The sequence below is a fragment of the Molothrus aeneus genome, chromosome 21 (genome assembly GCF_037042795.1).
Source record: "Molothrus aeneus isolate 106 chromosome 21, BPBGC_Maene_1.0, whole genome shotgun sequence".
NCBI lineage: Eukaryota > Metazoa > Chordata > Aves > Passeriformes > Icteridae > Molothrus > Molothrus aeneus.
Window position 1 is genome coordinate 1,000,007 of NC_089666.1, and position 246,292 is coordinate 1,246,298.

General features: G+C 51.7%; 20 protein-coding genes, 1 long non-coding RNA gene and 1 pseudogene across 26 annotated transcripts; 15 read left to right on the top strand and 7 right to left on the bottom strand.

Moving 5' to 3' along the window:
• The first annotated feature begins 33,033 nt into the window (after positions 1–33,033).
• Positions 33,034–48,767, top strand: FHAD1 (forkhead associated phosphopeptide binding domain 1). The gene is made up of 26 exons (XM_066564217.1): positions 33,034–33,304; positions 34,330–34,421; positions 34,680–34,907; positions 35,422–35,545; positions 35,902–36,032; positions 36,759–36,824; positions 37,219–37,311; positions 37,710–37,817; positions 38,218–38,301; positions 39,032–39,184; positions 39,520–39,715; positions 40,033–40,103; positions 40,408–40,545; positions 41,345–41,452; positions 41,644–41,733; positions 41,912–42,137; positions 42,627–42,708; positions 43,107–43,222; positions 43,866–44,025; positions 44,353–44,461; positions 45,635–45,803; positions 46,084–46,214; positions 46,544–46,639; positions 47,235–47,455; positions 47,857–48,022; positions 48,299–48,767. Exons 1-26 carry the CDS (start codon positions 33,034–33,036, stop codon positions 48,380–48,382), a joined length of 3,513 nt encoding a protein of 1,170 aa, XP_066420314.1. The 3' UTR covers positions 48,383–48,767.
• A 1,177-nt stretch (positions 48,768–49,944) lies between these two features.
• EFHD2 (EF-hand domain family member D2) lies at positions 49,945–54,520 on the top strand. Of its 2 annotated transcripts, none has more exons than XM_066564221.1 (4): positions 49,945–50,080; positions 52,992–53,139; positions 53,271–53,405; positions 53,544–54,520. In XM_066564221.1, the coding sequence occupies exons 1-4, from the start codon at positions 50,061–50,063 to the stop codon at positions 53,676–53,678; spliced, it is 438 nt and encodes a 145-aa protein (XP_066420318.1). In that variant the 5' UTR covers positions 49,945–50,060; the 3' UTR covers positions 53,679–54,520. The 2 variants fall into 2 exon arrangements, with proteins under 2 accessions (XP_066420318.1, XP_066420316.1); XM_066564219.1 differs by lacking the exon at positions 49,945–50,080 and adding an exon at positions 50,818–50,963.
• A 106-nt stretch (positions 54,521–54,626) lies between these two features.
• LOC136565565 (chymotrypsin-C-like) lies at positions 54,627–59,629 on the top strand. The gene is made up of 8 exons (XM_066564218.1): positions 54,627–55,250; positions 55,367–55,458; positions 55,536–55,633; positions 55,716–55,841; positions 55,958–56,094; positions 56,178–56,323; positions 56,482–56,634; positions 56,727–59,629. Exons 1-8 carry the CDS (start codon positions 55,067–55,069, stop codon positions 56,742–56,744), a joined length of 954 nt encoding a protein of 317 aa, XP_066420315.1. The 5' UTR covers positions 54,627–55,066; the 3' UTR covers positions 56,745–59,629.
• An 11,984-nt stretch (positions 59,630–71,613) lies between these two features.
• LOC136565381 (chymotrypsin-C-like) lies at positions 71,614–73,433 on the top strand (annotated as a pseudogene).
• Positions 73,434–90,923: 17,490 nt separating this feature from the next.
• On the top strand, positions 90,924–93,094 carry LOC136565504 (chymotrypsin-C-like). Its single transcript, XM_066564124.1, has 8 exons — positions 90,924–91,145; positions 91,262–91,353; positions 91,431–91,528; positions 91,611–91,736; positions 91,818–91,954; positions 92,036–92,181; positions 92,827–92,979; positions 93,077–93,094. Exons 1-8 carry the CDS (start codon positions 90,962–90,964, stop codon positions 93,092–93,094), a joined length of 954 nt encoding a protein of 317 aa, XP_066420221.1. The 5' UTR covers positions 90,924–90,961.
• Positions 93,095–94,565: 1,471 nt separating this feature from the next.
• CASP9 (caspase 9) lies at positions 94,566–101,046 on the bottom strand. Its single transcript, XM_066564123.1, has 10 exons — positions 100,549–101,046; positions 99,413–99,632; positions 99,027–99,107; positions 98,834–98,865; positions 98,118–98,294; positions 97,350–97,439; positions 96,535–96,682; positions 95,999–96,178; positions 95,711–95,820; positions 94,566–95,086 (listed from the first exon to the last, which is right to left on the bottom strand). The coding sequence occupies exons 1-10, from the start codon at positions 100,678–100,680 to the stop codon at positions 94,994–94,996; spliced, it is 1,263 nt and encodes a 420-aa protein (XP_066420220.1). The 5' UTR covers positions 100,681–101,046; the 3' UTR covers positions 94,566–94,993.
• Positions 101,047–103,689: 2,643 nt separating this feature from the next.
• DNAJC16 (DnaJ heat shock protein family (Hsp40) member C16) lies at positions 103,690–115,207 on the top strand. 2 transcript variants are annotated; one of them, XM_066563885.1, is made up of 14 exons: positions 103,690–103,880; positions 105,103–105,169; positions 106,026–106,356; positions 106,602–106,786; positions 107,822–107,926; positions 108,519–108,677; positions 109,029–109,159; positions 109,388–109,571; positions 109,746–109,928; positions 110,150–110,226; positions 110,476–110,556; positions 110,644–110,742; positions 111,177–111,347; positions 111,766–115,207. In XM_066563885.1, the coding sequence occupies exons 1-14, from the start codon at positions 103,720–103,722 to the stop codon at positions 112,160–112,162; spliced, it is 2,331 nt and encodes a 776-aa protein (XP_066419982.1). In that variant the 5' UTR covers positions 103,690–103,719; the 3' UTR covers positions 112,163–115,207. The 2 variants fall into 2 exon arrangements, with proteins under 2 accessions (XP_066419982.1, XP_066419983.1); XM_066563886.1 differs by having other exon boundaries at positions 111,180–111,347.
• A 131-nt stretch (positions 115,208–115,338) lies between these two features.
• Positions 115,339–118,945, bottom strand: AGMAT (agmatinase (putative)). Its single transcript, XM_066563887.1, is given in 8 exon segments — positions 115,339–115,810; positions 115,917–116,001; positions 116,262–116,441; positions 116,776–116,971; positions 117,107–117,155; positions 117,893–118,095; positions 118,214–118,605; positions 118,607–118,945. Coding segments are annotated over 8 exon segments (1,518 nt in total). The 3' UTR covers positions 115,339–115,736.
• Positions 118,946–119,886: 941 nt separating this feature from the next.
• On the bottom strand, positions 119,887–129,332 carry PINK1 (PTEN induced kinase 1). The gene is made up of 8 exons (XM_066564046.1): positions 129,024–129,332; positions 126,885–127,184; positions 125,839–125,942; positions 124,041–124,223; positions 123,506–123,669; positions 122,414–122,541; positions 121,440–121,676; positions 119,887–121,072 (listed from the first exon to the last, which is right to left on the bottom strand). The coding sequence occupies exons 1-8, from the start codon at positions 129,330–129,332 to the stop codon at positions 120,812–120,814; spliced, it is 1,686 nt and encodes a 561-aa protein (XP_066420143.1). The 3' UTR covers positions 119,887–120,811.
• Positions 129,333–130,519: 1,187 nt separating this feature from the next.
• CDA (cytidine deaminase) lies at positions 130,520–132,867 on the bottom strand. The gene is made up of 4 exons (XM_066563923.1): positions 132,681–132,867; positions 132,293–132,404; positions 131,982–132,039; positions 130,520–131,338 (listed from the first exon to the last, which is right to left on the bottom strand). The coding sequence occupies exons 1-4, from the start codon at positions 132,853–132,855 to the stop codon at positions 131,225–131,227; spliced, it is 459 nt and encodes a 152-aa protein (XP_066420020.1). The 5' UTR covers positions 132,856–132,867; the 3' UTR covers positions 130,520–131,224.
• Positions 132,868–135,225: 2,358 nt separating this feature from the next.
• FAM43B (family with sequence similarity 43 member B) lies at positions 135,226–136,810 on the top strand. The gene has a single exon (XM_066563922.1). The coding sequence runs from the start codon at positions 135,707–135,709 to the stop codon at positions 136,595–136,597; it is 891 nt and encodes a 296-aa protein (XP_066420019.1). The 5' UTR covers positions 135,226–135,706; the 3' UTR covers positions 136,598–136,810.
• Positions 136,811–137,987: 1,177 nt separating this feature from the next.
• Positions 137,988–141,700, top strand: MUL1 (mitochondrial E3 ubiquitin protein ligase 1). The gene is made up of 4 exons (XM_066563934.1): positions 137,988–138,122; positions 138,221–138,308; positions 139,265–139,385; positions 140,351–141,700. Exons 1-4 carry the CDS (start codon positions 138,003–138,005, stop codon positions 141,069–141,071), a joined length of 1,050 nt encoding a protein of 349 aa, XP_066420031.1. The 5' UTR covers positions 137,988–138,002; the 3' UTR covers positions 141,072–141,700.
• A 2,339-nt stretch (positions 141,701–144,039) lies between these two features.
• On the top strand, positions 144,040–146,436 carry CAMK2N1 (calcium/calmodulin dependent protein kinase II inhibitor 1). The gene is made up of 2 exons (XM_066564090.1): positions 144,040–144,245; positions 145,082–146,436. Exons 1-2 carry the CDS (start codon positions 144,086–144,088, stop codon positions 145,150–145,152), a joined length of 231 nt encoding a protein of 76 aa, XP_066420187.1. The 5' UTR covers positions 144,040–144,085; the 3' UTR covers positions 145,153–146,436.
• Positions 146,437–156,684: 10,248 nt separating this feature from the next.
• VWA5B1 (von Willebrand factor A domain containing 5B1) lies at positions 156,685–185,825 on the bottom strand. Of its 3 annotated transcripts, XM_066563926.1 has the most exons (23): positions 185,700–185,825; positions 185,335–185,486; positions 180,104–180,273; positions 179,686–179,847; positions 179,120–179,342; positions 178,800–178,942; positions 177,897–178,028; positions 177,506–177,630; positions 174,374–174,550; positions 171,420–171,530; positions 170,756–170,958; positions 168,890–169,004; positions 167,193–167,378; positions 166,774–166,969; positions 165,633–165,820; positions 162,648–162,858; positions 162,146–162,466; positions 161,383–161,520; positions 160,693–160,821; positions 159,633–159,707; positions 159,208–159,277; positions 158,870–158,993; positions 156,685–158,654 (listed from the first exon to the last, which is right to left on the bottom strand). In XM_066563926.1, exons 3-23 carry the CDS (start codon positions 180,240–180,242, stop codon positions 157,932–157,934), a joined length of 3,891 nt encoding a protein of 1,296 aa, XP_066420023.1. In that variant the 5' UTR covers positions 180,243–180,273; positions 185,335–185,486; positions 185,700–185,825; the 3' UTR covers positions 156,685–157,931. The 3 variants fall into 3 exon arrangements, with proteins under 3 accessions (XP_066420023.1, XP_066420022.1, XP_066420021.1); XM_066563925.1 differs by lacking the exon at positions 185,700–185,825 and having other exon boundaries at positions 179,698–179,847; positions 185,335–185,438; XM_066563924.1 differs by lacking the exons at positions 185,335–185,486; positions 185,700–185,825 and adding an exon at positions 181,134–181,214.
• Positions 185,826–190,409: 4,584 nt separating this feature from the next.
• Positions 190,410–202,850, top strand: LOC136565320 (ATP-dependent RNA helicase DDX19B). Its single transcript, XM_066563843.1, has 12 exons — positions 190,410–190,518; positions 191,460–191,508; positions 191,922–191,975; positions 192,842–192,977; positions 194,790–194,882; positions 195,465–195,567; positions 196,499–196,613; positions 196,769–196,946; positions 197,970–198,207; positions 199,184–199,346; positions 200,421–200,612; positions 201,016–202,850. Exons 1-12 carry the CDS (start codon positions 190,462–190,464, stop codon positions 201,075–201,077), a joined length of 1,440 nt encoding a protein of 479 aa, XP_066419940.1. The 5' UTR covers positions 190,410–190,461; the 3' UTR covers positions 201,078–202,850.
• A 736-nt stretch (positions 202,851–203,586) lies between these two features.
• Positions 203,587–209,569, bottom strand: UBXN10 (UBX domain protein 10). 2 transcript variants are annotated; one of them, XM_066563844.1, is made up of 2 exons: positions 209,505–209,569; positions 203,587–205,944 (listed from the first exon to the last, which is right to left on the bottom strand). In XM_066563844.1, exon 2 carries the CDS (start codon positions 205,937–205,939, stop codon positions 205,058–205,060), a length of 882 nt encoding a protein of 293 aa, XP_066419941.1. In that variant the 5' UTR covers positions 205,940–205,944; positions 209,505–209,569; the 3' UTR covers positions 203,587–205,057. The 2 variants fall into 2 exon arrangements, with proteins under 2 accessions (XP_066419941.1, XP_066419942.1); XM_066563845.1 differs by lacking the exon at positions 209,505–209,569 and adding an exon at positions 209,166–209,221.
• Positions 209,570–213,806: 4,237 nt separating this feature from the next.
• On the top strand, positions 213,807–215,698 carry LOC136565549 (phospholipase A2, membrane associated-like). The gene is made up of 4 exons (XM_066564189.1): positions 213,807–213,843; positions 214,530–214,674; positions 214,894–215,000; positions 215,553–215,698. Exons 1-4 carry the CDS (start codon positions 213,807–213,809, stop codon positions 215,696–215,698), a joined length of 435 nt encoding a protein of 144 aa, XP_066420286.1.
• A 2,350-nt stretch (positions 215,699–218,048) lies between these two features.
• On the top strand, positions 218,049–218,918 carry LOC136565509 (basic phospholipase A2 homolog). Its single transcript, XM_066564130.1, has 4 exons — positions 218,049–218,088; positions 218,356–218,500; positions 218,611–218,717; positions 218,794–218,918. Exons 1-4 carry the CDS (start codon positions 218,049–218,051, stop codon positions 218,916–218,918), a joined length of 417 nt encoding a protein of 138 aa, XP_066420227.1.
• A 307-nt stretch (positions 218,919–219,225) lies between these two features.
• Positions 219,226–220,026, top strand: LOC136565510 (uncharacterized). The gene is made up of 3 exons (XR_010784873.1): positions 219,226–219,290; positions 219,688–219,744; positions 219,919–220,026. It is a non-coding gene; the product is annotated as an uncharacterized lncRNA (long non-coding RNA).
• Positions 220,027–223,611: 3,585 nt separating this feature from the next.
• Positions 223,612–224,911, top strand: LOC136565508 (basic phospholipase A2 caudoxin-like). The gene is made up of 4 exons (XM_066564129.1): positions 223,612–223,639; positions 223,785–223,932; positions 224,146–224,252; positions 224,769–224,911. The coding sequence occupies exons 1-4, from the start codon at positions 223,612–223,614 to the stop codon at positions 224,909–224,911; spliced, it is 426 nt and encodes a 141-aa protein (XP_066420226.1).
• A 3,330-nt stretch (positions 224,912–228,241) lies between these two features.
• OTUD3 (OTU deubiquitinase 3) lies at positions 228,242–236,952 on the bottom strand. The gene is made up of 8 exons (XM_066564056.1): positions 236,780–236,952; positions 235,618–235,766; positions 234,775–234,887; positions 231,170–231,292; positions 230,363–230,488; positions 229,670–229,766; positions 229,249–229,430; positions 228,242–228,917 (listed from the first exon to the last, which is right to left on the bottom strand). The coding sequence occupies exons 1-8, from the start codon at positions 236,950–236,952 to the stop codon at positions 228,744–228,746; spliced, it is 1,137 nt and encodes a 378-aa protein (XP_066420153.1). The 3' UTR covers positions 228,242–228,743.
• Positions 236,953–240,593: 3,641 nt separating this feature from the next.
• RNF186 (ring finger protein 186) lies at positions 240,594–241,643 on the top strand. The gene has a single exon (XM_066564175.1). The coding sequence runs from the start codon at positions 240,723–240,725 to the stop codon at positions 241,641–241,643; it is 921 nt and encodes a 306-aa protein (XP_066420272.1). The 5' UTR covers positions 240,594–240,722.
• The last annotated feature ends 4,649 nt before the right edge of the window (positions 241,644–246,292 follow it).

A 246,292-nucleotide genomic window follows, 5' to 3' on the forward strand; every position in this document is an offset into this window, starting at 1 on the left:
GTAATGATGTCACAGAAGTAAAAAACCAGTGAGCTGACAAGATATGTTTAAAATTATTTTATCATGTGAATAACAACAAGCTCTGCCTCCAGCACGAGCAGTTGTGGACGGGAAAGCAGAGCAGGCAGCACTGTCCAGCTCCCAGCAGCCCCAGGGTCCCCATGACAACAGTGGCTGGGTGCAATGGGAACCTTCTCCTCGGGAAGGACAAAAAGAGTTAAATTAATTCATTATCTCTCTGTGCCCAGCTGTAGTAGGGTGACTCTGGCTGCATTCCAGGCACCCACCCAAAGCCTCTCCATCATTGCCCTCCACAGCTGGACAGGACAGAGAAAATAGGATGGAGGATTCCTGGGTTGAGAGAAGGACCAGGAGAGATCCCTCAACAAACACCCTCACGGGCAAAACAGGCTGGAATCAGGGACATTGTCTGAATGTATTGCTAACAAAATCAGAGCAAGATAATGCCAAGGAAAAGCTGACCTTAAAAACACCTTTCTCCCACCCCTCCCTCCTTCCCAGTTCTGCCTCCTCCCTCCATCAGCACAGGGAATGGAGGTTCTGTTCAGTTCACTGCATGTTATTCCTGCTGCTGCTCCACCACAAGGGCCCTCCCACGGGCCACAGTTCTCCATGGACTCCTCCAGCTTGACTCCATCCCAGCAGCTCTCCACAAACTGCTGCAAAGTGGGTCACTCTGGCACAGGGTCAGTCCTTCAGGAGCTGCCCCACTCTGGGTCCCCTGTGGGGTCACAGAAACCCTGGTACCAGGTACCAGGACCACAGGTACTACCAGGAGCCTGCTCCAGCGTGGGCTGCCCTCTCCATGGGTCTGTGCCAGGACCCAGCTCAGGTTTCCCACGGGCTCACAGCCCCTCTCAGGCACCCCCTGCTCGGGCTTGGGCTCCTCCAGTGGCTGCAGGTGCATCTCTGCTCCCCACAAGCCCTCCATGGCTGCAGAGGCACAGCTGGCTCCCCACGGGCTTCCCCAGGGAATCCCAGAGCAATCTCTGCCTGGAGCAGCTCCTGCCCCTCCTCCTGCCCTGCCCTGGAGTCTGCAGAGCTGTTCCCCTCCCACAGTCTCACCCTGCTCTTCTCTGGCCACAATTCCAGCTCTGCAATAACCTGGGGGCTTTTGTGCTGGCCTCTGCCTTGGCCAGTGGTGGCTCTGTCCTGGACACAGCTGGAATTGGCTCTGCCAGGCACGGGGGGAGTTTCTGGTAGCTGCTCACAGGAGCCACCTCTACCACTCCCCTGGTACCCAAACCCAGGCAGGCCATCCCAACACCCCCTCACATGCAGATTGCTGCAGAGTGACAGCTGAAGGGGCCCAGGTGACAACCAAGCACGACACACACATTCACTCACTCCTCTTCTCTCCCTGGTGAGATGGGGAGAGAATCAGGAAAAAAAGGGTAAATCTCATGGGCTGAGATGAGAGCAGTTCAATATCTGGAAGAAATAATAATAATAACAATAATAACATCAGCAACAAGAGACAGATAAATGAGCCCCAAATTAGATGTAATTTCAGCCCAATAAAGTTGCTCACCACCCATTAACTGTCGCCCAGCTAATCCTCAAGCAACAATGGATTCAATGGATCAGTGGATTCCAGCCCACTCTCCCCAGTTTATGTACTGGACATGACATTCTGTGGTCTGGAACATCCTTTGGCAGTTCAGGTCAGCTGTCCTGGCCATGCCCCTTCCCAGCTTCTTGTGCAGAGCATGGAACCCTGAAAAATCCTTAAATTTAGGGAGCACAGCTTAGCACCCACTGACACATCTGTGTGTGACCAACACTATTAGAGAGTCCCAGACTGGGCTTGAAGGAACCTTAAAGATCCCCTGGTCCAAGCTGCTGCCAAATGCAGGGTCACTGCTCCCAAATCCCAGAACACTGCCCTGTACCAGCTGCTCAGGAGAGGATTTAAACTCTACCCCAGCTGAAATCAGGGCTGAGTGTGAGGAGAAGCTGGAACTCAGCTGTAGTGACCATCCTGTTCCCTTGCTGTGACAGCAAAATGTCCCCAGCTGAAGGATCTCAGGCAGCTCTTGTGGGGCTCCTGGTGGAAAGGCAGCGACTGGAGTGAATCCCAGTGGAGCTGCTGCAGCCCAGGTGGCCCTGACATGGCACAGGTGGAGCCCTGCCCTGCTGAAAGGTGTCCTCTGCCTGCAGGGAAGGCAGCCTGGCACTCCAGGAGCATCATCTGAAGGGATTGGGAACTATTGATGACTTCAGAACACAACTGAAAGGGTTTTTCCTATCAATTCAGGTTCCCTCCAAATGAGAGAAAGACAATGTGTCAAGCAAACCTCTCAGAGCAGCTGAGCTTACAGGACGATTTTAACCATGTTCCCTGCTCTCACAAGGGAAAATTCTGGTGGAGTTAAAACAACCTAAAGCATAAGGTTTGTGTTTCCCACCACCCACGGCAGCTTCTGCTCCTGTTCCCACATCACTGTGCAGTGTCCTTGGGCTTGTACTGACTCAGCCACCCCCTGAACTGGAACAGGAACTTTTCCTAAGATATTCAGACATTTAGAGAGACATTTTGGACACAAGTGTTCTCCAGCATGGGCAGAGCACTATGAGGCCCCACACCCACCATGTACCTTTGCTCCTGAGGCTTCTTCCCTGGCTTGCCAGGAAAACTGTCAGGTATTTATGGGGGGGGGTGTTCTGCTCTTTAGTCTTTGCCCAGTTAAGACTAAAAATCTTTCTAAGTGTCCTACATATATGACTATATTTTAAAACTTTAAATTTTAAGGGTTTTTATTATGCAATATTACACATTTTAAATTAGATTACATATTTATACTTATAATTTAATTTTATTATTTAGTTTTAAATGTTTTCTCCACAACCTCAAGTTAAATATAGTGGTTTTTTGAGAGTCTGTACCTTTCAGTATAGAAAGTCTAAAATTCTCAGTATCTAGGACTATAACAGAAGTGTTTTAAAAGATTCTTCTTAGAAGTTGGTTCATCATTGGCCCTTGTGTGTTTAGTTTATTCTGTGTAAAAATTCATTTAGTGGGAAAGTCTCCTGTTTTAGGTCATTAGATGGTGATTTTTGGTTACCAGTTTAGTCCCCGGGGTCTTTTTGCTTGTGTGGGTGGGCTTTTAGTTTGAGGCTTCTGTCCTTTTTGCCCTCTTGGGTTTTTTGGGGGGGTTGGAGGTTTTTATTTTTGTTTTGGGGTTTGGGTTTTGTGTCGTTGTTGCTGTTGAAGGTTTTGTTTTGTGGAAAACTTTTTTTTGTGCCAGAATCACTTATGGATCTAAAGCTTTTGCTTTCAGTGTACTCATATATACATAAAAAATGTGTGTGTGCACATGTGTGTATATATGCACACACATACATATATAAAGTTATTTTATATATATATATATAAAGTTATATATAATAAGTTATTTTCTTGTAACTTCCTCTCAACCACTGCACTAATGGGCAGAAACTCTTATCCTTGGGCCCTGCACTCTGCAGGATGAGCTGTTTTTCTGATACTGCTTTTCTGTTCCCTATTCCCTGACATCAGTCCCCATTCAGTGCCATTGGAATGGTGGTGGCTGATGTCTCATCTGGTAGAAATATGGTTTGTGAGGGTCCAGCATGTTGGAAAACATTATTGAGGTGAGGCTGGGTTTAGTCAGGACATTTGGAAAACTATCTGATGCATCAAGATAAGATAAACAGGATAAATTTATAGAGTTGATCCTCTGATCGTCCTGACCATGAAATGTGCATTTTTCTCAGTGGACTTTCATGGGCTGGTCTTCCATGAGCTTTTCCATTCCTTTTTTAAACCCCTATAAATATTTGCCATTTGACCCTGCACATGACAGATCCACAGCTAATTATCATTTGTGGGAAGAGACAAATTCTTTGGTGTGTTCTGAACACACAGGTTTGTGTGGTGCTCTCCCATTCTTGTGTTAGAATTGAGACATCACATCCCATCAACCTTCCCCAAACTGATTTTCCTGCCTCTTTCCCAGACCCTTTGGCCTTCTCTGTTCCAGTGAGTTTGTGCCTGCCCAAAGCCCCACACAAAAATGCCATTTCAGCTGTCAGTGTTTCATCTCCAGCTTGTTTTGTGATCCCTGGTTCCTCTGTTCTCTCAGTGCTTCTGGGTTAATGGCTGGACTCAATGATCTGAGAGGTCTTTTCCAACCTCAGTGATTCCACGATTCCATGCACAGCACAGTTACCTCGTGCTCAGGAATCTAAGCAGCAAAATCCTTTCTAAACAGCTGTAGTTTTTTCCCCCTCTTCTAGTGATGTTTCTTTTTCTTATCCCACCAAAACTAGGTCTTAACTAATTTCCCACACTTTCTGAAGGGACACTGGATCAGTAGGGGCGGTTCCTCATTGAGCTGATTTTCCCTCTGGGACCAGAGATCTGGCAGAACATCTTTTTAAAAGCCTGGAGCTACATTATGAGGACACAGCTCCTTCTTTCCCTGTGGGATCCCTCGTACAGAAAGAACAATGCCCCAGCCCTGCCTCCCCTGCATGTGGGAGCTGAGCTCTCCTTGCTGCTCTAACAATTCAGTGAGGTCTGGAATATTTTTGTAGTGATATTAATTAGAGCCCCTCAAATGGTATCAGTGCCCAGGGCTCCCTGAACAGCAGTTTAAGCTGTGGGTGCTCAGAACCAGGTGCTCAAGTGCTCCTGGAGGTTTTACATCTGCAGGTGTTCAACATCAGCCCCTGAGCTGTTTCTTGAGCACTTTGATGGCCTTGAGAGCCTGTGCTGAGCTTCTGCTTTAGATCCCTGGTATCATATCCCAGTTTCCTTCTTTATCCCAGCAGTTCTGCCTGCCTGAGCTGCTTTCTCAGCAGTGGCTGGGACTGGCACTTGACTGTCAATCTCCAGTGCAAGCAGACCTTACTTCAGTCACACAGCTCGATATGGCACTGTTCAGTCTGGGCTGCAACAGGCCAAAAAAATCCTCCTGTGGGCACTGGATGCTGGGCAGGCACTGCCCAGGCTCCCCAGGGAATGGGAACAGCCCCGAGGCTGCCAGAGCTCCAGGAGTGCTCAGACAATGCTCCCAGGGAGGCACAGGTGGGATTGTTGGGGTGTCTGTGCAGGGCCAGGAGCTGGGCTCTGATCCTTGTGGGTCCCTTCCAGCTCAGGATATTCCACGATTCTGAATCTTTTCCATGAGGGGAATTCTGCTGCTTTCCCACATTCACTGCACATGGGGAGAAAGATGCACTGGCCAATTCAGTGCTTACACCTGAAAAGGTTTATCCAGCTGCTCCTCAGTGAGGTTTGTGGAATGAAGAAAGCCACTGACTGCATTTTCTTGCTGGCTGTGGACTATTATGGGCTGCATTTGCTGTCACAGAGGCTGGAAAGTTTCATTTGTTAAAGGATTGTTCACCCCTTTCACTCCTGTGAACAAATCTGGTCCCAGGAAAGGATGTGCTGAAGAACAACACAAGTGCAGCACCTCATGGAATCATGGAACCATGGAATCATGGAATCATGGAATGGTTTGGGCTGGGAGGAACCTTAAAGCTCATTCAGTTCCACCCTAGGGACACCTTCCACTAAACCAAGTTGCTCCACCCTGGCCTTGGACGCTTCCAGGGAAAATGCATTCTAAGGCTGCTCTAATAAAAGACAACCTAATTGACAGAGGAGGAGGCACTGAAAAATCCCTTTCTAAATCCAGACCAGAAGTGAGGCTCCTTCATACTCAGATCCCAGCAGATTTAGGCTCCATTGGCACCTTCCTCTGGGCATGGAATCATTGTGCTGCATCATCCAGTGGCCTCTGGAAAGAAAATGAGCCTGTGTGTGAAACCACTTATTCCACAGTGTCAGAAGACATGGGAAGGGTGAGGTGCTCCATGTGCTCGCCCCAGCTTTGCTGCTGAGGCTGCCCTGAAACACTCCCGGCAGGATCTGTGGGAGCGCATCCCACAGCGGGGGAAGGCACAGCTGGGGATCTCTGGTGTCTGTGGGACACACAGCTCCGTGGGATGGACACACAGCTCCATGGTATGGGATGGGATGGACACACAGCTCCATGGGATGGGATAGGATGGACACACAGCTCCGTGGGATGGACACACAGCTCCATGGGATGGGATGGGATGGACACACAGCTCTGTGGGATGGACACACAGCTCCATGGAATGGGATGGGATGGGATGGACACACAGCTCCGTGGGATGGACACACAGCTCTGTGGGATGGACACACAGCTCCATGGGATGGGATGGGATGGGATGGACACACAGCTCTGTGGGATGGACACACAGCTCTGTGGGATGGGATGGACACACAGCTCCATGGGACGGGATGGGATGGGATGGGATGGGATGGGATGGGATGGACACAGAGCCTCATGGGATGGGATGGACACACACCTCCATGGGGTGAGATGGACACACAGCTCCATAGGATGGGACAGGGTGTGATGGACACACAACTCCATGGGATGGACACACGGCTCCATGGGATGGACACACAGCTCCATGGGATGGACACACAGCTCCATGGGATGGGATGGGATGGACACACAGCTCTGTGGGATGAACACACAGCTCCATGGGATGGACACACAGCTCCATGGGATGGGATGGGATGGGATGGGATGGGATGGGATGGGATGGGATGGGATGGGATGGGATGGGATGGGATGGGATGGGATGGGATGGGATGGGATGGGATGGGATGGGATGGAGACACAGCTCTGTGGGATGGACACACAGCTCTGTGGGACGGGATGGGATGGGATGGGATGGGATGGGATGGGATGGGATGGGATGGACACAGAGCCTCATGGGATGGGATGGACACACACCTCCATGGGGTGAGATGGACACACAGCTCCATAGGATGGGACAGGGTGTGATGGACACACAACTCCATGGGATGGACACACAGCTCCATGGGATGGACACACAGCTCCGTGGGATGGACACACAGCTCCATGGGACGGGATGGAACAGGATGGGATGGGATGGGATGGGATGGGATGGGATGGGATGGGATGGGATGGGATGGGATGGGATGGGATGGGATGGGATGGGATGGGATGGGATGGGATGGGATGGACACACAGCTCCGTGGGGTGAGATGGACACACAGCTCCATGGGATGGACACACAGCTCCATGGGATGGGACGGACACATCCCAAGGCACAGGGAGAACCAGTTGGAATCATTGCAGGAATCTTTTCTGTCATTTCTGAAAGGTCATGGTGAAAAAGGAAGCTCCTGAAAAATAAACCTCAGCATCTCACCCATCTTCCAGAGGAAACTGAAGAGGAAGTTTGGGAACTACGAACAAGTCAGCCTTAGCTCATTCCCTGGGAAAGTCCTGGAAAAGGATCCCCATGGAAGCATTTTATAGCCATATACAGGAAAAGAAGGTGACTGGGGCAGCCAGCAGGGCTTTATTAAGGAAACAAGCAAGGGAAAGTGTAAAAAAAAGCGCTTTTTTTTATTTTCCTTTCAATTTTGAGTTCAGTTCTGCCCTTAAATGCATCTTCAGTCCAAGAGGAATGTTTCTGATTGCACTCTCTGGTAGGAAATAGCTCTTGAGAGCCTCTTTAACATTTATCAGGGAATTTCAGCTCATTTCCCACAAATGACAGGATAAGATTGCCCTCGTGTGGCTTACAAGAAAAATAAAGGCAGGGAAAAAAAAAAAAAAAATAAAATAAAATAAAATAAAATAAAATAAAATAAAATAAAATAAAATAAAATAAAATAAAATAAAATAAAATAAAATAAAATAAAATAAAATATTTATTAAATTAAATTAAATAGTTTGTCAAACTCTGGTTCCTGCAGTCCTTCTCATAGTCATTACCCCTTCCATCATCTTATCCTTTTGTATTCATCAAGAGAGCTGCACCTCAGGGAAGAGGTGCTGCAACAGCTGCTGTGATTCCAGAGAGGACAAGTGTCCCTGGAGGGACAGACAAATAAGAGAGGACCAAAAAAATAAGCAGAAAATAGATATGATTGAGGTAAGGATGAAAACAATCTTTGGGTTTGTAGGGAGTTGATAAAAGATTTCACAGCTGCCCCATGCCTGACGGTGTCCAGGGCCAGGTTGGATGGGGCTTGGAGCAGCCTGGGACAGTGAAGGTGTCCCTGCCCAGGACAGGGGTAGAACAAGATGGGCTTTAAGGTGTTCCTTTCTACCCACACATTCTGGGATTCTATGAACTGCAGTAAAGGGTTGATTCAAAGAGAAAAGGTTTCAATAACAGACATGATGAAGCTTTGGACATTTATGAGCAAATTGCAGAATTTCCCAGGTCTGTCAGGCTTAAGAATGAGTCAGACAAGCACCTCCCAGGAATGACCTGGAAAGAATTGCTTCTGCTTTTGTAGAAAATCTGTACTTCAATGTAAATCTGTGTGGATCAAAAGAGCACACAGACCTATCGATGGATGGACCTACCTATCCATAGATAGATCTGTAGATCACCACAAATCTGGATCAATAGATCTGCAGCTCACCAAATGTGAATCATTAGACCTTTATCTCACCATAAATCCACTTGGATAAATAGATTTGCAGCTCACTATGGATGTGTCTGGATCAGATCTGTGGCCCAGCAGCCGTGTGAGCTGCTCTGGTTTCATAGGGACCCATCTCCTGTGGCTCCTGGTGGCACTTGCACCCTCTGTTTCTGCCCTTCCATTCCTAATGCACTGAACAAAGAAAGCAAAACCCACTCCCAGAGACCCACACATCCACCACCCAGAGCTGCACATTCCAAATGTGAGCTCTGGAGTCAGAGCAGAGGATCCCAGTCCACAGCAGGGGCAGGAATGAGATGGTCTTTGAGATCCCTTCCAACCCAAAGCATTCCATGATTCTGTCTCTGCGTCCAGTGTACAAAGAATCACAGAACATCCTGAGCTGCAAGGGACCCACCAGGATCATCCAGTCCCACTCCTGGCCCTGCACAGACACCCCAGCAGTCCCCTCTGTGCCTGACAGCGCTGTCCAAATGCTCCTGGAGCTCTGGCAGCCTCAGGGCTGTGAGCTTTCTCCCCTGGGGAGCCTGGGCAGTGCCTGCACCCTCTGGGGGAAGAACCTTTCCCTGATATCCAGCCTAAACCCCCCTGACAGAGCTCCAGCCTTGCCTGGGTCCTGTCCCTGGTCACAGAGCAGAGATTGGAGCTGTCCCTCTCCACACTCCAATCTTTAATCTCACTGTACAAATCTCTTCCTTCACTTTTCTCTGCCTTAGGTGCCTCTGTCACCAGCCCAGGGATTTTCTCTCTCCCAAGACTCCTTCTAGCTGGAGGCTCTTCTGATCCTCCCTTGACTTGTGTCCTGGAGAGACCCCTGTGACCCAGCTGAGGGCCATGCCTTCCCACATCAGGGCCCCAGAGGATCCGCACAGGGAGGGATTGTGTCCATGGACTGCTGTGACCCACCTGGGGACAGCGGGCACAGCTGCTGTAGGCAGCTTCTGGAACAGCCAGAGAGTATGTCACAGTCCTGTGCAGAGCTTTATCAGGTAATAAACATTAACAATCCCCAGCCCAACTGCCAGAGTATTGCTGGAATGGATCTGTTATTTTTATGAAGGAGAAGATGAAAGGCTGGTGGGAGAGAAGGCCCCAATAACCTGGATACCACCTGACTGTACACCCATAAAACTTCACCACAAAGGAGAGTGTTTTGAACCTGGCCCTATGTTGGTTTTGAATGACACAGTCTCAGTAACCAGGATCTGCAATTGCCCCTATTTCACAGAGAGCAAACATCATTCCTGCCATAAACTCTTTGAGGCAGGGCTCCTGTTTCATTTGCATTCATTTGCCCAGGCTCTTTTCCAAGCCAGTTCCTGACATCCTGTACTCACAAACCCCACAAGTGACTCTCAGAGACAGTCCCTGACTAATTTAACTGAGGGCTCTTTTCTGATGCTGCTTCTCATGGGGAGCTGCAAATCTGGTACCCCAACAGAGGCAAGGCTGCCACAGGCCCACCAGGCTCAGCAACACTGAGTGTGTATCTCCAGTAGCTGCACATGAACCCAGTAGCTGCTCCTGGATCTTCCCCACTGACCCCTCCAGACTCCAAGACCTCTCCAGCAACTGGCCAGAGCCCTCTGAGCCTCTGGTAGCCAAATCCCCTGGTTTTCACACCCTCACACACATGCAGACTCCTGACCCCCAGGGCTCTTACCCAGCTGGTCACTCCCTGGGATCACATCCCCACGCACCCACACAGCTCCAGCCCCTGGCACACCAGCCCTGCAGCCACAGTCCCACTCCAGGGGGCTCTCAGACTTCTCTGCAGAGGGAATAAACAGCCCCTGACCCAGGGAAGGATTTAGGAATGGAGGTTAATGAGAAGCCACATCACAGTGGCGGATCAGGATCACACTACCCAGTAAGCTCTTTACACAGCACTGGCCACTCTTGTCCCCTTGGCCTTATTTTTCTTCCCTGTTTTTGTTTCTCTCCAAATTCCATCAACCCCTCCATTTCCCCACATTTGCTTCCTCCCCTGAACATCCTCCAGTAAATCAAATGGGATCCTGAACTTGCCTTCCCATGAACTTCAGAATATTTCCTACATCCCTACACAGGGAGAGAGAGAAGAGAGAAATTTCTGTTGGACTCATGGTGATGGATTTCACACCTGGATTACAGAATAGTGGAATATCCTAAGCTGGAAGGGACCTACAAGGACCACCCAGGCCAGCTCCTGGTCCTGCACAGACCCCCCAGCAATCCCACCCTGTGCCTGAGAGCATTGTCCAAAGGATCTTAAAGCTCATCCCATTCCACCCCTGCCACAGGCCCACTGTCCCAGGCTGCTCCAAGCCACATCCAGCCTGGCCTTGGGCACTGCCAGGGATCCAGCTGTGACAGTGTTTACAGGGGTCTTAGGATGAGGGAAGAGACCAGGATCTGACTCCATGCTTCAGAAGGCTGGATTTATTATTTTATTATATATATTACATTAAAACTATACTAAAAGAATAGAAGAAAGGATTTCATCAGAAGGCTGGCTAAGAATAGAAAAAGAAAGAATCATAACAAAAGCTTCTGTCTCGGACAGAGAGTCTGAGCCAGCTGGGCTGTGCTTGGCCATTAATTAGAAACAACCACATGAGCCCAATCCCAGATGCACCTGTTGCATTCCACAGCAGCAGATAACCATTGGGTACATTTTGTTCCTGAGGCCTCTCAGCTCCTCAGGAGAAAAAATCCTAAGGAAAGGGTTTTTCAGAAAATATCATGGCTACATCCAGGGGCAGCCACAGCTTCTCTGGGCACCCTGTGCCAGGGCCTGCCCACCCTCACAGGGAGGAATTCCTGCCCAATATCCCATCCATCCCTGCTCTCTGGCAGTGGGAGCCATTCCCTGTGTCCTGTCCTTCCATCCCCTGTCCCCAGTCCCTCTCCAGCTCTCCTGGAGCTCCTTTAGGCCCCAGAAGGGGCTCTGAGCTCTCCCTGGAGCCTTCTCTTCTCCAGGTCAACCCCCCTAGCTCTCCCAGCCTGGCTCCAGAGCAGAGGGGCTCCAGCCCATGAACATCCCTATGTCCCTCAGAGGCTTTTGTTGACTAGCAGTGACAGGTTTTGGTCACATCATCCACATGACATGCCTGAGATGCCCAGAGTTACCATGGGACAGTCCCTTGGCACAATCTATTTTCTTCCTGGAACAAAGAAGAGAAATCTCTGTGTGATGTTCTGTGAATTCACCGCTCTCTGGTGATGTTATCTCTGCTGTTGACTTAGGAGGGTTCAGACCTTCCACCCTCCCCAAACACAATCTGTTCAGCAGTTGGATTGCTGGAGTGGCACCTTTGTTATTCCTGCAGGTTTCGTGTTGTTCTCTGTGCCTTTGTGTGCTCACTCAGCCACATCTGCTCCTGCTGACCTCATTCAGAGCCAGCACAAGAGCTCTGTGAAGGTCTGAGTCAACAAGAGATCAAAGAGAAGGAGCAGCTTTAGAGCACACAAAGGCAACTTACACCAGACAGGGGGAATTTAGCAAAATGATTGGGCAGCAGGTTCAGAATAATCATAAATATTTCTTTTTCGCCTACAAATATGCACCACACTTGGTACAAGCTTCATTTTTTTTTTTCTTAAATCTTCCAGAGGTATTAATAACCAAGCAGTTCATAAGCAAACTGAGACATGGATCCTTGAAGGTGTCAGAGAAGTGTCACTGGATGTGCCTTTCTGAAGGATCTGGAAATAACAGACCCTCCCATGATTAACCTGTCCCTCACAGTTGCCTCCCTCACCCTTTTCTTCTCCCCTTTCCCAGATTAAAGAAGTTCATCTCCCTCCACTGATGGGCCACAGGCCCCTCACCACCTCGGTCACTCTGCACTGGATTTTCCAGTTTCTTTCCCCAGGTATCTCCCAGGAGAGGGGTTGGACTTCTATCATGAGATACCAAAAATCAAAATTGCCTGGGGTAAATCACCTGAGTGACAATTCAGGCCCCTGCTGGGACATACCACACTGAAGGGTATTTGCTATTAAAGCAGCTGAATGCCAAAAGGAATATTGGGATTCACTGTGTCACCAGGACAGCAAAGCAGAATATTTACTGATCTGGTCAAAAAGTATCTTATCATGACAGGACTGAAAACAGCAATAAAATACCTTTATCATTAATTCTGATTAGTGAAATATAGTGGAATATCCCTGATAGTGAAATATCCCAGGCAGAGGAGAACATGGGATTAGTCTTTCAGACTCCTGGGAAAATGAAAAAAATTAAGATCCTGGAAAGATCAAAGAGTATTCCTATCCCATAATAGATATCCCTATGCCATGATGATAGTTTTTATCAGAACAAGGCAGTGATGCAAAATATTTAATGCAGAGTTTCCTTGGCTCTGCCGTTGCTTTTATGGCCTTTTTATTGCTTAGAAACCAAATCACGTCATCGCTGGTACCTTCTCTGACCCTTTAGTTAAAATGTTACCCCAAGGACAATCTCATCTTTGTGTGCTCAGTGCTTGCTGAGCACTCCAGGATCCCTGGATTTGCATGGGGTGGGAGCAGAGCCCCACCCAGGGATGACAACAACCCCATCAACAGTGCCTCTAACCCTGCTGCAGTTTTTCCATGAAAAGCACTGAAATTTCTTTAAAAAAAAAAAAAAAGCTTAATTTGAAATAGCAAATCTTCTGTTCTTCTATCTCCTAGGTACGGGCAAGTCAGAAATTGATATTGAATAAAAAGACAAAAAGAAGGGTGAGTGAGTGAGAACTGAAAGGGGCTGCTCAGAGAGGTGGTGGAGTCTCCATCCCTGGAGCCCCCAAAAGTCATCTGGAAACAGTCCTGGGCACTCAGGTCACAGAGAGGTGGAACTGGATCACCCCCAGTGTCCCTTCCAACCTCAACCACTCCAGGATTCTGTGAAGAAATGGGTTTGAGCCTCCATATTTTTGAGCATTTTAAAGGAGGAAAATGTTTTTGATGGTAAAACAAGTTCTTCTCCTGCTTGCCTCAAAAAAGAAAAAAAAAAAAAAAAAGAAAAAAGAAAGAATGAACAAACATTCTGAAATACAGAAATACAGGAAGAATATGGGCAAACCATGAAGTGATAATGGCCAGAGGGATGGGAAGACAGAGGTTAATGGGAACAGAAGCAGATAGACACAAAATTTCTGGATAGAAGGGATACAGGAATGGAACTAGAGGGTAATGTGGGTGGGAATTGGAAAGAAACTATGGGATTAGGATTTTAAAAGGATCTAAAGCTAGTTGTTTGAGAACCCTGGTGGCTAGAAGAGGGAGTCAAAATATGAGAAATATGTAGAAATTATAACTTTTAAACTATTAAAGAATTATCAGTCCAGGGAATTTTGAGCTTCAGCAGAATGGAGGGAGAAATGGGCATGGAAATCCCAAAAGGACCAAGAGAGTCATAGGGCAGGAATGAAAGAATAATGAAAGCTGGGGAAAGAGTCACATTATAGAATCAAGGAGGGGAACTCCAAAAATTAAAGGAAAGGGTCTGGGGGTGGTGGCAGTAGGAAGGACCAGAACTGGCAGCCAATAACTGAATACAAGGATGTATCAGGCAAGGCCTGGATGAGGCAGAAATTAGGAAGAGCTTAGCAGAAAGGTAAGAGAAATCTGGGGGGAAGGTGAGGCAAATTTAAGGGAGAACAGGCACAAAAGTCTGTGCAGTCAAAATAAGGGAGAAAAGGGGAAATCCCACCTTCCTGATGACTGTGGGCATCAAAACACAGAATGACACAGTGACAAAGGGACAAGGGGAATCAGGGGCTGGGAGTGGCCAGTGCTGGACAGAGGGAAGAGCTGCCAGTCTCTGCATTATCCAGCACTTCAAGGAGGTCTTGGAATTACAGAACTGATGGAATTTGTCATCTCAGTGCTCAACAGCTGAGGAAAAACTCCAGCTGTTGGCAGCTGGCAATAAAGGAGTGTTATTTATGCTGAAGTTCAGGCCTGGGGGTGTCAGGGCAGTACAGACCACACTGCCCTTCCTATGGGTCAGAAGGAAAGAGGGAATGATTCCGAAAGAATTCATAGCTTATAAAGCCTAAAAAATCCTTCTGCATGTGCCCAGTGTGAACTGGGATTTGGCATGTGCTAGAGAAAGCTGTGCATGTGTTAAGGAGGAATTCGTGTGTGGTTAAAGAATGTGGAGGTCAAGTCTGTGGTTAAGAAAGATAATTCAGGCAATACTTTAATTAGCAGATGCTCAATCTCCCTTCCAAGCTGCTCATTATTTAATCACATACTTTGAAAGGAAATGGTGTCTAAAACTCTGAATCTAGCCACCTACCATTTTGTTACACCCCAACATAAAATCCCCCTTCTTATCAATCTTTCCCTCTGTGCAAGCTTTCCCCTGTGTCAGGGAGTTCTCTTGTCCTGGCTGAGGTAACTTGTGTAATTCCCACACACATTCCATGGGCAGGATCACCCAAGGAAGAGCAGCTTTGAGCAGAGCTGCCCGCTGTGGCTGCTGTCCTCATGGACAGCCTCTTGCTCCTACCTCTGTTCAGTGCTTCTACTCCAGAATTTCCTCCAAAGATCCAATCTAAACTGCTGAAGGCCATTCCCCCTCACCCTGTCACCGCCTGCTCTCGTAAAAAGTTCAAGCTCTTCATCAGAAGAGCAAAGGGCTTTGTTCCAAAAATGAATATTTGCCACCATGATCACGAAAAGCCTTTGAAATCTCCAACCCATTTTTTTCTTTGGAAGTCTGTGGAAACCCAGGGCACTGGGAATATTTCTGAGTCTGCTCTGGGCTGCCCTGACCCCCAGGGCAGCACTGACTCTGACCCTCATTCATGGAGAAATTTTCCCAGACTTCAAGATAGACTGGAATCCACAAAAGTGTGCAATAGATTATAGAGAGCAGTGTAGGTGGATCACTTGGTGAGAAATTTAGGTTTTGGATTTTTAGTATGTTGTGGATGGCAGCAAGATGGAGGGCACAGGGTGTTGTCCTGGGTTTCTTCTTCACGCTTCTTCTTCCTCCTTCTCCATGGGTTTGGGTGGCATTTTGTGATTGGGCCGAAAAGTCTGCATTGGGGGCTCCTTGGGATCAGTTATTGGGTTAAAAGGGAAAATAATCTAGGTGTCAGCTCTTAATTGGCAGCTTAGTCTTAAAAGATCTTGTAACAATAGATAGGCATTTGTGCCTTGCTGCCTGAACTCATGGTTGTGAGACTGTTTTACTGATAAGAAATAATAAACACCTGAGTCTGAACAGGAACTACTGTCTCAAGTGCCTTCAGTCCAGACCCAGAGAAACTGATAGAAGTCAGCCCTAAATCTCCTTTTAATCCCCCCCACAACTCACTGCTGTACCCAGGAATGGGGCAGTTTTAGTACACAGCAGCAGGAGAGCAGAAAGTTCCTTTTCTCCCTTGCCAGTTGTACAATCTCTCTCCTGCAGCCCTGAGTTATCACCTCATATCAGCAGAACTGGTTTGCACATGTTCTCATGAGCAAAGGGTACAGATAAATTTGTGCTGCTCAGTAGGGGCACTGTTGTGCTACCAGAAGTACCCTATAAATTTCAGCAAATTCTCAAAAAAAAAATCACAGAAAATTATACATTAGTGGTCTTTGTGGCTTTTCCCTATTAAAACCATGTTAGTCCCTTAAAGGAGCAGAAATGTACAGAATAACAGATATGGGCATGAACACAGGCAAGTCCTAAACTCCAAAATTACACTAAAACTCTCCTGGGTCAGCACAGCCTGTATGTGCTTAAAACCTGATTATGGAACTGCACATCTGGGCATTCCAGGACATTGGAAGAGAATTCACAACCAAGGCCAGGGCAGCTGGAGTAGTCAACAGACTGATGTAAGGAATCCCCTTCTTGACAGCTGCCCTGTCAAGTGAAATAGGGGTTTACACATTTCATGTTACTTTTCTAACATCATTTCTGGATTTAGGCACCAGATTCCTGGGATAAGGGTGCAGCTTTGGAGCTTTGGCAGCCTTGTAGAACTTGGTTGATGAGTTGAGGGCCTCAGATGGAGATGATAATTCAAGAGTTACAAGCAGGAGGGAAAAACTTAAAATCTCTGATACAAACTTGTGTTCCTCACAGGGGTCTGGGAAAGGGGCTCAGCCTGGAGCAAAGGAGGCTCAGGGGGCCCTTGTGGCTCTGCACAGCTCCTGCCAGGAGGGGACAGCCGGGGGGGCCGGGCTGTGCTCCAGGGAACAGGGACAGGAGCAGAGGGAACGGCCTCAGGCTGGGCCAGGGGAGCTCAGGGTGGACATCAGCAGGAATTTCCCCATGGAAAGGGGGCTCAGGCCTTGGCAGGAGATGCCCAGGGAGGTTTGGAGCCCCCATCCCTGGAGGGGTCCAAGGAAGGCCTGGACATGGCACTCAGTGCTCTGGGCAGGGGACAAGAAGGGAATCTGACACAGGGTGGACTCAGTGTTCCTGGAGGGCTTTTCCAGCCTTAGTAATTCTGGGATTCTGTGACCAAAAACTAGTTTTAGTTCAGGACACTATTAAATGATATCTTTTATTCAAGGAAGCCCCAGACATGAAACACTTTGTATTTGCAAAAAGTAAGTAAGCAAGAGTATCCTAAAACCAAATCTACCACAAAACCTAGCAATAACATAAAAATCCAAATTATTCCTAGTTTTTATTTCCTATACAGTATATAAACATGTGCAGATCCTATCTTCACATTCTTGCCACCAATAAATAAAAGCACAGGCAATGCTTTCATTTCAACGTGATTCCAGCACTGCAGTTTAGAATTCCTTCCTCCTAAAGGGAGTTTAAAGACTCTCAATGCACAATGAGGGAAGATTTCCTTTGCTCCTCTACATCCATTCCCCAATCAGTACAAGGAACAGGCTGGTTTCTGGCTGTCAAAGTGTTCCTGAACACCAGGAATTCATCTGGAGTTACTTGTTGCAGTTCTGCTACAAACTCAGAGGTGCCACCTGCAGACAGGTGGAAGGGAAAGAGATCCAACCTACTGGGAATGAGGGCTGAAAAAGGGGATAACCCAGTGCTGCTTTTGTGTGTATGGGAGGCCAAATCACAGACAGGTATTAAATATTAAATCTTAGTTATTAGGCATTAAATATTAGCTATTAAATATTAGGTATTAATATTGCCTACTAAAAGGCTGCAGGAGGTACTGAGTTTCACCCAGTGTGTTCAAACCCAGGCAAAATAGTGGGAAATGAAACCCAGGGCACTTCCATTCCAGTGTCACCCAACTCCTGCAGCACTGGAACCTCTCAGAGGAGTCCCAGCCTCCTTGCTGGCAGATCTGCTCTGCTGGTGGCACCTGATCCAGGTGCTGCAGGACTGCAGGGATGTCCCCATGAGCTGGCAGCTGCAGTTTGGCTGCAGTGGGAGATGGAGCCCAGAAGAATTGATGGGTGCAAGTACGTGATCCTGCTATAGAAATGCACAAACTTCCCAGCTGGACATGCCTTGTGTGGGTTTTCCCACCTTCTCAGAAGCAGATGGTGCAGGCAGCATTGGCACAGATCTCACACAGGTTGTCCTTAGCAGCCAGGCCTGTCTGGGAGGAAGAAGGGATTCAGTCAGATGCCAGGAGAGCAGAGCCACCTGCCAAAGCATTTGGACACCCCTTTCCACTCCTGTTTGATTACTTCAAAGTCCCTTGAAGGTATCTCTGCTCTAAGTAAAATTAGCTCGTGCTAAAACTGGCTTAAGGAATTAAATCAAAGCTGAATTCATTAGGATGGGAACATTTGAAGGCAAGAGGACAAGAGGACAGGGAGGATTTCTTCCTAAAGTGTCCCTTACTGGACAAAAGATAAATGCAATATAATAACATAAAAAGAAAATACTGCAGCAGCAACAGGCCATGGCACTTTGGACAAGGGGGATTGTCTTCAGCTGAAGGAATGTAAATTTAGATGGGATATTGGGAGGAAATTCCTCCCTGTGAGGATGGTGAGGCCCAGAGCATCTCCCAAAATCTGCTTCCAAGTGCATAAAAATCTGCACCTACAAAAAGGTGCCAAGCACACTGGAGTTAAAGGTGCTTCAGCACAGGTTCCCTGAACTGCGGGGTAACTCTCCCAAGCCTGGCTTTGGGCTGCTCCTCCTGCACACTGTGTCAGCTGTGGGAGGGATTTGGGAGCCCCTCTGGGACCCCCAAGCCCCAGTGCCAACCAGCAATGACACTGCCAGTGCCTGCAGCCCCCACCCCAATCCGTGCTGCTCAGCAGGTGGTTCCTGAGGTGGCACTTGGGGACATTCAGGGGTGGCCTCACCCGTGCTGGGGCAGCAGCTGCATGTGATGGTCTCAAAGTGCTTTTCCAACCTCAGGGATTCCATGGGGCATTCAGGGATTGACCCAGTCATACAGACAGGAACAACAAGCAGTTACACATTGTGAAAAACACGTTCACTCTCCTGTGAAAATTTAAAAAGTTTAATAAGGACAATAGGAGACAAGGACCACAGAGTAAAGGTTGTTACAGCCAGGTGCATCTTGGCACTCAGCTAAGAGCACACCTTCACCTTCGGGGATACCCCTTAAATACCTTTTCCCTTACATCAGCCTGTGGCATATTCATAGACCCTTATGCATATGCATAAACTAGTTTACATATTCCAGGACCTCTTTTACATGGCCTCTCCTTGGGTCTGCCTTTTTAGATCATGTGTGTTTCTTGGCTGTGGTTTTGGCTCCTTCTCGCTTCCAGTTTAGGCCTTGGTCCACGCTGTCTTCAGACAGTGCGTGCTGAGAGTTGGCAGATCTGTAGCTGGTGTCCTCATCCTGTGTTCATTGGATGTTATCCCATCCAAGCAGGTATTTTAACCTGCTTGGATGGGATATAGCTATTCATACTATATTTTTAACCTGCTTGGATGGGAAATAGCTATTTCACTACTATGTCTAAGCTTAATTAACAACAGAAATAAAAACTATATCTTTATAGCAAAGTTATTTTAACACCACACCTATAAAATCCATTTTAATATTTGTGAAAAGCCAATATTATAATATGTATCTATAACACACATAGATTATACTGCCATGAGCCAGAGCACCTTAGGGCATCATTAAGAGAGCACATAAAGCAGGAAAAACACACCCAGTTACACCACTCTGCAGCTTGCAAGTGGGGCATGATCACCACTTCATCCTGATCTTGGCAGCCCTAAGGAAAACAGCTATTAAGGAGGCACTGATGATGCCATTTGTCTGACACTCCTGCCCCAGAACCACAGCCCAGCAGGTCTCTGTGGCAGTCTGAACTATTTGTGTCCCTCAGAAGCTGCACACCCCTAAAGCAGTGCCTTGGGAACACACAATTTCCCTCGGGCCTTTTATAGTCCAAGCTGTATTTCCAGCACATTCCAAGATGGTTTAAATCAGAATGAGGTCACTGGGAGACAGCACAGCATTGGATCAGGCACATCAGGAGACTCGCCAGGCAACATTCTCTGTGGGCCCTTGATGCCCAAAATCTAGGCAAGGACACAGTACCCCACAGGAGGCCTACAGAGCAGATATTTGTTTATTGGACACTGGGAGTGAGGGGGATGGCTCCACCACAAACTCACTCATCCGTTCTTTGCACAGCACTAGCTTTTACACTGTTTTACTAATGTGCACACTGAACTTTCCTAACCTTCATGATGTAACATATTTTCTGATCACATGATTATGTAAGCACTTGCAGCACATGAGCGGTTTCTGCACGAGGTGGTTGTCAGCCTCCTGTGGTCGTTTTTGATGAAGGCTCAGAAATCTTCCTCAGGCTTGAACTTTTCACCTCTGTTTCTACACATGCTCTATAAGATTGTCTGCTCAGATGGCCAGTGGTTAGCTTTTTGTAATTAGCTTGTTCTGCTAAATTTGCTGATTTCTAAAAAGTGCTTCATTCACATACCCATAAATACATATCATGTTGTCAGCTTTTTGCATATATTAGGATGAATGTTATATGCATAATGTTCAAATAACTTTGCTTTTATTTGTGCTATTAACAAAAACTTAAACATAGTAGTAGTGGTAGCTGACATAGTTCTGAGTGAACTGTCTGTTTGGTCAGGATAACATCCAGCAAACATGTAACGAGAACCCTGCTATTGACATGCCAACTATCAGCATCTGCCATCTGAAGACAGTGTGGACCAAGGCCTAAACTGGAAGTGATAAAGAGACCAAAACCACAGCCAGGAAACACGCAAGCTCTAAAAAGGCAGACCCAAGGAGGGGCCATGTAAAATAGATCCAGAATATGTAAAGTAGTTAAGGCATATGCATAAGGGTATATGAATATGTAACAGGCTGATGTAAGGGAAAAGGTATTTAAGGGGCATCCCTGAAGGTGAAGGTGTGCTCTTAGCTGAGTGCCAAGATGCACCCAGTCATAATCTATAAACTGTTTAAATTTTCACAGGAGAGTGAACGTGTTTTACACACCTGTTACAAAGTAACTTCTTTCTGCATAGTTACAGCTTTTTGCATAGCTCAAGCATTATCTTGTTGCATCGACATCACTCTCCATTCCCATCGCTCTGTCTGCAGCACCCTTGTTTCTCACACACCTCGTTCTGTTCCAAGTGCTCCTGCTAAAAATGGATCGCTGCGCCCAGGATAAATCCCCATTCGCCTCTGGCCTGCAGGCCGCACCGCCGAGCACCGGGGCTGCGGCCCTGCCACTGCCTGGCACCGCCTGTCACCACCTGCCACTGGCTGAGCACCGCCCTTGGCCCCAGGCCGGGAAGCACCACAGCAAGATCGCACTCCAAGCTGGGGTCAGGGCTGGGTTCAGGGGGAAAGAGGCTCCCTTCTGAGGAGAGAGGCTCCCTTCTGAGGAGAGACGCTCCTTTCTGAGGAGACAGGCTCCCTTCTGAGGAGAGGCTCCGTTCTGAGGAGAGAGGCTCCTTTCTGAGGAGAGGCTCCCTTCTGAGGAGAGAGGCTCCCTTCTGAGGAGAGGCTCCCTTCTGAGGAGAGAGGCTCCCTTCTGAGGAGACAGGCTCCGTTCTGAGGAGAGAGGCTCCCTTCTGAGGAGAGAGGCTCCTTTCTGAGGAGAGGCACTCCTTTCTGAGGAGACAGGCTCCCTTTTGAGGACAGAGGCTCCTTTCTGAGGAGAGGCGCTCCTTTCTGAGGAGACAGGCTCCCTTTTGAGGAGAGAGGCTCTTTTCTGAGGAGAGAGGCTCCTTTCTGAGGAGAGGCGCTCCCTTCTGAGGAGAGAGGCTCCCTTCTGAGGAGAGAGGCTCCTTTCTGAGGAGAGGCGCTCCCTTCTGAGGAGAGAGGCTCCTTTCTGAGGAGATGCGCTCCTTTCTGAGGAGACAGGCTCCCTTTTGAGGAGAGAGGCTCCTTTCTGAGGAGACAGGCTCCTTTCTGAGGAGAGAGGCTCCGTTCTGAGGAGAGAGGCTCCCTTCTGAGGAGAGAGGCTCCCTTCTGAGGAGAGAGGCTCCTTTCTGAGAAGAGGCGCTCCTTTCTGAGGAGACAGGCTCCTTTCTGAGGAGAGGCGCTCCTTTCTGAGGAGAGGCGCTTCCTTCTGAGGAGAGAGGCTCCTTTCTGAGGTGGGAGGTTCTACCGCGATTCTTTGGCCTCCCCCAAAAGCAAGCCTAGCCTGCCGCCATCTTGGGAAGGAAGGCTTGGTTAGGCCGCCCGGGTCGCCATCCTGAGAGTGGTGTGGCGTCATTTCCTGTACACTGTCACCATCTTGAGTGTGGCGCCGCGAGGTTAGTTGGGGTTTTTTTTTTTTTTTTCTGATCCGCCATCTTGAGTGTTGTGACATGTGATTCCTCCCGCGGTCGCCATCTTGAGAGTGGAACGACGCCAGTTCCTGCAACGCCACCATCCTGAGTTATTTGTCACGTGACTTCTTGCAGCCGCTGCCCAATGCCAGCTGGCAACCGCGCCGCGGCTCCGCAGGCTCCCTGCAATCTTCGCCCGACACTGCCGCCACAGCCGGGACCAGCGGCTGGTACTCCCACGCTGTTCCCGGGCACCGGCAAGAGGCGGCGGCCCGACGAGTCACTGCGCGTGCGCGCGTTTCGGAGTTGCAGTACCGCTTTTGATCTGTGGGTGAGGCCAGAGAGCCGTTTAAGGCAGTGCGCATGCGCTCCGGCCTTGCGGCAATACCGCCTTTGGCCTGCAGGTGGCACCCCCGAGCCGTTGAACACGGTGCGCATGCGCAGTGCCCCGCGCCCGGCGCAGGCAGCAGCGTTCGAGACCCAGCCGAGATCCCGGAGTTGGTGATGCACAAAAAACTTTTGAGCACTCAGAGCTGCTTCTGTTGCCTTCATAGAGGCCATCTTTTCTCCTTTTTCTGGCCCTTTATTGTTTAATTTAAATATACAAAGGTTATATTTGTATTTTCAAATCTTACGTACATTGATCTTTAGAATTCCTTATGCTCTAAGATCCTTCATTTAAAACAGCAGATACGGGATTGTTAAAAATAGGTTAGAAACTGTTGATAGATTGTTAAGCATGTACTGTTAGTTTGGTTGTTATATTGTTAAAGGGGTTAAAAGGGTAGTTATAAGAAATACGGTACTCAACGTACCGTATTACACCTCAGTAAAGTGCACCGCCCCGCAAGGGAAACCAGCCAGCCTGGACAGAGCTGCAATGGCCAACCAAGCACCTTAAACCTTCATGCAAATGAAGGATCCAAACAGAAACCAATCCAAAGGGACAGAAAACAGGATAAAAAGGGGCTTCTGACCCAGTGAACCTGTGCTGCTCCACCTGGAACACCGGGCACATCGCTGCTGAGCAGCCCCAGCGCCGGCACTGCAGCATTCCTCCACGGGAATGCTCCTGCTCGGCCTGGGCCCCCTTGCTTCAGGCCTTTCTTTTATTATAATAAATGCTGAAATCACTTTAGTACCGGGAGCCTGCTCTCGTTTTTAACAGGATTGTACCTGGAAATCAATTTTTATACATATTTTTTTCTGCATATATATGTTACCGCTTATATAATAGATAATAGATAAAAGTTATAATATAACTTTTATCTATATAATAGATAAAAGTTACCGCTTTTAGTATTTTTTGCACAGGATTTGAGACAAACACCCACAGACGAACACATTGTGCACAGACAAAATCAGTGGTGTGACTCAGAGACATAAAACCCCTGTCTGAACCATGAGGGCAGCAGCAGAGATACCACTGGGGCCCTGCAGGAGCCAGGGATCACCCATCCCCACTGGGCAAAGGCTGCCAGGAAGGGTTAATCCTGTCACACAGGAGAAATTCCTGCAGCAAGGCTGCTCTGTCACCTGGGGACACTGCCACTGGGACACCTCAGAAGGAGAAGGAGAAGGAGAAGGAGAAGGAGAAGGAGAAGGAGAAGGAGAAGGAGAAGGAGAAGGAGAAGGAGAAGGAGAAGGAGAAGGAGAAGGAGAAGGAGAAGGAGAAGGAGAAGGAGAAGGAGAAGGAGAAGGAGAAGGAGGGAGGATGTCAGTTTGGTGAGAAGGTGCAGTGAGAAAGCACAAGTCTGGGAATGGGACAGAGAAAGGTAGAAAAGACAAGGACAAGAAAAAGGATAGGAACAGCAGTGAAGGGGAGGGAAGGGAGTAGGAGAGAGATAAAGAACCACAGAACCATTTAGGTTGAGGAAGACTCTGAGATGATCCAAGTCTGAGCATTAACCCGGCACTGCCAAGTCCACCACGAAACCACCTCACATGAAGGCAGCACCACCTGCCCCACCTGGGGAATTGTGCCTGGAAGCACAGGAAGGAGCAGGACAGGCAGAAAGAGAGAGTGAGAGAAGGCCAGAGAAAGGAAAATGAGGACAGGGTGCCAGGATGGAGATGAAGGAAATAAAATGAATGGGCAGCACAACACAGAGTGATTAAAAAATAATAGGGGCAGGGAACAGGACAGAAAGATACAGTAAGAAAAAATGGTACAGAGAGCAGGACAGAGCAACAGAGAATTAAAAAGAGGGATCATGAAAGGGGCATGGAGGACGGGCAAAAGGACAGAGCAGAAAAGAAGGACAGACAGATAAAAGGACAGAGCAACAGGGAAAGGGTGTCAGAGAGGAGGACCCTGAGCCAGAATGAGAACATCAGGGGCAGTGAGCAGGACAGAGTGGTAAACACACACTATTTTTATTTCCTTCATATAGGTTATCTCTTACATTTTCAAGCCTTTTATTATTTAATTTATATATAGAAAAGTTTATATTTATATATAGAAAAGTTTATATTTCCAAACCCTATCTAATTATATTGATAATTTCTTATATTCTAAAATACTGTATATTGTAGACATATTTTTCTTTTGAAATCAATTAGTATATAGACTAATGGTACTTTTCTCTATATACAAAATGAGAAAGTTTACAGTTTTTAATGCATAAATTAATATGAGCAGAAATTTCATATTTATTTAGGGCCTTATGATATCCACAGCTACACAAGCATAGTGTGACAGTAGTATTTCATACTAGGTATTTAATATTAGTAAGTATTTAATACTAGGTAATTAGTAGTATTAGTATTAAATTAGTGTTAGTAATTTGTATTAATTAGTATTAATTTCTTAATGATTTAATTTGTATTAAATATTAATTATTGACTATATAGTAAATATTAAATAAATATTAAATTTTTAAATTATTCGTGAATTTAAGTAAATTTAGTATTAGTATTAAATACCTAGTAATTAACACTAGTAGTATTTAATACTAGGATTGTCTAAATGGCAACACACACCAAACCAAGTGTGTCTCATAATCTGCTATTCAGAGATCAATAAGAAGCCTATAACATGCAGCTTGGAATCTATCTGTGGTTAGCATACTCCTGGTTAAATTGCAGCTCTAAAACCTCTGATAAATCACAGCCTTAAATAAATTATTCCTCAGGCTGAAATAATTGTGGCAACATAATAGCATTCTCATTAAAAATTATGTCCTTGCGTATAGATAACACAGAACATTTTCAAATACCAAAATGTACTGAAAAATCTATTTAGTTTGGTTTTGGGTATTCTGTGAATACAGCAAGTTACCATACTGTGTTGGTGGTAAAATAGACTTTTAATGTGTCCAGTTTCTAGAGAATATTTATGGGATAAGAACAAATACTTGCAAAGGTCTGGTTTCACTTCTGACCTCTTCCAAACAGTTGTCTCTGCTCAACTGCCTGTATTTCATTATTTTGAAGTACTCATGTAAAAGTACATTTTTATTTGTACCTGCAGATGACTTGCTTCAATAAAATACAAAAAAAAACTTTGCTTTTAATTCCTCAGAAAAAGGATTTTGTGAAGAGCAGCTGTATTACTTTCATATGACTGAGACATGGGGTTAGGAATTAGAGGGGTATTGATTAGAAATAGATCTTTAGATGAAATACTGTTTAATCAACTGCTCTCTATGATAATGTGTGTTTCAAGTGATTACAGAAGAATTTGTCTGTATTTATTGCAAGGCTGAGAGTTTCACACATATCTTGCATATCTTTAGTATATGTATTTCCACAGAATGGTTTTTGATAGTTTTGAAATGGGTCTGTAATTCAGCACCAAAGAAAATTTGAGGGAGCACCTGCAAAGTTTTCAGCACACACCATCACTATTTTCAGGTCTCATTGTTATAAATCACAAAACATCCTACAACTTCAAAAAGCAACAAATAACACATATTAGTTCATTGTCTCTAAAAATGCAGCACATAAAAACTCTGAGGGTCAATGCCATGATTGTTTACTTCTTTTTTTCTTTTTCTTTCTTTTTTTTTTTTTTTTTTTTTTGGTGTTGAGAGATTAGGAAAAAATGGCTTTCTTACAGAAGAAAAAAACAAATAAAAAAGAAAACAAAACCAGCCCTGGGCCATAGGTAAATGCACCACAAAGTACACAAAGAACTGTGCTGTTGAGACATAAACTTTAAGGAATTTAGAGATTTTAGAGGAGCTAAGATTTTAGTTAGAGATAAGCTTTATTGGAGTTAATTAAAATGAAAAGGTAGGCCTTGATGAAGTTAAGAGTTAGTAGTTAACTAATAATTGATTGCTTGTCAACACAATGTTTGGTTAGCTGGATTTATAATGAAGAATATAGAAATTGATAAATGGCTTTTAGGAACATAAGACAATTGTGGCCTCCTCTGTTCTGAAACCAATTGAAGATGGGGAATGGGAGTTCTACCTATGGGTCCATTTGTCATATTTGCATTGAAAATGTAGAAAGTTCAGAACAAGGAAGACTTCATTTATTTCCTCATTTTGGAACCCCTCCCCATGAAAGGGATCACAAACTCATTTCAAGGGACAAAATACTCATGCTTAATAGCTTTGGAACTAATTACCATATGAAGCAAGGAATGGGATGTACCAAAGTTATGAATATGTATTTGTATTTTATATATACAATAATACAGTATTCAATAATACATTTATATATACAATAATACAGTATTCAATACTTGTATAGATAAAAGGACTCTGTAATCACCTGTAAATTACAGTGTGTATTTGGCAGCTATCCCACAATAAACATTCACTTTCTGACTTTAAACTTTTAGAGAGTTTTTGTCGGTCACAGTTGAATATCGGTACTAGATCAATATCCATATTTTTTAATAAATCACTGTGACAAGGCAACACAAACCATGCTTCCATTTCAGGGTAAAAAATGTGACATAGCTGCATGTGGGCAGCACAATGGGGCCCAAGCTGGTTTCTTGTCAAATATCGAAGCAAAAATTTTCACTGCAATATTTCCTATGCATCACATGCCTGGGAGAAAGATCTCCATAACACAAGAAGTAATTATTTTTTAAAGTTAACAACAGAAAAGCAAATTCAAAGGCTCTAAAAATGCAGATAATCTCTAATTTTACACATAACAGTACATTTAACGTCAATTTAAATCTTCTCCCTATTTATCCTACCTTCTAATTAACAACTCTTCTTGTTTGTCTTAATGTAGTTTTTCAGGAGTGGTACTGTTGCTTGTCTGAAGTCAGAAGCCTTTTTGGAGTTCTATAAATGGAACACATTTTAAATCTTAAATTCATAATTTAATGTTGAGAGACATCAAAAAACTACCAAAATTTAATGCAACTACTTGGCTGCTCTTGTCACAGGGAGAACAATGTGAGGAGAAGGAAAGGACAACAAACAATTTAAGGGAGGGAACACCTCTGCTATAGGAACAGGACCAGAGAGTTGGGGTTGTTTAGCCTGGAGAAGGGAAGGCTCCAGGACTTCTAATTGTGGCCTTCCAATGCCCCATGGGGCTGTGAGAGAGTTGGAGGAGGGCAGGTAGTGATAAAACAAGGGAAATGGCTTTAGGATAGAAGAGGATTGGTTTCCACTAGATATTGGGAAGAAATCCTTTACTGTGGTAGTGGTGAGGCACTGGCAGAGGCTGCCTGGGGAAGTGTGACAGGAGAAACCCTGGAAGAGTTCAAGGCAAGTTTAGATGGGGCTTTGAGCAACCTGGTCTAGTGGAAGCTGTTCTTGCCCATGGCAGGAGGAAGAGGCTGAAAATAGGTCATGGTTCAGGTCCCTTCCAACCCAGGGATTCAGGGATTCTACTGTGAAAAACACATTCACTCTCCTGTGAAAATTTTAAAAGTTTAAGAAAGGCCAATGGGAGACAAAGATAGTAAAGCAAGGATTATGGCCCAAGAGCACACTGTTCTCTTCTTTGGGGATACCCCTTAAATACCTTTTCCCTTACATCAACCTGTTGCATATTCATAGACCCTTATGCATAGTAAACTTTTCCCCAAACTAGTTTACATGTTCCAAGAATTATTTAGCATATCTCCTCCTTGGATCCACCTTTTTAGAGCATTGGGTATTCCTTGGGTGTGGTTTTAGTCCATTCTTACCACCTCCAGTTTTTGGGCCTTTGTCCACCCTGCCTTCAGAGGGTGAGTGCTGATAGTTGGCAGATCTGTCCAGGTGTCCTCATCCTGTGTGCATTGGATGTTATCCCATCCAAGCAGGCATTTTAACACAAGCATACTTATATCAGCTATTTCACTAAGCTTAATTAACAACAGAAATAAAAACTATGTAGCAAAGTAACTTTAACACTACACATATAAAATCCATTTTAATATTTGTGAAAAGCCAATATTATAATATGTATCTATAACACAGAATCTGCTGAACCTCTGACTGCCACCTGATGCTCAGATGCTGTCCAGGTGCACTACACACCTGCAGCTCCTGGCAAGCCTCCACTTCTGTGTGTGTGGGTTTATCATTTGGAAAAGGTACAGGACAGAGTATCTGAGATGGAGGGAAGAGAGAAAATGAGCTGAGAGACAAGAAAGTAAAAAGAGACAAAAGAGAGAGTAAAAGGGGCAAAGCAAAGAGGAAAGAGAAGAAAAGGGAGAGAGGTGGAGAGAGAGCAGGACAAAGATGGCCAAGAGAGAAGGAGAGAGACTGAGAGGCAGGGCAGCGAGCAAAAGAGAGACAGGGAGAGACCCAGACAAAGTCAACACAAAACACAAAGAAAAAAGAGTAAATCACACCAAAGAAAGAAGAAACAGAAAGAAAAATCTTTATTACAACTTCATAGCATTACTTATTTTGTTACACTTCCTCAGATACACTTCTGTGCAGCTTAGTCATGTGAGAAACAGTTCACCATTTAAAAATTTTGTAAAAGTTTATTAAGGGATAAAAGGGATAAAATCCAGCACTGAGGTGCTTGGCTATTTGCCAAAAGCATATGGTTAACTTAGCACCATGTTCTCTATGTACTGTTACATTGCAGGGGCTACAAGTATATTCCTAAAGAATTTATACATATTCAAACATTCCTTTGAGTTTAGATGTTCTTCTGCTTGGTTTTAACCTCTGACTTGTCTTCATGCAATTTTGTAGATTAAATCAATATATTTTATTTCTTCTTGTGGTTCCATCCTGTTGTATTTTCACTTCCTGATAACGAGGGTCAATAAATTCTTTTTTTCGGTGCTCTGGTTTCTGTTGTCTTTTAGATTTCCTGAATGTGAGAAATCACCTGATTATTTCACACCATTTTCCGAGTTAGTTACACGAAAAAGCATTTTAACATTTCACAGTCTCTATTATACTACAGTCTAAGATAGTTCATATTACACTACTATTTATAAAAGCTATACAGTGTAAACATAAACTGACAGATTGTACTATATCAAAAGCAGTAATTACAAGTTGTACTATATCAGGATTTTTGTGATCAATAATACCTTGCAAAAGTTGATACATAAATGCAAAAGCCAATAACTATATTTGTTATTTATATCAGTCATTTGAGAGTAAAATTTGACATCAGTTTCAACACAGATTAATACAAGACCATGGAGTGACAGGACAAAAGGGAATGGCTTCAAACTGGTAGAAGTTGTCAGGGAAGCTCTGATTTGCCAAATGTGCCACTTCTATCTCAAAAAGGAGCACAATGAAATCTTGCAGGACTGTAGGGGGCAAAGTGGGGGGTGTTGGTGGCAAGTGGGTTTTTTTCCTTTCTATTCTGTTGAAAAAGGGGCTGTGGCAGCCTAGGACCAAGGAATATTGATGGCAAAGTGCTGATGGGTGACAGCACCCACCTGACAGCAATGTTTATCCCCTCCCCTCAGGTTGCAAGACCCTGTGTCTGTGTGTGTGTCAGCATGACATGAAATAAAATATAAGTAAAATGAGGGCAAGAAGTCCTAGCAGGTGGCAGGGCCCCTGTGGGGTTTGGGATACGCATTCCCACGTGTGTCCCCAGCTGATGGGATCGGTGGCCACGCCGGTGCAGAGCTGTGTTGTGCTGCCGGGACAGTTGCTTGGAAAAAGGAGGAAAAAAAACCTAAACAAATCGAAGAGGAAAAACTCACCCAGGCAGGCAGCAGCAGGCTCCGGCGTGGCCGAGGTTTCCAAGGCTACTGCAGCCACACTGCCAGCTGGGACACGGCCGCTTTTGGGGTCGCTTTGTACAATTTTTACTGTTTGAGTTGGTAGAGCCACTCGTGGCTCAAGTTGTGTTTTGGGGGGGAAATTGCTGACTGAGGACTTATTTGTTTGGTGCAAGCCTTGCAAGGGGGGGTTGGGCAATGCGAGCTTTCCTAAAGAGCTCGGAGGGGTGTTTCCAGCTGAAATCCTACACCACGACCATCGGGAGCCACAGAGGGGCTGACATCGTCCTGCAGGTAGGGCCAAGGCGGCTGAGCATCCTAAAACGGGAGGGGAATGGAGGGAAGGTTTGGGAAGGGAAGGTTTGGGAAGGGAAGGGAGAAGGGAAGGGAAGGGAAGGGAAGGGAAGGGAAGGGAAGGGAAGGGAAGGGAAGGGAAGGGAAGGGAAGGGAAGGGAAGGGAAGGGAAGGGAAGGGAAGGGAAGGGAAGGGAAGGGAAGGGGATGGAGCCCTCCGTGCAAAGTGTGGAGGTACCAGATTGTGCAGGAAAGGGGCTTGGCAAAGCAGGGATGAACCTGGAGCCACCTCCAGCAGCGTTCCCTGCCTGTCCCTCACCTGCTCCCAGTCTGCAGGGGTAGCAGAGCGCCATGCAGCCCTGGAATTCTCCGCCTCAGACAACAGCTTCATCCTTCAGGACTTCAACTCCCCCCACGGCACCTTTGTCAACAGCTGCCAGGTGCAGAACGCGGCTGTCAGGGTGAGGCCGGGGGACATCCTGAGCTTCGGCACCGCGGGAGCGTCCTTCGAGCTGGTGCTGGAGGGGGCTGCCCAGGTAGGGCTGGGGATGCCCAGGGAAAGGTGCCCGGGGAAATTGGTTGGGTAGGTGCTGCTGTCCAGGGAAGGCTTCAGAAGCAGGAACTCGCTCCCAGCTCATCTGGAGATCCTGAGGAAAGGTGCCAAAGATGAGTGTCAGGAAAATCCACAAACGCCAGAGGTTTATGTCCAAAAAGGAGACAGAGTAGTCCTTCACCTTTATTCAGATAAATAATTCTCCCAATTTATCTCCCAGATAAATCATTCTCCCAATAAAGGGAGAGAGTCCAGTGAGGCACATGCCCCTGGGGTTTTCTCTCTCTCAGGGTTTCAGAGGGCTCAGCCTCCTCTTATCCTCACTCCTGGCTGCACGGTGCCTGCTTCCTTTTCCCTCTGGCCGAGGTACTAGGAAGGTACAGCCTTCCCGAACCACCTACCACATATTTCCCCCTTGAACCTACTGTTTTACCCCAAAGTTCAGGAGTTCAGCCTTGTGCAGACCCTTGCCTATCTCAGGAGCCAAGCTATCTGGGCTCTACAACAAACCTGCTGCCCAAAGTCAGTAGAGACATTAAGACCCATTTCAAAGATGTCAACACCCATACCTTGACCCATCAAATTATTTGTAAAGACAGTAGCTCACATCTTTCCTGTCACGGGGGAGGAGGAAATGAAAAGCTGGAGCTCCCTCTGCTGAAGAAACTCAGGCAGTTCGGTAGGAAAATGGAAAAGCATGGGATAGAGATGCATTAGCAAAGGAAGACCTGGAAAATGTCCTTTCCCTCTATTTGCATTTTGTGTTTCCTCCCAAGCCACTTAACAAGAGAGAAGTTTGGTTTCAAATAAAACATAGAGCAACTGATAATCCCCAGTAATATTTTTATTATTTTGGCTCTTGAAGAATCCAAGATGCTGCCTAGGTAAAGCTAGATTGTGCTGGAGCAGTGACAGTTGAATTCCCAAGGGCAGGTGAGCACAGGATCTGGTCTGCACAGCGATGCAGAGCCCGTCCATGGGTGCCTTTTCCTCGCCCTGGGATCCTCCTTTGGAGGGGCAGCTTTGAAGCCTGACCCTGCTGCCTGCAGGGAGGGAACCACCTCACTGTGAAGTGTCTGACGAGGGGAGGGATCTCTCCTCTGAGTCTGAGAGGGGGTGCTGTGCAGAGGAGCACACCTGGCTGGGAATCATGTCCTGCCATGCCCAGACAGGACCCTGTCAGGTTTTGTGCCATCCTGCTGGGAGCCAGCGCCATGGGCAGCAGCAGGAGCAAAGCAGCAGGGCTGGGATGTGCCCTGGGAGAAGGGAAGGTGCTGGAGGTGCAGGGAGCCTGCACTGGGGTCTGGGGCTCTGTTAACAGCCGGGGGTTGAAGGACCCACACCCAGGTCTGACCCCCTGGCAGATGTTTAATGCAGCCCTTGTCACTGAGACATTGGTGGTGGCTTGTCCCCACTGCCCTGGAAAGCTCTGCTCTTTGGGAGAGCAGCACACAGTGTCCTAATTCCCAGTCTGACAGGCCCAGCTGATGGGAAGACAGGAACATAATGAGAGGCTTTGGTTTGCCTAGGAGAATGGGAGAAACAACTGGGATAGGACCATGTGTGAGCCAGGAGAGCTGTGAAAGGAGTGCTCCTGGATTGTGCAAATGATGTGCAGAATTAGGGCATTCAGATGCAGAGGGAAAAGCTCAAAAAGCAGAAAACCCCAATAATTTCCTTCTGTTTCAGCAAAGCATCTGAATGCCCTGATTAAAATCTGATCCTCGCGTAATGGAAATGGGAAAAATCTAAAATTGTGCTTCTGCTTAGATCTGTGCCTGGGTTTTCCACGACACAGTGCACGTGAATCCAGGGCTAAAATATTTCCTGAAATCTTACAGATAACTTGGTGCTTTCCCACCGTAGATGTCCTGTCCCCCCTTGAAACGCCACGTGGGGTGGAGTGGGCAGCTCCAAGTGGCTGCAGAGCCCAAACCCTGGACTCCTGCATCTCCTCTGTGCCTGCCCTCGCTGCAGGGGCAGCTTCCCCCTGACTCCCTGGGCAGTGGGGCCCCCAGAGCCCCTGGCCGTGTGCCCCATCTGGTGCTGCCAAGGCGACCTGCGAGTGCCCGGGACAGGAACACAGCCAGTGCCACCTCTCTGGACACCTCCAGCAGGACCTCTGCCGTGAGGCCAGGTACTCCATGGTGCCAAACCCAGCCATTTCTGTCCCAGTGTCCTCACAGAGCCACTTGATTGGAGCAGAGCGTTGAGCAACTGGGTGCAAGTCATTGTCCCCTGGAGCTGATCAAAATCCATGTGTGGTCCTGAGTGGCATTTGGGTCAGGGAAGAAATGAGCAAATGAGCTGTGCCATCCCAAGGGGAATGCTGTTGCCCTTGCAGAGGGACATTTCCTCTTCCTTTTTCCTGGTGTGGGACCCAGAAGGGCCATGACTGACTTTATCTGCACCACTGACTCTTGTACCTGTTCCTGACTCCCGTGTAAAGTGGGTTTTTTTCCTCCTTTGAAGTGGCTGTCTCAAGTGAAAGCACTTTAAAATAGATCTGTATCCAGTGATCCAGTGCACCTCTGGAAATAAAGTATGTGACAGAGCAGGGCAGAGGTGAGGGTTTGGGCTGGAGAATGGGACATTTGCCATGGATGTTGTGGCCTGGTGCACAGTGCTGTGCTTTTCCTGCTGTGGGCTTGGGATTTTTGAGCTGTCATGAGCAGCACAAAGCCAGCAGTGAGGCAGCACCGTGCAGTCCCAGTGCTGAACTGAAAACCTCAGTGAGGGCAAAGGCAGGGACACACACAGCCAGGGTAGCACAAACTCCTTTTTTTGAGAACAGCCCCAAGGATGTCCATGCCCTAATGGCAGTGAGCAGAGCTGTTCCCATGTGGAAAGATAGAAAAGCAGATCTTTCTGGGGGGCTGGCCAGTGTTGAAAAATAAAGGCAACCTCTCTCTGCTGTGTCTCTGTTGCTTTTAGGCTGTTTTGGTTCCCAGAGGTGAATTAACTCTGTCTTCTGTAAAGACTGTTTGCAGTCTAAGTTTTTTGCAGTCTTTTTTTTGATTCTCTGCTGGTTGTGAAGTGAGCTCATGCCCTGAATAGTAGCCACTGCCTTGGAGTAGTTTTGGGACAAGGGAAAAGGGTGTTGCAGGGAGCATTTTTGCTGCCTGCAGCCACCTCTCATGCTGATAATTTGCTTTCTTCCAGTCTCAGCCAGCTTCTCAGGTGATGGTGCAAGCAGTGTGGGGAGAGCCCCTTCCCTGGGGCCTCACAAGGTGGACCCCCTCCTGCAGGGGAAGGTAATGCTGGGCAGGGAGGGGAGAGGGAGGACCCTGTCTGGTCCTTGGAGGAGCAGGTGAATCCTGTCCAATGTCTGTGTCCCACCAGGAGTCCCAGCAGGGTGTGGGGGCTGCCACCAGAGCAGGTGGATGGGGACAGTGGGTGGCTGGAGGATGTGCCAAGCCGGGGACCGAGGGTCCCTTGCTGATGGCCTTGAGTTGGTACCCCTGGGCATCTTCTGTGGCTGCAGAGTGACCAGTGGAACCTGGATCTGCCAGCAGGGTGAGAAGCTGCTGGAGAAGGAAGTGGATCGCCTTTTTGGTTTGGAAACAGAGTTAAAGGGGAAGGATGTGGTGATGAGAGACCTACAGGAGGAGATCGCAGCCATGGCAAAGAAACTGGCCCAGGCAGCCGTGAGGAACGAGGCTGAGCTGACCCAGAAGCTGCTCACCTTCAACCAAGAGCTGGGAGCCCAAACAGAGGAGATCAAAGCCCTGAGGGAGCAGGTACTGGAGGCTTCCATAGGCACCGAGCAGGGAAAACACCTCTCAGGTACAGGTGTGTTTGTGGGGTAACAGCCAGGTTTGGGCAGGAGAGGTTTGTGTGTCTGAAATCAAGGGAAATGAGGGAGAGAGCCTCCCTTCCCTTCCCTTCCCTTCCCTTCCCTTCCCTTCCCTTCCCTTCCCTTCCCTTCCCTTCCCTTCCCTTCCCTTCCCTTCCCTTCCCTTCCCTTCCCTTCCCTTCCCTTCCCTTCCCTTCCCTTCCCTTCCCTTCCCTTCCCTTCCCTTCCCTTCCCTCCCCTCCCCTCCCCTCCCCTCCCCTCCTCTCCCCTCCTCTCCCCTCCCCTCCCTCCCTCTGGCATTAGGATTTCAGCAGGAAGAGCCAGAGCACATTAAGGATGGTATTTGAAGATGCTAAAGAGCAGTCCAACCAAACCACAAGTGCCAGCTGACCCTCTCTGAAGGGGTAGCAGTCAGTGAACGTTCTGGTGAGGAGCACAGGTAAATCTGTGTTTTGCAGATCAATGACCTGCAGAAAGGCTCAAACCAAGTTTTCAGCCGTTCCCTCCATGAGAGAGACCTGGAGGTTGGGAGGCTGCGGAGGGAAAGTGAGAAGTTGAAGAGGGACCAGGCTTTGACTGCAGGTATTGTATCCCTGGAGCTTTGAGTCAGGGCATGAAGCAGATTGGGACTGGCTCTGGATAAGCAGCAAGCATTGGCCAAACTGTACAGGCAACAAATTATTCCTAGTTCCTTGTGGGAAGGGACCCTAAAGAGCACCTCATTCCACCCCTGCCATGGGCAGGAACACCTTCCACTATCCCAGGCTGCTCCAAGCCTTATCCAACCTGGCCTTGGGCACTTCCAGAGATGGGGCAGCCACAGCTTCTGTGGGCACCCTGTGCTAGAACCTCCCCACCCTCACATGGAAGATTTTCTTCCCAATATCCCATCTAAATGTCCCACCTGGGTGACCTCTGACCAGAGTTGTTTTCCTCAGGTCTGGTGAGCAACATGCAAAGAGAACTCCTGCGAAAAGAGCAGAAAATCCAGCAGCTCCAGCAAGAGACTGAAAAACTGAGTAAGGAAAACCGAGAGAAGGACAAGCAGCTGGCCGTGGTTTCAGCCAAGGTAGCACTAATTAGGGGCTCAGTAATTTATGACCTCCTGTTTGACATGGCCATAAGGTGGGAAAGCAGGTGAGAAGGGTTGTGCTTCTCTCTGGTGAGGATGGTAGCAGTTGTATCACTGGAATATAGTGGTGATGGTCCCATGACCATGTCTGGGTGTGCCAGGATGCCCATGGATCAGGGTCTCCTTCCCCAGCTGGATCTCCCTCCTTGCTCTGCATCAGGTCCTGTGTGCTCTGGGCTCCTGTGAGCACAGTAGCTGTTTGTACACACAAAATATTCCTGCCAAGCTCCTCTCAAGGAGCCATGTCACTGTGCCGTGGGGCTCCCTGTGGCCCAGCCTGGATTTGTCCTTAAAGAAGGTGGCTTGTGCAGCAGCAGGTTGTTCCTCTGCATGGGCAGCTCCTCCTCAACTGGCAGAGCTGCACTGAGAGCATGATAAGGGCAGAGACTGTGTTGGCTGCAGTGTACCAGGAGATCACAAGGATTGATTTGTGAGTCCCAGAATTGCTGAGGTTGGAAATCGCCTGTAAGATCACTGAGTCCAGCCATTACCCCAGCACCACCAAGGCCACCACGAAACTATGTCCCCAAGTGTCTTTTAAACTCCTTCAGAGATGTCAACTCAACCACTGCCCTGGGCAGGCTGTGCCAGTGTCCCATTCACAGCAGGAGCAATGGTATCACTGCCCTGATGGTTATTTTCCTTGGTTGCCATTCCTTCTAGTGCTCGAGAATTAAAGAAGAAACAAAGCACGAACTCAGAGAGCAAGAACTAATCTCCTGCAGAAACGTGAGTCAAAAGTCACTTTGGGTAAGCAGTGGCTGCAGGAGCACATCAGTGAGAGAATAATTAACTGGGCATTGTAAGGGAGCTGTTTGGAACTCAGCTCCTGTCCTGAAAGGCACACAATGGGCATGAGACCTGAGCAAGTCCTGGACCTGCAACGCTGGTTTACAGTGTGAAGGGGAGGGTGGGGGAGAGGGGGGTGGGGGGGATGTGGTCAGAAATCAGATTGACTTCCACTTGTAAGCTGATATAACCACAGTAAATGCAAGTTAGAAGAGAATTCCAGTAAACAGAGTGAGTTAGATGGGCAGAAAATCTTGCTGATCAGTGGAGGTCATCCAGAGGGGCAGTGCCCAGCTGCCCTGGTGAGACCCCCACCCTCCCTGGGCTCTTGCAGCGCATCGAGGAGCTGCAGCGGGACCTGGAGGGGCTGCAGGGGCAGATCCAGAAGCATGAGAGTGTCCAAAAGCAACTGGCTGAGAAAGCCAAGGTACTGTTGGCTGCAGGGGACACACAGAGGGCAGGTGCCATCATCCCAGAGGGGTGGGATGGGGACCAGCAATCCCTGGGAGCACAGGCTGGATGGGCAGGGCATCCAACTGCCCTGAGCTCTACCATGGACCCTGATGGAAGAAGAAAAATAGATGGCCAAGTGCCCTGTGTGGGTGTTGGGTGAGGAAGTCAAGGATGGACAATGTCCCAGGGATGAAACGCAGAGAAAAAGTGCCATGAAGGGTCCATGCTGCACCCCCACTCCCTGCACCAGGACTGCTGTCTGTCTCCTGGTATTCCAAAGGCACATTTGGATTTGTCTGATGGGAACAGTGGTTGAAATGCCTGTGGCATGGTTTTGGAGGTCACTCTGAGATGCCAAAGCTCTCGTTGCAGGCAGAGGAGGAGCTGAAGGCAGCGTGGTCCCAGCAGGCGCGGCAGCTGCGGGAGATGGAGCGCAGGGAGCGCCTGCTGCGGTCTGACGTGCAGAGAGCTGGGGAGCAGGTAGGGATGGCAGGGATGGGAACATCACCACTGGGCCGTGGGCAGCACAGGGATGCAGCTTCCCATGGGGAAGATGTGCTGGGGAAACAGAAACCCAGAGTCCTGAGCACCAAACCCTGGCACGGGATTTGTCATTGGGTGAAGTATAAAAGGCTTATCCAGAATTGGTGTGGGCAGCGTGGACAACTTAGCAGTTTATTAGCATACAGAAAAGGAATCTCTAATCTTAGTTATGCTGTCTGGGAGCCACACCAACCTTCCTCAGTGCCTGGGTAATGCTGCTCTGGGCAGGGACAGCCCTTTGCAGATAACATCACGCTAGATACGGACCATCAGTGATCAGCAGAGTGGCTGTCAATGATTGGTGGTGTTTGTTTCCATGTGTGGATCCCTGCTGCAGCTGGAGTCCTTCAAGACCCGAGTGATGCAAGTCTGTTCTCCATCAGCAGCTGGCAGCACAGGGAAGCCTGTAACAGAGCAGCAGGTGAGTTTGGACAGCAGCTCACAGAGATGTTGGGAGCCTGCAAAGCCCCAGCGGCTCACGGCAGCTGCTGCAGAACAGCCCTGGTGCCTGCTCCATGTGCAGTAGGGCTGCAGCACCCAGGCTTCTCCAGAGGAGGATTTGGGCTGTGGCTGTCTCAGGTTAATGGCACTGCTCCACTGTTACAGCAAACCAGCCCCTGGCTGGGTAATAATTGGCACAGACTCCATGAATTCACAGAAGGCTGATCAATAATCTTTATTAAGAAACCCATTGCTCTTTTTATATCCTAGTTCCCTACAGGTAGAATTGATTGGTCTTTTAATTAAAACATCATCACCACTGGCTAATTAAGAAACCACCCTTTGGTAAACAAATCTCTATAGCACATTCCACATGTTCACAATACCAAGTGCAGCAAGTTAAGAATTGTTTCTCATTCTTTTCTCTGATCTTCTCACAGACTTTCCCAGAATGATGACTGGGAAAGTTGTGTGTTTCTCTCTATGGCCAGAGCTGCTGCCACACTCCATGACACGAAGGGGACACAGTTCTTTTTGTCTCCCAAAGCTTGGAGGGAGTCAGTGGTCTGCAACAGGGACAAGCCCAGAAGTCTGATGTGGCTGCCAGATTGCAGCAACTCTCAGTTGTTTCTCTCTGAGACAATCCCTGGCCCCTCAGCTGGAAAACAGCATGAGCCTTATCCTCCTCTTTCTTCATCCACTTTTGCCAGGTGATAGAGAAGGTCCGGCAGATCTCTGATGAAAACAAACAAAGTCATGAGAGAGAGAAGACTCTGCAGAAGGAATTAAGCTCCAGGCTTGCAAAGGAGAGGGAGGTGTCTGCAAACATCGAGGTGTTCAAGAACTCCCTGCAGAAGCTCCAGGTCAGCCCTTTAAATACTGAGGACCAAATGGCAGCTGGGAGATGGCAGCACAGGGTGTTTTGTTGGCCTGAGGGAAGGTCAGAGTAAAGATACAACCCTGAAATAAAGCATCATCCCTAAGTGTTCATGTTCCCTGGAGTTTGTCACAGATTCTCCATAAAGCCCATCCTGTTCCACCCCCTGCCATGGGCTGAGACACCTTCCACTGGACAAGGTTGCTCCAAGCCCCATCCAGCCTGGCCTGAGATGTTCAGAAATGTTGTGTCATTTGCCAGTCCCTGAAGGCCACTGACAGTGGAGACTGCCTTGTTCCCCACTGGATCCATTTGTTCCAGGCTTGCCTGAGGAGCCCCTGCAGCAGTGCCAGCCTGCAAGGGGAGCTGGGGCAGCTGCAGCTGTTGTGCCTGGATCCCTGTGTCTCAGCCATCAGGACAGCAGTGGTGGACATGGCACGTGGTCCCCTGTCCTGGCTGGAGGGTGCAGAGCAGCTCCTGGACAGCGCAGGGATGGACCTGCACACCTCTGGCAAAGGTATGTGTCATCCCTGGGAATGTGGGATGTCCTGGCAAGCCAGATGTAGAGGAGAAAGTCCAGCATGAGCCACTCCTTGGGGAGAAAATCACAGAATCATGGAAATTTTAAGGCTGGAAAATACCTCCAAGGTCACCAAGTACAACCATTAAGCCAGCACTGTTCCCAAGTGCCACAGCCTCACACTTTTTTGAACACTTCCAGGGATGGTGGCCTATTCCAATGCCTGAGCATCCTTTTCATGAAGAAATTTTCCTGGATATCCCTAATATGGTGTGTGAGCACCCCACACAGTGAGGCTCTGTTGACTTTTGCAGGGCTGTTGGCTGCTCTTGGGAGCTTGTTGGAAAAGAGTCAGGAGATGGCACAGAGGAATCAGATGTTGCAGGTACAGAATATTTATGCACATAAACCAGGTGGATTTGGACTCTTTCTATGGGTAAATATGATGGCAGTCCCAAGCAAGCCAGTGTAGCACCTGGACTGGGGATGTGCAGTGTCTGAGATCCCTGAGTCTATGGGAAATGTAAGGTAAGGGAGACAGAGCCCACTGTCAGTGTGTCCTTATCCCTAATGCAGCAGGATGGAGAGGAGATCTCTTGTGAATTTTTTGTGAGTAAATGTACATGGGAGTTTTATTTCTTGCCCTGCTGCTGACACACTTCCTTTAATACCTCCATGTCTCCCTGCAGGAGCAATTAGAGAAGCTCCAGGAGCTGCAGGCAGAGCTGCTGCAGGAGCACACAAAAGAGCTGGAAGCAAAACATGAGCAAGACTTACAGATAAAAATCCAGCAAATTGTCCTGGAAAAGGACAAGGAGAGCAAACAGGTACAGTGACATGGTTGGTGTTTCAGAAGAGGAATGTTATGCAGGAAAAATGGATGTCTATAGAGTGTTGGATAACAGGAGGAGGAACCTCTAGCCCCAAACTGAATGCAGTCCAAGGGACTAGATATCCTCCCATATGGATCCAGGAGGTGTAAACTCACAAAAATACCCATGGTGGAGCTGGGAAGCACCTGCAGGTAATATCAGGATGCACAGCCTCCAGTCAGTCACCAGAGGAAAGGGGAAAGCAAGGAGCATTGTGATCCATGAGCTTAGGGAAACATTGCCCTGCTTCTTCTCAAGCCTTCTCCCCGTCCCCCTGCTGGGGTCCTGTTGGCTCCTTTTTGGCAGGAAAATGATATTCCTGTGGAGCAGGGGGGCAGCAGTCCCCCTCAGCCCCAGGGGGGCCCAGGCAATTGCGCCAGTGGCTCTGGTGTGGGGTGCAGTGTCAGTCAGGATGTGAATGGGTGTTTTGCCATGTGTATGTTGTGATCATGGTGGCCTTGTAGGACAGTTTCCAGTCTGCTTCCGTGTCTGGCACCTTGGGAATGGTGGTTTCCTGGTGTTCAGTTTTCTGAGGATTCAGGCAAGAAGCAGCCAAGCAGCTCCTACCCAGTCTCGCAGCTGTGCTTTTCCCCAGGTGCTCCCATCCTCTCCTTCACTGAGTTACCTTGTGTCCTGCCAAGCTTTTCTCACATCACCTGCCCCTGCTCTGGAGCAATGACCCTCCCTGCAGCTTTCCTCCTTGGAGCTGAGGTCTTTTTTTCCTGAAGTGAATCTGTGGTCTCTTGATTCACAGATTCTGGAAAGTGCTGTCACTGAGGAGAAGGACAAGTGCAAGAAATCTGTGGAGGAAGAGCAGAGGAAGATCCAAGAGTTGGAAAGCCACCTAAGAAGCATGGCTGAGGTGAGCATGGGAGGTGAAGCAGAACAGCTCTCTCTTGGAATGAAGAAAAGGGAAAGTGTAGTGTGATGTTCCAGGGGCTCAAATCAGTGGAAGAAGGGGTTTCCCTGCCCCCCCAAATACACAGAGAGCAGCTCTGCACAAAGAAAGGTGGATTCCTGGCTAACCTAATTACTGCTAATTTCCTCTAATAGGCAACAGCAAAGAAGGCAGAGGAGCAGGAACTGACAGAAGGAAAGCTGAGAGAAGCTTTGCACGAGCTGAAGACAATCACTGCACAAGAGGTACTTGCACCGACCTGTGCAGGTGGAGGATGCAGTGCTGGAGAAGAAGGCTTCCCCCATCCCAGAAATCCTTCCCTTCCCCCATTCTTGTGATCACCATCCAGGAGAGATGATGCTGATGGTGATCCCAAAAGAAACCCCAGTGCTTCCAACCAAGCTCCCACATCTTGTTTCCCAGGCTGTGTTACAGCAGCAGGTGCTCCAGCAGAGCCAACAGCTCAGGGCTGTCCAGGAGGAAAATGAGTTGCAGAGGCAGAAACTGCAAGAAGAGGTAGCAGGATACAGGGAGCAAAGCAGGCAGCATTCCCTGACCATCCTGGCTTTAGAGGACAGGCTGCTAGAGGCCACTCAGCAGCAGAAGGTGCTGGAGGAGGAAAAGGCAGCACTTGTGGAAAAGATGGAAGGTAGGTGAGGGTTGTATGGGATGTGCCTGTACCAGGAACTGGCTGGGTTAACATGAAATGTGTGTGGAGATGGAACAGTGAGTTTGCTGCTATAGAAAACATTGGGAAGATGTTGAATGAAGGTTATTCCCCTGCAGGACAAGCTCTGTGAGGCTCTGCAGAAGCCATTTCATTGTTTGGTGGTTTTGGAGAACATTTTTTCATTGTTTGGTGGCTTTGTCAGGGCTTTGCCACTGGAGAAGGGCTCTTTGCCCTCTAAAATTACAGGACTAGCATGCTTTGGGCTTCTCCAAGACAGAAGCAATCCCAATCAAGGCTGGATATCAAGAATTGTCCAGTTGGCCTTGGAACTGGGCTCTCAGGGACATGGGTTTCCCAAAGAGACAGTCCTCAGAGCTGCCACACAAAGGAAATTATTTGTGTAGCAGAAGCAACAAGCATGTGTGTGCTACAAAGAAGTAATAGACCTTTTTTTCTTGTGTCCTTTAGGACTTCAGTGTGATGCCCACAGCTCAGGATCAGGAACCTGGCTGGAGATTTGTCCTGCCATGGAGTCTCATGTTTGTCTGAGGTGAGCAGCACTCACTGATGGTGATCAGAGATGCTTAGAGAAGGGCAGGGACCACTTGGGAGAGCCTAAGGAAGTCCAACGCCACCTGTCCCAAGATCTTTTTAGTCTGGGACAGGACTTGAGTCCCTTTGCTAGGCTGAAGTGATTCTAAGGGCAAAGAGCATCAAACTGATGCCAAACAGCACGTGACAATCTGCCATCCCCTCTGGATGGCTCCAGGTGACAGCAAGTGGTGTGGCCAATCCCACACCACAGGGTGGCCCCAGGGGACCAAAAGGCAGGTTAAAAAAGAATTAAATTATAAAATATTAAGCAGGAATGCAGCACAGGAAGGCATGCATGGGCTTCCTGCAATGAGGCTTCCCGGTGGCTGTGAGATCTGCACTGATCTTTCCCAGGAAACTGCAGGAGGAGCTGGCAGTGGTGCAGGGCACGCTCCTGGAAAAGAAGGCAGTGATCAGCAGGCTCAGCAGGGAGCTGTCAGAAACCAGAGCCAGGATGTCGGACATGAGAGGTGGGTGATGTGCACTGTGTGGCTGCCATCATCCCCATCCTCCTCCAAGCACACACAGATCACAGGAAATTGATGTCACAATTCTCAGGCAATGCCTTGTCCTGCTGGGGGCAAAGCAGGCAGTCTGTTCCCTTTGGGAAGGTGAATTTCTTCCCATCCTTGGCTAAGTAATAGCAGTGACAGTGAGGGAGCAGAGTAATCAGGGGGAGAGCAGGTAGACAAAGCTGAGCTCAGAATCACCCTGGTGAACTTCTTGGAGCTGAAGATGTTCTAAGCCAGTGGACTGGGAAAGCCTTGCCTGGAATTCCTCCATGAGCAGGGCTGTGAAATGAGGACAGAGCCCACGAGGAATGCGTGGAGTCAAAAACTGCAAGTCAGGAAATGCTGGTGACCTGTCCTCCTTCAAACTGAAGGAAAATTGCCACAGCAAGGAATTGCCCTGGCTTGTACCTCCACAAAGAGACTGGGATTTAGTAAAGCAGGATGTCCTGTTGGCATGGCCCAGGATCTGAGGGCAGCTGTCAAGGGCAGGACTCTGCAGGGATGAGCCCCATTGTTGCTTCCATGAGGGTGCACCAGCTGCAGATCCCCCAGGACTGGGTGATGAGTCAGCCAGCATCCCACGAGGCTGTTCTGTGCTTAGGGGAGCTGAGTGAAGAGCAGAAGGTGGAGCTGGAGCACAGCCAGAGGCAGCTGAAACACCGGGAGTGGGAAGTGAACCAGCTCCAGGAGAAGCTATCCGAGATGTCCAGCCTTGTGGAGGAGAAGGATCAGGCCCTGAGAGCAGCAGGTGAAGAATTAAGGTACACCCTGACATCACCCAAGGCTTCACGGATGCCACTCTGTGTGTCCCCAGCAGCTGATGGCGTTTAGGGTTCTCCTCAGAGCAAAAGGCACATGTGAGAGTATCAGGATGGAACTCAGCTCTGAATCCATGACACAGGAACTGAAATGGGGGTTTAGTGGAGCTCATGCCAGTAGATCTGTTACTCAGGCACTTGTATCTAAGCGAGTGTTCCCACCCACACCATGGTAGTCATCAGTAGGTGCCCAGGGTGCTGCTCTCCACAAGCTGTTTGGGTCACCTTCATCCAGCATGGGGTCCCACAACTTCTTGTCTCTCCACACAGCCAAGCCCAAAGGCGCTGCCAGGTGCTGAGGGATGCTTCCCAACAAACACTGGAGAGCACAGAGGATGCTCCCAGGACACCAGTGCAGCTGAGTGAAGCCTCCCAGAGGGTGAGTGCTCATGGAGAGCACCAAGGTGTGGGTTTGCCAAGAGCACTGATGGCACGTGGTGTTTCTCGGTGAGAGCCAAGCCTGGAGCTGCCCTGCACTGGCCCGAGGGTGGGATGGCCGGGCACCCTTCCCGAGCCAGGGCTGCCTGTGCTGCCTGTGATCCGGGGAACCCACAGCCCCCACCAGGCTGCTGCTGGTTAATGAGCTGATGTTTGCACAGCACTTTGGAACCACCAAGTGTTGTGAGTGCTAATGGCTGCGTTAATTGCCAATTAGAGGGAATAGCAACATGCAAGCATTCCTTCCTTTTCCCAGCTTGCCGAGCTGTGGATGCTGGCTGTGCAGGTAGTGCAGAACCAGTTCTAGGGTTCTACGTGCAGAAGTAGGGGCAGCTTGTTGCACAGGACAGGAAGAAACGTTCCTCATTCTCCTGTGCCAAATCCCGGTTTGATTTTCCCGAGGCTGGAAAAGGGAAGAACTGGCAGGTGGTGGCGGCAGCAGATGGAGGGGCTGTGGGAATTGTACATTCTGTACAGCGAAGGTGGCAGCCAGCAGCGTGCCAGCGGGGCCGGCTGGCTGCGGGGGCGCTGTGACTCACTGCCAGCTGATGAGGGGCGGGAGGCACTGCCCGTCCTGCTCCACATTCCCTGATGGGAGGGGGAGATCCCAGTGCTGGGGGTGCCAGTCAGGAGCGGGATGGGCAGAGATGTGGGGAGACAGCAGCCAGACCAGAGCTGGGGGTCTGCAGCCATCATCAGCCCTGTGGCCCTAGCCCCATCACAGATTTTTGGATGTTTGTCATAATGTGGGGATCTAGATGGGGCTGGGAGAGGCAGTGCACATGTAGAGAGTGATGTCCAAGTCTGTGTAGGGACACAGTCTCTGAAGTGCACCAGTGTTTGTGTGTAGATGGCAAATGCTCTCTGGTGGTGCAAAGGGCAAGGGGAAAATGCCAACGTGGCTGTTCAGAGCTGTGCACCAACCTCTCCTGGCTCTCCAGAGCATTTTCAGGGTTCATATCCTGACCATGGCACAGCAGAGCAGGAAGGAGGTCTCTGACAAGTCTCCTATACCTCCCCAATCCATGGAGATGCTCCCCAGGCTTTGCTCTTGTGCCAAGTGCCCAGTGTCTGGCAGCAAGGCTGTGTTTACATTGAGCTTGTGCTGTGCCAGATGCAGACTGGGGGAGAAGCTGTCTTCTTTCAGGAGCCACCATCAGCCTTGGCTGAGCTCGGTGCGAAGTGCCGAGGCCTCAGGCACGAGGAAACGATCCAGCGCCAGAGAGAAGGTTTGGCCGAGCTCCGGGAGAGAGTAAAGATGCTGGAGAAGAGACAGTGCTCAGGTGAGCAGGGCTCTCCTAGAACTATGGAATGGTTTGGCTTGGAAGAGACTTTAGGGACCATCTTGTTCTGCTCCCTGCCTTGGGACACCTGCCACTATCCCAGGTTTCTCCAAGCCCCATCCAGCCTGGCCTTGGGCACTTCCAGGGATGAAGCAACCACAGCTGCTCTGGGCAACCTGTGCCAGGGCCTCCCCACCCTCACAGGGAGGCTGGGAAAGCTGGGCAGCCTCAGAGTTGTGTGGAGAGTGGAACAATTTGGCACCTGCTTGTTTGCCTCCAGGTGCTGTGAAGAGAGATTCAGAGCCACTGGTGGTCTGGATGGAAGACTTACCAGAGAAAATAATAGCCCAACAAAGAGGTCTTGAGCTGGAACCTGCTCCTGTGTTGGGAGAAAAACTGAGGGCTGGCAAGGTAGGGAGGCAGTGTGTGGTTTGTAATGCCTGTGACTTTGTTTGGAAAGTGCACCCTGGGAAAGGGAGAAATAGGTTTTCAGAGCGGCTACATAAGAAGTCAGGGTAGGAAATGCAGCCTGATGGATGGCAGGCAGTGCTCCTGCAGAGGGTGGCAGCTCCATCAGGACCAGCACATTGCCTGGGATGCCACGGGCTGAGCGGGGTGGGAGGCTCGGGACCACAGCAATACTGGAGTGGTTTTCCCATGGAATGAAAGGGAGGCACAAGGCCATTTGACCAAAAGCCAGGCCCAACATGGGCTCCATGGGTCCTTCCCTGTCTTTGCAGGTTCCTGACCATGTTCCTAATGGGAGCTCATTCAGGATCACCAACAGCACAGTGAGCTTGGAAATGGCTGAGGCGACAGACTTGGGTGAGAAGATGGTATGTCAGGGATAGATGTGGTAAATGGTGTAGAGTGTGTGTACATGCCCAGAGTGTGTAGAGTTTAGATGTTTCTTGAAAACATTTCAGAGGTATGTCACATCAGGATGCTGCAGGAATGTTGAAGATGAACTGCTCTGTGGTCCAGTTAAAGACACCCCTGTCCATGGCAGGGGGGATTGGTTTGATGACCTTTAAATTTCCCTTCCAATCTAAACTATTCTATGGCCCAGAGCACATTGTGTGTCTGCCAGGACATCCTGGGACCCCAAAACATGCCATTCTACATCAGAGAGGCTGGGGAGCAATGGAGGGAGCTGCCAGGGAAGGGGTCCATGGGTAGCACGACTGGTGGGTTGTGCAAAGGGGTTTCTTCCCTCCAAAAATGCAGGGAAACACCCAGCAGGGAAAACAGTCATCTTAGAAAAGGAAGCAATCCAATTCCAGTGAGCTGTGCAGGTGGGAATGAGATGCAAACCTACTTTCCTTGGGACACTGTCATGTCCTCAGGAAAGCAGACAGAAAGCAGATGGCTGAGCAGCGTGATGGAATGCAGCAGACCTGGTAAATAATGCATTCCCTCTTCTTCCCACAGTACCTGGATGTAATCGCTGCTCTGGGAAGCCTGGTGGAGATGAAGGAGCTGTCAGGAATGCAGCCTCTGCAGCACCTTCCTCGGGAGAGAAGGGCAGAAGTGGGGCTGCAGAGACAGAAGGCCCTGGAGCTGTTGTACAAAAAGATCAGGAACCTCCAAGTTCGCCTGGAAAGGAAAGAAGAAATGCTGAAAGATTATGAGGGAAGTGTGGAGCAGCTCAGGTATGGAAAGCCAGGGTTCTGAAGGAGACCTGGTCCTTGGATGCCAAGTGACAGGGAGCTTGGGGCAAGAAGTGACATGACACTGCTGAGTCCTGTGTCTGTCTGGGACCAGTCTGTGTCTATGGCCACGGTACAAAAATCAAATGTCAAGAGGAGTGCATCTCCCAGTTCTCTGCAGTGGTACCTTCTGCAGCCTCACACAGTTGAGCAGTGTCAGAGCCAGGAAAGCCTTGACAGGTTCCCTTGTCCTGGGTGGCTGGAGCCTGGGACAGCAGTGGCAGCAGCTGGGGCAGAGGGATGGTGTCAGCAGGACCAAGGAAGGCGTGGGAGAGCACATCTGAGGGTCAGGGTGTTGGTAAGGGCAACAGACCAACAGAATCCTCCCCTCCTGTTTTGCACAGGCAGAGCCAAGCTTCCCTGCAAAGGTGCCAGGAGGAGATGTCCAACCTGGAAGATGAAGCTCACAGGGAGGCAGAAGAGAAGGCCCTGCTGAGAGAGGCTCTGGAGAGGATGCAGCTCCAGCTGGACCAGGAGAAGAGGCTGCGGCAAGCGGCCAAACGGCACAAGGTGAGAAGGCAACACCCAACCCCTGCTCTTTGTACAACAGCCAGCTCCACCTGTTGGGAACCATCCACAGAGTGGTCAGTCGGACCATCCCAAGAGGCTGGAGGTTCCAGGCCCCCAGTGCTCAGCCGCAGCATCATGGCCACATCCCTTGATGAGGCTGGAGGAGGTGCAGACACCTGTAGCAATGGGTTTGCACCATGTATGAGAGCGAGGGAAAGGAGCAGGTGATGCTGAGCTCTCAAGGTCAATGCTGTGTCTGTTGTCTCTGTTCTGCAGCCTGGAGCCACAAAGACTCTCTGCTTGGGCAAGCCGAAGGCCAAGGGGTGCATGGCAGGTGCTGCCAAATCGGGGAGCTCATAGGAGCAGCACCACAGGGACCTTCACTAGGGGGTGGTCTGCATTAGGAACAGTCATCGCTGTGGACTCTGTCAGGGTGGGGGTGGCACGAGGTGAGGGTGCATTTTGAGGAGCTCCAGTTTGTATCCTGTAGCTCCTGGGCACACTGGTGTGACTGCACAATGCAGGACCTGACTTTCCCACAGTCCATGTCCCATAGAGTGTGGTGGGGGTAATGGCAATGGAAAAGGTGGTGAGGATATACCCAGTGTACGTGTGTGTGTGTATTTGTGCGTGTGAATACAGCCCAGTGATGTGTAAAGTCAGTTGTGGGGGGCATCTCCTGTCCTTGCTGAAGTGGCCTCAAGCACATGAAGCCAACATGGCTTGAAATATCCCTTGCAACTCCTGTGTCCTCCAGTCTCCATTGTGTCACGGGGAAACTGGAACATAAGGCATGATGTAGTACAGAATTCTGGAGTTCCTGGAACGCCCCAGGAACGCTCACTTACTGATTCTGATCCTTAGCAAAGGTGAGAGCAGACCCTGGATTTTGGGGGGCAGCAGTGTTTTGGGGAGGGGGTCCCTGCAGGCAATAGGCAGCTCCACACATCATCCCTGCAGCTGCTCTGCCTCAGCACCGCTCGGAGCAATCCATGTGCTGAGTCCTCTGCAGACCCCTTCAGGTGAGGATAATTTGGATGTGAGCAAAGCTCCACTGCGGTTTCTTGGTCTTTATTTTTTAATAGGACAAAAAGGTCTGGAAGCAGAGGGCTGCAGCGGGCTGATGCAGGGCTGCATCGTCTCTGGGCATGCAAAGCACCCCTGTGTGCTCAATGGCCAGTCCCTAGTGGGGCTCTGGGCATTGGTGTGGCCTGGTTTTCCTGCTCCCTGTGCTGGGAGAAGCTGGATCCTTCCCTGTCTGAATGCCTGGGTTTGCTTTGGGACAAAGCATGACCTTGTAGGCTTGAGTAGGTTAAAGGTGCTGCCGTGGGCATCCTCTGCAGGTGTATCTGGAGATGTTGGGCTGCTCCATGACTCTGTGTGTCCTCTCCATGCCACCCTTGGCAAACTCTGGATCACGAATGGATGGAGATGGCAAGAGCACGGGTGGTTGTGAGTGCACCAGACTCCCCGTACCCTCCTTCGAGCCTATGGACTCATAGAATGATGGGTTGGTTTGGGTTGAAAGGGACCCTGAAGATGGTCCGGGGGGATCCCACCGGGGTATGGTGATGCCGGGCCCTAAGGATCATCCAGGCTGGTCCCGCCGGGGGATTGATGAGCCCTGCGGATGCTGCCGGTGGAGGGGAGGGGGTCTGAAGGGGCGGTGATGGCTGATGGAGGGCGGCGGGGAGGGCCCCCCCCGGGGCCGGTGCGGGAGCCCGGCGGGCAGCGGGGCCGGCGATGCTGACGGGGGCGGGCAGCCGGAGCCCCCCGGGGCGGGCGCGGAGCCGGGGGGCCGCAGCCCGGCCCCGGGGCGGAGCGGGGCGGAGCGGCGCGGCCATCCGGGCACCGCACCATGGCGGCGGCGGCGGCGGAGGAGCCGGAGGGGCGGCGGGGCCGGGGGCCGCGGCCGGGGCCGGCGCCGGGCAGCCCCGCGGGGCGGGCGGTGGGCGAGGGCTCGCCCGGGGGCAGCGGCCGCCGCGTCTTCAGCCCCGCCGGGGAGTTCCGCGAGTTCTCCCGGCGGCAGCTCCGCGACATGGAACGGCTCTTCCGACAGTGAGTGTGGGGCACAGGGAGAGGGGGGGTCCCCGGATGGCAGTGCCGGGGGGGACGGGGGACCCAGGACATCCCCGTTCCTGCATCCCGGCATCCTGGCTTCTGGCAGGGCGGATGTCCCAGCGCCTCCCGCCCCGTGCTTGCGGGCGGGACCCCCCTATTCCTTTTGAGAGGGACCCCCATGCACCCCAGCCCCTTGCGGGAGGGATCCCCCCGGCTCCTTGTCGGAGACTCCCCTTGCCCCAGCTCTGTGCAGCAGGGATGCCAAGGCACCTCCAATTCCTTGCAGAAGGGATCTCCCTCCTGCCCCTCTCAGGAGGGATGCCAGGGACACCCCTCTCCTCCCAAAACCCCTCCCAGGACTGGTGCCGGGGACACCTTCCCCAGCTCCTTGCCGGACGCGTTCCTGTGCGCCCCGAAATTCTCGCAGAAGGAGCCTCCTGTCCCCCATCAGGGGGTACCCCGGTGCTGAGGCCAGAGAAAGGGGTCTGAAAGAGGGGACCGGGGACCTTCACATTCCTTCTGCCGCATCACCGAGGGATCCCACATCCCTGCAGCTGCCGGGGCCGCAGAGGCCAGGCTGGCGTGTCCTCAGCATCCCTGCCCGCGCTGCGTGCCACCACGCGTGGCGGAGCGTGACTCGGAGCACGAGCTCGGCCCCTGGGAAGGGGGGGCTGGCAGCGAGCCTCCAGCCCTGGAAATTTCCAGGGGGAGCCAGAAATCGGGGTGACTCCAACCGTGGTCACGCTAGTATGCGCGGGAGTAGCCAGGGGCGAACGGGACAGCCCGGAGCATCCCCATGGATCCCGCGCTGCGTGCTTTGTGCAGGAGGCGTGGACACAGCGCGACTCCGGGAAGGCGCGGAGATACAGCACAGGCGAAGGCATGGCTGCGACATGCCAGTACCCTCAGCCCGTCTGGCACCGGGGGAGGATCCGCATCCGCGTCCCGGGTGGTCTCGCTCGGACCCGAGCGGGGAGGCGGAGGAATTGGGGAGCCAGGGCTGTGACCCCCGTGACACGAGGCTGCGGGGATGCGTGGCGTGCGGGCACACCCTGTCAGCAGCCCTGGCGGTGCGCGGAGCCTCCCGTGCCCTCGGGGGGGCTCTCACCCCCGGCAGCACACGGCAGCGAGCCCAGCGCTGCAGCGGGGCAGGAGGGAGCCTGCGGCGGGGACAGCGCGCTCGGGGCCCGCGGGAGGACAGCGGCCGGTGCCGGGGCGATGGGGGCCGTGCCCGTGCTCCCGGCGCAGATGGCGGGGCGGGTGTCGGCGCCGCGCAGGCGGGAGCGGCGGCCGGAGCCGACAGCTCAGTGTTTGCTCTGACAGCTGCGGCGTCTCGCTGCAGCGAAAGGAGCAGCGCCGGGGCTGCGAGCCACTGGGGAGGTTTGGGAGCTGGGGCTTTCCCAAGGGAAGGATGCTCTGGAACAGAGCCCTGCCACGCTGTCCTCACTGCTGCTGCTGCTGTCCTCGGGATGTGACAATCCGGCTGTAGAGGATAAAGTGAAGCAGGGAAGGGTTCTGGCTCTCCACAGGGGAGATGGTGCCCTTTGGGAGATGCAGGATGCTGGTATCCCGAAAAAACAGAGAAGGGGATTGAAAGAAAGGAAGTGCCCTGCATCTGGGGAGGTGGCATGCATGGCATGAAGGGGCAAAGTCAGGCCAGCTGACCTGCCCCTTGCAGAGAAACTCTGTGGGATGCAGGATGGAGAAGGACTTTGGACAAGGGCATGGCGTGATAGGACAAGGAGGAAAGTCTTCAAAAGTGACAGAGGGCAGGATTAGTTTGGATACTGGGAGGAAGTTCATCGCCATGAGAGTGGTGAGGCCCTAGCACAGGTTGTCCAGAGAAGCTGTGGCTGCCCTATCCATGGAAGTGTCCAAGGCCCAGTTGAACAGGGCTTGGAACAATCTGGGAAGGTGTCCCTGCCCATGGCAGGGGGTTGGAATGAGGTGGTCTTTAAAGTCTATTCTAACCCAAACCATTCTATGATTCTCTGATCCTATAGTCCAAGTGGGGTACTAGAGGCAAAAATCATGTGGGATCTGTACCCACAGCCCCACTGAGGGTGATGGCAGCAGTAGGCAGGGATGAGCAGGACCAGCCCCATTTTGGGGTCCCTGGCAGATCAGGAAGTTGCTGCTGGAGACACGGACAGAGCCGACAGCAGCAGGGGAGGTACAGATGAGTCACGGACCTGCAGCATGGGGAGCCAGGGCTCTGCGTGGCTGCTGCAGTGACAAGATACCAAAAAAAAGCCTTGTCACAACGGGTGCAGTGTGTAGCTGCCCACCTACAACGTGTGGAGCTGTACAAAGCATGGCTGTGTGCTGGCTCCCCATGGAGATCCTGCTGTGCCACGCCAGCACGCTGCTGGCACAGCCCACGGTGCACAGGCAGTGGGCAGGGGAGAGAACAGCAGGGTGGCTGTGGGGAAGCTGGAGGGGACTGTGACATGGCCACAGGCAGGAGTCAGAGGAGGGGCATTCCTGACAGGTCTGTAGGTAGCATCAGTGAGCAGAGCTCACTGTGACCTGGGGAGCAGTGCCCAGTGAGCTAAACCCCATGGTTGTTATCCCATGCTGCAGCCAAGGGGAGCGTGTGCTCAGGCTCCTGGCACAGGGAGCTGGCAGCAGGCTTGGCAGCATTCTGGCAGGTTCTCCTGCCAAGTGCCACACGGAAACAGGCACGATCCTGGATAATGCTCCAGGGGGTTGTTAGCAGTTCAGAGGCAGCTCCCTGTGGTCTGGAGAGCTGCCGGAGACCGTCAGTGCCCAAGTCCTTGCTCAGCCCTCTTTGCTTCCCAGCCAGTGTGAGAGCACACAGGGGTCTGCTGCTGGGGGTTCAGTGTGGGGGGCTGTTTGGGCTCTGCACCCCGTGGTGATGAGTCAGGATTGTGCCACCATCCTGCAGGTACGATGCAGGGAAAGATGGCTTCATTGACCTGATGGAGCTGAAGCTGATGATGGAGAAGCTGGGGGCTCCACAGACACACCTGGGACTGAAGAACATGATCAAGGAGGTGGATGAAGACCTGGACAGCAAGCTCAGTTTTCGAGAGGTGAGGGGATAGGAGGCTCCACGCTGGCAGGGAGATGTGCCCAGCCACTGTTCAGGCTGGTGAGAAGGTGGGCAGTGGCTGTGGTGGCTTTGAGGTCTTCAGGGAGCCAATGCTGCCATCTCCCCTCACAGTTCCTGCTGATTTTCCGGAAGGCAGCAGCAGGTGAGCTGCAGGAGGACAGCGGGCTGCACGCCCTGGCTCGGCTCTCTGAGATCGATGTCTCCACAGAGGGCGTGAAAGGCGCCAAGAACTTCTTTGAGGCCAAGGTGAGGCAGGGCTCAGGAGGTCCCATTGCAAGATGGCAATGCACCAGGGCAGTTTGGTGGCGGGTAGGCAGGAGGTGGAGATGTTGGGGTGGGCAGAAGAGCTTGGTGGAGGTCACAGCTGAACATTTCCATCTACAGGCACAAGCCATCAACGAAGCCAGCAGGTTTGAGGAGGAGATCAAAGCAGAGCAGGAGGAGAAGAAGAAGCAGGCAGAAGAGCTGAAGCAGAGGAAGGCAGCCTTCAAGGAGCTGCAGTCCACCTTCACGCAGTGACAGGGCCAGGCAGGACTGGTCAGCGGTGCCCAGAGTGGCAGCGCTGCCTGTGCCAGGTGCCAGCCGTGCCGGGAGCGATGCCCGAGCCTTGTGCCGCCCGCGATCCCGGCGCGGGCTCGGCACGGCGTCCACCTTGCTGGCAGAGCCCGGTCAGCCCCAGCTCCCCCCTCCCCTCTTGCTGTGGTGTCTGTAGGTGTTGTTTGTGCCCCCACATCCCCAGCGTGCCCCCCACCCTGAACAGCACCCTGTTCTCTGCCCACAGTTGCACTGGGGGTTGCTGCTGCTGAGTCCCAGGGGAGCTATGTCCAGAATGTCTGTCCCTGGGACACCTGTGCCCAGCCTGTTTTATGTTGTGAGTGCATTGGGAGGTTTGCAGGATGGGGGCTTGTGCAGGTGGCCGTGGTGGGTGTTTTGGTGGCCATGCTGACCCAGCATCTGTTGGTATTCCTATGTCTGACACCAGTGACAAAAGCTGTGGCAAGGGCGAGGTGCTGGAAGAGGGGCTCTGTGTTTGTGTGTGTGTGAGTGTGTGGTGCTGGAGGTGCATGCCCACATGGCTGAAATGGAGCCCCTCAGGAGCTGTGTCTCTCTTTATTTTGGTCAAAGACATACAGAAAGGCAGCTGCTGGCTCATGGGGCTGTATTGTGTTTTTTTTTGTTGTATTCAGCCTGGCAGGATGAATGTGGTGGCCACAAGTGGTTGCCATTGGTCACTGAGACTCTCGTGTTTGTGGGTGGCTGTAAAAACCCACATCTGTCCCGCAGTGTCCCCCAACTGGTGGTATAGGGGGTGTGTTATGTTTTTTTTTAATTTAATCCCAAATAAATATTATATTTCTAAAGTGCTGCTTGCTGGTTGGGTGGGGGGGAAGGAATCTGGGGAGGGGGTGTGACCGTGGGCATGCAGTTCCCGCTGGAGGTGGTGGCATTTAACAGGGATGAACTGTGGCTCATTGTGCCATCTGTATGGCACAATGGTTTGGGAAGCAGCAGGGGCCTGATCCAGGTGTGGGGATGTGTACCAAACACCATCAGCAGCGCTGCTGATACCTGCACCTGCCCCACCCTATGGAACTTGAGGGGCTGCTCTTGACCATCTCAAGAGTGAGATAAGGAGACCTTGTGCCTAGGGGGTGGTGGGGTGAGAGGGCAGTGTCCTGGGGGAGTCACTGCTCAGGGCTGGGGGGCAGCAGGGCTGCCCAGCCCCTCACTAACAGCATCATGGCTGGGGGGCTGTCCCAGGAGGGAGTGACCCTGTGCCCTGGCAGGGACCTGCCCCTTCCCAGAGCAGGGCCAGGTGTCCCCACCATGTCCCAGCATGGTGCCAGCACATGAGGGGCAGATGTGGCAGTTCCCAGGCAGGACCATGAGCACGATAAGAGCGGGCAATGGGGCTGAGGAGCCCCTGTGCCCACAGCGTGGGACAGTCCCCACGTGTCAGCAGCCAGCAGGGACACTCCAAGGTCCCCAGCAGTCCAGACACTATAAGAGAGGTGAGCAGCCCCACCACGGCACCTTTGCTCCGCACAACCATGCTGGGAGCCGTCTGTCTCGTCGTGCTGCTGGGCTACGGTAGGTGCAGGGGATGGGCAAGGGTCAGGGCAGGGGGGACAGGCCCGTGGCGCCTGCCCTGGCCCTGGGCACGGGCACAGGCAGCCTCTGATGTCCCTTTGCCGGGTGTCACACAGCCTACGGATGCGGTCAGCCGGCCGTGCCACCACAGCTGAGCTCCCGCGTGGTGGGCGGTGAAGACGCTGTAGCCCACAGCTGGCCATGGCAGGTGAGGGGGCACAGGGACAGGGATGGCGACAGGGATGGGGACATTCCTGCTCTGACCCTGTGCCTCTGCCCTCGCAGATCTCGCTGCAGTACCGCAGCTCTGGATCCTGGTACCACACTTGTGGCGGGACCCTCATTGCCCCCCAGTGGGTGCTGACAGCTGCCCACTGCATCAGGTGGGTGTTGGGGTGCTGGGGGGCATCTGTACAAGCAGCATGAGATATCTGTGGGGACTGACACTCGCTCTCCCCCTGGCAGCTCTTACATGACCTATCGTGTGGTGCTGGGCAAGCAGGACCTGTCAGAGGATGACGAGCCTGGTTCTGTGGCCGTGGGTGTGGAGAAGACGATCGTCCATGAGGACTGGGACTCCTACCTCATCATGTAAGGGATGGGAGTCATCAGGGCTGGGTTGTGGGTGGTGTGGCCACAGAGCCTGGCTGGCTTGGCCAGGGACCCTGTTCTCATGGCCAGGGACCATGGTTCATGTCTCCTTGCAGCAACGACATTGCCCTGATCAAGCTGGCAGAGGAGGTGCAGGAGACTGACACCATCCGTGCCTCCTGCCTGCCGGCTGCTGGCAAGGTCCTGCCCAATGACTACCCCTGCTATGTCACCGGCTGGGGACGCATCAGGAGTAAGCAGAGGGTCCCCGGGAGGGTCTCCAGAAGGGGGATGCCGGCAGAGGGTGAGAGGTACGAGCTTCTGCTCTCATTGCAGCCAACGGGCCCCTGGCCACGATCCTGCAGCAGGGTCTGCTGCCCGTGGTGGACTATGAGACCTGCTCCAAGAGGGACTGGTGGGGCAGCCTTGTGGAGGAGACCATGGTGTGCGCCGGCGGCGACGGCGTCGTCTCTGGATGCAACGTGAGTGTGGGCACTGCGCGTGGTGGATCCTCAAATGGTGTGGAACCGTGGGCACTGGGAGGAGAGGGGATGGAGCCACGGTGGTGGATGGCCAGGAGGGATGAGGGGAGTGTTGGCAGGTGCCCAGGACAGATGGCCCTCACTGTCTGTCTGCACAGGGCGATTCTGGGGGCCCCCTGAACTGCCAGCGCGACGATGGGATCTGGGAGGTCGAGGGCATCGTCAGCTTCGGCTCCGGCCTGGGCTGCAACGTGGCCAAGAAGCCGACAGTCTTCACCAGGGTGTCCGCCTACATCGACTGGATCAACGAGGTGCGTGCCCCTTCCTCTGCCCCCACCCCACAGCGGGGCTGTTCTTGCCCCACTGAGGGTCTTACTGTGACCCCCCTGTGTCTTTTTGGCAGAAAATGAGCGCGAACTGAGGACACGGCATTGTGGAGATACCGCTGTTGACAAGATAAAAGCAAAAAATGCTGAGCTGGTCTCGCTGTTTTTTTGGGGGGAGGGGATGTAGTGGAGCTGGGGACACACATCCAGGGCTGGGTCTGCTGATGCCAAGGTCCTGCTTGTGTGCTGGGGAAGGTGTCCCTGTTGTGCGGTGGGGCTGGGCAGGACTCTGCAGAGGCTGTCAGGCACCGCCTGCAAGATGCTTCCAGTCCTCAAGCCATGGCTGAGGCACGGGCCTTGAGGGTTGGCAATTACTTTGATGGGAGAGGGGCTGGGGTTTCTCCAGGTTATTCAGGGGAGCTCCAGGGAACCCAGCTGGCCCTCGGGGACAATCTGGAACACTTGGTAGCTCCCAGGGTGCTTTAGGGGACCTCGCTGGCACTGCCTAGATGAGGGCTGACTTTCAAATGGGGCCCTTGAGGGAACTGGGTTGGCCTTGGGGAGCATGAGAGTGTCTGACTGGTTTGGGAGGGGTCAGGGGTGCCTGCAGGAGCTCTCTTGGAGACGGAACCCTTGGCAGCTGCATGGCACTGCCGGCTCCAACAACAGGACCTGTGACATGGCCCAGGAGCGGAACATCTTACCATGGATCTCCTTCTGTGGTGGCTGGAGGAACAAGGTGGGTGGTGGGCAGCACACAGAACTCCCAGCTGTGGGGTTCCCAGGAGGAGCCCGAGCTGCCCTGGAGGAGGCAGGGAAGGGTTCCAGGAAGAGGGCAGTGTGTTGGAGGGAGCAGGTGTGAAGGAGCTGTCCAGGAAGTGGGGCTGGGTGCCGCACCCTCAGCCCCGTAGCAGAGCCATCCATCACACCATCATCCCATCGTGGCTGCTGCAGCCCAGCCGGGATCCTCACGGGGTGAGGAGGAGGAGCAGAGCGAGCAGGGATGGACGGCAGCAGCTCAGGCTCAGTGGGGGACGTGGTGGACAGTGCCTGGTTTAGGAGCCATGGTGCCACTGGACCATTGAGCGGCACCGTCACCAGCCCAGAGAGCAGCACTGGCACCTGCACTGCAGCCCAAGAGCACTGGCACGAGCCCTGGCACCCTGTGAGCCACTTGGGGACTCTCCAGGGACTCCCTGGCACTTGTCAGCCTGCCCAAAGCTTTAGCAGGTGAAGAGGGATGCAGGGTGGGAAATGGTTTGGATGGGCAGGAAATGTGCTATGGCAAAGGAACTGTAGGGATCACCCCTAAGGCGATCAAAGGCCTGCCTGCCAGTCAGATGATGTGTGGAGGTGGCTACTCTGCACAGCAGGATGGGGCCAGGTACTTGGGACACTGGCGTGGGACTGGCAGCATGATCTGCTGGCTTGGATGGAGAGCTCCAGGCTGTCCATGGGAGGCTGAACAATGTGGGGCACTCCTGTCCCCTCTGTGTGTACCCACCTGTGCCATGGGGACAGCTGTTTGAGCTGGAAGTGCAGGACCTTGGTGTCACAGCCTGTTGTGTGTGTCCTTGTGCGTTGTGTCCCATCCTCAGAGGGGCTTTGGTGTATGGAGAAGCCCTGGACAGGGCCCCAGAGTGCCACACGCCTCTCTGCTGGGGCGTCAGCCCTGCCCCACCCAGCCAGGCATTGGCATCCCCCCACAGTGTGTGTCACCCCAATAACTTGTGTCCCCCTGCCCAGGAGGTGGTCAGGAGTTGTGATCCCTCTGGGTGAAGAACCTTTTTCTAACATCCAGTCTTTCCTTGGCCAGATCTCCACCCGTTCCCTTGGGTCCTGTCCCTGGTCATAGAGAGCAGAGATCAGAGCTGCCCCTTGGGAGGAGCTGCAGCCTCCAGAGAGGTCTGACCTCAGCCTCCTCCAGCTGAACTAACCCTGTGACTTCAGCCTCAACTACTTTTAATCTCTATGGCTGCATAGAGTTTAATGAATATTTGATACACTTACATGTTAATTCTCAATTATTGTTGTATTCTGTTCATACAGTTTATAACTGACACATTAAATCTACAGGTTAACCTAAAGAAGTATAAGCTTTCTTTTTATTGAATGTCTAACATCTTATGTACACCCTATAGGATGTGTCCATTAGCAAGTATTTAACAATATGGGAGAATAAGGGGAAGTTTAAAAGAATACAACAAAACTTTGTGAAGTTCATTGCTTTTACTTCACTATTGAAGTATAAGTACTCATACAATCCCTTACATAAAAATTACATGTCAAAAGTGATCTTTACCCACTCCTGGGAATGAGAGCTCGGGACACCCAGGGACACATGAACAAACTCCCCTGACACTGAGCAGCATCCCAATGCTGATGGCTCAGAGCATAGGGAAGCACTGCCCTGACACATGGTGCCAGTCCACATCCTGGGCTCCACTCAGGGGCATTGTCTTAGGGTGTGTTCTCTTCCTATCTCTGGAGCAGTTCTGTTAAATGGGCAGCTTTATTTATCTCTTCCACAACCAATCCTCCCTCTGGGGAGATATCTTCTGTTAATGGGCCAGTGAGTCTCCTCATATGACTGGTAAAATTCCATCATCCCATTGTGAGAAGCTCTGGGGAAAGGGCCCACCAAGTATTCCTACCTGGATATCATCAGAGATCTGGAAGACCAGGGCAGCCTTTTCCCACTGCATTCCCAGAGGAGCAGCTGTCTTCTCCATTGGATTTCCAGGGCAAGACCAGGCCCATCCACGCCACCACTGGACCTACATCCTTCTCCAGGATCACTGCTCCAGCAGAACCACAGCTGGCACTGCAGGAGGGCTGAGCCAACATTTAATGGGACTGCTGCCACCTCCCTTACCCACAGGGGGTCAGGGCCTATTCTGACTCTGTCCATAGTTTATTTGTTTGTACTTTTACATTTGTGGGGTTTTTTAGTTTTCCTAGTAAAGAACTGTTATTCCTATTCCCATATCTTTGCCTGAGAGCCTTTTAATTTCAAAATTATAACAATTCAGAGGGAGGGGGTTTATAGTTTCAATTTCAGGCGAGGGCCCTGCCTTTCTTAAACAGACACCTGTCTTTTCAAGCTATGACAGATTTTTGGCGCCCAAGATGGGGATCAAGGGCATAGAGAGAAAAAGAGTAAAAATAGGGAATAACAGTTCTTGAGTAATCTAATTTTTCTGTGCTAATATAGAACCTCTGTTTAGTATCACCATGTGGTCCAGCTTACCCTGGTTTGGGTGGCATGTGATAGTTGCTGTATTTCTCCCATTCAGGCCATTCAGGCCCTTATCTAAATATGGGTCCTATAACTGTGCCTACTGTGGCTGTTTTACAGTTTGTTTTATGGGTTAATAAGGTGAGGAATTAATGGATCTTTAAGTTCCTCTGGATGGCAAGCACATGAATTCAGAGCTATCACACACTGACTGTATGTTTTTGGGGGTTACTTTAATAATGGTAATTACTGTGAGGAAATGACACCAGGGGAAATTTTCTCCTAACCCTTCAACCAGCTTTTTGGGTCTACCCTACCAGTTTTCGAAGGGTTCAGGTGCACTCTAAATGCTAATGCTATCATACAATGGTTGGTGTTACCGATATGCCTGTTGTCTATTTAGCATTTAGAGATAAGGGAAGATTAACCTGGATTACCACCCTGACACCTACCTCAAAGACTAGGGATGCTGCTACTCTAGAGCCTGACCCTGCCTCTCAGCCCACCTCAGAAATGAACCCCCAGATTGGGTGGGGGTTCTGGAGAAAGAGATACACGAGATGAGCCAGATGTAAAGAAGTACATTTCCCCAGCTGGTGAGAAGCCCTCACCCTTCCTCAAAGAAGGAGAATCTGATGGTGCAGCAGTGGAACCCACAGATGTTACAACTGCCCAAGTTCCAGCTGAACCACAAAGGCAGTCACAGCCAGCAACAGCCGCCCCTGTGGAAACAAGGAAGTCTAAGATGAAATCAGAACACCCAGACAAGGATAAGAATGGAGGGCTTTCAAAATCCACAGGGGAGCCAGAAGTTTCAATCATCACTGAGTCTCTGACATACAAAAGTCTCCATAATCTGCACAAAGACATTTTACAACGGGGACGTGAAGCTTATACAAACTGGCTACTTTGGGTCTGGGACCTTACAGGCGTGCAACTGGATGGTGGTGAGGCAAGGAATTTGGGACCCTTGACCCAGGACTCAGGTATGAATCAGATTTTTGTAAGGGAGTCTGACGCTGTTGAGTCAGGGACAGTAAGAAAGTCTCCAGTCTTCAGGTCAGAAGGCTCAAGAATAATTCCTTTATTAGCAAGAAGTTGCGAGCTTTTAAGCCTCACTTGCTACACTGAGACCTGATTGGTCTCAAAGTAGAAACATCTCACATTATTGGTGACTATGAATAGCCATAACAATAAACAATGATTCCAGAAAGAGAGATAATAATTGTTTGAATTCTTTTGTCTAAGATTCCCAGGCTCAATCTGGGAGAAATTGTTTCTGTTCTCTCTTCAACTGAACTGAGATATGCACAGGAGTCAGAGTCCCTTTCCCTCTGGGAGCAGCTTTTAATGAGTGTCAGAGAGAGGTTTGTCCACAGGGAGAGAATGCAGGACCACCGCCACAGAATGTGCTGGAAGGCCCTTGAGGAAGGGGTCCAACAGTTGAGAGACATGGCAGTATTGGAGGTACTCTTTGGGAGGGATGGACAGCACAATAATGACCCTGACAAGGTCAGGTGCACAGGGCAAATGTTGTGGAGTCTGGCAAATCTAGAGCCATCTCAATACATCACCTTCATTGCAACGATTGATGCCAATACTAACTGAGAGACAGTGGGTTCTGTCGCCAACAAGCTTAGAAATTATGAGAATATGATCAATGGCCTGGTGCAGGATCATGTCTCTGCTGCGATTAAGGAGTTCAAAGAGGAGATGAGGGAGATGCGGGAGGAGGTGAGGAAGATCAATGCAGCACCCATGGTAGTCACAAGCCTCAAAGTCAGAGCCCAACATCCCCCTGCTAGAGAGAGAGGGTACACCCCACGGTCTGACCTGTGGTTCTTTCTGCGTGACCATGGGGAAGATATGGGAAGGTGGGATGGGAAACCCACTTCTGTCCTGGCAGCATGGGTGCATCAACTCAAGGAGGGAAACACTAACCGAGGGAATTCCACTAAAGTGAAAGCAGTCTCAACCATGACTGAGCTGCTGAGTATGATCTGTCAGATCCCCTTGAAGGTACCTCTAGCATGTATGCCCAGGAAAGAAATAATAACCAGGGTTAGAGGGGCCCTGCCTCTAGCCAGGGAGAGGCGCGGGGAAACCAGATCTTCTGGATGGCATGAATCCAATGGCCTAGGACATTAGAGCCACAAAAATACAATGCCTTAGTTGATACTGGTGCGCAGTGTACCCTAATGCCATTGGGACATGTGGGGGCAGAACCTGTTTCCATTGCCGGGGTGATGGGGAGATCACAGCAATTGACCCTGTTGGAAGCCAGGGTGAGCCTGACTGGGAAGGAGTGGCAGAAACATCCTATTGTGACTGACTCAGAGGCCCTGTGTATTCTGGGCATAGACTTCCTCCAGAATGGTTATTACAAAAACCCAAAGGGACTCAGATGGGCTTTTGGCATAGCTGCTGTAGAGGCAGAGAACATTAAGCAGTTGAACACCTTGCCTGGACTACCAGAAAACCCATCTGCAGTAGGACTCCTGAGGGTGTAAGAGCAAAAAGTGCCAATTGCCACCTCAACGGTGCACTGCCAGCAGTATTGAATGAATCAGGATGCCATGATCCCCATCCACAGAATTATCCGTGAACTGGAGAGCCAACTGGGTGGTCAGCAAAACCCACTCACCCTTCAACAGTCCTATCTGGCCTGTGCCCATGTTTGACAGAGAATGGAGATTGACTGTGGACTACCGTGGCTTGAATGAAGTGACTCCACCGATGAACGCTGCTGTGCCGGACATGCTGGAACCCCAGTACGAGGGGGAGTCCAAGGCAGCAAAGCGGTACGCCACTGTTGACATTGCTAACCCATTTTTCTCCATTTCTCTTGCAGCAGAATGCAGGCCTCAGTTTGCTTTCCCCTGGAGGGGCGTGCAGTACAATGGAACTGACTGCCCCAGGGGTGGAAGCATGTCTCCACCATCTGCCATGTTAAGAGTATAGATACTTGTAGTGCAGAAAGCATACAGGCTTGGCTGATAGAGAAAGGGCATGGTTATCTGCAAGGAGTGCATAACCAGGCCTGAAGCCAGCAGACAATCCTTGAAATGCCCTTGGCCAGGCGATAAAGAGAAGTTGGTCAATTACACAATGCCTCCAGGCCCGCTGGCAGACTGTCAGTAAACTGCAAGGCAGAACTATTGCAGAAGTAAGCAGAAGCATGAACGGCTGGCTTGCACCAATCATAGCAATAGTAAAGACGCATGAACAGATATTTGTAACCAATAAAATGTAAGCTAAAGCTGTATGGACAACTAACAATAGTATAACAGAACATATCAAGCAGTAATAAATCAAACAAGATGCATACCTCATATTGAGTCGCTTCTTGATTCCAGACCCCTTCTAGACCCCTTATCTCTACATCTGGCGCCCGAACAGGGACCTGTGCCCGATTTTAGAAAGCCTTCGATTTTTGGTCGGATCGCTAAGAGGGAAGCTATGACGGGAAGAAGGGGAACAGGGAAATGGCATCTGCTCTGCGGGTAGCTGGACCAGACTGATCGCGACAGTCAACGACTGCCACGGTAAGACCGCTTACTCGGGTCACGGATAGAGAAGCGGCACTCTCACTGCTGGAGAAAATGCTCACTAAGTGAGAAGCCAGCATGAGTACTAAAAAGCTCCATGAGTTTTGCAAGTGGGCTAAGGAAAATGGTCATCTTTGGGATCCTGGATTGATGTTTAGCTTGACTGAATGGAATGAGCTTGCAATTAGCTTGTGGGACAACAGCAGTACAACTCTTTCGCAGTTGGGCAATACCTGCCGAGAGGTGATAAACACCCTGAAGAAGATGGCTGAGGAGAAAAGAATGGCACTTACTGCCTCAGAATTACTAGGGAAAGACAGTCCACCACCTGAGCATACACGCATTTTTGACAATGAATGCTCCCGAACAGCAAAGGGTGTTATTGCTACTATTAAGAACAGTGTCACAGAAATCATTTCTAGCACAAATGAGGGAGCGGGCTTGTCTGAGGTTGCAGGTTCATCTGAGTCCTCTCAAGGGAGACATAGAGGGACCAAGTTGCCGTCTGAAAATACCAAAACCTGTTATTTCTGATTCGGATGGACTGGGAATTCAGTCAGACCCTGAATCAGAGACTGAAAGACCATCCTCCCCACTATCAAAGCAAAAAAGGTGAAATAAGCCATCTGACTGCCAAGTAGATTCGGTCCTTCAGCAACTGCCAGACCTGGGAGCGAAAGATTTGAAGGCAAAAGAAGCAACTCCTGTGGGGGATATGCAAGTAATTACAACTGAAGAGGTAACTATTAAGCCAGTGACCCCACAGAGCTGTGGTCGGGCGTTATCCGCGATGATATTCTGGAAGGTGAATGGCAAGCGTCATCAGCTATTGCCTGCCTGGTGCAATTTAGGAGACGGGCGGCAGGCTGGTGAATGGAAACTGTTTGAGTGGAAGCTTATGCAACAGATACACAATACAGTCTCAGACTATGGGTTGCATTCTGAACCGTCAAAACAGCTTATGACCTTCCTTTCTGGCGCTGAAATTCTGACACCCAGTGACTGCATGACTGTGGCAAAGCTTCTGCTGACCCTGGCACAATATATATTGTGGGAAAAGGAGTGGGAAAGGCAGGCACAGCACATAGTGTCAGTAAATCGGCCAGTGCAAGACCCAATGTATGCAATTAACATTGACATGCTTCTGGGCCAAGGAAATTATGCCAACGCTGTGGCACAACTTCAGTTTCCTGCTGTCTTCCACAACATAGCTGCTGAAGCAGCAAAACAGGCTCTATTTCTAGGCCCCTCTGAACGCAAGGCTCCTTCATATACTACTATTAAACAGGGACTACAAGAACCATATGAGAGTTTTATCAACAGACTGGTGCAATCACTCGAGCAGGCTCCTGATCTATTGGATGACATGCGGAATCAAATGCTGCGAACTTTTACATTTGAGAATGCGAATGGCAAATCCAAGATGATTTTATCAACTTTGCCGAGAACCACGACTATAGAAGAAATGGTAGAACAAATGGCGCACAGTGCCTTGAGCCAACAAGCTGCCTTTGTTTCAGAAGCTGTGAAAAGTGCTGTATCTACTCAAACTCAAGTTCTAGCTGCAGCATTAAAGCCACTGACAAAGACTAATAATCGCCCTAGACCCGGGAATAATGGAGGTGCCTGTTATCGATGCGGGAAAAAAGGCCACTTGCATAGAACTTGCTCTGTCACGGTATGGTGTGACTACTGCCAGTCCAACTCCCACTCCACTTTGGCATGTCACAGTTTGGGAAACGTTAAGAGGAGTGTGGGGAGCAGCTGCGCGCAGGCAATAATGGCTGCTCAAACTCCAGAACTGGCCAACCAGCAACCCGGGGGAGCTTGGGGATTGACCTGGCAACAGCAGTAGACATAACGCTAATTGATGATAAGCCACTCCAAATCCCTACATCGATAAATGGCCCATTGCACGAATCACAGTACCAGATAGGGGCCCTACTGATAGGCCGATCATCCTCCAGCCTTAAAGGAATCATAGTAATACCAGGTTTGATTGATGCAGATTTTACTGGGGAAATCCAAATTGTCACATATACTATGCATCCACCCCTACACATTCCAAAAGGCAGCAAGATTGCACAACTTGTACCATTGCAAAATCTTACCATCCAAGTATGTAAAACCCCCTTGAAAGAAGTCGGTGTGCGAGGAGATGCAAGTTTTGGTTCCACAGGAGAGATCGTCTGCCTTATATTGGATATGCATAATAGACCAGAGCAATGAGTGACCATAACAAATGGCAGTGAAACTATTACTTTCAACGGCCTTGTTGGACACTAGAGCTGATATTACTATTGTTTCAAACAATATTTGGCCAAGGCATTGGCCTCTTCAGCATAGCAACTCAGTGGTGAACGGAGTGGGAGGAGTGTCTTTGGCATGCCTAAATACTCAGCCCATCACCTTCCAGATAGAAGATTGCTACCATACTAGTTACAGTATTGTCACCGCCGAAAGGAGTGAACACCCTGATTGGAAGGGAATGCATGACACAATGGGGAGTTGTTCTTACCACCCCAGACACGGTTTTCTGGCAATGGCCCCTGTCGAGCAGCCCCCCATTCTAAAGCTGACTTGGGTAACGGATGAGCCTCTATGGGTAGAACAGTGGCCACTAAGCCAAGAGAGGCTGCAAAAGGCACATGAGCTGGTCCAGGAACAACTTGCAGCTCAACATATCAAACCATCTACTAACCCATGGAACACCCCCATTTTTGTCATTCCCAAGAAATCTGGAAAATATCAGTTGCTGCATGATCTCAGGAAGGTGAATGAGCAGATGCAAGCTATGGGAGCCCTACAACCTGGTCTGCCATCACCTTCCGTGTTACCAGCAAGGTGGCCCCTGCTAATTATAGATCCAAAGGACTGCTTTTTCACCATTCCATTGCACCCTCATGATACTCAACATTTCACCTTCACCCTGCCAGCAGTAAATAAGGTCCGGCCCGCACAAAGATTCGAATGGGTTGTACTACCACAAGGAACGCGTAACAGCCCCACTATGTGTCAGTTGTTTGTGGCCACAGCCTAGCAGCCAGTATGGTGACTCTGGCCATGCGCCCTGATCTATCGTTACATGGATGACATCTTATTGGCACAAGAAAATCCTTTCACCAATGATCAGTTGCAGATTCTAACGGCAGTCCTGTCCAAGGCAGGATTGCAGATTGCACCTGAAAGGTCCAACGCACCTCATCGTGCAAATATCTTGAGTGGCAGATCACCAATAGTGTTATTTGCCTGCAAAAGACCACCATCACTACTGAAATCAAGAATCATACTGACATTCAAATCCTGATGGGCAATTTGCAATGGGTCCAACCCCTCGTGGGCATTACAAATGATGATCTGGCTCCTCTGCAGCCTCTCCTGAAAGGTACAGATGCTGCAAAACAGATTTCTCTCACCCCAGAGCAAGAACAGTGCATTTCTAATATCGGCACCCTTATATCCACACAGTGGGCATCCCAACGCTACCTATGTCTCCCTGTCCATGTCCTGGTCATTTCTCGACCGACTTCTGTGTTTGCCATTGTGGCGCAGTAGAAAAAGAAAACCAAGAGAGGAAGAAATGAAGACAAACTATATATCCTTGAATGATATTTGTCAGTTTCCAACCTAAATGAAGTATTCAAACCCAACTGGATACAGTAGGAGATGTGGTCTGGAAAGGACAAGATCAGGTGACAGCTGTCTTGGGGATGGAGGCTGCAAGTATTCGAATCCCTATGAGCACATCTGACTTTGAATGGGCACTCAGACATTCTACTGCTCTGCAACTTGCGCTCTTAGATTACACAGGGTACATTTCAACAGCTCTTCCCAAAGGAAAAGAAGCTCAGTTTCTTACAGAGCATTCTTGGATAGCATTGGAAAAATATTCACATAGACCATTAAAGGATGGCCTCACAGTATATACTGATGCTGGAAAAAACACCAGAAGAGCCACTATCACTTGGTACCAGAACAATCAATGGAAAAATCAAATTTTGCAAGCCCTAGCAGAGGATACACTCCAAACATTAGAGCTGGCAGCTGTCTGCTGGGCCATGTCACAATGGCTCTCTACACCGTTGAATATTGTCACAGACTCTCTTTATATTGCTGGAGTGGCCCAAAGGATAGAAGATGCATTCATCAAGGATATACAGAACGAACGGTTGCTTGCCCTTTTCCAGCAACTGCAGAGAGCCACAAGACAAAGAATAGCTGCCTATTGCATTATTCACATTCGGAGTCATAAGTGGCAAGAAGGACTTGGGGAAGGAAACCACAGAGCTGATCAGTTGGTTAGCATGGTAAAGAAAAATCAAGTACCAGTCAATCAATTTGAAGCAGCCAGAATCTCCCATGAACAGTTTCTTCAGAATGCTAAAGGATTAAGGCGGCAATTCTCTTTATCAATAAATGAGGCCAAAGGCATAGTCTGCACTTGCCCTCAATGCAGCAATCATGGACCAGGCCTCAGAATAGGAGTAAATCCAAAAGGTTTACAAGCCTTAGAACTCTGGCAAATGGATGTAACTCATGTACCCAAGTTCAGAAGATTAAAATATGTTCATGTCACCGTCTATACCTTTTCAAAATTTATATGGGCCACTGCACAACCAGGAGAAAAAGCTGTTCATGTTTGTAAACATTTGACTGCCTGCTTCACCGTTTTGGGCGTACCAGAGCTGAGAAAAACTGATAATGGGCCCGCCTACACTAGCAATGTGGTCTGACAATTCATGCTCACATGGCGAGTGCAACACAAAACAGGCATTCCAAACTCCCCTACAGGACAAGCTATTGTAGAGAGAAACAACAGAACTTTAAAGGACTATTTAAGCAAATTCAAGGAGGTCCTCAATCCAAAAGAACTAGTGAATCGAACCTTATTTGTGTTGAAACATCTTAGCAAGCAGCTCAGCTCTTTGAGTGAGATCAGCTCTTTGATGAATTCAGCTCTTTAACAATTTCAGCTCTTTGCTTGCTAAGTGCCTCAGCAGATGCAGGGATGAGAGAAGAGAAGAGTTGTATGAAGTTCCACAGATTTTTATAATAAGCTTTATTGGCAGCTTCTACTAAGGGTGACAGTGACAGCTCTTCTGCCAAACTGGTCAGAAGTAGGGATTATATGGGGTATGTGGGTTTTGGCAAACAGTCCAACAGAATGGGTCAAGGTGAATATGACCTATAGTGTTACAGAGAGATAACAAGGGTCCGAAGGTGGAAGACGGGTTTCTTGGTCCAGTCATCATGACTAGGCATTTCTTATCTAAGGCAACTGACCACCAGGGGGGCCTTGCAAGCTCTGTGGCTGCTACACTTGGGGGAGAACCCTTTAGAAATTGGGAAATGGACTTAGCAAAAGTGACCTAGATGGTCAATACCTGAGGGCCCATCAATCGAGCTGGTCCTGCCCAGTCTGAGCCCTTGCACAAAGTGGATAGAAACAATGTCCCTGTGGTACATATGAAAGGTATTTTAGGAAAGACTACTTGGATTAATCCCACCTCAGGCAAAGACAAACCCATCTGTGGGATTGTTTTTGCTCAAGGACCTGGTTACACTTGGTGGGTAATGCAGAAAGATAGAGAAACCCATTGTGTACCACAGGAAAACCTAGTTTTAAGTGAGAACTGTGTGTAAGATTTCATTGAGTAGAGTTTATTTATTTGAGTATGATGCAGAAAGTAATAGAATAAGGAGTGAGTAATGCCTTAGGCTGGAAATGGGTGTGTGTATTCTATTCCTATATGTGGAGCAGTTCTCTTCTGTTAAATGGGCAGTTTTATTTATCTCTTCCACAACCAATCCTCCCTCTGGGAGATATCTTCTGTTAATGGGCCATTGAGTCTCACCACATGACTGATAAAATTCCATCATCCCATTGTGAGAAGCTCTGCCCAGAGGGAGGAGCCAAGCATTACTACCTGGATATAATCTGACATTTGGAAGACCAGGGCAGCCTTTTCCCACTGCATTCCCAGAGGAGCAGCTGTCTTTCCACTGGATTCCCAGTGCAAGACCAGGCCCATCTACACCAACCCTGGACCTTCAGAGGAAACTCCACCCTTCTACAGGATCCCTGCTCCAACAGAACGACAGCTGGCACTGCAGGAGGGCTGAGCCAACATTTAATGGGACTGCTGCCAACAGGGTGTCAGGGCCTATTCTGACTCTGTCAATAGTTTATTTGTTTGTACTATTACATTTGTATTTTCTTAGTTTTCCTAGTAAAGAACTGTTATTCCTATTCCCATATCTTTGCCTGAGAGCTGTTTAATTTCAAAATTTTAGCAATTCAGAGGGAGGGGGTTTATATTTTCCATTTCAGGGGATGTTCCTGCCTTCCTTAGCAGACACCTGTCTTTTCAATCCAAGACAGGCATCCAGCACTGAAACGCAAGGAGGAGGGAGAAGAGCAGTGGGGCCCATGGAGAAAGCCCAAAAGAGCATTTCCCCATCTCTCCCTCAGCCCCCACTCTCCTCCAGCTCCACCACACACCCCAACACCACAGCTGTGCCACTGCAATGCTTCTGGTCTGTTCTAACCTCCACCAAGAATGTCCCAGGAAGGGACAAGCCACTGCAGTCCACATCATGGAAGAAGGAAAAGGAAAAGATGGAGCCATCTCTGCCCAAACTCAAGCACCAGCTCCCTGCACCCCCAGCCCATGGGACAGCCCAGTCCCAAGGCTCCACTGGCAAGAGAACTGGGGAAATAAACAGGGAGAAGAGTGCACGGTCACCTTTCTCAAAGGAAAACAGGTCCAGGGGAGATGAGATCAGCCCCAGCACCACCTGTACACCCAGGTGCCCTGTGCAGAAGTAGCCAAGACAGAACAGGGCAATCCAGATTCTCACACCACAGGTGGTGGGGAAGGGGGCACATGTGCAACTGAGTTCTTGGAAAACCTTGGGCAGAGGCAAGGCCATTCCAGCCACATCCTGGCTCCTGCTGGACCCCCTTGGGGTGCTTGGCTGGCCCTGGCTCCCTCTGGCAGAAGTAGCCACACCTGTCCAGGTGCTCTTCTCCAGCCACACGTGGGCATTGGCCTCCACCACTGCCCTGGGGCACCCACCACCAACCAAAGATACAAAGATACAAAAAGAACCCCCAAAAATAAACTTCTACAGTTATCTTCAAACCATAATCACAACAATCTAAAATGACAACATAAAGGAAAGCAAAAGCCACCCAAATCCAAACGCATGCAATTGACTGTCATACATGGAACAGCCACTCACCCCCAGGCTTTCCTGAGCACAGAATGTACCACCAGCACCCACGATGATGCCACAGCCAAGGCAGCAGCCAGGAAGAAGCACCCAGACATGCCAAGGATGGATACACAAGGTGAACAAACACTGACAGGGACTCAGAGATCCCCAGTGATGAGCCTTTCAGGAAAGCGAGCACCTTATCTCTGGGGAACTGAGGAGCCGGGTGTTAGGAAGGATGAAAGTTTGAAAAAAAAGTCAGACAGATATGCATGCTTAGCAGAAAGATTTTTGGATGTAGAATCCAAAGAAGGAATAGAAATGAAAGCAAGTTTGGATATAGAAGAATAATAGATGTGTTAATTAACAATTGCGGATCCAGTTCTGCTGGACAACAAAAAGGCAAAGGTTATGTCGAGATGGTAAGAGGTTTTATGACTTAGAGAAAAGGATAAACCCACCTCAAAAAAGAAAATTATTTTACCAAGCAGAAAGATAGCACAGGCAAACAAATCTGCCAATCTTGCAAGTAGAAAAAAGGTCTCAGAATTTTCCACTGAAAGAAAACTGAAAAACAAATTCTAGCTTAAACTGTAACGTACTAACTTTTAGTGATTGGAGAATAGTAACATGAATCTGGTAATTATAGCAGTTATGATAGGCTATGATAGGTAAAAGTAAAGGTATAGATTGGTTCTACTGCACTAAAACACACAGCAAAGAAAAGTCTAGAATTGATTGTATCCAAAATTAAAGGGTCTCCAAGCCTGCCTGCAGCTGGAACTGAAAGCTGTAGGCACAGGCTCTGTCACCCATGATCCTGGACTGCTGTAAATTCTTGGAAGTAATAAACTGCATTTTGGAGACCCACCTGGACTCACACATCCCTCATTTCGGCTCTTACAGCTGGGGGCAGAGAGTGTCCTGGGGGAGTCACTGCTCAGGGCTGGGGGGCAGCAGGGCTGCCCAGCCCCTCACTGACAGCATCATGGCTGGGGGGCTGTCCCAGGAGGGAGTGACCCTGTGCCCCAACAGGGACCCTGCCCCTTCCCAGAGCAGGGCCAGGTGTCCCCACCATGTCCCAGCATGGTGCCAGCACATGAGGGGCAGATGTGGCAGTTCCCAGGCAGGACCGTGAGTGCGATAAGAGCGGGCAATGGGGCTGAGGAGCCCCTGTGCCCACAGCGTGGGACAGTCCCCATGTGTCAGCAGCCAGCAGGGACACTCCAAGGTCCCCAGCAGTCCAGACACTATAAGAGGGGTGAGCAGCCCCACCACGGCACCTTTGCTCCGCACAACCATGCTGGGAGCCGTCTGTCTCGTCGTGCTGCTGGGCTACGGTAGGTGCAGGGGATGGGCAAGGGTCAGGGCAGGGGGGACAGGCCCGTGGCGCCTGCCCTGGCCCTGGGCACGGGCACAGGCAGCCTCTGATGTCCCTTTGCCGGGTGTCACACAGCCTACGGATGCGGTCAGCCGGCCGTGCCACCACAGCTGAGCTCCCGCGTGGTGGGCGGTGAAGACGCTGTAGCCCACAGCTGGCCATGGCAGGTGAGGGGGCACAGGGACAGGGATGGCGACAGGGATGGGGACATTCCTGCTCTGACCCTGTGCCTCTGCCCTCGCAGATCTCGCTGCAGTACCGCAGCTCTGGATCCTGGTACCACACTTGTGGCGGGACCCTCATTGCCCCCCAGTGGGTGCTGACAGCTGCCCACTGCATCAGGTGGGTGTTGGGGTGTTGGGGGGCATCTGTACAAGCAGCATGAGATATCTGTGGGGACTGACACTCTCTCTCCCCCTGGCAGCTCTTACATGACCTATCGTGTGGTGCTGGGCAAGCAGGACCTGTCAGAGGATGACGAGCCTGGTTCTGTGGCTGTGGGTGTGGAGAAGACGATCGTCCATGAGGACTGGGACTCCTACCTCATCATGTAAGGGATGGGAGTCATCAGGGCTGGGTTGTGGGTGGTGTGGCCACAGAGCCTGGCTGGCTTGGCCAGGGACCCTGTTCTCATGGCCAGGGACCATGGTTCATGTCTCCTTGCAGCAACGACATTGCCCTGATCAAGCTGGCAGAGGAGGTGCAGGAGACTGACACCATCCGTGCCTCCTGCCTGCCGGCTGCTGGCAAGGTCCTGCCCAATGACTACCCCTGCTATGTCACCGGCTGGGGACGCATCAGGAGTAAGCAGAGGGTCCCCGGGAGGGTCTCCAGAAGGGCGATGCCGGCAGAGGGTGAGAGGTACGAGCTTCTGCTCTCATTGCAGCCAACGGGCCCCTGGCCACGATCCTGCAGCAGGGTCTGCTGCCCGTGGTGGACTATGAGACCTGCTCCAAGAGGGACTGGTGGGGCAGCCTTGTGGAGGAGACCATGGTGTGCGCCGGCGGCGACGGCGTCGTCTCTGGATGCAACGTGAGTGTGGGCACTGCGCGTGGTGGATCCCCAAATGGTGAGGAACCGTGGGCACTGGGAGGAGAGGGGATGGAGCCACGGTGGTGGATGGCCAGGAGGGATGAGGGGAGTGTTGGCAGGTGCCCAGGACAGATGGCCCTCACTGTCTGTCTGCACAGGGCGATTCTGGGGGCCCCCTGAACTGCCAGCGCGACGATGGGATCTGGGAGGTCGAGGGCATCGTCAGCTTCGGCTCCGGCCTGGGCTGCAACGTGGCCAAGAAGCCGACAGTCTTCACCAGGGTGTCCGCCTACATCGACTGGATCAACGAGGTGGGTGCCCCTTCCTCTGCCCCCACCCCACAGCGGGGCTGTTCTTGCCCCACTGAGGCTCTTACTGTGACCCCCCTGTGTCTTTTTGGCAGAAAATGAGCACGAACTGAGGACACGGCATTGTGGAGATACCGCTGTTGACAAGATAAAAGCAAAAAATGCTGAGCTGGTCTCGCTGTTTTTTTGGGGGGAGGGGATGTAGTGGAGCTGGGGACACACATCCAGGGCTGGGTCTGCTGATGCCAAGGTCCTGCTTGTGTGCTGGGGAAGGTGTCCCTGTTGTGCGGTGGGGCTGGGCAGGACTCTGCAGAGGCTGTCAGGCACCGCCTGCAAGATGCTTCCAGTCCTCAAGCCATGGCTGAGGCACGGGCCTTGAGGGTTGGCAATTACTTTGATGGGAGAGGGGCTGGGGTTTCTCCAGGTTATTCAGGGGAGCTCCAGGGAACCCAGCTGGCCCTCGGGGACAATCTGGAACACTTGGTAGCTCCCAGGGTGCTTTAGGGGACCTCACTGGCACTGCCTAGATGAGGGCTGACTTTCAAATGGGGCCCTTGAGGGAACTGGGTTGGCCTTGGGGAGCATGAGAGTGTCTGACTGGTTTGGGAGGGGTCAGGGGTGCCTGCAGGAGCTCTCTTGGAGACGGAACCCTTGGCAGCTGCATGGCACTGCCGGCTCCAACAACAGGACCTGTGACATGGCCCAGGAGCGGAGCATCTTACCATGGATCTCCTTCTGTGGTGGCTGGAGGAACAAGGTGGGTGGTGGGCAGCACACAGAACTCCCAGCTGTGGGGTTCCCAGGAGGAGCCCGAGCTGCCCTGGAGGAGGCAGGGAAGGGTTCCAGGTAGAAGGCAGTGTGTTGGAGGGAGCAGGTGTGAAGGAGCTGTCCAGGAAGTGGGGCTGGGTGCCGCACCCTCAGCCCCCGAGCAGAGCCATCCATCACACCATCATCCCATCGTGGCTGCTGCAGCCCAGCCGGGATCCTCACGGGGTGAGGAGGAGGAGCAGAGCGAGCAGGGATGGACGGCAGCAGCTCAGGCTCAGTGGGGGACGTGGTGGACAGTGCCTGGTTTAGGAGCCATGGTGCCACTGGACCATTGAGCGGCACCGTCACCAGCCCAGAGAGCAGCACTGGCACCTGCACTGCGGCCCAAGAGCACTGGCACGAGCCCTGGCACCCTGTGAGCCACTTGGGGACTCTCCAGGGACTCCCTGGCACTTGTCAGCCTGCCCAAAGCTTTAGCAGGTGAAGAGGGATGCAGGGTGGGAAATGGTTTGGATGGGCAGGAAATGTGCTATGGCAAAGGAACTGTAGGGATCACCCCTAAGGCGATCAAAGGCCTGCCTGCCAGTCAGATGATGTGTGGAGGTGGCTACTCTGCACAGCAGGATGGGGCCAGGTACTTGGGACACTGGCGTGGGACTGGCAGCATGATCTGCTGGCTTGGATGGAGAGCTCCAGGCTGTCCATGGGAGGCTGAACAATGTGGGGCACTCCTGTCCCCTCTGTGTGTACCCACCTGTGCCATGGGGACAGCTGTTTGACCTGGGAGTGCAGGACCTTGGTGTCACAGCCTGTTGTGTGTGTCCTTGTGCGTTGTGTCCCATCCTCAGAGGGGCTTTGGTGGACAAAGGAGTATTGTAAATGAAAGGCAACTCTGATGATGGGGAGAGAATGATAAGGAGAACTCCATGGATATCAGAAGGCTAATTAATTACTTTATTATACTATACTATACTATATACATTTCATCTAAACTGAATCTACCAAGCACTCACTCTGCACACAACGCTCACACTGCACTGAATCTCGTGACTGTCAGCCGACAGTCCTGACACACACACACACTTGGCCCTGATAGGCCAAGGAAATAAAACTTCCTCACTTTGGATAAGCAATCTCCATATTGCATTCTACTTTGGCACAACACAGGCACAGCAAGAGATAAGAATTGTGTTTTCCCTTTCTCTGAGGTTCAGAGAATATGAATCTCAGAAATCCTTGGGAAGAATTGTGCCTTGCTTTTCTCTGTGAAGAGAAATGTGGCAACACCTCACCCCTCTTATTATAATAAAAAGAAAAAGGAGCTGCATTTGTAATTCTTCTGCTGGGACCTTGCAGAAGAGAGAACAGACACATCTTGAGAGGTTTATCCATGGCCGATTGAAACCTCAATCAAGTGCTGACATAGAATGATCAAGGAGATTCTTTACCTGTAGAATATCTACTTCTATTATATCACTAACACAAGGTTTACAATATCAGGAACCCAAACCACCATGCAAAGAAAGTTCATTGTTTCAAGTCTAAACAGCTCAGTTTCAGGAGAAGGCCCATTCATTCACTGGAGATGTTGCTCTTTGACATCTCTGAAAGTCCTTCCTGGTTCTGAAATAGACCTGCCGAATCCTGAAACAGAGAATTGCTAAAGAAAATCACTAATAACTATTAGAAATCCAAAAGTATTTAAAAATCTCTGGAAAACCATGGCCACAGCCTATAATTCAACCACTTGGGCCAAGTCTGACGCATGGCTTTCCAGCACTCTGGACGGACAATGAGAGGTCAGCCTTTTCCACCTTTCTTTTTTTTTTTTTTTTCTTTTTTTCTCAGAAACACCACCAGCAGCAAAGGGTTTTTGGACGCTGCGTGGCAGGGCGGGGCTGAGCCCCTGGCCCTGGTCCAGGTGGGCGGACCAGTTCACGGGACGGCGGCCTGGGCCCGGGTGCCGGGGCCAAAGCCCCCAAACCTGGCGGTGGGCAGGGCAGGGGCTCCGGGCCAGGGGTTGGGCCAAGCGGCCCAGACCCGGCCTGTGAGGCGGGGTCTGTGTTCTCACAGCCCGCCCCCACCATGCTGCGAGTGTCTCGGCAACAGGAGTGGCCAAATGCCTTCTCCCTCTCCCCCCAGAACCACTGGTGCCCGCGGCTGGGAAGGAGAAGCTTTCCCGGGGATGGGGCACCCAGATCTCGGGGTGCCGTCTGCCCAGAGCAAACAAGTGCCCTCCACCCCTTGCTGCGCCGTTCTCCCCCACAATACAAACGAGTGTTGCCCAGCCCTCTGATCAGTGGCACCATCCCCATCCCCTCGGAGCTTGGGACCGGAGGCAGCACCTCAGGAAACCACCCCCCCCACGCCGCTGGCGCACGCGGGGGGAACCAGGCACCCCAATCCCAGTAATAACAACGCCCTGACCAACCCAGAGTCGGCCCGCGAGAAGTACCCTGTCCCAGGAAAACACTGAGTTTCAAAATGTTCAGCTGAGAGGCGCCGGCTGTGAGCAAACGAGCCGCGCCTCCCCTGCGGGACAGGCCGGCGTCCCCTTCCTCTGTCCCGGCTCCCACCACAGGGGCAGCCTCAGGACAGCCTGAAAAACTCAGGGGGGAAGCCGGGCAGGTTGCAGGTGCCGCAGCAGCCGGTGCTGGGGGTGGTGGGGGCGGCAGGATCGGCTGCCGGAGCGGCAGAAGAGCACAAGGAAGCCCTGCCGCGGTCTCTCTTGGTTCCGGGCGGTGCAGTCCCGGTGAGGGCTCTGCTGCTGAGGGGGTGGCGGGCTGGGTGCAGGTGCTGAGGCAGCCGCCGCCGGAGGTGGGGCTGCGGGCGGCATGTGGAGCAGTTCTGTGGGCTGGTCGCCATCCTCAACCTCTTCCTGAACAGGGCCGACGGGAGGTGGTGGGGGTGATGGGGGATCGTCCCCAGCTTCAACATTTCCCGCTGGCTCGGCGGGCAAGGGCGGGCCCGCCGTGGTTGGAGCGATGATGGACCGTGCTGAAGGCAGGCGGCGGGCGGGCCTGGCAGGGGGCGGCAATGCCACCCCTGGAGCAGCGGACGGCCCTCTCAGCCCCGGGAGGGGCAGAGGAGGTGGCCCCTGCACATGCTCTAGGGAGTCAGACGAAAAACTCTCCACCGACACCTTGGGCAGAGCCTGCTCTCCCCGCTCTGCGCTGGGGGACAAGCCAGCGGCGGCGACTGTCCTTGAAGAGCCTCTTCTCCCGCCAGCCGTGGTGGGGCGGGCAGGTGGCTCCCCGCGCAGGGGGAGACATCCCCCCACATCCCTGCAGGAGGCCCTCACAAAGTAAAAAACGCTCTTGAAACGAAGGTGGTCCCCTCTCACAAATGCGAAAAGCAGCTCCCAGGTCGGCAGCTACCGATGGACCTACCCAGTCCGTTGGAAATGCCTCAGAAAATAAGCACCCAGGGCATTCCACACTGGGGGGTCGCAGGAGGAATTCATGCCCATGGGGAGCCCATGGTGTTTGACCCGGCCAAAAAACTCATAAAGTTCTTGCTGGGGCACGAGAACTCCATGGTCATGAAGCGTGACCTCCCAGAATTCCAAAGTGAATCTCTCTCCCCATGAAAATTGAGTGCTCATGTCCACAAACGTCTTCCCAAAGTCAAAGCCCACCCAATCGGGCAGTGTCTGCCAGAAGAGCTTCCCCCGGCCCCGCCTCCAAGGCTTGGGGGCTAAACACAGTCGGAAAAGACCGGGTCTCTGCCTAGGAGACTCAGGAAAGGGGTAATACCTTCCTCTCAGGGGAAACAGCATCCAGTATCCGGGTCTCGCAGAGTCCTAGAGGCTTTTCCCACCCGTCCCATGAAGATCTCTGGGAAGAATTCAGCAGATTATTTTTTGCTCAGATGTGCTGCAAACGCTGCCAAAATTCAGGGTCTTGGTTCTCCAGACCAGGCCACAGCCATATGTGAGGTCACCATTTATTGTAAATCAAAGGCGGCTCCAACAATGAGGAGAGAATGATGAGGAGAACTCCATGGATATCAGAAGGCTAATTAATTACTTTATTATACTATATTATATACATTTCATCTAAACTGAATCTACCAAGCACTCACTCTGCACACAACGCTCACACTGCACTAAATCTCGTGACTGTCAGCCGACAGTCCTGACACACATACACACTTGGCCCTGATAGGCCAAGGAAATAAAACTTCCTCACTTTGGATAAGCAATCTCCATATTGCATTCTACTATGTTCCTGGTTACAGAGAGCAGAGATCAGAGCTGCCCCTTGGGAGGAGCTGCAGCCTCCAGAGAGGTCTGACCTCAGCCTCCTCCAGCTGAACTAACCGTGTGACTTCAGCCTCAACTACTTTTAATCTCTATGGCTGCATAGAGTTTAATGAATATTTGATACGCTTACATGTTAATTCTCAATTATTGTTGTATTCTGTTCATACAATTTATAACTGACACATTAAATCTACAGGTTAACCTAAAGAAGTGTAAGCTTTATTTTTATTGAATGTCTAACATCTTATGTACACCCTATAGGATGTGTCCATTAGCAAGTATTTAACAATATGGGAGAATAAGGGAAAATTTAAAAGAATACAACAAAACTTTGTGAAGTTCATTGCTTTTACTTCACTATTGAAGTATAAGTACTCATACAATCCCTTACATAAAAATTACATGTCAAAAGTGATCTTTACCCACTCCTGGGAATGAGAGCTCGGGACACCCAGGGACACATGAACAAACTCCCCTGACACTGAGCAGCATCCCAATGCTGATGGCTCAGAGCATAGGGAAGCACTGCCCTGACACATGGTGCCAGTCCACATCCTGCGCTCCACTCAGGGGCATCCAGCACTAAAACACAAGGAGGAGGGAGAAGAGCAGTGGGGCCCATGGAGAAAGCCCAAAAGAGCATTTCCCCATCTCTCCCTCAGCCCCCACTCTCCTCCCTTTCCGCCACACTCCCCAACACCACAGCTGTGCCACTGCAGAGTTCCTGCTCCACTCTCACATCCACCCAGGATGTCCCAAGAAGGGACAAGCCACTGCAGTCCACATCATGGAAGAGGAAAAGGACAAGACAGAGACCTGTGGAGACCCGGGGGGGGAGGCATTCCCTGGTCTAGGGAGACACGAGAAGCTTCCCTCAAAAAGCTGTTAGACCCTACTGGATCTTTCCCCTATTCCTACATCTGTTCCTATGTCCCAGCACCACTCCTTCCCTATTCTTTGACTGGCCCTTATCTTAGTATTGCCTCGAGACCAGGGTCAGGCCCCAGGCTCCTGCAGAAAGAAAGCTGGACCCTCCATGTGTGTGTGTCTGGGACCTGATCATCTCACCACACAGCTGAATAAAACATCTGTGGATATTATGCAAAGGTCCTTTTTGCTTCCTTATCCTGGACTATGCTAGCAGCAATTCAGCTTGCTACAAATGGCGCCCAAACGGGGACCTCTTCTCCTAGAAAACATCTGCACTATACCACTCCGAGAATTTTGTTGTCTTACCCCAGTGTGTTGAGTTTGAAATTTTAGTTCCTTCCTCCTTTTACTCTTGGGTGTTGGGAAGAGACTGGGTTAAGATGGAAACAACACTCACTCATGCAGAACAAGACGTTCACCTCCACCTTAAAGTCTTTTCTTCAAGAAGATTTGGGTTTTTCAGAGGGGGAGTTAAAGTGTTATGTACACTGGTTATTTAAGCATTTTCCTTATATTTCACGGTACGTAGTCCTAACCAATGACTTTCTAGAAGTAGTTTGGGAAAAATTAAGAACTGAAGAAGAATTCCATAAAGAGTTCTATCCTTTTTTTAATATGATGATGATATGCATTCAGAATCTTGAGAAACAGTTAAAAAATAGCAAACCCCAGCTGAAAACCCCTTCTCCAAGCTCTTCCATCTTTACTCCTGATGCCCAGGTTTGCTGTCACTGCATGGCCACAGCTGCGTGGTTGAAATCACATGCTCAAGATGGTGGAGACCACATGGCAATGGCCATGGAGTCTCCCCTTCCACCCTCTAGTCCACACATCTCCTCCAAGAGCTTCCACAGTCTCAGGAGTGAGGGAGGGAAGGTCAGAGGAGTGGCCTCTGATTGGCAATATAAAGCTGAACCAGTTTCTTACAACGAAGGGGAAAGAAACCCCACAGTCACTTGCATTGTTGGAAAGGATAGTAAACAAAAGAACGGACGTGTTTACCTTGGTTGCTATAGCACCACAAGATGTGGCGCGAGTGGCGAGAGCTGTCCCTGCTCACACTGAACAGCTGCCTCTGCGGAAAACCCGCAGCCGAGCCCGGGTCGCAGCAGCCCACAGCATCGGGGCTGAGGGCGGGTGGGTGAGACAGTGGGCGGGCAGCCCTGCTGAGGGATGGCTCAGAACCGCAATCCTGGCAGCGAACCCGCAGCCCCCCACCCGCCTACAGGGCCCGCACCACCACCAAAGCCCTGCGCCAGCAGTGCCTGTGGGCATCAGCTGAGAGAGACCCCCAAGGCAAAGCCGCGTCTCAGCGTGGCCGCCAGTGCCGGGAGCAGGATGAACCCCACACACACCAACAACATGTCCAGCACCAGCAACACAAACACAAACCCACTGGCAGAGGTAAAAAAGTCCTTGACATTAATGTTTTGGGGACAGCAAAATGGTTCAATGGAAAAAACAGATACGGTTCCATCACCCAGCAGGATAACAAAGGAGATGTGTTTGTTCATCAGACTGCTACAGAAAAAACAACCGCAAGAAATACCTCCACAGTCTAGGAGATGGAGAAATTGTGGAATTTCATATAATACAAGGAAGAAAAGCCTCCCAAGCAGCCAATGTGACAGGACCTGGTGGAGTTCCGGTGCAAGGTAGTAAACATGCACCAAACTGCAAACCTGCGAAATATTACCCACATCATGGAAGTCCTCCACACTCTTACCAAGGAAATAAAACCCAAAATCGACAACCAAGCCCCAGCAACAGTCTAAAAGCTGAAAGAGCACAGAACACCGATGAGCCGTCCTCCATCCAAGAGTCCACCTCCATAATGAAAGAACCCTCCAGTTCAGTAAGTACCACTTCTTCTAATACCCTTCCCCAATTCCTGTGGCCTCCCTGCCCCCCTCCCACTTTCCCCTTTGCCTTTCCATTGTCCTATTACCCCATTTTTATGTTCCCACAAATTCCTACCACCTTTTCCCCCTTCCATGGTCTCCCTCCACTAATCCCTTTCCCCAGAGTTCCTTCATAATACCAGAGGGAGGGTGACTGGGAGGGAAAGAAATGAAAGTTTCCCTAAAGTAACCATCTTTTTCTTAAGGTTAATGATTTCTATTTGGAGTTTCCAGCAGACACACCACCACCTACACTACCATGTACAGAGCAAATTACAGCCAACAACACTGCCACAGGTGGCAGAGAACCAGTCCCTGCTGAAGGAACCTTCTCCTGACTCAGTTTCCTGATAAACCATACTAAGAAAACCCCACATCCCTCCTGCCAGCTCTAAGAAAATCTGTTTGGACATTGGGGACTCAGAATTGTTTGCATTTTGAAAATTGTCTTATGAGCACTTTTAATTGTTTTCGTCATTTTGTGTTGATTCAATTGATCCTTCAGAGAAGCTTTCTTAATAATATAAAAAATGGGGAATTGTGGAGACCATGGGGGAGCATTCCCTGGTCTAGGGAGACACAAAAAGCTTCCCACAAAGAGCTGTTAGACCCCATTGGCTCTTTCCCCTGTTCCTATGTCTGTCCCTATGTTCCTGAGCCACCCCTGCCCTATTCCCTGAGTGGCCCTCACCTTTGTACTACCCCAAGACCAGGGTCAGGCCCCAGGCTCTTGCAGAAAGAAAGCTGGACCCTCCATGTGTGTGTGTCTGGGACCTGATCATCTCACTGCGCGGCTGAATAAAACATCTGTGGATATTATGCAAAGGTCCTTTTTGTTTCCTTACCCTGGACTATGCTAGCAGCAATTCAGCTTGCCACAGAGCCATCTGTGCCCAAAGTCAAGCACCAGCTCCCTGCACCCCCAGCCCATGGGACAGCCCAGTCCCAAGACTCCCTTGGTGAACGAACTGGGGAAATAAACAAGGGCAATTGTCGGCGATGAAGAGAAATGGGGAAGACTGATTCGGTGATCAGAATCTGATTTTAATAGATACAATTAGTAGCATGAGAAAAATAGAAGGGCGATTTAAAACAATGCGTTATCAATTTCTTAAATATTGTACTATTACTTAGAGTCTGTAGTATTTGGCAAGCTTTATTTTTTAAAGTGAGAGCTTTGGAAATCATTCCTGGGTATGATTTCAAGTTCACTTTAAAAGGAGGTTTAGCTGTTATAGGTCCAAATTCAGCAAGTCAAAATTATACTTGAGTATAGTTTTGGCGTAGAAAAATTTCTCTACTAGTTAAGACCAGGACTTGGCCAAGTGTCCAGGCTTATAAGTGGAAGAATCTCTTTAATATATTTTAGAAACCTCTTAGTAATAGTAGTTAGAAAAATAATATATGTCTTATATATAGCTATACAAAGATATATGAAGGTTTGTAAAGTAGCTGGTTTTGTCATTTAGTGTTAGTTAAACAGTTAAACATAGACACATAGCAAATGAATAAAGTAGTAAAAGTCAGTGAATTCACATCATAAGATTAACAGCATAATCAGGGTTACTAATACATCAGTAGGAACTGATAGAAGAAATTGAGGTTATAATTGAGGTCTTTAAGAAACGGAGGTTATATTTTCCTAGCCATATATGACATTAAAGCAAAAAAGTAAAAAATAAAGCATTAAATAACCCATAAGTAATAGCAGTCATAATATGGAGACTCATTTTCCAGTACTACTTATAAAAAAAATAAAATAGCAAAAATTGTTCCTATTGCGATAATAAAAAAATTGTATCTTGTAATTTAAATAAGCAAATTTTGACAAAAATTCGTTCAGGCTTTATGTCATTCATTTGTATAGCAAAGGAATAATATCTTGTAATTCAAACAGGTATGCTTCAACAAAACTTAAAATCAACTTCACTAAAACTTAACCTTAATAAATATATCGAAAAGAACTTAAAGTTAGAACCCCTGAGACTAAACAAAAATTAATCTTAACAAGAATTAACTTATTTAAACTATTATTACAAAAAGGTTATTGAAAATTTGTCAAACAGTTAAACATTGTGAAAAATGCATATTATATGATTGGCTCTTTGCAAATATTAAAATGAATACTATATGCGTTATGTTGGAAAGTTATGCTGTATTAATCTCTTTTAAGTAGTGTGATAAATATAGTTTTTAGGCTATAGCATAGTATTAGATAGAAACTCTGTGATGTAAGATACTTTTTGTAACTAGCTCAAAGAATGGAAAAGATAGAGATTGCAGCAAACAGACAACAAGATCCCAAGAAAATAATTACTGCCTCCTTATCAGGAAGGCCCAGACTTTGAGGAACCAAAGATTGATTTACAAGATGAGGGTGGGGAAGCTGAAATTAAGCAGAAACACTCTAGTTTGAGAGGAATGTTTGAATCATGCATGAGATCATGAATATGCAATAGGCTATTGCTTTTAAGAGGTAATTCTTTGTTAGCAAGGTGTGCCTTTTGGCAGAATGCCAGGCACCCAGACGTCTCTAATTCTTTGCTTTTTATTGTCTCTTATTGTCCTAATTTTTATTACTATTTTCATTACTATTTTATTACTATTAAACTTCTAAAATTTTAACACAAGTGAATGGCATTTTTCACAACACCAAAGTAAACAACATGCAAGTAAACAACTGTACTGAAATATTTACAATAAAATTATGTTGTTAGAACAATGGAGTAAAAAGCAAGCACTTAATAAAGCTGACAGTGGAGTTAAGTCTTGAATAATTACTGCAGATTAAATTCAAGGTTTGTCTTGAATGTGAGCTAAAGAATCTTGAATTTACAATTTATCTAATTACTCTCAGTGAACTATGCAGGTTTGCTATGTTACTAATATGTAAGAAGACACCACCTCTATAAAAATACCTTTGAATTTTTCTAGTAACAATCCTGTTAAAAATCATAAATCACAAGTTACTAAAATTAGAAGATAAATCTCAACACTGGCTGGTGCCAGGAAGGGGTGGCTGCACCCCCTGCAGCAGCTTTAAATATTGCTTGTAGGATAGATTTGTTTGGCTTAGTAAGAATAATGGGATATAAACATTGAAGGCTAAAATAAAAAAAAATTTAGTTATATAGTACTAAATGGCTGTACCGAAAAATTCACAACAAAATACATTGTTAAAAAACCACAAGCGACTGGTAATATACCAGTTTGTCCAGGGCTAGGTGTCCCTCAGGGCTTTAGATCTGCATGAACTGTGGCTTTTGATAGCTGGGTTGCTCCTTTCAATGCTTCAAAGTGCCTGGGGTTCTTCAGCCAGGGACCATTGTGGGGGTGTGAGTGTCCCCAGTGACTCCTATACAAAATCTGAATGCATGAAGATTCCCCACTGTGTTAACACATCCCTCCCCCATAAAACCAGGGGAACAGGCAGCACATAATGTTTAACTGTGGCTGTCCGCCCATCAGGCCCTGTTATTTGCACCGAGTGTTGGCTTTTCAGGCTTTCGCTATTCCCACCCACACAGGAGAGTTAATGGCCACTCACTGGGCCATTGGCTTTTTGAGATAACAGTCATATTGGCTCTTGTATCAATGAGTCCTGTTAGGAGTGTCTCTGCCTTTCAGAGTCTCTTTGCATTGGCACGTAGGATGCTGAGACCTGTGGAAGCAAAAAATCTGTGGGACCCCTGTAGAACCGAAACCCCTCTCCCTCTTCTCAGTTATCAGGGATGCAGATAGTGGTGCTGCCAGGGAAAAGATGAGTTGGGCTATCGTAAATATTTTTTCCCGACATCCAGGAGGACTCCATGTTTCAGAAGGCTAATTTATTACTTTATTATACTATATTATATTAAAGAATACTATACTATACTATACTATACTATACTATACTATACTATACTATACTATACTATACTAAAGAACACAGAGAAGATATTTACTGAATGCTAAAAAGGTAATAATGAAAACTCGTGACTCTTTCTAGAGTCCTGACACAGCTTGGCCCTAATTGACCATTGAGTCAAAACAACTCACACCGGAATCCAATCAAGCAATCACCTTGGGTAAACAATCTCCAAACACATTCCACATGAGAACAACACAGGAGAAGCAAATGAGATAAGGATTGTTTTTCTTTTCTCTGAGGCCTCTCGCTGCCTTTCATCTTCCCAGGAGAAAAACCCTGGGCAAAGGAATAATGTTCAGAGAATGTGAATGCCACATTTGCCTATATTGCTCCTGGCTGGGACTACACAGGGCAGCTGGGGAGTCCATACCAGGAGCAGAGTCAATAGCTCCAGGGAGAACAAACAAAGTGTGCATACACTGTCCAGGTGGTCCGAAAACTCCTGTGGGAAGCAAATGAACAGATGAATCAAGCAACATTACTGTGTTGGAGGTTGCCAGGTCCATTCTTGGACTGCCTGGGGTGGCTGGCCGGTGATGGTCCGGCCAGGGCTGCCTGTGGTCCGGTGATGGCTGCCTGGGGCAGCGGCTGGGCTGAGGCTTGGTCCGCTCTGAGGCATGGGCTGGGGCATCTCCTTCCTCACGTGATGCCACACTACAGCTCCGGTTTCCCAGTATTGGACGCCCTTCAAAATCATACTTAGACCGAAGTTGATCGTGGCACCGAGGGCAAATACTGGGAGTTTTGGATCTGGCCTTGTGAAAAGTACATATTACATTATTGGCTCTTTGCAGATGCTATAAATGATCAATCGTGAGCCAAATTATCAAAACTTTTGGAAAGATTTACTAATCTATCTGCGCAACCGAATTTCGGTCTCCGAAACCTCCGCAGCCAAAGAGACAGCGTCGAGCCTGGGATCGGCGCTGGGTGAACCTGGACCTGACCCCTAGACTGTCAGAGTCTCCCCCGTTCACGAATGCTGCTTCTTGCGGTGAGGTTTTATACAGTTTATTGTGCCCGAGGCAAAGATGTCCAAATATCTTTTGTAACTCTTCTCATTCATCGCTGTTCTTTTCAATGTGCAGAGCTGGACAAAGACTGGTTCCAGGTGTGTAGTCAGTGTTGATGGGCTCCGGGGAAGCCGTGTATTCAGATATATCAGTTTGGCGCCGCTGACTCTCTTGATTGATGCAATCAGCAAGGCGATAATCGCTCTTAGCTGGTTCCCAAAGTCTCGAGATACCAGTGATCATCGTCCTGAAGCTTCTATTCTTACGTTAAAGCATCGGTCGTTATCTTAGCTTGTGTCCAGGAATTCGTTGTAATCTGAACAAACAGCTGCTCTCGGGCATGGGTGTTCAGAGACATAGTTTTGGATTTTTACAATCTTTTATACCATACATAATTAGCATGAATTATCCCTATCATATATTACAGCAGATATTAAAAAGGAATACTGTATGTGTAATGTTGTATTAATTAGTAGTGTAATATATGTTATAAAATAATTTGTGCTAAAGGAAATTAAAAACCACAGCATTTTGTGTATTAAAGCCAGTGTCGAGCAACAAGCAGTAATAGTGTAGTGTAGCAGTAGTGGTAGTGTAGCAGTAATAAGTGATAAGGATGGAGATTCAAACACCAGGAGGATGACTGTCTCGAGAAATGTATATTTCAAGGGATTTTTTCATCTGACAAGACCTCAGCAGGATTCACCAGTTCCAAGAAACACAGCAGCAAAAAAGAAAACACTACAATAATATGCTAAAGAAGGGCCCCTTCCAGAGCCCAAAAAACTGTATAAAATGAACCCCTTAGAAATGACATTTGGAGACCCATGGGGACTTTGGTGCGATAGAGGCCAAATCCTCGGTATCCCCGACTCTGATCGCCTGGCTAAGAGTCAAAGTGCTTTTGGCTATTTCCAAATTTATACTTTGATTATTTAATAAATTTCCTAAATTATTAAATTGGAGTATTCGTTTATAACAGTAATACTGTATTTTTTTTAAGTAGTGGGGTAAATATAGTTTTAGGTTATAACATAATGTTAAAATAGAAACTATGCAATGTAATATACTTTTTTAACTAGCTCAAGAAAGGGATGAGATAATCAACAAATTCTTTGCACAGAGAAAACAGCAACAAGACACCTAAATCCCCAAGAGAAGAATTATTGCCTCCTTATCAGAAAAGACCAACTTTCTTCTATCTCCTTCCTGCCTGTGAGGAGCCAAGAGGATTAAGGGGGAGAAGTTGACAATAACCAGAGAACACCCTCTGTTTGAATAGAATTTATGCATCATGTATGAGCTATGTGAATATGCAACAGGCTATTGCTTTTAAGGGTTAGTCCCTTGTTAGCGGGGGTGCTTTTGGGGCTTAATTGCCCTAGGAGAACATCCTGACATCGGTATTTCTTTGCTTTTTATTGTCCTCTATTGTCCTAACTCTGATTGTCCAAATTCTTATTGCTCTAATTTTTATTACTATTTTTATAACCATTTTATTACTATTAAACTTTTAAAATTTTAAAACAAGTGATTGGAGTTTTTCACAGGCCTCCCCCTTTTCAAAACAGTCCTTTTGCAAATGCCAAGATTTCTTGCACGCAAAGAAAGTTTGGGGGGTCCAAGTCTTTTTCTTTAGTTGCATCCATTTATCACAAGGGTCAGGATGGAATGGATCTGTCTCATAGTCTGAGTCTATCAGCCCTAGATCAAAGGGCTCCCCCTCCTCACTGCTAGAGCCCTTATCAGCAATATAAACTGCTAATGGCCGTGGGAAAGGATGCCTTCCCCTCCCTTGTCTGGGCAGTGTTGATGGCTGTGGCTGGTCTTCAGACCAAGAGGTGCCAGTTTCAAGTGGGCAGGGAGAGTCAGAGTGAGGAGAGACAGAGCTGGGTAGGGGGCTAGCAGCATCCGGCCGCTCTCACTTTTTCAATGTCTTAAAAAGTATTCTCCAAGACTGGAGTAAAAGTGACTTAAGGTCCTGCTTTGCCATGGGGGAGTCATGCCTGCCCAGAAGGGCAAGCATGGTTTCATAGATGTCTCTCTTGGGACATTTCCTTTCCCATTTTTAGTTCTTTTTTTAGTTCTCCTGGCTCACCTGTCAGTCGCAGCGGACAGGCGATTGTGGGCCCAAACACGGTTCTCTCACCACCATGATCTCTTGGGTTTCTGTGGTTGAAATGGCTCCCAAGGTATTAGAAAGCCTCTTTTTTCCCAGCCCCGTGACTGAAGTAGAAGTCAAGATTTGTCAGTTCTGCTTTTCAAGGTTGTTTATTTTCTCTCATCTGTTCCATTCTTTCTCTGACCTGCTGAGATCTGTCCAGCAGGTCGGTTCATGCCACACTGACGGCCCTTGGGGTGGTGTTAGCTTTTTATACTAAGAACTAGGTGTACTTTATTTACAATAATTTTCCAATACCTATCACCAATGTTAGACAGTCTGTCTCTATTCTAAACCAATCAAATAGTGCCACCATCACAGCAGAAGATGGAGGAAGAAGAAGAAGGACAGGACATACCCAGATTCTTCCATCTTGCCTCCTGAACCCCCATTCTAAATCCCCAGAATTCTACTTTTTCACCTTGTGACAAATTAACTATCATTCTACCCAAAGTCTTGGGGCTTGTAAATCTTCACATAAAGTTGGTAATTGCTTCCATGGGCTAAAATTGAAGGCACAGGTGTTTTTGACTGCGTGCCAAGGTCTCTGAGCCCCCTGTCAGGGTCTCGAGTCCTCCAGGGCAGCCAGAAGAATGTCCTGGGTTCCAACAAAGATCAGTTCCAGGGGCTCGCCGACTGCTGCCAGTCAGGCTGGTTCATTTCCTCACATGGAGGCACCAATTGTCAGCGATGGAGAGAGACAGGGAGACTGATTTGGTGATCAGAATCCGATTTGATTGTGGCATACAAATGCTTATATACTATTTTAGGAAGACTAGTAATGTGTACTACAATGATTAGGTTAAAATCACATACACAAACTTATGTGTGAAAAATGCATATTTTATGATTGGCTTTTCGCAAATATTGAAATGAATATTATACGTGTTATGTTAGAAAGTTATGCTGTATTAATTTCTTTAAGTAGTGTGTTAAATATAGTTTTAGGTTATAACATAATGTTAAAATATAAACTATTTTATGTAAGATACTTTTTTAAAGAGAGGACTCACCAAGATAGCAGCCACAGGACACCTAAATTTTTCAGAGAAAAAGAATTTATTGCTCTCCTATCAGAAGAAACGAACTTCTTCCTGCCTCGCTCAGCCCTGAAGATGATGTTAGGATTAAGAGGAAGAATCCTGTGTTTGAATGGAATTTATGCATCATGTATGAGATGTATGAATATGCAGTAGGCTATTTCTTTTAAGGGTTAATCCTCTGTTAACAGGTGCCCTTTTTCAGGCTTATTTTGCCCAGAAAGAGGTACCTGGACTGTCTGTAACTCTTTGTTTTTATTATCTCATATAGTCCTCATATATAGGACTATATGAGATAATAAAAACAAAGAGTTCAAATTGTTCAATTTTTTATTACTCAATTGTTCAAATTTTTTATTACTCAATTGTTCAAATTTTTATTACTCCAATAATATTACTATTTTTTAACCATTTTATTACTATTAAACTTTTAAACTTCTAAAAACAAGTGATTGGTGTTTTTCACATATGAATATAACAACATCTCTTGCTTGCAGAGTTGAATGGGATTTTCTTTTTCTGGTAAAGCCATCTGATGGAATCTTACTGCAATCTAGGTCTAATTTTCAAAGTTCCTTTTGCTTTTGCCAAGGCATCCTGTAATCAAATCTCTTATGTTAACTAGGTCTGAAAGCCATCTTCTTTCTTGTGTCTCCTAACATCCCAATAGGGAAGAGTGTGGGGTCACCTTTCCCAAAGGAAAACAGGTCCAGGGGAGATGGGATCAGCACCACCTGTACACCCAGGTGCTCTGTGCAGAAGTAGCAACACAGAACAGGGCCATGGGGAAGGGGGCACATGTGCAACTGAGTTCTTGGAAAACCTTGGGCAGAGGCAAGGCCATTCCAGCCACATCCTGGCTCCTGCTGGACCCCCTTGGGTGCCTGGCTGGCCCTGGCTCCCTCTGGCAGAAGTAGCCACACCTGTCCAGGTGCTCTTCTCCAGCCACACGTGGGCATTGGCCTCCACCACTGCCCTGGGGCACCCACCACCAACCAAAGATACAAAGATACAAAAAGAACCCCCAAAAATAAACTTCTACAGTTATCTTCAAACCATAATCACAACAATCTAAAATGACAACATAAAGGAAAGCAAAAGCCACCCAAATCCAAACGCATGCAATTGACTGTCATACATGGAACAGCCACTCACCCCCAGGCTTTCCTGAGCACAGAATGTACCACCAGCACCCACGATGATGCCACAGCCAAGGCAGCAGCCAGGAAGAAGCACCCAGACATGCCAAGGATGGATACACAAGGTGAACAAACACTGACAGGGACTCAGAGATCCCCGGTGATGAGTCTTTCAGGAAAGGGAGCTTCTTATCCCTGGGAGACTGAGGGGCTGGGGGCAGAGAGTGTCCTGGGGGAGTCACTGCTCAGGGCTGGGGGGCAGCAGGGCTGCCCAGCCCCTCACTAACAGCATCATGGCTGGGGGGCTGTCCCAGGAGGGAGTGACCCTGTGCCCCAACAGGGACCCTGCCCCTTCCCAGAGCAGGGCCAGGTGTCCCCACCATGTCCCAGCATGGTGCCAGCACATGAGGGGCAGATGTGGCAGTTCCCAGGCAGGACCGTGAGTGCGATAAGAGCGGGCAATGGGGTTGAGGAGCCCCTGTGCCCACAGCGTGGGACAGTCCCCACGTGTCAGCAGCCAGCAGGGACACTCCAAGGTCCCCAGCAGTCCAGACACTATAAGAGAGGTGAGCAGCCCCACCACGGCACCTTTGCTCCGCACAACCATGCTGGGAGCCGTCTGTCTCGTCGTGCTGCTGGGCTACGGTAGGTGCAGGGGATGGGCAAGGGTCAGGGCAGGGGGGACAGGCCCGTGGCGCCTGCCCTGGCCCTGGGCACGGGCACAGGCAGCCTCTGATGTCCCTTTGCCGGGTGTCACACAGCCTACGGATGCGGTCAGCCGGCCGTGCCACCACAGCTGAGCTCCCGCGTGGTGGGCGGTGAAGATGCTGTAGCCCACAGCTGGCCATGGCAGGTGAGGGGGCACAGGGACAGGGATGGCGACAGGGATGGGGACATTCCTGCTCTGACCCTGTGCCTCTGCCCTCGCAGATCTCGCTGCAGTACAGCCGCTCTGGATCCTGGCGCCACACTTGTGGCGGGACCCTCATTGCCCCCCAGTGGGTGCTGACAGCTGCCCACTGCATCAGGTGGGTGTTGGGGTGCTGGGGGGCATCTGTACAAGCAGCATGAGATATCTGTGGGGACTGACACTCTCTCTCCCCCTGGCAGCTCTTCCATGACCTATCGTGTGGTGCTGGGCAAGCAGGACCTGTCAGAGGATGACGAGCCTGGTTCTGTGGCCGTGGGTGTGGAGAAGACGATTGTCCACGAGAAGTGGAACTCTGTCCTTGTCATGTAGGGATGGAATATATCCAGGAGTAGGTGGGGCGCAACAACGCTGGGGACCACTTCCTTATGGTTCATGTCTCCTTGCAGTAATGACATTGCCCTGGTCAAGCTGGCAGAGGAGGTGCAGGAGACTGACACCATCCGTGCCTCCTGCCTGCCAGCTGCTGGCAAGGTCCTGGCCAATGACTACCCCTGCTATGTCACCGGCTGGGGACGTGTCAGAAGTAAGTGGGATGTCCCCAGGAGGGTCCCCAGGCTCCCTGGGCAGGGGGTGTGCAGAGTGTGAAGTGTGACTGTCCTTGCAGCCAACGGGCCCCTGGCTGATGCCCTGCAGCAGGCTCTGCTGCCCGTGGTGGACTATGAGACCTGCTCCAAGTGGGACTGGTGGGGCAGGCTCGTGCGTGACACCATGGTGTGCGCCGGCGGCGATGGCGTCGTCTCTGGATGCAACGTGAGTGTGGGCACTGCGCTTGGCACCTGCCCCCAGCCCAGAGTAGGACTGAGAGTGTTGCTGGAGCTGTGCAGGGCAACAGGTTCCATGAGAAGCACAGGAAGGGAGGGGATGGAGCTGCGGTGGTGTGTTGGAATAAATCAGCCAAGACTCCATTTTCTTCATGCAGAAAGCGAATTCTTTATACACAAAACTCATAGGAAATATCAGAAGGCACTGTGTTAAACCTAGTTGGTCAGCAATGCAGTGAAATTTAGGTCACTGGTTGATAACTGCTATTGAATAAGTCTACCAAATTTTCTCTTTCTAGATATGTTTCCATTTTCCCTTTGTGGGTTCTCATGGGACAAATCTTATTGTTTACAGAGGTGCATTTGTTTTTCACCCTCAGAATAGACTGTTGTGTTAAATGAACTTCTCATTCACAAAATAGCTTCACATGGGAACTTGCGAATCTCTTGTTATCTACACTTAGGAGAAATGACATGCCAGCTTTGGCAATTTTAGCAGAGCGAGGTCTGACTTCATAAGGCCTTTCTTTTATAATTCTTCTACCTGTCTATGACAGTGGTGGGTCCTGTGTGGGATGTGGGGTGTGCCAACAGGGTGCCCAGGACTGATGGCCCTCACTGTCTCTCTGCACAGGGCGATTCTGGGGGCCCTCTGAACTGCCAGCGCGACGATGGGATCTGGGAGGTCGAGGGCATCGTCAGCTTTGGCTCCGGCCTGAAATGCAACATGATAAAGAAGCCGACAGTCTTCACCCGGGTGTCCGCCTACATCGACTGGATCAACGAGGTGGGTGCCCCTCCCTCTGCCCCCATGCAGGTTGGCCACACTGCCCCTGCCCTGCCAGAGGTCTCACCATGAGCCCCCCCGTGTCTTTCTTTGGCAGAAAATGAGCGCGAACTGAGGACACAGCATGGAGCACAAGTACTGACTGTGATAAAGACAATAGTGCTAAGCTGGTCTCACATGGTTCTTTCAAGGGGATGTGGTGGAGCAGAACCAGGGGGCTGCACCTTGTGGTCCTGGGCTTCTGCCTGTGTGCTGGGGAGAGCCCCCACATTGTGCAGTGAGGCTGGGCAGGCTCCTGGGGAGCCGAAAGTGGGGAGAGATCCCCCACAAGTTACTCCCAGCTACATAGATCCATGGCCATCACCAAGCCAAAGGGTTCAAACCTTGACCGGTGGTTTGATGGGAGCATGGCTGGAATCTGGCCTGGTGGTCCTGGGGGGCTCTAGCAAACTTGGGGAGGGGCTACAGGGCTCCTAGCTGGCCCAAGGAGGTTTTAGGTGTCTTGGCCGGTGCTGGGGGTGTTTCAGGGGATCTTGCTGGTAACTGGGCTACTTGATGGCAGCAGATTTATAATGGGGGTGTTGAGGTAACTGGGTTGGTCCTGGGGGTCATTCCACAGCCCCACCACACTCCCTTCACCACCTGTGCTGCTGGAGTGCTCCACTCTGTTCTCATCTCTGCCAGGGATGCCCTGGAGAAGGAACAGCCACTGCAGTCCATGTCATGGAAAGGAGAGGGACAAGGCTGAGCCATCTGTACCCAAAGTCACCCCCACCCCAATCCCAATGGAACTTACTGAGTGCTTAGTGAGGGAAGCAGGGAAAAAAACAAGGGGAAGAGTGCAGGGTCACCTTTCCTGAAGAAGAACAGGTCCAGGGGAGATAGGATCAGCCCTGGGATCACCTGCACACCCAGATGCTCTGTACAAAACTGCATAACATGGGACAGGACAACCCAGAGCCCCGCTTCCCCAGGGGATGGAGAAGGGAAATAGAGAAGGAGACAACCATGAGCTCTCACAAACACCTAAGCACAGGCAAGGCCACCACAGCCACACCCCAGCTCTAGCTGGACCCTCCTTGGGGTGCTCAGGGCAGCCCAGGCTTCCTCCTGCAGCACCCTGAGAGCACCTGAAATGCTCCCACAGGAGTGTGGAAATACACAGTGACTGCAAAAGCAGATTGGATATTCCCAGGTTCCCTGGGAATCCCCAAGGACCCCTCAGCACAGACCTACCTTAAGGCCTCTGCACCTCCCAAGGGTGGCTCCAAGGATGCTTTTCCCCCTCAAAATCCAACACAGATGCAGGATTTCTGACCCAAGGCCATCATGGTAGCAGCTCCTTAAGAACTTTACCTCAGCACTGGTATTTCAATGAATCCTCATCAGTTTCCTGCTCTAACTCCCAACTGACTCCTCAAAAGGATCAGGATGCTCCATAGGTTGGCACAGCCACATTGTAAATGACCAGACAGAGCAGCACAGACATGAGTGAAGGTTCCTACTATTCCCACTTCAGAGGAGCCTTCAGGAGGTGCTGAAATGGCAATGAGGAGATGGAACAGACAAGGGAATACAGCTGAAGATTTGCTCTTTAATTGCATTTATTAGAAACACTGACTGCAAAACTCATCCCATTTCACTTGAACATCAGACCCTGGTCCCCTCAATCAGTTACCTGGACAGCACAGGACACAAATATCATGATCAGCAAAGAAAAGCCCTCTGAGGCCGAGTGTGGCCATGTCAGGATGAGCCAGAAGTGCTCTCTTTTGGCTCTGTTCTCCAGCAAAGGGACTTTCTGCTCCATCCACATTTCCCATCGGCACAGCACAATCTCCATCTCATCTCCATTCCATGGCAAAGCCAAAGCTCGTGGATCACATTTCTCCAGACAAACATCTGGACACACAGACAAAATCCACAGGCAGCACTGACACGTCATGGTGGGCACAGATTTCATTCAGCCACAGAAGAATGTCCAGTGCTTGGCAGGGGGCTTGGAGCCCAGGTGTCAGTGGCACATGAAGAAGAACTTTTTACGGAGGAAATTGAAACATCCCGGCATCTGCTTGTACCTCCCCTTGGCAGAGACAGCATGGGCCACCTGGGAACAGAGGAGAGGCTGAGGAATGGGATGCTCTCCCCATCCCTGGGAATCAATGGCTGCCATGCCAAGGTGGCCAAAGAAGCACCGCAACAACCAGAAAACAACAACAAGGTGATTCTGTACGTCCTCTTTCCCTCCACACTGGAACTTTTCTCCTACCCATGGAGAACAGAAAAAGTATCTGGGGCACCTACACTTGTACACAACTTTGGCAATATTGAGTCAACAAGGGACACGAAGGAAGATGCTGATCAGCCAGACTCATTCCATATCCCTGTGCATTGTGCTTCTGCACCCCCAGGACAAGCTTACAGGAGCACTCAAATCTCATCAGCTTGGATAGGACAAGCCATGACAGTTTTAGCAATTTCTTCAGAAGTATTAAAGCCTGTATTGCCAAGATTACTTCTCACTGGAGATACCTCCAATGATTTTTGGCAGATTGAGGCTAAACACTTTCCTTGTAACTAAATCTCTCTGCAGAACCTCCAATGAGCCCATCCCTAAACTCAACACTCAATATTCTCATTCCTTTTTTGAGTGTAGGCCTCCATGCCCCAACTGATCACACCCCTGACTATGTCCTTCATCAGCAAAAAGCAGAACAAAAAAGACATTTACCGTCACTAACATGCTGAGCAGGTCTTCTGAATGGGCATACTGCTCCAGCACACTGTCCAGGGTTTCCACATACCATGAGCCACTCGACTTCTCCCTCCAGGAGACAAAACCTTCAGAGAAAGAAGGAGAATTTTATGCCAAAACCCATCTGCTGTTCTCATCCCAACAAGTTCCTAGCGTTCCAACAGAGCTCAGTTGTCCTGAACTGCCCCTATCTTCGGCCATGAAGCTCCGACAGTTTTGCAAATTCCCCCATGCTCAGAAAAGGATTTGCACAGGCTGCTTTACCTGGAAAAGTTGAGTAGGAAACCAAGATGTCGCTAGGTGTGGGCAAACTGGCAATGGCATCGGGCTCATCCACGTTATCCGATGAAACCCGAAACGGGGTCGCGTCCGATTCCAAGGAACCTCCAGGAGCTTCCTCTTCAGGCGAATCACAATCCACTACAAAGCCTTGATCTCTTTGTTCTGAAAAAAGCAGCAACAAGACAGCTCCTGACGTCCATCTCACCCAAGAGATTCACAGTTGTTCATCCGACATTAAGAAAAGATGGGGAAAGAAAAGGAAAAAGGCCCTAGAACAAAGTAAAGCTTTCTGGCCGTTCAGCTGCACTGGTTGAGTCAAAGTCATTGGTAGTTTATACAAAATTCCTCACTGTGTGTGAAGAGCTGGAGCAGCCTCTCAACAAATGGTAAAAGAAGAGGCAGCTGGTGTGAGAAGACAGTTGGAGAGAGGGGCAGTCAATGAACAGAAAGGGAGCCAAAGCCACAGCCTGACCACATCTCCGCAGCCCAACGCTATCGGAGCCAACACAAAGATTCACCTCCACCACAGGCCTGGATGAAGAACAGTTTGGGTTTTCCTCTCAAACTCGGGCAATTGGACCCATTGAAATAGTTCACAATCTTTTCTATGGGAATAGGTTTTCCATCCGTTCCATAAACGCCTCCAGGGAACTGAATATGGCTCGTCTGCAAGAGGAAAATGCAGGAGCTAGTGACAGGGAAGGCAAGGCCAGTTCCAAGGGGGCCCATTTCCCGTCAGGTGCTTCATGGCATAAAGGTACCAGAACAAATCCTGGTGTTTGTGGGAATCCTTGTGGCCAAGTCAGGGTGAGGGACGTCCAGGAGACATTTGAAATGCTCTAAAACCCAGCAATCCAACTTCTGTTATCCAACTCATATCCCACATCCTCCAGCAAAGGAGTTCTTCATCCTTTGGTACAATGGGCACATACCATACACCATTTTTCTAAGAATGCTTCTCCTCATCCTTTAGGAACTGACTTGGAATAAAGAGGCTTTATTGCTAATAACATCTCCCAGTCAGAGCTGGAGAATGGGAAGGACTGAATCACCACAGCATGAGGCTTACTGGGACCTCCCTGGATTTCCAAATTTTTAGCCCCAACTTCCAAAATGGAAAACACTTGTCCACTAGCACCATTGGATCAGACCACACCAGAGAAGCTCCTGTTTTCTTTAACCTGGAATAAGGGTGTAACTCTCTGAAATGCACTGCAATGGCAGAACAAGGTTTTGACAGACCACTTCCCTCTCACCCTTTGTGAGACCACAGGACAGGGAATTAACCCTTCCCCACAGCAAAGGAACAAAGGGAGAGATGGGACAAACCCACCTGACAGCCATGGGAAAGGATCACTACAATGCAGCAGTCCAAAGCACTGTGGTCCTGCCGAGACAGCTTCAGCAGCTCCAACACCATTTCCTGTGTAGAAAATATCACAATGAGAGTCTTTTGAATCATATGTCAGCCACAGGTTACTGCCAGGCCCTGTTCTAACTGCACTGCCATGGATCCTGTCAACCTCTGCCACAGCATAACACGAGCCCCGCGTACAGCTGGCAAAAGCCATTGGCAGAGAGTGAGAATTTCTGCATCTCTGCCCTTTTTTAACACTGGCTGCTTTAATCACACAGATTTCTCACCTCTCTACACCCTTTTCAACACAGCACCACAAACCAAAGCACATTTCCACATGATTTATCTGATGAAATGTCTCTGACTGGAGCTGGTGGGTGAGCAGAGAACCATATTTTACTTTCAGATGATCAAGTTCCCCCCAACACTTCCAGTAACAGCCAAGGATGGCACAGACAGACATGACACAGCTGTCCAAGCTATCCCAAAAACACAGTTTCACCAAATCCCTACAAATCCCAATGAGGATTCAACATTCATGCAGAAGGATGAAAATGTGCAAGGTCCTCTCCCCTTCTGCAATTGCAGTGCAACAATAAAGTAAGAGGATGCAAGCGGGTCATTGTTTCTTTGTGGGAGGTTTTTGGTGTGCTGCCAACACAAGACACATCCCCTAAAGCACTCCCATTGCTTCCAGGGTCTGACCTCTCATCCCTCGTGTCAGCAGGACACACCAAGCCTCACCTGAGCTTTCAGATCCCGCCGGGTCAGGACAGTGAAGTGCAAGGCCCTGAAGCGCCTCTCCAGCTTCTCACAGTCAATGTCAGAGCCCTCTCGGGTGGACAGACCCGAGTCTCTGGAGAAATTGACGTTATTGAGGATCAGGCAGTGTCCACAGGGATCTGCTTTCATCTCATAATCCTGGCAGGGACAAGTCACAATTAAACTCCTTCTTATTACAAGTGCTTGCTGGCTAATCCAGCAGGATACAATGCCTGTGAGGAATGGGAGTCCTTAAAGTGGCTCATTTCACAGCTTTTTAATTTCTCTAGTCCTAGGGATGGGTAGAAGCACCCTTTCTCCACACAAATCTTCTCATCAGCAGCTAGCAACAAGAAACAACCCAGTAAAATGGGGAAAGCTGTTGTGGAAAACCAGCTGCTGCTTTATCTGTAGCATGTCCAACAGCAAGTTGAAATTTCTGGGAAATTTTTTTAGGCATCATCATCAAACCTCACCAAAAGGAGTCAAGAATTTGTGTTATCACTGTGGTAATCTCAAGGAGGATCTGGCTAAAGACTGATCCACTCTGAGACCATCAGCCCTATTACAGCCTTGGAGCAATTGCTCAGGTATGACAAAGTGAGAACCAGCTCCTCCAGACATACTTTCTGGAGTCACCCCTGAGGCACAGAGCTTTTGCCTAGTAGGGAACGCTTTCAGCCTTCTCAAATACTAACCTGGTCACGTCTCCTCTTGTCAACAGCGGAACCTACAACACAAAACAGGCACAGGATTCAGTTCACCACACTCCACAACAAGACCACACTCCTAAAGTTCACGTCTTTCCCAACACATATGAATTTCCCCTTCCCACCACACTGGAAATGAGCCTTTGGCATGCTGTGGCTCTAGGAGTGGAATGTGGCTTACCGCGGGCTGGCACAGGAGGCATTTGAGGTCTTTCACTCTCAGCTTGCACTGGGATAGACAAACGTTCATGAGGAGTCACATCTGTAATGGCATGGGACAAAAATACAGATGATGAGTCTGAGCTCAAAAGGTTCTACTGCTGAAAGGCAGGACATACAGGCTACCCTGATAAGCTGTGGAGGCCCCACCCTGGCAGTGTTCAAGACCAAGCTGGACAGGGCTTGGAGCAACCTGGGATAGTGGAAGGTGACCCTGCCCATGACAGGCGATGGAATGAGATGAGCTTTAAGGTCCCTTCCAACCCAAACCATTCTAGGATTCCATGATTGTTCCAACAGTCACCTCTACCAGGATAATAAAAATCACACCACACCCTCAGCACTGACATTTACGCTGTTTTTCCTCCCGCAGCTCCAGCTCCACGGGCCGCAGGTCCGGCAGCTGCGGTGGCACTGGCCGGGATTCGCACTCCTGGATCAGCATCTCAGCGAGGTCACCCTGCCCGGTGTCCCGCAGGATGGAGAGGAAGGCAGGGAAAGCCTGCTTCCCTCGAGTCTCCAGGTCGATGATCAGCTGCCGGGCTTGCTCCCCTCGGCTGCCAGCGCTCTGCAGAGGAGAAAAACCCAGAACAGAGGTTTGTGCAGTGCCTGGACAACCCTTCCGACCGCTCTGAGCAGGGAAATGTGGGATCCACACCCAGGACAGGGACACGGGGTAAACAACAGCAAAATGAGTGGAAATAGCCAGAGACCCCCCACCAGACCCCCAGGCCTGACCTCCCCCCAACAACAATGGTCACTACTGGGACACCCAGCCTGATGAGCGGTCTAGAGGGAAAGGGGGAGAGGGAGCACCCCAAATCTGGCCCCTGGGGACAAAAAGGCACCCCTGGGCTGTCACCAGTGGGTAAGATGGGGTAAAAACACCCCCAGGCCTGTCATCTGTAACCAAGGGGGGAAACAAGAACACCTTAAGGGTGTCATCAGATTGGGAAGGGGACACAAAGAGAAACCCCTGAACCTGGCACTGGCCAGAGCTGGGGACAAGAAGGGACAAGTGGGGGGGCGGTTCCAAAACATCTGCATAAGGACCAACGCCAGGCCTTGTCATCAGAGTGAGGGGTCACAGGGCCATCCCTTTGGGCCTGTCAACAGGACTAAAGGGACATGGAGCTCCCCTATGAGCTTGCCACCAGAATGAGGGGACCTGGAGTCTCCCTTGGACTTGAGAGGCCACAGGACAATCCTTCCCACATCTGTCACTAGAGGGGACTTGGGGGCCACCCCCCTGACCTGTCACTGGGCTCAGGAGACATGGGTACCCCCTTTGGGTCCAAGAGGACACGGAGCCACCCCTCTCAGGCCTGTCACCAGGATTAGGAGGCATGGGGGCCACCCTTCAGTCCTGTCACCAGGGCTCAGGGGATGCAGGAGCTACCCCGCCATGCCCATCCCCGGCTCTCAGGAAACATGAACCCTCCCCGGGCCACCCCCGGTGCTCGGTGTCCCGCTCCCTGGCCCACCTGCAGCTCCTCCAGCATTGGCCGGGTGAAGAGCCCGCGCTGCTCCAGCAGGTCCCAGAGCGGCTCCACCCGCAGCGCCGCCACCAGCCGGGCCCGCCCGCGCCGCAGCGCCCGCCGCTGCTGCTCCTCCATGGCCCCGGAGCCTGGGCTGCCGGAGCCGTGCTCTGCCCGGGACCGCCGCTCGATGCCCGGACACACCGCCGCTCAACGCCCGGACACACCGCCGCTCAATGCCCGGACACACCGCCGCTCAACGCCCGGACACACCGCCGCTCAATGCCCGGACACACCGCCGCTCAACGCCCGGACACACCGCCGCTCAATGCCCGGGACCGCCGCTCAACGCCCGGACAGACCGCCGCTCAACGCCCGGACACACCGCCGCTCAACGCCCGGACACACCGCCGCTCGATGCCCGGACACACCGCCGCTCGATGCCCGGACACACCGCCGCTCAATGCCCGGACACACCGCCGCTCGATGCCCGGACACACCGCCGCTCAATACCCGGACAGACCGCCGCTCAATGCCCGGGACCGCCGCTCAATGCCCGGACACACCGCCGCTCGATGCCCGGACACACCGCCGCTCAACGCCCGGACACACCGCTGCTCAATGCCCGGACACACCGCTGCTCAATGCCCGGACACACCGCCGCTCAACGCCCGGACACGCCGCCGCTCAATGCCCGGGACCGCCGCTCAATGCCCGGACACACCGCCGCTCAACGCCCGGACACACCGCTGCTCAATGCCCGGACACACCGCCGCTCAGCCCCGGAGCCGCCGCTGGTCCCTTCCTGAAGCCGCCGCTCAATGTCCGGACCCACCGCCGGTCCCTTCCCGGACTTGCCGCTCTGCCCCGCACCTGCCCCTCTGCCTCAGACCTGCCGCCGGTCCCTTCCCGGAGCCGCTGCTCAAGCCCCGGAGCCGCCGCTCTGCCCCGGAACCACAGCTCGCTGCCCGGAAGCGCCACCGCCTCGGAGTTCCAGAATCACACACGGACTCAGGCTGGAGGAGCTCTGCTGTGGGTCATCCCAGAGCAAACGGAATAGGATCCGTCCTTTTGGTGTTTTGTTAGGTTTTTTTTTAAATATCTCCAGGGATGAACAGTCCACGCCCTCTCTAGGCAGTGTGTCACCAGCACAGCAAAGTTCTTCCTCATGTTCAGATGGAACTTCCTGTGCATCAGTTCCCTGCCAGTTGTTCTTGTGCCATTACTGGGCCCCCCGGAGAAGAGGCTGAACCCTCCCTACAGACAGGGACGGGCATGAGGGCCCCTCTCGAGGCAGAATAACCCCTCCTCCCTCAGCCTTTCCTCAGCAAGGGAGATGCTCCTGGCAAGGAGCCCAGGGCTGGACACAGCACTCAGCTGTGCTCCCCAGGGCTGGGCAGAGGGACAGAGGGACAGGGTCACTCCCTGACCTGCTGCCAGTGCTCCTCCCAGTGCACCCCAGGGCCCCCAGGACACTCTGCTGGCTCCAGGACAGCTCATTGACCACCCCAGGTCCTCCCTGCAGAGATGCTCCAGCAGGTCACCCCTGCCTGTGCTGGTACTTGGGGCTGTTCCTCCCCAGGGGCAGGACCTGCATTGCCCTTGTTGAGCATCATTAAGTTTCTCTTTGTCCGATTCTCCAGCCTCTCAAAGTCCTGCTGAATGGAAGCACAGCCTTCAGGTGGATCAGCCACTTCCCCAGTTCCATATCATCACCAAACCTGCTGAGAGTACATTCCATCAGTCTGTCCAGATCGTAGATAAACAAGTTGATTAAGACTGGACTACTGGACCCAGTATAGATCTTTGGTGAAGCCACTGACTGCAGACTTCCAAGTGGATGATGCCCTCTGAGCTCTGCCACCCAGACAGCCCTTGATCCACCTCACCACCCATTCATCCAACACACATTCCCTACGCCAGCTGTGGTAGGTTAAGCTGAGCTGGAAATTAGGCACTACACAGCTCCTTGCTCAACTTCCCCCTTCTCTTCTCCTCCCACCCCGTGGAATGGGAAGGAGAATCAAAGTAAAACTTGTATGTTGAGAAAATAACAGTTTAATAATTGAAAATAAAGTAAAATACAGTAGTAATGGTAAATTATAATAACAACAAAAAACCCCAATAACAATAATAATAATGATAACAATAATAAAGGGGAAAACAAATGATGCACAATGCAATTGCTCACCACCCACTGACTGATGTCAGATCCCTTTCCTGAACCTAGATCAGTTCCTTCCCAGTCACTCCCCCCAGTTGATACACTGGGCATTCTGTGGTGTGGAATGTCCCTTTGGCCAGTTTAGGTCACCTGTCCCATTTGTGCTCCCTCCCCGTTTCCTTTGTGAACCTCCTCACTGCCAGAGCACGAGACAAGAAAGAAGTCTTTGACTTTGGATAAACACAACTTAGCAAAAAACCAAAATAGAATCACAGAACACGCCGAGTTGGAAGGGACTCACATGGATCATCCAGTCCATGTCCTGAAGAGGACACCCCAAGACTCACATCATGTCCCCTGGAGCTCCTTGAACTCAGACAGGCTCTGTGCTGTGCCCATTTCCTGGGGAGCCTATTCAGTGCTCGACCACCCTCTGGGGGGAAGAACCTTTTCCTAAATCCAGCCTAACCCTGCCCTGACACAGCTCCAGCCGTTCCCTGGTCCTGTCGCTGTCACCAGAGCAGAGATCAGGGTCTGTCTCTCCTGTTGCCCTCAGAGGAAGGTGTAACTGGGATGAGTCTCCCGTCAGCTGAACAGACCAAGTGCCCTCAGCCGCTCCTCCTCCCCTCAAGGTCCTTCACCAGCTTCTCTGCCCTCCTCTGGACGCTTTCTAACACCTTAAATATCCTTCTTATATTGCGGTGCATACACCTGCCCTCAATATCCCAGGTGAGGCCGCCGCAGAGCAGAGCGGGACAATCCCCTCCCCGGCCCGATGCCCCCCAGGACACGGCTGCCACCATCCCCATTCCGAACCCACGCCACGGCACTGCCGCAGCCTCTGAGCCGCGCCGGCCTCTCCGCCGGCCCTCACCTCCGAGCGCGCCGCCGGCAGCCCCGGTCTCCCGGAAGAGCTCGGTCTCCATGGGGACGGCGGGCGGGCGCGCCGGAAGCGGCGGCGCTCGGTGCGGGAGGGCGGCACGTCCGCTCCTCCGCCCGCGGCCCGCCGGACCATGGAGCCGGGACGGGCCGGCTGCCTCCTGCTCCTCCTGCTGCTGCCGGCGCTGGCAGCGGCCGCGCCGGGCGAGTTCGACCCGTATCGCGTGCTGGGGGTCGGCCGGAGCTCCAGCCAGGCCGACATCAAGAAGGCCTACAAGCGGCTCGCCCGGGAATGGTACGTGCTGCCCTTGCACCCCCTCCGCCCGGCCCCGGGAGCGGATCCCGGCCCCGGCTCGGTGCCAGCGGCAGGCCCCGCGGCCCGCGGTGCCGTGAGCCGCCTCGCCTGGCTGTGCGCCCCGGCGTCCTCGCAGGCCGGCGGTCAGCCTGGCACACGTAGATGCTCCATGCCGGCGATACTGCTGTAAAACCCTCTGGAGTCCGGCTGCGGGGGGAGAAGTTCGCTCAGAGTCTGCTTACGAGGGGGAAAAGTTCTCCCAGAATCAGGCTACAGCGGGGAAAGTTCTCCCAGAATCAGGCTACAGGGGGGAAAGTTCTACCAGAGTCTGGCTAGGGTGGGAAAATTCTCACGGAGTTTGGCTACGGGTGGGGGAAAGTTCTCCTGGAATCGGGCTACAGAGGGGAAAGTTCTCCTGGAGTGTGGCTGTGGGGGAAAAATTGTTGCAGAGTCTGGCTACAGGAAAAAAGTTCTTCCAGAGTCTGGTTACAAAGGAAAAAAGTTCTTCCAGAATCAGGCTAGAGGGAGAAAAGTTCTCCCAGAGTCTGGCTGTGGGGGGAAAAGTTCTCCTGGAGTCTGGCTGCAAGGGGAAGTTCTCCCAGAGTCAAGTGATGGGGGAGAAAGTTCTCTTGGAGTCTGGCTGTGGGGAGAAAAATTTCTCCCTGGGAACTTCTAATACACGAGCGTTGAAGTCTCAGCTTGATACCTGGATGTCCAAGGGCCGTTCAGTCGCTCTGCTGTGGAAGGGAAATGTGTTGGATGCACAAATCACACCCCTCATGCAGGTGGTGTGTGGTGAGGGGCAGGCTTACAGCATAGAAATAAAATTAATAAAGTAGGCTTACCTGCAGCTTTTAGAGCCCATGTTGTTCTGTGTGAGACATCCCCGAGGCCATGGCAGGAGGTGATTCAAGTAAGAACCTGGTAGTTATGTAGGGCAGCAGCCAAGGGAGGCATTGCTAGGAAGGAGACACGCTCCATGTCCTGGGCTCAGGCTGCTGGGGATGGAGCAGACAGAGGGACTGGTCCACAGGCACACAGCCCACATCCCAGTACTGCATTTTGGGATGGGGCTTGGGCAGGGACAGCATGTGTTTGGTTTAAATCTGACCTCAGCCTCGGGGATGTCAGTGCACGCCCTCACTGCCCATGTCCTCCTCACCTCCAAACAGAGGCCAGCAGGTCCCCCACTGACCCCTTTTCCTCTGGTTCTGCCCCACAGGCACCCTGACAAAAACAAGGACCCAGGAGCAGAGGACAAATTCATCCAGATTAGCAAGGCCTATGAGGTAACACATGCTTCCTGTGAACTCCTGGTATCGTTGAGTGACCTTAGTTTTCCATACATGGCTATGTGTTTTTCCAGTGTATGTATGTGTGGGAAAGGTGCTTGACTCTGTGGAGGTGGACATTACCCACCCAAATATTTGCTCAGCTTTGTTAACAGAGCTACTGGGGTCACCAACATGGTTTCTGCTGTAAATACTTTGCTACAGGTCTGCCCTGCTCTGCCTAAAAAGCCTCAAAGAAGGAAGGAGTGGGTATTCCCCAAGCCCTGCCCAGCTGACCGGCGTCTTGACTGTGTCACACATACATAAAAGCATTTTGGGGTCATGTAAGCAACGTTCATCATCACAGGGATTTAGTCACCTCAAATTATTCTTAGCAGTAGTTATTTGCACCTTCTGGAAATTGGTCACTCCAGTTTGTGGCAGCCAAGCCCATGGAAATCAAAATAAATCCTTATTTCCCTGCTAAAAAATGCAGTTTCTCTGCAGGGCTTCTGGCTGCTCAGTGAAACTTCTGGCACTTTATGAACCCTCCAGATTTAAAGAGACATCAGCAAAAGCCAGAAAAGAGTGTTTGTGCTCAGAACACAGGATGTAACCTGAAGAGCTGTTGGTTACAGAAGTGGGTACAGCAGTCTGGATTTAGGGGCTCCTTTTCTTTGGGCTTTGAGGGTTTTTTACCCCTATTTACTCCAGTGAGCCGAGAAGGATGTGATGCTTCCTTTTTCCAAAATATTTATCTGTCTGATTTGCAGCAAAGACTGCACATTCCTTATGTTATTTACTGAGGGATTACAGTCAGGGCAGTTGCCCCTCATGGTTTCAGGCAATCATTTTTCCATCATTTGCTTTCCAGATTCTCTCCAACGAGGAAAAGAGGGCAAACTTTGATCGCTACGGAGATGCTGGGGAAAGCCAGGGCTTCTCTCAGCAGCAGCATCGCCAGTTCCACCGCTTCCACGATGGCTTCTATTTTGATGAGTCCTTCTTCCATTTCCCTTTCAATTCTGAGAGGCGCGACACCTCCGACGAGAAGTATTTGCTCCACTTTTCCCACTACATCAATGAAATCGTGCCAGATAGCTTCAAGAAACCTTACCTCATTAAAATCACCTCAGACTGGTGCTTCAGCTGCATCCACATCGAGCCCGTGTGGAAGGAGGTGGCTCAGGAATTGGAGGCTCTGGGTAAGGATGAGGTTGTTGGGGTTGGGTCTGTGTCCCTCGCCTCGTAAGGCTGCAGTGGTTTGCCTTCAGGTTTGTGTGACCCAGTTTAGACCCTGTGGATTTCCTCAGGGTTTTATCCTAATGCTCTCCCAAACATTCCTAACTCCAAAGCAGGGTGCTGGGCAAAGGAGCAGGTCATCAGTTTTGCACTGGGCATTTGGGCTGTGGGGGATCTTAGAGGTGAACCCGGTGCTCTCCTTTTCCAGGAGCAGGAATCGGCGTCGTTCACGCGGGGTACGAACGGCGCCTCGCCCACCATCTGGGTGCCCACAGCACTCCGACCCTGCTAGGGCTCATTAATGGGAAAATAACCTTCTTCCACAACGCTGTCATTCGGGAAAACCTGCGGCAGTTCGTGGAGAACCTTCTGCCAGGGAATCTTGTTGAAAAGGTAGGTTCTAGCAGGGGTGTCAGATGCTGCTGCTCCTCTCTGCCTGGAGATCCCTCTCTCCTTGGCTGTTTTGGTGGTTAATCTGTTTAATTCAGGCTCCAAGCTGATCTGTGGCACAAAGCTCCAAACCCTGGAGCTGTCAGAAGCGTTCCCACCCCACAGCTCTGTAACACTAGTCCTTGAAAAGAGGATCCTGCTACTACATGGTCACACCAGTGATTCTAGTGGCAGCAAATTAGGGACCACTTACTACCTCATAGGTCATGTCTGCTAAAACTCACTGACACAGAGTCCCGTTTGTTTTGTCCAGTTTTCCTTCAGACCTTTGAAATGAACTGACAGCACGAGCCCTTTCAAAGTCATAAGTAAAATCTCCTAACTGATAATATATTCCCGTGTTTCAGCCTTCTGGTGATTTTTGACAGAGTCCTAAGATGCCCACCACCTCTGTGATGTGGCTGGGTCAGCCCCCACAGCACTCTCACCTGCCTGGCCTCTGCTCATGGCCTTGTTCACCCCACCCCATTTTCCCTTGGGATCTTTACCAGGGGTCACCTGCCCCAATAGACTCTTGACTTGTCTTCTGGGAGTTATTGAACTTCTCGCCTCAAGAATAGAGATCATTTCCCCTTCTACAGTAACTGCAACCATTTATGTACTTTCTGAGAGGTAGCACACCTGAAACAGAGCAAGTTTACTGGAGCTCTCAGGTTTCTTTTAAACCTTGGCTTCCCATTTTTATGTATATATAAATAATATGATCCCAACAAACAGGAGAATAACAGTGATGTTGGCATTGACTTGGAATGGCATCAACAGAGGCTGCAATAACTAAGATGGCTGAGGGAGGCCAAGAGTGATGGTTTTAATTCACTCGTTAATCAGGAATATATGTTGGAAAGACCAACCCACCATCTGCTTCCTGCAACATCTGGACAGCATTTTCAGGCTCAGCCCTTGTTCAGACACCTTGTTGCAGTGTTGCTGCTGTCTGACAGCTCAGAGGTTAAACTGACGTTCTGCTTCTGTCTAAAGATTACAGATAAAAACTACATCCGCTTTCTGTCCCACTGGAGGAAAGACAACAAGCCCCACGTGCTGCTCTTCGATCACATGCCAGTTGTTCCGTTGTTATACAAGGTAATGCCATTTCTCTCACTGCATTGTTGACTTGCTTATAAATCCAGATGTTCCAAATTACAGAACGCCACTGCCATGAGCAGAGGTGGACTGATGCCTCCAGACACCACTGACTGGTTCGAGGCGAGCAAGCTGATCTGTGCAGGTTGTAAATGATGTTGCCAGGTGACCAGCTTTGTAAGGAGTCTGTTTGTTTCTTCATCCTGACACAGTTACCCTTCACGGGTGTGAAGGTGCAGGTGTGTTTCAGAGGTAGCAGCAACACAGGTGCACAACCTTTGTTGGGAATGAGAGGTGTTTGTGGCATATCTAATTTGGGTTGCTGAAAATCCCATTTCCTAAGAAGCCCCTGCCACCCTACAACATGTCAGGCTGTAAATAAAGCTGTGGATCCGTGGAGACTCCTGGCACAATGACTAAGAGGATGCAAAATTTGGTTCAATGAGGGAGAGGAAGGCCTTGTACCTCTCACAGCACATCTGATGGGATTCAAACAGTGGGATGTGTTCTTGGAGCAAAGTCACCACGGGCACTTGGGGGAGCAAATGCTTACTCTATAACATAACTGTGCTGGGGATTTCCTCCTGGCCAGCTGACGGCCTTTGCCTACCGAGATTACCTGTCCTTTGGCTACGTGTACGTCGGCCTGCGAGGCACCGAGGAGTTGTCCAGCCAGTACAACATCAACGTCTACACTCCCACCATGATGATCTTCAAGGAGCACATCGACCGGCCCGCTGACGTTGTGCAGGTATCACTCAGAGCCCTCTCCAACAGTTTTGGGAAAATGGGCACAGAGCTTTTCTGACCGAGCTGGTGATGAGGGCATGGTCAGTGGTGCAGTTTGGAGGAAGAGTGTTTGTTCTCAGTTTAAACTCAGGCTTTGGAGGAGGAGAGAGAGTGTTAGGACAAGAGAAGCTTGGGGCACTCCAAGCCTGTTGGGGAGCAGGGACACCTGTAACTTTGCAGTCTTGGGGCCTCAAAACATCTTGGGTGATTGCAGGGATGACCACAAGGGCTGGCAGCCTTCTCCAGGAACATCCAACAGCTTTCCCCTCCCCTTCCTCTCATTTCCGACTTCTGCTTTCTTGGTCCTTGCCAGGCACGAGAAATGAAGAAGCAGCTCATTGATGACTTCCTTTCCCAGAATAAGTTCCTCATGGTGGCCAGGCTCACCAGCCAGAGGCTGTTCCAGGAGCTGTGTCCTGTGAAGAAATCTCACCGTCAGCGGAAGTAAGAGGGGTTCCCATTTTATTTCCCAAGGCTCTGGGGCTGCTCCTAGAGTCACTTTTGGTTTGATTCTGCAGGAAAAGAGCAATGACTGCATTGGATCATGCTCAATATCCATGCTGTCAGAGAGGTTTGGGGCTCATCAGGATTGTTCTGCCAAGAGGAGAGGGGTTGGTCATTCCTTCTCACCTCCAGACTGGCTCTTAATCTGCATCTCATTGTGTCACCCAGGCACTGCGTGGTCTTGCTTACTGAGGAAGGAGAGAAGTTTGCTGAGGCTTATGAGTCATTTTTGACTTTTGCTGTGGCCAACACAAAAGACACGCTGAGGTTTGTGCACATCTACAGTGATCGGCAGCCGGAATTTGCAGATGCCCTGCTGATGGATGAGGAGAAGTATCGTGGAAGATCAGCTGTGAGGGTTTCCTTTTATTTTTTTAATCCCTTCTTCTCTTAGCCTGTCATTTAATTGATGCTGTACCTTGATGTGACACCTGATTCTGGGAAGTGGTTTGAAATGAATCATCTGTCTAGAAGAAAACAAAAGCCCCTTCCTCTCTGACATGTGCCATGCTCTTGGCTCATTCAGGTGGTCATTCTGGAGAGACGCAATAATGCAGGGAAGATAGCCTATAAAGCCTTGGAGGAGGCCTGGCAAGGCAGCAAAGAGGACAACTTCATCCTCCTGGATCTCCTGGACCAGCTGAGAACAGACCCTGGTCTTCTGTCATCAGAGACCGTTGTGGCAGACCTGAATGATGAGCTTGCTCCTGTAAGTGCACAGCCTTTCCAGATGCCTGACATTCGTGTTACCTTTGTGGACAGTCCCATTATGGTTGTTCAGAGGCATTATTTATATTTTAAAATAACAAAGCAAAACTCTTAGAAGATTTCTTGCTTACAGAAGGAATCTCATGGCATGCTGTGAACCTGTTGGGGCTCTTTATAGCAGTTTTGTCATTTCATGTTTTGCTTTTCATTCTTTTCAAACAGATGTTCCTTATCCGATGGTTCTACTCCACAGTGGACTACATCTCAGACTGGTGGGACAGTTTGTTTCACAGTAACTGGTATGGATTGGGCATCCATTGTTGGTATTCACAGCTTCCTTGTCATCTTATTTTAAAACAGATCCAATTTTAGCATCCTTTTGGGTGGGAGCAGGACAGCACTCAAAAATATGATGACCTTTAAGACCCAAGAAACAAGCTGAGTTTCTGGGGAAGGCACACAGTGTTATCTGACATAGGCAGGAACTGAAATTGAGGCAGAAAATGTGAACTCACAGACCTGACCGCTGTTTGCACATCTTCCCTCAGGCGAGAAATGATGCCACTCCTGTCCTTGCTCTTCTCTGCGCTCTTCATTCTCTTTGGCACCGTTATTGTTCAGGCTTTCAGGTGAGTATGCACCAAAATGCCCTCAGGGGTAGCTCTTCAGTCCAACCCCAAGGCCTTAAACACACACAAAATGACTTTCCTCTGCAGTGATTCGAGTGACACAAGGGACGCTCCACCCTCGGGGAAAGAAGAAACGGCCGCAAAGACGGAGAAGAACGACGTGAGCTTCAGCAAAGAGAGTAACAGGTTCCCTCTCTAACTTTTCCAGAATGTTTTCTGCAGAAGCATTGCTCAGGGAGCACCTGTGCAGGGAGGGTTAGTGAAGAGCAGAGAAGTGCTGAAGTTGCACATAGTGCAGTTGTGCAGGGCAGTGCAGGCACAGCAAGGAAGGAGGACCAGTGCACAGCCAGGACCCAGCCAGCAAGGACAAGGGGACACTAATCTGCTTATTAAACAATTCCCACCAAGTTTGCCCAAGAGAGGGTCCTCAGGGGAGAGGTAAAGGTCTGACCAACTCCTTAAGAGAGGTGCAAACTGAGCTATTGCACCAGTTACATTGGCTTTTGCTACAGGGCACAGGGATGGCTCAGCATAACAGGCTGGCAAATGCACTCCCAACTTCTCCATCCTCAGTTGCTCCCAGTCCTTTGCCCCCCTTTCACTCGGTGTTTTTGTTGCAGCAGGATTCCCAAAAAGAGCTTTGTTGAGGTGACTGAGCTAACAGACATCAACTACACCAGTAACTTGGTGCGCCTGAGGCCGGGGCACATGAACGTCGTCTTGATCCTGTCCAACTCCACCAAAACCCCACTGCTCCAGAAGTTCGCCCTGGAAGTCTACATGTTCACAGGGTAGGCTGGGCCCTCTCCCAGGCTTCTGTTGCTGTATTAACCAGCAACAGAAGTGATGCTGCTCTGCTCTGCTATTGTGTGATGCTGCTCTGGTGACATGTCAGGAGTGTGGGTGGTTCCATTGCCACGAGTGAATGCTTCTGGTGATCAAAGCAGCCTCTGCCCTCATCAGTGGCAATGAGCCACCAAAAACCAAGAGGCTGTTCCCAACCAGACTTGGTGGTGGTGGCCAGACTTGACTGTACCCATGTTTTAAAAAATAGAAAGCACGACAGTGCTGCATACACTGAGCTGAAAAAGGAGCTGCAGCAACACAGCACTGCCCTGTCCTTGTTGACAATTCCTTACCTGTCCAGTAGGAATCCAGCCAGACCCAGGACACATGCTAATCCCAGTATCTTCTCTGCTCTTTCCCCAGGAGCAGCTCTCTTCACTTCTCCTTCCTCAGCCTGGACAAGCACCGAGAGTGGCTGGAGTATCTGCTGGAGTTTGCACAGGATGCAGCCCCCATCCCAAACCAGTACGACAAGCATTTCCTCGAGCGTGACTACACAGGCTATGTCCTGGCTCTGAACGGCCACAAGAAATACTTCTGCCTCTTTAAGCCTCACAGATCAGGGGACGAGGGGGGAACCCTGGGATCGTGCGAGGATTATGATGCTTTACAACATGCAGAAGCCAGAGGGAAATCCTCCTGCAGCCCAGGATCTAGATCCATTAAAAACAAATTACACAAATTGTCCTTTTGGATGGAACGCCTTCTAGAGGGTTCCTTACAGAGGTTCTATATCCCCTCGTGGCCTGCACTAGACTGAGGAATTTTACAGAGATTCTAAGGGGACAAACTTTTTATGAAGATGACAAGGGACAGCTCTTTCCAGGAATACTCGAACAAGCTTGATGAATGGACTTTAGGTTTTAGATGAACTTTCCTGGGGCCGGCAATTAGAACACACCTCCCATGTCTGGAGCCCGGGAGCGCAGCCAAGCGCACCCGTGTGCCCTCCACCGCCCCGCCGTGCGTTTGGACGCTGTACAACCCAAGAGCCAAGAAGCCCATTGTGCCCCTCTCGTCCTGCCACGTCTGCTTCCCGAGTCGCCCCCATCCCACCTCTTGTTTTACCTCAGTTGAAGAAATCCGTGACTTCCCTGGGTCCGGACCAGCTGTGGCCGGTGATGCAGGCTGGGTCATGGTACTCCCTCCCCGTCCCCGTGTGCTTAGCCCATGGTGCATGGTGTAACTCTGGCAAGACCCTGCAGACCCTCCAGGCCCTGCCCTTCCGAAAGGCCTCCTCCCACCAGGCAGTGGTACTCTCTCGGCTTTCCCCATGGTAAGTGATGCAGAATCCAGTTAGGAGCATCTCCCTTGTAGCAAACTTTAGCTGGGACCCCCCCATGGTGCAGGCTCGTGGGCGATCTGCATGTTTCATGCTCCTCGTGTCATGGTTCCACCTGCAGCTTCACTGGCTGAACCATAACAGGGAGGAAAAGGGCACGGCCGTAAAATACTGTCAAAGTGTTGAGTCATTTAAATGTCATGTTGATTTTTCAGATGCCTTTTCTGCTTCTGTCGATTTTAGACGATGTATCCTAGAGCCATAACTTTACCTGCGTCCTCAGATTGTAGGCGTGAGCTGCTATGAGCCAGTAGATGTGTAAGAAACTACGTAGCTGCCAGGGAGTCACCTGGACTCCTTGCAAACACCTTTCCAGCTGTAGTACAAACCAACCTTCCTTTGTATCAAGGAACCTCATCCTTCAACGATTGTATTCTTGAAATGTTGCCCCAGAAGTGCTGTATCATCAGACTGTTGCGTGCGTGTGAAGCTCCTTTGGTTTAGTTGGAGGTTGAGATGTTGGGTTTCAGCCTCTCACCCATTTCCTTCTTACCCCAAACCTCCATTTCTGCACACTCAGGCTGCTCTCGTGGCTTTGTGTTTGTTTGCTTGGGTATTTCTTTCATCTTTTGGAAGCATTGGGGGTGTGTGAGGTTAGAGCAGCTGCACAGCCCTGGGTTTGCATGTTGCTTTGCTATAGCGTCCTGACAGCTGCTTCCAGCACCACAGGGAAAGGGTGCCCCTTTCTGGGTAAGGTAGAAGGATGATAAGCAGCAGCCTGGTGGCTGCTTAACACTCCTCGAGTGGCCAAGCGAGGCAGCAGGGCTTCTCTTTGTGGCAAGGACTGAAATCCTGTGAGGTCTGTTCTTCCTTTTCACTGCACCAGGGCTGACACTGGCGCCCAGGCCTTCTCCTTCCGTGGATCTGGAACCCTGTGGCACCATCAGGCTCCAGCATTGCCAAGCACAGGGATGGAGGCCAGTGGCCTTTGTCACAGGGCTTAGAGCACGGAGCACTCAGTGAACACATGGTGTTAATTCCAGACTCAGCCCTTGCCACTTTAGTTACCATCTTAGCAGAGCAGCCATTCAGTAGGAATAACTGCCAACCCCTGAGCTAGCTGCTAATCCTGCAGAGAAGTTGGGAATGCTCCAGTCATTGCACTCCCTATGTGCCCTAATTGCTCCCAAAGCCTTGCCTCATTGCATTTCCCCATCCCGAGAGCAGACTGGCATGCTCCAGCCCCCACAGGTACCTCAGATCCCCTGTACAACGTGCTTCAAATAAAGGCTGCGATGCTGCAAATGATCCCTATGTGAGGTTAGTTAGTTCCAGCCCAATGCACTCTAGGCCACGGAATGAGGCACTAAAGTAGAGGGAAGGAAGGAAGGTGATGTCTTCTCCCTGCCCAGGAGCTCCTGTGAAGCTCCTGTGAAGGCACACAGGCAGCGCTGACAGAGAGCAGAGAGGGAGTGAAACACCAGCCTGATGCTTCTAGACTTCATTTCCACCTGACTGGAGCAATCACTGCAGCACTCCTGCACTTTTCCCACAGCTTGCCATGCAGGATGTGGTTGGAATAGTTTTTAGCCCAGCAGAAGGCTCCACATAACATCTTAAACATTTGCAGTAGCAGAAGAATGCTCTCTGGCTCTCTGCTGTTTCTTCAGCTGATGAGAAACAAGGAGAAAACCCTCAACTCATGAAAAAAAGTGCCTAGTTATGTACAGTGAGGGAATTCAGCCCAACCCTGAGGAAGGGGGGAGAAGGCTTTATGGCCTTCACATCCATTGTGTGTTGCATGCTGCCAGAATCATTGGGTTTATTTTCTTTTTAGCACAGGTAACCTCCCCTTTCAGCCAGGGAGTGCTTGCATCAGTCCACCAGTGCTGGCTGGGGCTGGACAGGAGCACAGCTCCTGGATTTTTATGGAAATTTTGCCTAAGTTGAAGCAAAAGCCAAGCTGCTCTGCCCCCTGGTTTAGTTGGCTGCAGTGCCAGCATGGCACTCCAGGTGTTTGCTGTCTTGAGACCACGGTCAGAGCTGCTTATCCCAGGATCTGCCCTCTCCCAGTAGCCATGAACCATCACCCCATCATTTTCTGAACACTTGTGATTCTGTTCCGCACGCGGTGATTTGTTATCCAAAGATTGAGGAGATTGGGTCCTAGTGCACTTTCCTAGTGAGATTTGAGCAATGGCACAGTGCTCAGAGCTGAGGCAAAGGGATACAGGCCTCAGAGTGGAGATTGTTCCCAAACTCCTCCCTGTCCCTGTCTCTGCCCTTCACCCACAGCAACCAGGAGCCAGGACACGAGCGCAGCCTGACAAGTAGGACTGAGAACTAGGTACCTATTTTGCACTTTTGATACTGGGAGGGGGGAAATTAACTTATTTGGCAAACTTGTCTTTTTTATTTTTGGGGGGTTTTGTTTTGTTTTTGTATTTGTGATCAGGCACTGATGTCATTTTGTTTTAAGACAATAACAGTTTCGCAACCAAAATAAACTATTTTAATGTGTGATGAGGTGGCTCTGCGTCTCCATGTCCAAACTAACCTCACCTCCATGTCCTCTCAGAAATTTCAGGAGTGTTAAACTGCTCCTGCCATAGGAAACGCCTGGTTATTTCACCAGCAGGCAATCTAGTCAAATATCTCCCTACTCTCAGCAGGAGGCTCAGGCCCCCTTCAACTCCTCCCTTCTTCTACATTCATTGTCCTGCTGCAACATCCTAATGGGACAAACCTTTCACCAGTGACAGTTTTTTTCCAGGAGCCCTGTGAGCTGGGTGAATCATTCCAGAGGCAAAATGGCATTAGCCTCATCTATGCCTTTCCTAGGCCAGCTCCAAAGCTCCAGACCCCAGTTAAATGGGGTGTCTAGCCTGTTCCCTACAGTTTCCCAGCTAAAAAATACATTTTCTAGTGGTCAATGGCATTTATTTCATGCTGCAAAGCCCATGCTGGCTGCAGCTGTCTGAAGGGAAGGGGACATGGAAAGCCTGGCTGAGAACACAGAGAAGCATTGCCCCAGGGCAGGTGGGAACTGCCCTCACAGTGTCTTCACTCCTGGGAGGACACAGAGCATCTCGAACAGTAGGTTTGCCCCCAGGAGGGCTGTATTGCCTAAAAATACAAGACAAAAAAAGGAAATCTGTTTATATCCAACGGCTTTCACCCACAGGCATGTGTGCCAGGCACTTGTCTTGCCCTCAGGCATCTTCAGACTCACCAGAGACATCATACATTGGTGCAACTTCCACAAGGTCACACCCCACTATGTTCAGGCCTTTGCAGCCACGAATAATCTCCAAAGCCTAGGGAAAAAAAATGGATGTGGGATCAAGAAACACATCTGACCTAGCAGACTGGTCCAGGCTCTGCTTTCCCCATATTCCAGTAAGGAAACCCAACCTCTACAGACCAAATCACATCAGCTCCACATTTTCCTTCCTCACCGCCATGAGGAAACACTTCCTGGCCTCCCTAACTCCCACTTTGCTGTGCTGGTGAAACGACCTCCTTTAAGGGAGGAAAAGAGCCCTTTCCCCCTGGGCAGGGCAGCGTGTCCCCTCACCTGTGCAGGTGTGAGCCCGGCTATCTCGGGGGTGCCGGTGCCCGGGGCGTAGGCGGGGTCCAGCCCATCGATATCGAAGCTGATGTAGATCGGCCTCTCCCCCATCTGTGCCCTCACCTCCCTCATCAGCGGCTCCAGGGACTTCATCCAGCACTCCTCAGCTGGAACCACGCGGAAACCCTGTGGGAGCACAGACACACAGGCACCTGCTTAGGGAAAGGGGGGAGACGAGGAGCATCCCCTGCCCTGCTGGGGAATATCTACCGGGAACAATCCTCATTCCAGGGCCAAGCTGCAGAAGTGCACCTGTAAGCACCTTCCACCCCACACACACACTAACTCCCCACTCAGCTGACATTCAGTGAGCCGGGAGTGCTTGTCCTGGAGACAAGCCGCTGGCATGGAACAGGAGGCAAAAAAAATGCATTTATTTCCCTTCGGAAGCCGAGTAAATGTTACTGACGTGGTATTTATGGCAGGGGGAGCACACAGCTCTGTGTGCGGATCAGTTTACCTGTTCCCGGCCGTACTTGTGGGGATCGGGCTCATAGGAGGAGCCTCGGATGCCGATCTGTACCACGCGGCCGCAGTCCAGCAGCCCTTCCTCCACACAGCGCCGGAACGGGCTCCCGTGGTAGATCCTCTGCCCCAGGGCCGTGTCCCCGGTGTCCGTGTGAGCATCCACATGCACCAGCCCCACGGGACCGTGCCTGCTCGAGACAGGGTGGCCACGCTAGTCCTGTCCCGTGCATGGTGACCCTGACAACAGCAGGGACAGCCAACCTGGAGCCTTGCTGAGGCGCTTTCCCAGGTCCTTTCTCTCCATCTCCAGATTAGAAACTTACTTTGCCGCCAGGGCCTGCAGGATTGGGTATGTTATGGTGTGATCTCCACCTGCAAGACACAGGGAAGAGGGGGAATACACTACAGGAGCTGCTCAGTGCTCATTATTTTTGCTCCCAAGTAATTTTTCCCCTCTTTGCATTTATCCTGCACTTATTTATGCAGGGCTTCGTTGCCAAAGGAAAACTAACACTCCCATGTGCAGGTTGCTTCCTCTCCTGGGTCCTCTCTTCTCCTGGTCTTCCTTTTAGGGAGGACCAGATATGCAGACTGCCAGCAGGGACAGCCTGTGGAGCAGGATTCTTGATTGGGCTTATAAATAGGTATTTGATCAGCTTCTAGGACGCTGTAACTGGTGACTTGCCCCTCATTACTCCACACATTCACCGCCTTCAGCATCACTAATGCCAAGCACTAATAGCTGCGAACTTGAACACACACCCAAATCAGGCCTTGTGTAAAGCCTGGGGCTCACTCAGCTGGAGGGACACAAGGGACAAAACCTGCTCTTGCTTTGGGTCCTGCTCAACAGCATACCAAAAACACATCACTGGTTTTATTTGCAGACGGACCCATCCTCCTCATTTTTGACCCAAACGAAGAGGCATCACAGAACATTCTGTTCAGCCGAGAGCCTGTGAATTTACCCATAATAGAGCACAACAGCCCGGGCAGGGAACAGACTCATCACTTGCCTTCTGCTAAGCCTGGACTGAATGACAGGAGAAGCAGAGGGAGTTTGACAGAGCCAGGATGCAGTGGCAGGACAGGGAGACTGGGGCTCCTACCCAAGGTGAGGGGCACACAGCCGGAGGCCACGATCTCCTGGTAGGAGTCCCGGATGAGGCGGCAGCTGTCAGGCAGGTTGTAGAGGTTCACGTTCATGTCCCCGATGTCGGCCACCCGCAGGGAGTCGAAGGGCGCGGCCCCGGTGCTGCCGTTGAACCTCCTCAGCATGGCCGACTCGGCGCGGATCTGACGCGGGCCGAACCTGGGCCGTGACACGGCTGGGAAATGCCACCAGGCATTGGCCCTAGCACCCCTCTCACCACAGGACAGCCGTGCCCGATGGCCAGAGGGAAGCATGAGCTTCCCTGACTGGCCCTTACCTGGCTCCCGGCCGGTTGGACGTGCCTGTGTCCAGTGGGACACCGACAAACGCCACGTCCAGTCCCTCCGCAGACGCCTGCACGGGAAGCCTCATCATGGAGCAGACCCCCACAGGCCGGGCCACGAGCAGGGCACTGGGGGGCACGTTGAACTGCGAGCTCCAGCAGCTGGGGGCTCTGCTCCCTGGGACCAGGGGCTGGAGGAGTCCTGCAGACACACTGGCTGGGGAGCTGGAGGCGGCCAGAAGCGCCAGAGGCCGCAGGCTGTGGTGTGATGCGGTCACCATAGTGGTCACAGCTGGCTTGGGAGCGCAGAGCCCAGCTCCCCGGGGCAGCAGCTGGCTGCAGGCAGCCCAGAGCAGAGGCCTCATCCTGACCCACACACTCCCACCCTCTCTCTCACTGGGAATGCAGCTAGGTGTGCTGTGGAGCCCGTTCCCAGCTTGGGCAGAGTGCCAGCTGCCTCTGCCAAGCCTCTCTCCAGGGATCAAAGTGCACCGGACACTTCACTGCCCAGGGAAGGGCAGAAATCCAGCCCAGCCTCCACATTCACCCTCCCAGCCAACCCCTTTCCCAATGGCATAGTCCTGGCAAACACTGGGAACAAACACAGCAGTGAGGGGCAAGAGCCTGTGCAGGGATTAGTGGCACAGGGTGGGAGGGACATGCTGGGAGATGTCCCAGTTTGCTCCCCTTGGGCATTTGCAGACAGCACAGTAGCACTTGTTGCATTAACAGCCTGTACTTTTAACCTGCACTCCACAAAAGCACCTAGAATGCTGAAAAATCATAAAAATGTCTCGTTAGCGGAAGGCAGAAGGGAAAGAAAACAAAAGGCAAGCCTGACCTCAGCAGAACCACAGGGGGGACAAAATGCAAGCAACAGGGGAAGCATTAACAGGGATTTAAGGACTTGAGGGACAAGCTGCAGGACAAGCATTTTAGGCCATTTTTGAGGACAGAATTGAAAGAGTTTCCAGGGAAAGCAAGTTTCCAACGAGTGGAGTTAATCAGTGCAGATAAAACACACTTGATACTGGATGGCTCCAGCCTGTAATTCTGCTCCCTACTTGTATAGAGACAGGACCTGGGAGAGAGAGGGAAAGGCACAGGAATGATGTTCATGGCAGAAAGAGGGCTTAGAGACCTCCACCACACAGCAACAGCATTTACTCCTCAAAAGGCTCCACAGGGTCCAGGGCATGGGACTCACTGCCAGACCCAGGCATACACAAAGCAAAGGCAGCAGAAACATAGTGCAAGAGCTCAGTAATGTAAGAAGCAGCAGCAGACACTTTGGTTGGGTCAGATCAGTGTTACAAAGGCATTTTTTTGCAGCTTTGTCCCCCAAGAGCTCATTTCCCCCAGTTCCCCAGGCTCTGTGCTCTTTGCTGCACTGGAACAATGTGCAGAACCCAGAGTGCAGGTTACCCTGTGATGATTAGGGGTATCAGCCACTGTCTGATACTGCAGGAGCAGACAGTGATTTACCATGCAGCAGAGTAGGAAACACATCCCCACGGCAAGGTCTGTTCCTCTTTGGGAAACTCCCCTTGGAGTAGAACACTGTGTTCCACAGTTAGCAGTGGAAAGAGCTGAATTTGCGTTTAAGACACCCCGGAACCAATGCTCCACAGCCCAAATTGGATTGAGAGAACCCACACAGCCACAGCCACATTAAATCTTTAATTTATTGTGCAACAAGCATAAATAATTTTCTCCCCAAGTTCCTCTAAACACAATTATAGCCATGAAATTGAATACTGTTTCATAAACATGGCTGTTGTTATTTAAAGATCCATGTCTCTGTCCTCCACACCAAAGGATATTATTTCATTGAAGGAAACACAGGTAGGTTTAAAGAGCAGAGCATCACACTGAGCTCTTTAAGCAGGGGCTGCTGCCCAGCCTCACTCTGTTTGGAGCATTATCCCTAACTGGAGAGTATGACTCAGCCTTGGACCCTGGGGCAGCCACCACCACAGAGCTACAACATTAAGAACAAGGATAAGCGGGATTTGAGGATGATGTGCTTCCACTATCCTGCGTACAACTGTGAGGTTTTTAGTGCTGCTGACGCTCACGTTACCAGGCAGCACCTCATCAGGAAGATTTCAGGCTGTCATTTCACAGCTCAGAAGAAAATGAGTTTCAAACCACCATGGTTACCCCAAGAAGAGAGACTGCAGTTCCCTTTGTCAGCTTGGATTTCTGTGTGTTGAATTGTTTCTCTGTAAAATGCAGCCAGACAGTGCCTTCTCCCAGTCACTCCTCTGAAAGGAATCTGCTTCATTTAACACACAACTTACAAGTCAATTAATTCCCAAATGGGAGCAAAACCAACCACAAACCTCTGGACACCTGCAAGGTCCACACTCCCATCCCCCCAGAGGGTAAGGAAGCAAGGGCATCTCCTCTAGCAGGGACAGAAAAGCAGCGTGGTTAACACTTGCTAGAGAGAAACTCAAGCTCTTAAACACAGGCCTGCAGCTTGTTCTCTAAAGCACTACAGGACTGCAGACAGACAGAAAGGACAGGTTCCTAAGTGCCTTTTGAAAGTGCCATTTATGTGGGATGCTCGTGTTCCAGGTGGTTCCTTCACCCAGAGTGGCTTCTCCATGCCAGCAACAGGAATATTGCTGCCCAGAGGTCTTCAAACTCAAGGTTTGCCAAGAAGCACATCTTCATTTTGGTTTCTACCTGGCTCTTCTCTGCCAGCCTGTTGGTGAGCAGGGTGGCTGCAGACTGGCAGAGCAGCCAGGCAATCATCTGGTCAGGTTTCAGGGTCCTGGATGCCACAACACTGTCACCCCAGAGGCTCAGGTGCAGCACGTTCGCAGCCACCCTCGCAGACAACCTCTGCAAGAGGAAGGGGAGATCAGCTGATCCTGCTACACTCAGCCACATCACCAGCATGGAGCCTTGGCACCTCCAAAACTCCCTGGAGCCCCCAAAAGGCAACACCCTGTGAATCAGAAAGCTCTTTCAGACTACTACTATATATATAATGTTGTGTGGAACCCTCCAGTGTGAGGTCTGGTCCTGACACAAACATCTGAAACAATTCAGCACCACTCAGCAAAGACTTTTTTGGCTTTGATCCTTATGTTGTCCTTTGATCCTGCAGTGAGATCTGGTCTAACCCCTGCACCCACAGCCCTCCAAGGCAAAATGATCTGCCAGGGATACTCCCAAAGAGGATATCTTGAAGGCAACAGCTTCTTACCTTGTTGGGATCTCTCTGAAGCAGCATCTTTATCACCTGCCTCACCTCGAGGGGCACATGGTTGGGCAGGCTTGGCAGCTGGTCCTCCTGGTAACTTCTGCTTTCCAGAGTGGAGTCCCCGTGGCCATAGAAAGGATTGGCCAGGCCCAGGATCTCATAAGCAATCGCTCCAACAGCCCAAGCATCAGCTTTGCTGTAGTTGATCACCATGCCTGGACCAGGTGATGCTGTGATCACCTGCCACAGAGAGGGGGCTACTCAAACAAACAGCTTGAGTGCTGAAATTCAATTTTTAATGCTCAAACCTGCATTTTTCCTGTAATAAACTTAGACATTGAACCCAAAGGTGGGTTGCATCTGAATCTGTGCTGTAAATATTCCCTATTGGCATGCTCTAAGCCTCTGGCACTGCTCTGCCCACTGGGATGCTGGGAGGAGTCTGAACATTGCACTGAGGCTTTAGCTGTTGTCCCTGACCAGCACTCCCAGAGTTCCAAGGGCTATCTCCTGCTGGAATTATGGAGACAGGACACCTGCAGATGAACAACCAACACCACAGCAAGGTGCTCCAGGTCCAGCAGACAGTTAAGGGTGTCTTGGCTTTTATTATTTCTTATCATCAAAGAAATAAAAAGGAACTGTAAATAATTTCACAACAGTCTTGAACTTTAGCCAAAAGCTACTGTTGCAACTGCTGCATAAAATTCTTAATAGTTACATGGAAAGGGGCCTGAATAAAGATTAAAGAGTAAATTTGGGGGAGGGGAGGAAAAGCTGATTCTGCCTCTTAACACCAACTGATTACATTTCACCTGTTAGAGCTCAAGGTGTCTATTTGACATAGTTCAGCACAGATGTTTATCAAGCCTAACTCAAGATAGGACACAAACCTTCTATGCCACTAAAACTTTTAGCCCCAACAATGGGACAAGAAGAAAACCAGCACCACAAAGCACTGCTACAGAGGGATTTACCTCAGGTGCCATAAGGCAGCTGTTGCCACCCCGATCCACGTAGGAGCTGGTGAAGGGCAGCCTCAGGCCGATGCTTTCATCTGCCAAACAGCAGCCAAAGTCAGTGATGACCAGCCAGGGGCAGCCAGCTGTGAACAACACAGAGCTGCCAGAGTTAGGGTTCAGTTTGGGAGGACCTGGCAGCACCAAACACCACATCACATCAACATCCAGCTTGGTGTTGGAATGCAAACTGACTGAGGGGGCATTCGATCCCCTCATCAAGACTGTGGGCAAAGACATTCAGTAGAGTGACCTGGTCTAGTGGGAGGTGTTCCTGTCCAAGGCAGGGGGTTGGAATGAGAAGAGCTTTAAGGTCCCTTCCAGGCCAGGTCATTCCATCATTTTATGATTCTAAATCCTGAGCCCTGGAGAACAGAGAATGCTCTGTCACCTCTTGGGCCGGTCTCCAGGAAGGCAGGGTGGATTCCAGTGGCCTCTCTGTGTCTCTCTCCCTGATACTCTTCAACCAAATTCTTCCACTCCTAATCACACAGACCTGCCTGCCTCCTATTGCTCCTGCCACTTTGAATCTCAATCACACCAAAAAAGAGCTCAGGTAATTAAAACTGCTGTTCGAGGCTGACAGGAGAACACGTAGAAGAAAATGCTGGATCACTTTCCTCCCAACCCATGTTTCATCATCCCAAGGTGCAGCACCATTAACCTGGCCACGGGGTGGGATTTTAAGAGGCTCTCTGTACTCTCTGGCTTGGGAAAGAAGACAGAACCAAGAGCCTGAAGCAAAGGCTCCTGCAGCATCCCAAATGTGGTGCTCCCGGATGCTCCAGTCAATGTTGGCTGTGCTCATGCAATCCATCATCTCAGCAATACACTATGTCCATGTTAATGATCCAAAACCTCAGGCACAGGCAGGATCGATGACTTGCTGCACTCATAACAAATACTAAGCTAAAAACTAAACCTGAAATTATTCAAAAGGTTTGATGCTTCTTCCCCCAAACACACAGCCAGGTGAGACTTCCCCGAATACCAAGGTGACCGAATCACTTCTGTGAATTAACTGGCACTTATCCTCAGGGACCTACGTACCACAATCAAATTCAACCAGGATATTGTCAGACTTGAGGTCTCTGTGTGCTATTCCATGTCGAACAAGGTGGTCCACGCCTTCCAAGAGCTGCAGAATCATCACTGTGGAGAGGCGAACATCCGGAGTGCTCTCCTGCAGATACTGGCGCAGCGTGAAGGGGTAGCTAGGCAGAACAAGGAAAAAAATGGGAATTAGCATCCTGGAGGCTTATCACTGGCAGTTCAACCTCAGTGTTGGCTCATCTCATTACTGATTCTACTCCATCTCTAGCAGTGTGCTCAGACTAGGGGTGAAGTTCAGGCTTAGAAGGGCAGACAAATGGGGACAAACTCCACATTTCTCACTTTAATTTGGGGTAATTATTAAAAAGAACGGTTTGTCTTCATTGTGGAAGCACAGTCAGAACCTCAAGAACTTGGAACAGGTCCTGGGAGGCGTTTCCAAGAGCATACTCTGCTCTTTGGCAGCAGCCCAGACCCAAGCTTTGCAGGGACAGAGAGCCCAAGTCACGTTAACCAGCTTCTCTCCACTCACTTCTTCATCACCAGGAAGAGCGTGCGGCTGTGACCGATCCCTCTGGGGTTCAGGCTCAATGGAAGGACATCAGGATAGTCAGCAAAGGCTCCAGGCAGCAAAGGGACAGAGGACGTGAACGCTCGGATCACCTGGATTATATTCGGATGAGGCTGCAGCTTCTTCCTCCCAAGGACAGGTTTTCTGTGCAGAGGAAAGACACCACAGATTGCACCAATGCCTCAGTCGGTTCTGAGGGATCCCAGGCACACTGCTGTTATTGCTGGAACTACTTTTCGTTATTATGGCCTGTCCTCCACACCAAAGGGCTCCCCAGCAGGGAGCAAACACGTTTTTTCTGCACTGGAAGCATCATCAGAGAGAGATTAAAGCTGCACAGGGTGGATTACAGGACTGCACATTAAGCAAACAGTCAGACACTCACATCCTGGAATCCATTCACTGAGCAAGAGCACGGGCAGCAGTTTCATGGCCTATTTCCTAACCAGCATCTCAGCCCAGCCCATTCACTTCCCAGGTGAATGCAGAGCACCCACAGCCTGTACGGACCCACTGCAGCCACGGGCATCTCCCAGCACCTTCTCCAGAGCTCAGAATCCACCCCACTGCCTCCCAGAGCAAACTGAGCCAACCAAGGTGTCCAAGGGGCTCTTCTGAAACTGGATCTCCCTATTCACAATGGCCAAATAGGAAATAAGGTGCTTTACCTGCACTACAAACAGAGCATGATAAAAACCTTCACACATAACATGCAGCCTTCCTTTTTCTCAAGCACCACTAACCCCTCTATGCTGCTAACAAAGGCAGAGCCAGGCACAGGCTGCTTCTCCATTCAAAAAGAGCCACAGCAGCTCTAGAGAGTAACACTCAAACACAATTACTTTGTTAGACATAATAAAGGTCAACTTCACACTGGGAGTATCAATTTAGAACCTCTATTTTATGGCAGAGGCACAAAGCTCTCCCTATCCTGAAAAGCAGGTTACCTATTTGTCTGCAACACAGATCTCTCATCCCCTGAATGTCAAATATCCCTTTGGCTGCTCTACTGCATTCCCAGCCAGCCACGGGCACAGCATTCATTATTCATTTGTATTGGCAGCCGGGATGGATTTGAAATTTAAATCAGACAATCTGGGCTGTGGACTCCATTGTTTCAAATAGAAAAAAAAAGATGCATTTCTGAACAAAAAGATAGCTAACTTGAGGTAATTTAGAAGTTTCCATGAGATTTTCCACCTTCATGCCATTTGCTCACTTCCCACTCAGGTCAAAGAGTACAAACTAAGTCATTTCCATTTCCCTTCTCATCACTTTCCCTGCACTAAAACAGTTTCAACCTCCCTGTCCAGCACCCATCTTATCCCAAACCAGTTCTCAAACCTCACAGTCAAACTGTATTACAGTGAAATAATTTGATGTTTAATACACTCAAGCTGTTACCGATTGCAGCAGTGCAATTAAAAAGCATCACAATACAAATTTAAATAGTGTTCAACCAGTGGCTCCTCCAGCCTTTACCTCAGCAAATGCCAACACATTTCAACACAGGGAAGCTAAGGCACAGCCACTAGACCCTGGTGGGACCCCAAATGCTCCCAAATTCTTGGTGCACCCTTTCAACCCCCTCTGGGCCAAATACTTTAGCAATGCAATTCCCTGCATGCAAACAAACGTAACAATCCCCAGGCTTACCTGCTTTCAGCAGCTATTCTAGAAAGCCCTGGCCACCTTCTAACAGTACAAATTGCTGCAAAATTAATCAAGGGATAAAACCAGCACCTTGCCACCTCCATACCTGCGGCCAGAGACAGCTCCGTATTCCCCGGACAAGGCCAGGCCTGTGGCTGGGACGAGCTCTCGGCCCATGGCATCCAGGATAGCTTCACTCGAGGAACCAGCCTGCAACAACAACCACACCCCATGGGGGTTCCAGCTCCGAAATCACCCAGCCCCAACACGAGCTGAGCGGAGATAATCCTGATGCTGGCACCATGTCTGGAGCTGGGTCAACTGAGACCAGATTCCAGGACTTCCCTCCCTTGAAGATCAAAGAAGGCAATTAACTACTTAAAGAGTTCACTAAGGAAGGCCCCAAGGCCTTTATTTGCAGAAAGAAATCTATTTGTCACTTCAAATGCACGCTTGACCATCAGCAACCCAGACTACACCTCAGCACTCACTTTCAACTTCCAAACCCAAGTGGAAGAGCCCACAGCTAAATGCCAGGATACATCTGGAGACCAAGGGATTCCAGATGTTGGCATTTTGGAAGATTATCTTGAAATATTCACTTGTCATATCAATGGGGAAAGCCACGTGGATTTTTTTAAACATAGAAGAGCCACATTGAGGAACTGGATCTCCAGTCACCCAGGCTGGGAAACACTGGAGCAGATCTTGGACAGTCACTCACAGCAAGGGGACACAGCAGGCAGGTTACTGTGCACCCTGAGACCATTGACTCTTCAGGAAGAAAACCCACCTCTGTCCTGACACTGACAGGACACCAATTCCTAAATCACTGACAGCAGTGGCTTTCCCCTTCTTAGACCTTTCCAATAGAGCCAGCCTCAGAAAACCTTTTCTTCCCAAAACATCACCTCCATACCCAAGAGCCCCAGCAGCAGCTCTCAGTGCCGATTCCAGAGGATGACAAACGCTAATTACCTCGCTCTGGGACTCTGCACTAACACATGACATCTCCAGTGTCACCTACCAACAGCTCTGTTGAGGCACACTCATCCTGCACTCCATAATTAGCACTTTCAACACTTCAGTATTAAACATTCCAGCCAGAATTCCCCAGCAGCAGACACGGGGGATTCAGCGCCGGCTCCTTACCGAGATGTTCCACATCATTTTGATAGCTAAGGGAAAAGCCCCTTGCGGCTGGTGCTTCACCACAGGCTCCTCTTCAGCGCCCTGGGAAGCTGAGGCATGGTGCTGCTGCAGGGCTGGGAGAGGGCTGCTCTCAGCAGGAGCCCGAGGAGCGGGGCAGAAGGGAATGGCTGCCTCGTACACGGCGGCACTGCAGCCCTGCCCGATGGGCTGGCCGATGAGATACTCCTCCAGCTTGAAGCCCTGCCAGCGGAAGGAGCTCAGGGGATCTTTCTGCGGCTTGTTCTTCCCAACAAACACGGTCTGAAAGGAACACGAACAGAAAAACCCGCTCAGTTAGCGCAGACTTCCCAGCGAAGGAGAACTTGGTGTGTCAGTGGTAGTACACATCCTGGTGGGATGGTCCAACCTGAAAGTCTCAATCAGACTCTAAGCACTGGGCTCAAATCACTGTAACCACATGAAAGATCATCTGCAGGCCATATATTTTGTGTGATACAATTTACCCCTAAACCAGTCTTTTCTAAAGGTGCCCTTTTGAGGGAAGAAGAGGAGCCAGGAGGGGGAGTCATTTGCCAATCTAGAATATAAATGTATTTTCCCACAGAAGCTGTGGCTGCTCCATCCCTGGAAGCGTCCAAGGCCAGGCTGGACAGGGATTGGAGCAAGCTGGGAAAGTGGAAGGTGTCCCTGCCCTGGCAGGGGTGGGAAGAGATGGGCCTAAAGTCCCTTCCAGCCCAAACCATTCCATGATTCTGTGGTTGTGTAAAGAAAAGTTTAACTGAACACTTCTGAAATCAGATGCATTATTACACTTTTCTCCCTCTCCATAAACAAACCAGGTAAACAGCATTTTAAAGAAAATTGAATTGAAACCAGCAACAGGAAAAACAGTGGCCTTTTTGAGGCAGTCAGCTGTGAGGGCTAGTTAGTGTGAGGAAGAGTGAATCTATGATGGGAGGGAGCTGGGGGAGAAAATCAAGAGATGTGGAAAAACAGCACACAGGAGGCTGTTCTGGAGTTTCATCACAGTTCATGATCCTACAGGTCTGGTGCTGCCCCAGCTGTCACCATACCAATACAAACAAGTGGCCTTCTCCGTGAGCTGCAGCCCCAAAGCAGCGGTGACACCCTAGGGATGTGTCATTGCACACAGACCAGGGACAGCAAATGGAACAACCCAGCAAGGACAGAGGAGAGAAAACATCCTCTTCGGGAGAAACTTCAGGAATGTGTCTGCTGGTCGGTGGAGCAGGTGACAGCTGGCTCTGAGCACCAGAGGTCTATTTTTACCCAGGAAATAAGTTCAGTACCATCCGTGCCCCGTGCCCTGCCAACACAGCCTGGCCCAGCACCACAGGATCACCATGGGGATCAACATCAGTGTCCTGGGACATGAAACCCCCACCACCAGGGCCCTGACCCCCTCCCTCTGTGGAGGGACAGGGAGTGAGGGTCCCTTGCTTTTGAAAGTACCTGCTTTAGGGTGGTGAGGAGCTGCTGAGTGAGAGGCTCCCCCAGGACCCTGTTTTTGGGGAGAAGGAGGTGCCTGTGGGGCTGCTCCCAGCACTCCTCCTTTGGGGAGGTGCCTGACAGCTGCTTATTGAAGCACCCCCCACCTTCCTTGGGGAGAGATGGGGAGGTGTCTGGGGGGCTCCCCAGTGTGCCCTTCACAGGGGCTCTTGGGGGGCTCCCCACAGCAGTGACCCCCCCCTTCCCTTCATGAGGGGTGTCTGAGGGGCACCATAAAACAAGGCTCTCCCCTTCAGCAAGGGAGTCTGGAGAGCTCCCCACAGCAGTGACCACCCCCCTCCCCTTCAGAGGGGACATCTGAGGGGTTCCTCAGAACCCCCCTCCCCTTTTATGGATGATGTCTGACGGCTTCTACAGAGCACTACCCTTAGTGGGCGGTGTCTGAGGGACTCCCCAAAATAAGGACCCCCCTACCCTTCGGGGGGGGCGTGTCTATGTAGCTCCCCTCAGCACTGACACTCTGTCCCTTCATGGGGGGGGGGTTCAAAGGGCCCCACACATCAAGGATCACCCTCTCTCATGAAGGATGTCTGGAGGACTGCGACCCCCCGTGCCCTCACGGAGGGCGCCCCAGGCGCTGCCCAGCGGGACCCCCGAGCCGCTTCCCACCTGGATGTGGCGACACGCCGCCTCAGCCCGGCGCTGCTCCTCCAGGCGCGGCTCCACCAGGCCCAGCGCCATGGCCAGCGCCAGGCAGACGCCGCCGCGGCCCCGCCGCGCAACGGCCGCCAGCCCGCCCGCCGGGCCGCGCAGGAAGAGGCGGCGGGCGGCCGGCAGCCAGGCCAGCCAGGGCCGCCATGGGGCGGGCGGCGCGGCGGGCGCGGGGCGGGGGTCGGGGCGGGGGGCGCGGGGCGCGCAGGGCGGGCGGCACCGCGGGAGGAGCCGCAGGGCCCGGGCCAGCAGCAGCCGCACCGCCATGACGAACGCGTCACCGCGGGGGCGGGGCCCGAGCGGGCCAATGGCGACAGACCGCGCCCGGAAACACGCCCACCGGGGCGCGAAACCACGCCCACTGGGCACGAAACCACGCCCCCGGCACGGGAAAGGGACGGGGAGGGAACGGGCGGGGAATGGGACAGGGAATGGGGGAGGGAGTGGGACAGGGAATAGGGCACGGAATGGGACAGGGAATGGGCATGGAGACAGACAGGGAATGGGGCACGGAATGGGGGAGGGAGTGGGACAAGGAATGGGGCACAGAATGGGCATGGAGTGGGACAGGGAATGGGGCAGGGAGTGGGGCATGGAATGGCCATGGAGACAGACAGGGAATGGGGCACAGAGCAAAGTGTGGAGATGGGCATGGAATGGGGCATAGAGACGGGCAGGGAGCAGGGCATGGGAGTGGGACATGGAATGGGGCATAGAGCAAGACATGGAGCAGGCGTGGAGTGGGATACTGAACAGGGCATGGAAGGGGACATGTAGCAAGGCTTGAAGCAGGATATGGAAGGGGAGATGGAGTGGGGCATCAAGCAGGGCATGGAATGGGTCATGGAGCTGGGCACAGAGCAGGGTGCAACCAAGGTAAAGCATTGTGCAATGCAGGGCATGCCACTGCTTGGGAGTGCCTTGGCATGGAGCACGGCACTGCCCTGGAAACAGCCAGGGCACAGCCCAGTGTGTGGAATCATCAAATCACAGAATCACAGACTGATTTGGGCTCGAGGGGACCTCAAAGCCCATCCAGTCCCACCCTTGCCATGGGCAGGGACACCTTCCACCATCCCAGCTTGCTCCAAGCCTCATCCAACCTGGCCTTGGACACTTCCAGGGATCCAGGGGCAGCCACAGCTTCTCTGGGCACCCTGTGCCAGAATCCCTCCCCTGCTGCCCGTGCTGTGGGATCAGCCCCACAGCTGAGGCACATCCAGCCTCTCATCCACCAGCATCTCCAAGTCCTTCCCAGCAGGAGTGTTCTCCATGCCCCAGCCAGTACAGATACTGAGGGGCTGCCCTGAGGCAGGGGCAGCACCCTACACTCAGCTTTGCTGAACCTCATGAGGTTCCCAGGGCACATCCAGCACCCTCGGCCCTGACTGGGCTGCAGGACAGCCCCAGGACCCCACTCCCTGTGTTTCATCACTTGCTACAACTGCAGGAGATAAACCAGAACTGCTTTTATTTCACTTGGGCATGGCAGAAATGCTCAACCCAGCGCTGGTTGGGAAATGTAATTAATTCATTTATCATTGTGTTATAAATCAATATACAATCAACAAATGGCATTACCCTGGAGGCACAAAACCCTCCAGAATACCCCAAAAACTTGTCCTCTTCTTCACCCCAAACAGAATAAAATCAAGGAAAACAAGCTGGAAAGAAAGGAGCAAAGGACACGGTCAGTGCAATAACCATCCTGCAATCCACGTAATCTGGATTGGGTCACTAATCACTGCTGGGGTTGATGGACCTTTTCCCTCTTGCTTTCACTTCTTTTTAGAGCTGAAGAATCCAGCACTTTCCCAAGCAATGATTTTGCATTATTCAGGAGTGGTTTCTGTATCAAAGCCTGTTTGAGTTCTGCACCAAAGCCATGTCCTCCCTTGCCTACAGGGATGTCTGGACACATTTTTTACTAATAACAAGGAATTTCTATGATTTGATTTTGCCATTTCCTCGGGGCAAGGTGGAGCTGGAGCCTGCAAATCAACACTGAATTAGAAGATGAGACAGAGGAACGGGCAACTTAACAGTATAAACAAATTTCCCACTGTGTTGTTCCCAGAAAGTTGCTTACAGGCTGAGAAAATTGGGGAAAACCACTGTCCCCTGTGCCTAAGGGCAAAGGCTGGTGGTGGCCACACTGCTCAGACCTTCTTCAGGTCCTCAGGGCCAAAGGAGGTAGGCAGCAGCTCCTCCAGCCTCTTGACAATGTAGGTGCCATCTCCTTTGGTCAGGTAGACATCCCAGTCTGTGCCAAACTGGAGGAGGAGAAAGAAGAGCCTGATGAGGGAAAAGAAGGGAAGAACCTGCATTTCTTCCCCAAATTACTCATATACCCCATTTTCTCAGGTTCACAGGGAGCATCCCCCTCTATTACATGTATTTTGGGTTGGCTTATCAGCATTACCTCCCCCAGAGGATATTTTGGGCTCAGATCCTGTGTTTTCACCCCACCAGTGTGAGCCCCAGTGCCTCTGAACCTGCTGAATCTGACCCTCGATCACAGCCCCACGACCCATTAAATATTAACAACCCCAAAACAAGGTGTGGGTGCTGGGATTCCTGTGCAGAAGGAAGACAAGAGCTGGATAGAATATGTGGGAAGCTCAGCTTTTGCAGGAAAATCCCCATTTTCAGGCTTGCCAGAGCAAGGACTCAAGGGCAAAACCCTGCAGCTGGAAGGTGAGCTAATGAATTCCCACTGAACACCCACCCAGGGCTGGAATACCCCTTCGCCAGGAGATAAAGAAATTTGAGGAGCCTGGAGCCAGCCCTGGGGCTGAGGACGGGGGGGTTGCACCCTCCTTGGAACCTCCAGGTGTTTTAGGGGGAGATGCCTGGGGTCAGGGGACGGTGTCTGGGGTCAGGGAATGAGCCATGGAGCCCCACACGAGCTGTCACCTCTCTCATCACTTGTCTGCAGGCGCCACAGGGTGTGATGAAGTGGTCCCCCATGTCACTGCCAAAGGAGAAGGGCACAGAGTCCTGAGGTCAGAGGAGGGGAGAACACCTGCAGAAGACCTTCATGCCCCGATAAATACAGAGCTGCAACAGATTTGTTCCCCAATTCCTCCAAAAACACCATGCAAAAATTTTATTTCCCTCCCCAAACAATGGGGCTGTTGCAAAAGTTGTTCCTGAGGAGCAGTGGGGGTTCTCCTGCTGGTTCCCCACCCCATCCCTCAGCACTCCAGCTCTTGGAGCACCCTCACCTGGTGATGGCCATGGCCTTGAAGCTGGTGTGCCCCTCAGAGATGGCTTTTTGGATGGCACCGCGCTCAGCACACATCCCCAGGCTGTAGCAGGCGTTCTCCACGTTGCACCCTGCAGGGACAACCCCGGCATCAGCCACCCCAAACCCCACCAGCTCCTTTCTTCCCAGGGAATTGACAAAGAAAAGCCATTTTCCCTGCTTCCCCTCTTTATTTTCCCATCCGCTGTGATTTTTGGCTCGGTCCGGGATGGCGGCTGCCGGGAGGCAGCGGGGGAGGACACACAACACCAGCACCCCGGGATGACCCCGCTACACCCTCACACACGAGCCAAGGCTTGCTGGGGGCTCCCCAAAAGTCCCGGGGGGGGTCTCAGATCCCATCTTACCCGAGAAGATCTCCCCTCCGGCGGTGAGCAGTGCAGCTCCCACCGGGAACCGGCTGTAGGGGCAATAGGCGCTGTTTTTGGCCTCCCGGCTGCGGCGCAGCAGGAGCTGCAGATGGTCACCCTGGGACTGGCCCGGGGGGACAGCAGGGAGCGGGTGCTGCCCACTTCTCTCCATTGCTGCAGCTGCCTGCCCTGCCCGCTGACGCCGCGGTTAAATATTTCCTCGCCTGGAAAATAGGCTGGCCGGGATAACGCCCCGGCACGCAGCTGAACTCTGGGAAGCATCCCAGGGGCAGCCCTGGCCCCCACAGCACCGTGTGCAGGGATTCCCACATCCTCTCCCTGCCTGCTGCCTCATTTTTTCCAATTTCTCCTGGTTTCGTTATTTACTTCCTCCTTTCTCTGTCCCGGCAGAACAGTTTTCCGCCACCATCCTGGAGGGTTTTTTTCCTCCTCAGTTCAAAACTGGTTCTGTGGCTCCAAAGGAAAATGTCCTTTAATCATTCCTGATGGGAAGGAACAACAGCTCCTGATCAGTGAGATCAAAAGAAATAAATTAATAAGATTAAAAGCATTTAAAAAATTATAATAAAAAAATATATTTTCCCAAGTCTTCTAACTACAAGCAGTAGGGGAAACTGGCTGAAGACACAGGTGGTCAAAAGCCCAATTTCAGATGCCCTCAGGCTGGAGCTCAAATTCAGTTTGGCTGGTGCTTCCATGGGAATCAGCCCACACAAGGTAAAGGGCTCCCAGGTGATCATCAAATTGCTTTTTAATTAAAGATTTCTCTATTTTTCCCCTTGCCCAAGGAGCTTCCTGCCCATTTTCTAGCTGCAAGGACGGTTGTCACAGGTCCCAGGGATTTATCACTGGGATTTTTGTCCAGTTTGTTGGATTTTGGGAGGATTTTGGCCTTACCTGCTGGTTTTGCCATCAAATCTTGCTGCTGGGACACTGCTGAGGAGCCACAACAGGCTGGGAAGCAGCATCCAAAACTGGGAGTGGCTTCTGACGGGGCTGAAACTCCGGGAGCTGAAACTGAGTATGGCACAGTGAGACCACCACAGGCACCCCAAGAAACCAAAGCTGGGATGCTGAGATCTGTATTGTCCAAGGGATAACCAGGAAATCCATCTCCCACACACTGCCAGGGTGCTTGTTCCCTCTGGAGCCCAGTGATGACAGTTCACTACTTGTCAGGGCAGGATGCTGAGATCCCTATTGTCCAAGGGATAACCAGGAAATCCATCTCCCACACCTTGACAGGGTGCTTGTTCCCTCTGGAGCCCAGCAATGACAGTTCACTACTTGCCAGGGCAGTGAGTAAGAGGAGGGATTGGCAGCCCTGAACCAGCCCACAACTCTTTTTCTCAGCTTTCAAGTGCAAATCCAGGTTGTTTTCCCCTACATACAGTGCAGAGCCTCCCTTGCCCCCTAAAATCTGGGAGAAAATAGGAAAATAGGAAAACCAGTCCTAGGGCAACTTGTGGGTGGCACTGTGGGATCAAACCAGTGTAGAGGGACACCACAGCCCCCCTGACCCCAATAATCTCTAAATAAAGAAGCTTCCAGAGTGGGTTCACATCTGCCCTGTCAATATGAACACTGAGCAAGTAAACACAGTCCTCACCTCAGTCAACAAGAGCAAGAATAGAAATTATGAAAGACAGAGGCTAGCATAGATAGAAATCTCCCTCATTAACACTAATTCCCTAATTGCCATCTCCCCAAAACCATCCTTGCACTGGGAGCAAACCATACAGCCCATGTTTGCATCAGAAAAGCTGAAAAACAGACAAATTCATGCATTTTTTATTATTTTGGCTGCAAAATCCTACAAGGCTGTCAAGGCCACGGCAGTGAGAGAGTGGGGCTGGTGCTGTCTGCCTGTGAAGCTGCTATTTTAAGGTTGTATTTGCTTCACTCAAACTGCAGAAAATCTGGGAAGCTGCTGGAAATGGCTTCCCGTTCCCTGCAACACCCCACTCTGATTTTCTTCCCTAAGCAGACTAAAAGTGGGGGAACATGGTGTTATTCTACCCCTTTCTTCTCTCCATTTTTTAATCCCAAGGCAAACAGAGCATCCCCAAGCCCAGGGGTCTCCCTGCTTTATGTCCAGATATCAAAAAAAAAAAAAAAAAAAAGGTGGAAATCAGGGCTTGAGCCAAAGGCACTGAATCCTGAGCAGCCTCAGACTCCACTGTAGGGCTGAAACCTTGCAGTGCTCCCCAAAAAATTCCCCCCGAGCTGTGCTATGGGGAAATAAAATTCCATTTCTCCTGGAGAGAAGCTGTCCTAGGGCCTTGGCCAGAGATAAAAGCAACAGGTTAAAAGCCAGCTCAGCCCAAAAGGAGAGGAGCAGCAAGGAGATCTGACTGGCTTGGATATAACAGGAGCAAATGGGAGGTTTGGATGAAAAAATGCCAGCAAACCTGCAGGATCTGCAAATCCTGGCACACACCCTTGTGACACGTACTGATTTGGGGGGGAAAGCCCCCACCTTTTTGTCGTTCCCGTGTCAGAAGCCATCATCTGACCCTCCCAAAATCATCCCCACACCCGGGTGGGAAATGAGGGAATTTCCCCTGACGCCGGTGTGTTTCGGCGCTGGGGGTCTGGCTGCTGCATGGGGATGGGGGGCTGGGTTCCCCCCCGGCTTCCTCTCGCTGCCGGGGCTCGGAGCGGGCGCGCACGGGGCCGTTCACCGGCGGGGGCCGCTCACCGGCGGCTCCCCGCGTGCTCGGGGAGGTGGAGCAGCCCACGGAGGAGCCGCGTCCCCGCAGCCGCCGCCGCCGCCGCTCCCGCAGCATCAGGCGCAGGCGGCACCCGGAACGCGGCGGCTCCTCGGCTCCGCATCCTCCGTGGGCAGCCGGATCGGACACGGGGCCGCGTCCCGCTGCCGGGGTAGGGCACGACACCCCCTGCGCGGGGCGTGCGGGGACACCCCCCAGACCGGCTGCGGGGCTTGGGGGGGTGGTCCCGCTGCTTGCGAGCGAGGCCGGCGGTAGCGGAGCGGAGCCGAGATGCTGCCCTGGCGCCGGAGCAAGTTCGTGCTGGTGGAAAATGAACGTAAGTGCAAAGGCAAGAGCCTGGGGCCGGGGCTGAGCTACGCGGCGCTGCTGGCCGGCTTCCTCCGCTCCTGCCCGGACCTGCTGCCCGAGTGCCCGCTGGAGCGCCTGGGCAGCGTCTTCCGCGGGAAGCGCCAGAAAGTGGAGCTGAACAAGGAGGACCCGACGTACACGGTGAGGTACCTGGGCAACGCCGTCACCCTGCACGCCAAGGGCGAGGGCTGCACCGAGGAGGCGGTGGGCAAGATCTGGGCCAAGAGCGAGGCGGGCGCCGGCGGGGCCAAGATGACGCTGACGCTGGGCCCTCATGGCATCCGCATGACGCCCTGCGAGAAGGGGACCCGCCGGCCGGGCCACGCGTACCTGCTGCACCGCATCACCTACTGCGCCGCCGACCGCCGGCACCCCAAGGTGTTCGCCTGGGTGTACCGGCACCAGGTGAAGAACAAGGCGGTGGTGCTGCGCTGCCACGCCGTGCTGGTCTCCAAGGCCGACAAGGCGCGCGCCATGGCCCTGCTCCTCTACCAGACCTCGGCCTCCGCCTTCAACGAGTTCAAGCGCCTCAAGAGACAGAGCGATTTCCGCCACGTCCAGCAGCAGCTCCTGGGCGACGCCATCGTGCCCTTGGTGCCGCTCCGCAGGCTCCTCAACGCCAAGTGTCCCTACCGCCCGCCGGCCGAGCGGGCCCGCTGCGCCCCAAGGCTCAGCTCCATCCTGGAGGAGGAGGAGGAGGAGGCCTTCGGCGCCGGGCCGCCCCTGGGGGACCCCGAGCGAGCGGCCGTGCTGCGGCTGGCCAGCGACATGAGGGGCTGCAGCCTGCGCGGGCCCCGCGCCGCCGTGTGCTGAGCGCCGGCGGGACACGAGGTGCCCTCGGTGCGCCCCGAGCCGGTGCTGGACCCTCCTCGGGGAGCAATCTGGACAAGACGGCGGCTCCGTCTGCAGGAAGACCCATGGTGGGGGTGGGTTTGCACCCCAGGGACCCCCACCCGCCCCCGCACATGAACCTGCTCTCGTGCCTCCTCCACAGCGGCCATAATAATAAAATTAATGTGTGTTTTCTGCGGTGTGACGGTGCCTGTGTCTCACCCAGACCGTGGCGGACGACAGAGTTAAGCTCGGCTCTGAGGCAGCTTGGGGGGTTTATATTGCTTTTACCCCTCGAAAGGCAAGCCAAGGAGGGGGGGCTGCGGGGTCCACGGTGCTTTCCTGCGGCACCGAGGGCGGGGGAGAGCTGATCTGTGTAGTCATGGCAACTTGAATTTTTAAATATAGAGCTGGGGGGGAGGCGGTGCCGCCCACGTCGGGGGAGCAGTGATGGGGGTTTGGCCCCTTGGACCCCACTGGAGAGCATAACTTGCCTGCACCCCCCCCTCCCCACTCCAAATTAGCACCAAGGGCCTGAAGATCAATAATTTACAAAAAATTGCTATTTTTTTTCTTTCCCTTTTGCTGCTTTCCCAGAATAAGCGATGGTAAGGAGGTGGTGGGGTGGGGGTGTGGGTGGGTTTGTGTCCTCCCCGGCAGGGACCTGCCATGGCCCTTTGTGGGGTGGGAGAAAGGACTCTGCAAAGTGGGGCTGGGGGCTGCGTCCTGAGGCTGAGCCCCCACAGTGGGGGCCAGGTGGTGCTGCTGCCCCACAGCCCAGTGAGGGGTTGTAAGCCCTTCCCCAAGGTATTATGGGGCTGGGATTTGGAGAGATAAACCCTCCCAGCCTCCCAGGGGGGACAGGCGCTGGTCTGACCACTGTCCCCCCAAAATTAGCAGGAGGTGAGATTTGGGTTGCCCCCCCAGCCCCAAGGTGGCAGGGGGGGTATGGGGGATGCTCCCTCCACACACCCAGGGGCATTAGGATTTGCGGCCAGCTGCCAAGATCCTGATTTGGGCTAATCCCCCTCAGATACTGGTGAGGCTGGAGTTTGATGTCTTCCCCAGGACCGCAGGGTGAAGGTAAAGGGGTGGGGGAGGCTGCCATCTGTCCCGCCCCCCCAAACTCCAAGGATGGAGTTTATCCCCCTAAAGCTCCGTGGTGCCGGGATCTGAGCCGCCTCCCCCGACTCACAACCTCTGTGGGGGGATAATGTGTGTGACCCCGCACCCCAGCAGGGCTGTGCGGAGCCCCCGCGCCCTGCCCGGCCTTGGCGGATCCCCCGTCTCGATGGCGGCGCTGCGGCGGCCAGAACGCCGCTCGTGACGTCATCACCGGGCGCCGGCGCGGCGCGTGGTTGCCGTGGTAACGGCGGGCCTGGCCGCCATGGAGGGCGGCGGGCGGCCCTCGGCCGCACAGGCCGTGCTCTTGGCCGCCAGCACCGCCATCACTGCCCTGCTCTACTCCATCTACCGGCAGAAGGCTCGCGTGGCCCGCGGGCTCGAGGTGGGTGTGAGGGGTGCGACGGGGGAATGCATGTGCCCGGCCCCCGAGCCGCGGCCTGGTCGCGCTGGCTGAGCCGCGGCCTCTGTTTGCTCCCGCAGGGCGCCAGGAAGGTCCGGCTGGACGGGGACCTGCGGGCCGTGCTGCTAGAGGCTCCCGGACGCTGCGTGCCCTATGCAGTCATAGAAGGTAAGGTCGTGTACAAACACCAGATGTTTATGTCCAAAAAGGAAACAGAGGAGTCCTATAACTTTATTTGAACCAAGGGAGAGGTCATGGGCATTTCCCATGGAGTCTCTCAAATTACTAGAGGATGCAGCCTCCTTTTTATTCTCGCTTCCCGGCCGCATTTCCCTCTCTTTTTCCCTATTGGCTGAGGGACTTTATAGGTGCAGACTGCCCGAAATGCCTGATACCTAAGACTCACTTCTAATGTATAACTTTCCTTTCCTTTCCTTTCCTTTCCTTTCCTTTCCTTTCCTTTCCTTTCCTTTCCTTTCCTTTCCTTTCCTTTCCTTTCCTCCTTCCCCTTGTACTTTTACTTTCACTTTCCCTCCCCGTGTCAGTCAGTGGAAATCCTGTGGAATTTGTGGTTCTTCCCATTGTTTCTTTTATCTCTCAGTATCTAGTTTTATCTACCACAGTTTGTTTGTAAAGACAAATCCCTCATTCCTTTCAAACAAGACCTGAAGTGATGCCCCAGACAGGGGTGGGGGGGGGCACATCCTGCCCCACAGCTGCTCCTCACTAGGGGATTTCATCCCCAGCTCCTCCTCCCGTGCCCATCAGGTCATTTCCCCCCTGCCAAGCAGCCACAGACTTCTGACAGCAGAAACCACAAGCTCTTGGCCCTTTTGCCCCCATCTTAGAATTCTAGAAGGGTTTTGGTAGAAAGAGACCTTAAAGCTCATCCAGTTCCACCCCTGCCATGTGCAGGGACACCTTCCACTGTCCCAGGGTGCTCCAAGCCCCATCTAACCTGGACTTGGACACTTCCAGGGATGGGGCAGCCACAGCTTCTCTGGATACCCTCAGCAGCCTCACAGGAAGGAAGGGGTTTCTTCCTAGCAGCCCAGTGAAGCCATTCCCCATGGTCCAGGGTTTGTTCCATGAGTCCTCATGTGGCCCCTGGGTTCCTGTTGCAGGTGTGGTGCGCTCGGTGAAGGACACCCTGAGCAGTCAGTTTGTGGAGAACTGCAAGGGAGTGGTTCAGAGGCTGACACTGCAGGAGCACAAGATGGTGTGGAACAGAACCACCCACCTCTGGTATGTGCCTGCACCCTCACACTCCTTTCGTACCCTTGGGGGGTCTGACAGCCTGAAATGGCCTCAGGCATGGCCAGAGTGACGAAGTGCCTCAAAGCTGGGTCCCAAAGTAGCCTCCACAGTGACAGCTGCCATAATGGGGGGTTTGGCTGATTCTAGGGCTTTCACAGAGGGGCTGGAGGAGAAGAGAGCATCGAGTAACCCAACATGGGCTGAAGATTGATCAGCCCCACCTTGTTACCCCACCAGAGGATGGCATTTCAGAAAAGACCCACTTGCAGAACAGAAATTAATTGAATTTGGGTGATCCCCACACCCAGGGGTCCCAGAACTGCTGAAACAGAGCCCAGTGATGCTGTTTGATAAGCATTTGGTAACACCAAATTGGGATGTGTGACACGTGGTGCTTCCCCTCACAGGATGGTTTGTGAATGCCACAGGCACGTCAGGATGTGGGGATGGGGGAAGCCCCCAGTACTTGTGGAGCACTGAGTGAGGGTGGAGTGGCCTCGTGCACCCCTGACAGTGCCACGAGGGGAAAGGTGTTCTCCAGTGTAGCAGCGTGTGGCTACAGTGAGGATCGTGTCCAGGGAGGCCACAGCCGACAGCAGAGGAAACAGACAGACAAGTCTCTTCCTTGTTTAGCACGAGAGTCTATTTTATTTCCCCCCCCTCCACCCCATGCCGTGGGAGGGAGGAGGCAGAGTCCCGGGAGCCCGAGCCGAGAACAGAGAGAGAGGGACACAGCCCCCGGGCGGGGTTTTATCAGGTGTCCCATGGGAGGAGTCTTAGGATCAGATTACAGCCTCCTCAGAAGGGAAAGGCTCCACACTCCCGACACCCCCATCAAAGAAACTCCTCTCAGGGCGTGTCCCATCTGGCAGTCCCCAAAACCATCAGGCCATCCCAGGCTGTGTTTCCCATCGGGGGCAGTCAGTTCACTTCCCCCCCTTTTCCCTCCCCAGGAATGACTACGAGAAGATCATCCACCAGAGAACCAGCACCACCCCCTTTGACCTGGTCCCTGCCGAGGACGACGCCGGCGTCACCGTCCGGGTGATGAAGCCTCTGGACGCTGCCGAGCTCGGCCTGGAGACGGTGTATGAGAAATTCCACCCCTCTGTCCAGTCCTTCACGGACGTCATCGGCCACTACATCAGTGGGGAGCGTCCCAAGGGCATCCAGGAGACCGAGCAGATGCTGAAGGTGGGCACGGCCCTGACTGGGGTGGGAGAGCTGGTCCTGGACAACGCCACCATCAAGCTGCAGCCCCCGAAGCAGGGCATGCCCTACTACCTGAGCTCCCTGGATTTTGAGTCCTTGCTGCAGAAACAGGAGTCCAGCGTGCGGTTTTGGAAAATCCTGACGGTGGTTTTTGGCTTTGCCACGTGCGCCGTGCTGTTCTTCCTGCTGCGGAAGCAGTACCGGCACCACCGGGAGCAGCAGCACCTGCGGCAGATGCAGGAGGAGTTCCGGCAGGCCCAGGAGCGCCTGACCGGCACCGAGGGCGGCGAGGTTCTCAAAAACGCCTGCGTGGTCTGCTTGAGCAGCACCAAATCCTGCGTTTTCCTGGAGTGTGGCCACGTCTGCTCCTGCCACGAGTGCTACCAGGCTCTTCCCAAGCCCAAAAAGTGCCCAATCTGCAGGCAGGGCATCACCAGGGTGGTTCCCTTGTACAACAGTTAATTTTTTGTGGTTCTCGGGGGGGGAGACTTTGGATTTAAAGCTGCCACTGGCAAAGGGGTTTTGTCGCCTCGCTGCTTGGGTGGTGGGTTTTGGGGAAGGGGAGGGAGCTTGAGGGAGCGGGTGTTTCACCAAGGGGGCAGAGCAGAGTCTGAAAAGGTTACTCTGCAGCTGATCAGGGCTCACGCTGTGCTATGGAGGTGTTTTTGAGAGAGACGATTCTTTGCAAAGGGTGAGATGCTTGGGGGAAGATGCAGCTTGAAGCTCTTCTATTAAGGTTTGGACTCTCAGGGTTCGTGTCATGGTTACAGAGCCTGCAGCCCCTTACCCAGCTGATAAAAACATGGGAAAAACAAAAATAAAATGTATTAAGGGTTCTGGGAGGCTGCAGAATTCCTGTGAGGCTGCCAGAGGGCTGCAAGGCCTAATGGAGCAGGAGGGGCTGTCGGAGAGCTCGTACCAGGGGGTGTGAGCACAGGTAATTCTGTGATCCCCCCAAAATGGCTTTGTCACACCAGGGTATGAGGATGGGGATGTGAGAGTGCTGTGGCTAATGGCTGATGGCTGTGCTTGGCTTGGCTTGGCTTGGGATAGCAATTGAGGTGTAAAGTAATAAAACAGGATGAAAAGTGTGTCTGTGTCGGATTATTCCAGGTGAGTGGTGAGGTTTGTCCTCCCTGAGGTGGACATGGTGAGCCTGGATCATCCCAAGCCATGATGGAGGTTGGCTGAGGGGGGAACCTGTCCCTCCTGCACTGGACATGACAGTCACTGCTGTCCCCTTATGACACAGGTAGTGCCAAACCCCCAAACTGACACAAAAAAGGAAAATTCCCTTCCCTGACACTCCTATTTTGCCATAAATCCCATATGCACCCAAGAGGGTTAATGGACCCAAAGTCCTGCTGCAGTGAACATTTGCTGGGGAGGACAATTAGAGAAACATTCCAGGGGAATGAGGGAGCCTCAAGTAGGAGCAGTTGAAAACCCCAGGACTGAGGCAGCCCCTGGTTAGCCCTGCTCCAGGCAGAGCCATCCACATCCCCCAGGCACATTTAAAAAGAAACATTCCCATTGACTGGCATTTTAAACCCCCTGAATTTACAGTGAAAATGATGAGTTGTTTCTCATTAAACATTAAACAGAGCAGCTGGGCAGTGTCCGAAGGCCGTTCTGGCTGTGGGGCACAAATCCACAGCTGGATTTTGAGGAGGAGCAGGTCACTGGTTATTCCAGTGCTGGATTTTGAGGAGGAGCAGGTCCCTGGTGATTCCAGTGCTGGATTTTGAGGAGGAGCAGGTCCCTGGTTATTCCAGTGCTGGGAAAGGGCCGCGTCCCACCAGCTGTAGATGGCGGTGGCTGCCTGCAGGGCGAGGCAGCCTGCAGAACAGAATCCCAGAGGGAACAGCGGAACACAGCTCAAAAAGCCACACTGCAGCCCCAAAACCCAGCAGACAGATTGAAAGGGCAGAATCCCATCTGCTGGAAGAGGTGTCCCTCCTCTTCAGGGGAACGAGCACCCCAAAAAGCCTCATCCCCTCGGTGGGGACAGGGGGGAGGTCAATTCCCCTCAGACCAGTGCAGGACACGGCCTTGAGCCTCCATGTTTTGCCCAGGAGTGGAGCATCAGGCAAAGCCTAAAAATACTCCTTGGAGGGGCTGTGCTTCCCTATTACCCCTCGCCTCCTGTTTCCAAGCTTTCCCTGTGATTTCTTGGGTGTAGCCGCAACCTTATGTAAGGAGCTGACAGCTCGGGGGCGGGCAGGAGTGCAGGGGAGAGGGGCTTGTGCAGCTCTGGGGGCTGAGGATTCCAGCAAACAAGGGCTTTGGAGATGGGAGCAGCCCCAGGACAGCTCACCCCAGCCCTGGCACCACCAGGCACCCTGTCCTTCCATTCTGCTCAGCCCCAAAATGAGCCAGGCTCCCAATTCCAGAGAAACCCTGTAACTCAGCCTTGCACAAACAGGTTCTTTGCTGCTGCTGCTACTGTCCTCCTGCTCCCTTTTGTGGGAGATGCACCACAGTTGCCTGAACACCCCAACATAGCTGTGGCCTTTCCCAAAATGTTATCCCCAACCTTCCCATCACTCGCTTTGCCAGGCAGTAACCCCAATGACCCACACTGTTGCGGTAACTCTGCATAGAAAACCCCACGGGAAGCTCACAGTGACTCAGAAGTCCTCCTGCAGTGCCCCAGGAAAGGCTCGTGCAGGAAGGGGTCCTGGGGGCCCCCCGCCAAGCACACCCAGTCCTCCCCATGCTGCAGCCCCCCACAAAGTGCCAGAGGTCTCCAGATGGCTCTGCAGGGCAGAGGCTGTGCCCAGGGCTCCTGGGAACGGGCGTCGGGCTCCCCAGGGCTGTAGAGGGGTCAGTTCCAGACTTTCCCCCGGAGTGGCTGGGGAAGCTCACTCTGAACTCCCCAAAGGTGTCTGTGGGGCAGCTCTGGGCTCCCCAAAAGTGCTGTGGGGCCACCTAAGATCTCCGAGGGTCCTTGCAGGGCAGCTCTAGACTCCCCAGGGATGCTGAGGGGCAGGCTGGGGAATCCAGAGCCCGAAGGCGCAGAGTGTGTCTGCCAGGCAGCTTTGGGATCTCCGGGGATGCTGTGGGACACCCCGAGGATGCTCCGGGACAGGTCCGTGCTCCGCGGGGAGCCGGCGGGGCAGGCCCGGGCTCCTTGAGGATGCTCCGCGCTCCCCGGGGACGCTGCGGGGCAGGCGGCGGGGCAGTCCCGGGGATCCCCGGGGTGCGGGATCAGCCCGCGGGGCGGTGCCGCCGCCGGTGCCGGGGGCCGAGCCGGTCCCGCCCCGCCCCGCCCGGTCCCGCCTCCCGCTCCTCTATCGCCGCCGCCGCCGGAGCCGCCGCCGCAGCCGCGGAGCCGCGAGCAGCGCCGGCCGGGCCGGGATGTGACGGGGCGGCTGCCCCGCGCCCGCTGCGCCGCTGCCCCGGGCCCGCGGGCCCCGCGCCCCGGGAGGCTGTCGGGGGGCGGCGGCGGCGGCGGGTCCCCCCCCGCCGCCCCCATGTCGGAGGGGCCGCCCTACGGCGAGGGGCAGCTGGCGGGGGACGCGGCCGTGGGGCAGCTGCCCTTCCCCGTTCGCCTCCGCGGCGGCGACGGGCTCCTGGCCGGCGGGCAGGGCAAGCGGCCGCCCAAGCTGGGGCAGATCGGCCGCAGCAAGAGAGGTGGGTGCCGGAGGGACCGGGGCGCACCGGGAGCCGCCCGGGATGCGGGACACGGCCCCAGGGATGCGGCGGGATGCAGCGGGTGTCCCGCGGGGTGTTGGGGCTTCGTGCACCGGGGACCTTCCCCGGGGACGCGGGACGGCGGGGACCGTCCTCAGGGACGGGGCACGATGACCGGGCTCCCTGAGGATGTCGGGCATCGCGTCCCGAGGACCTTCTCAAGGGCTGCAGGGCACTGGGGACCGTCCTGAGGGACAGGGTATGGTGCACCAGGCTCCCTGAGCGATGTTGGGCATCGTGTTCTGTGGATCTTCCCCAGGGATGGGGCATCGAGCACCTTTCGGGGATGCAGGGCACCGGGAAGAGTCCCCGGGGATGGAGCACGATGCACCAGACTCCCTGCAGGATGTCAGGCAGCACGTCCCAAGGACTGGCACCGGGGTGTTGGGTGGCCAGGACCCTCCCTGGGGGCAGAACATTGTGCCCTGGGCACTTCACCGGGTGTAGGGCAGCAGGGACCTTCCTCGGGGACAGGGGACATTCCCTGGGGACCATCCCATCCGCAGGGCACTGAGGTGAGTGACCTTTCCCTGGGGACATGTCCTTTGCCAAGTGTCCCCAGGGACAGGGCACCAGTGCCGGGGCGTGCGGTGCTGGGGACGCTCCCTGGGGACGGGACACGGTGCCGGGTGCCCTGCGGCGGTCGGGGCCGTGTCGCTTTGCCAGCAGCCACACCAGGGATGTGGGACCGCTCCGACCCCCTCCAGGGTGACCTTGGGCGGGGGGAACACGGCGGCAGAAAATTCATCGCTCTTCTGTTTCTTTCTGCTTTCTAGTGGTTATTGAAGATGATAGAATTGATGATGTGCTGCAAAACCTCTCCGAAAAGGCCCCTCCCGGTGTTTAAAGCCTCCCTGGGGACGCTGGGCCGAGGCCCGGGGTGGGGTCGGTTTACAATGGCACAGGTGACCGGCAGAGAATAAACCCCAGCCCCGCAGCGAGCGCCGAGCGCCGGGAACGCCGCCCGCAGCCCCGCGGCTCGTCCTGCCCTCCGGAGACGCGCGGAGGGGAGGGCGGCGAGCGAGCCAGAGCCCAGCCGTGAATTCAAAAATGATAATAAATTAAAATATATCTGTGTAATCGGGAAAATAGTCACCTGCTTCAAACCCCCCACCCCGAGGGATGGACGGAGGAGGCACGCCGCGGCTCTGAATTACTCGGGATGGCTTTTCTCGGGCTGATGAACCTTGTGCCGCGCTAGATCGGGGGGTAAGAGGAAAAGGGGCAGCGGGAGATGGGGGGAGCGGGGGGAACAGCCCCTGGAGCCTCCCTCCGGCCAGGGTTGTTCCCAGCGGGCACCTTGTTTACATGATTTAATCTTGCAAAAATGAATCCGTGCACTTGGATGTACCACGCTATCCCCTTCTGTATCAGTTTCTTTTTTTTATGTTGATGTCTTTGGATGTTGGGAAATTATATAAAATAGATATATATATATATTTAATTTTAGTCACGTTTTAAGGTTCTCGAGGGGGAAAACCAAAACTTTTATAAAGGAAAGGCCTGAAGGAAGAATTGCTGGTTTATTTTTTAAAGCTTGTACTTCTTGGTTGCTGTGAGCAAAGGGACAGATTTTATATGTATGGGGGGCGGGGGGGTCGCTCAGCTTTTCTAACTACCATGCAGTCTGTAGTGTGGGTGATCTTGGTTTTCTTTTTTTTTTCCTTATATTGTGGCAGTTTCCTCTCTTTAATAGACTGTATTAAAACATATATATAAAAGAAATTATTTAATGTAATCACAAGAGTGCCAAACACTTGGAGATGCTGGAGGGCAGTGATTCCCTCCCCGAGACGAGCAGCACTCGGAGCTTTCTGCTCTTTCCAGGGCTCGGTCGATCTCTCGTGGGGTTTTCTCTGACTTCTCTTTTCTAATCTTTCTTTTTAACTATTTTGCATGACGTGCATAAAAACAAAAGGGGAAAAAAAAGGGGGGAGGGGGACAAAAAGCGCCTCTGGTGCCCGGGCTTGGTTCTTGTTTCTGTTTGCGATTGACAGACCTCAAGGCAGGTTTTTCTTTCCTCCTTTTCTTAAATATTGTGTATGTTGCACTTTTATCCACTACACAGGGCTATTTCTGCAATGTCCGAATAAAAAGGAAAATGAAACAAAACGGAAAAAAAAATTATAAATGCGGATCTGCCGTGTTTTCCCGTGGGCTGCCAGGGCCACACAGCATGAGCATCCATCCTGTCCCCCCAAATAATCCCAAAATAACTAAGGAAAACCTCCCCACTCTCTAGCACAGACCCCTGTTAATCTGAATAACTAATTGTAATTAATATTTATTTGTGAGATTTTTTTGTTTGATGGGAAAACACTTCAGGGGCACAAACTTAATGGAAAAATTCAACGTTGGGTCCTGAGAGTGGCTCTTGGGAATGGGGAATAAAAGGTGGCTTGCCCTTCACTGGTGGGAAAGGTGTGGAAAATGGGCATTTCCCTTCCAGTATTGCCTCCCTTCCCCCCAGACCCCAAATCCTGCTGTTAAAAAAGGCCATTATCCCTTCTGCCCACGCCACCGAGGGCACGAGCCAACCTTTGTGCCCAGGGAACAAGAATATAATCACAGATGGGAAACAAGTCCAGGGGTGGGATTTTATTGCAAAGAAAATCATATATTGCAATAAAAGCAGGATGTTGCTGAGCTGGGATTTGTACAGGATGACCTGGGGGGAGATGGATTAATTTGGGGTGGCACAGGGAGCAGGGGTGCGAAGGCTGCACAATGCTCCTGTCCCCACCACCTTTGCTATTTATTGCTCCATTTTAAACCCACACAGGCTCTCCCACATCCAGGATATGATGAGGAGCTTTGTTAAATTGCTCCCTTGAAAAATCCCCAATTAGTTTCAATTTTTCCCCAGCGAGTTCAGCTCCGAGGTCGTGGCTGTGTGGGTTGGACGCAGCACACACAGTTTTGGCAACCAGATTCTCTGTGCTGGGGGACCTGCTGCACCTCCAAACCACGAGATGGCCCCCAGAAGGGAGTTTTTTTCTCCCAGACTAATGGGTTTTGCCCCAGTCAGCATCTGGGGGCGAGCCCGGGGCATTGGGAGAGCAGACACAGCCAGAGAGGAGCAAAGCATCCCAGGTGTGCCAAGGACAGCGCTTGGGAGCTCTCAGACACAAAACCATGGGTTGGATGCAGCACTGGGGTAATTAAGTTCACCCAAAACACCCTCTTTTTGTAAAAACACGATCTATGGGTCTGCCAAACCCAATTTCCCACTTTATCCCATACATCAAAAGACCTCTGAGCACTTAAACCTCCCCAAAACCCAGACCCATCTATGGGTGCTCCGAGGATGGGGCGCAGGCACAGCCCCAGATCCCCCCAAAAACACCTGGAGGCCTGGGAGGGGCCGGTAATGCTCCAGAGAAAGCCTGAAGCCAGAGGGGGAAGGGAGGCTGAAATAAGAGGAGATTCTGCTAAATTATGAACCGCTCTTTTATATGCATCTTTCATGCACGGCGCATAAATAATGGAGCAGGAGAGCCCGGCGAGATCGAGCACGGGAGGATGCGGGATGGAGGGGCGAGGAGAGAGCGATTCACGGGGGGTGGTGGGGAAAGATGCACCCAAGAGACCGAGCCGGGCATCCCGCACGGCCGGGAGATGGTATTCTGAAGGAGGATTTAAGGATTAAGCTGGCCCCGGGGCAGGAGTTTATTGCATACATTATTTAACAGATGGCCCAACGCAGGCGGCGGCTGCCTACGGTCTCCCCGGTGACCTTGGCTGGGAGATGCCGGAGCCGGGAAGGGAGCCCGGTGCCATCACCATGCTCCGGTTACAGGGATCAGAGGAAAAAAAAAAAACGAACCAAACCCCAGAAGCCAGCACCCAGCAGCTCCAGAGCCAAATCCCCATGGAAACTGCAAAAATCCCCACCCAACCCTGCCCATATGGGCTGCTTGTTTTGGCAGGGGTGGGAAAAAAAAAGGAGGAAAAAATAAAATTTATAGAAAAGAGCCATTTGCAGGTTTATTTACCAGAGGAAACTTGGCACCTTTGGAAGAGCAGGGTAGGGGAGGGACGAGTGAGGTGCAGAGGTCCCAGCGACACCCAGAGCACTTGAGAAATCCCACTCCCATGCCCAAACACACACTTTAATCCCATTTTCCCAGGGATTTTGGTGCTGAGGGAAGGTGCTAACACAGTTGCTCCTGCAGCAAAGCCAACCCTGACCGCTTACACCCAGAACCAGGTGTGTCTTCATTCACCTCTAAACCTGCTCGTGTTCCACAGGCTTTGAGGCATCAGCCCCTGGAAATCCCCCAGCATGACACCAGTCCTGGGGGGCTCAGAGCAATGGACAACGATTTTGGGGCTGGATCAGTGCCCCCACCACTCATTTCCCACATCACCTAGGCGGCAACTCAGAAAAAGAAAGCAAAATTGAGGGCAGTGTGTTGCAGCCAGGGCAAAGAGGAGCAGGGGGAGTGGGTGAGTCCCCCAAAGCTCTTCCCAAAAGGACGCCCATGAAGCAACTGCCCAAAATAAATATTCTCTCTCTTTTTTTTTTTCTTTCCCCTCCTCCATCAAAACTAGGGCATGTTAAACTAGGCCAGCACTCCTAAAGTAATTTATTTATCATGGCGGGGAGAGAGGAGGGACAGCAGCATGGGCTGCAGAAGGGGATGCTCCATCCTGCCCCCAAATGCTGTGGGTTTGGGGAATAAAACGGGTCAGTTCTTCCCTCTTCCCTTGTTGAAAAATCGTAATTACTCAGAAGGAAGCAGCTTTAGTGACCTTTGGTGGAGAAGACACAAAAACGGTCATTTCAACGGAATCAAACCCCTTTTCATCCGTTGGCTCAACTGTTTTCACCGCTGGGGTTCATGTTTTGTACTGTGGCATCAGACAGAAAATACGCTTTAGAAAAATGAAAAATGGGAAAAGGCGTGAAAGAAATTTTACCTTCCTTAAAAACTTGGGGGTTTTTTCTTGCTTTTTAACACAAAAATGAGAAAAACCCAGTGGCTGCCCGAAACCACTCCATCCATCCCTGCCAGGGAATGGGGCCAAGAGGGATTTGGGATGCAGCCCCCATCAGTCATGGCCTTGGAGCTTTTTTTGGGGCTTTAGCTTTGCCTTTGGTCTCCCCATAGGAAGAGTGGCTTCTGGTGGGATGGACCCCCAGCGTTGCTTGTTTGGGGGGCTTGGGGGGCTGCGGGTCCCCCTTTCCTGGGATCTTTGTCCCACAGCCACTAGAGGCCACTGAGGCTCTGTGCTCCTGGCTGATTTACTCAGGCAGGACCTTTGGACACACACTGGCACCCAAAAGTCTGAAACAGGCAAATCCCCAGAGGCAGCAAAGCTGGGGAAAGGCAGGGCAGGGAAGAGCTGTCCCTGAGCTCCGTTGGTGTCTCCAGGGGCATCCCCACACCAGGACCCCACGGGGAACAGGGGCACTTTTCCCAAATCTGGTCAAGCCACTCAGCTGCCCAGACTTGTGCTGAGCACTGGTGGGAATTTTGTGTGTCCTACCCCAAGCTAAACATCTCCAGAGGACAGGGAAATGCTGCCCCACGTGCAGCATCCTTCCTGGGCTCACCAGGAATTTCATGAGGGGTCAAGAAGACACTCCCATGATGTGGCATTCCTTACCTTGGGAATGTTCTGCAAGAAAATCCCTAGATCCCTGCTGCTGCTGCCTCAGAGAGCCTGGGAGTGGAGCTGCCTGCCTCCCCAGGCTCCTCATTTTCATTTTGCCTGGAGTTAAAATTTTCTAGGATATTCTAAACAGCCATTCCCACTTAGAAGGGAAACATCAGACATCTTCATTTACACACTGCTCCAGGTGTCAAACTGTTGCATGACAATAACAAGTGGGAGACACCTCACCCAAAAAACAGAGAATTTCCAGCTGCAGCCGAATGCAGCAGCAGGTGCTCAGATAAAACCCAAACCTGAGAACAGCATCAGGCTCTGCAACCTGGCCAAAGCCTTCCCAGACAAACAGTCAGTGTTTGGGAGAGGAACTGTATTTTTTGGAGGTTGGATGTCTGTGCTGCCTCACATTTGGGTATTTTCAGACCCTTGGTGAGCAGGTGAGAATGGGCACTGCCTCCTCTGGGCTGCCTCAGTTCCCAGCCTCACTGGCTTTGGAAGAAGATTCCCTGCCACAGATTTTTCCAAGACAATTCCTCCCCTGAGTTTTGACAGGATGTGCTTGTGATAGAAATTGCCCTGTTAAATTCATGTTGGTAATGCAACACCAGGAACGTGGAGGAATAAGAAGAAAACCAGAGGAATTTGGGCTCCTCTCCATGCTACAACACCTCAATTATTAATATATATAGTATTACATTATATAATACTATATAATATTATGTAATATATATGGTATTATATAATACATACAATGGTATATATATATAATTTTTGCAGAGATAAATGTGACACCCGCACAAGCCCTTTCCTTTGCAGGGGTCCCACCCTTTCCCAGGGGCAAAGGGGAGCAAAGTGGGAACATCTCAGAGTCCCTGGAGCTGTGTGTGCACACAGCTCAAAGCACCAGCCCCTTCTCAGGGTGGGGGGAATAAAAGAAAATAAAGGAAAATAACCAAACGGCAGAAATAAACCCCAAACAGGCCATGTGACACAAGACTCCAAAATACCCGCGGTGAGTCACGGGTGTGGAGATGGGGCTGATCCAGCTCTGACTCAGCCCGGGCAGCCGGTGCAGCCTGTTTGTGTCCCCCCCACAACTCCTGTTTCCCATTTTTGCTCCAAACCTGCTCAAATATAAATAAATACTCTGTGACTAAGAGACATGTGGTGGGGCTCAGCCTGCAGCAGCCCCTTCAAGCCCCCCAGTTCCTGGTGGTTCCACAAGGGCTGGACACACCAGTATCCCACAAAAGCCAGGCCTAGGGACCAGTGAAGTATTTAAAGTGTTTTTTAAAATACGTATTTTTGGAGGGGGAAACACACACACACACAGGAAGTTCTTGCTGATGCCACGTCAAGGAAGCACTTGGGATTTTCCAGCTAGCTCTAATTAATTAGTATTTTCTCAGCTTAGCATCGTTTTAAACCTGAAGCACCAATTCCCACGGGTCACAGACAAGGGAAGCCAACACAGAGCAGAGCCTGCCCAGGTGGGATGAAGCCTCCCTCTGGGACACCACATGGAGGGCAGAGGGTGCTGGTGGAGCTGGGATGAGACTCAGTTCCCACCTGGGTGCAATCCAGCCCCAGCCCTTTCGAAGCCACAGCATCCCCAGAGTGGGGGAAACCTCAAGAGATGGCTGAGTTTGGGGGAGGTGCCTTGGGAAAGCTGCTCTTGGTTATTCCCACTGGATCTGGACAAATGCACGGGGGTGGAACTCCCCTTATTATTTACAGCTGGGTTGAACCCCCCACGGTGTTTGACCTCCTGGGATTCTCCAGGTTGATCCCAGCCTCATCCCAGGTTAGAGCACCATCCCTGAGCCACAGGGTAAGGAAAGGGGAAAGGCAGGATCAGGATGAGACCCTGGCAGCATCATCAGCATCCATAACCAGTTTCCATAGCAACAGGTTCAGCCCCCGATCGGCAGCAGGTGCTGGGAAGCAGGAATGAGGAGGGAGCTCGGGGGGACCCCATGAGCAGCAAAAAATAGGTTTTGGTACAGAAAATCACTTTGCAACTCAGGCCCTCGGGAGCGAAGGGAGGCTGAGCTGAGCCGTGGCCTGACACAAACCCAGGACAGCCCTTTCAGGGACACCGGGGAGCTGCCCCCATCCCCCCACCCCTGCCAGGCATGGATCCTGTCCACCCATTCCAGGGGTATCAGCATTCCCAGTTTATTCCCAGCTGGGCACCAGGAGCTCTGCTGCACCCTTCCCTGGCTCCGGCCAGGAGCAAACAGCCACGAGACCCCAGAGCATCCATCCATCCCACAGTCCTGAACGCCGGGGAAGCGCACGCCTGGGGAGTGATCGGGAGGGAGAGCCCGGACAGGGATGCTCCAGGCGTGCGGATGCCGGCGGGGCCTCGCCCCCACCCGCGGCCGTGCCCTCCTGCGGCACGGTTACACAAGGCTCCCGGCGCTTGCATAAGCGGCAGCAGCCAGTGCAGCCTCAAGGAGAGAGGAGAAGTGAGCGGGAGCCGCGGCCCCGAGCCACGCCTGCGATGGGATCCCTGGCCAGAGCCCGGATCCCACCGGCGAGTGCCGCGGGTCTGGAGCAGGGCATCCTGCAGCCACTCCTAAACCAGGTGACACAACCCCCTGCATGCAGCAGACTGGCCCCATCCCTTCACCGCCCTTGTGGATAGACTGAAAACAGCAGGAATTCAACCCTTAACAGCCATAAAAAGGCTGCCAGAACCCCCAAAGCCAGCGAGCAGCCTGCACACCAGCCCTGTGGCATCCAATACTCACCTGCTGCCACTTCCAGGCCTGGAAATGGGGTTAGTCCCAGGGGAAAACCATTTTAAAAAGCCTTTTAACCAAGCAGGTGTGAGGGAAGCATCTTGTGGGGCTTGGGCTCCCAGGGAGCCTCTGTGGAGCAGGACACCCATGGGTCAGCATCAGCCCTCAGCTCCCAGTCCTGCTCTGGGGGGAACGAGCACTGCCTTCAAACCAGCACCCATCAGCACCCAGGGTGCCTTTGGCCAACCCCTGGGAGTTTGGCACAGGGCAGCTCACCCTAAACCACTTTGTTCATGCCCTAAACCACGGTGTCCGTGCCCTAAACCACGGTGTTCATGCCCACCGTGGTGCATGGATCTGGCTCAGCTCCACGGCTGTCAATGAGCACATGGCCAGAGAGGGTTTTAAGATCCTGCAATGCCAACCAAGTCACCTTTCCCAGGGGATTTACACCCTTTACAGGCTTCCTTTCCAGGATTCCTAGGTGCTGTCCTCACTGTACTGGGGCTGATGTTTTGACTCCAACTCCTTCCCATCCCACAACCCACATCCCTTGTTTTTCTGCCCAGTGCAAAGAAAGGATTAAAAACCACAACAAAAAGTGAAGAAATCCTCTAATTTAATGAGCAGAGAAGCCCACAAACCTCTAGCTTGGCTTTTTAAGTATAAGCAATATCATCTCTGTGTCTTGAGGAGATTTAATTATTTTAACAATTAAAAGGGACCTCCCCAAGAGGCTGCACATGGAGGGCACAAGCACCTGCAGGACTCATGTGCATCCCAGCCCAGCACAAACTTCCCATAGCAAAGGTAACTTTACAGGTGGCACAGAAAGAGAAAACCAGAAAAGGTCATTGCACAAGAGGGGCTGATTCTCCTGATTTAAATACAACCCCAGAAACCCACACTGCAAAGCCACAGGCACACCCAGAGCTGCAGCAAACACTCACCAGTGACCCTTGGGCAGTGATGCTGCTTCCTTGCGGGCAAGGGGAAACATTTCCATCCTCCTTCTTTGTATAGGGAATGACTCTATGGGAACAGCTGCCACCCCAAAGGCACAACACTGGGACAACCAGCTCACTGGCAGGGTCAGATACTCCAGCTCTGCACCCATCCCTCCTCTGAGACACCCCCCAAACCTCAGCCTCAGGCCTTTTATTGCCTTCAGGATAACAAATCCCAAAATCTCAGTGCAGCTGCCCTGGGAGGGGAAACAACACAAAAGGACACGAGCCCCAGGTGCTTAGAGAACTCCAAGCCCCAAGGTGAGCATCCAACCATCTGATTGCCTCTGAAAACCATTGTTGAGGTGATTCTCAGCAGAGGACACGTGTGGCAGCCCCGAAGCCCCCCCAGAGTCTGTGTTGTGCTGGGGTGAGGCAGAGCCGCGGGAGGAGCGAGGGCGATGTGTGAAATCGAGGGGCGGCCACAGCTATTTCTGCTCCGTGTCAGCACCCACTGACAGCAGCACCCTGGGAACACAGAGAAGCTCCAGGCATCTTTTTTCTGAGTGAAATTCACCTGTACATGACTGCACTTCCCCATTAACCCCCAGCATTGTGAGGTGTGGAGCTCGCTGGTTCTGGGGGCAAAGCTGGGGGGCTTGGGGCCACAGCGAGCTGCTGGCACCCTTGACATCTCCATTTAGGCTCCTGAGATTCCCCCTTATCTGATGGGCAGAAGCTTCTACAAATCCCTTCTCCTTCCTTCTGCTCAGGGTCACTCTTTTTTTCCCCTTAATTTCTTGGGACTTGGAGCGAGACCCAGGCAAATGCGACTGATTGTGTAACGTTTTGCTCAGAAAGCTTCTTAAACAGTCACATATTTCTATTGGATTTCCTTGCCCTTCACTGCTGATTACTGGAGTATTTATATATAAATAGAAGCTGTCTTCCCCATAATCTGCTTGTTTCTCCTAATTAACTCAGGGCTGCTCTCCTTGGGTTGCTCAGCCCTTGGGTTTTGGGGATGCAGGCACCCAGCAGCACTCAGTGAACCCAAATGCACCAAATTTCTGCTGAAATTGCTTTTTTAGCTGGTTTTAAAGATGCAAAACCCTCCCTTCCAAACTTTATATGCTCAGTATCTGCCCCATCCTCCCAACTCCCAGCTCAGGGAAGTGCTCAAACGTGATTTCTTCATCTTCCTCCTTCCTCACAAAACTTTCCCTTAATTCAAGGAACGTCTCGATTTGATAATTATTTTAATCATTATTACTCATCTTTCCCCTTTCTTCCCCCCCTCAAAACTTCGTCCTGGGCCTGTCAATCACTTTAATAGCTGTTTACAACCTATCATCAAGTCTTGCATAACATCCACATGACTTCACTCAGATGCCTCCGACACCCAAAAGCTGCCCCTGGGCTCTATTTCAGGAGTGATGGAGCCCACGGCACCAACTGGCTGCATCCCCCGCCGGCATGCCCGGGGTCCTGGGATGGAGAAAATCAAAGCCAAAGACATGCCCGAAGCAAAACTATTTTGTAGTTAACACAAGGCAGCCCCACGCTGCTCCCTGGTTCAGGTTTTGGGGGTGAGGGTTGGTTTGGTGGGCTCGCACCCCTCCCCAGCATTGCAGGTGGATGTTGCACCAATTTGTAGAGATCGGGAGCTGAAGGCATTGAAGCAGTCCCTGGATGGCAGCCTGGCCTCTGCCCCCCACTCCCCTCTCAGCATTGGGACACACGCACACCAAACACGGCAAATTCTGTTTAAAATGTCGTTTTCTAGCGAAGTTCTCCACGCCGCGGCATCGCCCGTCGGCGGCAGGTTGGCGGGGGGACGGGGCAGAGGCGCAATCTGTGCTGGAGCGGCTGCCAGCCCTTTTCCTTCGGCAGCGACGGCTGGCTCGTGGGGCGGGGGGGGACACGACGGCTCTTTTTTAAGCTCTCCCGTCCTCCCCCTCTCCTTCAGATTTCATAACCCTTCAAAGCACGAAAAGGCTCCTCCGGTTCCCGGCTAATGAGTCCCTGCGGAGGAGGAGCGCGGCCCCGGCGGGAGCGGAGCTCGGCAGCAAAACCTCCCCACGGCGGGTGGGACGGGGCAGGGGGACACGGAGGGGTCTCTGCGGGGTCTCGCCATAACCCCAACTTGGCCAGTTCTCTCCCCAAAACCGCTCTTGGCACGAGGCTGCCCGGGATGGGACGTCTCTCCCTTCCCGTGCAGATGCTGCATGCAAATGTTTATTTACACAGCATTAGGGGGTTATTTATTAAGCCACGGCTGACAACTGTATTCAAACTAATTTCTCTTAATAAGGCACTTGCGGTCACCCCGGCAACAGCACCGGAGTGCCCTTCTTGAAGGAAAATACTGGGGTGAAATCCCCTTAGATGCCAAGAGGGTGCTCTGAGGGGGCCTCTGGAGATGTTGGGGCTGGAGGCACCAACTCCCTTCTTGGGAGATCTGCTCCATCCCCCGAGATGGAGTCCAGAGGGAGGAAACTGGGCTAGAAGTGTCTATTTTATGTGATATATGTAGAGATAGAGAGGTCACCAAAAGCAGGGGGGCATCCAAGGGGGTCCTTGCTTGCCCAGGGGAAAATAAGGGATGGCAGAGCTCCCATGTCCTGCTTTGGATTGGAAAACACAATGGCTGCTTTATCAATTCCTGTGATTACAACACTAATTAGGATGATGTGGGATGAAGGCAGGATTTCTGTTTCCTTGCACTGACCAAGGTGACAGGTTAAACTATGCAAAGAAAGACAGCAGATTTCTCAGCTCCATCTCTGCCTCAGAGAATAATCAAACCAAATTTCCCCTGGGTTTTAAAATCCTGGATGCATCAGTTCACCAAATGCTGTGCAATCCAGGGTTTGCAAAACACAACTCCCCAAAACTGGAAGGAAGCTCCTTATCCCATCTGAAACCCAGACTCGCACACTAAATCATCACGGGGTTGTTTTGGGGGTATTTTACTGAACAGTCACTCAGTGCTCCAACCAGCTGGGGTGGCCCCAGGGAAACCCACCAAGAACCCACCCCAAAACAAAGGATTCACACTGGGAATTAGAGCAGGCTGTGATTTACTGGGACAACAACACTTCTGCAACAACAGAGAACACGACTGTGCTGACGCACCCGGCCGGCAAACCTGCAGCAGCACTGAGCATTGCCACACTGGGGCCCTCAGAGAGGGGACATCAAAGCAGACACTGGAGAGGTGCTCGAGATTCTGGGGAACCCAGAGAGCTGACACTGAGAGCAGAGACCAGAGGGAAGCTCCTGGAGACCCAAGAGAGGTGAAACCAGAGCAGAGAGCAGAAGGATAATCCTGGGGATCCCAGAGAGGCCACACTGAGAGCAGACACCAGAGAGATGCTCATGGTCCTGGGGACCTTGGAGAGGTGACACCAGAGCAGACACCAGAGGGGTGCTCATGGTCCCCAGCACAGGTTTCTCTCCTGTGTCACCCCCAGACACACAGACACAAGACAGAAGCCTGCTGGGACAAGGCTGCTACATGCCAAGGGAGGGAGCAGAAGGCAGTGGGTTCCAGACGGGCTCCACGGGAGACAGTGGCACACAACTCCCTCTGGAGGCACTTGATCCTTCAATCCCGGGCACCCTGGCTCTGCCTGTGAAGCTCCAAAGGCACACGTTGGCTGCAAGGGATCTCACAAACTCCTGCTGGGATTGCAGAGAGCCTGAAGGAGCCCAGCACTGTGTGGATGCGATGGGGTTTGGTCCCAGCCTCCAACTGGCCTGGCTGGGCTCGATCCTCCTGGCTGTGACAGCGGGGCCGCTCTTCACATGCTCATTCCCAGCCCAGATTCCCTTTTATCCATGAGATGAGCATGTTGTCAGACTTTGCCTTCTCTGAAAGCCATCTGAGATGGCAGGAGCCAGGCAGGAGCCTCAGGAAAGCAGGGATTTGGGGCTGAGGGGCTGCAGTGGGGGCTTGGCAGTGATTCAGAGCTGGGAAGACGCATCTAAGCAAGGACAGGGAAAGTGGAGCAGGCCACAAGATCTGCCCTGGAAACTGGGTTTGGACCAGAAGAAACCAGAATCAGAGGGAACTGCTGTAGCTGAAAATAAAAAGCATCTACTGCAGGCAGTGGTAGGTTCCCTTCCAGGGCAAAATCCTGACTGCTGAGTGCAGGATTTAGCCCAGGCTGCTGTGTGTGCAGGGTTTGCTCTAATAAACACACACATCCCTGCAGCAGAGGAGTTGAGCTCCTTGGAGGCATTTCCTTAAGGATAGATCCCTGCTCCTGTGCCCTCAGTAATCTGCCCAAGCCTCCCTCCTCCTCCTCTTACACACTGCCTGGGTTGTAGCACAGCAGGTTGAACTCCAGGTTCTCATCCCAGTGACGGAGCAGCACAAAGAGCTGCTGGGCTGCAGCTTTCACCGTGGCCAGGCTGGATCCCTCGGGGAAGTCCTGCCCGCTCAGCCACAGGCTGGCTTTGGCAGCCACCAGCTCCCACTCGATGAAGTAAGAAGCTGAGCTGTGCTCCAGCCAGGCCAGGGCCACAGCCGTGGCCCACAGCATCCCCTCGGGCTCCGTCTGCTGCTGCAGCTCCACGTCTGAGAGCACAGCCTGGAGCTCCGAGCCGCCCTCGGTGTCCCAGCCGCTGCCGCTGCCGGCGGGGGAGGAGAAGCTGCGGATGGTGATGGCCGGGGGGCGCAGCTCCTGCTCCTGCTCGGCTCTCAGGGCTCTGGAGATGCTCTCGGCAGCGCTGCCCGACAGGTGCCGAGGGCGGCCCGCGTTCCTCAGCACTGCTCCCCCTGCCAGGTCTGCAGTGGTGGGGCCCTTCCCCTGCCCGCTGGGGACCAGCAGCTGCTGGGGGCAGTTCAGGGGTTTGTGCTCCGAGGAGGAGGAGCTGTTCCTCTTGCTGCTGTAGGAGCCGGAGGGGCTGAGGGACAGGCGGTGGCAGGCGAAGGGCGACGTCCACTTCAGCTTCTCCATGGGGATGTTGACGGCGTCGCAGAAGGCTGAATTCAGAAGGAAGGCACCGCAGGCCAGCTGCAGGGACACCTGCAAGGGATGGTGGGCACAAAGGGAAGCTCTGGCACCAATCACTTGTGGGTAGCTCAGGAAAAAGGCATGTATGGGTGAAACAGCTCTCCATCTCTGAGCAGGTCACTGGACGTGGTTGTCAGAGGTAGCAGGAGGAAGATTTGGGGGGATCCTCCTCTGCTCCCCTGCAGTGACCACACAACCCCAACAAGACCCAGGGAGGAGCTGCTCACCAGGGGAAGGTAGTCCACGCTCTCACTGTCACCCTCAGAGCTGGCTTTGCTCCCTCTGCTTGGAGATTTACTCATGAAGCCTTTGGCAGCTCGAACCAGCAGCATGGTTTTATTGAGGGTCAGCCTGTGAAAGGATGAAAAGGTGTCTGTGACCTCTGTGCTCATCCTGACACCCACCCTCCCCTCCAAACCATCCCTGCTCCCCAGACATTGGCACCACACTTAGCCCCAGCTCCAGCTCCTTGGGTCCCTCCTCTCCCCCTGGCTTGTGTTCACATCAGACCCACACAGGTGGAAGGCACCTGCTGAGGTCAGAGGAAGGTCGAGCTGGCTCATACCTGGCAGCAAAGAGCCTCTCAATGGATTTTTGGGCTTGTGCAGAGGAAGCAGACAGGCTGTGGAGAGGCCCTGGGGAGAAACACAGTGCTGGGTTTACAAGGTGCTACAGGGGAGCAAAAGGGAGCAGAGTCAAGGTCCTGGCTTGTTTGGCTGCTGAATCTTTGGCAAAACTCCTCCTCTCCCCTTGCCTCATTTTTCCTATATGGATAATAAAAATTCCTATACCTTTTAAAAATGAACCTGGGGGAGATTTTTACCAAAAGTCACATCAAGTTCCATCCTTTGCACCTCAGAATGAGTCCAGCCCTGTGCTCACAAGCCTAGTTTTAGGTAATAAATTTTTATAAAATTCCCCAAAACTCAGCAGAAGCCCAAACCACTGACTTGATGGAGCTGCACGAGGTGCCAGCAGCTCTTTCCCTACCTTCAGGGCCACGGCAGCGCTCCCAGGCAGACAAGGACGGGGTGCTGGAGGGTGAGGGGCTCCTCTCCTCAGCATCTGCAATTGAGGAACCACATCAGCAACAGCACCCAGCCAAAGCCAGCACCTTCCCTCCCACGGCACGATGGGGTTAATGAGCCTCTTTGGGTGTCTGGTAATTCAGCTCCAGCTCTGACAGTGCCAGACAAGGTCCAATCCAACTCGTCTTCATTAGTGGAGGATTTGGTGACAAGTGAGTGTCTCACATCCCCCCTGCCTCTAATTACACTCGTTTCATCCTTCGTGTTACCCACGCTACGGCTGCCAATTAACTCCCAAGCACTGCCAGCAGCACCCCTGCCATGGCAGGGCTGTGGGGGAAATCGAAGCTTCCTCTCCCTTCAAGGAGATGAGCCCCAGCCTGACACGTGTCTGGTGAGCACAGTATGCAAAGGGGAAGGCAGGATTTAAAAGGACCAGAGAAGGTGTCCCAAGCCACTGAGTGTGCCAGCCTCCTGCTGAGAGCAGGTTTGCCCCCAGGCAGGCTGCACAGGCCGGACAGCTCAGTCCTCTTACAGGGACAGACTGCCTGAAACCCAAGCAGCTCTCAGTCGCTGGCAACCTTTAGCAAGCATAAGGGATATCAGCTCTTTAGTGATTATCAGCTCTTTTGAGTTCAGCTCCTTTGCTTGCTAAGGTGCTGCAGGCTGACCAGCAGATCCTGGTGAAAGAGGAGAAGGCCATCTTGGTGTTCCACAGCCATGTCTTTACTGGGGGTCTGTGAAGGGTTCCAGCAACGGCTCTTCTAACCAGAATGGGCTAAAACAGCCCATTATGTAGGGTATAGGGGGATCCAGAATTGTCCAAGACAGGGTTAAGGAAAGTGACCTATGGGGTTACAGAGAGATAAGCTGGGGTCCAAAAGGTGGAAGACAGGGGCTTGCCATGACTTGGCATTTCCTATCTTTAGGCCTCTGCTCTCCACGGGGCCCTAGCAGCCCATGGCCTGCTACAACTGAGATCTCTAACACCAGGAAGGAGATAAAACCCCAGGCAATCTTACTCATGCTGATCAATCCGTAGTCTCCATTCTGGTCACATGCTGCCTGAGGATGTCCCGGGGAAGAGCCACGATGCCTTCTGTTTCCTGAACTCTTCTGTTTCCTCTGGTTGCCTTGCTTGGATGTTGCCCCTTGGCATGAGAGAAGAGAATGGCCAGTTTTAGAGAGAGACTGGCACATGCATGATGGCAATGAAACCACAGAATGAGCTTGGTCAGGAACTGGAGTGACAGGACAAGGAGGAATGGCTTCAAACTGGAAGACAGTAGGCTTAGATGGGCTATTGGAAAAAAATTCTTTGATATGAGGGTGGTGAGGCCCTGGCACAGGTTGCCCAGAGAAGCTGTGGCTGCTCCCTCCATGGAAGTGTCCAAGACCAGGATGGAAAGAGCTTGGAGCAGCCTGGGGTAGTGGAGATGGTGGCAGGGGGTGGAATAGGATGAGCTTTAAGGTCTCTTCCAACCCAAAACATTATGTGATTCTCTGGTCATCCCTGGGTATCCAGACCTCAGAGGAGACCAATTCCCTGGCCATAGGAAGAGGTTTGTGCCACCAAGATCTTGACCACAACCTTGGGTATGGGTCTGGTGCCAAATTGTGCTGTGGCTTCATAGGCTTTGCCCTGAGAGAAGTTCCCCAGTGACACCTTCCCTGCCAGGCCAAGGTTCCACCCCGTGCCAGCCCCACGTTACCTGTGTGGGTGTACTGGACCAGGGTGGGCAGGTAGGAGCTGGTGCTCAGGTCCACAGGCACGAAGGCTGTGTACTTGCTGATGATGTTACAGGCCTTGCTGGTGTGGACAGCGCTGAGCTGGAACCGCCGCCCAGACCCTGCCACGGGAGGGACAGCAGGGTCAGAGTCCAGGGGCCCCAGGGGCTCCCCCAGCCCTCACACCCAGCTCCCACACCCACCCCCATGCCTGGGGATCCATGCCCAGCAGGGGCTGTATCCCTTTATCTCTCTAAACTCTGCCTACTGCTGCTCCTGCTCTTGTTTCACAAGCCCAGATGCACCTCATGAGGACAGGGTTGACATGGCCCAGGGACACGTGTGGCCCACGGCAGTGATGTGTGGCTGCTGCTGGAGTTGGATGCCACTTCCCAGCTCCAAGTGACCAACTCCTTAAAAAGAACCATGTTACCTCATGCATGAAGCTGAGGGATCACAGAATCATGGAACATACTGAGTCAGAAGGGACTCTCAAGGACCATCAAGTCCAACCCCTGCTTCTGAGGAGTGGGAAGGAACATGAGTTCAGGAATGATCATGTGCAACAAGGCTGCAGAAGCAGAAGAGCACAAGGCGGCTGAAGGGAGCTGTTATCTTGGAGTTGTGTGAGACATTCCCTAATATTTTATCACCAGCAGCTTTTGTTTTCACTCCAGAGGCTGCTGAGACTGCTGGGAAGCCCTCCCGAGGCCGGGCAGGGTCTGCCTGCAGCCAGCTGTGCATTACCATGCTCGATTTCACACTCCCTCTCAGCGAGCTGCTCCAAGTCCTGGATGAGTGACTTGGCTGCCAGGTGGTGGAAGGTCTCACTCCACACGTCTTTGTCACCATCCTCGCGGCTCTCCCGCTCCCGGAACAGAGGGTGGATATCAAACGTGACTTCCCACTGCACAGGCTCGTTGTTCCTCAGCCCCTTCACCACTGCCCTGCAGAGGGCCCTGGGGGAAGAGCGCGGGGAGCCGCAGGCAGCGCCGATATCCAGGTCCTGGGGCTCCCAGTCGGAGGAGGTCTCTGTCTCAAAGGTGAGAGATGGATGCTGGGCAGCCTCTGCAGAGAGGGGAGAGGAGGATAATTATCCACCTCCCTGGGAGCTGAATTCCCCACTGGCACCACAAAACCATAATTAATCCTTCCGAACTGTCACACGGTGGCACGGGGAGCGATGCAATGGCACCAGACCCCGGCACGGACAGGTGAGGCTGGCCATGCCTCCCCCTCTCCCACTCACCCACATCCCCGGGGCTCCGGCTGTCCGATGAGGAGTGCAGGCTCCTGATGGCACCGAGTGCTTCCAAGCCCCTCGCCGGGGCTTCCTGCAGCCCGTCCGGGGGGTTGGCGTCGTGGCAGAAGGACACACAGCTGTGCTGGAGCAGGGCGGGGCGCCGGGCGCCTGTGCCGCGCATCCTGCCCGCAGAGCCGTGCGGGATGGCCGGGAGGGGCTGTGAGCAGAGCAGGTGTTAGGGCTGGAGCCAATGGCACAGACCTGCTCTGTGCCCTCTGATCCCGTCTGCTCCAACCATGCCCTGCTCTGTGCCCTCTGATCCCGTCTGCTCCATGCATGCACCCGCTCTGTGCCCTCTGATCCCGTCTGCTCCAACCATGGATCTGCTCTGTGCCCTCTGATCCCGTCTGCTCCATGCATGGACCTGCTCTGTGCCCTCTGATCCCGTCTGCTCCATGCATGGACCTGCTCTGTGCCCTCTGATCCCATCTGCTCCATGCATGGATCTGCTCTGTGCCCTCTGATCCCGTCTGCTCCAACCATGGATCTGCTCTGTGCCCTCTGATCCCATCTGCTCCATGCATGGACCTGCTCTGTGCCCTCTGATCCCATCTGCTCCAACCATGGATCTGCTCTGTGCCCTCTGATCCCGTCTGCTCCCTGCATGGACCTGCTCTGTGCCCTCTGATCCCGTCTGCTCCCTGCATGGACCTGCTCTGTGCCCTCTGATCCCATCTGCTCCCTGCATGGATCTGCTCTGTGCCCTCTGATCCCGTCTGCTCCAACCATGGATCTGCTCTGTGCCCTCTGATCCCGTCTGCTCCATGCATGGATCTGCTCTGTGCCCTCTGATCCCATCTGCAGCATGCATGGACCTGCTCTGTGCCCTCTGATCCCGTCTGCTCCATGCATGGACCTGCTCTGTGCCCTCTGATCCCATCTGCTCCATGCATGGATCTGCTCTGTGCCCTCTGATCCCATCTGCTCCATGCATGGACCTGCTCTGTGCCCTCTGATCCCGTCTGCTCCATGCATGGACCTGCTCTGTGCCCTCTGATCCCATCTGCTCCCTGCCCAACCCCTGTGAGGGATGCAGTCACACAGGTCCTTCCCTCTGCCCACCCCTGGCTGGGATCCATGCCCAGACAAAGCCCTCCACCAGACCTTGGGGTGTCCTCAAGGGACCCTGGCCCCAGGGGCTCCTTCCCCAGATATACAGAAGGTGAAATATGAGTTTCATCCCTCCAGACATTTTAATGACTTTACTTGGGAACCAAAGAAAAGAAGAGAGACAGAAAGATCAAGGACCAGTTGCTTAGTAACGAAAGGAGAGAGGTGCAGGGGATGGGAGAAAGGAATTTTTATCTTTTTATCTTCTTTTTTTTTATCTTTTTTTTTTTTTATGAGACTGTTTCTCCACTTTCAGGAGACATGCATCCCCCACTCCAGCACCTGTGGTGCCACATTCCACAGAGATGCTCCCCTGTGCAAGGTCTGGGTTTCATCCCTGTCCCCAGGGCTGTGGGAAGACCCATCTGAACAGACAGACTCTATATTCCTAGGACATCACCAGCAGGGAGCAGAGGTGGTAGAAAGTGGTGGATGGAAGCATACTTTCTCTGAGTGACAGACATATATGACCTCCACCACCACCACCTAAATTCTGTTGCTCTATGACACCACCAGCAAAACTGGGAGCCAGGTGGCTCCAGGCATGATTTACCAAGCTAATATTGACACATCCTGCCAGACCCTTTCTGTTCCAAACCTGCTCCTTCTCCTGCCTGAGCTCTCCTCCCAGCCACGGGAAGCCAGCTGGGAATGGAGCTGGGGGTTTAAGCTGCCTGTGGCTGGTGCTGACCTTTCCTTCCCAGCATGGCAAGCATGGAGATGAGCTGAGGGCTCGGCTTCACACCCCTGAAAATGTCAAGCCCTGGCAGCAGGACTGGGAGCTGGGAGAGCTGCTGGGAGCCCTGGCAGCAGGAGGGATAGCAAAACCAGGCTGCATTTAATTAAGAGCAGGCTGCATGCTGTTAACCATTTACTGCCTCCCAGAAGGGAGTCAGTTCCATCCCTGCCCGCACACCAAGGGCAGGAGGATGCTCTGGGGACCTTCCCAATATAGGGAATGTTGCCAGTACCCCTAAAACCTGCTTGTTCCTGGTCACTGATGCTGTTCACCACCTTCACTGCTGTAGCCTGAGGGCAGAGGTCTCATCCCTCCCTCTGGAGCCCTGGCCCTGCTTTCCCCTTTGCCCCCTCATCTCCCCTCCCAGCCCTCACCCAGTGATCTCTAACCCAGAGAAGAGGGGAAATGAAAGTCCCTGCTCTGAGTTTCCATGGGAACACAAGTGCTGCTGTCCTCCTAGCCCTGCAGATGCTGATTGCAGAGCAGAGCATCCCAGCAATGCCAAGGATGAGAGAAAACTATCCCTATCCTTCCCAAAGATCAGCTGAAAAATCTGCCCAAATTCCACCTGCTGCAGGTAGGGGACAAAACCCTGTTCAGCAGATGTATCATCACACAGGTTCACATCTCATCCTAATGCTGTGTAAGGCAATGGATCCAGCTGGGAATCTGCTTTGGCACTGAAATCCTTTTCCCTGCCAGGCACAGAAGTGCCACAGCCATGGACAGGTTTGAATCTTAAATTGTAGGGAGGTAAGAAGGACCAGAGGAGCAGCAAGGTGAAGCACAGGCTGCTAAGGGGAAGAGGAGCAGGGAAAAGCAGGCTCCCATGGGGAGGGACTGCTATGGGATATCAGGATGGGATATCAGGGATATCAGGATGGCACTCTGCCCCCTGCTTGGCTCATTTCCCCAGTGTTTGGGATGTGCTGCAGAGCTGTATCTATTATCTATATCTATATCAATATTTTAGGGCTAGTGTGAGTCAGGCCCTTTCCTTCAGGCTCTCATCCCCCTGATATTTTCCTCCTCCTCCTTGCTGGCTTCCACCTGCAGGCAAAGCCTCTCAGGGGATCACCTACCTGGAAATCCACCTGCCAAGGCTCAGGGCTGAGCTGCTGCAGGTCCTGCAGGTGGGTTTTCCTCAGGGGGTTTCTCACCAGGGCAGTGCCAGGGTCGCTGGCTGTGGGCACCTTCCTGCGGGGCTCGTGCTCGGAGATGTGGGTGGTGCTGTACGCCCGTCTCCTGGACAGAGCCTTCACATCCATTCCTGAACGGTGGGAGAGAGGATCAGCTCCACTCCACACTGGGATCAGCCAGCACCACCCTCTGGCTCACAGTGGGAGGCAGGGAGCCCTCACCAAGGTCCTGCCAAAGCTCAGGGGGCCACACTCAGCCCTGCAAAGTTTTAAGCAAAGCAACGAAACCACAGAAGGAAATAGAAACACAAAATTCCTGGGGATGTCAAGAGAGCAGGTTGGGAAGGTTTTGTCTGAGGAGTTTTCAGTCAAAAAAATGCCTGACTGCATTTCCTCAAACCTCCCTGGAGAAGACAAAGGGTTTACTAATGAAATTTAATTAGTGCAGACACGCTCCTGTCAGAGCAAGACTAAAATCTGCCTTGGAAAGACACGATTTCTCATTGCTTTTGACAAGTTTGAGGGGATGCACAGTACAGATCCTCTTGGAATAAAAGGGAAGATCATCCCATGAGTAACAGAGGTTTCCCCAGCTCCGGGGTGCAACCAGCTGCTTTATGCCACATGCTGCTGAAACAAACACCCAGCCAGGCCGTGGTGGGGAGGAGTGACACCCTGGGGAGTGGGCCTTGGATCCATTCTCCCCCTCTCCTGACTGGGAAGCTGCTTTGCAGGTACAGGGATGGTCTAGCAGAGCTACCCATTTGCTCACTCCACTCCTCCTCACACTGTTTGGGAAGCTTGTAAATAATTATGTGGCCAAAGCTAAAGCTGCTTTGAAAATCTCCAGGGAACCCAGCTCACCAGGGCTTCCCTTGATTTCCTGACAGGTTTGGATAAAACATCCAAACCAAACAGACTTGCTCAAGCCTCAGGAGATCTGTCATCTCTCCTGCAAACTCCTCCAGCTCTCTGCAGCTGAAGACATGTGTAAATCAGGCAAAAAACTTGGGGGAGCAGTGACAGGAGTTTGATTAGAGAGACAGGGCATCACCCCCCCCGCATGTAGAGAGGAAAATCTGACCCGTGTCCGTGTCTGACTCTCCCCCAGGGTCTCTGCCCACGCCCAGGTGCTCGGGGCAGCGCTCGGTGGGGCAGGACCCCTCTGAGTCTCTGGAGTGGTTCCAGCTCTCCAAGCCTGCTCCCTCCTCCTGGGAGTGAAAGAAAACAGAGCTGCCCGACTCCTGGGAATGCATCGTGCTGTACTGCCGCCTCTTGTCCTGCAGGGAAGCACAGAGAGGGAACAGGTCCCACCACAGTCTCTGTCCACCAGCTCCCAGCTGAGAAAGGCTGCACCAGCATCCTTAGCCACTACTGCCCCCCAAAGTCCCACCCATCACTCCCTTAAAGCCACAGCTGGGAAGCAGAGACACCCCCTGACCATGCACAGAGCCAAGGCTCTTGTGTACACCCCAACACCCCCCGCTCCTGGGACAGACTCACAGCTCTGGGGTTGGACAGGTACGGGGAGGTGTCACAGATGACACCGTAGCTGACCAGGCGGTCACCAGGGAACAGGCAGCTGCTGCTGACAGGGGACACCAGGACCTCAGTGCTCTCAGGAAAGACCCACTCCACAGACACGTCGCTCAGGACCGGAGCCATTGCCTTCTTCAGTGACCTGATCATCTGCAAAGGGCAGGGAGAGAGGTTCAACACTAGCTGGACATGGTGGGAGCCATGGTGCATGTGCCATCTGCTGCAGGGAAGGGGAACATTCCCTCAAACAATCCCATCAGCTGATTCCTACCCTCTGCTTCCAGTTAGTCTACTCTGATGTCCATCCCAACACCCCCATTTCCTTGGCACAGTTATACTTGACAGAGCTGGGTTAATGGTTGGTCTTTTCCAACCTAAATGAATCCACGATTCCATGATTTCTACCATGATCAGATAATGATGGAGCACAGGGCTGATCTCACACACACTGCCAGCCCAGAGCAAGGTGGGAGCTATTGGCCTGAGGGATCTTACTCTGATGTGAGGCAGCATCCCTTGCTCCCCTCTAGCACCCAGGCCTTCACTGGTCGGAGCCCCAGCCCCAGCTCTTTTCCTGAGCCCAGCACTCATACACTGATAATTTTGGAACAGCTCATTGCTGGCACAAGCCACTGCCAGAGATCAGCAATGGTCTGCCTGTTACACATGTGGAGAAGACCAATATTCGTGAATACCTCATGGGCAAATCTCCCATGGAGCCATCTACATGAGCTTCCCTGCATGCCAAGGGAACTGAACACCAGATTTAGAGACAGAATAGCTCAAATATTCCCCATTGTTCCCTGCTTTTTCACAGGCTTGGGAAGACACACCAGGCTGTGTTTTATAAGGCCATTAATTGACGCCTCAGACTGCTGAAGGCACGGAGCTGCACAGCCTGCAAAGCTCTTATTAATAGCTCTTATTAAACACCTCTCTCTTCACTGTCTCTGCTTTTAATTTACATCAGAAATGTTGATGCCATTCTGTCTTAGAGAGGTTTTTGTGTGCTCCAGGCTCCTGCAGAGGGTGGAGTTGCCGAACTCCTCCTTGAGAGATCAAGAAAGTAGAAGCTGGCTTTTTGGAGATATTTAGGAGCTAAAGACCCAATTCTCTCTGGGTTTAGTCAAGCAGCAGGTGACAGGCTGGGCTCTGCATTCACCAGGGGACAGAGCCATCACTATGCCAGATTTCAAGCACACGGTTTTACTCTTCATGGGGAGAGAGGGAATGGAGAGCCTTTAAAGCCAGCTTAATAAGCAAAGCCATCACAGCGCATTCCTCTCGCTCCAACCCCGAGTCCTTCTCGCCTGAGCAACGCCAGGGCTGAGCCCGACTTCAAAACTAATTGGCTGCTTTGATGCCGGTCCCACTGCCCTCGCCGTACCTGAGGCAGAGCTGCCTTTGAAGGCAGAGCTGCAGCACCGCGGCCATCGTGGTCCCCAGCCCCAGGCGGAGGCAGACGCACCCTCCGCTCCCTCCGAGGGCCGCCGGACACCGAGATGCTCTTTCATCCCCTCCCGCTGCCCACCTGCTGCGGGGGGGGCTGGGAAGGCAGGGCCAGGATGGGGAATGAGCCCCCCGGGAGCCGTGGCCTCCCCCTCGCTGAAGCAGAGCATCCTTACAGCCCCGCGGGTGGCCCCCGGGGACTGGGGCTGTACCTTGGGCTGCAGCCTCTCGCCCTCCTCCAGGAACTCGGAGACGCCCCTGGACACGGCAGCCAGACCCCGCACCAGCCTCCTGCAGGCGTTTGGCCCGAGGCCAAAGCTGTAGCACCTGCAAAAGGACAGGGAGAATCATGATCCAAAGGAAAAGCCACCCACCAGCCCCATGTAGCTCACACACTCCCTCAGGCAGAAACTCCCTCTGACTTTATGCCACTGCTGTGTCCAGCAGAATAAACCAGCCCCTCTTGTAGGTATGTGGCAGGAAGGTTGAGAACCTCCCAGTGCCTAAAGGGGCTCCAAGAGAGCTGGAGAAGCACTTTGGACATGGTCATGGAGTGACAGGACAAGGGGGAATGGCTTTATGCCAAAAAACGGCAGGGTTAGACTGGATATTGGAAAGAAATTCTTCCCTGTGAGGGTGGCCCTGGCACAGGTTGCCCAGAGAAGCTGTGGCTGCCCCTGGGTCCCTGGAAGTGTCCAAGGCCAGGCTGAAGGGGTTTGGAGCACTCTGGGCTATGGAAGGGGTCCCTGCCATGGCAGGGGGCTGGAATGAGATGAGCTTTAAGGCCCCTTCCAATCCAAACCATTCTGGGGTTCTATGAACCACCAGCCCCCTCCTCTCAGCAGACCCCAAACCCCTTCCCCAAAGAGCAGCCTTCAGCAGTGACACTCAGGGGTTCCCAGCAGGACCTCAAGCCTTCCCCTCCTCTGCAAACACAAACAAGCTGCTTTGCTCTCAGTTCAGCTCTTTTCCCTGCTGGCTGTGGTCAATAGCACTAAAGATCCAGTAATTATCTCTGCTTGCAATGAAAATAAACATTTTCTCAAGGAAGGATGATCAAGCCAGGTGAGGCTGCTCCTCCTCCCCTCCCAGGTCTGTGAATCAGGATTTGGTTTGGGCTGAAGGCTGCAAGTCGAGCTGGAGCCCTGGCAGGGAGGGCAGTGCTAGGTGGGGATGGATGTGCCAGGAATCCAGGAGGATGGGAATGGGTGGGATATAACATTTGAGCAGGGCAGGAGATTGCTGAGAAAGAAAGCACCTTCAGCAGCAAACTGCATCTGCACAAGGGGCTTTTCTCTTGGAGCGTTTTAATCCTCAGCTGCCTGCAAATCCTAGGCCAGCCTCACACCCCTCCTAAATAAGGCTCTGATCTTCTTTAAAGATGGGCCATGCCCAGCACTCTCCCTTCCAGGGTCAGCCGAGACCACGCTCCAGCTCTGATTGCATTTAACCCTCCCTCCCTTCCAGCCCTGCAAGAGCCAGGGGTGGGAGGGTGGGAAACAACCAGACCTCTGTGCAGTTTCAAACCCACAGAGCAGCTTCCCTGATAACTCCAAAGTCTGAGAGATGGAACAGGAATCAGGATTTCTTACATTTTCCCCATGTTTTGTGCCCCTTAAAGAGGCAGAGGAGAAACCAGAACAGCCTGTGATCAGGGCTGGGGAGCCAGGCTGGGAGCTTGTGCACAATTAGCTGCTTTTTACATTGCTGCCTTTCAGCATATTCAATTCTGCACAGCCCCATCCTGGAAGCAGCTGGGGCCAGCCCCAGATGTTCTTTAAAAAAAAAATATAAAAAAAAAGCAAGGAAGATTGTTGGCGTGTCAATCTCTCCTAGCAGGAAGCATCAGCCGAGAGCTGTGAAGTTGTCAGCTCAATTATCCTGCTTTTGATTGTTTAAAAAGCATCTGAACTTCTGGGATTCGTTCCAAACCCTTTGAGGTTCTCCCATGGCTCATAGCAGCAATCTCTCCTGCCTCTGTCTCTGAAGTGGGGACGTCTGTGAGAGGGAGCTGTGCTCAAGGGGAGGCACATGCCAGCCTGTGCCAGGTTTCTGGCCCTGCAGGGCTGAGTCTGTACCTGGTGGAGCAGGAGTGGTCCCGCAGCAGCTCCAGAACCTTCCCAGTGTTGCTGATGGCCCCGGCTGTCAGCACAAAGAGCAGCCGGGGGTGGCCCCTGTGGATGGGCTGGCGGAGGAGCCACTTCAGGGGGGACAGGAGGTTGATGCTGCCCATATCAGCCCGGATCCTCCTGATGCTCTGGCAGGCAATGAGCAGGCTCTCCTGCTCAAAGGAACAGTGGAATTGTCAGCGCCAGCACCCTTTGAGCACCAAGGAGAGCCATGGGAGAGGCTGAGGGAGTTGAGGCTGCTAATCCTGGTGAAGGGAAGGCTTTGGAGAGACCTTAAAGCCCCTTCCAGTGCATAAAGGGGCTCCAAGAGAGCTGGAGAAGCACTTTGGACAAGGACCTGGAGTAACAGGACAAGGGGGAATAGCTTTAAGCTGAAGAAGGGTAGGGTTAGATTTGGTATTATAAGGAAATTATTTACTATAAGGGTGGTGAGGCCCTGGCACAGGTTGCCCAGAGAAGCTGTGGCTGCCCCTGGATCCCTGGAAGTGTTCAAAGCCAGGCTGGATGGGGCTGGGAGCACCCATGTATAGTGGAAGGTGTCCCTGCCTGTGGCATGTAAGGTCCCTCCCCACACAAACCATTCTGGGATTCTGTGAACTGTGGGCTCACCCACCTCACAGTAGGCCTGGCTGACAGGAAAGAGGGTCTTGAAGGTGGATCCAAACCCAATGATATTGAAGAGACACGCTGGCATCAGGCTCTTGAGAATGACCAACAGGGCATCCTGAGGGGCAGAAAGCAAACAGACATGAGGACACTTGGATCCTCCCTGGCTGCCCCAACTTCACCAGTAAAAGCTCTGCCCAGAGCCATCCCATCTTATTGCCACTTTCACCTGACAACGAACCAACTGCTTCTTTCCCATGCCTCCATATGACCCAGCTCTTTTCAAAGTCCCTTGATGATATTTGGGATGTGAAGCAGTGAGGAAAATGGGGAGTCTTTGGAAAAAAAAGACAACAAAGAACTGAACAATTTTTTCTGTTTGTTTTTAAGGGATTCAATTTGTGCTGGCAACACAGTGCTGCAGCACAGAGCTGGTGGGTGAGAAGCAGAGTGTGAAATTGAGAAGTGCGACACGCAATGCATCTCAATGCCTAAACTTGCAGAAAATAAACAAACAGCTTAAAGTTACACAAAAGGAAAAGCCTCCCCCATCCCCAATTCTCTTGTATTCATAGCTGGCTTCAATTAAAATAACTGGGAGACAACAGATTTAAGCTATTTTCTTTACCAGAGGTGGTTATCTAATGTGCCTATTCCTGGGCTTTACATAAGGCAAGAGCAACTTGAATTGTCACAGTGGTATTGTGGACAAGTCCAGGACAGAGCTTGTGATCACAGGAACTGGGCAAGAGCTGCTTAAGGAGCTCTTGAACTTGTAGGAGCAATTATGTGGCAGGAGAGGAGACCCATTTAAAGCAAAGTGTTTATTTAAAGCAAAATGTAAAGCAAAGTGTTCAGGAGCAGCTCAGTTCTATTTAAATGCTGATCAAGGCAGACTCCTGCCAGTCTGCCGAGGGCAGCAGAAACCCTCTAGCCAGCCCCTGGAGGAGCTGCCAAGGTCAAATGAGGAAGAATAGACTCCTTGAGTTGTCCTACCAGTGGCAAAGACCAAGTGACCACAGAGGGACACAGCGAACTCCCTGCCTGGGTCCAGTAGGGATCCCAAAAGCTCCTCCTTACAGGCTCCCAAAGCCTGGAAGACTCAGCAAAAACTCAGAGCTGGAGCACTGAAAATCAGTGGAATAATGTACAAGAACAGGGCTGCCCTTTAACAGGCTCTGGAGTACTTGAATCCAAGCTGTTATCTCAAACCTACGAGGATATATTTATACCACTGCTCCCAGATGGCTCCCGGGATGCTGGCTCTTCCAGATCTCAGTGCTGACATCCCATCTTGGAACTCATTACAAGGGAAAAAATACAAATTTCCAAATATTTCTCTTAAAGCACTTCCCAAAATGGGCAACCGATGCCTGCTTGCTATTTCAGCAAGCAGAAAGATTTATTGCTTCTTATGGTAAATATTGATCTTGATCCTGTTGCACTCCATAGCTTTATGGCAACTCAATAAGGAGGGATGTTTGCTTCTAGAAAAGTCAATTCCCAGTTATTAGCGCAGTTTTGCCAGCGAGCACCATCACAGCCTGGCTCTTCTCCCTGGCTGCATCAGGGTGGGAAAGGAACTGGCTGTAGGAAATTTAAATCCCTGAATTTTCCACTCCAGCTGCTTTGGACGGGTGCCCTCCTGCTCTGCACAGGCCCTTCCACCCCATCCCTGAGTGCATCCTGAGGCTGCACAGCTCCAAGACCTGTCATGCCATGCATCCAGCCAGCTGAGGATGATGCAGAAGGTTCCACTAACCAAAACCCACCCAAACCCTCTCAGATCAGCTCCTGCTGTGAGGTCCCTGGTGTCTGCAAGTGACAAACAAGGACAGGACACTCAAAAGAGGGACAGTGAGTTTCTCCCTTGAGGTATCTCCTCCAAAATCTCCCACAAAATATTTTTTCCTGAAGGTGAACAGCCTTTTTCCTGTTTCTACAGCCCTCCTGAGATGGGGTTTCCATTTCAGGACCAATCAGAGAAGGGCTCTGATCCTGCAGGTCCCCATCCCCAGGGGACAATCCAGCCTCCACAGAGGCTGCAGAGACTGTGGTGCCCAAACTCAGCCATGCTATGAGTTGGAATGCAAAAATCCACGCTGGGAGAAGATTCTCAGACTCCTAAAGATGCTGGGGGAAGGGGTTACAAGCCCAGAGATATCCTGTTCCCCCTGGGAACAGCCTCCCTATCCCAGGGGATGTGCTGCAGCCATCTGCAGGCTCCCCAGCATCCCAATCCTTATTGCTGAAGGTGTCTGTCCTTCTTCAGCAGTTCCCATGGAAACTGGAGACAGATGGGAAAAGAGATGTGCTAGAAGATGGACAAGTTCAGGAGTGGGTCTGTGGGAACCTCATGAGGTTCAGCAGACCAAGTGCAGGGTCCTGCACCAGGGCTGGCTCTGGGTAAGAGCCACATCTGACAGGGGAACCTCAGACCCACAAAATATCCTGACAATGCTATTTTGTATTCAGAGCTCTCAGCTATACAACTCCCATAACTATTCACCAGGCTGCTGGTGGCATTTGTGCTTGGAAAAGGGATGTCTCATATTTAAATCATTTCTGTGGGTTCACAGAGATGCCCATCAGCAAAACCTCTCCTAATGCATGGTCAGCACCTTACTCCCCTTGGAGCTCCCTGGAGGTTTCCTTCTAGGCAGCCATCACCCAAAGCCCTTCTGAATACAGGGAGAACTGGAAAAAGGATGCACAAAACATGCCAGCAAGAGAGGGAAAGAAGTAATTTTGTATTTTATGTGCTGATAGGAAGAGCAGAAGAGAACAGGGGAGAGTCACCTTTGTTGCAGGTACCAAAGGAGCGCCATTGTTGAGATGACTAAAATACAGCCTATAATTACCCCCCATGCCCTGATAATGAACAGTTATGCTCTCAGCACCCCCACTGCTCTCTCTCATTCATCCCTGCTGACAGGCAGGTGCTTCCCCTCCTGCAGGTACCTTGGCATGGCTGATGCTCACACCACTCATGCTCCTGCTGCGGTCTACCAGGAAGATGAACTCGCCCTGGGCTTTCTGGAGGCCTGGCTGCACAGTCCTCAAGTCAGGGCAGAAGTTGAGCATGATGACAGGGTGGTGGGGGATGTCCTTGTTCAGCCTCTTCCTGATGATTTCCATCTGAAAGAAAGCAGGAGATAGCTCCAGAGGTTGATTTTGAGAGGTTGATTTCTCCACCCCATTTCAATTCAAGAGGAATCAGAGCAGGGCTCAAAATGCAAGTGCATGGCTTTTGTGGGCCAGAATCTGCTTGTTCAGAGGTGACAACACCAGGGTGGGCCAATATCCAGGTGTCCTATTCTGTCCATACCCACAGTATTCACCATCCCTGCAAGTGTCCAAGGCCAGGCTGGACAGGGCTTGGAACAAGCTGGGGTAGTGAAAGGTGTCCCTGCCCATGGGAGGGGTGGGAGCTTTAAGGTCCTCTCCACCAATCCATTCTGGGATTATATGGAGCAACTGCACACTCAGATAAAAGCCTGGAGAAGAAATCAAAAGACCTTGCCCTACCCAGCACCTTGCAAATCTGATTCTCCAAACATTTCATTAGATCCTTCCCGAAAACCTGGTTCATTAGCACAGCTTAGCATCCCACCGAGGCACACCAGAGGTTTTCTCCGTGGTCACTCACTAATGAAGTGTGAGATGCAGCCCTTGATCTGCTGCATTCAGCACTCCAATTCATTCCTGCTGCCTCTGGTTTGCTGCTTTTTCTGCCCATTTCTTTTATCACTTTTCTTTGTAGGGATTGAAAGGCTTTGGAAAGCTGAACCGTTTGCTCCGGCCGTGGCTCGATAGGAACCTGCATGATCTCTGCACTGCACACAGCTCCAATGGCTCTCCACATTTTCTGTCCTTCTATTTCAAGTATTCATTACAAATGGGATAAAATAAAACTGGTAAAAACCTCTTGTGATGGTTTATAATGTGTTATTACGTGTGTATCAAGCAGTAACGGGTTCATGGCCTCAGCTGCTTTGGAGGGAGCTCCAGGAACCCACATCAGCCCAGCCGTGGCCTTTCATCCCTGGGTCTGAGTGTGGAAAAAACTCCTCAACAGCAGCTCGATCCTCAGGGGCTTTGTTTGCCTCTTTTCTCCTCTTTCTGGCTGCTTTTCTCGTTGGTTTCACAGGGACTAAACCAGACCCCAGATAACTGGGCTTGTTTTCTCCAGCCATGAGTCACATTCCTCAGTTTATGAGCTGACAACCAACCTTTGTTTTCTAAAACTCACTAACTCCCTGTGGCTCAACACACACACACACACAAGCTCTGCTTTCAGCTCCACTGCCTGAGCACAGCTTCTCTGACCCAGTGAAAAGACAGGTCCCACTCAGAGGAATAAGCCAAGCTCCCACTCATCCTCCTACCTTTCCCTTCTATGCTATGGGGCATAAATTAATCAGCTGCTGAGAAATCAAAGGCTTTTTCCATTTCCATTTCCCTTCAGCCATATGACATTATTTTCTTTCACAACTTTTCCAGTTTATCGCATTCCAGACTAGAGTGGTCCTAGCTGCTTCTGTACAAATACTGAATCGTGGCCCTGGACCTATCACAGAACTCTCTGGAATGCTCTTGGGTATCCATGACATAAATTTCCTGTGTGATCAGGATGAGCCCATACTTTGGGATTTCTCACTGACTGGAGGGAATTTTAGAGGCAAATCTTCAGTAAACAGCTTCAGTGGACCTGCTACAGGTCAGCCAGAAAAGAAAACATCTCCTCACCTCCCTTTCGTTCCCCTTCACCCATTATCCAATTACAGTAAACTAATCAGATTTTGTTGAATAAAGTTGATTCCAGTGTGCATCCATCCCCACCAACCTGCAGCTGACAGCATCCAAGCCTTTTGCATAACAAACAGAGGGAAGAGAATTACTTATAATTTACTGCTGAAATTTCTGGGCTAATTTAATTTAAGCCAAGAAGTGGCCAATGTCCTGCTCTGAGCAGCAGCAATTCCAGCCCATCATCTACCCTAGGTATTCCAGGCATTTTCTCTGCTCCCTGCAGTTGTTTCCCAGTCCTCCTGGGGCACAGGTGGCTTTCCTGCAGGGAAATGTCTCCAGAATGATTCCCCCTTAGATAATTTGACATGCTAAATGTGCAGAAATAATTAGGGAGCCATCCGAGGCGTAGCGTGGGAGTTTCATCTCGTTCCACCTGCCACACGCTGAACACAATTAGAGGAGATGCCTGCAGAGTCCCAGCCCTGCCAGAGAGAGCGGAGGGCAAAGGGAAGGGAGGAGAGGAGGGTTGACAAGTCTCTGGTGAAAGGAGAAATCTTAGCAGCACGGGGAGACACCCCTGCAGCAGGTCAGGGATGTCTGCCAGAGGGACCCAGGATCAGACACCCAGAGAAGGAGTTTAGGGGGAAATGAGCATCTCTGGGCACACAGGAGAGCCCTGGCTGTGTAAAACAGGAGCTGACACTGTCAGCCCCAGCTGTGGCCACACAAGCACGACCTGTCCCTTAGGGGAAGATGCCCACCCTGGAAATCCAGAGGGCTCTGAGCTGTCTGCTGCTCTCTGCTGATCCCAGACACACCAAAGAGTTGGGCTGTCACTCATTCCTTCAGAACTGCTGGAAGACAAGGCACAAATCCCAGCACAGATATTTTTCTCTTTGCTGCTCAGCAGAACAAAGAGAAGTCTCTCCTACCTTGTCTTCTGTTCAGCTCATTATTCCCAGGAAGATCACTTCTTTCTCTCTGACAGCTACCCAGAAACAGTAAACATTTACCAAGCAATTAAAAGAATATTTTATTCTATGTCATTGCAATAATTATAATACCCTTAATACTATCACAATGCACCTCTCTAATTATGCTATGCTAGACTAGCACTAATTATACACACAATAACCATCTCAGAGCTCCTTCCCCTCTCAGTTTATCAGCAGCACTGCTGAATTTCCCCCTCTTCCTCGACACAAGCCCCTCTCTGAGGGAGGATGCTGCAGGTCTCATTGGGACAGTGTAATATCTGATGCTGGAAACATGGAATAATCTTCTAGCTCAGCTCCAGTCCATGGAAAGCCTCAGCTAACACCTGCAGCTTGTGTTTCTCACCTTTTTCTTGGCACTGGGGTCTTTCTTAGTGCCTTTAATGAAGTCGTTCTTCCCCTTCAGGTGTCGTTCGTACTCTGCAGGGGTCATGTCACCCTCTTCCATTAAGACATGGGGCATGTGGGGCTCTGTAAATGCAGAGAATTGTGTGAAGAACAGCTGTGGTTACACTTTGAGTCTGGCAGAGATGCAGGCACCCTTGGCTGGGAAAACAGCAGTACCTGTGAGCTTGGAGAGCTCAGAAAACCCTGAGAGAGGCCAGGGTTACCTCCTGGGAAGCCTAACCTTGACAGTATTTGCACTAAAACCAGCACTAATCCAGCTGTCTCCAGAGCTACAGATGAAGATCCCAGGAAGAGGCAAGACCAGCAGAGGGGAAGCAGAGCCCACCTACCACTTGGATGGATCAGGATCTCCACGGGTCTGTCGAAGGTGTGTTTGTTGGCCAGCGTGATCACGATGCTCTTGGCAGAGCGAGCCGAGGGGTCGGCGTCTGCTCGGATCTCGTGTGTGGGGCTCTCAACTCCTGCAGGGAAAACGAGGTGCCAGTAGGGATTGAGGGTGGGGGACACCAGGGAGAAGGGATGACAAGGCAGTAGAGGACAGGAACCCACGTTAGCATCAATCCTGTACTGGTAAATCCACCCCAGCACAGTTAAGTTGCCAACACAGATTTACATTAAGGAGGAGTAATAAAGCCTCTCTGATTTGGCCTTATCGTAAAGCAGAGCAATAGGGCTCAGGAGCTCAGTCCCTGAGTAGGGACCGGGTGCCCGAGGTAGCTCGCTCATGCCAATGCCACGGGGCTGCCATCTAGCAATCATGGTGATTATCAGCTCTATAGTGATTGCAAGCTCTCAGGATTTCAGCTTTGCTTGCTAGGTAGTGGTGCCCTGGGCTGGAGGCTGCAGCAGACGGAGAGAGAGGAGAAGGAGAAGGCGCAGGCTGTTCCACGGAGATGGCTTTGTTTGGGGAGGTCCGTGAAGGGTCTCTGCTCTTCTTCTTTCTCCCCTAATGGGGTACAGTATGCTTCTTTTATAGGGTTGGAAAGGATCCAAGCTTGACCAATGGTAAGGGGTTAACATGACATTGCCTTATAGGGATATAGAGATAGGTTAAGGGCAGAGGACAGGGAAACAGGTATTTTCTTTTGCTGTTTCAGCATTCCTATTGTTCATATTCTCCATGGTGCTTTTCCTAAATCTATGGGGTTTACTACAGAGGAGGGGGAGTGTGGACATTGCCTTGGGGAGGTGATAATCAGCCTTGTGCAGCAGGACAGCCCCAGTGCTCCTACCTGCCAGCAAACACGGCCCCCGGATCTCCAGGTGGAAGCTGAATTCATACTCAAAGGGGTTGGTGGTCTCACTGTCCAGCAGCTGAGTCAGGCAGAACCTGCTCCCTTGCTCCGGGCTCCCCAATCCACAGGGGTGCTTGTCCCTGATGGTGAGATAAATCCAAATAAACCCTGTCAACATGTTCTATGCCCCCAGGAACTGCAGGTCTGCCAGAGGTAAAGCCTGCAGCCACTCTCCAGCCTCCTGCAGCTCCTGCTCATTCAGCCCTGCATTCTCCAGGATCAATCCCAGACAAAGCCCACCCCATGGTTTTCCATACATTTGGAGCTGGTGGCTGGAAAAGCTGCTGGCATTCTCCAAGCTGGGCTGGGGAACCCTGGGGACACACACAGCTGGCAGAAGGACCCTCACCACCCCGCTGGGCAGTGTCTGCAGCTCAGAAGAGGTGCTGATGAAGATGGAGACACTTTCCAGGGGAGGAATCATGCCCAGGTTGGCCACAAAAACAATCCTCTCCAGGTCCTCATCCATCATAAGCCTTCCTGCACAGAGATTGGACCATGCCAGGTATTGCAACCATGAAAAATGCTCCTTTCCAGGCCTCTCACAACCCCCAGCCCTGGATCAAACACCCAAAGCTGCCACCACTGCACACATCAGCTTTCTCTAAAGAGCCCCAGCTTCTGCATCACTCCTTTGGCTGCCCAGAAGCAGCAGTGCTTTCCAAGATGGATAAGACTGACACTTTTGGCACAAGCACCAGAACCACTCAGCTTCCCAAAAGGAGCCCCCTTGGTGCAGCAGCATACACCAGCCAGCCACCCCCATCACCTCCCCACTCCCCTTCCCCTCCTTTTCTTCCTAAAACACCCTCAGCCCCCTCACCACATCCATCACCAGCTCTTCCTGGGGGGAGGCTGCAGCTGTTGAAGTAGGTGTCATCCATCTTGGCTTTGTCTTTGATCTGCACAGTCACGGTGCGCCGGGACACGGCCGCCTCGAAGCCCACGACAGTTGTGCCCTCGTCCAAGGGGTACACAAAGAGACCTGCCAGCCAGGAAGGGTGTCAGCAACACCCACCTCTTTCCTGGACCCACCAGCCAGGTCCCTCTTGGCACTTCCCAAGTGGGAAAAAAATCCCACTTGTGGGATTTTTCACACCTAAAAAGTTGTAGAGTTGGACACAATACATTTGGTTGTGCTTCCCACCAGCATCTAAAGGTGGAAGGCATGCACAGAAACCCAGCACTGCCATATCCTGACTTTAAAGTTCCCATTCCAAGCTTCACTCCTTAAAACTTGCCTTCCAAAGCCTGGGGGTCTGGGTTGTGGTAGGTGAGCAGGGCTGTCATCCCAAAGGCATAGCCACTGACACAGGATGTCACCTCGGAGGCAATGAGGGGCAGCCGGGAGAGGGTCACACGGTCAATCAGCCCTGGCATCTTCCTGGGGGTCTCTGGGTGATGTAGGGAGCTGGAGAGAGAAAGGTGAGAATGGCTGTGGAGCCCTGAGTGCCCACAATGTTTGCATGGCTCTGCCACCTCATTCTGAAGCCATGAGGACAGAAAGGTGAGTGACCTGGGACAGGATGAGACCTGGGTTTGATGATTGCAGTGACGGGGATGGGGATGAAGCAAGACCCCCATGTGAAGACAAGGCAAACCCTTGCCCCAAATCTCCATTGGCACAAAGGAGAAGGTTCAGATGAAACCTCCCTAGCTGGGGACACAGCCCTGGAGGTGCATAGTCCCCACCTCCCACACTGCTGGAGTCTGAGGAGAACAAGTTAACATCTTTTTCTGTCCCTCTTTCTCCTCATTATCCTCCAAACCAACAACTTTCTCCAGGATAAGACAATGATCATGAGAGTTTTCCTTTCTGGGGAAGGAAGAGTAGGCAGGCAGAGCCATCCATGCTCCTGCCCTCCCATGCCCTTGCCCATCCTCATCCTTGCTGATTACAGGGAAGTGCCATTGCTCTGCTGTCCTGCATCTCCAGATCCTTCCTGCACAGGCTGACTCATCCCTCCATGTGCTCAGCCGACACATTCAGATGCAAAGTGACTCCTTATGCCAATTACATTCCAACCCTTTTCCCTAAGCAGGTTTTCCTCCATTACAGCTCCTCTCCCCCAGGCCTCAGGGTTTTAAAGGAGACTTTTCAGGTGGATTTTAGGGCCCCATCCCGCTCCCCCAGGGAACCGGGAGAAGTTGCTAGGCAGCAGTTCTCCCTGGCTGGCTCTGCAATGCTTTATGCAGTGATTTACGAGGCCCAGGAGAAGCCAGCAGCACTGAAATGCATCAGTTTCTCATTCTTGCGTTATTAAAACCCACCTTTATATGCAAATGCCACAGAAGACATCAAGGCCCCGAGCTCGATGAGTGCTTGGGGCAGGAAAACGACGTTGAGAAAGGACAAAGGGAGAGCAAGAAGGACTGTCCAGGATGGGGGAGAGCAGCCAGGGAAACTGAGCACAGGAAACAGCAGAGAAGATGATGATGATGGAGGGCAGTAATCCCAAGGCACGCCCCTGGATCCCAGCCAAAAACCTTAAATTCCCGATTTAATCCACCCCTCCTTCCTGCACAAACACTGCTCATGCCAGGAGCTGCCCAGGGAGGTTGGGGATGCATCCATGGGGATGCAGTCCCCACAGTCAGGAGATGGAGTCCCAGCTGAGCCAGGGGAGGCCATCCCAACCAGGATGCTCCAAGCTGTGCCAACAGGGCCTGGGAAGGCAGGAGCTGGCAAGGGTTCACCTGCCACAGGAGAAATAGTGAAGGTCCCCTCAGTTCAGTATGTGGCAGAGGCCATCAAGGTACAGGGAAGTGATTAAATGCCAGGTGGGGGAGGAAGGAGGGAGAATTATTTTACCTTAGGGAAGAAATAATAAGGGGAAAAAGCTCTCTAACAGCTTGGCACAACAGGAATTCATTATGGGACTGCCAGAGGGGTGAATTTGGGCTCCAGGAGCGTGACTTCAGCTTGGAACTGGGGACTTAGTACAGAGCCACGGGTGAGATCCAAGCCCCTCACATCTCCTGCACCCATGGAACACTGGGGACATAGCTCCCATGGGAACCACTTGCCAGCAGGGATTTCTGCATCACCTGGGATAGAACAAGCACTAAGGGACCCTTGGTGAGATGCAGAGCCCTGTGCCATGTCCTGTTTAATCCAGCCAGGAAAGTTGCACCTCTCCTGCAGCTCCGAGGTGGCTCAGAGGAGCCTGGCACCAGCTCTCACTGGTGTGCCAGCCGAAAAATCGGCCCAACAAGGACAGGGAGGGCTCAGAGGGCTCTTCCCAGCAAAAACCCTTCGATAGGGGACGCTGCCAGCAGAGCCGTGGGGCTGCTCCACACAGCTTGTGTCACCAACGCCATCAAGTGACTGCAGCATGGAAAGGGAGAGCAGCAGAAAGGCTGGAGTGAGGGAGAGCAGTGGGAAGGCTGGAATCTCTCCCCTGTGCCAGCCAGGAGCTCAGCACTGGCCCCTTGCCTGCTCCCCATCCTGCCTTTGCTGCTCTGGGATGTGCACTCAGTCTCCATTCAGGCCATGGGGCCTGCACTCTCAGGATGGGACCTGGCAGGACCCTGCATCCCAAAAAAATTACAAACAGTAGGACCCTGCATCCCAAAAAAAATTACCAACAGCTTAACGCTGCACAGAGTACTCCTAGACACACCCAGTCCACAGCGTGTCCCCTCACTGCCACCAAACATGTCCTGCCTCCCACACACAGCAGGCACAGGGCCATCCCACAGACCTGGCCAGGTGCCTCCCAACCTTGCACTGCATCTGGCATCCCAGGAGAAAGGGAAACCACTGAGGGTTAATAGCTTCAGCCCTCAAAATACACCTGTAATCCCATCAACTGGGGAGCACCTCAGGGCTGGGGACAGACATTGTCCCTTGGCCAGCTGTGCTCTGGACCAGGCTGCTACTGGATCGATTTTTCCCCCCCCCTCTTCTTTTCCATGACAATCCACTGCTCTTCCTGCCCATGGAGGGGAGGGAGACACGGAAGTGTGATCACCCCACTGCAGGCAATACCCTTGGCCAGACCCTCTGCCTGACTGATGGGGAAGGAGCTGATGCTGCTGCTGCTGAGACGTCCCTGTGATGTGCAGGGAGCACAGGGCTGCGAGCCAAAGCACGGGCTCCAGCCTCTCACAGGGCTGCAGCGTCTGTCCTAGCACTCCCAAGAGGCTGGGGCTGGATTTTATGGGATGGGAAAAGGTGTTAATGTGCCTGGAAAGTGGGGGTGGTGCCTGAAGCACTGCTTGGAGCTTCCTGGGTGTCCGTCTGTGTCTCTAAGCACTGATGTGCCCTCAAAAAATCAGTCTGAGCACGTGGAGTAAAGACAGGAGCAGAGTAATGCTCCTCTGAGGTGAATTTTCATGCACTGAAAAGGAAAAGAGAGCAAAACTGTGAGCACACAGCCTGGTTTCTGGCAGGACCCGACTCCCAGGAGTGGGCTGGGGTCCCAGCTGTACCACACCACAGGATCTGTGGCATCCACAGCCGACAACAGGACAGGGAGAGTCAAAGCAGGTGCTGGGATAAAACCCGAGGCAGCTCCACCCAGCTCTGCTGCCTGAAGGGCAGAAATCAGTGGCAGCCCGGCTGCTTCTGCCCCCCAGGACAGAAAGGCTGCCCTGTCAAGCCCAGCCCCGGTGTGACACCTTGCATCAGACGCATTTTTGAGCAGCTGAATCACTGCCCCGCCCTGCTGTAACCCCTGACCGGCCACAAGCTCGTTCCCTTGGAGATCGCGCCTCCAGGTCCGAGCTAGACCTGGGGCACATCCCCACTGCTCAGAGGACGCCTGCTTTTCTGCAGCTGGGTAAAATATTCCTTCCACGTCGTCTGTCTCAATCAACACTGACATCCAGTGGCTCGCCGGGATGACGACAGCCGGAGCGCCCTGTGGAGATGTACAGGTGGACAGAGCTGGCCAAGGATGCCTGTTGCACCACAGCCTCCCATCAGCATTCCTGCACAATCTCCACCGGGAAAAAAACACCCCCACTGTTTGAAAATCCATGACAGGAGAAGCCTTGCACTTCCCAAACTGTCAGAGCTCTCAAGTAGACTCACCCTTGGGAATTCTCCCTGGTTTTCAGGGGCAGCAAGGCTCAGGGAGCTGCCGAGGGACCCCTGACTTCACCTACCCAATCCACATCACTGCAGGTCATGACTAAGACATGCAGCAGGCCTCCAGCTGCTTTCCCCCAAAGCACAAGGCTCAAACCTGGCCAGGAAACTGGAATCAACCCCCTAAATATCTCTAGGAAGAGGAGGAAATGGGGTTTGAAAGAGCACCCATAGCACTGTCCTGTCTGGAAGAGCCCTGGATCCACCATGGCAGATCTGTGAGATACTCTCAGCAAAGGCTACAGGAGCTGTTCTCCCATCTCCAGCCTCCCCTTGCCTCAAACTGCAAGCAGAATATCCCATTTAATGGAAAACCAGGAAAACAGCCACTGCAGGCCCCCAAAGGGGGACAACAAGAGCCCCCACTGCTACAGCAGTGACAAGGATTGCTGGCCCCAAGGACACCCTGAGGCCTCAGATATGGAAACTGGGGAAAGGCTGGGAAGCAACTTCTCCTGCCAGGACCCAGTGGAAGCAGCCAGGTGCCCCTTCCCGAGGTGACACAGTGCCAGGCTGGGCCATGACTGACAGCCCAGGCAGAGACAGACTTTGGGGACTGTCAGCCATAACTCTGGCAAGTGTCTTGCACCACCAGTCTGGCCCCAAACTTGGGTGTCACAAACCTGGATTCCTGTCCCAAGCCCCTTCCTAGAGCTGTTAATCACACATTTCTGACACAGGGGTTAGTTAACCCCCACATTGCCAGGCTCACAGCTTGGGGGAAGACCCCTGGGCTGAGCCAGAGGGGAGTCAGACACCCCTTAGCTAGGCTAAACCTACCAGGCAGCCTGCTTCCCGCTTGGGGTGCATCCAGATGCAAGGCACACACAGGGCCCCCAGGAGCAGCACAGCCCTTCTCCATCCACCCCTGCCCTGCCCTGCCCTGCCCCAGCCAGTGTGGTGGATTCCAGCCAGGTCTCAGTGTTTTGACCCTTTCTGGGGGCATCAGCCCCCCTCACCCTGCCAAGGTCACTCCTCCTTCCCCCAAACAGTGTGTCCACAGATGGGTTATCCCACTTGGCTGCCCAGGACAGCAACAGCCCATCACCCCCAGCATCATCCCCCCGTCCATCCCTGTCCTCTGCCTGCACGGAGATGGACACAGTCACTACTAAAGTCTGTACAATTTTTGGGGAGGAATGGGATGTTCCAGGACTCACCATCCAGCTGGGAAAAAGCAAGGCTGGGAAGCAGCAGCTTGCAAAGTGTGGGCTTGTGCCTGCACAAATATTATGACAGGGATCTCTTCAGTGAGCAGCTTTGTGCTGGGATCGTGCACAGCCTTGGGAAGTGACACACACACACACCCCTCACACCCACCCCTGCGGAGCTAAAAAGGTGCAGGAGCAACTGGAGAGTAGCCACTGCTTTTCTTACCTTTCCTGGGAGAGAGGAGGAGAAGGAAGAAAGGGATGGGGGGGTTGGAGCAACTTCACCCACTCTTCCAGCCCCTCTGCGGCTGGGCTGGGGAGGGCAGGAGGGGCAGGAGGAATCCCGCAGGCGACAGGCACGGCTGCGGAGCGCTGTCTCTGGAAGACAGGGAGAGAGGGAGATGAGGAGAGAGGGAAAGGGAGGGAGAGAGGGAGAGGAGCAAGCGCCGGGGCTTGGGGTGGGGGAGCGCTGCACCACCAACCACCTCAGCAACCGGTGGCTTCACCCCCCGGACCCTCCCCACCGGGCAGCGGGGCAGGGGGAACCCGGGGAGGCCGGGGGGTCCCGGGGGGAGCGAGGAGGGGTCTTACCGAACGGGCTGCAGCAACATGTGCCCCGGCGGGGAGGCTCTGCCCGCAGCCGGGAGGGGGTCTGGCTCCCCTGGGATGGGGGGCTTCTGCATCCCCAGGGTGGGGCTCTCGTCCCCCACCGCTGACTCAAAGTGTCCGGAGCTGTCTGGGTGACCATCACCATCATCATCACCTAGTGGAGCCATTTGTTTTGTCAGGGAGGTAACCATGACAATCCCCTCGAACACCCTGGCGGTTCCCTCTCCCCTCGCTCCCCTCCTGAGCCCGGGGGCTGCGGGGGAGAGAACGGGCGAGGGGCGAAGCCCATCCGGGCAGAGGAGATGCCCCTGAGCTGGGCAGGCTGGTGGAAAAAAAGAGGCTGAAACTCCCCTCACCCATCCCCGTGATTTATCTCCCCGGGATTTTCCGCAGCAGCTGCCGGGAGGGGAAGAACCCACCGCATTCACCTTTGTCATCCCCTTTCTCTTTCAAAGGCAGGAAAGCACCCTAAAGCCCCCCAAAATCAGGATGCATCCCTGCTCACTGGCCTCCTGTGCAGCCCTAGGCTGGATCTCTCTTCCAGCCTTGCTATTGCCCCCATTCCCATCTCAGCTCCTGCACCCTCTCCTCCCCAGGAACATCCAAGCCCCTCAGCCACAGCCCCCACCCATGGGGGTCTAGAAGGACCCTCCCCACCGGAGCAATGCTGTCACTGAGGCATGAGCCTGGTGGGATACAGTCCCTGCCCTGAGCAACTTACACTTAAACCCAAGAAAAACAACTTGTAGAAAGGGGAAACTGAGGCAGCTGGGGGGACACAGACTTGGACAGTGTCCCAAAGCAGAACTGGACACCGAGCCTGGGTCACAGCACACCGAGGGTAAAGCTCCTCTTTCTCCCCCTGGCCTCCAAGGACACATCCACACTGCAGGATTGGGATGACCAGACATGTGGCACCCCTAATGACCTATCCTCTCCCCCAAGAACAATGTGTTTTAGAGGAAACAGCAAGAAACTCCACAAACAAATGCCTGATCAAGAATTTTTTCCTAAGCCCAGCTCCCGGGGCTGACTTCAGCCCTGATCCTCCAGAATTTATGGTTCTTGCCAGACAAATAAGTCAGCCATGGAAAAACACAGGTCCCGTGTTCCCAGTGCCTGTAAATGTTTGTTTACCACAGCTTGTGGCTTCTGGGAAGAAAATAACATATGCCAGGAGAAATCCTGGGATTCAAACCAACAAATGTGGTAGCAGCAGGGTATTTGTTTAGAAGATAAAGCAACATCTGATATGGTGGATGAGGCAAGTGTGAGACCTGAGGAAGACACATACAGAGTTGTTTGGGGGGAATTAATATTTAGTGCTGATGCTGAAGCTGCATCACCACAGTGATCAAAAGTGCTGCCCAGAACAGCTCACAGGGGCCTCCAGCAGGTGTTTGTTACCCCTCATCTTCTCCAGGCTGGCTTTGCCCAGGACACCCCAGCATGGATGAGGGCCAGCCCCTCCCAGGGAGCAGCAGGGGGAATGGGATGGGTATAAATGAGGCAAAACTGGGGAGGGGACAAGCTAGAAGTAGCATTTGAAGTCACCTAAGTGCCATCTCAAAGCTTGTGGCTTTACCCACCTGGGGCCAGGCAACAGCAGCACCTCCAACCACCACAGAGGAAGATTTCCAGTCCTGGTTCATGCCTGGGTGGATTCTGGGACTGGCCAAGCACAGGACAGGCTTTCCAGGCTCATTACCCAGCTCACCCAAGTGTACAAGTGTGGTGCTCTTGTGCTGGGAGATTCAGATGGGCTCAAAACTTACAAATAAAACCCAGAAAAAAACAATACTAAACCAAATCTCCTGCTGGATGGACAGCAATGAGCACTTCCCATGATCTCCATGTGTGTTCTGTATGTAAATGCCATTTTCCTCAGCCTGGAATGCTCTGAAAAAAGAAATAATCACTCTGTTGGGAGACTGTGATGATTAAAAAGTGATGGTACAGGGCTGGGCAGGGACTGCCTCCTCCTTCTCCTCCTTTTCCTCCTTTCCTTCTTCCTCTTCCTCCTCCTTGCAGCAGGTCTGTGTGTGGGCAAGGAAGATTCTGACCTGTTTGGGGTGTAAGGACCAGAGGTAATTTCAATGAAATTCCACTGTCCAACCTCCACCATTGTGAGCTCTCTCATTCCAGCACAGCCAAAGTCTGCTGGTTTAAATAAATAAGCGTTTATTTAAACGAATCTGAATATTTCTCTCATGTTTAAATGAATAAATATGTAATTGTATGACAGCAGAGTCTCCAGCAAATTCAAGGACCCTGCATGGAACCCACAGGAAACCCACACCTCCCGGAGCCTGTCCCTGCTCCAGAGACTGAGGAGAAAAGTCCTTCCTCATGGACAGAACAGAGAAACACCCAGCACAGTCACACCTCACTGACAGGCTGCATAGCCCTGAAAATCCCAAGGAATGATTGCAGCCAAGGTCAAGGAGCAGAAAGGAGGTGTTGGAAGGATCTGCCCCCAGCCAATGTTGTCTGATCACAGTTGTCTTCTTCTCAGTACCTCTGTTTTCCCCTCTCTAAAATGGGACTAATCCTGATTAAATGTATTTATGGGAGGTGTGTCTGCAAGAAAACATTAAACTGGAAGCATGAGCCTGTCAGCCTCTGGGATTTCCCACATTCATCTTTATTTTTACCCTAATTAACTAATTAACATCTCAGACTTGCCTTTGGCTGCCTGCTCTGTTGCCATTGAAAATCTCCTTGCGTTCAGCTCCAGTGTTCAGCATCCTCCTGTTGCCATGGAAAAAAACGCCATGATGTCACCTCCACAAATACAGCTCCAAATACAGACCCCAAAGTTCACGTGTGGGGCTGGGGAGGGATCCCCACAGACTGAGGGACATGGGGCTACCACCTCCATGCAGAAAACTGAATTAGATGGAAAAATATCAGATGATAATATTTGATAATAACAGGGTTTAGTTTAAGGAAAAAACCAACCATGGTTGGTATGAAGAGAGCAACAGTGAAGGGTCCAGCCCCACCTGGGATAAGATTTCTCAGCACAGAAAGAAATAACAGCTCAGTTGGAAGTTTCAGGCTGTGGGAACAAATGAAGTGTCTCCATTAAAGGGAATGGGGAATACTGAGACAGGGAAATAATCCTTGGTTTGGGAACTTGTGGCTGATGCCTGCAGGCTTGGCCATTTTACTAGTTCTACTGCATGGAATAAAAACACAAATTCAGACCATCCTTGAGAGCTGCTCTGTCAAACAAGGCTCAAGGAAGGGAATAGCAGCCCAGCAAGGAAATCCCACAGGCTCTTCCCACACTTCTTTCATTTCTACTTTCCCTTTTACTCCTCTTTATTCCAGGACCTTTAAAGAACAGGTTTGATACCAAGTCTAAGCTGGCTCCTGCCCTACAGCAGGAGCCAGGACGGAAATTACTCTTGCAGCTCCTGTCACTTCTAGACCTCCATGACTCATTCTCCTACCTTGTTTTCACCTCCACCCCTGTTCCACAGACAGAGCTGCAGTTCCCTCACAAATGTCACAGTGTCTGCGTGATTCTCCCCCAGCCCTGGCTCCCAAAGGGACTCCATTCCATGGGAAACAGAAGCTGCAGCCTCACACCAGATGGCACAGCAGGGCCTGATCCCCAGCCCCAAACCAGACATGGGGCACAGCCCCAGTCCCACCCCACATGGAGGGCCTGACCCCCAGGGATGGCCACATCACACAGGGGACTGAGCCCCACATCATGTGAGACACAGGCTGACCCCCAGATCATAGCGGGGTCCTGATCTCAGCCCCACAGCATTCAGGGCACCAGGCCCCTGACCTGACCACAGTGCCCCTCAACATACAGGGGACCTGAACACCCAGCCCCACACTGCACAGGGCTCACAGCCCCACAGGGCACCCAGCCCCACACTGCACAGGGCTCACAGCCCCACAGGCCACACAGGGCTCACAGCCCCACACTCCACAGGGCTTACAGCCCCACAGAGACCATAGTCCCAATCTGCACAGGGCTCACAGCCCCACAGAGCACGCAGGGCTCACAGCCCCACAGAGCACCCAGCCCCACACTGCACAGGGCTCACAGCCCCACAGAGACCATAGCCCCAATCTGCACAGGGCTCACAGCCCCACAAAGCACGCAGGGCTCACAGCCCCACAAGGCTCACAGCTCCACAAAGCACAGGGCCCACAGCCTCACCCCACACAGAGCTCACAGCCCCACAGGGCTCACAGCCCCACAAGGTCACAGCCCCACAGGGCTCACAGCCCCACAGCGTCACAACCTCAGTCCACGCAGGGCTCACAGCCTCACCCCACAGAGCTCACAGTCCCACTACTGCACACAGGGTACACAGAGCTCACAGCCCCACAGGGTCACAGCCTCACAGCCCCAGAGGGCTCCCAGCCTCACCCCACAGAGCTCACAGCCCCACAGGGCTCACAGCCCCACAGGGTCACAGCCTCACCCCACAGAGCTCACAGCCCCACAGGGCTGCCAGCCTCGCCCCACAGGGCCACAGCCCCACAGGGTCACAGCCTCACCCCACCCCGTGTCACCTGTCCCTAGCTCAGACACCCCGCTGTCACTCCTCACGCCCCGTCCCCTCTCCCGCCGCCCCCGGAACGCGCTGTCCCCGGAACGCCGGTGCGCGGCCGCGGTTCGCGGGTCCGGGCGGTGCCGGGGCGGTGCCGCGGGCGCGCAGGCGCCGCTCCCGCCCGGCGCCATCGCGGCTGTTGCGGCCACCCCGGGCCGGCCATGGCCACCGACTCGTGGGCCCTGGCCGTGGACGAGCAGGAGGCGGCGGCCGAGTCGGTGAGTGCGCGCCGGGGCCCGCGGGGGCTCGGGATGGCCCGGCCCGACCCGGCCCGGTCCAGCGGCGCGGGGTCCCCCGGGCCGCGCGGCCCCCGCCGCCTCCTCACAGAAAACAGCGATGGCAGAAACCCTTTTCGCCCCATTTTCTGCCGTGGCGGCAGGGAGGGCCCGGGGTATCCGATTGTCCCTGGGCTTGGGCTCTTTCTTTATAAGCAAAACCCCAAATTTTTATTTATATATATATTTATTTATTTATTTACTTACTTACCATTATTTTTAAAATTTCTTCGCCTTCATTCATTTTTTTGCGTATCCAAAGGGCAGAGACATCCTTGCGATCCCCCTCACCCTCCATCCAGACACTGCACCGCTTCAGGCACTCACCCAGCCTCAGCTCTGTCTTCCAGCATCCAAAAAAATTCCTCTTTCTCTCATATTTTTTTAATGAAAAGATGTAACTTTGTACCTCAGAAAAATCGTTTTCTGTTTTTTCTGTGCTTGGGCACCAAACACTAACTGAGGATGTGGGGAAGGTCCTCAGGGCTGCTCTCCCTGCACATTTCAGGTGGTGAAACAAATTCATCCTGGGGCAGCTTGTGCCAGCCAGGACAGGGCACAGATCCTATTTCCATCCTGGAATGCTGATTTTCTCCCATTTTGCATCAGCAGAGCTATTGGGGAGTGGAGGCTACAGGACAGAAAACCCCTTCCCTGTGTTGTCATTACAATTTAAAAAACTTGTATTTCTGTTAAAACTCCTGCTTAGAAATAGTTATATTAAAACTCTTGAAATCAGGTTCCTCTTGTGTCTTCATCCCTTCCAGTTGAGCAGGGTTTGTGCGATACTTGACAAATCCAAAGCTCAGGTTTTCCTGTCTGGAATTAGAATGTAGGGAGCTATATTTGAATTTCTCTGATTTAGTGTTTTTCCTCATTTCTAGTTGAGCACTTTACACCTGAAGGATGAAAAAACCAAACCAGATGCCAATGGTGAGTTCCAGCTGCTCAGATGGGCTTGGAAAGGGGGGAATGTTTCCCTGTGGGGGTTCAGAGCACTGCTGCCAAAGTAAATTCCTGGTAAATCGTGAGATTCCAGGAGAGCTGAGATTAAACAGCAGCACAGACTAAATATTTTGGTGTCTCAGGGAGCTGTGTGAGCAAAATCCGTTGGTGTGGTTGCTAAACTGTACTTGGAGCTGGTGCTTGGGTTTCCTCTGCACAGCAGTGGAGCAGGGCAGTTCTCCTCAGGAAAATGAGCTGTTTGTAGATTTTCACGATGTTCCAAACAGCTCCTCAGGAAAATGAGCTGTTTGTAGCTTTTCCCAGGATGTTCCAAAGCTCTGGGGGTGTGGGCTGCCCCCGAGGCCTGAGCTCACCTGTGCCCCCAACCTGTTCCCATCCAGGTGCCGTTGTCAAGGCAGATGACAATGTGGAGAAGACAGAGGATGAGGAGAAGGGTAAGTGCCTTCCCGAAAAAAGCTTTGGCAAGGAAATTAATTTAATTTAATTATAATTTTATTGATTTAATATATACTTAAAGTAAGTCTGCCTTATGTCTCAGGACCGCTGATCTTGTATCCTGCCCCAAGGACTTAATTGTAAGACATGTCCTACCTCCATAACACTTTTAAAGGCATTGTGTCCTGTAATAACTTGGGAGACTCCTGGATTAGAGTGGAGAGAAATAAGGGGATAGCAGTGTCCTCAAGGCAGGACTGGATACAGGAGCAGTTGGATAACCTGGAGCTGGGATTGCTGTAGCAACCAACAAGTTGCGTTTATGCAGTGGCTGCTGAGAGGTGGGTAAAGGCTCACATTCTTTCAGAAGGTGTTTTAGGAAACAGAATTAGTAGCAAAACCCCAAAGTGCAGCAGTTTAACCTCATTTGGATCTCTCGTATCCTCAACCCTTGTGATTCAGCTCTGAAATCTTTTAAAGTACTGTTTATCCTCAAACCTTCCTTAAAAATAAAACCCTGGGAGGTGTCTGCCCACATGTCAGAGTGAGGGTTGAGGAGGCCTTATCCTGTCCCAGGTAGATGCTAAGCTAAAAGAATCTTAATAAGCAGAGATCTGGATGTGTTAAAGTCCCCCTTAGAACAGTGCTCGTTTGATTTGTCTTCCTGGGTGTTAAATGGGGGAATCTCTGGGATCTCTCAATGTCTCATCCAGGAGATTTGGGCTCTTCAAGCCATTACACTCTAATGAAGAATTTCAGTATTTGGAGGGATTTTGTCCCTTTTAAGTGTCTCAGGAGTTCAGTGGGAGCGAGACCTGGAACAGGCTGTGACTGTTGGATTCATGTTTTCCACCTCCTTTCCCAGAGGACAGAGCTGCCCAGTCCTTACTGAACAAGCTGATCCGCAGTAACCTGGTTGACACCACAAATCAGGTGGAGGTGCTGCAGAGGGACCCCACATCACCCCTCTACTCTGTGAAGTCTTTCGAGGAGCTGCGCCTGTAAGTGCCTGCTGGGAGGAGCCAGAGCCTTCTCTTCATGGAGCTGTCAAATCCTGGGATCAGATATATTAAATAGCCTCCCTTATAACTGGATTTTTCAGTTTGTCATGGGGAGCCTTATTTTTAACCTCTGAGAGAGAGAAGTTTTGCTGTAACTGGCAGAACAGATATGAGTTTGGAGCCCATCAGGTAGTTGGAACCTCTCCCTCATGTCCTGAAAAATTCTTTGGTGGCATAGGAGATACCACCTAAAAGTACATGGGTTTGTGTATCAGGTTACTGCCAACCTGTCATTAATAAGTGACCGTATCATTTGTATTATTTAAGTGCAAGGAGAGTTGGTTTATCTGGGTGCCTGGTAGGGGTTTCCATCTGAAACAACAGCAGTGAACAGCACAAAGGGAACAGCTTATCTTTTCCAGCAACACTGGATTTATGTACTGGAGACATCAGTATTTTCTGACTTCCTTCCCTTTGACAGCCTCTACCAGTGCAGCTTTCAAGGGATGATAACTGTGTTTAAGGCATGGTTGATGGATATATGTATTAATATGCTGAAGGGTACATCCTGTTGGAATTGTTGTGTTTGTATTGATCTCAGGTTTGTTGCTCTACAAGCTCTGCAGCAAAATGGAGCTAAAGAGCCTTCTCCCCATGAAATGCCAGGATGTTTTGCTTTGTTAGTGTTTGTGGTTGAGTGTCTGCAAAAAGAAGCTGAGGTCCTGCAGTGCCTGTTAGACTAATTCATTCCTGTGTTTCAAAAGGCAAACAATCCCAGGGAGTTAATGACAGGGACAGCCAGCCTAATTGAGTCTTCATTTTGTTATGACTCGGGGTATCCTTGGCAACTGGTGCAGAGTTGGGCTTTGTCTGTCCTTGCTTGGAGCAGCACAAGGTTATGTTTTCAAAGAGCTTTTGTTCCAGCCATCGTTGGAAAGCAATACAGGATTTTTGCAAAATTATATTGTGCTGAATGGGAAGTTACTGCAGTGGGAAATGTGGGCAGGAGACCTGTAACCTGCTTGGAAAGGAGAGCTCTTCTGAGAGCACTCACAGCATCCAGGGAGCACCTGGGGGTCATCAGCTGAGAATTTCCAGCACCATAACCCGGATTTAGGTTGTTCTGGGGTCTCCTTGTCTACACAAGTGTCTGCTGAGAGCAGAAAACTCCCTGGAGAGAAAGCAGCAGATGAGAGTTTGCTAGCCAGCAGTGTCACCACACAGTTCTGGGTGTGAGGGCTGGCTTGCAGCCACAGATCACAAGGTGTAGTCACAGCAAACTGAGCTAATTATCAGTCATTTACCTGAGCCAGCATCACTCAGCTGTAGTACAGAATCCACACAACCTGCTGAAGTCCTTGCAAGGATCTCATGATCCCTTCATCCTGTTCCTCACGCTTTGTCCCACGTTTGAGTCATCGAGGAGTGATAATTTTGGCACCAAGATTAGGCATGGCTGAGGAAATGGGACTGGCCTGAAGGACAGGATTAACACTTTCTGCTCTGTGATTCCTGGATTGTCTGAAAAGCTGCTTTGGAACAAACAGTGCTGGCTTTAGACACAGGCTTTGCCCTTGAGCTGGGACAGGCAGGCTGACTTATTAAATCCAGGGGTTTTTGCAAAGCTCCCTGTCTAGACTTCCTGTTGTCACTTATTCCAGGTTCCAGATGCTGACCACAGTTGTTTCAGGGGTGGAGTTGTAGCAGAGACAGCTCTAGAATGTCTTCTTGAGGGTTTTTCTCACCTTTTTGTACGCAAGTGAAAACTAGATGAATTTAAATAGGTCATGATATGAAAATTTCTCTTTTCAGGAAACCACAGCTCCTGCAGGGAGTCTATGCCATGGGCTTCAACAGACCATCTAAGATCCAAGAGAATGCCCTGCCCATGATGCTTGCTGAACCGTATGTACACATTCTTCCTACTCTCTACCAGAATAGAAGGATTTGAAAGGTTCAGTGTGCTGCTCCTGAATTTTGGGTGGGAGGAGGGTGATGGAGAAACTCCCAGGGGATGGAGAAATGTCACAGTGTTTCTGTGGTTATTAACTATGTGACAGCAGCCCTGGATTTGTCCTTTTCCCAGGGCTTGTACTGAGCATGCCGTGCTGTGGGGTTTGGGACGTTGTTGCCAATTTCCTCATTAGTTTGGGAAGAAATAATACAAAATGGCTCAGAAATCCTGGGTGGGTAGGAGTAGCTGAGGTGCTGATTTTCCTCTCCATAACCCTGAGCTGGAACATGTGAGGTACTGAGACACTGGGGAGGAAGTGTGAAATGGGAAATGACTGAGAGATAACCACAGCTCTCCTTCCAAATCTCCATAACTGAGAAACACAGGAGGAGAGTGTTGGGCAGGAAGAAATTCCTGCCCCTTGGAGCGTAGCTGGTCAGGTTGGCCATGCCTGCAGAGCAGGGGTAAATGTGACAGGATTCAGGTGCCCCCGTGGTGCTTCACCCTCTGAGCTGTGCCTGCTGTGCCCCCAGCCCGCAGAACCTCATCGCGCAGTCGCAGTCCGGGACCGGCAAGACAGCTGCCTTCGTGCTGGCCATGCTCAGCAGGGTCGAGCCTGGGAACAAGTATCCACAGGTAAACTCTGGCATGGGGCTGTCCCGGGGCGTGCCTCACCCTGGCCGTGCAGTGCCATCTAGTGAGGAACCTGAGCTGCTGGAGGCCTTCAGATGTAAATCCATGGCTTGATGGAGCCGTGGTGTTATTTCTTTAAACTGCTTAGAGGGGATGGAGGTTTGGGGATTTATCAAAATGCCTTCAGTGCAAAAGATGTGGATTTTGCTCAAAGCTTGTTCCTGTCAGTCCTTTCTGTGCATCACACAGGATGCTATTGCTCTGCGAGTCTCTGAAGGGTGAGATAATACAGATGTTATAATTCACACTATCACAATCAGAAGCTATTTCTTAATTACAATACATTATAAGCATTTCTTAGCTTATCAGCTTTTATCACACCATACTACTAATACCTTAAAACTAATCATCTAAAATTACCCCCATAAGTCTTACTACAATATATCTTTCATAGTTCTATTTCTCCAAAATATTTACTCTTATTTATAAAGTCATTTTTAAAAACTTGTTTCTCATTCCATTTCTCTCTCAACAATGTTTATCCTATTTTATAAAATTTTTAAGCAATATATGTTTACATACAAATGTATACTATGTGAACCTTCTATCAAACTTTGAGAATTTTCTACAAATCCATTTCCCACATGTCAGGAATTAAATTTTTCTGTGAGGACTTAAATCAGAGAAATAGTGCAGGCTGAAGGAGGTTGGTTAAGTGGCTTTGGGGTGGAAGAGAAGGTAACTGTGACAACAGAGCAGACAATGCCTGGAGAGGGACTTTTTAAATCAGATTTCCTCATGAAATGATTGAGAAACTGTTCAGCCACTTGCATATTTGTCTTGAAGAAAACTTCAACAAGGATTTTAAAAAGCAAGTGTAATAGTGTTGCCCTGGATGTTGATCACCTCACTCATTATCCTTCTGTTCCTCCAGTGTTTGTGCCTTTCCCCAACATACGAGCTGGCACTTCAAACAGGAAAAGTGATTGAACAGATGGGAAACTTCTACCCGGAGCTGAAACTTGCGTATGCTGTCCGAGGCAACAAACGTGAGTAAGGGGAAACACCACAAACAGGACTGAGGGAATGATGCTCCTCAGGTCACCAGAGCAGTCAGGTGGTGAAATGGCTCGGTCAGAGAGGGCCGAAACATTTCCCTGTCTGCAGAGCCCCCCTAGAGCAGCCCTTCCTTCTGTCTCGGCAGTGGAGAGAGGGCAGAAGATCTCGGAGCAGATCGTAATCGGTACGCCCGGCACCGTGCTGGACTGGTGTTCCAAACTGAAGTTCATCGATCCCAAGAAGATCAAAGTGTTTGTGTTGGATGAGGCAGATGTGATGATCGCCACCCAGGGCCACCAGGACCAGAGCATCCGCATTCAGAGGTACGGAGGGACACACGGACAGTGGGGCTGCAGTCGGGATTGGTGTCCTCACCAGTGAAACAACAAGACTGAAATGACAGATTAGCTCTAGTCCAGGGGGTTCATAGAGGCACAATGTCAGGGGATGACAAGCAGTTTCATTTCATAGAATAACACAGAATCACAAGATTTGAAGAGACCTTCAAGATCATCCAGTCCAACCCAGCCCCAACACCTCAACTAAACCCTGGCACCCAGTGCCACATCCAGGCTTTGTCAAACACACCCAGGGATGGGGACTCCACCACCTCCCCAGGTGGCCATTCCAGAACTTTATCACCCTTTCCGTAAAAGACTTTTTCCTAATATCCAACCTGTATTTCCCTTGGTGCAGCTTAAGGCTGTGTGCTCTGGTTCTGTCAGTGCTGCCTGGAGAAAGAGCCCAGCCCCAGCTGAGCACAGGCACCTTTCAGGAGCTGTGCAGAGTGATGAGGGCAGCCCTGAGTCTCCTTTTCTCCAGGCTGAGCACCCCAGCTCCCTCAGTCATTCCTCACAGGGCTTGTGTTCCCAGCCCCTCTCCAGCCTCGTTTCCCTCCTTTGGATGCACTCAGGCATCTCGATGTTCTTCCCAAACTGAGGGCCCAGAACTGCACACAGTGCTCAAGGTGCAGCCTCACCAAGGATATGGGGCTGCACAGAGGTGCAGCCCTGTGCCAAATACAGGGACAGAATGAGCTCCCTGCTCCTGCTGGCCACACCATTCCTGATGCAGGCCAGCATGCCATTGGCCTTCTTGGCCACCTTACAGAATAAAAATCCTGTCCCTGGAGCAGGGTTTATTCCTCTTTAAGAAGGTAAGTCTGGATGCCTGTGATCCATGAGGGAGTGATCATGGGTGGGGAAGATTGGTTTTAGTCTTTCCAGCCAATGAAATAACTGGTTCCAGGGCTATGGTTTTCCTTTGCCTGTAGCATGAATTCCATCAGGATATCAGGAGGTGACAGTATTGTGTGGGAACCTTCCCTATTTCTCTCTCTCTTTCAGAATGCTCCCCAGGGACTGCCAGATGCTCCTGTTTTCAGCCACTTTTGAGGATTCTGTGTGGAAGTTTGCTCAAAAAGTTGTTCCTGACCCAAACATTATCAAACTGAAGCGTGAGGAGGAGACCCTGGACACCATCAAGCAGTATTATGTCCTGTGCAATAACAGAGATGAAAAGTTCCGGGCTCTCTGTAACATCTACGGGGCCATCACCATCGCCCAGGCCATGATCTTCTGCCATGTGAGTGCTTCCAAGGAATGTTAGTCCTAGTGACCCCTCAGAGTCTGCAAGTGCTAAAACCAAGCCAGACACGGTTTCTAGAAAGGAACTGAGAACAAAATTGCCCTTTTTGGCTTCTCTGGCTCCATCTTTAAGGGAAATCCCAAAAGCCACGTTAGTGCTGGCTGGTTTGATTCCCTGGGTTTGTCCATCCAGGAGACAACATTGGACTTTTTTATTCCTGATTGGTCACTGTTATCCCTGAAGTCCTCGGAAGCAAAGATCAGAGTAGTGCGCATTATTCCAAAACTCTGAACTGAAAAGGAAAAAAAGTGGGGTTGGAAAATGGATGAAAATAGGCCATAATGAGGGATTGGGAAGTCTTTTGCTTCTCTAGCTGATACAGAGCTGTTCCTGGGACTTCATTTCCCTCAGGTAATTGAGGATACACCTCTGGGATCTCACTGTGAATCATACTGAGACTTGGTTTTCTTTTTCTGGAAGCTGCCATAATAATTTTTAGGGAAAAATCAATACTGACAGCACCAAACAGCCAGGCAAAGTGAGCTCAGACAGGATGAAAGTGTTTGGAATCTGCTGCAGCAGTGTGCTTCTAGGCTGTCTCAAGACATAATTGGAGCTCAAAAAACTGTTTAATTCAAGGCTGTGCAGAGCTCTGTGGGATTTCACAACTACATTCAGGTCTGACCCTGCCATTTTCCAAGCTGAGTAGTTGTGGTTTTGTGACAAGTTTCATGAGTTTGCAGTGTACACATGTAGTGTCAGTCTCCAGCAGAGTGAAATCCAAGGAACAGAGCACAAAGAAAAGGTGTCTTATTAATCAGGGGCTCCTGTGGTGGCTGAGGTGTATTGTCCTCCTTCTTACACAGTTTGTAAGTGAGACAAAAACAGAGCAGCCACAGAGCTTTCAGTGGGCCCCCAGAGAGGTTCATTGTCACTTTTCCAGCAGTAGAACCCCATCTGCTGTGTGTTGCAGACCCGGAAGACGGCGGGGTGGCTGGCGGCCGAGCTGTCCAGGGAGGGCCATCAGGTGGCCTTGCTCAGCGGGGAGATGATGGTGGAGCAGAGAGCGGCCGTCATCGAGCGCTTCCGGGAGGGCAAGGAGAAGGTGCTGGTGACCACAAACGTCTGTGCCAGAGGTAGGATATGGAGGAGTGGGGCCAGGTGATGCTCTAGGGTTTGAGCTTTTATATTTTTCATGTATTTGTGACCCTGCAGTTCTTTAGTGTGTAACTCCAAACCCCACACGCAGTGCCAGCTGCTGTTCTCCCGTTTGGGGCAGACACAACAATTCCTCTCCAGGCCTGGCAGTCAAGGACACCTCACTGCCTCAGGTTCCAAGAAATTAAACAAAAGGGAGCTGGGGGGAGCAAACTTGGGGTAAATGACTTCATTACCTGAAGCTGTAATTGGAGGATTAACCCCCAATATGCAAATGAACCAAATTTATAAAAGTGAAAAGTGAAAACCTGTGGTCCATTTTTGAGTGTGGCCTCTGGGGAGCTTTGTCTGCCTGAGATGTACCTGAAGGCACTTCAATAAATACACCCACTTTTTATTCCCTTTATTTTGTCTGGCCTCTGTTTTTAGGTGGCCTGGAAAGGCATCCCAGGGAGAGCTGCAAGCAGCACTTCCTAAGATAACACATACCCCTGGCCAGCTCACAGGAAGAATTCACATCCTCAGGTGTTCCAGTTGGGAGAAATTGGTGTTCTTACACTGTGTGCCTGTGGGCAAACACAGGATTGCTTGTTGGCTTCCTGCTGCTTGAGATGGAAAAGTCCATCCTGTGAGAGTCTGGCACCAAGCCTGCCTTGTGCTGCTGACATTCAGAGTTTGCAGTGAACATGTGCCCAAGTACGGAAAAATGAAAACCAGTGAAATCCAGTTCACTTTCCCAGTAGGAATTTGTGGTGTAATTTGACATCCTAGAACAGTTAAGACAGGATCATACTTGAAAAAAAAACAAGTGGTCTTTAGAGCTTTGCAGGGAAGGAGAAAGTTTCTGACATACTTGAGTGCTGGTAGAATTTCCAGAATATTTAAGTGCCTTTGGCTGTTTCAGTGGGACTCTCTTCCCTAAAGCTCAATAGTTTTTATTTCCACCCCATGAGGATACTGTGGAAAAGCTCCATTTCAGAGTGTGAGGAGGCTGTTCCTGCTGCAAAAAGATTTAAGTGAATTTGTGTAACCCGATGCTCTCTTTTTGCCAGGGATTGATGTAGAGCAGGTGTCTGTTGTTATCAATTTTGACCTGCCTGTGGATAAGGATGGCAATCCAGACAACGAGACCTACCTGCACCGCATCGGCCGCACCGGCCGCTTCGGCAAGCGAGGGCTGGCCATTAACATGGTGGACAGCAAGCACAGCATGAACATCCTCAACAGAATCCAGGAACATTTCAGTACGTACCCTCAGGCTTTCTCCTTTCTCTGAGCTGTTGAATCATTGCAGAATTTGATTTGTTGGATGCTGAGCAGGTCTCAGGGTGTTTGTTGAGCCTTAAATGGGTGGCAGAGGAGCACAGCAGGAGTGTTTGGTGTAGCATCACTTGGGATTGTGACCTGCTGCCTGGGACAGGAGCAGAATAAATCAGGCTGTGTTTGCTGTCTGCCTGGATAGTCCTTGAAGTGGATGTTCTGGAGTACCCAGATGGGCCTTTGATAAAAGGGAACAGTTTTAATTTGTATTTTTAAAACCTGACTGAACATTCCCTGATAAACCAGAACTCGGGTCCAGCTGAGGAGAACAGCGTTCCCTTCTCTGCTCAGTGTTAAGAAATCTGACTTATTTCTCTTCTTTCCCAGACAAAAAGATAAACAAATTGGATACTGATGACTTGGATGAAATTGAGAAGATAAATAACTGAAATAGCTGCTGGAACTGGTGTGTGCCCTGCTGTGGAAGCTCTCCCACTACAATTGGATCAGCGTTTGGATTGGCACAGCCTCTCGGCTCGTCCCGAAAAGGACTCTTCAAGATATGAGTACACAAAAATTACCTCATGTTCAAAATTGCAGTTGGACTTCAAATTGTGCAACTATGGGGAGGAAGAGGAAATGTTTACAGAAGCTTTTAACATTTCTTAGTTTAGCCTTAAAATGGGATGATCTTTGGAATTCTGAGAAATACACTTGCCAAAAGAGAGGCAATAGGGAATACCTAAAATTTTAAAAGGAAAAAAAAATTATTATCTTTAATTGGAATAATGTACAGCATTAACCTGATCAGTTTAAATCCAACAGCTGAATATATAACGGACATAAGGAAAGGAAAAAAAATTTAAAAAAAAACCAAACTAAAAACCCCAAACAAGGCAGCTGGTTTTTGGCTAAATACTTAACTTGTACAAACTAGGATGTCATTCTCTTTGGCGCTCCCCTGAGCTCTTTAAGACTCATTTCTGGCTTTCTGATGGATTTGCCCTGCTTTTCCTTCCATAAATTGTCCTGAGGATGTCTCCAGTAGCTCCTACTTGCAAACACAGGTGCCGTGTGGCTTTGCTGGGCAGTGTTTTCTTTTCCTTTGTCCTGGATTTGTTGGGATGGCCTCTCTGTGTAATGTGGGTGGTGGTGACACTACAGAAGTTCATCCCAAGTGTTTAACCTGGCTATGGTGTGGTTGGGTGGGGTGGGAGGGGCAGTATGAAGGGAACTGTACTAATGGATTGCCTGATTAAATTCACCTCTGTGAATGAAATTCACCATGTGATTAAATGCACCATGCTCTGAAGCTCAGCATGGGTAATGTACAGAGCTGTTGGGCTTCACCCATCAGATACAGGATTGAAAGAACAAACAAATCATGATAGCCTGGACTGACCAAAAAAATGTACCCTTAGTACACCAAATTTACCTGTTGCAGTACATTTCAGTACCAGAGTTTTGAGTCAAATTGCTCAGCCAAATTGCAGGTGGGAAGTGCTCCATAGTGCAAAATAGGTTGTTGGTCCCTGCCCCAGGGTGTTCCATGGAGAAGGAAGGATTCACAGCTCCTGGAGAAGGAAGGATGATGCCTCCTGTGTGTTGGGACCACTCTCGTGCACACAGCTGGACACTGTGGGCTGTCCCCCAGCCCAGTCTCCAGGAGAAGGAGGCTCCTGAACCAGAACTTAGGGTGCACAGCTCTTTGTTGGGGGGAAATGGGACATGCATGAGCAGCCATGGGCCTGCTACTCAGCGTGGGAATCATGTCAAAACAAATGTATAAATTGTAAATTTAAACTGAATTGTTTTCTTTGCAATTTTGGCCATCATATTCTGTTCAAAGACAGGAATATGGATCCTTTTACCAAGTAAAAAAAGGCTCATTTAAAATGTACCTAAAATTTTAGGAAATTGTGCACCCTTTTATCAATTTGTATAAAGGCTTTAGTGAAGAAAAAAAAAACAGCTTAAAATTAAACTTTTTGTATTCTGGGGTGTATCTATTTTTATTCTGTTGGAATCCTATTTAAAGTGGCAGGTGAGTGAGTGCTTGCGTGTGGAGTGGAAGACTTGATTTAATCACCTACTTTCCTAGTACAGTTGAATGACCTGGTGACAGCAGAGTATTGGGTTGAATTGTCATGGAAGCTGCTGCTGGTCCTGTGTGCTGTTTCTAATGTACTTTTAATTGGAATTAAAGAACACATACTGAACAATCCCTTTGCTGACTTCTTGCTTGAATACTTTGTTGGTGTTTAAAAGCCTCAGTAAGGACATTCTCAGTCAAAAGTCCTGGTAAGTTTTATATTTGTGACAGAATTAATTTTAATGCTGAAATTCTTAAAAGATTCCCACTAAGAAGTTTGTTAAATGATGCCACACAATAAATGAGGTCAGATAAATATTGTTCTTCCCCCCCTGCTTCTTATGCTGGACTTAGAATTGCTGCTAAAATCTCCCCAGAACAGTTCTGATTGGAAGAGAAGAACTGAGGGAGAAAAGAGGCGTTTTCCCTGTGCTGTGCTTGCCTAGATCAAAACTTGATACTTTTTGCCCATCTTTGGAGATGCTGTAGCCTGGGTGAGGTGATTAGAACCAAACTCATCCAGGAGGAACATCCTGCAGCATGAGAAATCCACTGTGAGCCAAGTTACTCTGAACTGTCTGATTGTTCTGTTCTTGCTCAGAGCCCCTGTGCTCTCACAGCTGCCTGGTGCTCCCCAGCTCAGGTCACAGCTTGTCACTGATGGATGGAGAGTGCTTCCTCCTTGGCTGCAGGCTTGTGTTGAGCACAGGGTGCAGGTACAAACTTCAGGCAGGTGGTGTGGAGGCAGCTGACCATCCAAAGGCTGATTGGGGCAGCCCCTGAGGTATTTGCCGTCAAATTGGAGGTTTCTTTAAAGCAGGTGTGATGGATAAACCTCAGTTCATGTAAATCATTTAAAGTTCAAGTTTCAGCCTAAAAGATTTTATTTAACACAGGATGGAAATACTCTGAAACACAGGAGTAACAGTACCCACAACAGGAGAAATAGGGAATTAACTACCTAACTCTGAAGGAAACCTGGAAAATGGTCCCTTTTCCTGAAAGCAAGTGATTTTGTGGTTCTGTTGAAGGCATCCATATGTTTTGATATCTGTGACTGCTGCTGAGTCATTCCCATCACCAACAGCAGCAGGGACCACTGTTCCATCAGATGCTGGTTTTACAAAGCTGCTGGACTCTGAACACTTGGTTTAGCATCAGGTACCACACTCAGAGCCAGCACCAGCAAACAGCTTTCTGCTCCTGTGGTGTTTGTGCTCCTGTGCAGAGTTGGTTTGGCATTTACACTGAGCTTCAAAATAAATTTGGTTTGCCTCAAAACATTTAAACTCACTCATCTGTGTGGCAAGTGTCCATTGTTAAAGGAGATTAGAAATTACTGCCTTTGAAGTTCCATTAGAAACTAGAAGATATTTCTCTTTTTTTAGCACAAGCACATTGTGTTTGCCTAAACATGCTGAGTCACCCAACCAGCCTTTTAAAGATGGTGCAGTAAAAGATGGCTTGCTCTTTGAGCCAGATCCCAGTCAAATCCCATTAATATCTTATTTAAAAATCCCCTAAGCAGCACTTGCTCCTTGGACTAACTCACTTCAGTGTAAAGGGGTTAAATGGAATTATCTGTAACATCCCTTCTTAACTATCCACCTCTTCTTACCTATGGATCACATGAGCCAAATAAGAGAAGGAAAACTAAGGAGAAAATCCTGTTGCTCCCCAAGACATCCAAATTAATAATTATTTGTTCTTAAAAAGATGATTTAGTCACAGTTAGAGCTGGACTGAGGTTACCCAGAAAGACCTGAGTCCTCACAGCTATTTTAAAACCAGTCTTGCAATTTAATACTTCACAATAACTCATTCCTGTGTTACTACTGTTATTTCCAGATGGGTTTGGGGTTTGATCTCCTTTTCAGTCTCTTGAGAAGACATTTAAGATAATGATAAGCTATTGAAGGTGGTCCTGTAGCTAAACCAGTTCTGTTTCTACCTTCCCAAATGGTGCTTCTGCATTCAGAGAAGTGGTACCTTCCCAAAACATGGAAAAGGACAAGAGGAGAGGTCTTGGAAACCTGAGTTTTCAAAGAACATCGGGAACTTCAACAAACCAGAAAGGCTGAAGGTTGGTGGTGCTGAGGCAGAAATTTGTGATGGCACAGGTGACACAGGCTGTTCTGTATGAATCAGGTTAATGCATCTGAAATACTATTTTCTGAAATACTATTTCAAGTACTATTAGATATCCCTAACTCTTCTTCCTGGGGATTTTGTGGGAGATAGAAGATTAAGAACTAGGTGCAGGAAGCATCAGACTCTCAGTTTTTTGAAGAAGCAATGCAGCTCACTGAGCAGAAGGACCACAGTGTCTCTGTGTGCCTAAAGATCTGCTGCATCGTGCTGCTCGTCCTGTCGGATGCACAGCACGGACTTGGGCAGGATCCTGCACTCCTGAAGGGACTTTGTAAGGTCAGAGAAGCTCCTCCGGGGCACCTCCATGGTTTCAAGGCTGCAGTGTTGGTAGTTGGCCAACAGTTTCTGTCCTGCCACAGCAAGGACGGTCTGGAGGCTGTCAGAGGGCTTGAAGTGGTGCTCAAACCTCTGCCCAGAGGGAGACCGGACAGCGAGCAGCACGTGCGGCTCTTCCAGGCTTGCAGGGAGCACCCAGGGGCTCTCCTGCCTCCCCTGCCCTCCCCACTGCTCAGGGGCACAGTGCACGTGTGAGCTCTCTTCAGTGGGAATGCCACTTCCTGACAGTGTGCTGGCAGATCCCTGTCCTCCAGAAAAAGCCTTGGTGGCTTTTGGAGCATCCTCCTGGCCCTCGCTCACTCCCAGCCGGTTGGTGCGTTCAGCCAAGGCTTCCACGGCGCTGCTCCCTGCGCCCTTCCGGCTGATGGAGGGGAGCACCCGGTACCTGTTCAGGGAGGAGGAGGAGGAGGAGGAGGAGGTCTTCAAAGGCACTTGCTGCAGGAGCTTTGGGATTTTCCCAGGAGACACCTTGGCAGGAGGGAACGCTGCTTTTGTGAGCGGCGCTCTCCGGCTCTTCACCACTTCCTGAGGAGAGGCTGCCGGCAGGGAACTTGGCACGTGGCATGGACAGGCTTCCGTGCCCTGACAGTGGCTCAAGCTTGGCCTCTGTCCCTTGGCAGATTTGGGCCTGGAGACGTGCATGGTGATGGTGCTGCCCCACGGCAGAGTGGCTGTGCCCAGAGGGAAGCGGAGCTGAGCTGGTGCTGAGTCCTGGAAAGCCGCTGTGGCCATCGCACCTGTGGGGCAGGAGCAGAGGGAAAGGTTACAGGGACTGGCCAGGAGTCTCCAGCCTCCCTGAGGCTCCCACACTGTGCTCTGTGTCAGGTAATAAATCTGGGGTATCACTGCATGGACACCACTGGGTATCAATCACTTGGGTATCACTGGGTATCACATGGGTATCACATGGGTATCACTGGGTATCACTGGGTATCTATCACTTGGGCATCACTGGGCATCACTGGATATCACTAGGTATCAATCACATGGGCATCACTGGTATCACATGGATATCACTGGGCATCACTGGTATCACATGGGCATCACTGGATATCACATGGACATCACTGGGTATCACTAGGCATCACTGGCCATCACTGGATATCACATGGGCATCACTGGGTATCACTGGGCAGCACTGGGCATCACATGGGTATCACTGCATGGGCATCACTGGGCATCACTGAATATCACTGGGTATCACATGGGCATCACTGGGTAATCACTGAGCATCACTGGGTGTCACTGGGCATCACTGGGCATCCCTGAGCATCACTGGGTGTCACTGGGCATCACTGGGCGCCACTGCAACCCTGCTGTGCAGTAAGGGCTGAGTCCCAGAGGGTGGGAGATGTGTTCTTTGGAGGGACTGGCTTTGGCAGGAATTGTGTGAAGCTGACCCGGAGCTTTGGGGAGTTGTGCTCTTTGCCACTGAATGTAAGTTTTTGATGGAAAGAACAATTTCTTTCTTCCGAAGCTGGAAACTCTGTGAAATGGGAGAGGAGTGAAGCTCAGAGCATAGCTCTGGCCTTTGCACTGTTCCTGCAATGGCAGATTCAGTTCCCGTTGTGGATTTTGGGATAAGACTGACTTCACTTCATATTTTAGATCTATCTCAAGACCATTGAGATTGAAAAACCCTGATTCAATACACATAAACCTGTTCTGACTCTCCAGAGACCAAAAGTTTGGTCCAAAAGTGCCCAAAATTTTCTCAACAGAGAATGATTTACCTGAGGGAATGGCTGGAGCTGTGTCAGGTTTAGGCTGGATATCAGGGAAAGGTTCTTTCCCCAGAGGATGCAGGCACTGCCCAGGCTCCCCAGGGAATGGGCACAGCCCCGAGGCTGCCACAGCAGCATTTGGACAAGGCTCTGAGGGAAGCACAGGATGGGATTGTTGGAGTGTGTGTGCAGGGCCAGGAGCTGGGCTGGATGATCCCTGTGGGTCCCTCCCAGCTCAGGATATTCCATGATCCTGTGATACAACCTCCACTGAGGAGGAAGCCACGTTCTGCTGCGTGTTTCCCAGAGGAAGCTGTGCCTGGAGCTCTCAGCTATGCCAGGACAGACAGCCCAGCCCCTGGGTCACAACCTCACAACAACGCTTTGGAGAAGTGCCACAGGGAACCTCCTCTTCCATTCCTGTGGGTTTTGTGGCAGCATTTACCAAGGGGGGGGGGGGGGGAAGGTCACCTTGGATTGCTTGGCATTCTCCAGAAATGACACAGTCACATTCAGCTGCTGTTTGTCCCCCAGCAGTGCATTGCTCAGTGCAAACCTCAGGAATTCAGCAAAGCCAAGGGCAAAACCTTACACCTGGGCTGGGGCAATCCCAGGCACACCTGGGTGGAGGAGGGATGAAGAGCAACTCTGGGAGAAGAATGACCCGCAGGGGTCCCCAGCCCTGGAAGGACCTGGAGCTGCTGGAGAGAGCCCAGAGAAGGCACCAGGATGAGCAGAGGGATGGAGCAGCTCTGCTGGGAGGACAGGCTGAGAGAATTGAGATTGTTCAGCCTGGAGAGAGGAGGCTCCTGGGTGACCTCATTGTGGCCTTCCAGTACCTGAAGGGAACTAATGGGAAAGATGGAGAGAGACTGTGGGCAAGGGCCTGGAGTGCCAGGACACAGGGAATGCCTTCCCACTGACAGAGGGCAGGGTTACATGAGATCTTGGATTAAATTGTTCCCTGGGAGAGCAGGGAGGTCCTAGCACAGGGTGCCCAGAGCAGCTGTGGCTGCCCCTGGATCCCTGGCAGTGCCCAAGGCCAGGCTGGACAGGGCTTGGAGCAGCCTGGGACAGTGGAAGGTGTCCCTGCCCTTGGGAGGGGTGGGACAAGATGTTCTTTAAGTTCCCTTCCAACCCAAACCCTTCTGGGATTCTATTCTAAACCAAACAGAGAGAACAGCCCCTGTGGCACTTTGCCAGGGATGTGTTTGCTATCTAACATTTCATTTCTCCTCCAGCTCAGCACGGCCAAGGCAGAGTCCCAGCACACCCTGCCCAGCCCCAGCTGACAGACCTGTCCCTCCTGAGCCTCCAGCGGAAGGGGACAGGGACAGTGGCCCAGGTGACTCATCCCAGCTTCCCAGGAGCCCGTGGGAGGGACAGGGGCTGCACCTCCTCCTTACTGCTGCTAACAAATAAACTCCAAGGCAACAAGGCACTGAGGCACAACTCCCAAGCACCCGGGAGCGCTGACAAATATCCCCAGCCATGCTGCCACTGCCAAGAATGAACCCCCAGCCAACCAACCTGGCAGAAGCCTTGGTGGGGCCCTCCGTGAGTGCCTGTACTGCCCCAGCACGGTGCATGACAGAGGGGACAGGCTGAAAACCGGGTCTGGTGAGGGCTGGCATGAGGAACCACAGCCAGGGAGGGCTATGCCCCCAGGGCCTGGGAGGCTGGGCACTGCACAGCCCTGACCCACAGCACGGGATCCCAGCTGGGCCAGGCTGCAAGGGACAAGGGCAGCTCAGGTGGTGCCACCTCCCCGCCCCAGCAGGGCCAGCCCAGGGCACAGAGCACAGAGCACAGCAGGGCATGGGGCACAGGGCACAGAGCACGGGGCACAAGGCACAGGGCACGGGGCACAGGGCATGGGGCACAGGGCACAGAGCACGGGGCACAGGGCACAGAGCACGGGGCACAAGGCACAGGGCACGGGGCACAGGGCACAGAGCACAGAGCACGGGGCACAGAGCACAGAGCACGGGGCACATGGCACAGAGCACAAAGCACGGGGCGCAAGGCACAGAGCACGGGGCACAGGGCACAGAGCACGGGGCACAAGGCACAGGGCACAGAGCACGGGGCACGGGGCACGGGGCACGGGGCACAGGGCACAGGGCACAGAGCACAGAGCACAGAGCACGGGGCACAGGGCACGGGGCACAAGGCACAGAGCACAGGGCACGGGGCACAAGGCACAGGGCTGTGGGCAGACGGGTCTGGGATACCTCTGTCAGGGACACTCTCTGGGCAATGTATTCCAGGTGTTTAAAGAAGTCCTTCCTCATGCTCAGGTGGAACTTCGCGGGCATCACTCCCTGCCCACTGCCCTTGTCCTGGTGAGGGCTGGCCCAGCCCCACGAGAGCCCTCGGTGCCACAGCCCGGCCGGGCCCACAGCTGGGTCGGGGGCTGAGCCCACGGCCGGGCCCACGGCAGGAGCGCAGCCCCGCCGGCAGAGCGGGGCCCTGTAGCGCGGCTCCAGAGCCCCAGAAGCAGCCCCCGCTCCCTCCCCCGGTGCCGGTGCCGGTGCCGGTGCCGGTCCCGCAGTGGCCCCGCCGCCCCTCACCTGCCCCGCGCCCGCCTCACGGCGCCGTTACCGCGGCCACCGCGGCGCTGCCGGGCGCGCGCCACGCCCCGCCCACAGCCACGGCCCCGCCCATGGCCCCGGCCCCGCCCCCGCCGCGAGCCGGCCCCAGCCCCGCCCGTGGGAACGGGAACGGGGAGCGGGAATGGGAACGGGAATGGGGAGAGGGACAGGGAATGGGAACGGGAATGGGGACACGGAATGGGGAATGGGAACGGGGACAGGGAACGGGAACAGGAATGGGGACAGGGAATGGGAACGGGAACGGGGATAGGGACAGGGAATGGGAACGGGAATGGGGAGAGGGAATGGGAACGGGAACGGGGATAGGGACAGGGAATGGGAACGGGAATGGGGACACGGAATGCGGAATGGGAACGGAGACAGGGAACGGGAACGGGAACAGGAATGGGGACAGGGAATGGGGAATGGGAACGGGGACAGGGAACGGGAACAGGAATGGGGACAGGGAATGGGAACGGGAACGGGGAGCGGGAATGGGAACGGGAAAGGGGACACAGAATGGGGAATGGGAACGGAGACAGGGAACGGGAACGGAGACAGGGAACGGGAACGGGAATGGGAACGAGGATAGGGATGGGAATGGGGATGGGAACGGGAATAGGAACAGGGTATGGGGAATGGGGATGGGGATGGGGAATGGGAACAGGGAACGGGAATGGGAACAGGGAACAGGAATGGGAGCAGGGAATGGGAATGGAGAACAGGGATAGGGACGGGAATGGAGAATGGGGAACGGGGATAGGGATGAGGAATGGGGATGGGAACGGGAACGGGGATGGGATGGGAAGGGAATGGTGATAGGGAATGGGGATGGGAACCTGGACAGGGAATGGGAACAGGAACAGGGACAGGGAATGGGGAAGGGAATGGGAACAGAAAATTGGGATGGGAATGGGAATAGGGAATGGGAACGGGGAATGGGGATGGGAACAGGGAATGGGAACGAGAACAGGAATAGGAATGGGGAATGGGGAATGGGGAATGGGGAATGAGAGTGGGGAATGGGAACCAGGACGGATGGAAACGGTGATGGGAACAGGAAAGGGTACAGGGATAGGAATGCGAGACAGAACAGGGATGGATGAGAATGGAGATGGAAACAGGCAGGAGTGGGGCAGTTGGGATGTCCCAGGACGGATCCCGGGATCAGGGGGCGGGGGGGGAGGAATGGTCAGGATGTCCTGGGATGGATCCAGGGACAGACCCAGGGATGGGGCAGCTGGGATGTTCCCGGGTGGACCCAGGGCTGGGAATGGCTGCGATGTCCTGGTGTGGATACAGGGATGGGGACAACCAGGCTGTCCCGGGTGGATGGAACCAGGGCTGTGCTGTCCCAGGGGGTCCTGGGGATGTCCCCAGCCTCAGGGACAGCTGTGACCCACTGTGGGCTCTGTGACACGGCCCCAGGCCTGGCGTGGCACAGGAGCAGCCCCGTGACTTTGGGAAGGTTCTGGAAGCTTTGTCCTGCCGGACATGGAGTGCGGGGAGCAGGGGGTGCTTCAGGGCTCTCACAAACTCCAGCCAGAGGTGACGCTGGTGCTGGGGTGTCCCAGCCCTCCTGCAGGAATTCCCATTCCTCCAACTCACCCAAAGCAAAACCACAGCGGTGCCACCCTGCTGAAACACCCAAATCTTTGGGGTTTAGCCCCAACAGTTTAAAACCAAGGTGCTACAGCCCCTCCTGAGCAAAGGCAGCAGGATGGGAGCACAAGACTGGCTTTAACCTCCCTGTGATTCAGTGGCCACTGAATCAAACCAGACAAATAACCCCAAACTCATGAATTCTGAGGAAAACACCTTTCTAAAATTACACTTTACACACAAGATCACAAGGGACCTAAAACAACTCTTTTGGGGGAGTTTCTTCGTGCTGGGAAAGCTGCAGCTGGGAGGGAGGGGGAGTCCTCCTGATCCCCCCTGGCTACAAATGATCCCTGAGTCAGTTTTCCTTCTGGGAAACATCCCAGTTTTCCTTCTAGGAACACTCCATATTACACCAACCTTTTCCATCTCCCCCCATTAATCCCTTCCTAAACCCACTCCTACTTAAGCAGCTGCTGCTCCCACTGACAGATGCCCATCGAAGGCAGCAAGAAACAAGCAATAAATTTCCACCATAAACCTGGGGTCTCCACCCTGCAGGGTGGGAGGATCAAGGCCAACCTGTGCACTAAAAAGAAATAAAATAAGTAGGGAAATAGTTTCCTATCAGCTCACCCCAGCCCAGGATGTTTAGCAATGTTGCAGATCAAAGCACACGGGGTGTTTGCACTTCAGTAAGGGCCTGAGCAAACAGATGGGTGGGTGATACCCAGCTCTCCTTGCTCCACAGGAAGGCTGAAAAGTTCCACATTTCCAATGGGATAATAACTTCCACAGGTGGTTTTTAAGGCCTCGAGTTTGTGGGTTAGTTAAAGACAGGGTTTAGCTTCATGTGGGCACTCCCCTGAATGGGTCCTCCACAGAGAAGGAGGGTTTTAAATGAGAGTATTTGGTTAAAACCACGATGGGATCCCAAATCCACATGATCCCAGCTCTCTGCTCTCCATTTATGTCTCTGGACAATGCTTTCCACACAGATTCATCAAAACTCTACAGCAAAACCCCAGATTTCCCCCCCAAATCCAAGGGCCTGCCAAAGCAGGTGCAGCACAGACAGCAGCTACCACAGTAGGGAAAACCTTCTGCAGTTTTGGAAGTATTTTGTGGAGGAAGGGGGGAAAGGATTGATTAATTTATTATTAGGGATGCCCTGGTTTTAAAAGTCAGGTGGGGAAAGCAGGGGTTGGGGTATTTTGGAGTGGTTTATTGTGCAGATGGCGAGTAGGGAGGCAGGTGAGATGTCACTCCCCATCCTTAACAGGCTTGCATGGGGTTTTATTCCACTTGCAGCAGGAAATAAAGGGTTAGAGGGAAGGAAAACCCTGGGACAGACAGCTCTGCCACCCTGGAGGGCAGCTGAGAGGTGACATCCCTTCCAGTGTCAGCTTTGGTGGCTCTCAGGAATTTCAACAAAGGTTTCTTGACTCCAGACCAGTCTGGAGGTCATTTCTTCACAATTCCCTACCCCAAATTCCCCTCTCCAGGAGTGTGGTTAATCCCTGAGGGTGGGGCCCTGCATACTGCCTGAAACCTGCATTTGTGTCTGTGTTTGCTCTTGGCCCCACGGTTTCAAGGGAAAACAGCAGCTTTTGTTCCTTATCTTCTCCGCTTTTCTGTCTCCCCCGTGTCTCTGTGTCATGCTTGGGCTGTGGTAATTAAATAAACTGTATTCCCAAAGCATTCCAAGTCGGGTTTTCATGGCTTTTTCAGCCTTTGCTGCTGGTGGTATTACTTCACAGACCCCTTGCCTTGAAAACCTGAGGGCAGGACAGGAAAACTGCAGACCCAGGATCTGCAGTCCTGGTGTTTGCTGTTCTCCCTTGCAATTTGGCACAGCTGGATTTGAATGCAGCCATGGATTTGGGGGGGGGGGGCAGTTGCAAGGAGCCAAGAGAAATCTTTGAGGCTTCAGGGGGTGAGTTGGCAAAACTGAGGAAATACTGAGCCCAAAGTGCTGCCTCCACACCTGGAACAAGGATTCAACGTCCTCTGAGGTGCCATCCTGAGTGTAAATCACTTTTGTCCCACTTCTCCAGCCACCAAATCCCATGGATTTTAAAACCATGGCCATGGCCAAGGCCTTGAGTGGCCTCATGCAGGGATGGAGATGGCCTCATGCCCAGTGATGAGCAAGATGATGGAGGAAGAGTTGGTGCTCACTGCAGTGGGAAAACTCATGTTTTTTGGGGAAGAGAAGGATGGGAATCGGCTCCCTGTTCCTGGCAAGCCTGGCTTAGGACAACTGACACCATCAGCACAGACAGAGGAGGGGGTGGGCCTCACAGGGATATAAACCCACCCTGCTGAGCTGGCAGCGCTGCACTGCAGGTCCAGGCAGGGTAAGAAGAGGGGATTTCACTGCCCTGGTGCTCATCAGGCAGCTCAGGGCATGGGGGGAAGGCTGCAGGTCCTGAGCTGCTCCAGCAGCCCCAGGCAGGACAAAGCACTGGGTCCCTGCCAAGCCCCACATCCCAAACTGGGATACAGAGCAGCCAGGATTCACCCGGGGATGCTTCCAGGGCTGTGCACCCACAGTGACAGCAACGTCACCTGAGGCACTGCCCGGGTGCACCCAGCTCCTCTGGGCACTGGAGAAGCTTCTGTCCTGCCCTGGATCATCACCCATCCTTGTTGTTCCCTCTCCAGGGCAGCCCCAGGATGAGGAATCTCCTCCTTGCCGTGCTCCTGGCTTGTGGTAAGTGCCCTGCTGTCCCTGGCCAGGCCAGAATCCACCTACAAACCCTGAGCCTTTGTGCACAGTTCAGGTTTTTGTTTAAATCTGGCAGTTTCTCTCCAGTGCTTCGTGTAGAGCTGCTGCAGTCCTGGAGGGCTGGGGAAGGGGAGCCTTTGGGATGTGCAGATTTCTTTTGGGAGGCCCTGGAGCCTTTGTCACCTTTCCTGCCTGTGCCAGGCCCATGGCTGATCCTGGTGATGGGGGATTGCAGTTTGCAGCACGGCAGAGCCGGACTAGGGGCTAAAATATCTTGTGCCAGACCAAATCCAGAGGCTGTAAAAGCCAGACTGAAAAAGCCATCCTCCCTGAGAGGAGGCTGTGGCTGAGAGGAGGCTTTGGCTGTGGCTGCCCCCATCCTAGAAGTGTCCAAGGCCAGGTTGGACAAGGCTTGGAGCAAGCTGGGACAGTGGAAGGGGTCCCTGTCCATGGCAGGAGGTGGAGCAAAGCCAGATGGGCTTGGAGGTTCCTTCCAGCCCAAACCATTCCATGATCCCGTAATTCTGGAGGAGGGGATAAAGCCTCTCACGATTCCACTCCTGAACGCACCCGTTTGGGCAGTGCCAGAGCAGGGTGATGCCCGTGCCTGGTGCGAGGTGCAGGGATGCCCGCGGGCTCCCTGCCCTGCCGCAGCCCCGCTGTGCCCCCAGGGCTGCTCGGGGCCGGAGGCAGCGTGCTGGAGCTGGAGCGGATGATCCGGGCGGCCACGGGCAGGAGCGCCCTGCTGTCCTACAGCTGGTACGGCTGCTTCTGCGGCATCGGCGGCTCCGGGAGCCCCGTGGATGCCACCGACCGGTGAGTACCGGAGCGGGCCCACGCCCCCAGCTCCCGAGGAGGCGCTCGCTGGCTGCCTCCCAGCGCTGAGGGGTTTGCACCGCTCCCCAGCCAGCTCCCGCCGTTCCCTTGCCACCTCCTCTTGCTCGTCGCCTTCAGTTTGAGGCTGGACCTTCCCCTGGCCTCCAGCTGGGCCGAGGGGGGCTCTGGGGGCCGCGCTTTGACCTGGTGTCCCCGCAGGTGCTGCCAAGCCCACGACTGCTGCTACAGGAGGCTGAGGGAGGGCAGCTGCAGCCCCCTGATCACCCCGTACAGCTTCACCTCCAGCGATGGGAACATCACCTGCAGTGAGTGCTGACCAGGCAGTGGGCAGCAGCAGCACCACCCCCAGCCCCCTCCCAGGCCCAGTCCCCATCCCCATTCCCATCCCCATCCTCATCCCTTCCCCATCCCAGCCCCATCCCCATCCCCAGGCCCATGCCCAGCCCCATCCCCATCCTCATCCCAGCCCCATCCTCATTCCCATTCCCATTCTCATCCCCATCCCAATCCCCATCCCCATCCCCATCCCCATCCCCAGCCCCATCCCATCTCATCCCTATCTCTATCCCTATCCTTATCCCTATCCCCATCCCCATCCCATCCCCATCCCCGGAGCAGAGCACACACAGGGGCTTCCCCGTTTGAATCCATCCCCGTTCCCGCCCGGCTGAATCCATCCCCGTTCCCGCCCGGCTGAATCCAGCCCCGTTCCCGCCCGGCTGAATCCAGCCCCGTTTCCCCCGGCCGCGATGATTAAACGGGCATTGAGGGTGTGGGCAGGGCGAGTCCCGGCACACGCTGCTCTTTCCCCTTGCCCCGGGGGAAAGGCGCCGCAGGGCTCCGTGCTCGCCCCGCAGGTACCGAGCAGAGCTGGTGCCAGAGGGAGACCTGCCTGTGCGACACCGCGGTGGCCTCGTGCTTCGCCAGCTCCCTGCACTCCTACAACAATTCCTACCGCTTCTACTTCAAGCTCAAGTGCCAAGGCAGCAAGCTCCAGTGCTGAGGAGGGCGAATCTGCACACTGAGTTCCAGGTTTTGCTTTTCCCCAGCAAGAAAAGCTTGGGCTGGGGGCTCACTAAAGGCAGAGCCCCCGAGGCTCCCTGTGAGGTGCAGCTCAGGGTGAGAAGGCGACACACACCACGAATGGAGACCCCACCAGTTCCTGGAAAGATGCACCAGCTTCCTCTTTTGTGTCCCTTCCTCCTCTCTTGATTTCATTTCCCAGCAAAGATATCAGATACAATAAAAGGGATGCAAACTGGTTCTCCATGGTGTTTTTCTGTAAGGGCTGCAATGGTGGCTGCCCAGTTTGGGGAGCACTTCCACATCCCTCAGCCACATCATCTGCCTGACACCCCAAAACTCCCATGGTCCCAACAGGGCTGTAATTCACACATCTATCCCAATGTGGAGCTAGAAGTTTGGGGAACAGGGTGCCCAGAGCAGCTGTGGCTGCCCCTGGATCCTCTTTGAAATGTCCAAGGCCGGGTTGGACAGGGCTTGGAGCAACCTGGGACAGTGGAAGTTGTCCCTGCCATGGCAGAGGTGGCACTGGATGGGCTTTAAGGTCCCTTCCAGCCCAAACCAATCTGGGATTCTATGAATTTCTAATCCCTAGCTCAGAGGGCACATCCCAACAGCTTTGTGAGGAACAGAACAGTCCCAGGAATGCAGTAAGAGGCTTCACACCACAGGGATTTCTAAGCTGGATGTCATTTTTCTGTTCCTCTTGTCCAGAGTCAGGACAGCCTGAAGCACAGCTCAGCACAGGGAGAAGCTCACAGGAGTATCCCCAGTATCTTCTGGGATGTCTGGCTTGTGGCACGTGAGGATTTTACTAGGAATGACACAACTGCTCTTTTATATCTATTTCCTGCTATAAACAATTCCATATAAAGCATCTCATAGAAACACATTTTGTTATGCAAACACACTAAAAGCAGGAAAAAAGCATGAGTACATAAATTAATTGTAAATTATTAATGAGGCAGTAATTAGCCAGAGGAGCATTAATGGGCTGTGAGCAATTCAGATAAGCACAAGGCACATGCCAGCCAGGGAGCATCACTCAGTGACACCAGAGACAAAGCGGAGCCGGAATCAGGGCTTGGCTGAAAACTTTGTCAGTGGAGGACAACAAAAAACTATTTTTCCAGCACAAAAGACAAAAAACAGACAAGTCACCTTCCTTCCTTAATGTCCTTCCCAAACCAAATCACTCTGGGATTCCATAATTCTTGGAAATAAGGGTTAAAGAATAATCATCCACAGAGGAAGGAAGACTTCAAAACCTTGACCACTTACATTATTAGACAAGTGCTAATTTAGGAGGGCAGTTGATGACTGAATGGCTCCTGCAGGAGGGTGTAATGAGGGGGTGGAAAAACCACAAGGAGAGAAATAAAGGGAAGTTGGACTTTCTCACCTCAGAAGATTAATTTTGCTTCTGTTTTCTCATGGTGAGTGAGGGTATAATCATCCAGTGTCTGCCCAGCCTCGTGACTCTGGGAACTGCACATTTAGAGATGCTTTCAGTGCTGCCCAAAGAAGTGATAACTCTCCTTGAGCCACCTTACACCTCCTTGAAAGCCCCAAACTTGTTGTGTCCATGCCCAGCTTGAGCCAGATCTGTTCTTTTCCCCCCTGATGTGGCTCCTTGGTGCTGGGAAGGGCAGAGGAGGAGGCATCTCTGACCGAGGCAGAGTGTGTTTGCTTCCTCCTCAGGCTGGAAGTGACGCTGCTTTTCCACCTCATCCCACCCAGCACCCACCCCGTGCGTGGGGTACGGGGCTGGGCCCTCAGGGGATTTCAGGCATTCCTCAGAAGGGGAAGGATGGCACCTTCTCCATTGCAGGGAAGGCCAGTCAGCAAGACTTGGGTCAAAGGAGACCCAGGCAGATGGGAGCAAGGTATATAAAGGAAGCACAGCTGGCTGCAGGGCACTGCAGGCCAGCAGGGCTTTCCCAAGGTAAGTGGGGATGGAGGATTGCTTTCCCTCTTTTCCTCCTTCCACCAGAAGCTGGGCAAGTGCCATGCTGGGAAGCAGGATTGCAGGAGATGCTGCCTGAGATGCCAGCCCAGAAGAGCAGTAGGTGCAGCCCTTGAGGGCTGAATATCCCCCCAATTTTTTTCCTTTTCTCCTGATTCTGCTTTTTCTCACCTCTCCCCCATCTGATTCCCATTGCTTCCCATCCCTGATGCTTTGTGCTGAAACAAGGGGGCATCTTTACCCCCTCGTTGCTCCTACTCTCCAGAGAGAGGGAGAACCTCTGCTCCTGGATGATGAGGAAAGAAAGAAGGTGGTTGGAATAACAGAGAATGGTTTGGTTTCCTCTCCCAGAGCCATTAGAAGGATGAACTCTCTCCTCGGCCTCTCCGTGCTGTTTGTGTGGGGTAAGTGTCCTCTCTCAGCCCCAAGGCTCTCTGTGCAGTTACATCCATTGAAATTAGGACCAGGCTGGTGATTTCTCCACCTCTCCCCATCACCAGCTCTCCCAGACATGCCACAACTCTCCCGTGCCAAGGTGGGAACACATTTCCTCTCTGTTGTGTTATAATTTCTAAGACATCCCCACCCTGGTGCCAGTTTGGGGGCTGGAGGGATGGAGCTGCTCTTGAGGGGGCAGGGAATCAGTGGTCTCCCTGATTTCCCCCCTCCAGGCTTGTCCCCAGCCCACGGGAACCTCTTGCAGCTGCACCAGATGATCTCAGAGGCAACAGGGAAAAATGCTTTTCTGTATTACGGCTTCTACGGCTGCTACTGCGGGCTGGGGGGCAGGGGGCAGCCCAAGGATGCTACAGACAGGTGAGAATCCACTTAAAAACCCCCTGCATAGACACGTTCTTGAATATTTTTAAATTTGTGGCATGAGGGGGAGAAAATGCCATCCCCTAAAGCTTCAATCTCCTGTGCAGATGCTGCCAGCTGCATGATGCTTGCTACGAGAACCTCCAGAGGTACCACTGCGATGCCAAGACACGCCCCTACTCCTACAGCTGGCACTACGGCAGCCTCTCCTGCGGTGAGTAGGGCCCTGGAAAAGGGGGTGCCAGCCCCCCCAAAGCCGGGGCTGACCCTGGGCTCCCCTCGTCCCGCAGGTCAGGACTCCCGGTGCTCCTTCTTGTCCTGTGAGTGCGACCGCAGCCTGGCGCTGTGCCTGAGGAGAAACGCCAGGAGCTACAAGAAACGCTACCGGCTCTACCCCAACTGGCTGTGCCGGTGATGGGAGCTGGGATGCGGCGTCGGGATCGCCCTTCATCCCTCTGCCTGTGCTGGCCACACCAGAGCCGCTGTAAATTAAATCAGCGCGGAAATAAACAATGCTCGTGTTCAACGTCCCCGGTCCTCTGAGAGCTGCTGCTGGGCAGGGAGAGAAATCCCCGTAAATAATCAACATCTTCCCAAAACTTTCCAAGAACTCGGGCTCGGCCCCTGCGTCAGCCGCGGCAGAGGGGGGCTGGCCGGGGGAAGGGGCGTAGCGCTCCTGGCTTTGGGACAGACGAATCCTCTTGGAGCTTCCAGTTGGAGCTCGCGGGCTGCGCACGGAGGGCAGGCTCTCCCCGGGAGGACAGACGGACAGCGAGCACCATCCCTGGTGAGCGACACCCCCCTCACTCCGCTGCTGTGGACAGAAAAATCCGGGGGGGATGTTGGGAGGAGGCAGCGAGCGGCCCGTGCCGGTAGGAAAAGCGAAATCGCTTCCAAATGGAAGCGGTGCGAGGCTGCCCTGCGCCGAGAGAGCTGCACTGGGGGCCAAAAGCGGTGGGACGGGAGGTGAGAGGTGCTGGAGGGGTGGGACAGGAGCTGGGGGATGCTCAGGTGACACCACTCGCTCTCGGCCAAGAGGCAGCAACGCTGATGCGAGGGGGCACAGCTGCTTTCCTCCCTCCAGATGTTGGCGTTGATCCGATTTCAGAGGAAGCTTCTCACGGCTGCTCCTATCAAACTGGCCATGCTGCCTGGCTGAGCCTGTCCCCTGTTTCTCCTCCCAGGCCCAGGTGAGAGGAAGATGAAGGTCCTGCTGGTGCTGATGACGCTGTTTGCCTGCTGTAAGTGCATCCCTGACCCACAGACGAGAGCCAGGCTCATCCCCAAACTCCTGTGCACTCCTCAGGGGGACTCCCAGCAAAGCCTCCTTCGCTCCCCAGTTCCCCAGGCCTCATAACTCATAAGAGACACATAACTTACCAAAAAAAAAAAATCACATTTTACGGTCACTCTAGGTGTGTTCACAGCGCACGGGAAGCACCCACGCCCATTCACACCGGGACTCGAGGGAAGCACCGTAGGAAACCTGACTGCCCATGGATGCTACAGGGGATGGGGCACCTCGAGGGCTTCGGTGGATCGGTACAGGCAACGCTGCCCCAGAGGGCTAACGCTGGGTAACCCCGGGGCTCTGCACCACCCCAGCAGCCCCCGCTGAAGCTTTGCAAAATGCAGACCGGGTGCTTGGCAGCAGCAGGAAGGAGTCAGGTTTTCGGGAAGCAGGGAAAGTGATGCAGGGTTCACCCCTAACTCCATCCCGGAGTGGGCAGGGCGGTGCCAGTGACAGCTGCCCGGTCCGTGGGATGGCACCAGAGCAGGGGGACGTTCCTGAAGCCGGGATGCGGGGCAGGGCCTGCACGGGGAGGCAGAGCCTTGGCGTGGGAACGGGCAGGACACAGAAGCTTCTGGGCGATCCAGAGCAGGAGGAAGCAGAGCTGGCGGCTCTCCCGCCCGGCTGGCAGAGCCTGTGGCAGCTGGGGCGGCAGCAGCCGGTGCCACATTCCCGACGAGCCCAGGCTCTGCTCCTCCCGCAGGTGCTGCCTGCTCCGAGCCTGCTGCTATGCCAGGCTGGCAGCGCGGCGGTGCCCGGCGGGACCGGCCCAGGCCCTGTCTGCGCCCCGGGCGGGGATCCCGTCCTGCAGTGAGTGCTCGCCCAAAGGGGCTCGGGACGCCCCTTCCCGCACCATCCCCTGTCCGCGGCCCCCTTCCCGGGCTGCTCGGAGCTCTCAGGCTCGCTGTCGGTGCCGCAGGTTCGGGGACGCGCTGCCAGCGAGGCGCCTGCAGGTGCGAGAGGGCGATGCTGCTGTGCCGGGCTCGGCTGGGCCGGGCTCAGCTCCGCCGCCGCGCCGGGTGCCGGGGACGAGCCGGGCGCTGCTGAAGCAAGAACTCCCTTTGCGGAACCATCTCCGGGCTGATCGGCGAAGGGACGGCGCCGGCAGCGCCTCCCAGCCCTGGCGAGTCTCCCCCTCGGGGCCTTTTGGCTTCCAGGCGAGGACAGGAACCCTCCGGTGGAGCCGCATGCGAGGAGGGGGAGCGGCGCTCCCTGAGGTCCAGCACAGCAAAACAAGGGAGGAGGGGACCCCTGCCCCTGTCCCGGGAGGGGCGGGATGGGAAGCGTCCCCTTGGCAGCCTGTCCGCTCCCTCCGCTTCTGCTTCTCAGCAAATTCCCTCCTGTTGCTCCAAAATAAAACCAGAGAGCCCAAAGCACCGGTTCACAGCGTGCAGTGATTCAGCTGAGCCCAGTGACCACCCCTCACCTCTCAGACAGGTTTCCTGTTGAAACCCAGCAAAAACGACACTTGAGAGGTGACACAACTCACCCCTGAACTGCCCCAACTCAGCTCTAAACCTTCAGGCTCTGAAAAGGTCCAGTTTTCCTGAAAGAGGGAGAATGAGGCTGGTGGAAGGGCTGGGGGCAGGCACAATGGCGTGGGAGGGCCAGGCTTGGACCTGGATGATCCTTGTGGGTCCCTTCCAGCTCAAGACATTCTGTGATCCCCTAAATCTCTGCTGTGACACCATGGCCGGGAGCTTGCGTCACACCCAGTGCTGAGCAAAACAGAGATCTCACCAGAAAAGAATGTTTTGGCCCAATTCTGCAATAACCCTGAGCACATTCCTTAGGAAAAGGCAGCTCAGGCAGCGGCTGCTTCCCCCCACTTCAGCATCCCCAGGTTTTGTACCTTGGGGTGCTGACCCCGGCAGGTCTCCAGGCTCCAAACCACCTTAGGGGGGCTCAGCAAGGAAATAAAGCCACAGAAACGGCAACAAAACACTTTCTTCAGGGGCTGATACCCAGCTGGAATTCCCATCTTGGATTGCCCCATAGCTGCAATCAATGGCACCAGGAAATAGCCCTGAAATCAGCAGTGCCACCCGGGAATCAGAGAATCTCCGTGTGCAGTCCCGGGGGAGAGGAGGAAGGAGCCCTGTGCCCACAGCTGATAATTGCAGGGCATAAATCAAGGATCAAATCCTCACCGAGAGCACAGACAGCCCAGACAGATTGCAGGCTGGGACAAACTGAATCACACTCTCCCTTTGTAAATTCTGGGTGAATTTTAACCATCCGTGAATTTTCCTGCTTGGACATCCGGCTGTACAAATCCATTCATACAAATCTTCCAAATGCTGATGGTTTGGCTCAGATGCTGCACCCCCACAGAGCATTGCAATAAACTGGGCTGCAAGAGTTGTGGTTTTCATACTATGAAACAAAATCCACAGCTTCCCAGGAGGCATTTGGCTTGGGGGGGGAATTATTTCCCATTTGGGGAAGGGATCCTGCAAACCTGCCACAGGTAGAGGGGCTGGGGTGGAGAGACTCTCAGTGGAGCTCAGCCACTTTGATGGACAAGAATATCCCTTATTGCCCTGTGATAAAACTGGTTGTGGACTTGGAAAACCCTGAATTATGGCAAATCCTGGTTTAGCCAATTAACTCAACACCACCCCAGGAGACTACTTAAATTAGCCCAGAGAGCTGATGAGGCAAAGGGCCCATGCCAGAGGGGGGAAGAGATTTTGCTGAGCTGAGTTCCCTTCTCTCAGCATCTCTCTGATTCCCACACAAGTTGCATCCTTGTTCCCTGCCTCAGTTTCCCTGCCAGCCCTGTGGGGATTTCCTCCCCTGCCTCAGTGCTAGCCCATGCTGGGGTTCCCCAAAAAGCACCACAAAGCAGCTGCAATCTCTGCCAGAAGATATCTGCTAACTGATTGCTCAGTACCACCAATTTAATCAGAGATTCTCCCCAAGCAAACGACACAAGCAGCCTCTTTTCCCACGCTTTCCATCATACATCACTTGCATTTTTTCTTCTCTGCCATTTGCCTTATCTTGCTTCTAAATAAAGGTGAACCACACACCTCATGCCATGAGGTATTTGAGAGCAAAACACCGTGCCCAGCACACATGGGGAAAGGGATGGAGCATCCCCACATGCAGGAGGGAACTGGGCACTGAAAAAGCCCCACTAGCAAGAAAACCACCAACCATGGCCTCTGCTCAGCTCCATCTCCAGCAACAGCCATTCTGGAGACCATGGGACCTTCCTCCACTCCCAATGCTGCATCTCAGCCACTCTGGTAAGTTGGAAGGGGAGGAATCTTTGCACTGGCTGCATTTTCTCCCTGCCCAGCTAAGTCAGGATGGAAACAGTAAGACACAGAATGGTGTTTTCTAGCCAAGGCATAAAAAAAATCTGTCATCCAGGAAGAAAGTGGATCATGGAATCACAGACTCCTCAGACAACCTCATTCCACCCCCTGCCATGGGCAAGGACACCTCATACTAAATGGTTCCTGTTCTCCCTCAAGTTCTCTCATTTTACTCAGGGAAGCACTGGGAACGCTGAGACGCCCAGAGCCACGCACAGACTCAGCCCCAGGCTGCTCCACACATCCAAAACCTCCTGCCAAGACCCCACACATCCAAACCCTCCTGCCAAGAGCTCCACCATATAAGGCATCCCACAGCCTCCAGCAGTGCCAGGACACCTGCACAGCAGCGGGACCAGTATGGTGAGGATTGTCAATATTTGCCCACTTTGGGCTCCCCAGAGGAGGGGCCCTGCTGAGGGTGCACAGCCATAAAAGGTGTGACCAGCAGCACCTTGGGCTCACCAAACCCCAGAGCTGCCAGTGCCAGGATGAAGCTCCTCTCGCTGCTCCTCTTCTGTGAGTATCCCCCACCAGCTCCCACCCCGGGAAAGCTCCCAGGCCCTGTCCACAGCCAGGTGGGGATGGTGAGATCCCATTTTTGCTGTGGAAAGGTGGGATGGGAGGTTGCTTTTCCTGGTGCTTTTAACCCTCCCTTATGCAGTCCTAGGACTGGCCCTTGCCAGCTGCAACCTGGCCCAGTTTGCAGTGATGATTAAGCAGAAGACGGGGAAATCGGCGCTGGCTTACAACGGGTACGGCTGCTACTGCGGCTGGGGCGGCTCCAAACAGCCCCTGGATGCCACTGACAGGTACTGGCACAAGGCAGAGCCCCAGCCCTCCTCACCTCCCTGGGTACAGCACTGCAATCTGGGTCCTGCTCCTGAGGGGGGAATTAGCAATGAGAAAATTGTTGCTTGTCCTTAAAGCCTCGGTAGAAGCGGTGCAGTGGCAGCAAAGATGCAGTGGTTGATGTTTTACCTTATTGTCCCACCTGTCCCTGACCTCGGCTCTCCTGCCCCCAGGTGCTGCCACGCCCACGACTGCTGCTACAAGAAATTGGTCGCGTCCGGCTGCAGCCCCAAAACGACCACCTACAATTACAGCTTCCGAAGAAACCAAATCACCTGCGGTGAGAGCGGGGCGGGGGCAGAGCTCTGAGCAGGGAGGCACAGCCACCCACACTCGGGGAGCTTGGCTTCCAACATCCCCTTTAGATCATCCTGGCCTGGAAATCACACACAGTGAAGTGGGTGGAAATACAGGAAAAGTGCCAGGAATAAGGCAAATAAGCATCTGCTGGATTATGGTGAAGTTTAGAGCTTGGGGACTTCCCTGAGGAGGGGCCTTGTCCTTCCCAAGAGGCCAAACACCAAGGGTTTGAGAGGAGCCTCTCATGCTGGATGGGGACCTGGCACAGCTGCCCTGAGTGCTCATTGTTGCACAGACCACAGCAAAGCACATCCCAGAGACCCAGGGAAACACCCGCAGACACATCAGAGACAAAGTGAAGTGAATGCTCCACACCCCAGACACGAGACCACCTGAGACACCCCAAACTCAACAGAGGGGCTGTGAGGACGGTCAAAAAACACCCCCTGACCCTCACACCCTTCAGCTGCCTCCATTGCCCCCAATTTTCTTCCAGGAAAGGGGAACTCGTGCCAGAAGCGGACGTGTGCGTGCGACAAGAGGGCGGTGGAGTGCTTCAAGAGGGCAGCCGGCTCCTACCACAAATCCTACAGCAACTACCCCAACTCCAAGTGCAGGGGCAAGACACCCTCCTGCTAGGCACTCCTGCCATGGCCCAGCTCCAAACCTGGCAGGAACCATCAGAACTGGGGGGTTCTGCCTTCCCTGGGGCACTGAAGAATTGTCCAGCACCTTTCCCCAGAGCCTTAGCACAGGGAAAACCTGCTTCCCATGGTTGAATAACTCATAAAAATCAGGTAAACCCTGCAAATAAAGATATGTTTCAAAACTGTGGCCAGTGTTGTGTTTTGGGAATCAGTGGTGGAAGGGGTAGGTAACAGCATGGAGCTTGAGGGCTGATTTTTTGAAGAAAATGTTCCTTCCTGCATATACTTTCTCTTTAAAAATGACCAGAAGTAACATTCTAGCGGCCAACCAGTAAATCTTAAAAGCTCCAGAGGAAAAAAAGCCCACAGAAACAGCAAGTGGCTGCTGCACCCCAAACCCAAAGCAGGCTCCAAGGCCAGCTTCTCTCCAGGAGCTCAGCCTCAATCCACAATCCAGCCCCATCCCGTTTCTAATGACTTTTATAGCAATTAACACACACTGCAGGCACAGGGGAGCCCAGTGGGGGGGGTCTCAGAGGCTTAGGTGGCTCTTTCTTGCACACAGATGTCTCCTCAGGCTGCAGCTCCATGCAGCCACCTTGTCCCACACCACAGCAGCACATGATCCCAAATTAGCCCTAATTACCTCTAACAAGCCAGGGCTGGCTGTACCCTGGGCCTCAATGGAGGCACCTCCAGCTGTAATGGAGGTGTGAGATGTGATTGGCCTAAAATAAAGGAGTTTTAAGGGTAATTTATTTGATTTCCACATCAGTGCTGAGGGCTCCTGCCTTGGTTAAGTGTTTCACTACAAGCAACAGCACCCCTGCTTCAAGCTCCTGCAGTAAATGTGGTATCTTTATAACTCCAAACCACCCATTTCTTCTCATTTTCTACAGGCAATAAGGATTCTAGAAGCTGAGACAGAGCCAATGCTGCCTTCTAAGGCTGCTGCTTGCACCCAGGAAGCTCCAAGGAACCACCATAGCTCAACACCAGCACAAACCATCTTCTTTTATCCCACTCTGGATTATGGAGCATTCTTCATGCCCAATTTCTCTCCCTTTCTGCAGCTCCCAAAGCTCTGCAGGCATGGAGGCCATGGGTGCAAATGTGGCAAAGCTGTGAGATAAACCAGAAGGCAGCTCCTACGTAGGAACAAGGGAAAGGAGACACAGAACAGCACGGGCAGAAAACCCTTCCCATACACAGCCAGGCTAATGGAGGTCAGCCAGGACCTGCCCAAATGCTTACAACTTCCAGTTCAACTGAATTCCTGACCTGCAGGGGCAGGATTTGGGAAAATAAGTCCAGGGAAGATGATGGAGGGAGACAGGAGGCAGGGACAGTGGTTTTCTACATCCTCCTGCTGCGGATTTGCCCTTGAGAGGCTCACAGTGACCCTGCTGCAGCAACAGCCAAAACACCCTCATATTTGTCAGCCAGCTGCTAAGAACAAACAGTCATCCTCCTCAGAGCCCAGGGGAACATCCAGGGCTTATTGTCCACCCCTGGCCCGTGGATTACGGAGCACTCAGCTCCACCAAGGAGTAAACACACATCATGGATGAATCACAGTTGTTCTGCTCTGCTCTCTTGCCTGCCTTCCTCCTCCCAGGAAAACCCACCATCAGTTTTTAAAGCAAATTCACTGCAGAAACTGAGTTCTGTGAAGAATGCTGCACAAAGATTCCCTAGGAAAAAAAAAATACATTGGGAATGTGGAAATTTCAACGGGAAAAATGTGAAATGGACAAAATCAGTTTTAACATCTTTGGCTATGGAATGGCTGTGCAGGCACAAAGCTACTCTGGCAAGATAAAGGGAATTTGACTGGTTTGTCAAGATTTATGAGCCCAGCACATTAAGAGTTTATTTTAATCATATTACACTTGGAAATGAAAGCATTTTCAGCCCCAGATTTTGTTCCATGTATCAGAGGCCACGAGCTGTGGGCCAGTCTCTCCCTTTGCTGTTGGTGCTGCTGTTGCAGACCCTCCTTTCACCCTGCACACCATGGGGTGAGGTTTGGGTTCCCTCCTTGGCCTCCAGCCAACAACAAATGTCTTATCAGCTCTGGCTCCACAGGACAAAACCCCAATTCATTGAGATCAAAACTCTAACTCACAGTGCACAACTGCAATTTCTTATCTCTTCAAACCTGCAGAACACAGCTGCCTTTCAGACCAAAACACAGGACAGGGCAGGACACGGGTGACAGAGTCACCTGCACTGCCTTGCCAAACCTGCTGCCACAATTCATCACCCCCTGAAAGAACTTGCACTTTCTCCCCACTAAGCTGTGACTCACCTCCCTTCCCACTACTGTAAAAATGACTGTCTTGGAGAAAAAGGAATTCCTACACCACCAGTTCTTACAGGAGAGGTCCTTCCTTTTTATTCTTCAAGTATCAGCCCAGTTCTTGGCAGTTCAGTAAAAAACCCATTAATAGTTCCATGCTGATTTTTTAAACTTTTAAGCACAGACAAGTTTTTCAAATGCAACACTCCCCACTTTTAAAAAATCCCTTTCACCTCTGCCCTGGCTGATGAGGTGTCTCAGTGTGTAAGTGCACATGTGCTTTCTTCAAGCTTAGTGCTTGTTACAAGCCCAAAAACCTGAGTGGAGCTGAAACCCTGTGAGCTATAAATCAAAGGCTGATCAATCCCACAGTCCTTTCACCTCTATCCAAATTCTCAGTCCTACAGTGGAAAACATCACAAGAATCAAGCTGTCATCCTACTTGGTGACCTCACTAAAATGGAATTTAAGAAGAAAAAAAACCTACCCTGGAAAAAAGCTTGATTTCTGAAGTGAAATAGGCAGGTTTCCCAGGGATCACTGCTGCTTGGGAGGTTCTTCCCAGGACTCTTGGTCCTTTGGCTGTACTAATTTCATTTGGAGACTGACACCTATCCAGCTCCTGACTTGGACTAAAGCCCTGGAGTGGCCCAAAAGCTCTAGAAAGGGCAAAGGGGACAAGATTCCAGGTGTCCAAGTAACACCACTCATCAGAAACTTGAAGCCTGTTCCTGTCACATTTTACCAGGTCAGAAGAATCAGCTCTGCATTCTTGAGTCCACTGGGATTATTGTTTTGGGGTTTTTTTCCCTCCTACAGGTCTCATCATAAAGTAGCTGATCCCAAACCCCAGCAAGCATGGATGCAGCAATCCCCATCTCCCCTCCATGTATTCATCACTTCTGAACCTGCTCAGTGCAATGCCAGCAGTTCTAGTGAGATTAAAACTTGTCACTGTATTCCTGCATGGCAAACAAAAGAGGAATGTCATGTTTGAGACATGAGTGCTGGCTGACACACTTTGCTTTGGAAAGGATTCTGGGACTCTGTTTTCTTACTTTATTTGAATTTAAATAGAAAAAGATCCACTAGAGATATTCCTGAGTTGAGATTTGTTAAGAGATTGTCTGACACCCTGACAGCAAGGTAAAATAAAGGTCCTCCAGGCATAACCAAATAAAAGAAAAAAAAAACCAAAACAAAACAAAACCAGGCACATCAAGAGCTGTCAAAATAAATCTGACACTGTTGCGTGAAGAAAAGGTCCAGACCTTCCTGTGACTCCAAGATTACAGACCCAAGTCTCTACTTCCTCTTAAAAGTTTAAACAACTTTTCTCACCACAGGTTGATGCAGAATCAATGAGCAATTGTCCTCCCCACAAGCAAAGGAAGAGGAAGTTCTCTTGTGTTTGGAAATCCCAGCAGAGATGGATTTCAAGATAAACAGGGGTGCCTGGAAATTCTCCTGGGGGAATTTTGTCTTCATCAGTTTTATTTGCTTTTCTCATCAGAGCACTGAGTCATATGTTTAGGGCAGCCATGGCCTTGACCAGGGTGACATGGCTGGCTGGTTCTGTCTCTGTCCTGGTGTCTGCACTGTCCCTCTTGGTGGCCAGGACCTTCTGCCGGTGCCTCTCCTCCTGCCGCTTCTTCTTCTCCAGCCGCTGCTGCTCCTTCCTTTGCTTCTTGGCCACCTGGAAGGGAAGGATGAAAACACAAAGTTCAAACCACACGTGCTCTGCTCAGCCAGGGAAAAGTAATAAAGGAGACAAGCAGATAGCAAGGCAGCTGCCAGAGGACATTCCTAACTATTTATCAGGACTTTATTCCAAGTTGTTTAGGGAAGAGTGCTGCGTGTCACCAGGAAATGTTTGTGGCGGAGCACTCACAGCTGCAGCAGTGACAAAATGCAGTGAGCAGAAGCTCTTTTTAACTGAAAGGAGAAGAGAGCTGCTGGGGAAGCAATGCTAAGGCATCCCCCAGTCATTGAGGGGTGCTCACATTGCTGCCAAACCCCTCACACACCTTTGGGTTTCTGCTGGCTTGGTTCTCTTCCCTGGATCCAGCTTGTCCCTTGTTGGTCTCCGCTTCACCTTGATGGAAGCTCTGATTTCCAAAGATTCTTGAACCAGTTCCATTCTCTTCCCACAGTGTCCTGCTGCAGGATTTCTGCTCCCTCCCCAGGGGCTCCTGCTGCTCCTCAGCACCTGCCAACAGCAGAGGTTTCCTCAGACATGCTCTACCCAGGAGCTGTTGCACTGTCAGCCAATTCTTTTCCCCAGAAATCCTGGGGCTTTTTGGAAGCTGGATTGAAGCTGCCCTCACTAACAACCTTCCTGAGCACAGGAGGCTGAAGTGGCAGCACACAAACCCCACCTCTCCTGCTCCTGTCCCCAACACCAACATCACAGTCACCAAAGCCCCAGGTGACAAACTGTGCACTCACCTATTCCTTCCCCTTCCTTCATCTGCAAGATGGCAAATATTGCAGACTCCACGTTGTAGTCCTCCACCTCAAGAACGTGGCTTACTAAATCCATGTCCTGTCCACAAGAGGGGAAGGAGAACACTGAGGAAGTTCAAATCTCTGACCCCCATACACTTAACACCTGCACTACTGAAAGGGGGCTTCTGCTTTTATGATCATTCAGTTGGTCTGTGCTTCATTTCTGAAAGGGTGAGGGGGGAAAACCTTAAATTCCTGAAGCTATCAGAAAAAACCTTAAATTCCTGAAGCTATCAGAAAAAGCTTACACTGAAAACAGCTATGCTTCCCTCTTGGCCCTTTCTGTTCTATGCACCTGCACAGTGCCAACAGCCAAGAGTCACAGATTATCCAATTATCAGGGATCTTCAATACCCCCAAAGGATTTCAGAACTTACAGAATTTGTTTCCAAGTGAATTTTTATGAGAGCCTCAAGACAAACCTTCCAAAATTATCAAGTATCCACAAAAAAGTTGGTATTTCACCTGCATTTAAGGGCTGATTCTAGGATGAGATGCACCCTGATTGATGGCCATGGTTTGTACAAGATGTACAAGTTTGTACAAGATGAGTGGTTTTTACAACTTTTCCCAGGACTACTTCCATGTATCAAGGTTTGAACATTAAGCCCAGAATGGCTCCTTGATACTTACTGAACACCCAGTTGCACTGCACACTTTTTGTACAGCATCTTCCATCTCCACCTCAGTCTCATCTTCGGAGTTGCCCTTCTGTGGCTTCACTTCCTCTGGCTTATTGGAATCGTTCTTGCAAAGCATCTGAAGAAGAGCAAAGCCCAGCAGATCACACACCCAGCAGATCACACAAGCATGCAATCCAACAAAGTCTGACATCCTAGCAACAGTAATCATCATGGCACACTTTTCTTGGGAACATCCCATGTCAAACCCTCTTGGAAACTGTGTAACTTCCACCATGGCTGAGAGCTTCCCTTATCTCCTGCACTGCTGAACAAACTCCAGTGCACTACAACATCATGAATCACAATAAATGAGCTTTTAAATTGAATATTTTTAATACAATACCACACCTCAGCTGTGTGCAGAGAACCTCAAGCACAGCACAATTACTCCTCAACATCAAAAAAGGAGATATGAGGAAGACAACTACATCCAGCTCTGTTGCATTTCCAGCTCTTTCCTCCCTTCCCTCTGTTTTTCCATTTGAGGTGCACGATTGCATCATTTAGATGAAGTTGCTTCCAAACAGCCCACATCACAGCATCAGCTTTGATTCCATTTCCAGCCCAGAGACTGAATCCTCCTTCACAGCCCCTCTGAGAGAGCCAGCAGCATGAGCTACAACCTCAGGGCTTTGCTCTCCCAGCACAACACGGCGACCCCGCTCCTCCCTCCCTCCCAAATGAGAGTGGAAATCAAGTGGCAGCATTGCCCAGCCCCGTGTGCCACCCCCAGCTGGCTCATTCCAGCAGAGCCCACCTCCATCCGAAGGTGGGCCGGCGCCTCCGAGTCGTCGCTGAGCCTGCGGACGCTGTCGTAGTGCTCCCCGTGCCTGTAGGCGATGTGCAGCTCCCTGGCGCCGCTCCTGTCCGTGCCCCGGATCTCGACAAAAGAAACAAACTGCAAATGAGCATTTGGAATCAGCTTCAGCACCTCATTTCTCAGAGTATTCGTTTTTTGCAGCGATGGCAAACACCGGGAAGGAGGCAAGTGCGTGGCTGCTGAGCATTTGAAGCAGGAAGAGAAGGAGGTATGAAAGCCAGATGTAAAATATCGGGCACTTATCAGAACAAACAAAATGTGGAATGAAAATATTTTTCTGGAAAGCTCAGAACTATTTCCTGAACTTTCCTCAGGAGCTATCTGTTTTCTGATCATCTTCCCAGAACCAGCTTCAGCAAGATCTCCCAGGGAATGTACCATGTCATTTTACTCTCAAATATGAGGGAAGAGAGGCCATTCAAGTGACAGCAACAGTGGAAACAGTCACTCAGAGTAAATTTTGATGTTGGGACAAGATGCTGTTTTAACAGCATTCCAAGCAGCTGTGTTTTGTTTTTAAAAGAAAGCAAATCCATGAAAATGTATTAACTCCATTCAGGAGCACTGTTTAACAACCAAATGTTGCTTTGCTTTGTCAGCACCAAGTTACAGCAATTTCCACAGAAAATTCCTGCTCTGAGTATTATCTGTACTGATGTGAGAATAGTTCCTACCCTGATTATCAGTGTCTCAAACTATTAGATAAGAGTTATACACCATTCCAGCTCCTGCCAGGAATGCAGAAAATCCCACTGCACTTGCAGACCAGCTTGGCTTGACCTGCCAGCCCAAGTTCACCCAAAGCTCTCCAGACGTCAGCAAGCAAAGGACCAGAACTCCTTGCTCAGGGCTCCAGAGTTTCCCAACCCTTTTACGTCTGTGAACTGCCTTATCTCAGCTCCCAGACCACCCACCAAGGCACCTTTCAGCCCTGCCTGCAGTCTGTGCTGCACTAATGACATCAGGTTTTTTCCAACAAATAATTCTCCATTCATCTATTTTATATTTTACCCTTGCTTGCCTTCAGGTTCCAACCCAACACTTGGTTACACTTAACTCCTGCTTTCTATTCTATTAAATTATTCCACTGCAGAAACTTGGTAAGATTTATTTTAAACATTTCTCCTCTGCCAGAGCTTGAACAGGCATCTAACAACTCCCAAAGCTCTTGAAAGATTTGAAAATGAGCCAATTTAGCTCTCATTAGGGAAGCCTCTTTCCACTCTAGAGTGGGCCCAGAAGAGGCCACCATATTGATTTAGAGGGATGGAGCAGCTCTCCTATGAGGAAAGGCTGGGAGAATTGGGATTGTCCAGCTTGGAGAAGAGAAGGCTCCAGGGTGACCTAAGTGTGACCTTCCAGTGCCTGAAGAAGCTGACAGGAAAGATGGAGAGAGACTGTGGGCAAGGGCCTGGAGTGTCAGGACAAGGGGGAATGGCTCCCACTGCCAGAGGGCAGGATTAGATGGGATATTGGGAAGGAATTCCTCCCTGTGAGGGTCGGCAGGCCCTGGCACAGGTGCCCAGAGCAGCTGTGGCTGCCCCTGGCTCCCTGGCAGGGATCCCTAACCCTAAACCCTAACCCTAACCCTGGCAGTGCCCAAGTCCAGGCTGGAAAGGGCCTGGAGCAGCCTGGGACAGTGGAAGATGCTCCTGCCCATGGCAGGGGGTGGCACTGAATGAGCTTTAAGGTCCCTCCCAACCCAAACCAACCCAGGATCCTCTCATTCTATGAACACACTAAAACTGGTACGTAAATTAGAGCTGCAGATTAAAAACAGAGGGGAAAAAACCAAGCCTGTTATCCAAAAAGCCAATAAATAAATAAATAACCTACAAATCTCAGCTAACTTGAGTCTACAGTTGAACTCCATGATTTTAAAGGTCTTTTCCAACTTTAACAATTCTATAACTTACAGTCACTATCAAAAAAGTTAAGGGGTGTTCAAAGACCAAACAATTCTATACAGAGATGTCCACCTGCAAAGAGCTTTTCATGAGAGTTCTCCTAACTCACACCATTCTCAAGGGCCTGACACAACCCTTCACTAACAGCACTGCTCAGGCAGGACAGAACCTCATCACAAACTCTGTACTGACACCCTGACATGGGCACTGAGAGGAGATGAAAGAATCAAGGACAACAAAACTGCAGTAAGTGATAACACTGAGGAACAACACATGAAAACCACCCCTGTGACCTCCCCTGCAGGTACTTCACCCACCTGTCCCTCTGCCCATGGCTACCCATAAATGAGAGTTTAAAACTTGTTTCATTTCAGGAATCCACGTGAGGCTGTTTTAAATGCAGTTAAGATGTTACTGACAGCTTTCATCTGGTTTTTTATCTTTACTGCCCTGTTTAATCTATACACTTCATTGGTTCTGTCTGTAAATAGAGGCCAGAAACAATCCTGGCTTGAATACAGATTCTCACTTGCAGACCAGGCTGACTGAGCATGGACCCATTCCACCTGCCATGGAAAAACAACAACAAAGAGAAAACAAGGGACCTGATGGATTACTAGTTTCAGTGTCCCTGTCAGAGGAAACACACCACACAGTTCTTTCCATGAGTTGATTAAACACCACTTTAAGGTTTTAAAAATTATTTTAAAACCTCATTTCTCTATCTGTCAGAAACCTTGGCATTCCACATCCCATGCAGAATTGATGGAGCTTCACTCCAACACAGTGCATGCCCTGCTATACCTTCATTTCCACCTTCCTGAGTCTTATTGCACAGGTTTCCTTAAGCCTAGCTCAAACTCCAGGGTTTGCTGCCCTTCAGAAGGACTCACCAGGATGGAGATGGGCAGGGAAGAACCACCTGAAGTTCAACAAGGGCAATGCAGGTCCTGCCCCTGGGGAGGAACAGCCCCAAGTACCAGCACAGGCAGGGGTGACCTGCTGGAGCATCTCTGCAGGGAGGACCTGGGGTGGTCAATGAGCTGTCCTGGAGCCAGCAGAGTGTCCTGGGGGCCCTGGGGTGCACTGGGAGGAGCACTGGCAGCAGGTCAGGGAGTGACCCTGTCCCTCTGTCCCACTCAGCTGAGTGCTGTGTCCAGCCCTGGGCTCCTGGGGCAGGGCCAGTGGAGGCTGCAGAGATGAGGAAGGGCCTGGAGCATCTCTCTGCCCAGGAAAGGCTGAGGAAGCTGGGGCTGGGAGACAGGACCAGAGATCCAGTGTGGTCCCCTCCAACCTGACCCATTCTGGGATTCCTATCAGAAAACTCAGCTCAAATGGAGTCTGACCTTGAGGAGACAGAGCATGGCACTGAAGGTCATAGCTTAAAACCCAAGTAAAACACATTGTTCTGCCCCCACATACCCATCTCTCAGGCACTCACTGTTTTCTTTCTTTCTTTCCCTCTCCTCCTAGCCAAAATCTCAAGTGTTTCCTCTCTTCAAAAACCAAGCACAGCTCTGCACCATGCCCAGATCATTGCAGCTAATGCTCTTTTTTAATAAATCAGGAATTTTACACAGTATTTATATCCCTCAGGTAAAAATTAGGCAAAAATGTAGAAGCTTTGTGTCTCACCTGCCACAGTGGAGTGTTGAGCTGATGAATAACCACATTCATTTGATTGTTCCTTGCAAAGGCCACAATAGCATCATTGCCAGCAAAAGTACCAGGCTTGGCCAAATTGGCAACTAAAGGAGAAAACATTCACAAGAGTTGGAACCTAATTTCTGATACTTCCAAAAGCAGTGGAGGGATAATGAGGGGTGAGATTTCAACATGAGCCCAAGAAATTCTGGAAGGGAAATCCCACCTGTGAAACAAGAATTTGGCTGCAGCATGAGGTAGTGCATCTAAAGGACCACAGAAATCTCTAAAAAAGGCACTCCACCCTTAGACAAAGCAAGGCCACTGGCTCTGTTAGCTCAGAAGGAGGAGTGCCATGTACTGCATGACCAAACTACCTTTGTGCATCATCTGCATGGTACCTGACACATCAAGGGCTGTATTTGTCTCTGGTTTGGATCCTCCCTTCACTTCCCAGGAGGAAATACTGAGTGCCAAGGAGAAAGAAACCCAAAGAAATCAGCCACTCACCAAAACAGCCAAATACCCACCAGTATTCAAGGAGAACGAGACAATTTTTCTTAAGTTCCTTTTGAAAACACCTAATTTTTACTCTTTGCCTTTTTGGTCTCTCTTTCCTTCTCCATGTTTCTCCCAAATTTAAATAATGTCCAGGACAAATTCAATGAAGATTAAACAGCTCACCCTCCCACAACACCACAAGAGCCATAAACATGAAGTCCCTGTTTCTGAAAACTAGAGAGGAGCCCTAAGGTAGTTCTGGGATGAGGAACTGCTTAGTAAGGAACTGCATAACACACGGATGCCTCCCAGGCCGTCCCACGGAGCCCATACCATGCTTGTCAAAGGGCACATCATCCTCCACGAAGGGCTCGAAGTCGGCACGCTGCCGCACCATGAACTGCACGGTCTCCTGGCGGTGGCGCAGGTGGTTCCGGGAGTGCCCCTCCAGCTGATCCCCCAGCGCCCGGAACAAGCAGTTCCTGCAGAGAGGGAATGAGGAGTGGCCGTGTCTGGGGCAGCAGAAGGAATACAGGTCACAGGGAAAGGGGCTGTGCTCATTCTGCCCGGTTTAGCGAGGCTGTGAATGCGGAGGAGCGCTCGCTCCCTGTGCTTTGAATTTCCTGCTCATTCCCTGTGCCTTGAATGGCTGGGTCTGAGTGATCGTGTCATGGTAAAACTGTCCCACACTGACACCGGACAAGGGACATAAAGCAACGAAGGACAAACAAATGCCCCACTGAGCAACTTCTCAGCAGGAACGCTTGCTACCTTTTCACCTTCTAGAAAAAAACGCGGTGAAAGTATTCCCTAAGAACATTTATGGCCCTTCCTGTGCTCAGTTCCGCTGGACACTGGAGCCCCCGGCCCCCTGGGCACCAGGGCTGGGACTGGCCGAGCCGTCCGGCCCGACAGAACCGCAGAGAACAGCAGAGATCCCTGAGGGCACGGCGGGGAAATCCTCATCCCTGCGGAGCGCAGGGCCCACTTCAACCGGGAGAGGAAAGCCCTCGGTTCCCGTGGACACGGGCTCCCACCCCGGGATCAATGAAAGCCCTCGGTCCCGGGGACACGGGCTCCCACCCCGGGATCAATGAAAGCCCTCGGCCCCTGGGACACGGGCTCCCACCCCGGGATCAATGAAAGCCCTCGGCCCCTGGGACACGGGCTCACACCCGTGTGATCAATGAAAGCCCTCGGTCCCGGGGACACGGGCTCCCACCCCGGGATCAATGAAAGCCCTCGGTCCCGGGGACACGGGCTCCCACCCCGGGATCAATGAAAGCCCTCGGCCCCTGGGACACGGGCTCCCACCCCGGGATCAATGAAAGCCCTCGGTCCCGGAGACACGGGCTCACACCCGTGTGATCAATGAAAGCTCTTGGCCCCGGGAACACGGGCTCACATTGCCCGGGGAGGAGGAAGCCCTCAGCCTTCAGGGCTGGATGTCGGGAGAATCCCCGGGATTGCTGGCGACACCCGTCGCGGCGCTCACCCATCTCCCGGCACCTCCCGCAGCTTGAGGCCGAGGGCCCGGAGCTGCCCGGCGAGGCCGCCGCTGCCGCCCGCAGCGGAGCCCGGGGCCGGTCCGGCGGGGGAATGCCGGGGCCGGCGGCCCTTCCTGGCGGCGGGGGCGGGCCGGGCCTTGCCCGCCTGTTTGCGTGACATCCCCGCCGGGGCCGCCGCGCCACGTGACCGCAACCGGGCGCGGCTCACGTGACCGCGGCGCCGGGACGGGGTCACGTGAGCGCCCGCCCGGCCGGGGAGCCTCGAGGAGGAGGAGGAGCAGGAGGAGGAGGAAGGAGGGGGGGAGGGGGAAGGAGCGGGGGAGGGGGAGCAGGAGCAGGAGCAGGGAGGGCACAGAGGGGTCCCGGGGGGAAACTGAGGCTGCGCGTGGAAAAGCGGGAGCGGCGAAGGGAAGGGCGGCGCAGCGGCGTGTCCGCGAGGAAAGGCTGGGGAGGCTGCGGAAAGCAGAGCCACAGTCACCGATGTTGTACCAAAAGCTGCTGGCTTCCCGCTAATTGGCCTCTGCTGCTAATTGCACTCCCCCCGCCCAAGAGCATTTCCCTGCTGCCCGGCAAAGTTCCCGGCTCTGACCTCACGGGTGGGCGCTTTCTGCTGCCGCTCTGCACCGGGACACGCCACCGCACACCGTGTCTGCTCGGCCCAGATCAGCGCTGTTCAACCCCAAATGACCGCTGCTCAGCCCCAATCCCGCTGCTCAACCCCAAATCACCGCTGCGAAATGAACCCCCAGCAAACAGGGAGCTGAGCAGATGGAGTACCCGCGAGGTGGCACCAGGAGAACAGGGCTGACACCGGCGGCAGGGCAGTTGCGGAGCCGAGACAGCGATGATTAATTAAATGTGATAAGTGTAATAAACTGAGGCTCCGCGTCTTGCTTCGTCTAGCACTGAGGGAGACGCCTCACAGGATGCTGGAAAAGGGGCACAGCAAGATGGGTGATTTATCTGGAGCAGGGCTCTTGGGGAGGATTCCCTGCCAGCCTCCTGCTCTTTGGCTTTTCCACGTGTCCCACAGGAACCGGTTAAAGGAATCACGCAGCAGCAGCAGCAGCCACCAGGGCATTGCTGTCCCCGTGACTCTGGGTTCCTCTGCTGGCATCGGGACAGAAACTGCCCGGTGCTGTCAGAACTGCTGCACATCGAGTCCACAGGAGGCCAAGATGAGCAGAGGGATGGAGCACCTCTCCCATGAGGGAAGGCTGGGAGAACTGAGATTGTTCCGTTTGGAGAAAAGAAGGCTCCAGGGTGACCTAATTGCAGCTTTTCAGTACCTTTCTCGTCAGGGAGCTGACAAGAAAGATGGAGAGAGACTGTGGACAAAGGCCTGGAGTGTCAGGACAAGGGGGAATGGCTTCCACTGCCAGAGAGCAGGGACAAATGGGATATTGGGAAGGAATCCTTCCCTGGGAGGGTGGGCAGGCCCTGGCACAGGTGCCCAGAGCAGCTGTGGCTGCCCCTGGATCCTCTTGGAAGTGTCCAAGGCCAGGTTGGACAGGGCTTGGAGCAACCTGGGACAGTGGAATGTGTCCCTGCCATGGCAGGGGTGGCACTGGATGGGCTTTAAGGTCCCTTCCAGCCCAAACCAATCTGGGATTCTATGAATTTCTAATCCCTACCTCAGAGGGCACATCCCAACGCTTTGTGAGGAACAGAACAGTCCCAGGAATGCAGTAAGAGGCTTCACACCACAGGGATTTCTAAGCTGGATGTCATTTTTCTGTTCCTCTTGTCCAGAGTCAGGACAGCCTGAAGCACAGCTCAGCACAGGGAGAAGCTCACAGGAGTATCCCCAGTATCTTCTGGGATGTCTGGCTTGTGGCACGTGAGGATTTTACTAGGAATGACACAACTGCTCTTTTATATCTATTTCCTGCTATAAACAATTCCATATAAAGCATCTCATAGAAACACAGTTTGTTATGCAAACACACTAAAAGCAGGAAAACAGCATGAGTACATAAACTGACTGCAAATGATTAATGAGACAGTAATTAGCCAGAGGAGCATTAATGGGCTGTGAGCAATTCAGATAAGCACAAGGCACATGCCAGCCAGGGAGCATCACTCAGTGACACCAGAGACAAAGCGGAGCCGGAATCAGGGCTTGGCTGAAAACTTTGTCAGTGGAGGACAAGAAAAAACTATTTTTCCAGCACAAAAGACAGACAAGTCACCCTCACCCACTGTTAGAACACAGAGCAGATAGACATGGAGCATAGATTCATCCCAACCAGTTCTAAACTTTTTATGTTGGGAGTGTAGTTGTCCCTCTTGGTGTCTGTTCCAACTTCCAACATCTGCAAGGTGTTTTTATATTGTTCTAGTAATTACAAATCAGGAGATTTTAAGACATTTCCATTTTTGACATGGGAAAATCTGAAGTTTCTAAACTATTGCAATAATGGCAAGTCTGTTTTCTGCTTTCCCGAATCTTTTTAACAGCATGAACTTGCTGACAAAGACAATTTTGAATATGAAATGCAAAAGAAAATTTTCTTTTTAAAGATAAGTGAGTCTTGCAGTTCACCAGCCTACTTCCAGACATTCCTGCACTTTGATACCAGCTTCTGCAACTGAGAGATACTCAGGCTCCTAAAATTTGGGGCAATCCAAAAGTCCATCAAGCACCGCCATGTGCCACATCAGCAGAAACACAGGAGGGCTCAGGCACTTTGACGAAGTTTGCTTACGACAAACCTTCTATTTCTCAGCAAATAAGAACAAGTTCTTCTCACCTCATCCCCCTCCACCGAGTTCATGAGATTAGAGCCTTCCTGAACTCCTTGCCCTCCTCATCTGCAGTTGTTTCATTTCTTTCTGCTGCTCCTCTCTGGGGTGGAGGGGCTGGGACTCAGGGGCATGGGCAGTGTGAGCATTCAGGTGCACTTGAGGCTACCAGTGTGGTACTGTGTGTCTTCTGCTGCTAACACTGACCTCATCTGGCTTTTTGGGATTACTGATCCTTCCCTTCCTTCTTTCATTCCTTCCTTCCATGGGATTCTTGCTGAGAAACTATCTGTATTTTACTGCTCAAATAAAAAGGCAGAAAGAAATTAGAGACTGAGGGATTTTGTTCAGGCATTTTTTTTCAGATGAGATGAATATTCACAAAATCACTCAAGAAGGGCATTCCCAAGTGTACGAGGTTGTTTGGTGAACACCACAGGAAAGAAGATGGTTCCACCCTCTAGGACACTGCTCTTGCTTTTAGTTTTCTGATCTCTTTCATGGACTCTGAGAGACCCTGTGTGAGCCTCAGTCATGCTTCAGTTTGTACTGGAAACCTTCTGATGACTAAAACAAACAGGACAAAAGAGTCATCCTAGGCTGAAAAAAGAGATACCCTATGATAAAAGAGCTAATAACAATTGGACATTCAACAGTCAAATTAGCAATTTCAATCTCATTCTTCACTTGGTGCTGTCAGGTAGTGTTTTTAAACCAAGAGCAAACTTCCTACCCAGAGAGCCCAAAGCTGTTGATACATATGCTTTAATCAAAGCACTGCATTCAGCACACCAGTGTCAGAAACAGATAATTCCCCCAAGCCTGTCACTGTCTAGCAGAGCACTCTTTGGAGAACAATGAAATTGCTTTCATCTAAGAGAGTTCTAATTTAATAATAATGGTAGTGTCTGGCTGTCAGAGTGGTCTGCTAATGCCATGGAGTCTGCTTCCAGACAGGAATTGCCCACTGATATTATCACTCATTGTAAACTGTCTTGGCTGGGAAGTCAATCATTAACTCTGGTCCCCATGTCATAAAAACATCATATTGTAAGAGCATGACTGGCTTAAGGCTCTCACTAATCAATCAGGCATACAGCAGGAATACAGCAACACATAAAAGGAGCCAGAGACTCGGGAAATCCTTCAGCTAAGGGGAGACAAGCTGCACCGAGGTTTATCTCCATGGAGAAATCCACTGACAAGCCAAACAAGGAAAAGAGATTGTCAGCTCCTGGAGTACTGCAGGCTGAGGCAGACAGTCCAGCGCCCGTGGCAAGAGGTGCTGCAGAAATCAGCAGAGCAGGATCCGTAACACAAAACTCAAAACATGAGAAGAGAGTGAGATTCACTGAGGAGCGTACTGAAGAAATGGAGAGACCTTCAGGAACAGAGACAGACAGTCCTGCTGCCTTTAAACCAGCAGGTTTGGAACGAGACTCTCCAAACTCACGGCCGCTTGCTGTGCTAACAGACACAAACTCTCCCGAAATGAGCACGTTGGACCTGAACCTCCAGTGCTCAGACACAGCCACCCCAGACATGGACTGCATGATCTGCTTCAACAAGTACAGCATCTACAGAGTCCCAAAGCTCCTGGACTGCCAGCACACCTTCTGCGCTGTCTGCCTCAAGCTGATCCTCAGGAAAGAGGAGAGCACCTGGACAATCACCTGCCCTCTCTGCAGAAAACCCACCTTCGTGTCAGGAGGGCTCATCCGCACACTCCAGAATAAAGAAGAGATCCTGGAGCGCTTGGAGAGCCTGGACTCAAACCCTGAGGTGTACATCTGTGCCATGGGGCTGGATGGCAACAGCTGGACTCAGAGCAGCCAGGACATTTTGAACCCAGAGGAAAGCAGCCCAGCACACAGCAGCCAGGCTGTGCAGAGACTCCTGCTGCTCCTGCTGCTCGGGGTGATCCTCGCCATGCTCATCCTCCCCTTCATGTACTCGGGGACGGTGAAATGGGTAATCTGTCTCCTGCTTACTTTGGGGTTGCTCATGTCTATAGTGCTTTGCTGCACTCCTAAATTCCACTGCAGGTGCAAGAAGGACTCCCCTGCCTCCTGTGACAAGGAGATCCACGTTGTTACTGTGGCCTGAAACAATTAACCTGCCTGTCCCAGAGATCAGGGACTGGGCCAAGGTGCTTGCTGGGCACACCAGTGAGTTTTGGACTTAAAAACAATCTCTCAGAGAATAAATTCAACAGTTGGCTGAGCTGGCTCAATGCCAATGCACACTGTTGTTAAATCTCATTACTGCAAACAAAATGAACTATTTATTTGTTGATATTTATGTGTTTTCACACTTTTTTTTTTTTTTTGTAATTGTGTTGGTTTGCTTTTGCCATTTTGTTCATGTCTGTGTCCCCTCCTGATGTGTCCTGCAGGATGTTATCTGGAACACCTGGGAGGTGATGTCCTGCAAAACCCCGGGGTTGCTGCTCACACTCTGAAAACAAGGACACCGTTCCTTGGGACAGAGTGGGAAATAAGGCTGCTAAATCAGGGAGTGGGTGTTTGGAAGAGAGTTTTTTTAACCCAGATTATCACCTCAATCCCTGGCAGGGATGGGAAAAGGGGATGTCAGTTGATGTCATTTGAAATTACACACAAAATTGGAGAGGAAGACGCAAAATCAACACTCCTGATCTTGGTATGTGGCTTGCAAAGGGCAAGGCTCAAAAACCTCATGACCCTCCAAATTCCCCACATTATTTAGCACTGAAATAGTTCCTCTCACCTGAATTCCTTTATCTGGCAACCTGCAGGACCTCTCTTCTTTCCCCCTTAACATTGGCCTTGAAAATGCTCACAGAGGTAAACAGAAATCCACTGACTGCTGCGCCACACCATGTGTGATATTTTTAAATGGAATGTCTCCATTAAATTTAAATAATATGAATTGCTCATTGACTTCTTTGTTTCAATTCCTCATTGACAATCAATGTCAAAACAATTCCTAGTTTCCTTATTGACAGGATTTGCAGCTGAGAAAGAGTATTAGGGAGTGTGCAGAGCTGAGCTGGTGAGTAAAGCAATGCAGTGAAGTGTTGGAGTGTTCCTGCATTTAAAAAAATACTTAGTTGCTAAGAAAACACCCTGAAACCCAACTAAAATTAAACTGAGGGAAAAAAATAGATTTCTCTAGTTAAACTGCATGTTTAAGAGTGTCAAGGATCTCAGGAGACCTTGGATCAGGTAAATATTTGTGTTTGATAAGAATGGAAACTGATGTCCTGCAGTTGCTCAGTATATAAATACACAGAATGTCTCACAGCAGATAAAACAGATTAGACGAAGAGGGTAAGAGCTCTTGTGCAGCTAAAGTCTTGGAAAACACAGGTTTGTTTGCTGCCAGGAACGGGAGCCTTCAGGGGATATAAATCCTTTGGATTTGCTCATCTCTTTGGACAGCAACAAGCTTACTGCAGAATACATATGACACTTTCTAACAACCAACCAGGAAAAAGCTTTCCACCTGGGAAAGAAGGCAGGTAGTTTTTAACCCAAATACTATATAATTCCAAATATAAAGACCGGACCAGATATTTAGCTGCACTGAAAATAACTTTAAAAACACTGGGCAAGTCTTAAAGCTCACAGAGAATATTCTTGTCAAGTTCCCTTCACCAACACCAGTGGGTGACTGGTACTGTAAAGGTCTGTAACAAATGAATTCATATTGGCCTGAACAGATCACTCACAAGGGATCCTGCAAGCAAATATATGTTTTCAGCACATGGGTGTGAAGAAATGAAAACAGAATCAACATGACCAGTGAAATCTCTTATTATGCTTCACCCTGCTCTTCCAAAAGAATTGTTTTATTACACTACTTTCTACAGAGCCCAAAAAAAAGGTCAACAGGAAAGGGCAGCATACAGAAGTGTGATTTCCAGGGTGAGACTGGCATCTGAAGGAATCCTTATGGATCCACAGAGTTGTAGTGCAGCACCTTCTAAGTTTTCCTTCAGGAGTTCCACTGAAATGATTTTCAGCCTGAGAGCCACTAACACCCAGGTGATTCAGAGTTCGCCCATGCTGGTGGCAGTCATGAGGCTCTGGAACCTGCTATCTTTTGAACACATTCCCATCTGACAAGATAATTAGGCTCAATAACCATGCAAGACTGAAGCGGCAATTACGTTTATAGAGAAAAGGCTAATGGGATTATATTCCTCTTCCAAAATGTAAAGGATTTGCTTGCACTCAAGTTTAATTCATGCTGGTCATTTTGTTAAGAAAGTTTCAGCTCTGAAGTCCCATGCCTTGCTTACCTTACCTGGCTAGCTCCTGATTTCGGATAGTGACTGGGTAATACACTATGCCCTGAGAGAGAGGGAATTATAGTGAGAAATGGGGCTAGGCAGCATCACTCATCCCTCGCCATGCCCTCAGCCCTCACCATGCCCTCAGGCGATCCCGGGGTCAGCTCGGTTGGCTGGAGCATGGTACTGACAACACCGAGATGGTGGGTTTGATCCCTTCTGTGGGCCATTCACTTCAGGAGTTGGATTTCGTGATCACTGCGGGTCCCTTCCCGTTCAGAATATTCTGTGATCCCCTCAGTGCCCTCCATGCCCTCAGCCCAGCGCAGCTCCCGCTCTCCCCACGCTCTCGGCCGCGCCGATGGCGCAGCGCCGCCAGGCAGGCCGGGCCGGGCAGGAAGGGGCGGGCGCTGGCGGCGGTAGTCGGTGCTCGGTTCCCGGTTCGCGGTGCTCCGTTCCCGGTGCTCGGTACTCGGCCGGACCGGCGGCAGGTCGGGCCGGGTGGGTTGGAGAGGGGCTGGGCGGGGAAGCGCCGCGGGCTGAGGGGCGAGCGGGCGGCGCCGTTCCCTCCGGCCGCACCCTTGCTCTGGCCGCTGCTTCCCTCCCCTCCGCGTAGCCAGAAGCGCCGCTTTCCGTAAATAAATGCCTGTGTTGGAGCCGCAGAGAATTCAGACGTGAAGGACTTGTGGTAAACGTGAACACGGGCAGCTGTGGCGGTGTCCGCCCTCGCAGCTTCCCCAGCTGAGGTGCTGCCTTCAGGCTTCTCAATGTGCTGTTCCCTCTCCGCAGCTTTGCTCACTTCACTGAGAGGACATCGCTTCTCAGCCGCTGCTGTGCCACCCTTAGGATTAACTGAATTAAACACGCTCACTTTTCCAACCGCTTAAGCTTTGGGCTTCTTCGTGTCCCTGTCCCCTCGAGCTCTGATCCCTGTGGCCTATCCATAACGCATTTATGTGTTCTTGCATCGAGACAGAACTGAATTAACGGCATTCTGTGTTTATACCTCGTATGTACAGATTAAAAGCAGAGGCTGTGGTGCTCCCAGCACCTCCGGAGCCATGTGCAGGTCCCCAAAAAATCTCTTTTGCCCAAATGTTTCCACAGCCACAGCGTTGTGTGTGATGTGTAACTACAGCTGGGCTGTGCTGTCTCCACTGTGCCTTACACGGAACTCTCTGGCCATCCCGTTAATGAGATGCCTCATTAACTTTGGGAGGTTGTGGATATGATGGCTTGGTTGCCTTTGTCACAGTTTAGTACAAACACGATGCCAGCCTGTCTCTATTCCCTCTTTCAGCTGCAGGGAACACGTGTATCGTAAAGCTTTAGATCCCCAAAGGAATTATCTTTCTGCTTTCTAAACAGGATTGTGTTATTTGCTGTATAAAATACATAATTTCTCAAGAAAACAAAGAGCTTTGTTTGAAAAATGAGAGCTGGAAGTGATAAAAAAATCTCCTTCAAGTGACAGTTCAGATTATGGCAATGATGTTGATTGCTGAACTACATTGTTTGAGGCAGAGATCGGAATTCCAGTCCATGAGACTTAAAACCTTTTGGAATAAATAACTTTTGGAATATGTTTCTAACTCTCAATTCCCTCATCTTGGATTTGTGGCAAAACTTCTTGGCGCAAGTTTTCTTTAGTAAATCACACACTGCCCCTTTTTTACGCTGTATGTCTGAAAATCCCAAGCCCATTTTTTCCTACCTGTTTATAAGGAAAAAGATACCTGTGTAGAGGGAAGTACATTGATCTGAACATCTTCAGAGCAAAGCCTTCCAGAAACTTTCTCTGGGTATTTTAGCTATCAGCACTCTGAATTATTTGTTGTATGCCAGGAGCCATCATGGTATTGCTCCATTATTGCTCCATGTTTTATGTTATTAGGAAATTAGGTTAAACAGTTGTACTGCTCATGGATCTTTTTTAGCTGCTTCACTTTTCATATGAGCCCAAGCTAAGAAATCAATAAATCTTTCAGGGAAGGGGGTTTTTATTTTTTGTATGTGGGAGTGCTGTCTCCCATAATGTGTCCAGAGGTGAGCAGACATGACAAATAATTGTAAAATTATTGAAACTTTAGCGTTAGATTGTTGCTGGGAAAATTGGTCTGGAAGTTTGGGTGTTTAGAGTTTCTGAGTGGGAAGGCAGGAGAGACACCTTTCCTAAAGGACCATGACAGATGGCAGGTAGATAATAAATTCTCTTTAAAAAGAACAGCTCCTGTTGAAGTTTTTTCTTTTAGGGCTCTAAAACAATCCATAAATGGTCTGCATCCCCTGAGAGTCACTTGTAGTGTCATGGGCTCCTAATTCCTATTTAGCCAGGGTGTGGAAGAAAGGAAACATTTTAATTTGAACTATAAAATGAAATGGGTGATTTGGGTCCCTTAGAAACTGATTGGATCTTAAGGTAATCAGTAGAAATTCCAGGTGATGGAAGTGAGCCCTGGACCAGGTTGTCACCCAGGTT

Coding starts and splice junctions, on each gene's coding strand:
- FHAD1 (XM_066564217.1), top strand. CDS start 33,034: ATGTCCTGTCCCCCCTTGAAACGCCACGTGGGGTGGAGTGGGCAGCTC. Junction 35,546..35,901: donor GGACCAGGCTTTGACTGCAG/GTATTGTATCCC, acceptor TGTTTTCCTCAG/GTCTGGTGAGCAACATGCAA. Junction 40,546..41,344: donor AGGACAAGGAGAGCAAACAG/GTACAGTGACAT, acceptor CTTGATTCACAG/ATTCTGGAAAGTGCTGTCAC.
- EFHD2 (XM_066564219.1), top strand. CDS start 50,833: ATGCGCGGGAGTAGCCAGGGGCGAACGGGACAGCCCGGAGCATCCCCA. Junction 50,964..52,991: donor GAGATACAGCACAGGCGAAG/GCATGGCTGCGA, acceptor ACCATCCTGCAG/GTACGATGCAGGGAAAGATG. Junction 53,406..53,543: donor AGAACTTCTTTGAGGCCAAG/GTGAGGCAGGGC, acceptor TTCCATCTACAG/GCACAAGCCATCAACGAAGC.
- LOC136565565 (XM_066564218.1), top strand. CDS start 55,067: ATGGGGCTGAGGAGCCCCTGTGCCCACAGCGTGGGACAGTCCCCACGT. Junction 55,459..55,535: donor CCCACAGCTGGCCATGGCAG/GTGAGGGGGCAC, acceptor CTGCCCTCGCAG/ATCTCGCTGCAGTACCGCAG. Junction 56,095..56,177: donor CGGCTGGGGACGCATCAGGA/GTAAGCAGAGGG, acceptor CTCTCATTGCAG/CCAACGGGCCCCTGGCCACG.
- LOC136565504 (XM_066564124.1), top strand. CDS start 90,962: ATGGGGTTGAGGAGCCCCTGTGCCCACAGCGTGGGACAGTCCCCACGT. Junction 91,146..91,261: donor CGTCGTGCTGCTGGGCTACG/GTAGGTGCAGGG, acceptor GGTGTCACACAG/CCTACGGATGCGGTCAGCCG. Junction 91,354..91,430: donor CCCACAGCTGGCCATGGCAG/GTGAGGGGGCAC, acceptor CTGCCCTCGCAG/ATCTCGCTGCAGTACAGCCG.
- CASP9 (XM_066564123.1), bottom strand. CDS start 100,680: ATGGAGGAGCAGCAGCGGCGGGCGCTGCGGCGCGGGCGGGCCCGGCTG. Junction 99,633..100,548: donor CAATGCTGGAGGAGCTGCAG/GTGGGCCAGGGA, acceptor TCTCCTCTGCAG/AGCGCTGGCAGCCGAGGGGA. Junction 98,866..99,026: donor GCCTCCTGTGCCAGCCCGCG/GTAAGCCACATT, acceptor TTTGTGTTGTAG/GTTCCGCTGTTGACAAGAGG.
- DNAJC16 (XM_066563885.1), top strand. CDS start 103,720: ATGGAGCCGGGACGGGCCGGCTGCCTCCTGCTCCTCCTGCTGCTGCCG. Junction 110,227..110,475: donor AGTTTGTTTCACAGTAACTG/GTATGGATTGGG, acceptor ATCTTCCCTCAG/GCGAGAAATGATGCCACTCC. Junction 110,557..110,643: donor GTTATTGTTCAGGCTTTCAG/GTGAGTATGCAC, acceptor TTTCCTCTGCAG/TGATTCGAGTGACACAAGGG.
- PINK1 (XM_066564046.1), bottom strand. CDS start 129,332: ATGGCGGTGCGGCTGCTGCTGGCCCGGGCCCTGCGGCTCCTCCCGCGG. Junction 125,943..126,884: donor AAATGATGTGGAACATCTCG/GTAAGGAGCCGG, acceptor TTGTTGTTGCAG/GCTGGTTCCTCGAGTGAAGC. Junction 121,073..121,439: donor TTCAGAGAGATCCCAACAAG/GTAAGAAGCTGT, acceptor TTCCTCTTGCAG/AGGTTGTCTGCGAGGGTGGC.
- CDA (XM_066563923.1), bottom strand. CDS start 132,855: ATGGAGAGAAGTGGGCAGCACCCGCTCCCTGCTGTCCCCCCGGGCCAG. Junction 132,405..132,680: donor CGGAGGGGAGATCTTCTCGG/GTAAGATGGGAT, acceptor TTGTCCCTGCAG/GGTGCAACGTGGAGAACGCC. Junction 132,040..132,292: donor AAGGCCATGGCCATCACCAG/GTGAGGGTGCTC, acceptor CTCCTTTGGCAG/TGACATGGGGGACCACTTCA.
- FAM43B (XM_066563922.1), top strand. CDS start 135,707: ATGCTGCCCTGGCGCCGGAGCAAGTTCGTGCTGGTGGAAAATGAACGT.
- MUL1 (XM_066563934.1), top strand. CDS start 138,003: ATGGAGGGCGGCGGGCGGCCCTCGGCCGCACAGGCCGTGCTCTTGGCC. Junction 138,309..139,264: donor GCCCTATGCAGTCATAGAAG/GTAAGGTCGTGT, acceptor TTCCTGTTGCAG/GTGTGGTGCGCTCGGTGAAG. Junction 139,386..140,350: donor AACAGAACCACCCACCTCTG/GTATGTGCCTGC, acceptor TTCCCTCCCCAG/GAATGACTACGAGAAGATCA.
- CAMK2N1 (XM_066564090.1), top strand. CDS start 144,086: ATGTCGGAGGGGCCGCCCTACGGCGAGGGGCAGCTGGCGGGGGACGCG. Junction 144,246..145,081: donor GATCGGCCGCAGCAAGAGAG/GTGGGTGCCGGA, acceptor TCTGCTTTCTAG/TGGTTATTGAAGATGATAGA.
- VWA5B1 (XM_066563926.1), bottom strand. CDS start 180,242: ATGCCAGGGCTGATTGACCGTGTGACCCTCTCCCGGCTGCCCCTCATT. Junction 178,943..179,119: donor TCCAGCCACCAGCTCCAAAT/GTATGGAAAACC, acceptor TCTCACCATCAG/GGACAAGCACCCCTGTGGAT. Junction 165,821..166,773: donor AGAGTCAGACACGGACACGG/GTCAGATTTTCC, acceptor CCCACCGTTCAG/GAATGGATGTGAAGGCTCTG.
- LOC136565320 (XM_066563843.1), top strand. CDS start 190,462: ATGGCCACCGACTCGTGGGCCCTGGCCGTGGACGAGCAGGAGGCGGCG. Junction 191,509..191,921: donor AACCAAACCAGATGCCAATG/GTGAGTTCCAGC, acceptor GTTCCCATCCAG/GTGCCGTTGTCAAGGCAGAT. Junction 195,568..196,498: donor CTGGGAACAAGTATCCACAG/GTAAACTCTGGC, acceptor CTGTTCCTCCAG/TGTTTGTGCCTTTCCCCAAC.
- UBXN10 (XM_066563844.1), bottom strand. CDS start 205,939: ATGGCCACAGCGGCTTTCCAGGACTCAGCACCAGCTCAGCTCCGCTTC.
- LOC136565549 (XM_066564189.1), top strand. CDS start 213,807: ATGAGGAATCTCCTCCTTGCCGTGCTCCTGGCTTGTG. Junction 213,844..214,529: donor TGCCGTGCTCCTGGCTTGTG/GTAAGTGCCCTG, acceptor CTGTGCCCCCAG/GGCTGCTCGGGGCCGGAGGC. Junction 215,001..215,552: donor CGATGGGAACATCACCTGCA/GTGAGTGCTGAC, acceptor CTCGCCCCGCAG/GTACCGAGCAGAGCTGGTGC.
- LOC136565509 (XM_066564130.1), top strand. CDS start 218,049: ATGAACTCTCTCCTCGGCCTCTCCGTGCTGTTTGTGTGGG. Junction 218,501..218,610: donor CCCAAGGATGCTACAGACAG/GTGAGAATCCAC, acceptor TCTCCTGTGCAG/ATGCTGCCAGCTGCATGATG. Junction 218,718..218,793: donor CTACGGCAGCCTCTCCTGCG/GTGAGTAGGGCC, acceptor CTCGTCCCGCAG/GTCAGGACTCCCGGTGCTCC.
- LOC136565508 (XM_066564129.1), top strand. CDS start 223,612: ATGAAGCTCCTCTCGCTGCTCCTCTTCT. Junction 223,640..223,784: donor CCTCTCGCTGCTCCTCTTCT/GTGAGTATCCCC, acceptor TCCCTTATGCAG/TCCTAGGACTGGCCCTTGCC. Junction 224,253..224,768: donor AAGAAACCAAATCACCTGCG/GTGAGAGCGGGG, acceptor ATTTTCTTCCAG/GAAAGGGGAACTCGTGCCAG.
- OTUD3 (XM_066564056.1), bottom strand. CDS start 236,952: ATGTCACGCAAACAGGCGGGCAAGGCCCGGCCCGCCCCCGCCGCCAGG. Junction 234,888..235,617: donor TGTGCCCTTTGACAAGCATG/GTATGGGCTCCG, acceptor TTTCTCCTTTAG/TTGCCAATTTGGCCAAGCCT. Junction 229,767..230,362: donor GCAGTGCAACTGGGTGTTCA/GTAAGTATCAAG, acceptor TCTTGTGGACAG/GACATGGATTTAGTAAGCCA.
- RNF186 (XM_066564175.1), top strand. CDS start 240,723: ATGGAGAAATCCACTGACAAGCCAAACAAGGAAAAGAGATTGTCAGCT.